A 281,010-nucleotide genomic window follows, 5' to 3' on the forward strand; every position below is an offset into this window, starting at 1 on the left:
AAATTCCCTTCCCTTTCTGATAACGAAAAGCATGCTAGAAAGTCTTGCATTTTTGTCCCATAAATGAAGACTTAGTAATTCCTTGGCTTAAAGCTCTATATTATCTACATTATTGGTGATAAGTACCAAGCTTGACATTTCATGGCTGTAATTTTTTTAAAAAATTGAAATTCTCAAAATTTAACAAAATCCCGTTTTATGGGAATGCTCCTTAGAAGTCATTTTGTTCAACCCCTTTGTTTTAAAGTTGAGGAATCTGAGGCCTGTATGAGAGTTAAGAGAACTTTCCCCATGTCTCATAGGTAGGTAGAGGTAGAGCTGGAGCTAGAAATCTGCTTTCCTGATTCTAGTTTGGTGTCTTTTCTGGTCACTTTGTAGAAAAAAATATTTGTATTAATTTGACATGACTGAAACAATGAACATAAAATGCTGTTTAATAAGTGTGTGTGAAATTTTCTATCATAAGCTTGTATTACAGGCTACTGTTGAATAGTCTCATGTATATGTTTGCTTTTAGTATTTAGGCTAGAAATCCCCACGCCCTCATTGGTAATAAACACTATGAAATACAGTGTATTTTTAGATAGGCATTCTACAAAATGCATTATGCAGTGGTTGGTTTTGAGATAGATTATAGTCTGGGTAGCATTTGCAAAAAGAAAAAGTGTAAGTGGGCTTCTTAATTGCTTTACAGATCAGGAGACTTAATTTCTGTTCCTTTTAATTGCTGTACGAAATGTGATCAGGTTATTTTACTACCACTGGTTACTTTAAGAGTCCAACTGTATTGACTGATAACAGATTAAATTGTCTGTCTTCATTCCTTACATGTTTAGAAATTGTTGTCTGCCTGCTTACTTGTATGTGTAAGCATGAGGGGAAAACATTGTTGCTAATACTGAAATCACAATCAAGAAACGAAGGCCTTAAGTTCATATGTGACGCTAAATGCACTTACCTTCATTCTTTCTATAACTAATTACCTTAACTTTTGCCCATTCTTGTATTTACAAGAAGCAAATTTAAGGGTTATATTCTAAGTGTGTAACCTTTAAAAAAGTGACACTTGGAAAAATGTATCAAATTCAGAAATTCTGGTCAAAGAAAAAATAATACTAATTTCTTCAAGTATCTTGCTCAGAACTTCTCCTAAAATTAATATTATCTACGCTGGGAATTACTTTTGGGTTGTAATCATTCAAAATACGCCACTTCAAAAAAAAGTTTTATCAGAAGGCAAAAAAGAAGAGTTCTTTCACAGTATAATCCCAAATTGTGATCTTTTGCCACTTTAAAAGCAATCAACTAACATCTTTCCTAGAGTTTGCACATTCCTATTGGTGTGTGGGTAGATTTTTAAAAATTGACCTTTATGAGAATTAGGGGAAAATGTTTACCATATGGAAAAACAACAAAATCAGAAGGTAAATGATCTTTATTTTCTAGCTTTCAAAGGAAATTAAACTGTTCTGTGAATAAATAAACTGATTAAAAATGTAGTGATGTGTCATTTTCCTTTAAAAAAAACACAACAAAAAAAGTAATGTTATTTCAAAAGATTGTGATGGTTTGTATGTTTATGTTATGTTAACTAATAATAGCCAGTTGTTGTTGACTGGGCATTGAGTTCTGATGACAGATAAGATTTGTGTCTAATCACCGAGAGGTTAATTGCTTGTTAGTGGGAAATTGGGATCAGCTGGTGGGTGCAGTGCCACATTCGCTGGCCCACACTGTTGGTGGGAGCTTTGCTTCTGTAGAGTGCTGTGCAGGAACAGTGGTGCCCAACCTGTTGGGGACTGGTGCAAAGAAGTTTGGACATTCATCCTTAAAGAAAAAGAACCTTTTATCTTCCTGTGTTTCTGATTGTAGAAATAATCATGTTTGCATTTCAGAGAATATGAAAACTACATTATAAAAAAATAAAAAATAATGCCAAATCCGACATCCAGCAGTATCAATTTTTATGAACATTTCCCTATAATCATAAATTATAACTCTGTATCCTATTTTTTTCATTTAATTCTCTAGTTTATTGAAAACCAAGTGTGACTGTAAAATACTTTGCTTTATTTTTATGATCACCTTAAGATCATGGATATTTTATTTGTAATGTAAAACTTGATTGGCCAGGTAATTCTTTTTCTAGTTAGGCATATCAATATTTCTTTTGTTTTAAAACTCAGTCCTGTTTTCCAGTTGTTTATGTATGTAATACCCATCTTGAAAGAAGGTGAAGTGAACTATTAAATAACTTTTATTTTTATTGGTATTCAACTATAGTACATTAACTCATGTGATGAATTTAAGTGATGCTTGAGCAGTACCTGTAGAAAAACGATTCATCTGGAGTGGATACCTGGCATGGTCATTTGTTTTTAAGCTCTACTCCTTTTAATCTGCAGCCAGACAATTGCTTTATATTATAGGCTTTTAAATGTCAAAGCTGGATACAAAATAGGTTTAAGCAAGGCTTTAGTCCTACAGCATAGGAAGCTGTGTTTTCAGAATTCTTTGTATATTAATCTTTAAAAATAAGTTGTAGGAGTCACTTTTAGTTATTGCTTAATGAAAGAGCTATCTTTGTAAAGTTAGAATACCAGTAACGTTTTAAACTTGTAAATAAGTGAGCTGTCTGTATGAAAATAAATGATTTAAGAAATATTATGGGCTCATTTTTAATTACCACTTAGTTTAACACCTAAAGTGATTATCTTTATCCACCTAGGAAATTAATTTTGCCCGTTATATATTTCTCAAAGTAATAGATGGTTTTCAAGATGCTTATTACCACCTGCTATGTATTTTATGTCAACTCATTTAGTCATCTAGATCCTATGAAGTAGGTACTGTTCTTACCTGTATTGTATAGGGTGCAGGGTGGCAGACTGCTTTAGAGAGGTTAAATATGCTCAGATTTACACAGCTTTACATAACAGGGCAGGAGTTATGTAAAGTTGGATCCTGATCGTCTGATCCATGCTGTTAACCATTGTAATCTGCCATGCAAAGGAAATGACTTGTACCCTGGTCCAAGTCAAGTACTGTCTTCACAAAAAATTGTTAGGTAATTTTATGTCGCTTTTTAGTTCACTTTAAAGGCAGTATTTAAAACTGATATTTCTTTGTGAAGACTTGGTCTTAAATTTTCAGGCTTTTTTTCCTCGCCATTATCTCTAAAACAAGTGAGATGAAATAAACTGCCCGTTAGCAATACAGCACTTGAACAAAGTCAACGTGAACATTAGTAAGCAAATGTATGAATGTATTATATCAAGGAGGCTATAGAACTTAGAGAAATGGTTTATGTAACTTCAAGGCTAGAGAATTTTGATCATTCATGTTCTAAATTCTTGATGATACTAATGATTCTACAAAGAACAGGATGTGAAATATACTTAAGAACCTTAAGGGAAAAAAAGATTTTTTATGTTATTGATACCTAAGTTCCAAAAAAAATGTTATGAAGAGTTGGAATTGCAAGTACTGTTGCACATTCCAGAATAATATAATTCCTCATTTTAGCACATTCTTTATTTCAAGAAGTAGAGGTTTGTTAGAAGTTATATAAAGAGTTTTAATGTAGTGTTACAGTAATATAAAAAGGGCAACTTGCTCTTTGTGTGTTATTTTAATCCAAATTGTATATCCTTAAATGTATAATATGTAGATAAGTATGTGAGGGTGTGTATCATACTACTTTGAAGTAAATTTAGGGAAATATTTCACTTAAAAATTCAACCTAAAGATAAACTTTTGAGAATGAAAAGTTGTGTTGCAAAGTATTCCTTGAGTGCTTTTGTGTACTTTGCCATCAAGTTCTATGAAATTATTGAAATAAAATTTAGATTTTCTTTGAAAAGTCTAGTGATCATGTTTAATTCATCACATAAGTGAACTCCTCTCCCCAAGGGAAAAATTCTTTCACTTTGAGTACTTCCCTCCCCCCAACCCCCCAATTGAATTTGTCAACTGGGGAATTTACTTACATATGTTTTAAGAAAACATGGTTATTACCAAGATTCCACAGTTTGCAACTAGGAAATACCTTGATAAGAGTCTTATAATTGAAAAAAAAAAGTCTTATAATTGGATAAAGTGGTTCCTTTGTAAAATAAGTGGTGGTGGAATGGAAATTTCAGGGAGATAAGTATATTGAATGTATACTGAAAGGTTTTCAGCATGAACTTCAAAGCGCTAAAAATGTGTGCTAAAAATTATTTGCATTGATTGCTAATGCCATATGAGGCCTACAGCTACCATTGTGGAGTATTTAACAAGTCTTGTAACATCTCTGTATTTGGTTGAGATGTTAAATGTTATAAGTGTTCCCAACAAATAGTGTTTAAACTACTTAAATATGTAAGCAAATTTTTTCCATCCAATGATTAGATTTTCTAACTCTTAAAAAACTGCATTGCAGATGTCGATAGAAAATGGAATTTTGCTTTTAAATAATGTTTCCCATCCCACAATTGGGTGGGTATAGGTGGACTGTAGTGCCTGCAGAATGGTGTTTTCTGCTACTTTGTTTTTATTTTCATTATCAAGTTTCTTCCAGTCTTCAGAGTTTTCTATGTTTGCTTTGGATATTTTCCTTTTAAAGAACAAGTCATCAAAGATAATGGTAACTGAAATCCCCTTAATCCTCTCCAGTCACATTTTCCTTTGTCAAACCACTGACCTGAAATTTATGCATATCATCCTTGTTCCTGCATCAATACTAGTATTTACACGTGTATGTAATTGTATATAGTGAATTTTGCATGTTTTAAAATGTCCTTTACACACAATTTTATTTCTATAGCTCTACCCTCACCTAAAAGTTCTTATTTGGAAGTCCCCATACTTCGAAGTATATCCCTGCGGGGAGGGGATCTTCATATGTGTTTCATGAACTAAATACCATTTTCTGCTCTACTAGCTTGGACCCTTGCATTGATGTTTTCTATTGATGCCAGTGCTAGAATTGAAATGACACCAGTACCTACAAGGGCCCTGCCACTGCTGCTGAAGCTGCATGTGGTGGTGGTTTGTTCTGGGACTGAGATAGGAAGGCTGGCCAGACAAATAGGAGCCTGTATGTGTGACTATATGTGTATTTATACATGTGCACATACTTTATGAAGAGATGAGGTGTGTGAGTACATGTGAGATCTTTATGTTCCTGTGTATCCTTGCTTTATGTGTTTATGCCTGTGCTACAGATTGTGTGTTGGTGTGACGGTAGTTTTTCTTGCATGTTTTGAAAATGGAGAAATGTCACATAAAAATATGGAATTCTTACTTTTGAAAAATCCCCCCAAGATTTGGAACACAGGACTTGCATTCCCATAGGCAACAAAAACCTCTGTTCAGTTTTATCTGCAATTCCCATCAATTCTTGTTATAACCTTAGTTACCTGCACAATCCCTGTATTCATCTGAGTTTGTGAACCTGGTTTAAATACTCATCACCTTACTAACATTGAGTACTTGTCCTGTACTGGACACTAGTGAGAGTGGAGGTGGGATAAGGTGATACCAGATTGGAAATTAGTTCTGGACAATGGGATCTAAGGGGTCCTATTATTGGGAGGTAAACACTTAGAGACACTTAGACCTAGTCAACAGATGATTAGGTCCAGAATGTCCAAAAATGGTCATTTGAAACCTAGGCATGAAGTTTGAGGAGCACTAAAGACTATAATAGAGTAGCTATTGTGTGCCAGGATACACACACACACACACACACACACCCCTCCCTTTTAGAACCTTTCCAATTTTTTAAAAGAGGAAACGAACTTGGAGAAATAAGTTTGCCCAGGCTTTCTGTGGTAGAACAAAGTCTTGGGTCCTTCACTGTGCCATGCTGCTTTTGAGGAAAGAAAGGCAATGATACAGTGAAATTGACTAAGGGTGTTCAATATCAATGAGACCTTACTTTGGACTCAGTCACTGGGTACTGGGAGTTTACAGTGTTTCTGCTTTTCAAAATGTTGGTGTCAAGAATAACATCTAAAGCTTATTACACACTGCACTAGTGGCTAGGAGTTGGGGTGTGGTTGCAATATGGTTCAAGAATACAAGGTATTTTGAAATTCAGGCTCTTTATGGGTGGCCTTTCAACAGGTTAACTTACTTAGATGGATGGCTATATAAATGGTATTTAACATAGTTTCAAGCACTAAGCATGAGTATGGGAAGGAAGCATATTAAAGTGGTTATGAGCGTGGGGTCTGGTGTGACACTAGGTTATGTAACTTCACTAGTTAGGACCTTGGGCATTTTATTTCACTGTGATCCAGCTTTCTCCTCTAAGACAGGATAATGCCTACTCTACTGGGTGTGAAGGGGATTGAAGGATACAGCACCTAGAGCAGAGCTCAGCACAAAGCAGATGCCCAGCAAATGTTAGCAATGACTTATGTACATATAAGGTGGACAGTTGGACAGTTGACTGGTTACTTGGGGTAAAAATTAACAGTATATTTAGACAGTTCTGCAGCTGTAGGCATCTGTATGCACCAAAAGAGCCTGTAGAGGCAGCAGGATGTATGCAGTGCCGGTTTTGGAGGATAGATGAACTTGTCAGATTCGGGTGGCAGCTCTGCCCTTGAACACAGGGTGGAACCTCTCCAAAGTGCAGCCTCCTCCTCAGTGTCGCTGCCTGGTTTTCCACATGTCTCTTTTGTAACTTTGTAGGGTTGTGATGAGGACTGTAAAACCTATTTTAAAGAACCTTGCATAGTTTATGGTACACAATAGACATTAAAATTGCATTTACTTTGTTCTTTAATCATGTCAAAAATATGGCAAGAATTTAAGTTTTAATAGCTGCTTAATGGAAATGGATGATTTTGAGTTAGAAAGTGAAAACATGTTAAGATTTAAAGAAGGAGACTATTTTTCAAGGTAGCAGCCTGTGTTGTGATATGTTTTAAAAAAATATTTTTATTGATTTCATAGGAGGGAAAGGAAATAAAAACATAAGAGAGAATCATTGATTGGCTGCCTTCTGCTGGGGATTGAACCCACAACCCCGGGTATATGCTCTGACCTGGAATCAAACCTCCATCTCCTGGTTCATGGGTTGATGCTCAATTACTGAGCCACACTGGCTGGGCAAATGTGATATACTTTAAAAATTTTGTTTTATTTTATGAAGGTAACATTGATTATAGAGGCTTGGAAATTATAGAAAAGGAAAAATCCAATATCTCACTCCCCAGAGATAACTTAATAGCTTTCTAAATGCCTAGGTGAGTGTCAAATATATATAATATTTAATGTAAATACATATTAATAGTATCAAAATCACTATGTATGTTTTGGTAACCAAATAAATTTTTTTTTTTAACCTGGAAACAATTTTGAAATTATAAGTACAAAAACACTCATACACTCTTTAGGTAGATTCATCAGTTATTAACATTCTGCCCCATTTACTTCATTATATTCTCTATGTAAAATATATTCAGTTTATATGCATGTAATATATATATATATACACACACACACACATACACACACACATACATATACACTAGAGGCCAAGTGCATGAATTCATGCACCTGTGGGGTCCCTCAGCCTGGCTTGCACCCTCTTGCAATCCAGGACCCCTCGGGGAATGTCGGAGAGCTGGTTTCACCCTGATCCCCGCAGGGTTCTGTGCACCAGGCTTCTAGTATGCATATAAGATCTTTGGTTAATCTCTTCCCACCCTCTCCTCTCCCCTCCCCTCTTCCCTCTGAGATTCATCAGTCTGTTCCATGTTTCCATGCCTGTGGTTTCCATTCCTGCATTGAGTGTCTGCCCCCTGGTGGTCAGTGCGCATCATAGCTACCAACCGGTTGCTTAGGCTTTTATATATATAGATGCTCCTACATGCATTCATAGTGTATATGCATTGCATATTGCATAAAGCATGCATATACAGGGGTGGGTAGAAATAGATTTATAGCTGTGAAACAGCACATGAAACAGTTTATTATTTATTTCTTTTTTAAAAAGTTAAATATTGAAAATATTACATATGTCCCTCTCATTCCTCCATTGACTCATTGGCTTTCCTCTTCATCTAGCTCAGTGGTTCTCAACCTTCTGGCCCTTTAAATACAGTTCCTCATGTTGTGACCCAACCATAAAATTATTTTCGTTGCTACTTCATAACTGTAATGTTGCTACTGTTATGAATTATAATGTAAATATCTGATATGCAGGATGGTCTTAGGCGACCTCTGTGAAAGGGTTGTTAGACCACCAAAGGGGTCATGACCCACAGGTTGAGAACCCCTGATCTAGCTGAAAGATCTAACCTCCTGCTCAGATATCTCTCCTGAATTGCAGACTTATATACCCAACCACCTCAGACACCCTTTCAACACCTCAAACTAGGTATGTCCTCACTCCCACACTTGCTTTGTCCAAGTCTCCCCATCGACATCCTTCTGGTTGACCAGGCCACAGACCTTGGAGTTCTTGATTCTTTCCTTCTTTCATGTGCCCATCTTATTAAACACTTCTGTTGGCTCTACTTTCAAAATACCCCCAGAATCCAGTTACTTTGCACCACCTGTATTGCTACCACCCTGATCCGAGACCCCTTCCTTTCCCTCCTGTTCTTCATAGTCTTTTAACAGATCTCCCTGATTCCACCCCTAGCCCTTTCATGTTAAGTCAGATCATCTCTTTCCTACGCTCAAGAGAGCGGTTCTCAACCTGTGGATCGACACCCCTTTGGGGGTAAAACGACCCTTTCACAGGGGTCGCCTAAGACCATCGGAAAACACATATATAATTATATATTGTTTTTGTGATTAATCACTACACTTTAATTATGTTCAATTTGTAACAATGAAATTGGGGGTCATCACAACATGAACTGTATTACAGGGTCGCGGCATTAGGAAGGTTGAGAACCACTGCTCTAAAGCCTTCTTGTTTCATTCTGAGCAAAAGTCAAGACCTTACAATGTCCAACAAGGCTCTGTAGGCTTCCCCACCCCCACTGTCCTCTAGCATCATTTCCTGCTCCTTCCTTGACTCCATTTTGCCTGTCTTTGGATATTTGTAGAATACTCCAGCATATCGTAGTCTCAGAGACCAGGTGTTACCTCTGTCCATATGCTCTTCCTTCTGTGTCCATGTGGCTCACCCCTCATCTCTCTCAGGCCTTCACTCTGGGAGGCCTTTCTGGGCCTCTCCAACTAAACCTGTACCACCCTATATGCTAGCTTCCTTCCACATCTGTTCTCCCTTTGTCTCTCACTTGCACTGAATATGCGATATACTCAATCTGTTTATTGTCTGCTCCACCAAATGAAAATTACACAAGAGCAGGATTTTATATGTATTGTTGTATCCCCACTCCCTAGAATCAACTGGCATATAGTAGGTGCTCAATAAGTCTTTGGCGAGAAAGTGAGAGCAAGCACAATCATACATACACACAGGTTAACAATATAAAATGTGTTCTTACTATGGGTTTTAATTAAAACTGCCTCTGACCTGCTTCAATTTGATCCTAGTCCTCACCCGTGTCCTAATCTCAGCACAGCGCTCTGGAATTCATAGTGTATGATCAATAAACTTCCTCTATCTTCACCTTCTAGGGATAGGCTTTGGCCAGCATGTTCTGACAGAAGTCTAATGTCAATGGAGAAGGAACTTAAGAACCAGGAGGAGGGGCTGGTTTCCTTCCTCATTTTCCTGCGGATTCTGAATTACTATTTCTTCTTCCTCTTGCAAAAATGACTTCTCATTTCCAACGCACTTCATCCATAGTTCACTTGCCTCCTTGTTGCACTGTTGTTCTCTAGTCATGATCTTGTTGCTTCCATTCCTGTAGCATGGCAGCTCCTGGCTCCCAGCCCTGCTCACCACCAGTCTGCACATCCCACTAGTTCAGAGAGAAAGGTGACCCAGTCAGGGCTGGAGAAACAAAATTTTACGCCTTAAAGGGATCTCAGTTTCTTCTGGGTTAGTCAGTCCATTTCAGATAAGTCTTTCTCATATTAACTCAAGGTTCAAGCCATTAACAACACTATACTCATCTCAAAGATTCGGATTTCACAGTGCTGCTGGTCCTCCAGTCTCAGCAACATGCTGCACAGTGTTCCTGCTCTGGTATCTCTTCACCTTCCACCTTTGTATCTGCTCACGGCAGGACCGCTGACTTAAATCAGGGCTACTTTGTGAGTCCCCAGCGGGAACTTGTAGATCCTTTCATGTAATAGATTGACTCCCCGTGACTTCAGTGGGCAGGTTTCTAGTTCTTTTTTTTTTTTTTTTTTTTTTCAATAATAATTTTTATTTCTTAAAGTATTACAAAGAGTATTACATATGTCTCCTTTTTCCCCCCCATGACATTCCCCCGGCCCCTACCCCCCCGCCCCCCCCCCCCCCGTGTCTTGTGTCCATTGGTTAATCTTATATGCATGCATATAAGTCCTTCAGTTGGTCTCTTAATCCCCCCCCAACCCTCCCCAGGCTCCCCATTGTAGTTTAACATTCTGTTCAATGTTGCTCGGCTTCTGTATCTACCCCTGTTCATCAGTCCATACTGGTCCCCTTTATTTGTCCCAACCTCACTGGAGTAGTCTCAACCTCACCAGGGCCGTCTGAGCCTCACCAGGGCCGTTTCAACCTCACCTGGGTCGTCCCTACCTCACAGGGGCCGTTTCAACCTCACCGGGGTCGTCCCTACCACACCAGGGCCGTTTCAACCTGACTGGGGTTGTCGCTACCACACCGGGGCTGTTTCAACCTGACCGGGGCTGTCCCTACCACACCGGGGCCGTTACGACCTGACCAAGGTTGTCCCTACCTCACGGGGGCCGTTTCAACCTCACCGGGGTTGTCCCTACCACACCGGGGCCGTTTCGACCTGACTGGGGTCGTCCCTACCTCACGGGGGCCGTTTCAACCTGACCGGGGTTGTCCCTACCACGCCGGGGCTGTTTCAACCTGACCGGGGTTGTCCCTACCACACCAGGGCCGTTTCGACCTGACTGGGGTCGTCCCTACCTCACGGGGGCCGTTTCAACCTCACCGGGGTTGTCCATACCACACCGGGGCTGTTTCAACCTGACCGGGGTTGTCCCTACCACACCGGGGCCGTTTCGACCTGACTGGGGTCGTCCCTACCTCACGGGGGCCGTTTCAACCTGACCGGGGTTGTCCCTACCACGCCGGGGCCGTTTCGACCTGACTGGGGTCGTCCCTACCTCACGGGGGCCGTTTCAACCTCACCGGGGTTGTCCCTACCTCACGGGGGCCGTTTCAACCTGACTGGGGTTGTCCCTACCACGCCGGGGCCGTTTCGACCTGACTGGGGTCGTCCCTACCTCACGGGGGCTGTTTCAACCTCACCGGGGTCGTCCCTACCACACCGGGGCCGTTTCGACCTGACTGGGGTCGTCCCTACCTCACGGGGGCCGTTTCAACCTCACCGGGGTTGTCTCTACCACACCGGGGCTGATTCAACCTGACCGGGGTTGTCCCTACCACACCGGGGCCGTTTCGACCTGACCGGGGTCGTCCCTACCACACCTGGACCGTTTCAACCTCACCGGGGTTGTCTCTACCACACCGGGGCTGATTCAACCTGACCGGGGTTGTCCCTACCACACCGGGGCCGTTTCGACCTGACCGGGGTCGTCCCTACCACACCTGGACCGTTTCAACCTCACCGGGGCCATCCCAGCCTTACCGGGGAAACAGGAAGTTTGGCCCTCTGTCCCCTGCCGGCGGCTCCCCACTAGACAAAATCTCCAGGCATTCCTGGTGGTTGCACATCCAGCGCTCCTGCCCTCCACCAAGTGCACAGACTGCCTGTCTGCTGTCCCCCAGCGCCCCACCAGAGACTGGGACCAGTGGGCATGTTTGTGCGCTTGCTGGTACAGCAGTTCCACAGTGCCGGCCGAGTCAGGCCCAGCCCTGGCCGGCCCCGGACCCGACTCTGCCCCCCGATTGCGTCCCTCCCAGATGCAAGGAGCTGAAATCTGCAGCCTGCTGGGATGGGCTCTGTACATGGTGCTTCAGCACATCCTACTCAGTCTCAATGCGCTTCTTTCTATGCGAGGAGTTGAAATCTGCAGTTTGTTGGGTTGGGCTCTGTACTTGGTGTCACATCCTACTCAGTCTCAATGTTCTTTCTCTCCTTCAAGTTGTAGAGCTTCCACTGGGCCAAGTTTCCCATGGTTCTGTATGATAGGTGTTTGTCTGATATTTGGTAGTTTCGATGTTGTTGTGCGAGGTAGCACGCACAGGTCTCTTCCTTATGCCGCCATCCTGGTTCTCCTGGGTCTGCTTCTTGAGTGTGTCTCTCATGGCTGCGAGCAGTTGAAGTCTGCAATTTGTTGGGATAGGCTGCAAAAGCGCAGGTGGGTCTTTTTGTGCACCTGGCACAGCTTGGATGGGGATGTAAATTGATTAAGGCTGAGACTCAGGGAGTCGCCATGGCGGAGCAAATAGCACTGGCTGAGTCTCCGCGGCCCCTTGACTCTCTGCCAGGGCTTTGTGTCCCCCAGTGCCGGCGAACAGCTGTGCAACAGAGTCTCCCTCGCTTTCTGATGGCTGCAAGGCCGTGCTGCCTCTCCCTGTAGGGTCTGGTGCTTCATGATCCCGCCTGAACCAGCTCAGTGGATTTGAAAGTTTGCAGAAGAAAAGGCGCTTCTACTTGTGGGTCTGGCACAGCCCAGATGGGAATGTAAATTGCTTAGGGCGGGATCACAGGGAGTCGCCGGGGCGGAGACTCAGCGGCCCCTTGCCTATCCAGGACACCAGGACTTTGCGTCCCCCAGTGCCGGCGAGCAGCCGAGCGCCAGAGCCTCCCTCGCTTCCTGACCGCTGGAAGGCCGTGCCGTCTCTCGCCTTGGGGCCTGGGGCCTCAGAGACCCGCCCGAACCAGCTCAGTGGATTTGAGAGTTTGTAAAAGCACAGTCATTCCCTCTTGTGCCTCTGGCACAGCCCTGAGGGTAGGGCGGGGTCACAGGGAGTCACCAGCGTGGAGGAAATAGCGATGGCGGCGTCTCCGCGCCCCTCGCCTCCCCGGGACACCAGGACTTCTTGTCCCTCGGTGCCGGCGAGCAGCCGCGTATCAGAGCTTCCCTCGCTCTCCGACCACTGCAAGGCCGTGGCCGCCTCTCCCTGTGGGATCTGGGGCCTCAGAGACCCGCCCCGAGCAAGCCCAGAGGATTCGAGGGTTCGTAAAAAACCGAGAATCCATTTGCAGCCCGCGTGGCGTGTGACTGCGTACCTCTGGTTTTGGTGCCTCCGTAGCTCCCACTCAGTCTCACTGCGCTTCTTTCTTTTCCTCCAGTTGTAGATCTCCCACTGGGCCAACTTCCCCATGGTTCTGAGTGGCGGTTGTTTACTTCATAGTTGATAGTTTCAATGATGCTGTGAGAGAGCAGCACACACAGGTCCCCTCCCTACGCCGCCATCTTGGTTCCAGGTTTCTAGTTCTTGACTGCCCTTCAGTGGCCTGTCCTCCTTGCCACCTCTGCCACTCACTGTCCCACTCTCTTTCTGAAGGTTGTCACCACCAGGACAGAAATACCTTGGGAATCTTGACTTCAGATTTACTGCTTTGTAATCATGGCTTTCTATCCTCTCATCTTAGTTGCAGAAATATTCCCAATTGCCATAATCTTTGACCCTAACTCTTCCATAAAGTTTACCATTTTCTCATCATTCAGATTTGGCTTCACTGTCCATGATTATAATCCATGCTTTGATAATACTTTTAACTCTACTGCTTCTACTTACTATCCCCATCTAGCAAACACCTTTCTGGGTTCACAGGGAATGTTTTAGCTCCAGGGAAGGTGCCAGAAAATGCAAAGGCCTTTAGGTGCAAGGGCATTCCCCTTTATTTCAGTTTTGCACTCAAGATGAGCATGCAGGTATAAGACCAAACACCCCTGACTTTAGGAAATGCTGGCTTCTTAGAGAATGTTGAGATTTTGGGGACTGGGGTTAAGATTTTTCTGGAAAGGTATTGGTGCTCCCAACATTAGTCATTCTGGGAAGTGGTTATTTGGAAATGAGGCAAAGATCCAAGAACAGAGAGGCAGGTGTAGCGTGGATGGATTTGCCTGTGCTTTTGTGGAACTTCCTACAAGGGGAGGTGGTGGTGGCAGACCCCTGCAGGGTCCTTCCAGCTAAGGGGATGTGTCTGTGTCCCAATCCCACCCCGCTCTCAAGCAGTGAGAGGAACATGAGGAGAGCTGGGCTCCTACCCTGACTGAGGGGTGTGTGGCTCAGGTGAGAACTTCTAAAATCAGCCACTGGAGTTCATGGGCAAGTCTTGGGGGAAAATGGGTTGCCAATGTGCAACTTTGAATAGATCATGAAGAGCTGGCAGTTTTCCTGAGGGAGCCCCTCAAACTTCTTTCTTTTTACTTTGAGGACTCTCTGGGAGTCTCAGGCCCCTGTTTGGAAAGGGCAGTGGAACAGAGTTGGGGTTTGGAGACTAGCAAGCAGGGATTGGCTTTTTAGGGAAGAGCTGGAGGGATTCTATGTGTGGACATTGCAACAGGTGAAGTCAAAGGGGCCCGGGCATTGGCCGGCCAGCGCATCGCTGTGGTCCTTTTGAGGAATCTGACAGGCGCCCTTGGGAAAGCCTCAGTGCTTGGTGTTTGATTCTGGAACCCGATTAAGAAGATATATGTGGCCGTATTTGGATAATTGGGTCAAATTTATACAACAACTATAGTTAGATATAAATTGTATAGGCTTAAAATAGGAATTATTTTTAAAAAATAATTTTAAAAAATATTTTTTATTGATTTCAGAGAGGGAGAGAGAAAGAGAAACATCCATGATGAGCGAGAATCATTGATTGGTTGCCTCCTGCACACCCCACACTGGGGATTGAGCCCGCAACCTGGGCATGTGCCCTGATTGGGAATTGAACTGTGACCTCCTGGTTCATAGTCCACACGCAGGAACTGAGCCACGCCTGCTGGGCCAAATTGGAATCATTTTGTTGAGTTTTTCAGGACCATAAAGCTTCCGTCCTCCTGAGGAATGGCCAAGTCATCCACTAACTCCTTATAATGCCCTTCAGGGTAGACCTCTCAAGAGACTTCAGGGGAGTGCACGTCTTTCCTGCCATCACACCGAAGGAGGAGCTCGGTGCTCTTCTCTCTCTGTCTGTAAAATGTTGGCTATTGTGCTAATTTGCTTTACTTTTGAAATCCTCCTTAATATTTCAACCCCAATAGTTTAACTATCATGATGTGCTTGAGAAAGCAACCACAGGCATTTATTGGGTTGATGTAGCACCTACTCTTGGAGCTCCTTTTATGCTCTAAAACTAGGTAAGTAACTGTGTTAGTCTCCACAGCCTCATTGGTTTTGTTTGGGCTGAATGGCACTGCTGCTCCGCATTAGCGGCACCTGAAGTGAGCTCACTTGGAGTTCCTGCTTGTCAGCGGGGAGGGCTTTGTTCCACGGAGGAACTGGGCTAATGGCTTTCCTAAAAAAGATTCAGAACTCAAAGGACGTTTTGTTTTAGTTCGACACCACCAACACCATCTGTTCCTCAAACCCTCTCATTTTTCTTGATCTTAAATGACAACCACCCCAAAAACATACTTTTCACTTTTTAAATAATAAAGGCTGGTCAGTTCTTAAAATGCATTACTGCAAAATTTGATTCTGCCACCAGGTGGCAATGTGGTCTTATGTCTTAAAGGCTTTCTGGACCAGGGAAAACCCAAGTTGGTTTATCCCATCTGCACTGACTGTAGGAATTCCTTTTGAAAATCCACATGTCAAACGAAATCAATTACAGTTTTTAACTCAAACTGCAATTGCCAACTGATGGGAGTGTGTGTCTTGATTCTAAGAATAGATGTCAAACTTTCCCCCCTCCCTTAGAAGGTATCAGATAGTTAATACAAAGTTTGTTTTTCCATCATAAAGTTGGGGGTAATTATAGCAATAATGTGGGTTAGTCCTTGTAGTATCTTTGATGAAAAGATACTGTAGAATGATACCTTTAATTTCATTACTTTCATCTGTGTGACTTCTTTTGTTGCAAGGATTAATTTTTTATAATGCCTTACATTTGCATAAAGTTATGTGCTCCTTCACTCAAATGTTGAATAACTTTTTGATTTAATGGTTTAAGTGGTTAAATTCTGGGTTCCATAGCCTCCCACCCCTTTAACATGTAAGTCGCCTGTCCTATCCATCAATTGTCAATACAACATCTGACCAGGGGGAGGAGAGCAAAGCTTGAACAGGATTTAAAAAATAACAGTAATTTATAAAGCAAAAACTCCTAAATTTTTTTGCCATTAAAAATATGAATACATAATTTTCTTTGAGTTTTCTGTTTTGAAACTCAAATGATAGTAATCTCATTAACTTTATTACTTTTGAAATTCAATTTATTTCTGGCTTTTCTCTGCTCTCAGGCAGGTATTGTATATGCCTCATGTTTTGTGCACACCAGTTTGGAATGAATCCCAATATGCACCATGTCTGTGCTTCAACATACTGTCCTAGCTAAGAGCCAAGGACCAAGAAGATGGCTAGCTTTGACGAGAATCCTGATTCTTGAGTGGCTGAATTATATTTGATTAAAAGGCCATCCAACCTGGGCCAGGTAATAGCCATGGAAGTAGAGCAGTGGTTCTCAACCTTGGCTGCACATGAGAATCACTTAGGAATCTTTTTAAAATCCTGATTTCTGGGCCTCATCCTCCGGAAATTCTGTTTCTTTGTTATAGGGTGAGGCCACAACATTAGTAACAAAGAAACAGAATTTCTAGAGGATGAGGCCCAGAAATCAGGATTTTAAAAAGATTCCCCAGGTGATTCTCATGTGCAGCCAAGGTTGAGAACCACTGGGGGAGAGGAAAGGGTGAGTGTGCAGGTGTGTGCACAGGTTAGCAATGATGGGGGTGGATCAAGGGTGGAACCACCCAGTACTGAGTGAATGTCTACCCTGTGACTGTCAGCTTACTTACATTAGCTCATGCAATCCTTCCAACAAGCCCACAGAGGAGAAAAACGTTTGTCAGTTGGGGTAGGCAGAATATCGGCCCTCACCGATGTCTACTTCCTCATCCCTGGAAACTGTGACTGTTGTGGTGCGCAGCAAGGGGAAGGTTAAGGTGGCAGGTGGAATTAAGGTTGCTAGCCGGCAGACTTCAAGATAGGGAGACTTTACCAGGTGGGCCCAAGGTCATCCCAAGGTCCTTACACCTGGAGGAGGGAGAACTGGCAGGAGAAGGCCTTAGCCCAAGGCTGCTGGCTGAGGGTGGAGGAATGTGGCCGCCTCTGGGATCTGGAAGAGGCGAGGAAGCCATCTCCTCCAGACCCTCCAGAAGGGATGCCGCCCTGGCACCTTGATTTTAATCCAGTGTGACCCATTTGGACTTCTGACCTCCAGACGTGTACGATACATGTGAGTTGTTTTAAGCTACTCAATTTGTGGTCGCTTGTTACAGCAGCCCCAGGAAACGAAAAGCCTGGTGTATGTAATGCAGGTTACAAACGCTATGTGGGGTCAGTCCAGCTGTATCATGGCCCAGATGCTGAGAAAGAGAGTTTCCTTGTTTTATGGACAAAGCGATGGCTCTCCCCAGCCTCCACCTGGTAAACAGGAGAAGAGGAGAAATTCGATTTTAGTTCTGTTCCATTTGAAATTTATCCTTTATCCAATCATTTAAAAACCATCCAGGTGATGCTGTTTTGTTTTTAATAATTGTTTAGTCTGTTATTTCTTTGGTCACCTGCTGTGTTCTAATGGAAGGAGAGCGTGTGTGTGTGTGTGTGTGTGTGTGAGGGCTCCGGCAGGGGCTCTGGTGTGGCACTGCCAGTCTTATCCCATCACCTGCCGTCGTGCCTGTCTGCGCCTACAGGGAGAACCTGCCCTCTTGGCCTCTCCTGAGCTCTGCAGATTCTTCCCCGAGGACCAGCCACCCTCTAGGTCAGTGATGGCGAACCTTTTGAGCTTGGCGTGTCAGCATTTTGAAAAACCCTAACTTAACTCTGGTGCCGTGTCACATATAGAAATTTTTTGATATTTGCAACCATAGTAAAACAAAAACTTATATTTTTGATATTTATTTTATATATTTAAATGCCATTTAACAAAAAAAATCAACCAAAAATGAGTTTGCCTGTCACCTCTGACACACGTGTCATAGGTTCGCCTAGAGTTTAGGTCCACAGCACCCACCAGGTCCACAGCACCCATGCCCCGGAAGGGCCCTGCCATCTGACTGCCCAGTTGTCCCAAGTTGGCCTGTGCCCCTCAGGCACAGCTTTCCTAGGGCCCCAGGGTCTTTCCTAGGCCTGTGTTCCCTCATTTCCCAGCCCCTCTCGCTGCTCCTGACTGTAGTCTGACCCTCCACCCCCAGCTCCTGGTCTAAGCATAATGAAGGGCAGGGAGTAGAAGTGATTTGAGTTCTCCAGCTTTGGTTCTTCGTAAACTGAAGAAAATTCTCATACACTTCCTAATAGCCAAGCCTGTCTTGTCCTACGAAAGGGCTGAGTACTTGCCTTCTCTGGCCCTGGGGCAACAAATCGGGAGACATCAGAGGGAGGGCTGTTCAAATGCATGGTCCAGGATTTGCTAGAAATGTCTGCAGCAGTGTTTTGTGTGGGTCTTGACCTATCCATAGTGATGCTGTCAGCTAGGGATGCCTGGGGACTATGGCACCACAGACATTTCCCCAACCGGAGCCAAAGTTGTGGCAAGATGCATCTCAGCAACAGCCTTCAGCGAACTTTGAAAAACAAGGTTTATGACTCACTGTTCAGAGGGTACCCAGCAGGCCTGGGGCCATACAACCAGGTCGAAGGTGAAGAAAGGAGGGTGTGTGGATCTAGGGTTCTGCTTTTATTGGGGTCAAGGGTGGGGTGCCTAGGGTTTCTCGGGTTCACTCTTTTCATTGATGAAATTAAAACACAAGAGGGAGAATTACAGCGTGGGAGAGGAAAAGCTGGGCTACTTACGTGGTCAGTTATGGAGGTCACCAGGGCTTTCTGAAAGGGAAGATCAATGGGTGGGGTGACCTGGCTCTTTATCTAGTTGTGTAGCTGGCGGTGTGTTTACTTGAGGTGATGGATGTCTTTGAAGTGGGTGTCTTGGTAATCAGAAGCTAATTGTCAGGGATTGGAGCTTGGTCTCTGTCCTCAAAGAACATGCTGTAATTCCCTATATCCCTGGGCAGGTGGACGGAGGCTGGAAAGTCTTTGGGTAAGGAAATCTGTTCCCATGGCCACCATCTGGAGGGGAAGGACAGTGTCTCCCTCCTGTAGTGAGAAGGGCATTTCCCCCTTTGCCTGGCATGGTTTGCCTGGAAGAAGGGAATTACCAGCATTCTCCAGAAGTGGCTCATTTTGCTGAAAGCTGTCTGCATTAGAAAGGAGAGCAAAGGTGGGGGTGCCACCGTGAATGTCTGCTTCTCATTAGGGTGAGAGGGAGAGAGGGTCTAGGTGGAGTTCATTAGCATCATTACATAGTTCATTCTAAGAATGAATAAATACATTTCCTCGACCTATCTCAGCTGAAAGGAATGAAGCCGAGGGACATTTTCAATTAAAAAAATCTGATGTTAACTTTTGGGGGAATAGTTTTATGTTTACTCCTTAACATACCATTTCTAATGATGTTCTCTGACTTCTAAGAGAACATTTTTTATTGACCATAAAAATAAAAACAATCTTGGTGGTGTCCAAACCACGTTCCACAAATTCAGCCTGGACGCATCTGCGAAAAGCAAACAAACAAACCAAAAAACACCACGTTTAGAGAATAAAGCATAACTTTTAAGAAACATTTACTGCTCCAAATAAAGGTATTTTGGAAATCCATGCGGCCACCACAGTGAATTTTACAAAGTTAGGATTATGGGTTTTGTGTGTCACCGGTGAGGCTGGAAGAGCAGCGTCTCCACTTGCCGACCCAGTATACATTTTCCCTTTCTTCTGCTTTTGTCTGGGGGGCATTATGCCTCACGAAAAAAATCACATTGCTTGGCTTCCTTTTTAGTTGGGTGGGGGGTCATGTGATAACTGTCCTGAACAATCGGAAGTAAATGGAACTGAGAATGGGAATGGTGATGTCAAGAGAACCAAAACAGAGCCAGGAGGCCTTAAAGAAGTTTGTCTGGCACATGTTCCACCCAACATATTTCTCCAGAAACTTTTGAGCTTCTCAGCCTTGCCTGGACCTTAATCCCTTCCTCATCAAGGCAACCAGATCATCTAAGTTCCTTACTTTGAAAGAGCCAATCCAATCCACTTTGCCAACCAGCATCCTTCATTTGCATACCCAAACTAACCAATCTCAATTAACCTATCAGAAGCTTTCATTTACCTGAGAGGACCAGATTGAGGACTAGCTGCCCATGTAAACTGGAGGCTTTATAAAGCCTGTCTTTTTTTTTTTTTTTTTTTTTGGAGTACACTTTAGGCTGCTACCTGAATCTGTGTCTCCCATTTTCCACCTCTGTATTCAAATAAATGCTTTTTATTTCTCTGTCAGCTTGGCCTATTTCTTGTTTACAGAACACTGCTGAAAATTTCTGGGATGTTTTACTTCCTTATTTTGATTTTTACTACTTTCCCCTTATGTTATTTTCCTTTTTCTCCATGTTGAAATGTGAATTTGGTTGGCTTTACCTTTACTGGACATCTTGAGACCATGAAGTAAAGACTAAAAGAGTCACAGAAGTCTCCGTCATGATATATTTGAGCTGCTGAACTAATGTCAGTTGGCCTACTGCTGGATTTCATGTGAAAAGGAAACCCCCCATCCCCTAATTTAAGTGAAATGTGGTTAAATTTTCTGCATTTCTAACTTATATATGACATTTCCCCAATATAAATGTAATTATGCTTATTTTATTTTCTTCTTATTAAAACACTTCAACTATCTTGTGCCCTTATTTGTAGGAAGTCTAGTCTCTTCCTCATCAGGTCCTCTCCTGTCACCCTTCCCACATTTTACGGTTTACCAAGGGTATCCATTCTGCTTCCAAAACAAGGCAGAGAGAGAAAGGAAAATCTGATTGCCCACTATCAGAGTCATTGTTTAACCACATGATATTGTTGAAAAGTGTTTCTAAGCAGTCTAATGCTTCATAACCTGCCTTTGCTACAGCCTCTTCTTCTAAAACATTTATCTGAGAATGGCATTATTTCACCTACATTCTTGAAGTATATTTTTGCTAGGTATACACTTCTAGGTTTGCAGTAATTTTTTCTAGTCCTTTAAAGATATCATTCCATTGTCACTTGGGTTCCACTTTTTTTGTAAGAAGTCAGCCATTAGTTTATATATTGCTCCTTTAAAGGGAATTGTCTTTTTTTTTTTTTTTATAATGAGGTGTGGGTTTGTCTACTCTTTCTGGGGCTTGAAAGATATCTTGAATTTGTGACTTTATATTTTTCATCAGTTTTGGAAAAATTTCCTTTTTATCTCTTCTAATATAGCTTCTATCCAAATTCTTTCTTTTTCCCTTATAAGTTTCCAATTATTTGTATGTTAAACTTCTTTTTGTATCCCCTATGTATCTCACCCTGTCTTTTGTGTTTTACTTCCTTTGTCTTTCTGTGCTTTATTTCTGGATATTTTTTTGCCTTCTACTTTATTGTTCCTCTCTTCAGTTATATCTAATCTGTGGTTATATGTTTATACTCAGTTCTTAATTTTGCTGCATTTTTCAGTTTTAGAGTTTCCTTTTAAAAATAGTTTCTAGTTCTCTGCAATAATTTAAAAAATATCTTTTAGCTCCTGGCACTTCTTAAGGATAGCTATTTTAAATTCCATGCCTTCTACCTCAATTATCTGAAATCCAAAGGTTAATTTTCCTTTTTGTTAGAATTCTTATTTTCTAATGTACTAGAAAGCCAGACATTGTATATGAGAAAATTTAAATACTGTGTACCCTAGAATACAAGAAGATACAAATAAACATCACCTGAGTACATTCTGCACAGTTAGAATCACCAGAGTTTTAAAAATCACTCTATTGAAATCCTTACTCAAAGATTATGATTCAGTTGGTCTGGAGTTGGTCCTGGACATCAGTATTTTGCAAGACCTCCTTGAGCAATTTTAACGAGTACCAGGATTGAGCCCGGCCCTTACATAAAATACTAGAGGCCCGGTGCATGAAAATTCATGCACTTTGGGGGGGATCCCTCAGCCTGGCGTGCGCCCTCTCACAGTCCGGGACCCCTCGGGGGATGTCCACCTGCCGGCTTAGGCCTGCTCCCCAGGGGATTGGGCCTAAGCTGGCAGTCAGACATCCCTCTGGCAGCCCGGGAGCCCTCAGGCCTAAGCTGTCAGTTGAACATTCTTAGCACTGCTGTGGTGGCAGGAGAGGCTCCCACCACTGCTGCTGTGCTCACAGCCTTCAGCCCGGCTTGTGAAGCTCCTTGTGGGAGTGCACTGATCACCAGGGTGCAGCTCCTGCATTGAATGTCTGGCCTCTGGTGGTCAGTGCGCATCATAGCAACCAGTCGTTCTGCCATTAGGGTCAATTTGTATATTACCCTTTTATTATATAGGATAATAAAGATAGTCCAAAAAGGGGAAAAAACTTAATTATTTAATCTCACTTATGAATATAGTTGCAAAATAATATATATAATTCAACTGTTATTAAAAAATAATTAGACTTTAACTAAATAGACTTTCTTGCAGTAACACTTGAATGATTCCCTCACAGAAAGTTCATGAGTATAATTTATTTTTCTATGGAGAAAATTCATAGGAACATACCATTAGATATTGAAAATTTAACAACAGAATAAAAATGTTTTAATAGGAATGGAAAGAAGTTACTAAAATGTAATAAAATCTGTTTAGTAGATATTAATAATGCTTACCAATATCTGGTTTCTGGCATATAGATGGTTATATTTCCCAGACCTTTCACAGCTAACTCGGTGGGGTCACTTGAGTAGTTTTGATTAATGGGCAGGGCTGCATCATGGAGAGTGCATTATGAGAACGTTGTGTGCTCTCTCCCCGCACCGTGGTGATCCAGAGGCTTTGTGTTGTGATGGTAGACACACAGGATGGAAACAGCCTACTTTGTGTCACTTCATGGAGAATAGCATGACTGGAAGTTGTCCAGGCCCACAGCTGGCTTTGTGGGAGTTAGGAACAAATGTGTTAAACCACTGAGATTTTGGAGTTGTTAGTTACCACAGCAAACCTCTCTTGACCAGAAGTTGTTGGAAAACTTTTCCTACAAAGGGCCAGATAGTAAATACTTTAGACAATCTGGGTCATATGGTCTCTGTCATAATTACTCCACACTTCAATTATAGCAAAAAGCAACCATAGAAAATACATAGATGAACAAGCAGGGCTGTGTTCCAATAAAACTTTATTTACAAAAAAAAATGGGTGGCAAATTTAGTCCACAGAGCATAGTTTGCTGACCTCTGATCTTGGCTAAAACTTTTGTCTACTCATATCTCATTACAAATATAATTCTAAGTAATAAAATCCTAAACTATTTCAATTACCAACAGAGCTGTCCCCACTATTATCACTTAATAACACTGTTTTAGAGGCTGTAGTTAATGCAACATGATATAAAGTTGAAATAATTGGTATAAATATTGGACAAAATATATATATATTTTGCTGACAAAATGATCATATACCCAGAAAATACAAGCAACACTAGTAAAAATAATTGGGATTTATAGGATAATTTGGTAAAATGACTGAATAAGATAGATATGCAAAAGTCCATTCATTATCAAATAGCAAAATCTTGCATGATAATGAAATAGGAAGTATTCATAATAGCAGTAAAAATTACACAATGAAATGATTATGAGTACATTTAATATGAAAGATATTAGTACTTATATGAAGAAATATATCTCATGATGGAAAGATTTAATATCATAAGAATGTCAGTTTTTCCAAAATTATATTTAGAAAACAAAATAAGAATAGCCAAAACTTTATGAAAAATAAAAATGGGCTATACGTAACTTGACAAACAAGACCTAGAGATATATTTTAAAAGGTTTCCTTCATATACCATTATGTATAACATGATTCAAGTAGGTAGCATTACGGGTGCATATATGTATGCATAAAGGTTTATATGAAAGAAGGATGGCCAAATTATCAATGGTGTTTATATTAGAATAGTGGACTTTCAATTAATTTTTTTGTCTTTCCTTGTATTTTTAGGGGTTATTAATGTATTGATGATGTGTGATTTAGTCAGAAAACATAGATTTTAAAATAACAAACATTGCCTTTTCATTTGATTGGTGGTTTCTTTAACTGTGCAGAAGGTTTTTAGTTTGATGTAGTCCCACTCGTTTATTTTTGCTTTTGTTGCTCTAGTATTTTACATGAGCATAAAGAAATCTTTTTAGTTAGTTAACAGAGAGAACAAAAAAATGGAGAGTTCAATTGCCCTCTGTGGAGCGGCTCGTAAGGCCATAACAGGTTGCATATATTTAGGAGCTTGAACTTTATGAGTGCTGGAAACACAGACAGAAATCAGGTTCCTCCAGCTTTGCTCTGACCACAGGAGTGCAGGGCAGTGAGACGGGGGAGGGGGGCAGTGTGCCTGCCGCCTGCCCTGGGGGTTCAGGTCACTGCTGTCACTGGCTAATAATGATGGTAAATGAACTCACCTCTTTGTAAGTCTGTGACTGCTTCCCTGATGATTTCATGAGAAAACTAATTAGGTTGTTCCATACAGAAGAAGCACATGCTAAAAGTTTAGGGAACTTCTGATAACAAATAACCAGCCTTCCTGGTGTCATTATCAAATGCCACCAGTTGTTTCTCATTTTTTCCTGGTGCTGTTACTGCTTAATTAAAACCTATCAATCAATTCAATCAATTTATCAGAATCTGTTCTGGTTTAACTGTGTGCTCCACACCAGGTTTAGCGCCTGAGACAACAGAAACAATGAATGACAGTCACTACTTTCAAGGAATTGAAAGTCTGTGTGGGAGCAATGGCATGGCTGTGGGAGAATCAAGCTGTGCTGGGCTGCACTGAGGACAGTCGGGCTTCTGACAAGGCAGAAATGTGCGGGCGGGAGTTTTCTCAGGCTTTATGGAGGGGTGAGATTGACCTGGTCTGAAAGAATAGTAGGAATTGGAGAGGTTGAAGGAAGGGAGGAGGGCATTCCAGGGGTGTGTGTGCATAGGGTGGAAAAGCGCCAGGAGGTGGGATTCAGGTTGGTGTAAATGGGACCATGCGGGTCCATCAGAGGGTGTGCTTTGGTGAGTGTGAAAGACCAATTCTCATCAGAGGGCAAGGACGAGGGAAGAGTGTCACAGGCCCTCTGGATGCAACAGAAGCCTGTGGTTTGCGGCAGAGGATCATTTCTCACTCACATTCAAACCTGCTGTTGGTGGGGGCAGCTCCTCAGCTGGGAAGAGCGAGAGCTGACACCAAAGCCTGCAGTTCTCATTGCCAGGGGGTCAGGCAAAGAGTCTGGATGATTTAGGGCAAGTTCCTGAAACTCCTGCCTCAGTTTCTTCATCTATATAATGGGGATAATGACAGGTTGTTAGGAGTATAAGCACTTAGCACATTGCCTAGCAAGTATTTGTGCAGTCTGAAAATACACACAAACACACACACACACACACACACACACTAGAGGCCCAGTGCACGAATTCATGCATGGGTGGAATCCCTTGGCCTGGCCAGCAATCGGGGCCAATTGGGGCCATCTTGCCCAGTCCCAATTGGGGCCGATGGGGGCCAGCTGGCCAGAGAAGGGACTGCGGGAGGTTGGCCAGGCATGGGAGGTTGGCTGTGGGAGTGCACTGACCACCAGGGGGCAGCTCCTGCATTGAGTGTCTGCCCCCTGGTGGTCAGTGTGCGCCATAGCTACCAGCCGGTCATCCGGTCATAACGGTCACTTAGGCTTTTATATATATAGAGATACACACACATATATATGTAATAATATATTAAATCTATAACATATCTACACTAATAAAAGAGAAACATGGTAATTGGTGTACGACCGCTACCCTTTTCATTGGCTAATCAGTGAGTATATGCAAATTAACTGTCAGCCAAGATGGCGGCCGGCAGCCAGGCAGCTGGAAGCAAACATGAGGCTCGCTTGCTTCAGTGACTGCGGACTCCAACGTTCCCCGCCTCACTTTCCGGCCTCTCAGTTGCAACTCTAAGCAACTATATACTATGTTGCAAATAAGAAGATAAACAAAAGCCCAGAAACCGGCTTTCAGTCAGCCGGGCTTTAGCAACATTGTATCGATGTTTTCAGCGCGAGGCCTCAGAGCTAAAGCTGGCCCAGAATAAAAAAAAAAAAAAAAGAAAACAAGGAGCGGTTGGAAGCTTCAGTCACTCGCTTCCGGAAAACAGCCCTCAGCCCCTCACCCAGACTGGCCAGGCACCCCAGTGGGGACCCTCACCCTGATCCAGGACACTCTTCAGGGCAAACCAGCCGGCCCCCACCCGTGCACCGGGATCAGCGGAGCAGCGAGGCTCCCAGCACCAGGATCAGCGTGACAGGGGGCAGCGCCCAAACCCCCTGATCACCCTGTGGCTCTGTGTGTGACAGGGGGCGGGGCCACAACCTCCCTATCCGCCCTGCTCTGTGCCTGATAGGGGGGAGCTCCCCAATCCCCTGATTGCCCTGCAGCTCTGTGTTTGACAGGGTGCAGCGCACCAACCCCCTGATCAGCCCTGCTCTGTGCTTGATAGGGGGGAGTTCCCCAATCCCCTGATCGGCCCTGCTCTGTGTGTGACAGGGTGCGGCACCTCAACCCTCCCCCCCAATGGGTCCTGCTCTGTGTGTGACAGGGTAGAGCCATAACCTCCCCATTGGCCCTGCCCTGAGTGTGACAGGGAGCAGCACCCCAACCCCCTGATGGGCCCTGCTCTGTGTGTGACAGGGTGCGGCACCCCAACCCTCCCCCCCAATGGGTCCTGCTCTGTGTGTGACAGGGTAGAGCCATAACCTCTCCATCAGCCCTGCCTTGAGTGTGACAGTGGCGGCGCCCCAACCCCCTGATCGGCCCTGCTCTGTGGGTGATAGAGGGTGGCGCCCCAACCCCCCTCCACGGGCCTTGCTCTGTGTGTGACAGGGTAGAGCCATAACCTCCCCATTGGCCCTGCCCTGAGTGTGACAGGGTGCAGCACCCCAACCCCCTGATCCACCCTGCTCTGTGTGTGAGAGGGGGCGGTGCCCCAACTCCCCTATCGGCCCTACTCTGTGAGTGACAGCGGGGAGCTCCTCAACCCCCTGATCAGCCCTGCTCTGTGCGTGACAGGGTACGGAGCCCCAACACCCCTGATGGGCCCTGCTCTGTGCGTGACAGGGAGCAGCACCCCAACCCCCTGATGGGTCCTGCTCTGTGAGTGACAGGGGGCAGCGCCCCAACCCCCTGATTGGCCCTGCTCTGTGCGTGACGGGGTGGCGCCGCAACCTCCCCATCGACCCTGCCTTGAGTGTGACAGGGGGCGGTGCCCCAACCCCCCAATCGGCCCTACCCTGAGCATGACTGAGGGTGGCATCACAACCTCCCAATCTGCCCTGCTCTGTGCATGATGGGGCGGCGCCACAACTCCCCAATCGGCCCTGCTCTGAGCCCGACCAGGGGCTGCACTTGGGAATTGGGCCTGCCCTCTGCCACCCAGGAGCAGGCCTAAGCCAGCAGGTCGTTATCTCCCGAGGGGTCCCAGACTTCGAGAGGGCACAGGCCGGGCTGGGGGACCCCCCCCTTCCCGAGTGCACAAATTTTTGTGCACCGGGCCTCTAGTTTAATATATAATTATATAATAGAATATAACTATATATTATATAAGATGTAAACATATTTACAAATATATAAAATATATTTATATATTACACAAATATATAATATATAAACTATATTTCTATATTATATATGTTTATAACTACACTAGGGGCCCAGTGCATGAATTTGTGCCCCTTGAAAGGAACTGTGGGTCATGAGTCTGCAGTGGGCACAGGTGTGGGTATTGGCCCATCCTCCACTCCCTTGCCTGGCCCCTCTTGCCATGGCCCCCAGTCCCCTGTCTTCTGGCAGCCCCACTTCCACCGCCACCACCACTCCTACCACCGCCACTCCCACGCACTGATGGCGCTGGCCCCTCTCGCACCTACTGATGGTTCAGAGTGATTTAGGCCGGTGCAAGCAGCAGGTGTGAGCGGTGGCTGCTGCCCCGATCACCCCTCAGGAGCAGGGGGTGGTGGGGAAGCACTCAGGGGCAATCTGGGCTGGCAGCTGCCGCTTGCACCTGCTGCTGGCACCAGCAGTGGGTATGAGCACTGGATGGGATTGCAGCGCACGGGAGCAAAGAATTTAATGTAACCACCAGAGGCTCACCCTGATGACAGTGACCGGTGCCCTGCCTTGGTCTGGTGCCCCCACTCACCATCCCGCTGAGGCTGATGCCCACCATATTCCACGCTCTGCTGCCGATGCCCACCATGTTCTGCGTGTTCCCCCTGGTGGTCAGCACATGTCATAGTGACCAATTGTTCGGTTGTTCCGCCGTTCAGTCTATTTGCATATTAGCCTTATATAGGATGTGTTATAAAATGTATAATTTGCAATGTAATTTATAAAATTATATTTATATATAATATTAAGTATATTTATTATTATTGATATAAATTATAAAGTGCATTTATAAGGACCCCAAAACTCATGGCTTGTCTCTAGTTCCTTTTTTTTATGCAACCTCTACTTAAGAACAATGGAGCCCTAGCTGGTTTGGCTCAGTGGATAGAGCATTGGCCTGAGGACCAAAGGTTCCTAGGTTCGATTCTGGTCAAGGGCAAGTACCTTGGTTGCAGGCTCCTCCCTAGCCTGGGCCCTGGTCGGAGCTTGTGCGGGAGGCAACCAATCATGTGTTTCTCTCACATGTTTTTCTCTGACTTTCCCTCTCTCTTCCACTCGCCCTAAAAATCAATGGAAAAATATCGTCAGGTGAGGATTAACAACAAAAAAATCAACAACAAGAAAGAAGAACAATGGATAGGGGTTTATTCTAGGTGGACAGGAAAAGGAAATCCTCCTTTGTACTGGGCTCCAGTTTTGGGGCTTTGCATTAGCTTCATTTCATCTCAGCTTGTGGCTCTATTTCAAGGGTGAGGAGGCGCAGGCCACAGGAGTGAAGCTGATTCCCTCCACCCTGCTTAGCAAAGCAGCAGAGGAGCCCATCCGGGTCTTCTCACCTCAAGTCCTGTGCCCCAACCAGGATACCAGGCTTCCTGGGGACCCAGCAGAATTAAATGGATCCTCTTCTTTATCACCGTTGGCCCTGAACTCTTGACCATTTTTCTTTAGCAAGATTCATCTCATGTGCTTATTCTTAGAGAATTCAGATCCCCACCCATGCTAGGCTGAGGCGGGCCAGGTATGACCTGTAAGCTCCGCTGAGACTGGCCTGCACAGCATCGCTGCCAGGCTGGATCCCAGGCCGAGGTGCCTGTAAAGAGCCGACTGAAGTGGGTTTGGGGACAACCCAGCACCCCTGACACGCTGTTCAGAACACAGAGCGGGTACCACCCGCCGCCTTTGCCATGTATATTTTGTATGAAAACAACTCCAAACATGGGAATGTTTCCTGTGTTCCTTGTAGACTTATCTAGACCACTGGCACCATTGTTTTGTTGACTTAGCTAATGCCGATTAAGCTTACTGTTATTAGAAGCATTATTTCTGCCACTCTTTACCTATCACACAGCTTATTAAACACGGGGAGGAAAAATAAACCCCGATTTCCTCTCCAATTTACCATCTTCACAAACAAGGTGCCCGCTGTTTGTCTCTGACAGCGGGGGTATTTGCAGCCATGAGAATGCAGACAAATTGTTAGGGTCCACTAGGACTTGTTCTCCGTGCAAACAAATCCTGGGGTGCAAACACAGGCCTTTCGATCTCATTGACACTGCTTCACTGGCCCTGAGAATGTGTGATGAATTGACACACTGACTCTGGGCACGAAGGGTCGTGGGCTCCTTCCCCTTCCCACCTTTGGTAGGTGTGACTTGGCCTCCTCTCAAGGCCAGTCTGCTTTCCACTCTGCACACTTGGCCTTGGCCACCAAGGGGCCTTAGGGCTCCCAGAGGCAACATCAGTGGGCTCCATTCCCTAGGGACAGTCACTTTGAGGTGTGTGGTCTTGAGCCCACTTGGGCAAGATAAGTGATAGCATTCCCCCAACACAGACACATAAATAGGATTTTTCTACATGCAAGTTATTGAGAATAGTTAAAGGCAGAAGCTTATTACAACTTTGAAGAAATTTCTTGTCATGAACTCTCTTGTCCTTTAAATTGCAGAAAGCAAAGCCATGCAAAGCACTTTTGAGATTGCAGGAGCAGTCAGAAGGCAACAAGAATATGAGCTGATCCTCAGCAAAGCCCAGCTTTCACTTCCTGCGGAAGTGCTTGGTCCTTCCGTCAACACTTTTCTCCATTCCTGCCTCCAATCCTGGCTGCTTACTTAGTCTGCGGACAGTCTTATTTGCCTGTTTTTACCCTAAACCAGAAATGAATAATAATCCGAAATGGATTCATTTGCAGGTCTCTTACCACTGCACTTAAACCCAATATTCAGGGTCTGATGTGCTGGAAACGCAGAACAGATTTCTAAACTGTGTGATGAGAGAATTTGGACACCACTGAGTGTTTCTTTCTCTTTTGAGGTTCAAAATATCGACCAAAATATTGTAGCCAGTCACCCCGGGTAGGTTAATTGGGGAACCCCGCACTCTCCCAAGGCACTTTGGGAAACAATCTGTCATCAGAGATTGAGGCATTGGGGGAGAAAGGGGAAGTTGTCTCTTGCAGTTGATCTGGAGCCTTCCCATGTCTGAGCACTTATGGGGTCTTCCTATATCTCTTAGATGTGACTTTTAAATGGGAATCTGTGATTTTGTTCCACACTGAATGACCTCACAGGCCTTTTGTCCTTGTGTCCCCACCGTCCAGCCAATCATAATGTCCTGTGAATTCTGTATCCCAAATGCTTCTCAAATCCGTGCATGTGTCCCTTTGCCCACTGGCTCCTGCATCGGGGTCCCATCAGCTCTTGCCCAAGTCACTGTGCCTGCCTCCCAAGTTGCTCTGTCTCAAATCTTCAAAAATCCATTTTCCAAACTGCAGCTAGAGTGATCTTTTTACAATGCATGTGTTGTCATCAAGTCACTCCTCTGATTAAAAATTACAGTGGATTCTGTGCTTTTAGGAAGAAGTTCAAACTTCTTAACTTATGTGGATTTTCATGTCTTGGCCCTTCCTTCTTCCACTCCCATCTCTTGCCTTTGCTTATCTGTGACATATTATTTTACTTTCTTCAAGAAATAAAATGTGGGGCAGTCTACATCTCCCTCTGTCCGTGGCGATTGGCCAACGGCACCTCATTCTGTAGTCCCGAGGGATTGGACAGTGGCAGGCGGGGAATGTCACCTCAACTCTGGGAAGCCTGTGGCAAGTTCTTGAGAGCCAGCAAGACCTCTGGAATCTTACCCTGAGGTTTACCAGTTTTCTCTTCATCTTCACTTCTTAACCAAGGAAGCAGGAGGGGAAGGGGATGGTGGATCCTCAATATTTAAAAACACCAAACCTAACAAAATTTATGTGGATATTGTAATTATTACGATGCTGAATTAATGAACTCTATCCTCTCCTTTTTGGCTGAAAGAACATAAAAATCCCAATGAAAGGAAACAGATGTCGTTGCTTTGAGCATTTCCAAAGGAAACGGCAGTAAAATATGAAACATCACCATATAAAAGCCTGCTGTGTAACGGAGATGTTCTGATATTGTTTTCATTTGCCAGCTGTGTGTAAGTGGAGTTGGTGCCTCTGGCCAACACAGACCCCACATCAGAGTAATAACAACAACAAAGTAATGGGAGTGTTCAGGGAAAAAGCCCTAACTGCACTTCTAACTGTGCTCGATTTTCCTTTTAACCAAAAGCCATGTCAAAGAAGTGAGTTCAAAGGACGGCTTGTGGGTTGGTTATTAAAAGTGATTTATGAACCAAGGAGGAGAAAAGAGGATCATCAGGAAGAACAATCTCTGGTGATCAATTAATTTATAAGCCCCAGTTAGCAGGCAAGAACTCTGGTTCACCCTGACCGTGAATGGGAACCAGGCTTGCTCCAGGAAGGGCGACAGCTCAGGGTCACATTAGTTGGAGTGTTCTCGGATAACCCGCCTATCTGCCTTTTTGTGTGCAGGGCATCTGACCCCTGACTGGTGGCCTGGGTGTCTGAGGGGCAGCCTCTTCCGCCAGTGCATGCTGGAAGGGGAGAGTTTATTCTCGCTCCCAAGCCGGGAGTCAGTGGACAAGTTTGCTTTCCTACAAACGTCAGAGCATGTGGAGTTTTGTCCATGTTTTAAAAGAGGTGCAAGACTTATATTTGTGACTAGCCTCCTCCTCTTCTTTTTCCTCCTCGTATCCCCCTTATTTCTTTTCCTCTCTTCCTATCATTGCAATTTAGAGACTGAAAATCAAGGGGAAAAGAGAAGGGAGTTTGCACATCTTGATACTTGAAGTGGGCAACCCAGTGATGGTGTTGATGAGTTCTGGTGGTGGGATTGGGTGGGGAGCCCACTCGTGGCATGGGAGCCTCAGGTAAGCTGGTCTGTGTGGGAGACCACCGATACGCTTGGCTCTCTGCCAGCCTCCCTGAGACCAGGAGGCCTGTGAGGGCAGGGTGTGTACCTGGCCCTTCCGCTCTCCGCGGCCCCGGTGGTTCTCCAGAGCGAGGCGAGAGGATGGCCCCATTGTCATGGTCTCCCGAGCAGTTGCTTTGATAGATGGCTTCATTTTTTTCAGGCTGCCTGGTTACCAAGGGGCTTGAATTAATAATTGACTAAAATTAATGGGGCAGTAATTGTCTAAATGAAATGTGGTTTGGGCTTCGTTTCAACTTGACAGTTCTTGTTCTCCTGTTGGGTTTTTCTGTGTGGTATGTACTGAAGCAACTTTAAAAAGCCATGCATGGGTGTGCCTTAAGTTTGATTTGTGGTTTAGCTCTTTACTCTTAAATTAAAATACCCAGCAAACAAAGGACTCAGCTCTTGAGTCCAGAAAACAAATAGCGGAAGTACAGGGTGGGGCAGTGGGATTTATCGGAAACAAGAGTAAAACAGGCTAAAGGTTGGTTGAGAATAAAGGTGATATTTAGTACTGGACTGTTGTGCTGCTGCCGTGTTAATGAAAGTGCAGCATTTAGAACAGTGGTTCTCAACCTTCCTAATGCCGTGACCCTTTAATACAGTTCCTCATGTTGTGGTGACCCCCAACCATAAAATTATTTTCGTTGCTACTTCATAACTGTAATCTTGCTACTGTTTTGAATCGTAATGTAAATATCTGATATGCAGGATGTATTTTTATTGTTACAAATTGAACATAATTAAAGCATAGTGATTAATCACAAAAACAATATGTAATTATATATGTGTTTTCCGATGGTCTTAGGCGACCCCTATGAAAGGGTCGTTCGACCCCCAAAGGGGTCTCGACCCACAGGTTGAGAACTGCTGATTTAGAAGGAGAGGAGCGATCATCTTGTCCTGGCCTAGTGGGACCACTTGTGGAGTGTGGGGGGTTCTGTGAGGACACCGCTCTTTGAAGGAGGCATAAGTGAATGAAAACACTCTGAAAGGAGGTCAGGACCTCATGGGCACTCCAAACCGTGCTGCATGCAAAATGCGTGAGAGATGTGGGTGCACATATCTCTGTAAAGGGGATTGAAGGGCTACCAGATGTGAGCAGGACCACTGCACTGTGTGGATATGGTTCTCATGTGGCTGGGCCGGGACACTGAGGGTGCTGCCTCGGAGTGGGGGAGCCTCCCACAGGTCTTCAAGGGGGACTGAGTTTTGGGTGGCAGTGAGGAGCCCATTCTGAGAATTCTGCATAACCACCCTACTTATCAACATCAGAAAGCTGAAATCCTTAGCTTTAAAGTCTTGTCCAGCCATGAGACTTTATGATTTTGAAATGGGGCAATCTATATTTTTAATAGGTTAAGTGAAGTTTGATAAGCAGGTCAGGAGCAAGCATGCTCCGGGGTAATTTCGAAAGAGCTACTTGGACCAACCCTCAGTGGGATCTCAGTTCTCCCTACTCCTCAGAGACGACTCCCCAATTTGGTGCTTGATTCGCCCAGGGGACCTTTTGATGAGCACGAGGCCTGCTCACTAGGCAGCCTCCATCCACTAGTGCCCCCTCGACATGTCCAGTTTGTTCTCAAGGAGGCCTTTACTTGCTGGCAGCAGATGATTAATTATTCACACCATTTGTTGGACATCGAACAATTAGTAGGGAACATGTCACCAGAATTCAATACATTTCTCTCCCTTTTCCAGTTAAAGCCGGAGAGGGGGGCTGACGATGATTTGGAGAACAGCGGGCCAGCACTTCCTTCCTGGCTGGCACCCGGGAGAGAAATCCCAGCAGTCTTCCCGGAATCTGACAAACAGGATAGAACTGAAAACCCAGTCACTCCACCGTTCTGATCTGGGGCCAGGAAGCAGGATGTTTCAACTCTGTAGGTGACACTCCTGCTTCTTGCAGAGAGATTGAGAGTCAGAGCTGGTTGTCCCGGGATCTCCGAAGGCTGTATAAATGCTTCTGTAGGCTACAAGGAAAAGAAGGGACAGCAGGCAAATGACCTTGGGGATAACTATTTACCTCTTCCCCTGTTTAAAATAGGTAGGCAGCATTGTATATTGGAGAGAAATGTCAGACCAAATCAGATAACCCGTCCTCACACTGAGCCATCGCTATCCTCCTGTTAAAGGCACAGACACCCCTTCTAGCATGGACTTCACTGGGTACAGTGCTGTGGCTCCTGGCAGCCTATGGGATACCTGGTCCTGCTTCTGCCATGAGAAAGGAACACACAGTGCTCGCTTATTAGCTGCCTTTTCAAATTATTTACAATACCACGTGGAGAGTCAGGGACTTCCAGAAAGGCTCTGCTGACTTCAGTTGGCTTGGCCAATGCCTGGACAATATTCATTTGAAGACTCTCGCTGTGGAGTCCCCTCGAGGCTGACATTTAAGCCAGGCTTTCCAGCTGGGTCACAGGCCCTGCATTTGGCTCGCCAGTGAGTGGGACCATTGAAGTAGAAATGCCAGCCCCAGGGCCGGCGGGGGGGGGGGGGGGGGGGCACACGGGGGCGGGGGGGAGGAGACCCACCACAGCCCTGTGACATGAGAATGAATCCGAGGGGCTGTGGGCCTTGTGTGTGTGCATGTGTAAGCGTGTGTGTTGGGTGGATTGGACAAGAAAGGGAGAGGGAATAAGAGAGATAAATGATGAAGAAGAACTTGGAGAAACATGGAATCAGATTTATTCTGACAGTGTGCGGGCCCACAGCTGTAACGTTATAAATCACTTTCTTAGAGAGGAATTTACTTCCTAAGCTTTGCACAACTTCATAAGCCTGGCATGTGTATGAGAACAGAACCTAGAAACCCGAGAAGGGAAAATGATGGTTTGTACAAATGTGGTTTGAAACCACAACTGGTGATTTTGTCTGCTCAAGGGGCTCCACTGCAGGGAGCATAAACTGCTCAGGCACTCACTCCAGTGCTTTCAAATGGAATTTTAAAGAGCAAAGTTTAAAAAAAAATGTATGGCCTAAAGAGGAAATTAAAGGGAATTTTGGGTCTGGGGGTGAGTGCAGGATTGGAGCATCAACAGAAAGTCTTTGTTCAGGTGATCCTCTTCCAGGAATGGCGAGTCCACATGACCAATGCAGACCCAGCTTCTTTCTCTCTGATCCCATCTGCAAGAATATCCGCTGCTCTAACACACTGGTGGGCGCACACCATGTGCTGGGAAATCGTGGCTGATTTAATGAATGAAAAATCAAATCCTGGTAGAACTGGGCTTGCCCTGGTCTTCCGGGTCAACATGAAATGGCTCTTCTTGCGTGAAGTCTTTCCCAGTTTTGTTTGGTATTTTTCTTATGACACTTACTTGGCAGCACAGCTATTTTGCACTATACGTAGCTTTCCCTGAGCCATGGCAATAGTGACCTTTCAGCCTGTGGAGCAGGTAGCCCAGTGCCTCTTCTGCATTAGGCCCAGGTGGATGTTAAGTGTCCTTGAGTTTATACGTAAGTGACCATTCGTTACGGAGTACTGTTTCTTTATCCAGACAAATGAAGGAAGAGGCTCTGAAACTCTTGCCTATGTGATGTTCTAAGATCCATAGTTGCAGCTGACTAATTAACTGCAAGCTGTAATGCTGGGGAGATTAAAACGAGGTTTAGTTACATAATGAGAATGGCCCACTAACCCCAGTGAAGATGGCAGGCCTGTGAGTCACAGGGGGCCACGCTGTGCCACTCTTCAGCTTATTCAGGCAGCATCTCCCTGCCACCTGGATACCACTGCTCGGGTGGCCAGGTGCATCATGGGGATTCTCACCTTCCACACATCATCAGAATGGCAGACGCAGAGGAGACTTGGTTAGTTCCTCCATCTGGGTCCTGGGCAAATGCCGACTGTCCTTCAGGGGATGGACAAAACCTTGCTGCCCTAGGATGCCCTGTGTGCAATGCCCTTTCCCCCAAGTGTACATGGGCAGGAGGCTATACCAGGGCCCAGAGAACAGTGGGTCTAATTTGTGACATTCTCAAGGGCAAGGCTGCATCCTAACAGCTTCCACTTGTTGAGAAATAAGTAGTTTATGTTCACCATCTCATTTTTTTAAACCAGGGGTCCTCAAACTACGGCCCGCGGACCACATGCAAATACAAATATTGTATTTGTTCCCGTTTTGTTTTTTTACTTCAAAATAAGATATGTGCAGTATGCATAGGAATTTGTTCATAGTTTTTTTTAAAACTATAGTCCGGCCCTCCAATGATCTGAGGAACAGTGAACTGGCCCCCTGTTTAAAAAATTTGAGGACCCCTGTTTTAAACTATTCAAGGTAAGTACTGACTTCCATATCACTTTTGTATACCCAATATGTGTGAATATTGGGCACAACATATGTCCTATTATGGGGGATCATTCATTGTGCATTGATTTTAATTCAATTTTTTTTCTTTATGTTCTTAAATCTTTCAGCTCATTATTTTCATGGGCATAAGGAAACACACTCTATTATCTTGTGGGGCAAAGATAAATCTAACGCTGATAATAATATTTCAAATCATAATTACTTACAAGAATGTGGATGGTAACGCATTTCCTTTGTATTATTTGCTCATAACACAAAGGAAAAAGCAAATACTGGAGAGGGTGAAGCCTCCAGATGTCATATTTTGAACCCTCCATTTTTGCACATGGAACCTTTTGCTGCTCCATTTCCTCACTGTCTCCTAAAATGTTCCAAGAGAGAGTTGGTTTCATATGTGGCTGGTCATGGACTCCGTCTATCAGAGGCCACAGAGTGCCCTAGAGCCCCCTCCACTTCCTCAGCACAGTCTTTGTGCTGCACCTCCAGACCCTTATGTTGAGAAGCTTCGAGGGGGAGTGAATCTACCAATATTGTATTTTGATCTACGGTGGACTTTGTCTTCCACCTCCTTAGCTAAAGGTCAGGAGTTATGCCCGAGACTGCTGTCCCAGGGCTTGCTTTGCACGTGGCAAGTGTGTATGAAACATACTAATTAATGTGCAGTAACTTATGGCGGGGTAGAGAGAAGGGAGAAGGGCCTAATGAGAGGGCTTTGAGATGCTCACAGTTCCTTTGTCCTGGAGTAAAAAGTATATTTTAATCTTTCTTCAGCCACATCCTGCCATCTGGCCTTGTAGCAAAATCAAAAGAGAATTGTGCCTGAAGACTGCAGGCGGAGGACATGACTTGCATGTTAGACTCAATGGATAACTTCCCCCCAAGTCCTCATTCGTTAAGAGACACTATTGTGTTGCCACGGGCAGCAGCACTTGATAAACAGCACTCTTGCATTTTCTTCCCATCTGTGGCCTCAAAAGAATTCATAAATTAGAATTTCATGCACATTCTTATTTGTTTATTGCCAAATGCACTGTCTATTTTGAAATCCCCAAGGCCAACAGACTATAAATATTCAATAAATCATCTCTCTTCTTTAGCACCAGTTTTCTCATTTCTATAATGACAGCTTTGGGTTAGGTTATCTTCAAGGTCCCTTCTGGACAAAATCTGGGCTATTTTAGGGAATCCTGAGAGCCAATGAGCACCTTCCAAAGCTGAAGGTGTCCACATTGAGGTAGACGGCACACAGTCTCCCATCTTCTGCCCAGATAGGCAAGCGGCACCACGAACACACTGAAAGGAAGTGGGGTTTGTATCTGAAATTTCCAATTTATAAATTTCCATGAGGCTGCACACGTCTCCCAGAGCTGGGATGCCCTAGTGTTCTCCAAAGGTCTTTGCTTGCTGCTTCCTGCCAGGTGGGGCCTCAGCAGGCATGGGCCAGAGTCTAACGGTCAGGGGCCAGGAGAAGGCCTGCTCTTCGTGGCTTTATCAGGCGGCAACACATGAAATAACTTAGTTGGACGCCTTGTGTCTCGGTTTCATCTGGAAATGGTGCTGCTGAAGGTCCAGCCTGTGCACAGAGAGGACAGGCACAGGCGGGGGCAGCCTTCCCTGAACACACTGTAGATGCCTGCCCTGCTTCCCCGGCTAGAATCTAGGGCTCAGATGTCAGAGGCCATCGCTGAGGCACCTCAGTCCTTTGTAGGCTTGGCAATGCTGCATACACATGTGAGGTTCTAAAGCATGAAGTGCCCGTTGAGTTCTCTCTGGTTTATGGAAGTGCTACAGAGATCCGGGCTTAAAACTTGGCTATTATTACTTCTTAACAGTGGCATTGCCCAAGTTACCCCACTTAAACTCTAGATTCATATTTTTAGCTGCCACACCCTTATACACAACTTTCCTCTCAGTTGAAATTCCTCCCCACCCTCCACCATCTCAGCACACCCTACCATCCCTTCGCGCTCTGCTCACAGAGGCAACGCCCCTATAAATCCTCTCAGCATTCTCTGTGAAACGTCCAGGAAAATTTGTCTTGGCTTCTCTGGTGGCACTTTTCACTTTTCTCCCTTTGATTAGTAAAACTGTTTCTGCACAGGGCCCATCTCTCCCTCCAGCCGATATTCTGCTGGCCCGCAGGAACTGTGACAGGCATTTTGCATCAGGCACAGTACCTTGCACATACTAGACAGTAAATCGAGAAGTGCAGTGCCTCTTCTGCCAATCTCTCCTACGCAAGTGTTGGCAGAGGCGAGAACAGCACCAGGTTTTAGACCAGTGGGGTCAGCAAACTTGTTACTAAGAATTTAGAGCCATGACTCAATCTATAGGATAAAGTTTATTTAGAAAATCACAGAGGTAGAAGTTAGTGGTAGAAGAAATGGGCTCAGGAAACAAGTTCCAGAGGCAAAGGAAAGGTCCTTGGAGTTAGGAGAGAGAAGGGTAAAGGTAACATGCCTGGGAGGGAAGCGGGGGAGTTGGAGGGGAAAAGCTCCCAGTGCTCCCAGGAGGGAGAGCACACTAGGTCCTCCTGGGTCCTCAGGCCTAAGGACTTTTAAGGGTGGGTATTTTAGGGGCGATCCCAGGAGAGGGTCTTACTAGAATATTTTAACATCTTTTCAGCTGTGTCCTTTCAGGGTCGTGGTCTCCATTTATTGGTTGACGCCAGGGCAGGGGTCATTAGTCAATGCATCTGGGCTTGAGGTCAGCCGTGGTGATGCTTGTCTGGTTTTGCTGCTTTTCTGGGCCTGGAGCTGAAACACAACTGAGGCCTAGATGTACTTGATGCGGGTCAGAACCCGATTGTCCTGGGGGCTTAATGCTTAAGGACTGTTTTCTGGCCCTCTTGGTTGTCCCCCCTCTAAGGGATTTGAACCAGCACGTCTAGCAACATGCCAGGGGAGGGAAGGTCAGGGGATATAAACCGTATGACCAGTAATATCCTGGGTGAGGTCTTGTTTTCCCAGTTTTGTCCCTTGTGACCCGAGTTTTCCCAGTTTTGTCACCTGAGACTTTTGCCCTGGTGACCTTCTGTGCCTGGCCCATCGTCCTTGCTCTGCACATGTCTATCTAACTGCCTACCACACAAGAACACCTTAAAGAGGTAGGGGTGGCTCATGTATATAATCATTTCTGTCCACTCAAAGTAGCCCTTCACTCAAGACTTTAAATTCCTCTTGATGCTGCACAACAGAAACCACTGGGACCAGCACGGATCTCTTGAAATGATATTCTGAAGCCCTTCAGCTGGTTAAGCAGACTTTAAGCCCACCCCGAACTCTCACCGCAGGCTCTTTCTTTTAAAAGAACAAACCTAGCATTCTGGGCACATATATCATGACTGGAAAGAGCCACAAAGGAAAACCAAGAAGGCAGTAAGCTCAATTATCAGCATCAAAACTGCTGAGCATTTTAAAAAGCATCGCAATGAGGGTAATTATAGCTCTAGCATCATACTGCCCATGTCTGGTCCCTTAGGCTGTAAAGCTCAGGCTGACATTATGTTCTCCCCTTGTTTATATAGTTGGTCTCTGAGGGCTAGGGGAGTTTATCCCGACTAATCCGTGTGCTATAAATCCAGCTCCTGATGCCCGCAGTCCTGCTTGCTGGGAGTGGGCACCCACCAAACCTGCCTGGCCAGCTGCACACTGTTCTCCTGAGGGGAGATTCCTTGGCACAATGTATCCCAAATTCCACTGTACCAACAGGATGGAAACTCCAGAGTATCCAGGACTTGTGTCGCCCAGTGTGCACACACCGAGAGTTTGACTCTACATAGTACACATGCCAAAACCTATGCAGAACTCTGTGGTTAGTAAAATGCTTTCACACCCACAGTCTATTTGATTCTCAGAACAATCCATGGAGTTGCCAGGGCAATTATCAAATGCAATATAATTAGAATTCTTTGGTGGCAAGCAGGAGGAACCAATTTTGGCTCATTGGAGCAAAACATAAATTTATGGGGAGGATAAAGAAGGCTCAGATGATTGAAGGAACAGCTAAAGAACCAGGCTGAGATGAATTGGTGCATAAGTGTCCATCCTGGGGACCCCTACGGTTAGGAGTTGAGGGTCTGGGAGAGGGTCTAACAGGCCCATCCTGGGTCAGCACCCCACCCTGCCTTTGCTGACAGAGTTGTGCCAGTATGATCACTGGAGGGCTCAGTGGGGCCAGAGTGGAGGAAGGCTATTCCCCAAGATGGATTTGAGATGCTCTTACTAGAGAAGAGTTATGGAGGTTGGTGGGTCAGATACCATAGTGTATACCACCGTCCCTATTCTGCAGGAGAGGAAAGTTCTCAGTGCTTTATCCAGAAAACCACAGAAGTGGAGCCAGGGTTGTAATTCAAGCTTTCCTACTGAAGTGCAATGAGCACCTCCCACCCCCATTTCTGATTTTATTGTGGAAACGATATGAGAATAGCAAAGGCCACTTTAAGAATAATCACCTCTCATTCCATCAGGGTACCAGTTGCCTATTTCCTCTTAGATTTGTCACACGGCTTCAATCTCATGTCCCTGTACCCTTCCCACTGGCTCGTCTGTGAGGCTCCTTGGGCTGGTGAATTCTGCTGACTTTGGTTTTTATGGTGCAAAAAGCAAACCACTGACAGGATATAACAGTTTCGTTTGGGGTCAGTGGGTCCCTTGTAAGTTACATTGGAGATTCACAAGGACAAAAACAGTCTTTCGCTCAAGATCTGAAATTCCTTTGATGCTGCACAACAGAAACCATCGGGATAAGCACTTCTGAAATGATGATTTGAAGTCAATGCCAGGTTTTGCCGAGGTGAATGGATGGGTTACTGTGCAGTGGAAGCATTGGGTACACTCTCTGTTAACAGGTTCTTCTTCGATGGAGTTGCAGGTGTGAAAACAACACAGCTCAATATTGAACGCCTTTCAGGCCTCCCTTTAATTTTAAGGTTCTGGAGTAGGAGGAGCAGATGGGTATGGTGAGATACAGGCCTGAAGTCATGTGATAAAGCAGGCAAGAGCTCAGAGAACCAAGTCCACTTTTTCCTGATTCCAAAGGTGCTCGATTAGTCAGAACCTTTTTATTCCAGGCGCTGTGTTCCCGATGAGTTCACGGTCAGTGTGGGCCCCTCCGTGTGCACACCCCTGTCCTGGATGGTGACCAAGGGAGCAGCAGTGACCCACACCCGGCAGATGGAGCTCTGAGGGCTGCAGCGTGTGGGGCTAAGATCACAAAATCCCCTCCGAGACCAAGGCTCATAGGTTTGGTGCCCATGTCTACTTGCATGTATTTTATTGGGAAACACTTTCTTAATATAGCAGGAAACAGTTACTGTTATTGAAGTGTGAAGAGGCGTGTGCTCAGCTAGGGAAGCAAAGCACCACTGTGACTTCTCACTTCGGTGGGTCAGGAGAAAGAACCAAAGAACCCCTACAGAACGAACAGTAATAAAAGGCAAAACATGGTACTTTTTTGGTTTCCAATCTCAGGGAAGCGCTATATAAAGCTGATGCTGTGCTCCCAAACTGAGCAGTCAAAATCATTTGCCTGAACTATGATAAAGAGTTTGCCTGCAGCTGATCTAATGCTCAGCTGTCTGCACCTCTGAAACATTCCAGAAGCTATTGTTTTCAGGGAGATTACTCAAAGCAAGATATCCTTAAGCCTGGAAGCACTAGGCTCAATCAAGTTAAGCATCAATAGATAAGTATGTCGAAAAAAAACCACACTAAGAACTTTCCATGAATGATTAAATATTTATGTTTCTTTGAAGCTTGCCCTATATTATGCAAATGCATACAGTTAAATGTTTGCTACACTAACTTGGAGAAAGGATGTGGTCAATGGTAAAACAATCCCTGAAATTAAAAAAAAAAAAACCCTTAAAAGACTGATTCATTTTAAAAATATTAAAGATGAATATTTAAGATGTCAAATATTCATGATGCATTTTGGACTTTTTGATGGGCAAAGATCCAAAGATGACCAATAAGACTTTTTCAGTGTGGAATGTCATATAGATCAATGGAACAGACTAGAGAACCTGGAAATACACCCATGCCTTTATAGTCAGTTGATATTTGACATAGGAGGCAAAAACATACAATGGGGTAAGGATAGTCTATTCAATAAATGGTGTTGGGAATGTTGGACAGATATGTGCAAAACAATGAAACTAGACAACCTACTTATACCATACACAGAGTAAACCAAAAAATTGATTAAAAACTTAAATCTAAAACTTGAAACCATAAAAATTCTAGAAGAAAACATAGGCAGTAAAATCTCGGACACTTCTCAGCAATATTTTTTTTTCTGATATAGCTCCTTGGGCAAGAAAAATAAATAATCAACATAAATAAGTGGGACTATATCAAACTAAAAAAATTTTGCACAGCAAAGGAAACCATCAACAAAATGAAAGACAACCCTCTGAATGGGAGAACATATTCACTGATACATCTGATAAAAGGTTACTATCCAAAATTTATAAAGAACTTTTAAAAATCAACACCAAAAACACACACAATCAAATTTAAAAAAATGGGCACAGGACATGAACAGACATTTCTTCAAAGAGGACATACATATGGTCAATAGACATATGAAAAGATTCCAATGTCACTAATCATCAGAGAAATGCAAATTAAAAACATTTGTATGTCTTTTTAGGAGTAGTGTTTGAGGTCCTCTGCCCATTTTAAAAATTGGATTGTGTTTTTTGTTGTTGTGGAGTTGTATGAGTTCTTTATATATTTTGGATATTAACCCCTTTATCAGGGATGTTGTTTGCAAATATATTCTCCCATTAGTTTGATTGTCTTTTTGTTTTGCTGATAGTTTCTTTTGCTGTGCGGAGCTTTTCAGTTTGATGTAGTCCCAGTCATTTATTTTTCCTTTTACTTCCTTTGCCTTTGAGGTCAAATTCATAAAATTCTCTCTAAGAACAAAGTCTATAAGTCTATGTTTTATTTTATGTAATTTATTGTTTTAGGTCTTATATTTAGGTCTTTGATCCATTTGAGTTAATTTTTGTGTATGGTGACAAATAGCAGTCTAGTTTCATTCTTTTGCATGTGGCTTTTCAACTTTCCCAGCACCATTTATTGATGAGTTTCTAAAAGTCGATTATATGCTTTTGGCTCCTTTGTTGAAAATTATTTACCCATATACATGTGGATTTATTTTTGGGTTCTCTGTTCTGCTTCATCAGTCTTTGTGCCTGTTTTTCTGCCAGTACCATGCTGTTTTGATTATTGTTGCTTTGTAGTATAATTTGAAGTGAGGGAGTGTGATACTACCAGCTTTGTTCTTTTTTTCTCAGGATTGCTTCAGCAATTCAGGGTCTTTTGTGGTTCCACACAAATCTGATGTTTTTTTCTGGTTCTGTTTCTTTAAAAATGCCATTGGGATTTTGATGGGGATTGCATTAAGTCTATATATTGCTTTGGGTTAATATGACCATTTTAACTATATTGATTCTTCCAGTCCATGAATACAGAATATCTTCCCCTTCCTTTGTGTCTTCTTCAATTTCTTTTAATAATGTCTTACAGTTTTCAGTGTATAGGTCCGCTAAGTTGACTTCCAGGTATTTTATTCTTTTTGTTGCAATTGCAAAAGGAATTGTGTGTTTTTTTCCCATTTCTTTTTCTGAAAATTCATTGTTACTATATAGAAATGTAATGGATTTTTGTACGTTGATTTTTATATCCTGCAACTTTACTGTGTTTATGTATTGTTTTTAATAGTCTTTTGGGTGGAATCTTCAGGATTTCCTATATAAAGAATAATTTTCTATAAAAATTATTTTCTGCAAGAAGTGACAATTTTACTTCTTCATTCTAAATTTTGATGCCTTTTATCTCTTTCTCCTTCTGGCTCAGACTTCTGTGACTAAGTTGAATAACAGTGGTGAAAGGGCCCATCCTTGTATTGTTCCTGATTTTAGAGGAAAAGCTTTCAGATTTCACCACTGAGAGATATTAGCTGAAGGGTTGTCAATATAGGGCCTTTGTTATGTTGAGGTACTTTCCTTCTATACCCATTTTATTGAGTGTTTTAATCATAAATGAATATTGTAACCTGTCAAATGCTTTTACTGAATCTACTAATATTTCTTTAACCCTTAATTTTGTTAATGTAAAATCATACTGATGATTTGTGTATGTTGAACCTTCATTGTGTCCCTGGAATGACGCCTACGTGATTGTGATGTACTATCTTTTAAAATGTATTTTCTAATATTTTGTTTAGGATTTTTGCATCTGTATTCATTAGAGATATTGGTCTACAGCTTTCTTTTCTGTGTTATCCTTGCCAGGTTTTGGTATCCAGGTAATTTGGACTCATAAAATGTGTTAGGAAATATTGCCTCTTCATTTTTCGGAAGAATTTGAGGATAGATAGTAAATCTTCTTTAAATATTTGGTAGAATTCACTCGTGAAGCCATCTGTCCTGGACTTTTACTTTTTGAGAGGTTTTCGGTGATTGTTTCAATTTCCTCACTGTTGATCGGTCTATTTGGATTTTCCAGTTCTTTGTGATTCAGTCTAGGAAGGTTATATATTTCTAAGAACTTGTCCATTTCTTCTAGGTTATTGAATTTTGTGGCATATAGTCTTTCATAGTGTTTTTGTCTGATCTTTTGTATTTCTGTGGTATCCATTATAACTTCTCCTCTTTCATTTCTGATTTTGTTTGAGTCTTTTCTCTTTTTTCTTTAGTGAGTCTAGCCAGAGGTTTGAAAATTTTATTAATCTTTTCAAAGAACCAGCTCTTTGTTGCATTACTTTTTTTGTACTCTTCTTATTCTCTGTTTCATTTAATTCTGCTCTAATTTGTATTATTTCTTTCCTTCTGCTGACTTTGTGCTGCATTTGTTCTTCTTTTCCTAATTTCTCTAAGATGTAATGTTAGGTTGTTTACTTAAGGTAGGCCTGTAATGATATAAACTTCCCTCTTGTTACTACTTTTGCTGCATCACAAATTGTCATTCTCATTAGTCTCTAGGTCAGGGGTGGGCAACCTCTGGCACGCGTGCCAAACATGGCACACCAGTAACATTTGCTGGCATGCGAAACCCTCTCTTATAATCTTCCATTTACAATTTCTTTCTTAATATCGACTTTTTAATTTTTCAGATAAATTCAGTGTAGGTGCATCTTAGATAAATAAATAATTTTACATAACAAGTTATCTTAAAGACCATAGACATGGATTGACGAGAGAGGGGAAGAGCAATTTCTATGCCTCTGCCTTAACTCTCCCTGCCTTCCTAGATCCGACCAGTGTTTTGGTTTCATCCACATACGCTTGTGAATCTTTGTTCTCAGTGATGAATTTTTTTAAGTCTCGTAATAGGAGTAGCCTGACAGATGAAAGTAGTAGCTTGTGCATATCTCTGTAGGTCACGAAATATAAACCTGATGTAAAATCTCTGTCATCAGTGATGCAGCAGCAAAAGTCCCACTGATAATATCAAACGGAGTCATAAAGTTTTCTGTCGGACTATCAGTGTACATGTATACATTAAAAAATAAATGTATTTTTCATCATCATATACTTTGTTTTTGTTGCTCGAATGAATTTTATTATTTCTTCAAGATTCTTCACATACGTACGTACACCGTAAGAGATATCAAGTAGGCGTAACATGTTCTCAAAAAATTAGGGTTGGCACGCAGAAGAATTTTGAGTTAGAGATTTTGCTGGTTTTGGCACGCACTCACAAAAAGGTTGCTCACCCCTGCTCTAGGTATATTTGATCTCTTTTTATTTCTTCTTTGACTCAGTTGTTCTTTAGTAGCACGTTGTTTAATCTGCACATATTTGTGGTGTTCCCCAAATTCTTTTTGTAGTTGATTTCCAATTTCAAAGCATTGTGGTTGGAGAATATGCTTAGTATGATTTCAATCTTCTTAAGTTTGTTGAGGGTAGTTTTGTTTCCCAACATATGGTTTATCATTCATGTTCCATGTGCACTGGAGAAGAATGTATAATGTGGTGTTCTGGATGAAAAATCTCTGTATATATTGATTATGTCCATTTGGTCTAATGTCATTTAAGCCCGATATTTCTTCATTAATTATCTGTTTGAATAATCTATTCATAACTGTCAATGGTGTATTTAGATTCCCTATATATATAATTATTTTTATTGTCAGTTTCTCCCTTTAGTTCTGTTAGTAGTTGTTGTATGTATTTTGGTGCTCTCTGATTGGGTGCATCTATGTAAACAAGTGTTGTGTGTTTTTGGTATAGTGTTCCCTTTATCATTAAAAATGTCCCTCTTTGTTTCTTTTTTTTTTTTTTAAATATATATTTTATTGATTTTTTTACAGAGAGGAAGGGAGAGAGATAGAGAGTTAGAAACATCGATGAGAGAGAAACATCGATCAGCTGCCTCCTGCACATCTCCCACTGGGGATGTGCCCGCAACCCAGGCACATGCCCCCGACCGGAATCGAACCTGGGACCCCTCAGTCCGCAGGCTGACGCTCTATCCACTGAGCCAAACCGGCCTCGGCCCCTCTTTGTTTCTTGTTACTTTTTTATCTTAAAATCTATTTTGTCAGACATAAGTACAGCGACACCTGCTTTTCTTTGGATGCCATGTGTTTGGATAATAATTTTCCACCCTTTCAACTTGAGTCTATATTTGTCTTGTAGCTGAAAATGTGTCTCCTGAAGGCAGCATAATGTTGGGTTTTGTTTTTTGATCTAATATACTACTCTGTGCCTTTTCATTGGTGAATTCAGTCCCTTCACATTGAAGGTGATAATTGATGCATGAGGATTTCCCTGCAGTCATTTCATCTTTTGTTTTCTCGTATGTAGTTCTGGGTCTCTATTGTTTCCTTTCTTTGGTGTTTCTGTCTTTTGTTTTAGTTTGATGGTATGCTATGATTTCTCCCCTCTGTTTCCCTTATTTTTTTTTTTAATGTTATGTGTCTCAGTTCTGGATTTTTTGTGTATGTGTGCGTAGTTGCCATTAGGTCATCAGATCTAAAGAAAAAGGGGCATTTCTTTGTAAGAACAAGAAAGTCTTTTCTAGATTTCTCCCCAGCTCACTTCATCTCATATCTCCTTGGCCAGAATTTCAGCACATTGTCATGCCTAAACTAATCCTGGAAAGAGGGATGGAATTACCATGACAGGTTTAAGCTAGTCAGAATTTACTCCTGTTGCATCCTTCTCTTTCGATGGATACATGAACAAAGTGAGCAAGGAACTGGGGTGGCGGAATGAATGTTGAGTAGGTGGTCACTATCCCTCTGAAAAATCTTTCACCTATCCTCCAAATCAGAATGGGTCTCTCCAGTCAGCAACTCCATTCGTTCCTCTATCATAGCACACACAGCATAGAGTGTGACAATGTGTTTGCTGAAGGGCTGGATTTCCTCTTAAGAATCTTCTGTTAAATTGTGAGTTCACTGTGTGGGAAGGCCATGCTTTATTCATCTTTGAAAGCTTGACACAAGCACACTTTCTTGCATAGATAGAGCTCAGTAACATTTGTTGGACTGACTATACATTTATTCAACCACAAGTCAATTTGTATTTTCTTTCCTCATTTATTCTTTCAGAGACCACACCTGTTGGTCTGGATTGCAGCTGGAATTGAAAAGCAAATTTATTTCCACTAAATGAAGAAGTGTCAGAGTGAGCAGGCAGGTGGCAGCTGAAGCATGGAAATCAGCTCAAGAGAATAATGTCAAATAGACAATAACTGTTAGATACGTTGGCAGATAAACCAATGAAACAAAGGCATAGAAGTTAAATGTGCTTTAATGTAGAAAATCCCAAATGCATGCAAGAATCAAAGCCTTTAAGAAGCTGATGTAATTGGTACTTGGAAAATGTCTATATTGTTTTGCATGGACTATAAAACCATAATCTTATCTAGAATCTTCAATTTGTGATGGAAAATAACAGCCTTTGTTATTTTCTCCATTTATTTTCAGATTTTCTTTTCTGCCTTATTTCCTAACTCCTGGGTATCTGACTCTAGGACATCTGCAGTTTTTCAGCTGGGATGTTTATGGGGTGTCAGATACCTACACAGTGAGAGCTCTTCCTGTCTCTGTGAATTAGATGTTAAAAGACAGAAAGCAGGGCACAAGACCACGTACACCTTGGCTCTGAGTTAGGTCATCCGAAAGCTATGTACCTGGACCTCATTATCTTAGCTCCCTACAGGAAAGCATCCAACAAATCAAGATTTAATGTCATGTCTTCAGCTTTTATAGAGGGCAGCTGACACACAAATGTTCTTTTGAAGAACAAATCTGGGTATTTTACCGAAGTACAGTGGAGGACTTTTTCTATCATGTTACCCAAAGTCCTTTTCATAAGAACCTGTGGGGCAGGAAAAGGTTTGTTTCTCCAAATGAACATTAGGTTGACCTAAAGTGACAAGTATATCCCACACTGTCACAGAGGACTCAGGACTCAGTGTTGCCCCTAATGGCAGCAGCTATCACATCTTGGTGACTGGTGGCATCCATTTTTTTCTCTTTTCAACTGAGTTTCATTCTGATTTTATTCTTTGTTTTTTCATTTGTATATTGTGGTTGATTATCTAAGTTGCCTCAGATGATTATGGATATATGTGCATGTGTTTTTTTCCTACTTACCTGCCCCCCTTCCTACCTAGCTATGTATATGGGGCAGGTCCCCACCAGACTGGACTTTTTAAAAGAGTAACTGAGTTGTTTTTCTCTTCCTTTTTTGACCAGATTTTCCAGTAATTTCCTACAAAAATATGGAGGATTCAGAGACCGTTGTGTAATAGAACTTGACAATGAGGTGGAAGTCATAGGTTTGATTCCAGCTTTGATTCCTGTTAAATGTCTAATCTTGGGCAAGTAATTGAGCCCCTAGGTGTTTCACTTTTGCCATTTTAAAAAAATGGGAATAATTATATGCACTTCACCTACCTCATAGAGTCAGAGTGAGGACATATAAGTTTTGGTGTGGTGGCATACATAAGGCTGTAGGTAAAGTGTTTATTAGGGTAAAGTCTTTGGCAGTAGCCTGGGCAGAACAATTAGCCTCAGTGTATAATTAGGAGGACTTGAATGTCTTCTCATAAGCATTTTCTTCCAATAATCCTAACATTTCCACCTGTAGGTCCTTTTTTTTTTCAGGATCCTGTAGGAAACTTGTGTATTTCATGGGTTCCTGACATAATGAAGTCAGATTTCTATTTCAATGTACACCTTTCACAGTTTTGAAGAAAATAAATTACTTTTTATTAAGTTTAGAGTGCAACTAGTTGAGATTGAGTTTGTATGTTAGAATGCCTTTTGAATGTCATGGGTAGAAGTTTTTCAGATGAGTCTGTCTTCTGAGGTTGTATCCTGTCGGCTACAGCTCACCCATACACATCAGCACAGGTTCAGTCTCCTTTTGATACTTCAGGATGTGTGGTCATGCAGGAGAGAACTAAGATCTGAGGTGAGAAGGTGTAGGATAAATAAGTTGTGGTGGAGAGTGGGGTAGGAAGACAGGGTGGGGGAGGGGTGTTTTTACAGCACTTTGAATTCAGTATCAGGCCCCACGTGAGCTTTTCCATAGAGAATAATGGGAGCTGGTGAGAACTTGGCCTTCCAGCGCAAGCACAGGCTGACCTGAACTTATGGAACTTGGGCCTCAAAATTATTTGCAAAATGTTGCTCTTTTTACATGGTGTGGAGGCAACTGAGGAGCGACTTATGAATTCCATGTATCCCTGATGTTTGCCAGTGGAAATTCCCAAGCAGAAAGATAGTAATTGGTTTCCTCAAAATTCTACTGACCTCCCATGTCCAGCATCATGATCTTGTCCATAAGATATTCAAGTTACTTTTCACCTTGCTGACCACTTCCTTGCAAGAATCCTAAAGAAATCTTAGACAGAAAAAGAGTGATTTAACCATTAGTGAGTGTTCCAGGCTCTTTAAGCTGGGCAACCTTCCTCACACATCTGGTGCACAGTAAATGCGGCCAACTCTGGCTAAGACGTATCAACCATGAAAGAAATCTGAAACGATAGCAGGTGTTTCTCAAAATAACTTTCCTTTTATTGATTAAAGTAGATAGGCCTCTGACATAAAACTTTTAATTGCTCATCAAATATTTGATTAAAATTGAGTAGTTTTCTTTCAGAGGGAGTTAAAATTCTTAAATCACTAGCAAATGAGAGGTTTGTATAAAATTTGCCAAAGCACTCTCTGTGTATATATATAGTGGTTAATACTCAATAAATAGGTAATTTTCTTTATTGCCCAGAGATTCTGTTTAATGTTTTAAATTTAAAAAAACCATACAATTTAAATGAGGTATCTAATGTAGTCAAATTCATAGAAATAGAAAGTAGAGTGCTGGATGCCAAGGGGTGGGGGCGTGTGGAATGGGGAGTTGATAGGTACAATTTCCATTTTGCAAGATGAAAAAGTTCTGAAGTTCTGCTGCACAACAACGTGGATATACGTAAAACGACTTTATGTTATGTATTTTTCCATAATTAAAAAAATTGCAGGGGACATCCATGTAGGTGGTGAACATAGTATTGATTTTATAGTTTTAACTTCCTGGGTTGCTTTAAATGAAAATGCTCATATTGTGGGAAGAGTCAAAGGTTAGAAAGTAAAAGACTTCTTTTTCACTGTAATTTATGCGGCTCTTCAGACTATTGATAAGTAGTAGTTAATTGAACACCTATTCAATCTATAGAGGCATATGTATATAAGATATGAATATGTGGAATTTGAATACATTTCACATTTCACTAAAAGTCAATGTTTGTCATTAAATTTTTAGCCATTATAAACGATCACTAATTAAGAAAGACTCTCTGGGTATATATCTAAAAGAGCTGAAAGCAGAATCAGAGAGAGATATTTGCACACCTATGTTTATAGCAGCTTTATTCATAAAAGCCAAAAGGTGGAAGCAATCAAGTGTCTATCAGTGGATGAATGGATAAACAAATGTGATGTACATGTATAGTGGAATACTAGTCAGCCTGCAATGGAAAGAAAATTCTAATGTATGGTAAAACATGAATAAGCCTTGAAGACATTATGCTGAGTGAAATAAACCAGTCACAAAAAGACAAGTACTGTATGATTCCACTTATATGGGATACTTAGAGTTACCAAATTCATAGAGACAGAAAGTAGAATGGCAGTTGCCGAGGACTAGCAGAAATAGATGGGTTGGGGGTGGGGTGGGGAGTTAGTGTTTAATGGGTACAGAGTTTCAGTTTTGCAATATGAGAAGAGCTGTGGAGCTAGGTGGTGGTGACGATGCACAAAAATGTTAATGTGACAATTGCACAAAAATGTTAATGTACTTAATTCCACTGAGCCGCACACTTAAAAATGGTTAAGATGGTAAATTTTTACCACAGTTTAAAAAAATGCTGTAAAATATCACGAGTCAAGGAAGAAACCCGTCAACTCACCTGGGTCGTTCATTTTAGGCATCCACTCGCCCAAGCTCACAGGATACTCTTCCTAACATTCCACCTCCCAACCAACAAGGTTGATTGAATATATGATTGAAATCTGTAAGTTTTATCTCATTCTTGCCTCTTCTTTTTGACAACAAGGTCCTCTTGTGTGAAAAGCAACAGGACCTATCTCCGTCCCACTTGGTATTCTTTTCATGTTCTGAAGCATTTGCAGTTTTCTACTGTGTATGTGTGTGAGGAAGATTTTTCTAACATCAAAAACATTTTTGTTTTTTATTATTGAAGAAAGCCGTTATTCATCCATAATCATCTGAGTGATGTAATTTCTCCAAATGCTTCATTTGCAAAAATTGATGATTCTTAAACGAGATCATTGCCAGATTGGTCCAAGATGTTTGTTCAGTACAGCCCTCTGAGCCTCACCAGGGGAACACAAAAATCGGACGTTGCCTGCTCCCGCCAAGTAAACATCATCTACACGACCAGCCCATGCTGACAGATGAGTGTGTGATGGGACGTTTCTGAGGGTTAGTGGCACTCTTTGTCTCTGCATTGGGTTCTTTTGATTTCTATCGGTTTTGACTTTTATTCTGAGTTATTCCATTGTCTCTTGGCTGTTTGAAAGGACCACATGACTTGGGGTCTGACTTCCTCTTGCTGAAAGAACATATCAGCATGATCCACAGAGGAAGGTTATAGAATGATCATCATCCCCATGTTACAGATAAGGAAGTAGAAACTTAAAGAATTTGCTCAGAGTCACATGCTGAAGAGAAGGTAGATCTGGAATTGACTCCGGGGAGAGGAAGTCAGCAGCCTGGCCTTTCCTGTTGTCTGTGGAGTTGCCCTATGTCCCAGGGAGTTGGCTCCCTCTTCCTCCAGCCTCACTCAACAATAGCCTTGCACAGCCGAGTCCCACGATAGGTAGGTCTAGAGCTCCCATACTACACCCAGAGACTCACGGACTCAGTGAGTGGTGTCACCTGCTCTCTCCATGAAGGGAGTGCAGAGAGCATCGGGCTCAGAGAGGCGATCTGGCTATACAGTAGGACAAGGGCCTGGTGGTGTTTTCTAGTCTGTTCTACCTGGGGCACTGACAGACTTCCTGCTGGCAACACCCCTCTTGTTGACATCCACAGTCTCTCCCTAGGATGCAAGCTGGTTCTGGGACGTCGAGTCGGGTAATCTCGGGTGTCTACCACTCTTAGGATCTTATATCCCGACACCCCATCTTTCCTTGTGTGTTTGAAAAGTTTTCTCTTTTGACTCCTAAACATGGTAAGAGAGAACTGCCTGCTCACATCAGAACAAGGGAAGCAAACTTACTGTTGTCAGGGATTCCTGAACCCTCCCAGAAGGCACCTCCTTTACCAGAGCAGAACATCGCTTGTCACCCCATTCAGCACTTAGCAGGCACCCCTACCCTGAAGCCTGGATGCAGCTTGAATACTTGATCAAAGCAAATCCTTGCTAAAATGTTTCTGTTTCATTCTAGACCTCCAAAATGACTTCCTTAAACTTTTCTTTTCTCATTGTCTTCTACTCTATGCTCACTAACCACATATTCCTTGGAGTCCCTTTTTTCTGACCCTTTTCAGAGGGCATTGTTTGCAGTGATGTTTATTTTTTTCAGATCTGTTTTTTTTAAAATACACACTCTAGGTTATGTTATCTATTCCACGCTTTTCTCTGAGATATATAATTATTATTTAAAAATTGTTAAGCAACAATCTACATAGGGCATTGTGTGATGTGCTGCAATATTCCTTAGTTATTGTCTCAGGTTTTGAGTAGATGGCATCCAGTATTATTTTCTCCCTTCTGTTTCTTGTTCCCTGGGAGTTTTTAACAATCCACTGTCCTCTGGATACTGAAATCTGAACAGATGCATTTCCTCCACAAACGGCCCATTTGTTCCCAATTTGATCATCATCAACCTTGCATTTGACTCAGATCTTACCTTTGTCCCTAGAGAGTCTTGGACTTATCTCGACTCAATAGGGGTCCTTGAAGTCAGCATGGAGTCACCAGGAGACCTTGGAAAACACTGATGTCAGGGTTCCCAACCCCAGAGATGCTGATGTTATTGGTCTGGCGTATGGTGTGGGCTAGGTTGTGGTCTCCTGCCCTGCACCACACTGTCTCCCAATGTATAAAGGTGAAATGAGGCAGTGGGTGTCAAACAGCTTTGGAAGCAAATATAGGTGTTATCTTGCCCATCTAGAGAAGAATACCAACTTCAGAACGCCATTGGCTCAGAACTCAAATCAGATAGTCAAATGCGTGCCTGAACCCTTATATGAGATTAAGACAAAATCAAGACCAAAGAAAATGAATAACAGATGTCTGGGAGATGTTGAGGCCTTAAAAGTATTTTTAATCTCTGACTTTGAGAAAAAAAATATCAGCTGGGATCAGATAAGAGACAACTCCCGAGGCCAGCTGGTGACCTTATCCTAAGGTGCCTGGCATAAGCAGAAGAAGGGGGGGTACTCACAGAAGGGGGGGGCTGCTGGCAGAAGGAGGGGGGCTCGCAGACCTCCCTGTGCAGGGCCCTCCAGCGGGAAGTCCTGGGGCCACTTCCATTCCTTCCAACTAGACCTGCTAGCCCTGTATCAACCATGTGAGAGTGCTGCTGGGAGGCAGACTGTGGAGAAGGTGTTTAACAAGTTCTACTCCTGCGAAAGTAGGGATGCCTGACATTTGGGATAAGGTTGACAGATTTAGGGGGGAAAAACCCTGGAAAACAAAACAAACAAACAAATCAAACCTTGCAAAACCAAACACCCAGTTATGCTTGAATTTGAGATAAATGATGAAAACATTTGTGCTATAAATATGTCCCATGAAACGTTTGCGATGTACTTATACTAAACATTTATTTGTTGTTTATCCAAATTCCAATTTAAGTGGGCATCTTGCATTTTATTTGGTAATCCTATTTGGGGAGAGCACATTTCTCTCCTCCCTCCTCTGAATAGGTAGGAAAGGTGTTACTATTTCTGTTCTTCTCACGGAAAAAACACTGGGGGGCTAACTTACTTGGCTTGAGCTGTTAGGAAGACAGGAGTGGCCAGGATGACAACTGGGTTCTCTTGCTTTGCAGTTTTGTGTTTTCCTCTCTTCATCATGTGGAGCCTCATGAGGAAAACCTCCCAGGAGCTGAGCCCCTGGCGGCATGCATGCAGGAGTGTGGCTGAGCCAATGTCCAGGGAATTATGGACCTCCTAAAGGGAGAGTAAATAGTTGGAATCAGATTTCCATGCTGCTGAAGGGACACGTTGGGGGGAAAGCAGGACAACACCTGCACTTGGAAGCCCTCTACCCCATAGCCACTGGGTCTCTCTTGTTGGCCACTAGGGGGCAGTAGAAGGTAGCAGATGTCCACTGGGGTCTCAGGGCAAAGGAAAGGAAGGCCTGCAGGAGGGCCTGGCCTGAGTATGGCGTGGCTTGGCTTCGTCTGGTTCAGTGAGTCACTGTTGTGACCCATGAATTTAGGGAAGATAGGCAGGACTCTCAACTAATGAGATGGGAGAGGGCCTCTGCTCTGGCTAGACACCCCTCAGAGCAAAGGACCATGGGCAATGCCCTCCTGCTGGGCCAGGAGCACTGAGTGTTGAGTTAATGTGCAGGGGAGAGGTGGAGCAGCCTGGTGAGCTATCTGGGGAAACCTGAATGGCCCTGGGCCCTGGTGGGAAAGGTGTGGGTGTGGGTGGTGGGTGGAGGCACTGTTTGTGAGGTAAGGAGAGGCTCTGGGCTTTCATGCTTGGTCCGTGTTAGGAAGGTAAAGAGTCATTTTAAAAACCCAACAAATGAGAAATGCACTTACTTTCTCCCCTTTTTTATTGGGCTCCAATTCTACACTTGACCAGCCTTTTATGCACAGGGTCGCCAACAGATACTGAGGCTGTGCTTTGTTCCGAGGGCCTGAGACCAAATATTAGTTTAGTGAGGGTGAGAGAAGTGCTCTTTGCAGTATTCATTCCCCATTCCCACTGCGATAAATCGAGTAGTGGGACACCAGACTCCCGGAGCTGGGAGCTGGCTGCCTAGATGACCTTTAGTATTTGGGCTGTTTACCCGCCTGCTGGTACATTTAATGCTGGAAAGCCCAGGGAGCCTCATGACTGACAATGAAATAGCCTTACCAACCAGTTGTTGAAGAGGAAAATAGTGTGGGCGTCCTGGTGTGTGTGTGTGTGTGTGTGTGTGTGTGTGTGTGTGTGTGTCTAAATGGCAAGAAATCCCAGTAGAATTTTGACTGTCATCCTATCCAAGAAATATTTTCTTTTTCATCCCATCCATTGCAATGATGACTTCAATGGGTCAGACACTGAAGACCCTCATCTAATTATTAACTTCCTTTGCTCTTAATCTTTCCTGGGTTTCTCCTTTCTGTGTCCTTCTGCTATTAGATGGGTTCTCCGGCCCCTCAGACTCTTCCATGGCCTAACCATCTTCATTGAGACCATGGAGAAGAGGCATCTACTCAGATCTAAAACTTACGCCCACCTCAACAGAAAAGGTTCGTGGTAGATAGAGGGTTAGGCTGGGATGAGGCAGGTGTGAGAGTCATTCCCGGATACACACAGCTGATGACAGAACCAAGAACCATTTTTGTATGGTGAGGTTTGATGGACAGTTTCCCTTCGTTACCTCATTTGATCCCAGAACCAGAGCCACAAAGGTGTGTGATCCTAACACATCCCTCCAAGAAGAGCGTGATAGGAAGTGACTGAGGTAGACAGTAGGAACAATTTTGGCCACCTCATTTTCACAATTGAGTTGAGATTTCTCTCCTGCTGGCTGCTGGTGCCAAGAGGTGGGTGACTCAGCAGGTCTAATTAGCAGGTGTAAAAAGTGTGTTGTGTTATTGGCTCTTTTAAAAAAAATGCATAAAAAGTAATTAAAACGTATCCCTTTGTCTATGGCCATGTTCTAATGTTCTAGCCACACACATGGGCAGTTTCTTTAAAAGGTCAGTTTTCTTTTCCTTACTCTGCATCAGTCAGTCAAATCCTAAACTTTTATAACTTAAGGAAATAATGCACTTTGTGGACAAATTAGAAAGTATATACAAGCAGAGAAAGACCAAGGCACCACGTACAGTCCCATTGCTCTGCCATGACCACTGCTGCCGGTTTGGCAGAACCTCCTTTCAGATGTTCTTTTGTGCAGACACAGCCATGCTCAACTCGGTTTACTGTATTTAATTTTTAGAAAACCAAAATCATTCTGCACATTTCGTCTTTGTCTTCCATTTTTTCCTTTAGTGATATACGACGAGCATTTTTGTCCATCATGGAATAGTCTTCTAAACGTAATTTTTAATGGTTGGATGCTATTCCGCTGTCACTTTGCAGATTTACCCAATACCCGTACGGTCAGACATTTCATATCTTAAATATCTAGAACAGAAAATAATCAGCTCGGTACAGGAAGGTGCCTGATCTTTTATTCTGAGGAGGTGATGGACCCAGAGTTCCACGGGAGGACATCTGGGCACGCTCACCCTGATGGAATCTGTGGAGAAAGAGACTGGATGCTGAGAGGATTCTGCAATCAAACCTGCTCCCTTGGGAGCCCCGGGTGTCAGCTTTCTCTCAGTGTCCATGGCGTTGAGCTCAGTGGAGCATGTTTGCTGGAGTGTGACCTACAAGCTTAAGGTATTAATTCATGTTTCCCACCCTCCCCCAACTCAGATGAATATCTGCTGTGAAATTTTTAGGGGAAAAAAAGATGTGCTACTAACCACCCGACCCAGCCCTGCACAGACTGGCCAAGGGAGGATGTTGAAGACAGAGGAAGAGATCAAGTTACACCCCCCAGGCATTAGCCGCTTGGTGTTGGAGCACATGCCTTTGATAATCAGCATCAGTATCTCTTTCATGTCACTGAACACAGAATGAAGCTACATCAAAGAGACTATTTCAGAAAGAAATTGTTGAACAGGCTTGACTGGGTTGAGCGATGCTGGAAGGGGCAGGGTTGGAAGGGTGGGTCAGCACTCTGGGGCCGAGTGGGGCCTCCTGCTGCCTCTGCAGCCTCGGTGGCCCTCCTGCTGCTGGTGCGCACGTGTCTCCCCTTCTGCTCCGTGACCGTTAACGGTGTGAAGGGGAGCAGGAATTGCTTGGTGGCCAGGAGTTTGTTAGCCTGAGCTTTTGATCGACTGCAGAACTACAGTTACACAGCCTCTCTTATTTTTTTCCTCTTCCTAACCCTGACTTTTTCTTCATGTTAATCTACTAGTAGATACTCGTCCTTTTTCAAAGGCACTTGGGTGTCCAACAAAAATATGAGACAGAACAACTCTTTGTTCGCTTGCCTTCGGGAGTCTGGCTCAGTGAGCGTCCCAGAAACTGAAGGCCTCTACAAAGACACACAGTTGTCCTGGCTAGAGGGTCCGTTAGTGCATGTGCGACATGATTTTACCCTTAGATTATACAGGCTGACCTCCAGTCTCACCTCATCCCCTTCTCCTCCTGACCTCTCGGCATTGCTACCATCATTTGTTCTTCAATGAACTTTCCTTTTTCTTTTAATGTTTAAATTTTGACATGATATAAAGTGAAGACAATTCTACTATGAATTCCAGTATGAGAATGAACACACGTGATGTGTATTAAACACTTGAGACTCAGGAAGAAGAAACCAGGTAGTACTTGGAAACCAGGTAGATAGATGGTCCTAGTTTAAAACTCCTGGCCATGGCTTAGAAATGAGAAAAATGTGGCATGAAACATCTGAGTTGCTCAAGGAATCGTTCAAAGCCCTTTGGTAAAGTTTTATGAAGGCTCCTTGTTCTATCTTCTCTCCCTCAAATGCTTTCGGTTGTTCTGGTTCTCTTCTCTTGGATCTCATTGATCTCATTCATTCTTTCCCCTTTAATTGAACTACAGCACCTACGCAGAAAACTGTCATAGAAAGGACCAAAGATGCATTTCAAATGTGGGATGTGAGTAGCCTGTGGAGGCGGAATGGCATGCTGTGAGCCCTTAGGACATGAACTGGCCTTAACAAACTATGTTGCCCGCCAAGGTCTGGGGTAGTGAGACAAATTACCCATGTGAGTAACCTGTGGTGTTGGAGAGAAATAGAGGGACAATGTGGGAAGCATGTTTGGGGGATCCTGAGAATTCTGTCAGTTTTGATCTATAACTTAGAGTCATGGTTACAAATTGGACCAGTGTTGAACACAATGTGAGCTTCAGCTATTGTAGGGTAAACCATGTTACTGAGTAACTTAGTAAAAATCTTTATAAGCAATCTCCAGGTAAGCTAGCATAAGCCACTGAATATTGGGCTCATTTTGCTATCCTCTGCAAAACATCGCCCTTGGTTAGTCCAAAAGCAGAGATGGACCTGGACAGCCAGCTGCTTCCCATCTGGACTGTTGCTCTTTCTCACAATGACTGTTGGGCTCCTTGTGGGCACTGGCTCTTGGCATCTTGACCCTGCTTCATCTCCCTGTGTTCTTGAACCTAGCACAAGGATCGTGGGATAAATAAATCAAGCCAGTCCCCAGCAGGCTGTTCACAGTGGGCATTCTCCTCTTCCTCCCGTCTCTCCTACTCCTCCTCAGATTCTTCTTCCTCCTCCCACCCTTTGCACACAGGTCTTTCTCAAGGACCTGTTCTTGCCCTTATTATTTTTAAAACATATTTTTCTATGTCAACCTCATGATTTTAATAATTTCTTTTATGCAAGCTTGTCCTGTCAGCACCTTGGGGAAGAACCCTGTTTTATTTCACCTTAGTACCCATATGACTTTTAGCAAGTTACTTAGTTGATGCTCAATAAGCACTTGTTAAATATATAAATAAATGATGGGTGAGGATGACATAAAAAGGAAATTTGCCAATAACGTGAGCTTTATCTTGGCTGGTGATTTTGTCTAAAAGTGCTGTGAGCAGGTAAAGATATGCCAATTAGAGAATGGGGACACGCCTGGCCTTACCCCAGGCAGACGGCTGCTCCCTGGGTTGCCACACTCACATCTGAGTAAGTACACAGTACAGGTAGCCCCATGAATTCACACACTTCATTATGATCAAACCTCTTTCCTTGGGAGAAGAACATAAAATAGGGGCATCCCATGCATTCTCTTGACATTTGAGGCCCTGCCCTGTGGCTTCTCCTTACTGGTGACATCAGAAAGTGCTAGTTAATTCTGAGTGTAGATGTATTAATCAGCACATGTCCATCAAACACCCATGGCCTGCACCCTGGATGGTGCAAGGCAGTGGCATTTTCAGTGGTCAAAGGAAGAAGAAAGTCTTGAAAAAACCAAAACCATGTGAATAGAAACCCCATGCTTAAGTCAAGGATAAAGATTTGTTTTCAACCTGTTTGGTTGTTAGAGTTTCTGAAAAACCACATTCTCTGTCCAGGGCATAGCCATTCTTGGTTTAGTTCAACAAATGTTTATCGAGTATAGGATGTTTGTATGTAGGTAGAATCTAAATACAGGTCATTGAACTCAGGGTGTGCATAAGGTTCTTGCTAGGAGCTGGTGCTTGAGCGGAAAGGTAACTAAGACAAATCCTCTGCCCCCAAGTTCACAGTCTAGTTGGGGAGGCAAATATGACAACATGCAATTTACAACATAGAGAGCTATGAGACAAGACTCACAGAGGAGGGACCTCGAGCTCTGCCTTGGTGATCAGGAAAGGCTCCCTGGGGAAGAAGGTACCCTAAGGTGTTCCTAGGATGCTGTTTCTCTGTGTCAGCATACCGTCCCTTATTTCCTTTACGTTGAGCCTCTTAAAAGATGACAAAAAGAGAGCTTTGGTGGTCTTGGGCCAGAGCTGATCTGGCAGGTAGAAACTTGGGATAGTAAAGCCAACATTTTTCTGGATTGTCTAACGGAGTGAATACCTTGGGACAAGCTTTCTACCTCCCATTCATCCTGCTTCAATTTGTCTTCCTGAAACAAGCGCTACTTGGTGTGGTTTGTCACCAGCCAGCGTCTGGGGCGTCTGGGAGCCCCTTGGCAGCCTGAGCTGGATTTATGCAAAGATCTCCATGTCACCATTCCCACCAGTGGTCAGGGGCTGCCCTCTGTGTGTTAACACTCGAGGTGTTCCATCCTGGGGCCAATGTGATGTGATGTGGTGGGCAGGGAATTGCGGTTTTTCTCAGGGGCTAGGAATGAAGTGAGCTGCGAACTGATAAGGGAGTGAGCCACGCTAATTTACTGAACACTTAGCTGAAATCAAATATTTATTGTTTACTCAACCATGAATGCAACCGATGTTATTAAAAAAAAAAAAAAATCCAACCAAATAGGAAAACAAAATCTCTAATCCTAAGCCCGAGTGTATCAGTTTGAAACCGAACCTGTATGTTTTTGATTTATTAAACTAGAAAAAATAATGGCATCAAAATATTTTAAATTCAGCTGCTCTCCATTCTGTTTGGCTTCCTGGCCTGCCTGGGGATAAGTATTAAGAGGGCGAGAGGTAAAATAGAAGGACATTCCTACAAATGCTAGTGAAGAGACCAAGCTCGACTTTTCCCATCCAGTCTGCTAGAGATCACGTGCTGTCTGCCCCTGGGTTTCAGACTGAACCTGTAGTTGAGAGCACTCGTGCTCTGTTAGCAGCTGTGCCCCTTCCTCCCCAGGGCAGCTGGGGGCTATCCCCATCTCCTCTTTTCTCACATGTGGCTCTCAATTCATCTCCCTCATCTATAAAATGGAAATAATAATACATAGTCTGCATACTTCATAGAGCTCTGTGGTAGTCAATTGGGATCACTCTGCCAGTAGTTATTCATTCACTTTCCCTTTTATTTTTTTCCCAGAAGCACAGAGACAAACATCCCAGTAAGAGTAAAAATGATATCTGGTTTCTTGAAAAGTTTAACATGACAAGCGCTTGTAAGTTTTAGGTCAAGAACACTCAGTTGAACTGAATACAGAGCTATTTAATGTGCACCCGTGCTGTGCTAGGACTTGTGTGCAAGGTGCTGGGGGTAGAACTGTGAACGAAGGCAGACACAGTTTTGTCCCCAGAATCTATCAGGACAAATGAGCAAATGATTGCCCGATGATGTGAAGATGTAAAAGGAGAGCGCCTGGTGCCATGTGAGTGTGTAAGCGATAAGCCATGACAGGTCTGAGAAGTCTTCTTAGAGGAAGTGAGGCTTATGCTGGGATCTGAAGGAGGTATTTGAGTTACAGAGGAAGGAAGAGCGAGAGGACAGCATTGGGAATCTCAGTAAAAACATCTTCAGGTTTTGTCAACTCAACACCAAACATTTAAGATGGTGGGTGACTTTGAGTTTTGGTCTGATTTCTTTTTCTTAGTGCTGACACTTAGGATCTGTACACACACCCAGGATGCTGCCCCAGTGATGAACATCTAGGCATCCAAGTGCGAGGCAGATTTGAGCTGGTCAGATCACCCCCTAAGTGGTCATACATCCAGAATGAAGAGTATGTCTAGCCACACCTGGGGTGGGAGCCTGAGTCGGGCATGTGCTGTTTTCTTGTAGAGAAATGAAAAAACCCTCCTTTTCAGGGGCTCTTCATGGACATTGTCCTGGTTCTTGGAATAAAACCAGACCCTGAAGCTCTTGTTCCCAGACCTATCTGATGAAGGGGTGTCTTTTTCTTGACAAAAGAGGATTTTTCCTCAGCAGAAAAGGAAGTCAAAATGTGCAATATGCCACTGACAGCCTAGTGGAGACTGGTGCTCCTTTACCCCCAGCTGACTTCAGGGTGCTGTCTGCTCTTTCCTCATCCCCTACAAATGGGGTGAACAACCGTCATGTTTTTGGGGCTAGGACAGCGGTTCTCAACCTGTGGGTCGCCATCCTATAGGTCGCGACCCCTTTGGGGGTTGAACGACCCTTTCACAGGGGTCGCCTAAGACCATTGGAAAACATATAATTACATATTGTTTTTGTGATTAATCACTATGCTTTAATTATGTTCAATTTGTAACAATGAAAATACATCCTGCATATCAGATATTTACATTATGATTCATAACAGTAGCAAAATTACAGTTATGAAGTAGCAACGAAAATAATTTTATGGTTGGGTCACAACATGAGGAACTGTATTAAAGGGTCACGGCATTAGGAAGGTTGAGAACCACTGGGCTAGGAGGTTTCCTGGGATGTGGGACTCTCAGTGCCCAAACTGGGAAAGTCCCATCAAGCCTACCCACAGAGTTACTTGGGGCAGGAGAATCCCTCTTTCCAGTCTAGGAAAACACAGGATGTATGAGAACCCTGCTGTTCCTGGATTCTGTCCAAGTTTCCATTAAAGGTCAGTGCATTTAGAGACACATTTGCTGCTTTCTGGACCACCAGCTCCCTGCCCCTAAGGTGTAATCTTAGAGGGAAAAATGGAAATACGCCCCAAATAAGCAAAGTGACTTTAAAATGAACCTGAATGAAACACCTCCGGAGAAGCACAAGTATCGCAGAATATGGCCTATCTCTTTTATAAGTTAGGATGGGTCTAGGCATGCCTTGGGTGTCAGCCCCACCCTGTACACACTGTTGTGTGGCCTTGGGCTAGCTGCCTCACCCCTTCAAGTTTCCTCATCTGCAAAATGGGGAGAATGGCCTTGGATCCCTTGGGAAGAGCAAAGGATAAAACTTGCAAAACACAGGGCAAGTAGTTCCTCAGTAACTGCAGTTATTATTATCATTGTATTTATGCTACATTTAGCTCAGAAAGCTAAAAGTTGGCTAAATATCTAAATATGTAAAATGATCCAGCCTCTATTAAAAAATAATCTCTATAAATCAATGGGCATCTATGCTATTTAGAACATAGGAGCCCTCTTCTACCTCCCCCCCACCCCACCCCAGCTCCCTTTTCCTCTGGTAATCACCTTATTGCCTTTGTCTATGAGGTCCCCCCCGCCTTAATCCCTTCACCTTTTTCACTCAGCCCCACAAACTCTCTTCCATCTAACAGCTGCCAGTCTGTTTTCTGTATCTATGAGTCTGTTTCTATTTTGGAAATTTCTTAATCTCTATTGAATTCTCTTCCTTCGTCTATGAAATGGGAGGGGATTGTCATACTTCATGTGGGCGTGTGGGCAAATGCCTTGCACATCTTAGGTGCTTAATAATCCTTAGTCTCCCTCCATCTTCAAAGTAGCAAAGTTGCATGTCGAATTCTCCTCCTTCCAATCTCTCTACCTTCTTCTTCTGCCATCAGCCAGAGAAAGTGCTATACTTTTAAGGACCACTGGATACTCTCCCTAAAGGTCACTATGCCATATGACCTTTATCTATGCCATGATAACCTAATCGTGGGAGTGGTAGCTCATCATACTCACGGGTTCTGGGGATTAGGCACAGAATCCTGAGATGGAGGCACATTTTTTAGAATTCTGGCTACCACAGCAGTGGTATTTTTCTTTTTCCCTTTTTTCAAATATATGTGTTAGGTGGAGTTCTGCTAAATAGAACAAGTCAAGGTTGAGCTGCTGTGGGTGGCGAGGGGGAGGGAAGGTTGGTGCTCTACCACCAGGGCCTCTGCTTAAGGCATGCCCCCAAACCTGGGGTCATCATTTTGAAAGGTACTGGTTTAAGGCATTAAGGCTACTTCTAGAACACATATGCTTTCCTGGAAAGGGTGAAACATCAATCCATTAGTACTTTCTGTAAATAATTTATCAAGACGGCTTTTACTGAAATAAGGTGTTGAGCAAATGAGCCACAGGACTAATATGTTTTGATGAAATAGGAGGAAAAGAAGCAGATCCAGAGTAGCTGAGTGGTTAGCTGACCCGCATAAGATCATGCCAAGCCAGGATTCCAATCCAGATCTACTTGACTCCAAAACCTGAAGGCTTTTCTGAATAGCATTCTAAGGCCACCCATCAAGCCAGACCACGAGAGAAATCACCGTGGCAGAGCCTAGCTCTCCTGCTTTGCTTTTCCACGCATTAAGCAGGGGTAACTTTGACATTGGGAACTCAAATTGCAGTGGTTTCCCAGACTCACACTGCAGTGACGAGCGCAGCCATTTGAATGCATAAACTCTTATATCTGTACCCACAGACCTGAGAGCATCCTCGTAGATTTTATAGCAGAGTTGTACCTTTCCTTTCCAAGTACCAGGCTCTAGATGCCAAAGAGCTTTTTGGTGCATGACTTTTGTAAAAAGGAGTACTTCCCACTGTCCAGATTGCACCAAAAAGTTGCTGGTTCGATTCCCAGTCAGGCTACATACCTGGGTTGTGGGCTCAATCCCCAGTCAGAAGGCAGCCAATTGATCTCTCTCTCTCTCTCTCTCCCTCTCTCTCTCAGCATGTTCTCAGATGAGGATTAAAATAAATAAATAATAAATAAATAGGCGTACTTCCCAAGTTTCAATCGAATAAATGTTTTGATAAAAGAAAAAAAAATTCAGACATTCTTTAGGGTTCTTCTGGGGGCCACTTTGGGACAATCTCATCTACTTTGTTTTTGGACCCTTTGTATTTAGTAACACGCGCGCACACACACACACACACACACACACACAGTGGCAAACTGATTGCAAAAGTAATGCTGAATGTTGCCTTTCTGTTGGGTGGTGTAAGTACATATAACAGAGTTTATGCAGTAGTTGGTAATTGCTTATTGGAACAAGTGCCAGAGACAGTCTCAAACAAAAGCCTTCCCCCCACTGGATCCCTACTCACTCTCCTGGGAAAGAACCTAAGGTGGCCTCCTCTTCAGGCTGAGATGAAGCCTTATGTTCAATTCCTCACCAAGTCACCCAGTCCTGTCCCTGTCCACTCAGCACATGAGGACAAGAGAATTTGAACACCTAAACTAGATTCAGGTAGTCAAATGAAAAGCCCTAAGGTTACAGAATTAAGCTTTATCTAGGTTCACATAAATAACTTGTGTTTTTCTAACTTTAGGGTGTGTGAAATCATCCCAGAGGCATTCTGCCTCAGTTGGCCTGAGCTCAAAAGCTTTAATTTCCAATAAGTAGCTCAGGTCCAAACAAGAATTCTTCCTGTCTGGCTAACTCAGCTTGTCAGCAGAGACACAGCCAGGGACACACAGGGGAAGGACTTCCTGAACCAGGTCCATTATAACTCTATTTTAAGGGAAAAATGGGACAATAACTTGAAAGCCCCAAGTGGAGAAATCGATTGGTAAATTAATTGTGCATGAGCATCATGGAACATTAGGTGGCCAATAAAAATGGCACAACTACACATGTAATGTAAACACAAGAAAAATGTGGATCCAAGATGATCACAATGATGTGGGCAAATAATGGGAAGGTAATAGCAGAAATAGACAGGATTGTTTTGAATATTGTTTAATGTCATCTATTCAGTTATTTTGTAAAAGTGTTCACCTCAAGCTCAGTATTAAAATTTTCAAAAAAAATCTTCATATATTTTGCATTTTATATTGGTACTGGGCTCTGTAACAAATACACAGAAGATATAATTCTTATTTATAACAAGCTGTTGGCCAAGGGATGAGAGAAATGCCAAGGGAGATCTAGAAAAAAAAAATTGCAGGATTTTGGCCAGAAGATTTGTTTGTGTTCCAATCTTAGCACCAAAGCCAGGAGCATTGGCAAATATCTTAATGTCTGTTAGCACCATTTTTCACATCTTAAAAATGAGAATAATAACAGCAATAATTACAACTTCTACCTCAAGAGTTGTGTTGATGGTTATATGAGGCTAATGAAAATGAAAGTACTTTATAGACTATAAAATGCTATGCAAATAGAAACTATTTTCTTAAGCTGTTATGCAAAGTGAAATATTAAAATGTCAACACTGAGAAACCTTCCCCTGGGAGGTTTTAAAAATCACCTATGAGTTTGGAAATTCCTCTCGGGTCTATTTAATAGTGAATTCTTGTAATCAAGCAACTCTGAGACATTTCATAACAGAACGAAAAGAATGGCCTCAGGATGGTCAAGCACAACGTGTACCTCCATCCTGGCACACACTGTCAACCAAAGCTGTGTCCATAAGTCTTGACCTTCAATAAGCCCCTCCCATCTTTGTCTGTAGAGGATGATGTAAAAGGCCCACGGTTATGGGATGGTCATATCACATGGAGTGTCCATTCACTTTCCATTGGGTCCAGCTCTGGTTGCAGATCTAAGGAGTCTGTAGCCTACAATAGATAGCAGGAGGCCATTCCTTCGTGCAGTGGTCAGCATCGTCGGGACTGATGGAAGGCTCGGCTAGGCCACTATCTTGACAGGTGTGTGGCCTGTTTTGCTGGGAAGACTGTGACAACGCTGGAGAAGGGGTCAGTCTCTCTCACTCCCATGGGAGGCAGTCAGCTAGTGTCCTCCTGGAAAAGGGGTGGGAGAATTTCCGGATTCTTCCAGTAAGGCCGATAAAATCCTCGTTAACTTCACGGTCATTTCCACACTGTTTATCAAAGATTTTCTGCTTCAATGTAAAGCTTCCAAATATGGTATTTCACGAGCCTGGCTGGGATGTGGCCGAGTGCCTGAGGCATATAAATATTCACTAAATAAGCAAATGCACTTGGACATGTGTTTCTGCCTCAGCATCAGTGCAGTGGCCATTGGCATTAATTCTCAGAGTGAGGCCATTTTATGAGTTAGTCCCAACAGAGACTAAGGAAACACATCCTTGTCCAGGTCTTTTAAGGTCCATGAAGGCCATGGGGACAGTCTACATTTTCTGTGAAAGGTGACATTTTATGTATAGAGAGGCAGTGGTGACCCTATCCTGTGCTGATAATTCTTGCAAAGCCTCGTGGGGTAGAGAAGGTTTCAGAGGCCTTAGCCTCAGTCAGACTCGGGTTCGAGTATCAGCTTTGGCACACTGTAACTTCCTGTAAATAACTCATCCTCTCCGAACTCCCGTTGCCTTATGTGTAAACAAGGGATAGCAGTCCTCATTCCATGAGGTTTTGTGAGGAGTAGGGGAGATGATGTATACGAAGCATCTGGCCAATACCACATACTCATTAAATACTAGTTTTCCTTTATTTTGAGTTATTGTAATTTTTTTAAACTTAAGGATTTCCCCAATCTCACATTCCTTACCCAGGATGTTCTTCTGAAGTCCTAGTGTATATATGGAATAGAATTGTACCCACATGTTCTTCATTTGTGTATGCTAAAAACATCACAGTGTTATTAGGAAGATTTGTTTGATGTCCAGAAATTCTAAACTGGGAGCACTGGGAGAGTGTCTGGCATGCTCCTAAGATGTGCCATTCAGTCAGATTTCAAAGCGGCATTAGTAATTGCTTTTTATGTCCTGTCCACTTAGGCCAGTCTTGAAAATAACCACTGGCCTATATAACAGCAAAGACTGAATTGGGATTGCCTTTTTTCTTGCTATAAAATATGATCTCAAATATTTTCTCATTTAATCATCAAAACAATACTGTGTGACTATGTGATTATCACATCATTATCCAGCTTTACAATGAGTAAACTGAGTCTCAGAGGGATCAAGCAACTCATCCAAAGGCAAAAAACTGGTAATTGGCAAAAGCGAGTTTCAGATCACATTTTTTTTGTCTCCAAATCTAGAGCATGCCACAGTCACACAGGGGCCCAGAAATTAGAGGTTGTTAAATGTGATCCCTCTCTCCTTTGGGTTAGTTTTGCTTGGTTTTCTCTGGGAATTCCTATAGAGGTCTAAGCATTTAGGCAGAACTTGTGGACTCATTGTGCAGTGAACAAAATTGCTGGGGGTAGGGCTCAGTGCAAATTTTGCAGGCTGTGATTTGAAAAATCTGGCAAGAATCACAGAATTGAGAGCCAAAGGGGCCCTTTAGAGGTTGTTTCATTCCTGCAGGCATTCATTATTTCATTCAGCAATTTTTATGGAGGTTCTGCCGTGGCCAAGGTACCGTGCAAGGTGCTGGCGATCCAATGTCAACCCTAATGGATGTAGTCCTTGCCTTCAGGGATGTAGGGTCTGCCTTTCATCTAATCCTCTAAATTCACAGGTGAAGAAACAGGCTTAGAGAAGGGAAATTACTTTGCTTCAGGCCAGTTACTGGCAGGTTCCCAGTCTTCCAACCCCCAACTTCACCTCATTCTCATCATGGCCAACGACTTAGAAGAGAGAAGTCATCCAACACAACTCTTTATGTAGGAGTGGAAGAACAAACACCCTTTTCCTGGCTAGTGGTTCCAAAGTTCTGGATTTTTCTTTCTTTTCCTGTGATGTAGTTGATGGTGTCCACTTGATGAATCCTTGTGGGAGGAAAACTAGAACACTTTCCATGGAGGGGACCGGCAGAGAGCTAGTTCTGGATGGCACGTGCTGGGTAGGGCAAAGAATGGGGGCTAGAAAGCATCTCAGGGAGCATTCTTCCAGCCTCTTCTCTGTGCTTGGGAAGACCCAGCCCCCTGGTACTGTCTCCGAGTGAGGCCACTACTTCCCAGTGGAGGAAGGCCAGCCCCAGAAGAGTTCAGATTCTTTTAAGTGGTGCCTCACAAACCTAGGAACTAGGAGGAAAAAACCCTCCAAGACCCAGTGATGGGGGTTCAGTCCTACAGCATCAGGTCCTGTTCTGCCTAAATCAAGACATCGTTCACTTTGTTTCAGCAGGACAAAGAGCCTTTTCTTCCAAAGCCAGGATTTTGTGTCTTTAATCTTTTCCAGAAGAAAAGAGTTCTCATTATGTCTGCATCTTATCACATAACTGTATATCATAAAGATGCTGTTATTGCCTCTTCCTTCTGATTAACTGGCCCTGAGTGATTCTAGCCGATGTTATGAGCTGTGCTCTAAAAACAATGACACTAGTATCACTCAGCCATCAACAAGAGGCCAGAGTCGCAGGCACTGTGGAGGAATCTGCATGAATCTTTACAGGCTCTTCATAATAAACAATGACGAGAACAGTTCTTTGTTCAAACCTCGGGGTAGAGAGCCTTTCGGTGCAGATATGCTTTGGTACCTGCAACCGGAGCCCAAGAGCCTCCTGCAAACTCCATTCCAATATGTGGCCTCATTCGTTGGCTTTGTTTCTTGAGTCAAACAACTGAATGGAGATGCAGCACCTGGTGTGTTAGGTGGCCACAGAGCTCACAGGGGTTATCCCTTCACGTGTCAAGTGCTTTTGGGAGGTGGCCTGATGATGAAGATGGGCATTGGTTTCAAATTTACAAAAAATCAAGAGGGAAGTATGCATATTAGAATAGCATGTCACCGATTATTGGGCTAGGAAAGATGAAAATGTGATGATAATGCTAAGCGCTCTCATTTTAGGACAAGTGCTATGATAGCGACAAGCGCTTGTCTATGACTTGGGGGCATAGAAGAGGCCAATAGCAACCAAACCTGGCTTTCTGGTAGACTCTCCTGGCCCAGGTGCACCGCCGCCCCCCCCTCCCCCCCCCCCCCTCCCCACCGGCGGCCGGAAGGTGGATTTAATTGTTCTAGGGGAGGGCCAGCCTGAGCATTGGTACAGTTTCTGTTTAAACTCACTAGGTGATTTTCATGTGCAGCCAGAGTTAGGAACCTCTCCCCTCAGTGAAAATCACTCACTCTGCTAGGATCAGGATGGAATCTGCAAGTCAGTGACTTTTAAGTGACTTAAGAGTGAGCAAGGTGAAAGGAGCAGAAGAGGGTCTAGGCAGAGGAACAGCACAGCAGAGTGGGGCCGAGAGGCAGGTGCAGATGCCTTTCTGGAGGAGCAGGATGACTATGAGTTTGGCAGGAGTGTTGTGTGCAAGTCTGGGAAGAGTGAGACCTGAGGCTAAGGGGCAGGAAGAGACGGGCGGTGAAGGGGTAGGTAAGCAATGCTGAGGAAGTATGCACCTCAGTGCAAGTGTGATGGGGGGCCACTTTGGAGGCTTTGAGCAGGGTACATGACATCAAATATATATATATATATATATATATATATATATATATATATATATATATATACCTCAAAACTAATCAAAGGGATTTTTGGAGGATAGATTGGAGAGCAAGAGTGGAGAGCTGGGGACAGGGAGAAGCTCTAACTTGAATGAGGGTGGTGGGGCCCTAAGTAGAGGGAATGGCCATAGAGGTGGTAGATTCAGATTTATCAGAAGGTGGAGTTGCTATGGTTTGGCAATTGATTAGATGTTGAAGTTAAGACAAGGATACAGAGATTCCCAGGAAAACTTCCCTGCTCCTTTCCAGCTCCTGGACTTCCTTCCAAGTTCATCAGCTTGACTTGTCCTTTCCCAGGCTAGGGCTCCCTCTCTCCCCACACACACCAGTCCCCTGCTATTCTGTGCCCACCAATCCCAGAAGCAGCAGGCTCTTTCCTGAGCCATGATCACTCTAAGCCATTATGGCTGAACGTATCTGTGCAGTTCTCTTCCAGAAATATCTTCCTTCCTTCCTTCCTTCCTTCCTTCCTTCCTTCCTTCCTTCCTTCCTTCCTTCCTTCCTTCCTTCCTTCCTTCCTTTTTTGTTTTTGCCTGGGAGAGCACGACATCACAGCATCATGACTTTACAACATTGGGCAGTAGGAGGACTAAGTGCATTTTAGTCAGAGAGCTCCACTCTCCCATTACACCAATGGGTGGGACTGGACCGCTTCCCAGGCTTAGAAATGCCCTCCCCCATCCACTAGCCCAACCGTCCTTGCCTTCCATTCCTCCAGATGCAGCCACATGAGAATTCTGGCCGAAGTCATGCCTATAAAAGCTCACTTGCAAAGAAAGGGCCCAGAATTCACAGGGCATACCAAAGCCTGGCTAAACTCGATTGCTAATGACACTGTCACTGGGGTGACAACACTTCTTGGCCTGAGGTCCATTCATCTTTGTGGAAGGCAATTTTGTACGCATCTGCTTGCTGGGCAATTTCAGGTCACTGACTTCCCTCGTTGGGATTAACATCACTTAGAGTTTATACCCTGTTCTTGCAAAAATCCCTTTGGTGTAGGAGAGACTAAGGAGGTTCTGTCTCAGTGGAAGTTTGTTAAAGTGCTGAATTATCTGTGTCAAAATGTAAGTCACGCCACGGAGAGGTATTGAGGGGTGAATGGCAAGTGATACTAAGGAGGAAGTAGGCTCCAGAAATTAGGCAGGTGATCACACAAAACCGCCTGACATTTCTGACTGTTTATTTAATGTGCTCAGAGAAGTTTTGCAGGCACAAGTCTCAATTCTCCAAGTCAAAGCGGATGCTGGCAGCTTGGCTGTTGGTGGCGGAGATGGCTAGCTGACTATGCTGCCCAGTCTGTGTCCCGTGGGGCTGCCCATGTGTGTCTGCTCTGCAGAGACTGGCTAACAGAACCAAGACCAAACCAAACCTTCTTCACTTCCCTTTGGCCTGTGGACATGGCAGAGACTAGAAATACTGGTTTGGCACTGCCAAATTTGTTAATGTGACTTTACTGTCTTTTCTGTCTTGTTTGAATGCATGTGTTACCTTTAAAATCAGATGAAAAACAAAGCTACATTTTGAAAAGACATTTGGAAGGTATCATCCAAAGTGATGTGTGCGCGATTTTGGTCATAGCGAAAGCACACCTAGAAGACAGAACTTAAAAGATGCATGGAAACACCGATGCTGAGCCTGGGGAAGCCTGGTGAGGGGAGCAGCCAAGTGTGCAGACAGCCTGGAGAGCTCAGCCTGCATTGGCTGGGAGTGAAAATAAAATTTAAAATAGAAAAAACACACCTCTTGAGGAACTGGTCCAAAGGTCTGGGAAAGGGCTGGTTGGAGTGAATGGAGAGAAAGCTCAAACGAGAGGCCTGCGTGAGGCTGTGGGGCCAAACCCCTGGACCCGTGCCTGTGAGATTCACAGCACTCCAGTGTCCAGCGGCCTTGCCTCAGTGGAACCTGGTGAAGACAACGTAACGTTCTGCAAGGTATTTGGGCAACTCACGTAGCTGGCACAACCCCTTTGCCCCAGAGTTTTTGCATGAATTCGGAACCTCTTCAGTTGTATTCTGAAGTGCTTCCTGGGCAGGCGGTAACGTCTGGGACATGCCATCTTTGTCTGACAGTGCCTGATGGGAAGAGCCATGGATGTGCTGCTGTCTCTTCATGGCTAATCAGTGGTTATCAGCAAACCATCAATGTTCAGACCCCTCAGGGCTGCTCCTGCTATCACCACAGCCAATCCCACCGGACCCATTGCTTCCAGTGTTTGTGGCCCATGGACATCTTAGAACAGTTCTTCAGTTGTTGGTTCCCCTTACCCCGCAGGGCCTCCCCCAGGTGTGTGTCAGCAGGGTCTTAGCGGAGAACAGTGTGTGGGGCAGGCGCCTGACCATGTCTGTATGACCGTTCCTTGTTACATAGATGTTTACCGCAGCTCGCTCATCTCTTAGGGTGAGTTTTCCCTTGGTTCCCCCAGGTCCAGATGGGTCTCCACCATCAGCCTGTCTCACTATGGGATTAATATACCCAGATCTCAGGAATAACACAATCCAGGCATCTAGGCATCCAGGTGGGATGTCTGAGATCATATGAAAAACTGGAGGATCTATATCATAGAAGTGCTGTGAAGATGAAAATGAGCTAATATTAAGAGCCTAACCCAATACAATGTCTGGCAATTACTTAACACCCAGCAGGTGTATGCCCACACCACACTCATTTTGGAATACGGCATTGGTGGGGAGCTTGGCTGGAGGCTCCTGTTCTGAGTGGCATCCGAGCACTGTCCCTTCTGCTCCCTCGCAGGCTCATTCCCGTGAGACTGTGACTCGATGAAGAGAATGTAGAACTCACGGATCACAAGGCAGTAAGGCGGTGTTGCTTTGACCTGGCCAGTAAGAGGTATGGACGGAAGCTACACTGCACACAAATACAACATTTGAAAAAGTCACCTCCTGAGACTGTGTGAGAAAGCAAACTTTAAATTGAGAATTGTTGTCCATTTAATCATCACATTTGCTGTGAGAAACAGTGTGGAACCACTTTACAGAGAAATGTGTGTGTGTTTTTACAACAAATATCCAAAGACAGAAAAATGTGACAATTCAAAGTGATAACTTTCAGCTGTTGCTTGGCCATCAGCCAATATTGCCTTTTATTTCCTCTTTTTATTGGTGACTGCTACTCCCCCTGTAGTAGAACGTAGCAGCCCAGAGCTGAATGGGAAAGAACATCTGTAGCTGGTGCTGTGGGACCTGAGCCCGGCCTGAGAGGCACCCTGCGGGGGACAGCTCACAGCTCGAGGCTCCAGGACCGCCGCAGACGGTGGAGTCTGACTCGGCCTTGGGAAGGGAAAGTGGGTGACTGGGACCGTTTTTCCCTGAGTGCCTTCTGCCTGCTCTACTCTGCCACCGATGCTCAGTTTGGTGGTAAACTAAGTTAACTGGTCATTAAGATCAAAGTGGGAGGAGGAAGTTTGGAGCAGGTTTACCCTCCTTCCTGGAAAATAGCCTTGAGTGTGGTTTGAAATAAGAGATGCTCTTTAAGGATTAGTTGTGTTTTTAAAACCACATCAAACAGAAAACCCAGAACCACAGAAACTCTGGGCTTGGCCTTGAGTTAGGAGATGTTGCAACGATGTGAACCAGCAGTGACCTAACAGGAGGTGCCCAGAAGGGGTCTGGTCTCACCTGAGCTTTTAGCACAGAGAGTGGACGCCCTGATAGCAAAGGGCAACCTGGCTCCTGGGTCCACACATGCCCCTAACTTAGAAGGTTCTCATATGTGCCTCCTGGGAAAGAAGAACAGTACAAAAACATGGGGCTGAAAACTTACAAACTGGTGTGAGTCTAGCACCGAAGGGCAACTTAGAAGCCTTCACAGGCACTCATGGGATTCTAAGACACAGCTTTCTGTAATGTGATTTGTTTCAGTTTATCAGAAGGATATATGGTTCTGGAAGGTCAGGCCATTTGTATAGTCTGATGGTAAAATCCAACATGCCAAGAGCTTGTGTCACCACAAGAGGGTTTTGGGAAGAAAGTGGGCTCTCTGGGGTCAAAGGTCAAATCGAGGGACCCGGAGACAGGCGCTCAGTAACAGAGCCCTGTGGGGTGCCTTTAAAGGTTCACTATGTCTTAATATAAATGAAGTGACCCTGGGGGCTGTTCCTTGGCCAATCTAGGGGAGGATGAGCAGTAAACTTGCTCGTAGTGCAGACTGTGTGGTCTCTGAAACATGTTGCTTGCAGTCTCCCAAAATCTGATCACCTTGAGGAAAATGAAACAACACAACCAATAGGGTTTTCCACGGGGGAAGATGGCGGAGTATTTACAGCCCGTTGATCTCTGTGTGGGAAGGAAGAAGTCTGTCTTTGCTGGCTCGGCTCTGCCTTGCTGGGCTGAGGGAAATTGAAGTGACCCAGACTGGCTTGGCTCTGCCTCTGGTAGAGGGGGCGGGTGTGTGTAAGATTCAGATCAGCTGGAGGAGGAGGAGGGAGGCCCGCCAGAGCAGGCTGGCGGGAGAGCGTTTTCTTTGGCATCTGAAGGGAGGGAATGGTTGAGGTCACCTGCCACCGTGTGTGTGTGTGTGTGTGTGTGTGTGTGCAGGAAAGACACTGAGAAAGTGATAGACCAGAGTACCATAAAAAGTTCTGCTGTGAGTCATGGATGAGGCCTCCCTTTGCCATTTTCTCAGATTGCCATCAATATTTAAATTGCTATTCAAATGTCTTTGGTTGTCAACCTTGTGTTTCCTCTGAATAAGATAGTGAGCTGTGCCCGGCTGCAGGAGAGAGCCGCTGGGCACAGTTTACCTCTGGGTATTGGCCTGTGCCGGGTGCAGTGTTTCCATCAGGAGTTGCCCCGATCGCTGCATTCTGCCAGGGGCTGCTCACCTGTTGTGCTCACTGTAGACACTTGAGCATTAAGGAACAGGGTTGTCATTTGAGGCCACTGGAGCCATATAAGATGTGAAACAACATGTTAATAAAGACTACTTAACCCAGATCTGCTTCTTTTCCACCCCTCCCGTTAATTGTGACAAAATACACAGGACATAAAATTTACCTTCGTAACCATTTTAAAGTGTTCAATTCAGTGGTATTAATTACACGCTCATTATTGTGCAGTAATCGCTACCAACCATCTCCAGAGCTCTTTTCATCTTGCACAACTGAAACTCTGTACGCATTAAATACTAAATCACCATTTTTCTTCCTGTCTCCATAAAGTTGGCCACTCTAGGTGTCTCATATAAGTGGAATCACCCAATATTTGTCCTTCCATGAATGGCTTATTTCACTCCGCATAAGGTCCTAAAGGTTCATCCATGTTGTGGCGTGTGTCACAATTTCATTCCTGTGTAAGGCTGAATAATCCATTGTGTGTGTATACCACACTTAGTTTATCCATGCACCTGTCAATGGACACTTGGGTTGTTTTTACCTTTGGCTAATTATGACCAATGCTGCTATGAATATGGGTGTACAAATATCTCTTCCAGTCCTTGTTTTCAACTCTTTTGGGTATATACCCAGAAGTGAAATTGCTGAATCACATAGTAATTTAATTTTTAATTTTTTTGTGGGATTCCCATGCTGTTTTCCATAGTGGCTGCACCATCTTACATTCCTACCAACAGTGCTCAAGGGTCCCGGTTTCTTCACATCCTTGCCAACACTTATTTTTCTTGTTTTTTTTTTATTTTTATTTTTATTTTTTAGTAGCCATCCTAATGGGTGCGAGATGGTACTGCATTATGCCCCACTCTCTTTTATCAGAAAGAAAGTCAGATCATGCTACTTCTCTGTTGAAAACACTCTAAACCAGTGGTTCTCAACCTTGGCTGCACATTAGAATCACCAGGGAATCTTTTTAAAATCCTGATTTCTGGGCCTCATCCTCCGGAAATTCTGTTTCTTTGTTATGGGGTGGGGCCACAACATTAGTAACAAAGAAACAGAATTTCCGGAGGATGAGGTCCAGAAATCAGGATTTTAAAAAGATTCCCTGGTGATTCTAATGTGCAGCCAAGGTTGAGAACCACTACCTCTAAACAGTAGAAGCCACAGTTCTCCTCATGGCCCCTTGGGCCCTGCAGGATTCCTCCCAAGTGACCTCTGGCCTCATCTGCTGTTGACATATTTCTTACCCCTATACTGTTCCTCAAACCCATGGAGGGGCCCCTGATGTCCTCTCTGTGGGACACTCTCCAGGATCTCATTGGAATTCCTTCTTCTAGGACTTCACCCAAGGTCAGCTCTTCAAAAAGGACTTCTCGGTTTTTCCTTAAAAAATAGCAGCCCTTTTCCCTGTTCTTGGTCCCTCACTTGGCCTTATTTTTCACCACAGACATCTCACCATGTGGGCATTACATATCTATTGATTCCTTTGTTTTCCATCCTTCCCCCCAAGAAAGTGAGCTGCATGAGAGAGGAGGGACTCTGCTCTGTCTTCTGCTGAGTCTTGAGCACCTAGACCCCCACCAGCACACAGTAGGTACTCAGCTGTTGCCAAACAAATGAAAGAAAAGTGCTTACGCTGAACCATAAACCAAGAATAAAGGGCAGTGCTTGTAACGTCTCTTGGGCATCTAATGGTTATTATTAGGTTTTCTCTTGCACTCCTTGGTGTAGCAAATTACATTAATGGGTTTCTTAAAATTGGTTCATTTTCCTATCTCTACAGTTGAATCCTGCCCCTCTCCCCCACCCCAGGGCCACAGAAGGGATGCTGGTGGCAGGCCCCAGCCAGACGTGCCTGGGAACCAGGCCACCGCAGCCATGGCAGGCTTCCCGGGGAGCGCTCAGGATGGCTTATTGTTTCTGAATTAAACAAATGAAGAATGTGACTCAATTAGAGGCAGAATAATATAAACTAAGATGGATTTATATTTAGCCAGGCAGAGGCATGTGGGAAAGAATGGAACTTCCTTCATCGCAGGCTTGGAAAGCTGGCTTTGAAGTGACGGAGCCCCGCCCTTCCACGCTGTCTTCACCTCCCCCAGCCTTGCCCCCAGACGTTTCCCTCTAGTTCAACTTCTTGGGAAAGCATCAGGGCTCAGTGGAAAGAGACGCTCCAAAATCTTCAGCGAGGAGCCTCACTGTCTCTGTGCTAATGCCGCCTGCCAGGGCAGAAGCCACGTCATCCCAGTCTCCCCGTTTACAAGTGGGTTGAAGTCACTCAATGTGATTTTTAAGAATAGATTAAAATGTGTCAAAGAGTTTTCAGTCCTTGATTGGTATAAGTTTCCTCCTCAGCTGGACCTCAGTTGGTAATTCAGGGTACATGTTCCCCACTTCAGTTTTATTTCCAGCCTGGCCCTGGGAGGTGCAAGAAAGGCCTGCCCATTCCCTTCTAGGAATATATCCTAAGAAACCCGAAACACCAATCACAAAGAATATATGCAACCCTATGTTCACAGTAGCACAATTTACAATAGCTAAGATCTGAAACAGCCTAAGTGCCCAGATGAGTGGATTAAAAAACCGTGGTATATTTACACAGTAGAATACTATGCGGCTGTAAAAAAGAAGAATCTCTTACCCTTCGAGACGACGTGGAGGGACCTGGAGAGTATTATGCTAAGCAAAATAACCCAGTCAGAGAAAGATAAGTATCACATGATCTCACTCCTATGTGTAATCTAAGGAACAAAATAAACTAAACAAAATAGATTCAGAGACGTAGAAGTGCGGGACAGACTGCCAAATCTCAGAGGGAAGGCAGGGATGGGTGGGTGGATGGGGAGAGATTAATCTGGGAATTTATAATGCAGATATGCATAGCCCACAGGCATAAACAATAGTGTGGTGAAGGCCTTACGTGGGGGGGGGGGGGGTTGGGGAGGGATTGGAGAGAGGGGTCATTGGGAAAAAAAGGGGACATCTGTAACACTTTCAACATAAAGATAAATAAAAAAAAACGTGGGAAAGATATTAATACATTGAATTTGTATCTCCAAACCAAATCCTGGAAAGCTAGACAGAGAAAAAAGATCCTCTTTGTTTTAATTCTGATTGGGTTCCCTTCTGGCAGGAAAATGAGAACTTCATGAAATTTTTTTAGTTGAGAATTTTGAATAAATGTGGAACCACAATTGTGATTGTAAGACCCACCATCTCTAAGCTTTGTTTTCCTTATTCTAACCCCTGCATCAGCTCTGCCCAAGGGGTGGTGTTGTCATTGTGTTTGAGGTTGCATTGCTACTATGCTCACAGCTGGGGTGGCTCTGAGTCCAGATCTCTGCTCTGAATGCAGGAGATGGAGACAGGCAGACTTGATTCTTTCTTTCTCTTCCACATCTATTTCTTTGGGGTTGTACATAATCTCCCTGTTTGCTGACAGATACGCAGTGTAAAAACTTGATAAATGATATGGATTTCATTGCACATAGTGGGAAAAGAATGGGCTAATCAATAAAAGTGGCTGGGATGAATGGTTATCCATTTGAAAACAAACAGACAAAAGTACATTATGGGCTACCTCATACCATAATAAAAACTAATATCAATTGTATTAAAAACTTAAATATGAAATTTACTAATGTTAAAACACTAGAAAATTTTATAACAACATATCATTATGTCCTTTTGGGGGAGAATTTCTTTTTTTTAAAAAATCATCAAGACAAGGAATAAATGAAAAATAATGATACATCTGACTCCTATTAAAATTAGAAATTTGGTTCATCAAAAACCACTAAAAACAGTGAACTGGAAGAAAATGATTATAATATAGTTAAGTCACAAATGATTGCTATCCAGAATATGTCAAAACAAATGGGTCTGACCTTTTTAAGATCAGATTTCTGGTGGGAGCTGTTCTAAGGAAAATAAGTTGGAGGATTATGGACACAGATCGTTGGGGTGACTTTATTTCGTAAGAGGCACTTCGGAGTTTACAGTAGTAAGAAAGCAAATGAAAGTTCAGGGCCTTGGTCACTTGGGTAAAGAAAAATGAAGGCTTTCAGACTAATGGGAAATACTGTCTCCTTTGCACAGCAGCGAGGAGCGGCCTGGGGGGAGACAGGCCCAGGAAGATGTCCCTAAACAGCCCATATGGAGCCGGCCTTTCGGGTAAAAAGAGTTTTGGATGAACAGAAACAGTAAGTCTTCCTGGAAAATAATTTGGACTTTGATCCCTTTTCCTACAAGAGTATTATGTTGCTCTGAAAAGAAAGAAGAAACGTGTTAAAATATGTGCTGTCCCCCCCTCCCTATTTATTATGCTTTTCTAAAAACTAAAGCATCCCTGCTTTGCTTGTATCTCCCTTGGCCCTCCCCCTCCCTTTCTCTCCCCCTCTTCCAGACCTCCCTCCCCGCCCTCCAGACAGGTCACAGAGGGTGGGGCTCAGGTGGGGCGACCTTCTGCAGTCACCTTGTTTTCTGAAGATTAGCAAAATGAACACCTTCCTTTTAAAAAAGTTTCTAAGGATTCTTTGCTTCTCCAGACCTCTGGGAAAAAAATCAGTGGTGCTGCAAGAAGGAAAAAAAGAGTTAATAAAATTCTCCTAGCTTGTCCTTATTTTTATATTCAGGAGTGAGTGGAAAAATGAGACCTTTTCAAGATCACCACCCTGTGGCAGTTTGGGCGTGCTCTTGTCTGTGTATAGAAAGCATGTCAAGACTGATTAAATTATCTAATTAAGATAATAACCACAAAGAGCCTGTTTATTTTGGCCTGAGAAGGTCAGCTCAGCCGGCCCCTTTTCTATTCTGTTATAGGTCCCTTTCCTGCTTATAGGCTCACTCACCAGTGGGACTGAAGAACTTTTTTTTAGGGCACTTTAGATACTTCTCCTGTCAGTATCTATTTACTACAGAAATTTCAAACGTGAAAAATTCAGGAAATTATTATTTTTGAAATATGTTTTTATTGATTTCAGAGAGAGGAAGGGAGAGGGGAGAGAGAGAGAGAAACATCAATGATGAGAGAGAATCATTGATCAGCTGCCTCCTACATGCCCCCTACTGAGGATCAAGCCCGAAACCTGGGCATGTGCCATGATCAGGAATCAAACTGGGGGCCTCTGGTTCATGGGTCTATGCTCAGCCACTGAGCCACACTGGCTGGGGAAGGAAATTATTATTTTTAGTGGACACAATTGACTAGTGTTTGATTGCCTAAGCTGACTGTTGTCTTGACTGGGCACTCTTTGCAGTGCAAAAGAAAATACCTAAGATCCACAGAACCTGTGCACTAGTAACAAGTAAAAAACATGCCAGAGGAATTTGTTGTTTGGACACTCCTCGATAACTGGTGGACTAATTTGTCATGAAATTGCTTGGCTGTCTGGATGCTGGGTGGCACAGCCCAAGAGAGGCACGACTTGGAAGGCTGTGGTTACCCTGGCTACACTGAGGACACGGCATTAATGATGGCTCATTATATTCAAGCCAGATCAGGTTTCTTTGGCCTCAAGTACAATTTGGGGCATAGCAAACGAATATACCAGGCATGATTTAATTTAAATGCGGCCATCAGGAAATGCACTGAGCCCGCTCTCCGTTGGAAGCCTAGCACAGGGCGTCTAGCCGTTTCTGTGGGTGTTAGAAGCATTCTGTTGGTTTTGCACTTATTCATTCAAGGGCTTCCTTTGGGGTTATTGGTTCAATATCCTATGAGTCCTTAGAAAGTAGGCCACAGCCTTAAAAGCTAGAGCGTGAAGGCTCATGTGTATTTTATCCCCTGTACCCAGTGAGGGTCTGGTGAATGAGCAATCTTCAGAACGGAGGCCAGGCTTTCTGCTGAGTCTTCAAGGACATGGTAGTTCTTGCAAGTGAAGGGGAAATGTTCTGGCAACAGCTCACCTGACAAGTGAATATTGGCTCTAATAATATGTTGTTGTCCCTCTCTACCTACCTCCCAGAATATTTAATAAGTATCTTTAATGAGCTATCAGTGATGGCTCACTAAACAGTTTTTTTGATATTCAATAATATTAATTGATTATTACTTTCCATAAAATTTCTTAAGTCCTGTGTGCAACCATCTTACTTTGGGTTATGAGAAGAGAAAAGGAGAGCAAACATCCGCTGCTGCTGGGAAATAGTTTACAAATGTGACCCTGATTCCCTTTCAGTTTGGGTGCTCTGCATATGCCTCTGTGTAGATCTACATTTCCACCTGGTGTCACTCTTCTTCTGCCTGAAGGATTTCCTTGAGGTGCAGAACTACTGGGGATGAGTCTATCCAGCTTTTATATGCCCCCAAAGGTCTATTTTTGTCTTCATTTTTGGAAATTTTTTTTCCCTTCTGGATATAGAATTCTAGATTGGCAGTTTTTCCCCCAGTACTTTAAAAATGTTGAACCATCTCATTCTGACTTGCCTTGTTTCTGAAAACTCCTGTCCTTTTCATCTTCTTTCCTTTGTATGTAATGTGTCAATGTTCTCTGGCTGCTTTTAAGATTTTTCTCTTGGCAGCTCTCTCTGTGGAGCATGCTCATGCCTTTCCCCACCCCCTTCTTTCCCTAGGACGTGCTCTCTCTCTCTTCCCGGAGCACATCCTCGCCTCTCCTCCCCTTTAGTCCTTCAAGGGGTGTATCTCTCTCCCTCTTTCTCCTAAGCTCCGAGAGCTCTTCTACTACCTCTGTACCTTCTAGATAAACTTTCCCCTATTAAAAATAATATATTTTTCTTTACCACTGGCTTTAAGCAATTTGATTATGATGTGTCTACGTGTGGTTTCCTTCATATTTTTTTGTGTTTGGAGTTTGTTGAATTTCTTGAATATGTGGATTTAGAGTTTTCATCAAACTTGGAGAAAATGTTGCCATTATTTCTTCAATATTTTTTCTGCCCCCTGCCATTGGAGGTTTCAGTTACCTATATATTAAGACTCCAAGTTTCACAACTCAGTGAAATTTTCTAGTGTGTTTCTCATTCAATGTTCCATATTAGATTATATTACTAGGGTTCAATTTTTCTGCAGTTCTGCTGTTAATTTCACCCAATGTATTTTTATTTCAGATATCATATTTTGCATCTCCAGGAGTTTGATTTGAGTCTTTATTATAGCTTCCATGTCTCTGCTTAACACATTTATGCCTTTCTCTACCTTCTTGAATGTATGAAATATAGTTACAAAAATTGTAATGTTCTTGTCTATAAATCTCTCCTTTGGGTCATTACTAAGTCTGTGTACAGTATATTGATTGATGTTTCTTTTCATCATGGGTTATATTTTCCTGTTTATTTGCATGGCTCATAATTTTTGATTAGACATTTCATCTCTACATTTTCCTTTGTAGAGCACTGAGTTTGTGGTATTCATTTAAGTCATTTTGGGCTTTGTTCTGGACTGCAGTTGAGTTACTTGGACACTATTTGATCCTTACGACTATCGCTTTTTTTTTTTTTTTAAATCTTTATTGTTCAGATTATTACATTTGTTCCTCTTTTTTCCCCCCATAACTCCCCTCCTTCCAGCTCCCACCCCACCCTCCACCCTCACTCCCCACCCGCTGAGTTCATCCATAGGTGCATGATTTTTGTCCAGTCACTTCCCGCATCTCCCACACCCCTTTTCCCCTAAGAATAGTCAGTCCATTCCCTTTCTATGTCCCTGATTCATTATAATCACCAGTTCATTCTGTACATCAGGTTATTTATTCACTTGATTCTTAGATTCATTTGTTGATAGATGCATATTTGTTGTTCATAATTTGTATCTTTACCTTTTTCTTCTTCTTCCTCTTCTTAAAGGATACCTTTCAGCATTTCATATAATACTGGTTTGGCGGTGATGAACTCCTTTAGTTTTTCCTTATCTGTGAAGCTCTTTATCTGACCTTCAATTCTGAATGATAGCTTTGCTGGATAAAGTAATCTTGGTTGTAGGTTCTTGGTATTCAGCACTTTGAAAATTTCTTGCCATTCCCTTCTGGCCTGCAAAGTTTCTGTTGAGAAATCAGCTGACAGTCGTATGGGTATTCCCTTGTAGGTAATTGAGCCTCTTTCTCTTGCTGCTTTTAAGATTTTCTCTTTGTCTTTTGCTCTTGGCATTTTAATGATGATGTGTCTTGGTGTGGTCCTCTTTGGATTCCTTTTGTTTGGGGTTCTCTGTGCTTCTTGGACCTGTAAGTCCATTTCTTTCTCCAGGTGGGGGAAGTTTTCTGCCATTATTTCTTGAAATAGGTTTTCAATATCTTGCTGTCTCTCATCTTCTGGCACTCCAATAATTCTGATATTAGACCGCTTAAAGCTGTCCCAGAGGCTCCTTACACTATCTTCACACTTTCGGATTCTTTTTTCATTTTGCTTTTCCAATTGGGTGTTTTTTGTCGAATCTTTGGTTTGATTCTTGTGCTCCTCTGGTCTGCTATTGGGTATAATATTCTTTATTTCAGTCCGTGTATGCTTACTTTCTAATTTCTTTATCGTAGCATGGAGGGTATCATTAGTTTTCGTGAGGCTCTGCACAAATTTATGGCAAGCCCTCAAAATTGCGATTCTTAGCTCCATATCTTCCATTTCTGTCATGTTTTTTTGTCTCCGCATCTTATATGCTTTCTTGGTGCCCCCCCTTGTGGTCTCTGTGCGCAGTCTTGTTCTAGCCAAGCCTTAATTGTTGTAGTTAACACTAGAGGGATTTGACCACCAAGCCGACTGGCTGTAGGAATCAGCTGTGGAAAACGTCTGTCTTCTGGGGAGGTGTTATTCCAGCCTTTGCCTGAGGCGGTCGGCAAATGGTTGTGCGCAGGGCCTGGGCGGGGCGGGCTCAACAGGGCCGGGGGGAGGGAGCAGCTATGGCCGCTCTCAGTCCGTCCCCAGGGGCTCTGCCTCTCTGTCCCAACAACCGCTGCAAACCTCGGAGGGGCCGTAGCCAGACAGTCCCGCTTCTCCCGTTTGAGTCTGGGTCCCTAGAGACTCGCCCGGATCTGTAGCCCAGAGTCTGAGACTCGCTCCTGATTGAAAACGACAATCGCGCCCTCAGCCGCCAGCCCGCTTTGCGCGCGCACCCTCACCACCGCACCGCCGTACCTTTAAATTTTCCACACTGCGCCTCCGCTGAGCGTCGGAATGCTGTTGTTTTTGCTTCTAGTTGAAGAGTCTCTCCTCAGCCAGCCTTCCCGTGGTTCTGGTTGATGTCCACTCCGACTTTTAGTTGTATTTTTGAAGTGGTTGTCCACGGCGGCAGTCTCCGGTGTTTACCTATGCCGCCATCTTCCCGGTCTCGACTATCGCTTTTAAACGTTGTTAGGTGGGGCCAGAGTAGCCCCCCTGGCCTAGGAGTTATTTTCCTGAGATACTTTGTCTGATGGCCTGTCGATTGGGATGTTGTCCACTTGGGTTGTGGATATGTGACATAGTCCTGAGCTCCTCTCTGCTCCTGTGCCCTGTGGACTCCAGCCACCTTGGCTTCCCTGACTTCCCAACTTTCTCCTCAACATAGTGAGACACAGAAGTCAATGTGGGTTCCCCTCCTGCCGGACAGCCTGGAAATTGTCCAGGTGGTAATCTGGGACAAGTGTAGGCCCATTTCCTCCTCTCAGGGATTGTTCTCTTGCATTCTCTGTTGTCTAGTATCTAGAAACCATTGTTTTCTATATGTTGTCCAGTATTTTTTTTTTTTTTAACTTTTTATTGATTAAGCCGCAGTGGTTCTCAACCTTCTGGCCCTTTAAATACAGTTCCTCATGCTGTGACCCAACCATAAAATTATTTTTGTTGCTACTTCATAACTGTAATGTTGCTACTGTTATGAATCATAATGTAAATATCTGATATGCAGGATGGTCTTAGGCGACCCCTGTGAAAGGGTCGTTCGACTGCCAAAGGTGTCGCGACCCACAGGTTGAGAACCGCCGGATTAAGGTATTACAAATGTGTCTTTATCCCCCCATTGTCCCCTCATCCCCCCAGCCTTGCCCTCACCCTCACCCCCTGTTGTCTGTGTCCATAGCTTATGCTTATATGCATGCATACAAGTCCTTTGGTTGATCTCTCCCCCTTACTCCCACCCTCCCCTACCTTCCCTCTGAGGTTTGAGCATCTGATCAATGCTTCTCTGTCTCTAAATCTGTTTTTGTTCATCAGTTTATGTTGTTCATTATAGTCCACAAATGAGTGAGATCATGTGATACTTATCTTTCTCTGACTGACTTATTTCACTTAGCATAATGCTCTCCAGCTCCATCCATGCTGTTGCAAATGGTAGGAGTTCCTTCCTTTTTACTGCAGCATAGCATTCCATTGCATAGATGTGCCAAAGTTTTTTAATCCACCCATCTGCTGATGGGCACTTAGGCTGATTCCAAATCTTAGCTATTGTAAATTGTGCTGCTATGAACATAGGGGTGCATATATCCTTTCTGATTGGTGTTTCTGGTTTATTGGGATATATTCCTAGAAGTGGGATCACTGGGTCAAATGGGAATTCTATTTTAGTTTTTTGAGGAAACTCCATACTGTTCTCTGTTGTCCAGCATTTTAATTTTTTAAGATGAGAGGGTCAGTCTGGTTCTTGTTACTCCATTGTGACAGGATAAGTTTTCTTTTAGGCACCGGAATACAGGAATCACTAAGCTGCATTAGCCTCTGCTCATGTGGAGCTCATAGTATAGAGCAGTGATGGCGAACCTATGACACGCGTGTCAGAGGTGACACGCGAACTCATTTTTTCGGTTGATTTTTCTTTGTTAAAGGGCATTTAAATGTATAAAATAAATATCAAAAATATAAGTCTTTGTTTTACTATGGTTGCAAATATCAAAAAAATTTCTATATGTGACACAGCACCAGGGTTAAGTTAGGGTTTTTCAAAATGCTGACACGCCGAGCTCAAAAGGTTCACCATCACTGGTCTAGAGGTACAAAGGAATTTCATATAGGTATTCATTCAACAAACTTGTTTGTTTTCCTACTATGTGTGGCAGTGCCCACAGGTATAGAAATATAGCCCCTGCCCTCAATGTCCTTGACCTCTAGCTGGTGTGTCATGTTCTATCCACAAACAGCTGAGCAGGAGAAGATTTGGTTAGAGGGCAGGGGGAAATGTTTTGCTCTTTGTTCTGAAACCAGTCAACCACTGGACTTCTCTCTGGCATACAGGTTGAAAGTCTGAAGTATCAGATATTCCTTTGGACAGAACAGACACACTTTTTCCATTTGCGCTGTTGATTTTGTCCTCCCTTTGGTGTGCGAAAGGATATGCTATCATTTCAAAGCCTGCCAATGCTGGGCAGGAAGGGTTTTCCTTGAAGAGTTTTATCTGCTCCTATAGTTGGCCTCACTGTCTCCACCCCATCCCCTTTGCTTAGTAGTAGGCACCAGAGCTTAACTAAGACGAGACTTCCTTCAGAACTGGTAGCACCTTAACGTTAGGACTTTAATAATCACCCCATGCTTCTGAAAACAGCCACAGAATGTGAGAAAACTAGAACTGACGAGTGAAAGCTTGGGATCCGGCTCTGCTGAAGCCTATACAGCTTTGCAGCAGAGGTAGGTGCTTGCCTTGCCTGGTGGCCTTGTACTCTGAGGTCGGGGACCTGAGCCACAGCTGCTGCAAGAACTGTCTTCCATGTTCCTCACTCATGCACTCAGTTAGTTAACACAAAACATACTGCAGATATTCCCATAGAGCAGACAGTGAGCGAGGGGGTGGGTGAGGAAGGCAGGGGAAGCTGGAGAAATACTAAATGTTCTGGAAGAGGGGGAAAAATGCACGCAGGTCTGTTCCCACAAAACACTGATGAAGTGCTTTAGGAATTATACCATATAAAGACATACCAACAAGAATATCGCTGCAGCCAATTTAACCTCTATGCCTCACCATTCCATTTAGGAAAGGAGGAAAGATGGCCCCTCCGCATGCAGAGCATCTATCTTTTGGTTTATCTGCAGATGCTACAGAGCACTGTTTATTAGATGTTCAGTTGCTAAGAGAGAGGCCCAGTTGTCAGGCTGTTGGGATTAGTGATTGGGGTGAAAAGATAGAAGAGAGAGGCTGACCATGCCACAGAGATTTCAGTACATCGGTGTAGCTTGGGCTGCATTCCATAGCTAATCTCTCCCTTGGCATGGGACCTGTTGGTTTGGATAGTCTAGGTCTCTGCTTTCAGCTAGTCCTGCGGCTAAAGGAGATCTAACTCAATTTACCCCGAGGTTCTTGTCATGGACAGGGTGCGGGATGGAGGTTGACCAGTTATTGGATGGCAAGTCAAATTCTTTTTGTTGGACTCAGTGTTCTCTAAACGTATTTGTCCATAGTACTCCCCTTCTCACCTCCCCCACTTCTTTTTATATAAGATGTATTAACAGCCCTAGCTGGTTTGGCTTAACGGATAGAGTGTCGGCCTGCGGACTGAGGGGTCCCAGGTTCGATTCCAGCCAAGGGCACATGCCTGGGTTGCGGGCTGGATCCCCAGTGGGGGGCGTGCAGGAGGCAGCCGATCAATGATTCTCTCTCATCATTGATGTTTCTCTCTCCCCCTCTCCTTTCCTCTCTAAAATCAATAAAATATATTTTTTAAAAAATAAAATGTATTAACAGTCTATGGAACCCTGTCTCCAGAGCTGGCTGCTAAGAAAGATTTCTTTAGCCCCAAAGGGTACAGGAAGCATTTTGCAGATGAAAGCACCACTGGGAGGCCTTTGGGAAACCCCAGCTTACACAGGGAAGAGTTCACTCCGTATGGGAGTAGTTCATTCTTCATTTCCATGCCTCTGAGTAGTGTGTATACAATAAATAAAGTTATGATCACAGATTTCAATCAAGTAGTCTCAAAGGTGAGTTTATGTATTTAGATAGGAAAATACATATTATGTTACAATGTTTGATATTAACTCATTGCTACTGATACAAAAATTCTATCACTGATAGTGACTCTAAAAATTAGATTGAAAGTTAATGTCATTTTGAAATTATCTGAGGCGATTTTATATAACATTTCTTGAAAAGTTAGAAGCAGAGCAGATTAAAGAAAACAATAACTGGAAATACTTGACTCCCTCCTTCCCTCACGCAGGTGGGTCTAAATGGACTTGCAGATGATCTAAAAGCCCGGCCAGCATCTGTCCATTTAGTCTAAAATCACAGACATTCACGTTGTCTGAGGATCAAGCAATACAAATCCTTACACTCTACGCATTCCTCAGAGGTTAAACCTCGCCTCATAAATAGATGTAGGCTTTTAAAACTGACAATCGGACATTCCAGCTGCATGCGGATAAAACTGTCATTCCTCCCTATTTTTCTTAGAATCTGGGTATTTTTTTTTTTTTTTAAGTCCTGTTTTCTTGAGCAACCGAATCAGAAAACCAGGGTGAGGTGACCAGCGCTCTGGCAGCCGCCTGTAAATCTTCCTGCTGTGCCGCTGCTGAAGGTCCCACTGACCCAAACCCCTGCTGGAGTGCAGGGGAGGGCCGAGGGACCCCGCAGCACAGGCACCGCCTTCCTAGCAGGGACACAGACATTTCTGGCCTGGGGAGGTTGCCACCTGGGGAGAGATTTTTGTGGAGACCGAGGAGAGCTTAAACTGTCCCTAATTTATCATTCACGTGTCCTTCGCTATGAAGTCAACCAGACCCAGAAGTGTCACAACTCTTCTTTTCCTTTAAAGCAGCGGTTCTCAACCTGTGGGTCGCGACCCCTTTGGCGGTCGAACGACCCTTTCACAGGGGCCGCCTAAGACCATCCTTCATATCAGATATTTACATTACGATTCATAACAGTAGCAACATTACAGTTATGAAGTAGCAACGAAAATAATTTTATGGTTGGGTCACAACATGAGGAACTGTATTTAAAGGGCCAGAAGGTTGAGAACCACTGCTTTAAAGCTTTCTATATGCCTCCTCTGTGTGCTCCAGGCTGGAACTTGACTCTGCTCCCCTTTCCTCCTGCACCCCTCCTCCTCCAGCATCCCTCTTCCTCCTGCACCCCTCCTCCTCCAGCATCCCTCTTCCTCCTACACCCCTCCTCCTCCAGCATCCCTCTTCCTCCTGCACCCCTCCTCCTCCAGCACCCCTCTTCCTCCTGCACCCCTCCTCCTGCACTTCTCCTGCTGCCCATCCTCTTCCTGCAGCCCATCCTTCTGTACTCCCTCTTCATGCACTTCCTCTTTATACACCCCTTCTCCTGTGCCCCTACACCTCCTCCTTTTGTATTCCCACCTCCTGCAGCCCTCTTCCTGCACCTCTTCTCTTGCCCCAGCACATGCCCCTCCCTCATGCAAGCCTTTCAAGTGAGGTGGAACTTCTGCTCGGGGTACACAGTGGCCAGGCAGCCTAGTGATGGAGCAGACATTTCTAGGTTATGTGCCCGAGGGAGAGAGGATGGAGCGGGGAGAGAGAGAGGGAGCTGGGGAACATGGCAAGGAAAGGCTCAGTATATGGAGGGAACCTACAAGGGCTGCAGCTAGACTGGGCAAAGCCTGTGCCTGCCCTGGGCTTTCCTGTTGATGGTTGCAGATGCCAGGTGCCCCTGTGGACCAGGAGTCCCAAAGACCTGAGCCCTAGCCTCCGCTCCGTCACCAAGCCCCAGGGGGGTCTCGGGCTCATCACTCTCCTCCTTGAGGCTTCAGGTCCCTTCTCTGTGAAATGAGGGGACAGGTTTCTGCTGGTTCTGCGATTCTGTGCATCCCCTTCTTACCCAGGCCCACAGGAGGCCTCCTTCCTCGGTTTCCTCAAAGTGTGATCTGCAAGGGCAGGCCCGGACTCCTGCTTCTGGCTGCACAGCTGTAACCCGGCAGGGAATCCTGGATTCTGCACTCAGTGAAGATGTGACAAAGGTGCAAGGAGGCCACGCACCTAGCGCCCCACACGGGGGTTATTTCCTGGTGGGCACAGGAGTGCGCTTGGCGATGGCTCCGTTTCCCACTCCCTGCTAATCTGTAAAACCCAGCTCCTCTGGGCTGAGTACGTTTGTTCTTTTGACGGGGAATTTCCATTCATTGAATTTGCTTAAATCTTCCTTTCAGGGGTTGCCATTCTAAATATTTTGGTTCTTAACTTTTGAGAGTTTTTTTTTGCTTTTAATAAGGTGGTTTCCTTCTTATTTGCTTAATGCTTTTGCTGGGAAAGATCAGAGAAAGCACCTGTGCTGGTGGGATTTCAAGCCCACCCCTGGAAATAAAAGCCACAATAGTAGCCGGGGGGAAATCGCCAGGAAAAGTCCCATCTGCCCCTCCTCTCTGCCCCGTTTTTATAAGTAGAGGGTATGTGTTCACGTGGAAACCAGAGTACTGCCCCGAGTCATACAAACTTCTTTCTGTCATTGAACAGCATTTATTACCGTCTTGGGTTTCAACGTGCCTATGTTTATGCCGAACAAATGGAAGGACTGTGAGCGAGATGACAGGGAAGGCTGCAGAGTCTTTACCACCCCCTCCCGTCCCTGACCCCTGTGCACCTCGGCCCGCACACTGAGGCCAGCGAGGGCTTGGCTACGGTCCTCGGTCCTCCGTTGGTTTTGAGTAACTCGGATGTGCTTTCTCAGCAGATTGTCAGCGTCTGTGCCTTTCTGGCCTCTCGCATTCTGCACGGGGTATAAACGGTGGCCCCAGGTGCCTTCCTATGCCCCTCCTGTTGTGGCCTCTGATGTTGGCGGGGGGCCTCTGTGCCAGGAGGCTGCCCTCTGACATGCACATGGACATCCCCCCAAGAGGCTGGGGTGATGAGCAGACTGCCAGGTCACTTTGCAGGGCCTCTGTTTCTCACGCATCAATGGGAAGAACATCTACCCATCTCCTGGGGTTAAAGTGAAGGTCAAGTGGAGAGGCTCTGGGAGTTTCTCTGTCCGTGTGGGTGGGGTCTGCTGAAAGCCGAGCTGGGTTCGCTGGGCTCAGGGTGACCCTCTGCTTTCTGGCCTCACACCTCAGAGCTCAGGCCAAGTGAAAAACAACAGCCCAGACACAGCTGCCGCCTGGGCACCCTAGACTGGGATGGGCGGGCACCGCACAGTGTGCCCACAGCTGGTTCTGGTGACTTGGGAGGCCTCGCAGGTCCGTCTACAGCAGCCAGAGGAATGTGATAGGAATGTGGTCCCTGGGACGTGGGCTCTGGGGTGGGTGGGCCCTCGCTTCCTCCAACACTTTGTTTGAGCCACCAACTTCCTTTGTTCCCCCTCAGGGCCCCCCCACGGCTCACACGGTCCCCAGTGGACTGACCTCCCCTTCGGCTGCCTTCCTTGCGCAGAACAAATGAAGTCAGCAGTTTTCAGCCCAAGCCCTGCCTTCCGCGCCTCTGTTTTGCATGTGACATTAGCTAATCCCACCGGGCGTTTGCATTTAGCCATGGATGCTGGCGATGGGAAAGGCTTTACACTTGACTCGGTTTTGCATCCGAGGGAAATGGATCAGAGAGGGTGGCCAGCTGGCCGGTGGTCACACAGGTGGTTACCTGTAGATCTGGGACAGGAAACCAGCGCTCCTGCCGTCAGCCGGCACCTGCCACTTCTTCTGCGTGAAGTGAGGGGCAGGTGTGATACACCGTGGCGATAACATGCATATAATATATGCGTGCGCACCATTTATGAACTATAAACATCAATCCATCAGCATTGCTGCCGAGGCAGACTGTGTGATGGGGAGAGGGCCCACGCCCACAGGCTGAGTTCGAGTCCTGCCTGTACCAACTAGCGGTGCTCCTGGGCAAGTCACTCTGCCTCTCTGGGCCCAGGTTTCTTGTTTTAAAATAAAAAGTTTAGATTTCAAGGCCACTTCCAGCTTTACAAATCCGAATCTGTTACTAAATTGTACCGCATTTAAGGAAAGATGTTTCATGATGAATGCTGGATCTCTCTGAAAAATGAATGGTTACTCCCTAAATTCTTGTTTTGATAATTTCAGATTTTCATATGTCAGTCCTGAGGGTGCACAGCTTTGAACTACAGAAGCAAAGGGCTCTGGTAGAATGTGAACGGTGGTCCCCTACAACTGCCTCTAAACAGGACATCCTCACTGGCCTCACCGAAGAGCCCTGTACTTGTCCTGCAGGACAGCTGTCCCCTGCTCGCCCCTCCACGCTGGGTACCCGGCAGAAAGACTTGCTGCCGGGGCTAGAACAACAGTGACAGCCATCACAGGTCCTCACCCCACTTGTAGAGGCCACTCATCTTCAGCCCAACCTCCACCCACCTGTGGAGGAAGTCTGGTCGCTTTGCCACCAAACCCAGTTCCCTTGGCACCTTTCCGTGTACATAGGCTGCGGGAATGCTGACCCATGGAAAGGCCCCAATGTGGTCAATTCAGTTATTCATATTAATCAAGGGAGCTGCCTTATAAATAACTCAAAGCTGTTACAAATCCACAAAGCTTTGTCCAATTGCCTGCTTACAGTACACTCTCCATAAATGTTTACTGCATAATTGAATACGTTAGCATACAAATGAATATTTTGCGGCAGGTTTTGGTACTTATAGTTGCACATCTGTCTGTCAAATGTTCTGAGGATTTGCAGCAGCCCTCCCCAAAGGATGAAGGCACGCTAAGACCAGGCCCCGGAGAGCAAGAACACAGCGCGCCATGGTTCTCCCCTCTCCACCGGAGGCAGGGGATGGGGTGTCACCTCGGCTGACGCGAGCCCCCAGTCCGAGGCCACTGCAGCATAGAGCCTTGCGGCTCCTGACACACCGTGCTTGGTTTGGGGAGCTGAGCATTCATTCTGACTTCTAACTTCCTCCTCTGGCTTTGGTCAGAGGTGGGCGACATAGCCCCCCAAGTTGTTCACACCTTAATTCCAAACGTGTGACCAGTAACCTGCAGATATAACTAAGATTCCGGATTTTACAATGGGAAGATTTTCCTGAATTGCCTGGGTTGGCCCAATCAAATCCCACGAGGCCTCCAAAACAGACACCTTTCTCCAGCTGAAGTCAGAGAGGCAGGGCGGAAGGAACAGTGAAGAGAGTCAAACGGAGAGAAGGGACCTCAGCCCTGCGAGCCCAGGGACTGGATCCTGCCAACAGACTCGGGGAGCGTGGAGTGGAGTCTTCCCAGGGCCTCGGGAAGGGGCCGCAGCCTCTTGGACACCTTCATTTTGGCCTGGGGCACCCTAATTAGAGAACCAGCTGAGCCACACCTTGCCCGGACTTCTGCCCCAGAGAAACAGCAAGAAATGGGTGTCAATTTAGGGCACCAGGTGGTGGTAGTTTGTTAGAGCAGCACGTGAATACAGAAGCAAACCAGTGTCCGTGACTTTGGTCACTGCTTTCTGCTCTTGGGACCCGCTCCCTCCACTGCGGGTGGAAGGGTTGGGTCTGATCGTCTCTGACGCCTCTCCCAGCTCTCAAGCTCTAGGAGTCACTAGTGAAGATGGAGTGGATACAAGTACCCGTATTGTTTGAAATAAAGCTTTGGACTCAGCTAGACTGGGTTTAGAAAGCCGCTTTACAGCTTGATGCCGTGCCATCTTTCTGTGTTTTGTTCCTTTTCTGTAAACAGGGAAAACAACCCTGGCCTTACAAGGCTTTTAGGGTTAAATGGGATACCGTGGGCGAAACCTAGCTTCCACTGTGTGCCTGACAAACACCCCTTCCCTTTCCAGTGTCGTTTAATGGTCCTGCCGTTAAGCTGTGTTGCCCAAAAATATGCAGGGAGGTATCTCAGCCACTTTCAAGGTTTCTGGGTTGTTGTTTTTCTGTGGCTGAGACTTGAGCCCGAACTCCAGGGACAAGAAAATGACCATTACTTGCTATGGTTACGAGGAACCTGACCAGCCCACTGAGCTGCCAGAAGTTTGTTTTTTCCTTTTCGGTCCAGCAGCTGGCCAGGAGCCCCTGCCAGCACGCCCCGCAGTGAGGGAGCCCACAGTGCAGGATCCTGCCCTCCAGGTGTGGCCAGGGCCCCTCTCATTCCTCGGGCGACTAGGAGTTGAGTTGGTTTAGCTCCATGGCCATGGTTGACTTCAACTGGGAGGTCAGGGCCACTTTTGACACTTCTTGACCTTTTCTGGCTCTTTGGTGGGAGAGTTTCCTGGGATTTGCCATCTCAGATTCAGAAAACAGACAGCTCCAGGGAGAGACCTTTTTCAGGGGGCTCTTTGATTTTTCCGAAGCTGGCGTTCAGCTTCTTTTCTCTGTCTTGGTGACACCCCCTCTCCACCCTGGGAACTGCCACTGAGGCCAGCCATTTCTCCAAGGGTGAAGGGGCTGAGCAGAGGCCCCCTGTTCCCACCACTCCTGGTCCTCTGCGCTGGGCTCACTCACACTGGGATGTCCTCGACAGGTGCCTGGTTCCCTGGCTCTTTCTGGAAGCAGCCAGGACCTTCCCCAAGAGCCTCACATTATTTCGTCATTCTCTGGGGCAGATGTGACTAATGGCCAGTAAGCACCACCAACCGTCCATCTGAGTAGGCCCATCTTTGGAAATGGTAGCAAGAAGCACTATATTTAAATGCGAGTTTGGGAAAATATCTAGCTCCAACTCAGTGAAGTCTTGATCCTTAAAATGACATCTTTGTATCTATTAAGACAATGAGGTTGAAATTTTAGCTGGGAGAACCTAAGGGACTTCTTAATTGTGGTAGTCGGCCTCACTGGGCCACTGGGATGTAAATGCAAGAACAGTGGGATGGAAGTGAAGCACTTAGGGTTAGCAGGCATTTGCAGTCTTGGAGCTAAGCAGCACGGGTGAAAACTCTGGCTCTGTACCCGGCCAGCTGTGTGATTAGTGTGAGGTGTCTTTCGGTGCCTCAGTTTCCTCCTCTGTAAGGCTTGTTATGAAGATGAAAGGAGTTTAACTATGTAAATATTCAAAGGATTCAGAAAGTGCTTGGTACAAGGCAAGTGTATTGCTAGTGTTAGCTGTGATTGCAGATTCTAATAGGGTCTTCATACTGACTAGACGCTGCTGATCCCCTGAGCCAATCCTCTCCGTCGGAACAAACCAGCAAGACCATGATCGGGTAGACTCTGGAATTAACCTTCTCACCTGAGGTCCTCCCTCTGGTACCTGACCCCTGGCCAGACATTCTGCAGTCAGTCTCTCTCTCTCTCTCTCTCTCTCTCTCTCTCTCTCTCTCTCTCTCTCCTTTTGGAACTGGCTAGTAAATTCTCTATAGGTAAGGTTACTGCTTTCTCATGCAGCAGGATTGCTATTCCAGATGGATAAACCCTTTTTTATATAGATGTTTTTTAATGCTCAGTTTTAAAAAATTATGTAAATAGCTTTATGGCTCATGATCAGCAAAAGAAAAAAGCTCTGCCTTTCAACAAAGCAATCAAAAATGCTGAGCGTGTCTTCCCCTCTGAGGACTTATTTATGACTTTCTTTTTGGAATTCTTTCCTTCGGTGGTTAAGGCATGCACAATGTCTTTGAAGTGGGCTAGACATGTTTTATGCATGTGTGAGCAGCTGTTTGCCTCTGCAGTGCCGCTTCAGATAAATCACTTATCCTTATGATTTCCAGTATTTGACGGAGGGTCTTCCCCAGGACTTTGCACATACTCTGGTCCTGGTGGACAGATAGGGGGTTTTGGAGGTGTATCCACAGCCCCCTGAGAACAGCAGTCTCCTCATGCTGCTGGCAGGCAGCGTTTTGCTAAGCCTCTATAGCCCCGGGGGTGCAGTTGCACGGCGACAGCAGGCTCAGGATCGGCGCTCTTGTTCCCACATTGCTTCTGTGTCAGAAGCTACTTTGTACCAGTCACATATACGAGGAAGTCAAGCCCAAACTGCAAAAGATCATGCAGACATAACTGTGAAGCCTCTCCTGTCAAGTTTAAATTCTAGCATATTCCTCTGTGATTATGTTCTCATTGTGATTAGGAGTGAGCTCTATTGCAATAATGGAAGGAAGGGAGGGAGAGGAAGAGAGAGACAGAAACATCAATGATGAAAGAGAATCATTGATCAGCTGCCTCCTGCATGTCCCCCACTAGAGATTAAGCCTGCAACCCGGGCATGTGCCCTGACCGGGAATTAAACCATGACTTCCTGGTTCATAGGTCAATGCTCAACCACTGAACAACACCAGCCAGGCTCCATTGCAATTCTTTTTTCTGACCGTGGGCCAGTTTATTAATCTCAGTTTTGTAATGTATACACACTCATATAGCCGAGCCCAGTGCCAGGTTCCCAGCAGAGAAGGTGCTAGCGCTCGCTAGCTAGCTCAGTGGCTGCAGAAATCAGACATCAGAGATTCTTCAGAAGCCAGCCTTGAAGTCCCTCACTGTGACTTGAGATCACTATTATCCATTTGGATTTCAAAAAGGAGGGCCCAGGAAGAGCCTAGAAGACTCTCAGGTTTCAGTAATGTCAACTGGATAATAATTAAGAGACACAAAGTCATTGCCCCTCACAGTGGGCACCAAAAAGAAACAGGCAGCTCTTCTTTGTCCCAAGCAAAAGTTCTGGCATCAGCTTTCTCTTTCGTGGGCTCCATCTGCCTGTCTGGGCTTGTAACCCCCTGAACCAAAAGAGGAGGAACCGCCTTCACTGGGACTGGAATTGGGGCAACTCTTCGCTGCGCTTGCACCTGGGCGGGGGCAGGATCCTGGGCCTCTCGGGGGCGCAGTCCCCCCCGCCCCTCCCACGCTGTTGGTGAAGGGCTGCCCCTGGCCCTGGATGCTAGGGCTGCCCGTGTGGAAGGGCTTGCGGAGGCGGTTATGTCCAAGCCCGACTGGTTCGCTGGCTTCTTCACCCGTGTGGTTGGTGATCTCCTCACCGGCTTACGGCTGAGGCTCTCCGCACGCACAGCCCAGTTAAGGTATTCGGCCACGACTCTGGGCACAAAACACGGCCGCAGGTTCACATATGGTATTTACGACTCCCGGGTTCTGTCAGGCGAAGTCGGCCACCTCCTGTTCCATGAACTCCCTGGCTCCATGGACTAGGCTGAAGCTCAGATGCTGCAGGTAGCGGCCCAGACCGGTGTGGATGGAACACGCTGGTCAGGGAGTGACTGGGAGTCCCGCACCCTCATGGCTGCAGCGCCCAGGCCGCAGAGCCCCCTTCTCCTCCATTTAACAATGATCACTCCAGTCTCTGGTTTTCTTCTCAGAGCGAATTCTAGGATTCCGTAACAACATACTTTCTGAAAAAGAAAGACATTCATTCCATTTACAATGGTATCAAAAACAGTGAAGTACTTAGGAATAAATTTAAGAAAAAAATCTCTGAAAGCTGGAAGACGTTGATGAAAGAAATTAAATAAGACACAAATAAATGGAAAGGTATCCTATGTTCAAGGATTGGAAGAATTAATATCTTAAAAATGTTAATACTATGGAAAGCCATCTATAGATTCAATGCAATCCTTATCAAGATGGCAGTGGCATTTTTTTCATAGAAGCAGGAAAGAAACCCTCCTGAAATTTATGTGAAACCACAAATGACCCCAAATAGCCAAAGAAATCCCAAGAAAGAAGAACAATCCCAAGAAAGCAGGATGCATCACACTTCCTGATTTCAAGCAATAATATAAAACTATCGATATCAAAACAGTATGGTACAGGGAATAAAAACAGACAAGTAGACCAACAGAACAGATTTGAGAGAACTGAAATAAACCCAAGCAAATATGATCAACTAATATTTGACAAGAGAGCCAAGACTACTCAGTGGAGAAAAGACAGTCTCTTCAATAAATGGTGCTGTGATCATTGGATATTCACATGTACAAGAATGAAACCGGACTTCTATCTTACACCACTCTCAAAGTTTAACTCAAGATGGATTAAAGACTTAAATACAAGACCTGAAACATGAAACTCCTAGAAGGAAACATAGAAACAGAGCTCCTTGACATGGGTCTTATAATGGTTTTTTTTTTTTATATGACACCAAAAGCACAAGCAAAAAAATAAAAAATAAAAGCAGGACTACATCAAACTGAAAAGCTTTTGTACAGCAAGAGAAATCATAAACAAAGTAAAAAAACACACCTACAGATGGAAAAACAATATTTGCAAACCATATATCTGATAAGAGATGAATATTTAAAACATATAAAGAACTCATACAACTTAATAGCAACCTCCTCCCCCCAAATTGGCAAAGAACCTGAATAGACAGTTCTCCAAAGAAAACATATGAATGGCTAGTAGGTACATGAGAAGATGCTCAACGTCACTAGTCGTTAGGGAAATGAAAATTAAAACCATACAGATATCACCTCACTCCTGTGAGAATGGCCATCGTCAGAAAGAGAAGAGATAACACATGCTGGTGTGGATGTGAAGGAATAGGGGACCCTGTGCACTGTTGGTGGGGAATGTAAATTGGTGGGAATGTAAAAAATTAAAAATAGAACTATTTTCTTATGATCCAGCAATTTCACTTCTGGGACTACATCCCTTAAAGGTAACACAAATATTAACACAAAGAGATATCTGCACCCCCATGTTCATAGCAGCATTGTTTACAATAGCCAAGACCTGGAAAATATGTAAATGTCCTTGATGGATGAATGGATAAAGAAATTGAAAAAAATGGAATGTTATTCAGCTGTAAAAAATGAGGAAATCCTACCATTTGAGACAACATGGTTGGATCTTGAAGGCATTATGCTAAGTGAAATAAGTCAGAGAAAGATAGTATTATATGATTTCATTTATATGTGAAATCTAGAAAACACTAAACAACAACAACAACAACAACAACAAAACCTCCCCCTAACCAGTGGTTGGCAAACTGTGGCTTGGCAAACTGTGGCTCGAGAGCCACATGAGGCTCTTTGGCCCCTTGAGTGTGGCTCTTCCACAAAATACCGTACCCCTTAGCCAAGCTCCCTACACCCTCTCCCAAATACAGAATGGATGGAGTTGCTGCAGCTGATTCCTATGTTGTTGGCTTTTGGATAATAAAGCAACATGATTTTTGTTTAAGAGTAAAGCAGAAAATGGACCAATATATTTTACTGAAATTTTCAATGATGGCAGTAAAATTGTTTTGGTGAATACTAGACTTAAAAGGAAGCCCAGTTAACCAGACATGGAATTTTGCAAGGGTGTCCTGGGGTAACATGACATATTCCTCCGCTCTCACAATGAAGCTTCAGCTTCGTGTATCGCGACTGCTCGGACACTTCCATCGACTAATGGAAATAATGACCACCACACTCTCAGGCGATCTATTGATTTCTGGGTTTCTTTGTTATTCCCAGCAGAGATCAGACAGTTTTCACCCATCTGGACAGATTTTGTTCATCAGTGTATGTGTGTGTCACACTCATGCACAGAAGACTTGCCAGCTTCAGTCAACCAGTCTGTAAGGAGTGAGATAGTTTGTTTTCTTTTTAGGAGAAGCCCTGGTGTGCGTTGCCTTTGATCTGGGCACGAGACAGCCCTGCGTTGTTAGTGCGGAGCGGGATGAACTCACTGACACTGTGGAGGGGGTAGGTGGATACTTTGTCTTAACACTATACAGCCATACTTTAGAATAGTAAAAGGCTATTTGCTGTGAAAGCCTGCCAACAGTTTGCTACATCAGTGACAAGATGTGAATCTCAGTTTATCAATATTGTAAGTGTGCTTTGGGGCAAGATTTTCTGACTGAGCAAGAAACAAGGATATTTTGTTCATGTTTATATCTCTAAAAAGTTGCATAAAAGTTGGTATAAAATAGGACATGGTAGAATATGTTAAAGAAGTCTTTTCAAAACAGGCTTTGGCATGCAGATTTGGACCTTAAGCTAAGTCTGGTGACAGTCCTACAGCAATCAGCTTTACCTTTGGGCTCTATCTGTGATGTGAACGCGGAGATCCTAGCAATAGATCAATGTCAAGTCAAATCACTTAGAGGGGTAGATGGGGTGAATATATATATAATTAGTTCACCAATGAATAAATTTGTGGGGGCCTTGGAAGGACAGGTTGGAGTAGGGCAGGCCTGTTGCAGATTAAGCCCAAAGTCCCTGACCTGCCTGCTGACCTTGTTGGCTGGGGCGGCAGTCAGAGCTGCAGCAGCCCGGCGCCCCAGGAATCTCCTCCTTGGTCTTCATTTTAGCCTCTGGTCACCCACATCATCACAGCTGGAGGAGGCAGTGAGAGACGGTTGCAATTCTTATCTGTCACTAGTCTCCCTCATCTCCCACTCTTCACACCCTCCTCCCCATCCTGCAGGCTGGCCCTACTTGACTTCCAGCCAAGCACCAGGCCCAGAGGTAGTTGACTCACACAGAGGCACCATCTAGCTCCCACAATGGTCGCCATTCCTATAATAAATTCACATTCCACATCACTCAACATAGTCTGCAGCTCCGGTCCACCCTGACTGAAACATATATTAGTTAGCTGTTTCTGAGAACGGAAGGACCGGGAGGAAGAAGGAAGCCACGTTTCTCTGTCCCAAAGATGACTGAACAGAAGGCAAGCGTGTAGCTCTGGGATGGAGGTGAAGTAAGAAACAGCTGGGATGGGCATTAGACCTCCAACTTCTGGAATTGGAAGACTTTGGGGGGGGGGTGCTCTGGAGATTTTGGAAATAGACAGGCTCTCCTTTTTCTGCAAGTGTGGCGTGGCTGTAAGGCAGGAGAATAGAACAACATCTCCCCAGTTCCTGGGGGGAGATGGCTGTGGTCATAGAATAGTGATGAATGGGACAGGAGAGCTCAGTTTAAGCCCCTGCCCCACTACCTTTTCAGTTTGAACTTGACAACTTGCTTAGTGTCTCTACCTGCCATGAGGGATTAAAATATTGAGAGAATAGCGATTCCTATGTTGTTGGCTTTTGGATAATAAAGCAACATGATTTTTGTTTAAATGCCATCCAATCCACAAAGTGTCATGAGAATGTTATTTTTATGGGTGTGTTCATTAAAGTAGTAAAACATTGGACTTGCACTTTTCAATCTCTAACCAATGCTTTAAAAGGAAATAGATTAATGACTTGAAAGTCAAACCATTCTCAAAACATTTCATGAAAGCAATGACTTTGTAACCTGGTGACAGCCCAGGGCAGTGTGACAGGTATGGTAGGCATGCCTCTGTCCCCTTCCTAGCCAGGCCCGGCCCTGGTATCTACTAGATTGTATCCACTAGACTGTCCAACAGGAAGCTGCAGACATCAGAAGGCAGGGATGAACATAAATAGATCTCCATGTAGGCAGGAATGCTCTTCTCTACCTCAAAGTCAGAGGAACGGTTTTCTCGCAGCCTGTCCCCACTCCCATGGCAGAAAGAATGGGACTTATTATTTTCACATCTCTTAAAAGATTTAAAAATCAAACTCAACTGGGATCCTGCATGGAAATTTCTACAGGATATATTTCTCAAAGACTCATTCTCAATGCATTACCATTTCAAAATAGCTGAATTCATAAACATCCACTGTGCAATATTGAACTCGTCTCATTTTAGAGGTGTTCTGGGAAAAGTTTGACATTTTGCAGGGAGAGCTGTGAGTTGACGTCTTCAGGTCAGCACCCTGCAGCGTGGAGTTTTCTGTGACTGTATTTGCAGACAAGGTCAGTAAAAATCACTCCTATTCCTAAAGGCCCATCTGCCTCAGTGGGAACAATTTTTGCTTGTTAGGGTAGGCACAATGATGTCCCAGCTGGTGCGTCAATCACAGGATGAACTGGTTTGCAAAATGCGGAGAGAGGGGAAAGGGATAGATGGAGAGAGGTCACAGGGTGAGGGCAATGGCCCCAAAGGCTCTGGAAGAGAGGGCAAGGGACCAGGGCCCTGGTGGGGTGCTCCCTGGAAGGAGCCTGCTGGCTCAGACCTATCCCACCCCCTCAGAACCAGAGTCTGTGGGCCCACACTGGAGCTTTGGCTGCTCCTCCCATGGAGGGGAGTGTTAAAGAGAGGGGGCAAATGTGGGTGAATGTGGCAGAGGCTGCAGAGAGTATTGCTGAGAGTTTTCATCTCTGAAAACAAAAATTAGCCCACCATGAGATTTTTCTTTTTCTTCAAGAATGATCAAGCAGGCAATAGCATGACACCCCTTAGACAAGCTCCCTACACGCTCTCCCAAATACAGAATGGATGGAGTTGCTGCAGCTGGGGAGGCAGGACCTGCGGGCTGGGGAGTCTTTTGGCTCCTTTTCGGGACAATTAAGGCCCCCCCAGAACCCACAGGCAGTGGGCAAGGGGAGGAAAGTTGTGATCCAACCTCTTCACACCAGAGTTGGACGTTCTGCCAAGAACAGTGCAGACTGGTGCAGCCACTATGGAAAACAGTGTGGAGTTTCCTCAAAAAATTAAAAATGGAACTGTCATTTGACCCAGTGATTCCACTTCTAGGAACATAGTCTAAGAAGCCTGAAATACCAATCAGAAAGACTATATGCACCCCTATGTTCATATCAGTGTTATTTACAATAGCTAAGACCTGGAAACAGCCCAAGTGCCCATCAGTAGATACATAGATGAAGAAGCTGTGGTACATTTACACAGTGGCATACTATGTAGCAGTGAAAAAGAAGGATCTCTTACCCTGTGAGACAGCATGGAGGGACCTGGAGATTATTATGCTAAACAAAATAAGCCAGTCAGAGAAAGACAAGTATCACGTGATCTCACTCATATGTGGAATCTAATGAACAAAATAAACTGAAGAAAAAATAGATCCAGAGATGTTGAAGCATGCAATAGACTGACATATTTCGGAGAGAAGGGAAGTGGGGCAGGAAGAGATTAACCAAAGAACTTATATGTGTATATGTATAACCCGTGGACACAAACAATGGTGTGTTGAAGGCCTGGGGAGGAGGCGGGAGCAGGGTGGAGAGGATCAATGGGGGAAATAGGGGACATCTGTAATAAAGATAAATTTAAAAAAAGAATAAGCTGCTACCTTCTTATTGATGTGTCCATTAAAATAGTAAAACATTACTTTTTAAAAAGAGAATTGAGTCCTGGGACTAGTGGCTACTAGGGACCGGTAACCAGACCATAGCCTGGCTCCTGAGGAACAGCGAGAGCAGATATGGATTACCTCAGTCATTGGGCTCACCACGTCCCTGGTGGGGCTGCGAGTGCTTCTCATATTCTATGTCATTGGATTCTCACTATAACCCCACAGTACAGGGAGCTATTGTTCCCCTTTCGCTGGCCTTGCCTGCTGCTGCAGGTTGAGTCCAAACAGAGCTCAGCCTGGCATTTGCCTGATTTGGACCCTCTTGGTTGCTGAATGGACACTGTAACTATGTGGAGCTGGATTGGAAGGCAGGGCTTTACAGCAGCCCGAAGCATGTAGCACTTGACATAGACAAGGTGAAGGTGAACAACAAGACAGTGTGTTACAAGCCTGAAGGGCCACACGCACCCTCAACTGTATGTGTGGGGGAAGCCCTGAGCAAAATCTCACCAAGGTCCTAAGGCAGCCCATGATGGAGGACAGTTGCAGAGTTGATGGCTCACTTTGGATTGGGTTTCCATCAGGTTCCTGAGAGGGGAAAGCTCATCAGAAGCTGAATCAGCATGTCTGACCTGCTCTAGCCCAAGCAGAATCTCCAGCTCTTTAACCTCCTTATTTTTTCCTTTCTGGCTGGTGCAGAAGGGGGTTGCTTTCTTTAGTCCCCGGTGTGATGTGATCACTGTGACCGCCAGTGGTATCCACCATAGAAGGAACAACTGGGAATGGTCGCGTGGTGTTTTCTTGACGGTATGACACAGGCCAGAAGTCTGTGTCCATTCACCTTCCACTGTGCCAGCTATGGAGGCTACAGAAGCCTCTGACAAAGTCAAGATTTGCCTCCTGACGCTGATTTGGTGCAGGGAACCGAAGGCTTTACCACCTTACAAAGTCAGTGTCTGTCCCTCTGGGTGATGAGAAACCAACAAGACCATTTTAGTAGGAGTGGCCCAGGTCACCAGCATTGCTTCCCCCTCTACCTGAACCACGGGCCTTTATCACTTGGGACCACAGCTGGACTTCCATGTGCCCAGCTCAAGGACATGACCTCTTGTCCCTGGGGGAGGGGGAAGAGGAGGAGGCATCTAGAACATAGGGGGGCAATGAGAAAAGAGAGAGCACTGTGTTTTCTGCCAGGATCTTACTGAGCAGCTGCTGGAGAGGGGCTTTGGGGTAAGGAGATGGGGGGAAGGCAAGAAGCAAGTGCACCTCTGAGGAGCCAGTCTCACCTTTGGCCCCTCTCCTCCCTGCCTTTCCCTCTTCCTTCCCTGCTCGGTTGTGTCTCTTTTCCTCCTTGTTCCCAATTTTTCGCTTTCTCCTGGCTCAGTGTGATAGGCTCCCACCCTCAAGGGGCCACTAGACCAGCCTCGCTGCCAAATGCTCTCCTCTAGTCAGTGAGCAGGTCATTCATGAGCCAAGAGGTCCATCCAAGGACCCGCTGCTTCTCTGTAGCTCATGACGAAACAGGTTCCCTGAGGTTTAGGGAGGCACCAGCTTTTATGCAATCACAGTTAATCCCTTGTTTTCATAACAAGGTTGGGAGAATCTGTTTCTTGTTCCTCCAGGTTGTTTGTTGATTCTAAAGAGCTGCAGTGCCCATGGCAGTGCAGGTTAAGCTCCATCCATGACTCATTGGGACCCCTGTGTCTGTCTTGCAGGTGTCGCTGCTGCCTGCAGAGCTGGCCCCCCTCTGACACTCAGCTGTTTCAGTCCTGGCTGCACCTGGGAATCGCCAGGAGCTTAAAGAATTACTCATGGCTGGTCCTACCCTAGGTTCTGATTTAAATGGGTTGGGTGGTGGCCTGGTCATGGAAATTTTAAAAATCTCTCCTGTGCTTTTCATATGCAGCCACGAAGAAAACCACTGCTCTTATGTGAAATTAGGAGAGGCTGAGGCCAGGGCAGGGCCAGCGCCTGACGCAGGAGTGGGCAATCAGACCTGTGATCTCCCGTGTTCCCAGCCCTGTTTCACATTAGATGGAAGTCTTGCTCCTTCACTCGTTTATTCATTCCGCAAACAGAGTTGAGAGCATTATAGTGTCGGGCATTAGGGGATCCATGAAGAAGCCACAAAACTACATTGGATGCAAAATCATAAGCAGAAGTGTTTTGGGTGAGCCGCGAATAACAAGGGGAACTAGGTGAACTGGTAATAACCTTATCAGTTTCTGCCTCATGGAAGACTTTGCCAGTGAGAGCCAGAGAGAGTCCCGGGGCTAGGGCCTCTTCTCCAGGATGACTTGGCGGGGCAGGGGCTGCCTTAGTTTTGGGAACATTCTCTGTGCTTTGATGACTGGCCTGTTGAAACATCAGGACAGGGTAGGCTCTGCTGTGCTAACAAACCCCAACATCTCAGTGGCTTAGCACCAACACATTTATTCTTGCTCATGGCACAGTCCAAGGGGACCAGGGGTCTCTCTTAGTGGCCCTTCTCCAAGAGGGACTCAGAGACCCACAATGATTTCAAGGTCAACTCTGCCACCTGCAACTTCTCTACCTCAGCTGCGCCGATGGCAGCAGCCTGGAGAACACTCCTGCTCCTGCCTTGGTCCTGGCCCAGCGTTCCTTCTGCTCACACCCTCAGGCACGTGGGTCAAACCCAACTTTCTCCTCCTGCGTTCCTGGAACACAGGACGTCACTTCTGTTACTCCCGTGTGTAAGGCGACATGTTTCTGCAGTGGGCCCATTGAATGTTTATGTCACAGTTTAGCTTGTAGAGGGCAACCGTATTTCTAACAAGGTGTGTAGTAACCAGGAACAGACTCCAGAGATAAATAAAAACTGAGACCAGTGAAGGAGGAAGGAGTGCAATGGGAGGCCCTAGCCAGGAGGAACCCCGCAGGCGGCACCGAGCGGAACATTTGTGGATAGGCACAAACTCCCCATCTGTGTAAATCTTTTGGGTTTGTATGAAAATCATGGATTCTGTTTTTTCTAAATAGATGTCAACAATTTGGTGACGGAGGCCAGAACGGAGGCCCTGTGTTGCTAATCTTTGTCATCAGTCTGCATTGCCCCAGCCTTTCACATCATTAGATCTTGAATGGTACTGGGAGATTCCTAAAGCTAACTCCTTTCCTGTTAAATATGGGGCAACTGGGGCCCAGGGGAGGGAACCGCATTCTCAACATGCAGCTGGCCAGCAGGGTGACGGGGTTACCTGACTCCGCCTGCCCTCTCCAGACTCCTCCTGGTCCTTCAGTTCTCCTGGTGCAAGGGGTGGGGGTGGGGGTGGGGGGTGTCCTGCCAGTGACTGACTTCTCAGGGCAGCAGGGAGCTGGGAGTTCCTGCTTGCTTCTGCTTTATAGCCATCACCTGAAAGGAAACCTGAGAGAGAGAGAGAGATGCTTGCATGCTCTTTCTCCATGAGAGGAAGAACTAGCCTCTCACCCTGCCAGCCCCCCTTCCGTGTGCACGGGGCCGGGGGGTGGGGGGGGGGCGTGGCGGGAAGCAGCAGGAAAGCTCTCAGTAGCCTTGGGGGAAATGCTCGGGAAAGTTTCCCTGTGTTTTTTTTTTTTCGGGTATTTGATTAGCTTCCTTTGCTTTACATAGAGTTTAGAGGAATAGGCAGATGTTCTCACCACAAAAATATTAATACCCCAAGCAGAGCACTTGAAGGAAAACAACCATCATCAAGTGTAGAGGGCACAGGTTGGGGAGAGAGAATTTCGCTGCCACGAAGGAAAGTACAAACAGAGCGCAGCCAGGGCCACTGGCTGTGCAAGCCAAGTGATCTGTCTTGTAAGTGTAGTGTGCTCACGGGCATTTTCTATGGCCCACCAGGTGGTAGAAAACATTATTATATTACATACTAATCTAGTCAATTATATTAATAATTATGTCAATATATAACAATAACTATATAATTATATGATATATAATTATTGTGTTGCATTACATATAATATATAGCTATTATATTATATATACTATATCATATCATAATTACCTGACATTCAACATTTCAGAATTAGCTGATAATTCTAGGAGGAGGTTGGAAATACTTAACACTTGGGACTTTGTATACTATTGTGGGGAGAGACTTAGTTCCATCATGTTAGGTGAAAAAATAGTGTTTCTAATGTCTTATCTGGGAATTTAAAATGGTTTAAAAAGGTATCTATGATGTCTGCTTGAAAAGGGGTGGACTCTGGTGGTTGCATACTGTGTCAACTTGGCTAAGTTGGAACTCCCCTTTCCCAGAATCCTTCTGTGGGAATCAGCAATCTTAGACTCATACAAGGAGGAAGTCGTGTGATGTTTGAAAGGTGGAAAGGAAGCAGCAGCCATTACCTCCTGAAGATGGTTGTGGTTAGATGTGGTGAGAGCAGAGTTACGGGTGGTTTTCAGGCTATTCTCTCTGTTCCTCAATGAGGGCTGGTCAGAGAGTCGCTGGTGGGGTCCACCTTGCCTTTGATCTGCCCACTCCACACCAAGCTTATCTTCCTGACTGGCCAGTGGCGACCTAGGCCTGCCTTCCAGAGACTTCTGCACTGGCTATTCCCTGCTGTTCCGCCTGGGCAGATGGGCACACTACCTGGTTTCCCAGCAATTCTGGCCAATGCTGACTCACCCACCAGTGCAGCGCCTTCGGAGGCCTATGAGTGATGTCCTCTTTTAGATCCTTATTCTCTAGCTGTTCCCACTGTTGCGTGAAGTTTTATTTCTACAGTAAATAAGAATCCTTGATACCCTGAGCTCAGGAGTGATGGATAACATCATCAAATCCTTGAAGAAAGGACAGCAAATCTGGCCATTTTAATGGAGCTCAGCAGGAGCGAGGGGACTGATGTGTGTACGCCTTTTCCACTTGTGCTCCCTGAGGGCAGACACTGGCACGTATCTCAGTGGAAATCTTAACTGTAATGTTTGTATCTCAGTGACTCAAACCTTCAATATGCAATTTTAGGCCGAGAGGCAATTGTGAATCCAAATAGATTCATGGCTACAGTTCATCAAACAGTAGGAGCCCCATGCACTGGTCTTTGTTACTTAAGTTTGAGGAAAGTTATTTAATAATGTCAACAATAAAATGTTGTGTGTGGGATGGAGAGATGAAGCTTCCAGGGTATGATAGTGGGCGGATTGTTGAGGTCTACGTCTCAAGCAGCCCGTGTTAACTGCAAATTTAGCAATAAGCAACGTGTGAGTTGGGAGCCCCAGGGAAAACTGTTGAAATGTGTCTGGTGTCTCCAAATGCCACAGATAACCATTTTTTCCTCCCACTTTTTACCCCCTAAATATACATTCATAGAGCTGGAATAGTAAAAGCAGACTTGTAAGATGAATTTGGAAATATTTCTTATCTGGACCCCAACCAACCAACCAACCAACCAAACAAGCAAACAAACTCAGGATCCTGTAAAGATGCATTATGGGATTCTAGAAGACCAGAAATCTGTAAGCCTTAATCCTTAAGTTCCAGAGATCCCTCAAGCTTTAGAACTTTTAGAAAATTAATTGAGCACCATTAACTTTGGCTCTCTTTACAGAGCGAGGGGATTTTTAATGTTTAAATCACGGAGAGAGCTTAGTTACTAAAGGGCGTGATGCTTTTTTAAGAGCTCTGATAAAAATCAGAAAATCTAAGTTCTTATCTGGGCGTTTCCAGGAGTCACTTATTCTCTGGGTTAAAGTTTCTTCATCCGTAAAACAAATATGTTGGATTAGATCAGAGGCTAGATTAATCTCCTGATTTAGCTCTCATCAACTGGAGAGTTTTAGGGCTGGGGGAAGGGTGCTGGAAATGACATTGGCTAGGCCTTGCAAGAGCTTGTAACTGATTGAGAACAAACTCTTTAGACCAGCAGCTTTACCACTTATCAGCTCTGCGATTGAACTTCAATTTCTGCAATTCTAAAATGGAAATACTGTAGTACCTACATGATATGGTGCCTGTAAAGGCTAAATCAGATGTCTGCCAGATTCTTAGACTAGTGCCTGGCAGTTCAATTTAAGTTAACCAGTAGTAAGGATTAGTATTAGTACTAGTATTAATAGTATATGTTCCCTGCTTCCTGGTTCCCAAATGCTACTTGGTGCTCTGATGGCAGAACCAGCTGGGTGCATTTTAGAAATTCTGATTCCTGGATTCTGAAAGTAGAGATTTTGGTTCAATAGATACATATTTCTAAAACATTTTTCAGGTAATGATGACTGGTAACCTTTTTTTTGAAATCCCTGCTCTAGCCAACACACACATACTCATAGACTAAGGTAAACACATACACCTACGTAATGGTCTTGTTAAAAATAGAACTATAATTTGGAAAAGAAAGGATGCCTTAGTCTCACAATAAAATGAGTTTGTTTATTTACTTATATTCCCACCTCTTCTAAGGAATTTGAAGTGGCAGAAAGTGCTCTCTACCACACCGGGTAAACCTCAATTGGCAGCTCTTCATCTGACTTTCAAAGCCTGCGGGAGAGCCTCGCGGGGAGGAATGCAGGAGACGTCCGGCATCTGGACATTCCTTCCGTGTGATGGCACACATCTGGCTCTTTGGGACGAGCAGAACATTTCCCTTCCAGTTTCCCTCCAGATGTTTGAGGATGTGAAAGACACAGCCCAAGGGCCAAGTAATTTATCAAGCTGCGCTGATTAATTAAAAGCCAGCGTCGGCAAAACCCTTGCCGGACTCATTGTGTCCATCACGTGCAAATGCCCAGGCTGTTCCTCCCCGCAGACACACCCCGCACCACAGGCCTTCCGTGGAACAGGGGGTGGACGTTTTTGTCCCCTTCGAGGCCCAGAACTAAGTGAGGAATTGGTGTGCACATGCAGCTCGACACCCTGGAGCAGACAGACGGGTGGACGGCTCTCTGGCTTCTACAGAATCCAAATGAAGCTAATACCATTCAGATTCCTGCCCTGCTATGTGTGCCTTCTCAAGGTTGCTGAAATTGAATTCAAAAGCTGAAAAACATATGCTGGCCGTGCTCAGAGAGCCACTGCCGATTGCAAACACATGGCTGAGAAATGCCAGAAGAGGCTCTGGGGTTACATTTGGGGTTGTTGATTAAGTGGAGTAATCACAAGAGACACCATTCAAATCCTTTCTCCTTGCACACAAGCGCAAGTTTAGAGGACTTTTATTGTTTTAAAAGCACAAAGTAAAATAAAAAAAACTCTGATGAAAATGCTTAATGGTCCCAAAAATGGATACTAAACTTTGGATTTGAGTTTTACAGATGTCAGTGGAAAAGGCTACATAAAGCAATATACAGTGTAGTTAGGATTTCTTGCAGCCTTGGGTGCAATTTCTGGAAGAAGGGAGATTAAGATCCATGGCCATAAAGAGTTCAGCGCAGGGTATCTTTAGGTCCCAAGGCAGAAAAATAAAATCATGTAGGAGACATGTCTGTGCCATTAAGGATGCCGGAGGGCACCAGGCGAGGGCCCACCAAAGGCTTGCACACAGAAATCAGCCCCCCAGCTTAGCTCGGGAAGGGAGGAGTGGGCAGAGCCTGTGCGCCTCCTCCGCCAGAATTCCAGGTTGGAAACACTTTGTTACTGGCCAGTGTCCAAGTTCCTTAGCTTTGCCAAGTGACGCTTTGAAGGCAGGACTGGTTTTAGCAGCATGGATTAGGGTTCTGTGGGTGAAATTTGAACAAAGAAGGTGGTCCTGCCTCGTGGAGGAAATGAAATGTGCTGCGCAGAAATCCTTAAAAAGGCTACCGGCGGTCAGGCAGTTTCGTTGCTCTGGAGTATTTTCTTTTAGTGTCTACTATGAAAATAACTTCTGGCGATACGATGGCAGAGAATGCCCTGGCTCAGCTCTCGGGGTTGTGTTCTTGGCCTTGTTGCAAATCTCCTGTGTGATCTTTGTGACTTAGTCCACCTCCTCTGGTCTTCATTCTGCCTCATCTCCCTCCGCAGATTCCCTTTGTAGGAGGCAATCCTAGCAGAGCTCTGCTTCTCTCCCCTCTTCCTTCTTGTCTGTAGCCACTGTTCCTGCTAAAGAAACAATATGCATTAATACTTTCCCAAATCCCTTCACAATGTAATAATAGCAGGCAGGGTGCCTTTTCTTTATTTTATTATTTTAAAATTTTTTTATTGTTGAAAGTATTACATATGTCTCCTTTTCCCTCCATTGACCTCTCCCCGCCCACTCCTGCCCCCCAGCACAGGCCCTCACCCCCCTACTGTCTGTGTCCATTGGTTATGCTTATATGCATGCATACAAGTCCTTTGGTTGATCTCTTACCCTGCCCCCTCCACCCTCCCTTACCCTCCCTCTGAGGTTTGACAGTCTGTTCCATGCTTCTATGTCTCTGGATCTATTTTTGCTCATCAGTTTATGTTGTTCATTATATTCCACAAGTGAGTGAGATCACGTGATACTTATCTTTCTTGGACTGGCTTATTTCACTTCGCATATGTTCTCCAGGTCCATCCATGCTGTTGCAAAGGCAGGGTGCCTTTAAAAGAATTTTTATTTTAAAATATTTTTATTCATCTTTAGAGAGAGAGGAAGGGAGAGGGAGAGAGAAAGACAAACATCGATGTGAGGGTAGAGCATCAATCAGCTGCCTCCTGACTCCTATCAGGGATAGAGCCCATAACCTGGAATCGAACCAGCAACCTTTTGGTGCAGGGGACAACACTCAACCAACCAAGCCACACTGGCCAGGGCAAGGATGTGTTTTGAGGAGTGGGTGGATGGGTAATGCTGATGTCTATGTAGATTGGGACAGGGACAAAAATGCATAGGTCTCTCCCCCTCCCCCCCCCCCCCCTTTCTATTTCTAACTTCTACTGTGTAGCTTTTTTTGAGGTTCAGCCTGGCTGAAGCAGAAGTGAGGACCAGAACATTCTGATTTCAGAAAGAAAGTAAATGCAATCAACAAGGATTTCTCAGTCCTCCCTGCCCCGCCATGTCCTGAGTCCTGGGCTGGCCCTGTTGCCAGGTGACTGTTGTCTGAAGCAGCATTTCCCAAAGTCTGTCATCCCAGAAGATGCTCCACAACAACGAGCTCTGGACTGCACCTGGGGTCACTTCTCAGAGTCACTGTGCCCACTGGTGGGCGAGAGACTGGGGAGTCTGCAGCAAAGAGAGCAGAATATAGGGAATCTTGAATGTTAGCCCAAGAAGTTTGCATTTTTTTTAGTAAAAAGAAGAGATCAACCAAAGAACTCATATACATATATGCATAACCAATGGACACAGACAATGTTGTGGTGAGGACCTGGGGTGGGGAGGGGCTGAGAGGAGGGGGAATCTGTAATACTGTCAACAATAAAATAAAATAGAGCCCTTGAAAACTACTGAGCTGTAGAGTAACACGATGAAAATGGTATTTTAGGGAGAATAAACTGACAGAATTGTGGAAACAAGACACAGACTGGAGAGAGAAGGGCCAGCTTGGAGGGTCTATTTCCTAGTCTCCTCTTTTGAAATGTCAGAAATGTGGAATGCTGGTTCTGTCTGCTTTAACTCCCAGGTCATCAATAAGAGCCACTGTTTAAACCAAAGTAGGATAGAAGGATAAGAGAATTTGTATCTTGTTTTATAGGAGATTTCATTTTGTGTCATTTCTCTACCTCAAGTGAGCAGGGCTCAGTTCATCACAATCCTTGGGGCAACTGAGAGGGTTGAAGGAGGGTTCTGAGTTTAAAGTTCTACACTACAGCAGGCATGTCAAACTCGTGGCCCACGGGCCGCACGCCTCATTTATTTGGCCTGTGTTAGCCTTTGAGCTTGTTCTACAGTAAACCAGCCCATAATTCAGATGGTTATCCTAGTTCGTCTCTTTATTGTTGTCTTTTCTGTTTATTATTATCCATATTTTTAAACATTTAAGACAGGGGTCCTCAAACTACAGCCCTCGGGCCACATGCAAATACAAATATTGTATTTGTTCCCGTTTTTGTTTTTTTTTTTTTACTTCAAAATAAGATATGTGCAGTGTGCATAGGAATTTGTTCATAGTTTTTTTTAAACTATAGTCCGGCCCTCCAACGGTCTGAGGGACAGTGAACTGGCCCCCTGTTTAAAAAGTTTGAGGACCCCTGATTTAAGACGTCCAAAAGTATTTAGAGCAGTGGTTCTCAACCTGTGGGTCACGACCCCTTTGGGGGTCGAACGACCCTTTCACAGGGGTTGCCTAAAACCATCGGAAAACACATATATAATTACATATTGTTTTTGTGATTAATCACTATGCTTTAATTATGTTCGATTTGTAACAATGAAATGGGGGGTCACCACAACATGAGGAACTGTATTAAAGGGTCGCGGCATTAGGAAGGTTGAGAACCACTGATTTAGACTATTGGCTCTGCCTTTAGCTGGGTGAGAAAAATAAACCTCTGCCTAAGTTAGAATGAGTTCTAATTTTCTAGATCATCAAACTTTCAAAGCCAGAGTATTTAATGATCCTATTTATTGTATTCATTGCAAACCTGGGCAACTATACAGTTATATCATTAAATCCTGTTCATCTAATTTAAAACAACTCAAGGCTTTTCTGTAACACATCAGCAATTTTAAATATGTCCATCTCCCAACCTTAATAAAAATCATCATATATTCAGCAGTGATAGACAGTTCTAACTGCTTCTCTCCAGGTCTATTTCTACATACACTTGTGCAATAAGCATTTGAGTGTCTACCACGTATTGAGACTTACCAAATGTGGCAGTCATTCCTCATTCACGTCATTACTTCCTGTCAGTGTTCAGAGAAGGATATCTGATTGCTGCTCCCGGAGACTGCTTCAAGACCTCTTGGTCCAACCAGTCGTCAGACCCAATGGGATTCTTAGCTTGCACCATGACCTTGGTGTTGGGTAATGTTGATCACCCTCTCCTTGAACTGTTTCTCTTGACGACGATGAAATTTTGATGTTATTCCAACTCTCTGATGACTTGTCTCTTAAGTGTTAGAATGCTCAGACTTCTGGTCTTGGTCCTCTTTTCTTCTGAAGCTCCAGCCCGAGCTGAACGATCTCATCCATGTGAGATGACTCCCACATCTTTCTCTCAAGACTGACCTTTTCCTGGAGAACTGACATCTGACTCCACCCTACCCCCGTGGGTTGCCTCTCAGTCACTATCTGAAAATGAAGGCATCATCTCCCCAGATTCCCTCTCTTCCCATATTTTCTGTCCTGGCTAATGGTGTTTGTCAGCTGATCCATCATGGCATTCACCCTTGAAACAGATGCTGCACAAAACTTTCCACCTCCAGTAACTTGTGTCACTGTTGATTGGGAGATGGGTAACAGGTGTTCAAAATAAAACATTAGGGTCACTTTTCCTGAAAAATATAATTCTCCTTAGCTTGAGATATTTATGGAGTGGCAGGTCATGCGACATCTTGCTTTTTTGAGTGACCTCTGTCCTGGGTGGCAAGGAAGAGGAAAGTTTGGGAACCAGTCACATTTTGACCTATTCCTGGGCGTTTGTCAGGCTCTGATTAAGTGCATTCAGATGGTGGAACTGGTGGGGGTTTCAGGAAAGTTCCTGCTCCTGAGGCTTCATCTCTGGGTCCCCCAGTGCAGCCATTCCAAGCAGCTTCCTGTAGCACAGACTTAAACAGGCTGCCCTATTTGCCTTTGCACAAAATTTGTATCTCTGCTGGAAACTCTCATTCATTCATTCATCCATCAAATATAAATGAAGGTGTGACAGAAATCCCAGGCGTAGGTAGAGACCTGAAAGAATCAAAAACAGTGACTTGAACAGATACTTATACACCCATGCTCACAGCAGCATCATTCACAACCGCCAAAAGATGGAAGCCACCCAAGTTCCCCTTGATAGATGGAAGAGCGAATAAACAAAATGTGGGCTATACATGTAATGGAATATAATTCAACCTTAAAAATAAAGGAAAATACGATACATGTACCACAGCGATAAACCTTGAAAACATTATGCTGAGTGAAATAAGCCAGGCACAAAGGACAAATATTGTTTGACTCCACTTATCTAAAATATCTAGAAGAGGCAAATTCACAGAGACAGAAAGTAGATTAGAGGTTAGAGGGGCTGGGGAAAGGGGAGCGTGAAGAGTTATTGCTTAATGGGTACAGAGTTTCTGTGTGGGATGATGAAAGGTTTTGGAAACACATAGTAGTGATGGTTACACAACATCTTGAATGTAGTTAATGCCATTGAAGAGTACACTGAAAAATGGTTAAAATGGGAAGTTTTGTGTTATATGTATTTCTCTATATCTATCTATCTATCTATCTATCATCTATCTATCACCTATTTAGGGATGACCTATGTGAGTGAAGTTTCTAGCTCAGGAGTCATGCCTGATTTAACTGTACTCGAAGCCCAGCACATAAGGAGGAAGGACACCTCGGAGGGCTTGGAGCTAGGTCTTGAAAAGCTGAGAGATGAGCGTCAGTGGCATCTTATTACATAAGAGATATTTTTATATTATTATTCTGGAACTCAGATACAGAATTGGTCAGTTTGGTTTTTGCTCTAAAAATGTGGGGTTTTATCACCCGCTATGGAGGGGTAGAGAGAAAGTCTAGCCATGGGCTTGGTAAAGTGATTCCTGGAGACAGGCTTGGACAAGCCTGGGTGCGGGGCATGGTTTGTTGAGGGCACATGTAGGAGCTGGGTTTAGAAAAGCAAGTGAAGGTGCGTTGGGGAGGCCTTGATTCTCGGCTCAGAGAATGTGCCCTGAGCAGGGCAGTGCCGTAGGAGACGGTGCCCTTCCTGTGCAGGCTGGACTCTTCCGGACAGTTTCCAGGAGGAATACACAGACTCATGGCTTCAGGGCATGGCCAGGCGCTGCCCATCCACCCAGGTTGTAATTATGTTGACCAGAACTGGCTTTTCCCTGAGGGAAGGATGGCTCTTCTTTTTCTTCTTTATTTTTTTCCTAAAAGAAATTAAAAATACAAAAACAAAAAAGTTCTCCTCCTCCTTTCCTTCAAAGAACTGTGGCATCTTCAGATCTGGGTACTTGAAAGCTAAAGCCGATCATAATTTCCGACGGACACAATGTGCATTTGAAATTCTTTTCCACATCAAATTAAATCTGTCTTGGACTGATTTCCTGGAAGTGTTTTTCATTAGAAATAATAGTCCTCAGCTGAGAGATCACAGAATTCGATACCACAGAAGGGGAAACAGGAACAGAAATAAGGCCTCCCCAAGCGCATCCTCCAGGGAGCTACCCACTGATTGCTTTGGGGGACTTTGCTGGGGGGAAACCATCCTCTCTCTAGGCGTATCCCCAGGGAAATGGCGCTGGGCCTGGTGGGCCACCATTTATTTCAGTAATAAAATCTTTGTTTCTTTGCTGAAAGTATAAAGATGAAAGCAATTGAGTTCAACTAACCAACCAACCAGCCAACCAACCAATCAAGTTCATTGTGCACCAACTGGCTGCCCATCCTTCTGTAGTGCCTGGAGTGTAATGGTTACTGAGACAAAGTCCTTGAAAGAGAGTAAAACTCATAGGAGGAGACTCCAGGGACCAAGACAAAGCTCCAGCAATGTTTGATGGTTTTCTTCCTGGCCTTAAACGTGTCCTTCTGTATAATGCACGTATGCATACTTTGTCTCACCTACACAGAGTTCCGGAATGATGGAGGAAATCCGTCTGAAATTCTTTTCTCCTCCTCCCCTCTGAATCATGACTTGTTTACTTCAGGCTGTTAACAGCCTTGAGAGTGTCTTTAATCCTTAGCCAGGGTCTTTAAATATAATACATCAATAACAGGTAATTATTCACTTTGAACTCTTTGCTCCTCCCCCCATACCCTGCAGGGTGAGGCTTGGAACTTTTAAGCACTGTAACAGATTCTTCCTATCAAAGTGTCAAAACTCATACGGCATATGTCAAAGAATTCGTTTGCTTACTTTAATCTGTCTCCCCTCCTCCTTCCTTTTACTTCTAACTCTAGCCACAAGCTTTGGGGATTATTGTGTTGAGGGCTAGTTTTCATCCTTGTTGGCTTTTTTTTTTTTAAGGCAGCACTACCTTGGAATTAGCCTCCATGCATTCAACCTTGTTGCCCTTAAGAGTTGCAAGCAGTTGAGTTTATGCTCCTGGCCTGTCACATTATTCCTGTTTTGAATGTATCCAGGGAAATCCTGTCAAATTCAAAACTTCCTTTTGCCCAAACCAATCTTTGATCTGAGTGGCCTAGACACAACTGGCTCTGAGCAGCTCCTGGTGTGCGCGTTGGCGCCCTGGGGCTCCTTTCACAAGTATCTCAAGGCAACACAGTTTATTCCGTCAGCAGGGCTGGAGTGGGATGGCCTGCTCTTTGGCTGCTGTGAGCCCCTGGACTAGTCCTGTTCTGAAGACAGCTTTGTCCCAGGGAGCTCTCCCCACATTCTGGAGCGCTGTGTGTAGGCCAAGGATTTATCTCCGCCATGGAGGTCACATGCACAGCCTCCCCATATTTTCCTTTCTAACAGTAAGAATAGCCAAACGATTGCTCTAATCCTATTGCCAAATCATTGCATTAAGTGGTGCAAGTTTGGTTCTCTGTTCAAATGAAATCCTCAGTGTCTACCCAAGGCTCCCTTGTGTGTATGAAGGGATTTCCCGCAACATCAGCTAAAGCGGCACAATAATTAGTACAAATGCGGTGTACTCAGAAATGGAAGGCAGAACAGATGGTCTAGGAGTTCTGTCAATATTTCCTACCTCAGGATCTCCTAAGGGGATGGAATCAGTAGTAAACTAGGAGCTTATTTTAGCTTTAAGGAGTTGGCCAGATTTAACTAAAGGGAAACATTGAAGGTGTTACTTGACATTGAAAAAGTTACCCACATTTCTATATCCAAACAAATTAGATACTTGGAGTTCTGTGATGTTACTATTCAGATGATTTCCCTGCTTTCTAATAATAAAAATTCACTTTGAATGTAGACATAACAAGATCTAACAGGATGTGCTAGAGTCTCACAGGGGAATAATGACTAATGAAGTGGAAACTTTCACTCTTAAATCTGATTTCATCCTTGACCTTGCTAGTGACCTTTGGCCTATTGCCTACTCTTGCGATATCTGTTTCTCCATGATTATGATGGTTATACAATAGCAAAGGGGCCTTTACATGTCATGAAGAACTTATATGATAAGCAATATGTTTATAACGAAGAACATTGAAAAATTCAGACTCTGTCTATACAGAGTCAAAATATCCTTTATTTTAATCAATGTGGTTTTTAAAAAAATCAGTGTTTAGATATCATAAAGATCAATGAACTAGTGGGCTGACTGTACTTTTCCTTTACCCAACAGCTATCTTGGCAACATAGGCTAGAGCTGGAGTGCTGCATGTGCATAATTAACAACAGTATGAAAAGCAAGAATAACATTGTGCTGGTAACCTTCAGGGAGGGTCTGTCTGTCTGCCCACGAATGAGCTCAGCAGGGAGGGTGCGCTGAGCTCTGTAGGGAAAGAAGTCAGATTTAAAGCTCTGTGTTTTTTGAAACCCCAGTGAGCAGAGGGACATCTGGTAGAGAAGATATCCACAGTTTCCTGTTCTCTGCTTTGTTATTCTTTCCCCCATTCTGATTACAGGGTAGGTTTCCAGGGCTGCCCTGGCCAGCCAGGGGCTGGAAGATGGAGAATTATAGGAGGGGGTAGTTGATCACTTTAATTACAGGCCCGGGGGTCTTTGGGGTATTTCTTTCCTTGGGATAATCTTCTGCAGCACGGTTTGCGTCTTAGGGAATCGTGGATTCTTGTCATCACCATGTTGGGTTCCCACAACTCGCTTGCTTTCTTGCTGAAGAACTGTCAGGAATATGGGATCCATCAGCATGAATTTCTCAGCAAGTATGAAGAGTGAAAGGAATTCTTTACCACATGCTTGAACAATCTGACTACAGACTATTAAATCAAATAGATGGTTTAAGAGATTTTTAATTATTAGAATTAATTTAAGATAAAATATATTAACATAAACAGAAGACCACAGGATTTTTTCAATTAAAAAATGGAGTGAAAAGAATTATTGATTGCTTTATAAATAAAGATTTTAATGACTCTAACTAGAAACATGTAAGTATACATCATAGTAAGTATATATCAAAGGCAAAAAGAACTGGCACCAGTGTCATTTATATAAAGAACCTCTAGCAAATCACAGGTCCTCCCCCCCCCCGCCCCCCCCCCCCCCCCCCCCCCCCACACACACACACCTTATAACCATGGGACTTACTAACATTCTGCACTCTCTGGGGCTCAGATCCCAGGAGCAATGTTCCGGTGGGTCAGGATATTGTTTCCTGTTCTAGGTGCCACGTTTCTAGAGGGACATTATGAACTCAAGAGCAATAGGACAGGGCAAGACGGTGATGGTGGGTTGTCCCGGGAACCATCTTTGATAAGGATAAGTAATGTATCTCATGATGGAGAAGACTGAGGGTATGTGACGTATTTGCCTTTTGTAGACGTTTTCATGGGAGAATGTTTAATATTTTAAAGAGGTGAAATTCCCTTCAATATAAGAAATATCTGCCTAAGAATATGGCTTTCCAACCCTGGAGTGGACTGCCTCCTAAGTGGCGAGTTCCTTGCACTGGATACTTAAGTATGTACGAATGTTGGAGAAGAATTACTTACATGTTCGGAGGGAGTGGGGCTACAATGATAGTGAAGCCCCTTTCTTTGAATCTATGTGTGGGTATGTTGTTCACGGTCTTCCCTTCTCCATTTGCTAGAAGGCCCCATCTAACCTATTCGAATTATTCACAGTATTATTATGAAGGCCAAATGAGTGTTAAAGACTAATTTTAAAAGAAAATGAGCCGAAACCGGTTTGGCTCAGTGGATAGAGCGTCGGCCTGCGGACTGAAAGGTCCCAGGTTCTATTCCGGTCAAGGGCATGTACCTGGGTTGCGGGCACATCCCCGGTGGGGGATGTGCAGGAGGCGGCTGATTGATGTTTCTCTCTCATCGATGTTTCTGACTCTCTATCTCTCTCCCTTCCTCTCTGTAAAAAAAAAAAAAAAAAAAAAAGAAAACTAAATCACGACTCATACAATTTCAAAATGAACATGTGTCATTAATTAAGGAAGGACTCGCTAGTTGGCACAGCTGGTCAAAGAAACACATATCTAGAGTCAGGTAAGGAATGATAAAATGAATTTACAAATGGCTATAAAGCTGGCAAAACTGTCCAATATCCACAGAATGATAAACAATTGCATACCACTGGATACAATCTGTATTACTCTCAGTTTTCTACACGCTAACCTTTATCCCTACAGAGTTGTACAGCAGTCTGGCCCAGCAATTTTCAACACATCGTCATGGCACACTGGTGTGCCACAAGAATTTTTAAAACCGAAAATACCTGATTATTTAGTTCGGGGCACTGATCTCTTTTCCCTGGGATTGTCAAGTAAGAAAATAACAACAGCTAACACGACAGTAGCTGTCTGGTGTGAATGAAACAAAATTATACCTATTTTTTTGGTCAGATTGGCAAAAAAAAATATATTTTTTGGTGTGCTGTGGAATTTCAGTAATTAGTTTATGTGTGCCATGAAATGAAAAAGGTTGAAAATAGCTGGTCTAGTCAAAGAGAAATATCCCAGGAGGAGTGTCCATTGAAAAGGTGTCCAGTAATTTCTTCTGACCATCTAACACCTTCCACAATTTCTTCCTACGTGAGTTAGCATAGAACAAGTTCTCCCCAGAGTTCTGGGTAAATGATAAGGACTCAATAAACATTACTTATTAGCATTGCTGTTATTTTTGCCCGAGTCCTGGGCAGATGAACCACCTCATGGTTGACATGAGAAACTTTTTGACCAAGGTCTTGACCACTGTTTCCCCCATTCCCTTTGGAAATATACACACATCAGACTACTGTCTTTAGCCTATCACAGATCAATGCTTTTAAATATTTGGAAATCTATTTTCTAATGTGCATACAAAAATCCCCCTTTTCCTTGATTTCTTCCAATTCTTTCTCAGATGCCAATTGTAGGAAATTTTCTCTCTGACTCAAATGTCTAGTTAAGCATCTAAGGAAAATTTTAATAATGTTCTTCTGTTAAGGAAAGACTAAGTTTTAACTAAAGTTACAAATGATAAAGTTTAGACTTAGTCATCTCAGAAAGCAGTTGTTTTGAGTTGCTGAATACTAAAACATTGGCACAGAAATTATGAGTTAGAAATTTTACATATACTAGTATTATATAGGTATATATATATATATATATATGTATATATATATATATATCTTACCTTTATGCATCTATATATATATATATCAAACTCTAATATGCAAATAGACCAAATGGCGAAACAACTGAACAACCAGTCGCTATGTCATGCGCTGATCACCCGGGGGCATGCACAGAACATGGCAAACGTCAGCAGAGGGCGGCAGAATGCGGAACATGGCGGGCATCAGCCAAGGCAGGATGGTGGAGCAGGTGAGCGGGACTGCCAGACCAAGGCAGAGCACGGGTCGCTGTCACTGGGGCAAGCCTCTGGTGGCTACTGAAAATTCTTTGCTCCCACGCGCCGTGGTCCTGCCTGGCACTTGCACCCACTGCTGGTGCCTGGCACTGGTCCCGATTGCTTGGCACCATCAGCAGGTGTGAGTGGTGGTTGCCAGCCCTGATCGCCCCTGAGGATTTCTCCACTTCCCCCAGCTCCTGAGGGGCAATCGGGGCAACAACTGCTGCTTGTACCGCTGCTGGCACTGGCCCCAATTGCTCAGCGGGTGGGAGTGGGGCTGGCGCCATCAGCACATGGGAGTGGGGTGGGGTAGGGAGTGGGGCTGCTGGCAGACAGAGGACAGGGGGCTGCGGTGGGAGGGGCCGGGCTGGGGCGTGGAGGCTGGGCTGAGACCCACCTCTGTGCCCACTGCAGCCTCTCGGCCCACAGTTCCTTTCAAGGTGCATGAATTCATGCACTGGGCCCCTAGTCGTATATAAAGGCAAGTTAAATGCTCACATGGCTATGACTTGCCACCCCACCAGAGTCCTGTCATCCATGGTTCTGAACCAGTGTTGTATTTTGAAGCACTATGGTTTCTTGTCACCATGGTTCACAGGTAACTTGTGTCCAGCTTTTCTCAGAAATTCGAAGCAGGTCAGGGGAGGCAGGAGCAGAAAGGAAAGAGGGAGCTGTTGCTGAAGAAGAGCGAGAGCATGGCAAAGCCATGGGTGCTGGGCAGAGACAATTACTATGGAAAGATTGCTACCAAGAAATTTGAACGATGTTGCCCATGATACGAACTTATCTAGAAAGAAACTACTGTTGACCACGATGGAAATATGTCACCACTAAAAGAAGTAAATGCTTGTCTACGGAGTGGAACAAAACCCTGCGAGCATTGACGAGAGTGTGTGTGTGTGTGTGTGTGTGTGTGTGTGTGTGTGTATGGTGGGCCGGCCCAGCGAGGTGTCCAGAGGCAGCACTGACAATTGTCTTCCTGTTTGCCAAGCTGATGAAAGTATCAGCTTTTCATTGTTGCAGAGCAAAGGAACTGAGACTTTCATGTTAGGATTTCTCTACCTTCCTTTGTTAGCTCTATCCCATTCCTGACACTGGGCCTGCTTTTCCCCTGAGGCTTGGAGGAGATCACAGTTCTCCTCCCTGCAGGCCTCCACTGTCCCGAAGTTTATGGCCCATCTCATTGTTTATGTTGTTTGTGGAGGCAGAGGCAGAATCCCTTCCCTGGTGACCTTGGGAGGACATGGGGAAGGTCCTAGGAATAATATATAACTATATCTTTTAATGTTTAAATGCAAGGTAATTAAACTCTCAACCTAATAGCCAACTTTTGGTGTAGGACTTAGGTATAACTTGAGAATATTTTAATAATGCTTTTGTTTTCACAAAACATTTTTTTTTAACCAGAAACTTGCCCATGACATTTCCTGGGTCCCTGACTAAACATAAACCCTATTGCAGCATATGTGTCAAGTAAAGATCTGTCTACGGAGGGGTCTATGTTAGTATACTTTCGGTAAATATGTATGTGTTTGGCTGGCGGTTTACTTTATTTCACCCCCTCACTCCACTCTATTGCATATGAAAAATCACAGGATTAATTTCTGGGTGTGGATGAGGGCCAACTCGAAGGCCACTCCACCTATAAATCAGAGCATGGGAGGGCTTTATTAGATTTACCCCAACCTCTCCCCGAGGGATGATGTGTTCACGCAGATGGAGCAGACACCGAATGCCAAAAATACTTCCAGAAGGGCTTTGGGATGTTGCCATCTCCTGAAGAATTCTAGACAGATAGGTTTTCTTTAGTGAACCGTGTTTATTTATTGTTCCCTGGCAGTGAAATCTCTCTTTCAATACCTTTAATGGCCTCGGCTCCCTCTGTCCCTTGAGCTTTTCGTGTCATCCCGGCTTCGGTCTGCAAAGCTGAGACCACAGTATCTGGGTCACACAACTGTTTCTGGTGCCAACACACGTTTTCCTTCACATGGCTGTTAACTCTGCAGTAACGGAGGGGGATTGGCCCGTGAACGTGTCCTGGGTCTTCAAGTTTTACTCAGGTTTCACAGTGCCTGTCATCTGAGCCCCTTAAAATGGGTGTTTCAACAGTTATGGTCAGATGACTGCGTTATCCTGTCAGCTGGACAACCACGTGTGTGTGTGTGTGTGTGTGTGTGTGTGTGTGTTTACATAGCGCTACCATTGATACAGGATAGCTCAGCAAAGTCCTGGAGGAGGCCTCTACATGCATATGTAATGCAGCCAGAACCTCTCCTGCCGCACTTGGTGGCCTGGTCACCCCGGGGACCCCCCAGCCGGAGACCTAAGGTTCAATTTACCTGATGGGGAAACTGACAGCTGTGCTGATGTGAGCCGCTGCCTCTGTCTTGTCTGAAACAGCCACAGCTGTGGTAGGGACGTTGGAAGAAGGGTGTCCCTGATACTTAGGTGAGTTAGGGACCTCTCCTAGCAAGGCCTGGTGGTTCTGGAAGAGGCTGAGTTGTTTTGCAGTTTATGGTGGGAGCTATCTTTTACCCGCAGACCTGGGCCGGGGAGGCATCAGAGTGGTACTTGCAAGACCCCGCATTCCTCTTATTTAAGTCATGTGTGTGTGCACGCTTTGGGAGTAGCTATTTATAAACACGCTATGTGTCAGTCACGGTGCTTATTAAAGACAAATATCTTACCTCTTAGCAAAGATGAAAATAGTTTTCACAGATTTCTTGGCAGGCAACTACCCCTTTCATCTGCAGATTTCAGTGCAATAAAGTATTGATCTAGGGAACAGGACTTGTTTCATGTCACATTCCCGAAAAGCATAAAACCAGGTTGACCAGGGTGAAGGGCTGTTTTTCTCCACCTCAGGATATTTTGAATGTTACTGATGCTTTGTCGAGTGAAGGTGAAATAGAAGCGGGGGTAGAATAAAAGAGAGGGAACTCTCCGGGGAGCGAGGAAGGCTTAGTGAAGGGGAAAACACCTTTCCTTTGGGTTATCTGATGAGTCTTACTCAGGTATTGCACTGCATGATAAGACTCTTCTTCCCACTTCAAGGCCCTGGACTGAGTTTAGTCCCATTCCAAAACCTCGTAGTTAAAACTCCCCTGGTGTTGTGGAGGCCTTAGACCAGGGGTCCTCAAACTATGGCCCGCGGGCCACATGCAAATACAAATATTGTATTTGTTCCCGTTTTGTTTTTTACTTCAAAATAAGATATGTGCAGTGTGCATAGGAATTTGTTCATAGTTTTTTTTTAAACTATAGTCCGGCCCTCCAACGGTCTGAGGGACAGTGAACTGGCCCCCTGTTTAAAAGTTTGAGGACCCCTGCCTTAGACCGAGGGTGGAAGTTTGGCTTGATCTAAAGGCAGCATGCAGCCATGAAGGCCAGGCTCTCCTGGGGGAGCAAGGACAGGACAGGGGTCAGAGAGGGAATCCCCGCGGATGCATGAAGACAGTTCCTCGGCTGGGCTTAACAAAAAGGGAAAAACAAAAGGAGGCGATTTGAAGGAGTACGATCATAACCACTCCCCTTTCTTTTTTTTTTTTTTTTTTTTTTTTTAATATTTTTCTTTTTTTTTTTTTATATTTTATTGATTTTTTACAGAGAGGAAGGGAGAGCGATAGAGAGCCAGAAACATCGATGAGAGAGAAACATCGATCAGCTGCCTCCTGCACACCCCCCACTGGGGATGTGCCCGCAACCAAGGTACATGCCCTTGACCGGAATCGAACCCGGGACCCTTAAGTCCGCAGGCCGACGCTCTATCCATTGAGCCAAACCGGTTCTGGCGCACTCCCCTTTCTTGACCAAGCATCAGCCACTGTACTGGCACGTTTTCTGTTTTCTCACCAAATCCTCGCCAGGACGCGTGCAGTAGCCACCTCTTTCCTCCTCTATGAATATGGGCCAGCAGGCTTAGAGCCTGAGTGACTGGCTCCCAGTGCGGGCATCCCAGCCCCCCCTACCACCCCTTCCACCCGCTCCTGTGCCCCTGTTCTACTCAAAATGGGAAAGTCCTTGTCAGATAGATGTATGAAAAATAGCTTCTCCCACTCTATGGCTGGACTCCCTCCTTGTTCAAACATTGGCAAATTATTGTTTATTGTTAGGCAATCGTTGTGAAATTCTTCTTTATCTCTAAGAATGCTTCTTGCCTAAAAGTGTGTAATATTAAGACAACTATACCAGCTTTGCTTTGTTGGAATATTGTTATCTCTTTCCCCCATGACCCCCTTCCTTCCACCCTCCTACCCCTGGTTCTTTCTTTACTCTTATATTTAAGTGGTGCTCTTTTTTTGAATATAATTTTATTTTATTAAAAAAATCTTTATTACTGAAAGTATTACATATGTCCCCTTTCTTCCCCATTGACCTCTTCTAGCCTGTCCCTGCCCCCTGCCCTAGGTCTTCACCACCCTATTGTCTGTGTCCATGGGTTATGCATATATACATACAAGTTCATTGGTTGTTCTCTTCCAACCCACCCACCCTAACCTGCTAATTAGGCTAGTTATTCTCCCCATTCCAGTCAGGTAATCTTTGTCTTTTAATTGAAATGTGCATTTACTAATATATTTGGGTTAAAGCCTACCCTTTTGTTATTAGTTTTCTAATTGTCCCAGTCTGTGTTCCTTTTTCTTTCTTTTATTGCCCTTTTTAGGTTAATCTTTTTTTTTTTTTTTCCTACATTTTTTTTTTATCTTTATTGATCAGATTATTACATTTGTTCCTCTTTTTTCCCCCCATAACTCCCCTCCTTCCAGCTCCCACCCCACCCTCCACCCTCACTCCCCACCCACTGAGTTCATCCATAGGTGCATGATTTTTGTCCAGTCACTTCCCGCATCTCCCACACCCCTTTTCCCCCAAGAATAGTCCGTCCATTCCCTTTCTATGTCCCTGATTCATTATAGTCACCAGTTCATTCTGTACATCAGGTTATTTATTCACTTGATTCTTAGATTCATTTGTTGATAGATGCATATTTGTTGTTCATAATTTGTATCTTTACCTTTTTCTTCTTCTTCCTCTTCTTAAAGGATACCTTTCAGCATTTCATATAATACTGGTTTGGCGGTGATGAACTCCTTTAGCTTTTCCTTATCTGTGAAGCTCTTTATCTGACCTTCAGTTCTGAATGATAGCTTTGCTGGATAAAGTAATCTTGGTTGTAGGTTCTTGGTATTCATCACTTTGAATATTTCTTGCCATTCCCTTCTGGCCTGCAAAGTTTCTGTTGAGAAATCAGCTGACAGTCGTATGGGTATTCCCTTGTAGGTAATTGAGCCTCTTTCTCTTGCTGCTTTTAAGATTTTCTCTTTGTCTTTTGCTCTTGGCATTTTAATGATGATGTGTCTTGGTGTGGTCCTCTTTGGATTCCTTTTGTTTGGGGTTCTCTGTGCTTCTTGGACCTGTAAGTCCATTTCTTTCTCCAGGTGGGGGAAGTTTTCTGCCATTATTTCTTGAAATAGGTTTTCAATATCTTGCTGTCTCTCATCTTCTGGCACTCCAATGACTCTGATATTAGTCCGCTTAAAGCTGTCCCAGAGGCTCCTTACACTATCTTCACACTTTCGGATTCTTTTTTCATTTTGCTTTTCCAATTGGGTGTTTTTTGTCGAATCTTTGGTTTGATTCTTGTGCTCCTCTGGTCTGCTATTGGGTATAATATTCTTTATTTCAGTCCGTGTATGCTTACTTTCTAATTTCTTTATCGTAGCATCGAGGGTCTCATTAGTTTTCGTGAGGCTCTGCACAAATTTATGGCAAGCCCTCAAAATTGCGATTCTTAGCTCCATATCCTCCATTTCTGTCATGTTTTTTTGTCTCCGCATCTTTTATGCTTTCTTGGTGCACCCCCTTGTGGTCTCTGTGCGCAGTCTTGTTCTAGCCAAGCCTTAATTGTTGTAGTTAACACTAGAGGGATTTGACCACCAGGCCGACTGGCGGTGGAAATCAGCTGTGGGAAAACTTCAGTCCTCAGGGGAGGCGCTAGTCCAGCCCTTGCCTGAGGCGATCGGCAAATGGCTGTGCGCAGGGTTTGGGCGGGGCGGGCTCAACAGGGCCGGGGGGAGGGAGCAGCTATGGCCGCTCTCAGTCCGTCCCCAGGGGCTCTGCCTCTCTGTCCCAGCAATCTCTGCAAACCTCGGATGGGCCGTAGCCAGACAGTCCCGCTTCTCCCGTTTGAGTCTGGGTCCCTAGAGACTCGCCCGGATCTGTAGCCCAGAGTCTGAGACTCGCTCCTGATTGAAAACGACAATCTCGCCCTCAGCCGCCAGCCCGCTTTGCGCGCGCACCCTCACCACCGCACCGCCGTACCTTTGTATTTCCCACACTGCGCCTCCGCTGAGCGTCGGAATGCTGTTGTTTTTGCTTCTAGTTGAAGAGACTCTCCTCAGCCAGCCTTCCCGTGGTTCTGGTTGATGTCCGCTCCGACTTTTAGTTGTATTTTTGAAGTGGTTGTCCACGGTGGCAGTCTCCGGTGTTTACCTATGCCGCCATCTTCGATCTCTTCATGTTAATCTTTTTTTAATTCATCCTTCACTCTTATTAGTTTGTTAGTTACATATTGTTTTACTATTCTTTTAGCAGTTATCATAGAAATGATAACAACCTCTCTTGACTCACTGAAGTCTAATATTAATTCATTTTTTGATCACTTCCTGGATGAGGGGACCTTAGAACACGTTAACTCCATTGTTGTGTGGGTCTTAGCTTATTGCAGTGATGCCGTCAGCTGGGAATACCTGGGGGCTCACCTGGGCTGTCCTACTTGTGGTGGCCCTGCAGACATTTCCCCAACCAGGTCCAGTTGTGGCTGGACCAGCGCTTATGGTTATAAGATGGACTCAGCAGTAACCATCAGGGAACTGAAAAAACAATGTTGATTGCTCAATAATTGGAGGACACATGGCAGTATGGGGCCCAACAGGTCTCAGAATAGACACACACACACACACACACACACACACACACACCTACCTGAGTTCTGCCTTCATTAGGGTCCAGCTGAGGTGGGGTGCTTAGAGTTTCTTGGGGTTCACTCTCTTTACTGGGAAATTTAAAATGTAAGAGTAAGAATTAGGTAGTGGGAAGGGACAATTGGGGTCACTCAAGTGGTCAGTTATCTAAGTTACTCATGGCTTTCAGAACAGAGAATGCATGGGTAGAGTGGCCTGGTTCTTCTCTAGCTGGTTTGCTGGTAGCTGTTTCTTATAGTTGGTAATATGTTTATTTGAGATGGATGTCTGATGTCTTTGAAATGGACACCTAGACAATCAAAAGTTCAGCGTCAGGCACTTACACTGCAATCAAAAGCTCAATGTCCAGCACTTATACCAACTGCATCGTTCCCCTCCCCCTCCTCCTTTTGTGCTATTGTTATGCATGTTTAAAGTTATGCATATGTAAACCCTTTGGGGCAGGATTATTGTATTATGTGATTAGTATTCACTTGTTAGCCACATATTCCTGGCTCTTTGTGTCTTCCTGCATCTCTGGGTTTCCACCTGGGACTATTTCTGCCTGAAGAATGTACCTTTGCTTCTGAGAGGTTGCTGAGCATCTTGATCCATCTGGGCACTGAGATGATTCAGGGGCAAACTGGGCTTCAGTCCTTGTGAGGGCTGTTTCCCTCTTGTTCCTTGTGTGTAGCCTTAGGATTTGAATGGAGAACCTGGGTTGCTTCCCAGGCAATTCTTTTCACTAAAGATGAGCTTTATGTTTCACCCCCCAGCACCATGAATTTGCAAAAAGCTCTGCTCAGCTTCCCAGCCACTGTCTTTGCTTTTGGAGTTGGCATCTGCCCAAGAGGAAAAATGTCCCCCAAATTCAAAGCTCCCCTCTTCTGGATATGTGAGGGCTCACTGTTCTGGGAGCTCTCTGTGTTCTTCACGTGGGTTTTATGTTTACACGATTTGCTCAAGATCACGGAGCTGGTTGGGGTTGAGCCTCAGCTCTAATTCTGGGACCTCTGATTCTCAGTCCCAAGTTCTTCCCTGAGGCCATGATTTTTGCATCATTTCCAAGGCTGTCCTTGTGGGGTTGGGGGAGGAAGAAACTGGACAATGGAGGCATCAGAGAATAAACTGGAGGAGAGGAAGCCTCTTGGTAGCTCTGTGCTGTGTGAGCTGATCTCTCCTGGGATGAGAAATGCTGCTCTGTGGAGGGGCTGCCTGGCCAGCAGTTACCAGAGGCCTCTGCAGTTGGCTCAGGCTTTCAGTGTTGGTCAAACTAAAAGCCAGTCTTAGAGTCATGTGACATTCTCACATCGGCTTTCTATTAATGAGTGTATTGAACCATGGGGATGTCTACAGAATAGGCCCTTTAACTATAAATATACCTCCCAGAGGGGAAATAACATGTAACAAACGTCAAGCCAGTATTTTTACTCGGAATCCCAAAATTCCCAGGCCAGCTGGATCTCATTTTGTGGGTGCTCATTTTTCTCAGGCTGAGGGTCTGGGCCTCCTTGGGGGGCAAACACTCAGGCTCCTGTTGTGTGCATCACCTGCTGTCAACCCCAGGCCACACACACGTACCCTGAGCCATGTCCTTGGACTTGGATTATTTGCCAGATGGACTTCTCTTGGAGGTGAAAAGTGAAATGAAGATTCTTCACCTCTGAGTGATACCATCTTTCATCTCACTTTCTCTCCAACCTATGGGTTTGCTTTCATTTTCAGAGTCACTTCTGATCTCCAATGCAAGCTCCTTTGCTTGCACAATGCATCTTCCAAGAATCTCCTTTTGGAATAATTTTGAATCCTTACCCATGTCTTTCATTCATTCTGCTTTGAGAGAGGTAGGGTGGCCAAGTGCTGACTTGCATCATGTTTTGGCATCAGAGAGGCTTTGTTCTACTCCAGTTCTGCCATTTAATGGCTGGGTGAACATGAGCAACTTACCTACCTCCATAGACCTCAGTTACTTCATCTGTTAAATGGGGATATGATAGGAATTTAGGATTATTGGAAGATCTAAGGAGACAATTGCTACAATGTCTGGCACAGAGTAAATCGTTAGTAAATGGTAGCTGCTGTGGTTGGTGTGGTGTTAGTTTTATCATGAGCTTGTTACTGTAGATTTAAACTCAGATACTACTGTAGCTATGGAAATGAATCCTTCCTCCTTAAGTCTTGCAAGAATATGTAAAGGTGTTTTTTGAGATTGGCTTTTATCACCTTCTAACCTACTCATAACTTATGAAAACATTAACCTGGGTTGTTTTCATCACCAAAGAGCCAGTTCAAGCTCTCTCTTCTTGGAAACTTGGTACATCCAGCAGACAGGAGCACACCACCCTTGAATGATATAGCACTTACTTTCCATCCCATCATAGGGAGATGACAGTTTCTGTCTATAGCTTACTGCACAAATATATCATAAATTCATAGCAGGCAGATGGAGACCACAGATATATGGTTTTATATTCCCCACCAGGGAATATGAGATTTCTCTGTAGTATGGGACTGGTTCAGAACAGGGGTCATATATTGTTAATTATTGTCTTTTAGGAAAGTGGGGATAATTGTTCCTACTTCTCAGGGAAGCTGTGAGGATTAAACAATAGCTTACAGTGCTGGGCACATAGTAAGTGCCTAATAAAGAGTAACTATAATTAGTAGGTAGTGATTGCTTAATCAATTTAATTAAAAAATTAATAGGGAGACCTGAGAGTTTGGACATGTCCCTTCAGAGTTGTAGCTGAAATGCCAGCTTCCCCGTTAGCAGGTCACATTCATCAAATGCCTAAGTGAGCATGAGCTGAGCTGAGTGCTGATCAAGGACTCCAAAGCCTTGGCCTTGCTCCGCAGCCCCCAGTCATTAAGCAGGTACAATGAATTAGCGAGGCACACTTATGAAAAACAGGCCAGCAAGAGGGGCCTCTCGTCTTTAATACATTGCAGACCCTGTGAACTGTAAAACTAAATTAAGGCCCACAATGCTATTGTGTGTTGAAGGCCTTAAAAACTCCTTTCTCCTTTAATCCTAGGACAAAGAAATATGTTTGAGAACTATGCGATGCTTTAAACATGATGACATCGTCTTATAGTTTTTCTGATGACTCGCACCCATCTTGAGAACATCACAGGCATCTTCTTTTGTTTTGCCGACATAATGGCCACCTAAAAGAGAAATCATGAGAGTAATAAATAGCTTTGTCAAATGCATCTCGGATCATATTTATGCTCAGAAATGGAACATTTGAGTGGTTGGCATGGAAACCTCCTGAGAGGATGGGTGGTGGACTAGAGGCTGGAGTTGCAGTCCAGAGTCAGGAGGGGATTTCTTTGGTCAACTGCTTCTAACCTAGAAGCTCCTCTGGCAGCCTTGTGCACAGGAGTCTCAAGGCAGTCAGTCCGGCACTTCCCTGCAAGGGACAAGCTGCCCACAATGGCTTGGCAATTCCGGAACCTTCCCAGACTTGGAACACGAAGGTGGGAGAGGGGTCTGCCTCCATGCAATAAGAAAGGCGGCTATGCCATGCTGCTTCTGAATTGGCCATGTTAACGTTGACTAATCTTACTCCTTCCTCCACTGCCTGCCTATGTTTCTCCTCACCTCCATCCAAATGTATCAGTGCCACAAAACTGACCAGACCAATCCGAGTTTTAGCCTCTTTCAGACATGGTAACCTGTGAGAAACACTTGCTATCAAATCAATACATAAAATGGCTCTGTCCCACACTCAGGTTTCAGGGGCCTCCTGTCTCCCACTTCCGGCTTCCTCACCAGGTTCACTCTTCTCCAAATTACAGAGCCAAGGAGAGCAACACACAGCTGATGGACTAGAGGAGAATAGTTAGACCCTCCAGGTTACGCTCATTACCTGGACACAAAGTTCTAAATTTCCTCTGGTCAGCAGGGGCCTTTGAAGTCCCTGCTTCTCTGTTGCATTCCTCATTCAAACCCACTTCATATCCTATGTGTGCAATCTTGAGTGAACTCTACTTCTCCTCCATCCCACCCAGTCCAACCCCATCTAGTCCAATCAAACCAAAGCCTCATGTTGACTAGCACCTGAGCCAGCCACTGAGGCCACTTGGTTTCTGCCTTCAATAGCTCAATTAACTGCTGTAGCAATTTGTTATTATAAATTTAACACATGCCAATCAAAAAGCACCCTAAAGCTAGAGCTAAGTACACACTATAGAAATAAAAAAATACCTTCAGTCACACTCAGCTATTATAACTTGATAATTTTACTATATAAACATATATTATGTAGAGAGTACATATACCCACAAATTTGGATTCTGATGTTTTAAGTACATGTTAATTTCTTGTTGTCATGCATCATTTCCTCTTGCATTATTCATGAGCGTTCTGTCTGGAGTAGGAGGCAGAACCCATTCTTTATCTTTGGGACTCTCGGCTCCCCCATCTGCAGCTGTGGTGGGTGGCAGCTTCGGCTATTTCCCTTATGAATTTGTTGAAAGGCTGATCCAAAAGTAAATTGTTACCTGTCAGAAATTAACATGACTTTATCTCTACTTGTGTCCTGAGACCGAGTCCTCAATAAACTGTCAATAAGAAGTTCTGGGTTGATTATGCTATCAAACATATGTGTTGCCTGTCCACATAGTCCCACATGAGAGACCTAGCATCTCTTACAGCCTGGCTTGTTGGGAAAATCATCCCGGGGTCTGAAGACAAAGGGTTAACCAGAGCAAAGTGTCGAAGGGCTTTGAAAAATATAGCCCGTTTGCAGAGGGGCCCAAAGCCTCTTCCTGAACCAGCAGGCCGTTAATAGGAGCCTTATCTATGGGAGCAATCATCAGGAAAAGTTGTAGGTTTTCTGCAGCACAAAGGCGCTGCTTTCTTCTCTTGGGCTCTGACTGGAGCTCTTGAGATAGAAGAAAACTGTTGGCCACAGTTCTGAAAATTACAGATAAAGGCTTTGATTTGTTAATTAAATTTTTACTATCTGCATTTGATATCTCAGCCAAATTGTATCCGCTGCAGGAACAACAAGAAAGTCCCTCACTTCAAAGGGGCGCCCACTCCGTGACCTGTAATTATGGAATTTACTGCAGGGGGAAGCGCTGTCTGGGGTGCACCTGCCGCCCCAGCGCCTCCCACACTGCCCCCTAGCGAGAGCCGCTGGTCCAGGCCACCTCCAAACCGGCCTGGCTCCGCGCAAGCGCACAGGGGCGAGCCCCCCACACCTGCCAGCTGGGCGGTGCCCGGCCACTGGCATTGCCCTCAGTGTGAGCGCCTGCCCCGCCCATGCACACACTGGCCCCGCCCATGCGGGGGAAGCCGGCCTCCTGGATGTCTTCTTGAAAAATGGCTCCTTTAATGAAAAAGTTGAAAGGCCAGGGCCATGCTGGGCGAGGTCACCTGCTGGCTGCTGGCTCCAGGCAGGGTTTCACCCTTTTCCTGTGAGCTTGACCAGACGCTCCCGCTGCTAGGCAGGGGCCACGCCACCCTCTGGCCCTTTTGTTCCCTCTGGGGTGCAGACACTATTAAAGGATATTTAGATGTTCCTGTGTGGGCTGCTTCCTGAGAGGAAGGCATTCCCAGGTCAACGCTGGCCGCTTTTTACACGAATATAATTGAAATCTGCAAACTGACCGACCGTCTATGGTTCTGTCTTTACGACATAAGCTTCTCCTTAGCTATATCAGAGCCGAGTTTTGATATACCTAAGCAATTCTGCAAGACACTCTGGTGGACTAATTCCTTGATCTTTATTTTTAAAAGTAAATGTTGGTACTATTGTTTTAAGTACAAAAAAGTCCCCACCTCTGCAGTCCCATCTCATACCACGCTTTGTCTGTCCTCTCCACTCCAGCTGTGTTGACCTTTCCCCCCAGCTTCTCAAATGCATGCTCCTTCCCATCAGAGAGGTTTTATAAGTTGTGTTTTCTCTTCCTGGGAAGCGTCCCCTACCACCTCATCACTTTCTTGGGGAAGACTTCCAACCCTATTTCTCCCCCTTATTACACATCCTCATCCCATATCATATTTTCTCTCACAGTGCCAATCGCTGCTTGTAATTAGGTATTGATTGGCGTGGTTATGTGTGCTGTGCTGGCTTCCCCACTAATCTAGTTTCATGAGGGCAGAGCACATGTGTGCTGTACATTCATTCACAGGACCTGGCACTGGGTACATGCTCAATAAGTACTTTCTGAATGAATGTTTCATAGTATATTAAGGAGTTTGGGTGTTGTCTTGAGGACAATGCAGAACCACCAATGTCGTAAAAGAGGGCAGCACGTCATGAGTTTTTGCTTTAGAAACCTCACTTTTGACTACAGTATGGACATGGGATTAGACGGGCCAAGACTGGAAGTAGAGAAATGTGTTAGGGGACTGTTTTACTAATGCAATTAGGAGATGATGCTGGCCTCAGTGAAGACAGTAGCAGTGGGGGTGGAGAAAAAGTGTGAGAAGTATTTGGGAGCTTAACTTGGCGAGATTTGGTGACTGATATAGGAGGTAGCAGGAGGATTGCCAGATCTTTGGCTTGAATTATAGGGCCAATGGCAGTTCCACTTATGAAATAGGGAGCAAAGGGAAGGAGCAAGGAAGTTACTAGAAAAGAATGACAATCATTGGAAAGGAAGATAATTGATTTGGGTTTGTGTTTGTTGGCGTGTAGGTGCCCAGGACGCAGTTGATCTTAGTTTCAGGTGAAAAATAAGCCCTGGATATGTAGTTTGGATTTGTTATAAAAATCCATCATAAAATGCTTCATTTACAGTATGGCTTAGCTCCAAATAACCGAGTAACTCCAAGGACTTACACAAGTGTCACTTTATAAATCCTGACACAATCTACAAACATTTCTTTTTTTCCATTTTTTATAGGGAAATAACAGCAAAGATAGGTCAGATGCAAAGCGTAACCTAGAAATTGAAATGACTGGAGTCTGGGAGATTATTTGCCTTTGATTCTGTCAGTTTGAATATAGAATTTTCACCACAGCTGGAGAAGGGCTGGTAGCAAAAATCAGAGAAATGTGGATGGGCCACAATGGCAAACACCATGCCCGCTCGATGGAGCCCTCATCACCTGCCAAAGAGATGTGCACTTAGGCCCCTTCATTTTGTAAATAGTTTCTGTGTAGTTTTCAGCTCTCAAGAAGAAAGCATGTAAAAAGATCAGTCCTTGGGCAGAGTCAGCAGGATAAACATTAACCAGATATTGACCTGGACTCCTTTCACATCTGATGAGTAATTTATGGAAAGCTCAGGCTGTGTCATCTCTAGCCTGGAAAGTTTACCTTGACTTTGGACGATTATAAAAGAGAAATGGAGGTTTCCTAAATGGAAACTGTTTTCACACGTGTGGATGGGTTGATTATTGAGTCCCATAGACTGAAGTCGAATGGCCAAATAGCAGAACACATTACGAGGCTCACCCTGGTCTGTTTCCATCAAGCAAATCTAAGGGTGCAGAGAAGTTTGTTTTTGAAAGGCCCAAACTCTCTCCCGGACTCGATTAATGATTAATCTGGCTGGTGCCGCTACTCACATTCAGAGAGTCACTCTGTGGGAGAACTCAGGGTGTTTGGCTGATGCGAGTGTCACTGGGGAGACCTCAAATCTTGTAGGGCAACCAAAGCCCTTATCACAGAAGAAATTCTTACTGGGGGACACGGCATTACTCCAGCTACTGTTAGCATGGTTGCCAGCCATACTCCCGGGAAACCAAACATCACTTTGATTTCACAACAGTTGGGTTCATCAGAGAAAGTCAAGTGGGGGAATTTCTCTGCATATTCCAGGAGTCTCCTTGGGGTTTTGTTCTATTCAGTCCCGGGAGAGACCACTAATGTTTACTCTGACTCTCCACCAATGCCTTGGCAAGAGATATCAAATGTTAAGTCTATCTATTGAACATGTAAGAAATTCCACTTTTTGCTCATGAACTGTCTAAGTCACAAACTAATTTTATGACAGCATTGTTTCTCTTCTTTGTTGTTTGCTTTTTTTAGTTTCTGATTCTTCACTTTTATCACTATGGCCTGATAAATAACTTCAACCTAAGAGCAGCCATCATATTTAGAGAGGCCAGGGAATTCTCACTTTCAACTGTTCACAAGCATTGCCTACTTGTGGTGAAATAAAACCATTGGAGCCCAATGTGACTTACAGGCTGATATTTTTCAGATCATGGGATGGATGCAAATAATCAAGTCTTCCCATGCCTTTGAGCCTCTCCCTGACAGGTAATGAAGTCATGCAGACCATTATGATGTCATGCCCAATGTTGGAATCCTGTGTTCAAATTCAAACTCACTTTACTCTAGGTTGAAGTATTGAGAAATCCAAAAATAAAGTGTGACAGAATTTTTTGCTGTCATTTATATTTTTATTTGTTTATTTTTGAAAGAGCTTTGGGTCATTAGATTTAGATGGAAACAACTGAATTTGAGTCCTAACTTTTCCTTGTGACAGGGGACTGGTCATTCAACCACTTGACTTCAGTTTCTCTAAAATACAAAGTGAAAATTGAGCTATGTGATTTTTAAAGTGCTTTCCAGCTCTCTTTCCCCCCAGTTCTGTCATTCTCAACCGTCCCTGACTCATAGCACTTGATCCCCATTCCCTGGCCCTAACTCTCCTGTTGGCCCGGCCCTCAAGGTTGTGCTTTGCTTGGCTGGCCCTCCTTGGTCTCTGCCCAGGCACGCAGTTTGGCGCCCGGTTCTCTTTACAACACTGGTGCCCTCTCCTGAGTCCAAGTTCCTGCTGAGCCCAGTCATCCTGCAATATGTTCTCATTGCCCCTCCTTCTGCAACCTGCTGCCTCTGCTTCCCCATCCTGCCAGCACAAGAAAACCCACTTAGATTAAGCCAAGTTTGTCTTCATAGCCCTCCATCTCCTCTAATACGCCCCTGTCCCATTTCCTGCCACCCAGCCTCTCTTCCAAGCTCTGAGCCATTCATTCTGCACAGACCCCCTTATGAAAGAAGAAAGTCACTAAGTGAGGAAATTTACGTTGAAATACTTCCTTTGTGAGAGGCTCTCCTATCTATTGTGTATTTAGTGTGTGCTAGGCTCACATTTATTCCTCTTCCAACAGTGTGACCAGGTCAGTATTACTCTCCTCCCCATCTGTAGCTGGCACGATGGAAGCTCTGAGCAGCTCCCACATGGCTGCTGTGGGAATGAATTAGTGAGTGATTGACAGTGCTTCTAGATAAACTACAGACAAATGTTTACAGGAGCTGAGGACTGGAGCCAGCGGTCCTTTGGCCCTCTGAGCTGTGGGGTCTTGATTTATCACAATGGAAAGGTGGTCTCCTTGGTCCTCTTTCAGTCTATACTGTTTAGCTAAACCCTGAGAGGCAAGATTCTCTCATTGTTTTGGGGACTGGCTGGCCAACAGCTTCTTCCACATACCCTGGACCAGCCTCCGTAGCCCAGGCCCTGCTCCTCAGTCAGTCATTTGCTCTTGCATATCTCCATGGCGAGGCCCTCACATTATTTTTAGTGGGGGCAGGAGGGGAGTTCCACTAGCTCTGCTAAGATTCATTATGTTCATATCATAATTTGCCCTAGAAAACAAAGAGGAAAACCATTTAGATGCCAAACATTTATTGGCTTCCAAGAATGAGACCTAAAAATTCATTGCAGATTCTAAAAATGTACAAAATGGCAAGCGGCCAAACCGAGCGCATTTGCTGGACTGTTGAGTCAAGAGTGGATTCTGAGGCTTCCGTTTCAAGCTGCCTCTCTCTTGTTCTCTAGATCTGAGCACAGAGGCTGGCCTGAGCTTCCCTTCTTAAGGAAAGCACGGTGCCCTTAACTCAGGAGGGGTTGTTGTTCTGCAGACAGACATCCTTGTGAGGGCCAGAGAGATTTCTGTCATGACTATCCTTTGCCAGATGGGCTGTTTCTGTCTGGTTTCAGATGGAGAGGACAAAGAAGTTGTGTCTGTTCATTTGAAAACTCATCCTGCAAGAAAAATAATTATTTATTCATTTCGTGCCAATTTTTTAATGATGAGCTGGTGTTTGGATTAAAAGCTCAGGCTTGAGCAATGAGTAATTTGGTGAATGTTGGAAACTTCCATTAGTAACTTTCTTTTTTTTTTTTTTTTTTTTTAGTTTTTTTAAATTTTTATTTATTAAGGTATTACAAATGTGTCTTTATTCCCCCATTGTCCCCCTCATTCCCCCAGTCTTGCCCTTACCCTCACCCCCTGTTGTCTGTGTCCATCGCTTATGCTTATATGCATGCATACAGGTCCTTTGGTTGATCTCTCCCCCTTACCCCCACCCTCCCCTACCTTCCCTCTGAGGTTTTTTTTTTTTTTATTCTCCTACTGTCTCATTTATCATTTTTGATAAACTATGAAGTAGGCAAGACATGTATTGAACACTCCCTCCACCAGGTAAAGTAAGAGTTGTTGTCTAAGGACATTCAAATATTTAGTATTATTAAGATCAAGTACTAGAATCTTCAACTCTTTCTCCTAACAACACTATATCTTCAAAGTAGTTTGAAGCTATGGGAAAATCATGGCTTTAGAGTTAGACAGAATTTAGATTAAAATCCCAATCTGAATTCAAAGCCAAAGTTGTGAGACCTTGGGCGAATTACTTCTCTGAGCCTTAGATTCCACATCTATTGTTGGGGTCCAGCCCCAACAGGTCCAGGGGTCCCCAAAGGTGTGGATGGAGTCGGTGAAGAAGGAATGACATGGAGGCAGCATTCAGTTGATCAGCAGCCTAGCCAGGAACTCTAGCCAGGATCTCCAGCCAAGCTCTGTCCAGGATCTCCAGCTAAGTTCTATTGCCAGGTTCTCTCGCTAGGTTCTCCAGCCAGGTTCTATCCAGGTTCTCCTGCCATGTTCTGTCTAGGTTCTCCAGCCAGGTTCTATAGCCAGGTTCTGTCCAGGATCTTTTGCCATGTTCTCTCCCTAGGTTCTCTCTCTAGGTTCTGTCTCTAGGTTCTGTTTTCTTTTCTTTTCTTTTTTTTTTTTGAATTTCCTGATTAGTTTATTTCTCCCATCCATTTTCTTCAGAACTGCTTTTAAGCCAGAGCCCACGGTGGGAGGGGTAGGGCATTCAGCAGGAAAGCTCAGAAGGGTGCTACCCAACTTCAAAAATATGTTTGCTTAAAAACACTATTATCCAGTGATTAGCAATTAAGAAGTGAAAAATTAACTACTTAGTAGTTAAACTCTATGAATTATCAAAAGTTATGGCCTGGGATCAGCAGCGTTACAAAGGGAAATCATACTGCATTTCTTAAAGCTTTTTCTGAATGCTTAGCAGGTCTCTTTTAGTGTTAATTGCACTTAAAACATTTGTTTTTTCATTTAATCTCTGAAAGCTGGTCATTGTTTTCTTCACTCATAAAGAGGAAAGGGTCCATTTATCATGTGCTCCAAAGCTCTCTGCATTGGATCAAGATTCTGTGCAGGTCTGTGTGGTGGGTGCAGGGGTGTGGAGGACTGAGGTCGTGACCTTCAGAGCTTGGACTGCAGTGGCTTCAGGTGCTTGTAGAAAGATTCATGGACCTCGTCTTTGTTGAGCGGGGAGGTCTTGGCCCACTCGAACAGGTTCTCATACACGTTGCCATCATAGCAGCCCAGCACGGAGCCCAGCAACACATCCTGGAAATCAAATGCATCGACCAGCGTAACAGCGTCTGGGCGGATCACGGTCAGTAGCTCCTTGATGCGCTGGTGCACCTGGGTGATCTGAGAGTCTGTCAGGATGTTCTCCTGAAGAAAATCCCCCGCCTTCTGACTGATCCCGTACAGAGAATACAAGAGGCACAAATTCCTCAAGATGGCCTGGATGGACTTATCTTAAATTTTGAGGAGCTGCTCTGAAAAGAGCTTAACTGTCACATAGTGGCAGTGCGCCTCACTAGCTCGCACGAGGTCCACGGAAGTCAGGTTCCACACGACCTCCTTGCTTTTTCTGTGACTCACTTCAGTCTGAAGGTTTTTGGCAGCGATTTCTACTAATCTGGCCGCCAGGAGCCGATAGGCTTCGGTGAGGCTGTGGGGGCTGTTGATGTCCACCACGATGGGCCACACGGCCACCTGCTGCGGCTGGATGCGCTGACTGGGCAGGTCATTCAAGTAGGACACCATGCCACACACCAGCTTTCCCGAGTGCACCTGGTCATAACTTTTCATCAGAAACCGGGCGGTCTGCAGCATCATGACGGTGTTTTCTCCCTCGAAGGTGCAGGTCGGGGTGAAGGTGACGTAGATGTTTGGGAGGCCGCTGCAGTGAGAGTAGCCGTGCCCGCCACAGGCCATCCGACAGGCTTCGATGGCGGTGTTAGTTGTCCAGGAGGTGAAAGCCTTCAGCCCGGCGGTGAGGGCATGAAGCTCGGGCAGCTCACTCAGGTCCCCTTGGCCAATGTCTTCATTAATGCGATGATAGGTCTCCTTCATGTAGGCGCCTACAAAATGGAAGGCATAGGCAGTGGCCAGCAGTGGGAAGAGTTTATATTGCTGGGTTTGAAAATCCAAAATCTGTGGTTCTGGTTCACCCGGCTTGATTTCCAACTGGTGCCTCACGGCGCTGTATCGGATGGCAATGGTGCAGGCCTTGGCCAGGCTCCGAGCAGCTTCTCCCACAAGGAAGGACCTGATGAACACCATGGTCCCGTAGGTCAGCTTGTTACTCACGGGCTTCATGTAGGTGCCATCAGGCTTCACCTGGGCGTACTTCATCAGCATGTTTTCCCTGGGGATACGATAATGGTCCATCTTCAGGTAGCCATTATCCATCTCGTCGTAGCCGAATTTGGGGCCAATGTCGCCAACGGTGATCCCTGGCAAAGGCTTGTGGGTTCCAATTTCCCGAATAGGCACAATGAAGGCATGTAATCCATAGCATTTCCCCTGGGTGTAGAGCTGGGCTAGTACTATCGCATGATTTGAAGTCTTTCCAAGTCCACCTGGCCACCACTTGATGGAGGTCACAGTTGGACTATTGAGAACAAACTCCTGGGTTTCAGGGTCATATGTGGCTGTGGTTTCCAAGCCTCGCAGATGAGTACCATGGCCCATCTCTGTCTGGGCATAAGTGCCAATGACCTCCAGGTTCCAGGCGGGCATGAAGAAGCGCTCCTGCTGCTCCGCAGTCGCCTGGTGAAGCAAGGTGGGCAGGAACATGCCCAAGTGGAGATCCAGAGGCGAAGGCCCTCGGTGCACAAAGTTTTTAAACCACATGATTTCATCAGGGTCTAAGATGCCAAACTCCCTGATCTTCTTCACCAGGGTGGCACTCTTCCTGACCGTCACCTCGTAGCGCTGGCTGCGAGTGAGGAAATTCAAGTCCTCATGCTTGAAGTCTGGGTCGTTCAGAATCAGGTTCTCGATCTCTCGGCATCACCGGGTGTTCTCCGGGCTGCCGTCCAGGATGTGCGTGAGCAGCTCAGGGTTGAAGGTGGCGGAGGCCTGCTCCCGGCGCAGGTCCTCATTCATGGTGACAGCCATCGGGAGCAGCGGAGGGCGAGGAGGCGTCGACGAAGGTTGTCAGAATCTCCAGCCGGTTCTGTTTTTCCCATTAGTAACTTTCATGTTACAGAATCACCTGCTTTAACTAGTGAGACAGAGATAGTCTCTCCCTGAATCCCACTTTTTGAAATAAAAGATGAGATTATATATGTCTGCTCAAGGCATTTTGAAATGAAGTTTTATCAGTATAAGGGAGGTGAAGAGGATGGCAAGGGAGAGAGACAAAATGTTTGATTTTCTGTATCTCAGTATGAATTGAGATGTATTCAAATCAGTTGGGTCATGATGTTAGATACCTCCATGCTTCTTAACATCATGAGGAACCACTGCCATGCATGACACCAACCACACACAAGTAAGTGTGATCAGCACACCTAGGCCACGGATGGTCCTAGAAGCTTCTGACCCATCCTGCTAGTTCACCTCTTGGGAATCAATTTGAAAGTTGCATTGGATTAAGAAAAAACATTTCTCTGGTACTTAGGTGGGTATTTGAAGTTCGTTTAGTTCACTTACATTTTCATGATTAACTTCTGATACTCAGTGGGCCACCTTGTCCCAGGCATGTCCCATCTATGCTCAGATGTATTAAGCACCTATTTGTAAGGCACTGCTTAGAAACCAAGCAAGGGGCAGAGATGAAGTAGCAGGAGGTCAGTGTTCCCAGGGGGTGTAAGTCCTGACCTGTGGGGATGCTCAAAGGCATGGTTCTGGGCACCGAGGACATGTGCTGATGCTGAATAGGGTATAAACATCTGTCAGCCTTGAACAGGAGGGGGAGTGCCCCAGGTGTGCACAACCAATGGTCATGAAGAAATACATCCTGAGCCGGCCTGTAATGGCCACTGCTGCAGCTATTGGTGGGTCATCTGCTCAGACACAGGCCTGGCATCACAAGGGCAGGAATGGACAGAAAATACTTCAGCAGGGAGGCTCTCAAGTCCAAGTGAGACTCTTCCATTTGGAGTCTGGTACCGAGGCTCTCCCCAGCACTGGGGCCTGAGCTCCAGGGACACACCGCCAACACATGCTAACACTTGAAAGCAACAGGCAGCTTGAATTAATTAAACATGAATGAAATCACAGCAGGTCTCACAGTTGATACCTGAGCTCTCCATTGGCAACTGAAGTCATAAAAAGTACATTGAAGAGGAGCCAAGAGAAAGTGTTAAAAAATCTTAAAGGAATAAGAAAATGTTTTGAAGAAGAGGAATGTTTTAAAAGGTTCCTTAACAAGAATTGCTGGGTAATGGATAATCCAGTTGGCTCTATGTATCGCTCAAATGCAGGTTGCAAGCAAATCTGCTTATAGTTACTACTATTCCTGGGGAGAGTAAATTGGGGGTGACTGTGATAGGCTAGTGATTTCCTAACTTTTTGACTATGACTTACCTTAAGAAATACCTTTACATTCTATCCTAATCTGATCTCTCTGTTTTATACAACCTCAAAAGAATATCATGAAAAAACTTGTCCTTTCTACACATTATACACTGATCTATTCTATTCTATTCTGTTCTATTCTATCCTACTATTCTTATCCATTTTTATTAATTCATGAAACTACTGCTATTTAGTATTTTATCAAATTAATTTCAAATATATTTCCTTGTTCGTTAATGTTTTGAAGCCATCATGTGAAAATGACAGGCCTCGAGTAGTGGATGTGTGTACTGGGTTGCAAAGTGAAATGTATTCCTTACTGTGGGTTTCGGTCAAAAAGAGTTAAAAATGACTTCTGCCTCCATCCTCTAGGGGTAGGAGCCCTGATCCTCTTCCAGAGGGTGGTGTTACCTGGAGGAGGCCCAAGGCAGAGGGGGAGGAAGGACTCACACCAGCAAGCATTTAGAAATAGGACAGCTCATACTCATGCAGTGGGTCTACAACTTCTCCATCCAAATGATCATTGAAAGAGATGAAGGGGTTGGCACTATGGTTTGCGGGTGAAATCTGGCCTGCTGCCTATTTTGGTGTATAGAGCTTATTGGAACCCAGCCAAGTCATGGTTTTACCTATTGTCTGTGGCTTTTTTTATGCTACCACTGCAGAATTTAATAGTTGCAACCAAGTCCATGCAAAGCTAAAAATACTTACCACCCGGCCCTTTACAGAAAATATTCGCTGACCTCATTAATGCCTCAGTATGCCTGACTAGAAATCATTCCACTTAACCCTCCACAACATCTCCCAGGTAGCAGGGTGCCCTTTCGTGGCCCATCTCCAATTCAGTCTTTGAGGATCAGTTACCCTTGAATAACAAGTTTAGGGTCCATGGTGGGGGCATTGCAGACAGAATTCCTTTCTTCACTTTCCATACTCCTGGTAGGTGGATATTGGGGGACAACTTGCCACACAAAATCCAGTGGCTTGTGCTGCAGCTGGGTAATCTGGAAGCAGATCCTGGGATGGAGTTTGGGATGCAAGAGTGCTCCTGTGGGAAGAGCAGAAGAAAGAGTGGAGGCCTGACGGGGCCTCAGCCAACCTGGCAAGGAACACTGGAGCCAGAGTCACTATAGGGGGCTCAATTCCTCTCTTGCCTCATCAGTCCAAATGTGCGCTGCCCTAGACAGTGAGGCTGCTCTTTGTGGCTCAGGCTGACCTGCCAGGTGTCTGCTGATTATGTTCCTGGCGAATGGGCAGCAAATCCTTCCCAAAAGGTGACCTCGGCTGCGCGTCTATTGTCCCCTCTGTCTATTTCTGTGCCACTGGATGGACTCCCCATACTCTTGGGGCATTCTGGTGTGCCTCTCTTTCTAGGGGAAACCTATAGCAGGGAGGCTCATGGGACACATTACAGTACCCACTGCTGTGGCAGGTCTCAGGGTTTACTTCTTCTACTTTCAGTCTGGGGTCCTCTCTCCCTCAGCCACCACCTCTGCAGTCTTGATATCTCACTTGGTGTGTCGCTTGGTGGCATGACTCAGACCCTCATTGCTGAGGGGTCCATGCTCTTGGTTACCTTGCTCCTCCCAAGCCGGGTTTGCAGTACCTGTCCATGGATAGTCACAGTTAGGCAAGAGCACACAAACAGGGCCCAGCTTGGGTCACCTGGAGTCCACATGTACTCCTCTCTGTCACCAGTGTGGAGCAGCAGCTCCTCTGCCTGAGGATCAGGCCAGGTGGTGGCTCCTCTCCTGACTTCCTAGGTGGCTGCCTAACTTATAATACAATGAGATTCTTGCAATGGTCTCCTAGAGAAAGTGTGTCCCTTTGGCGATCAAAACTTGTTGCCTTGCAGAGCCCAGTAGATAATTGGGGGTGATGGCAAGTAGAGCCATGGGGCCACTCTTGCTTCTACTCCTTGATTCTTGGAACCATATATTCTTCCTTTTGGGGTGGAGTGCATATAAAGATCTCTGATTTGATGTGTATCCTGTATCCCTGGAGCATGGTACCCTATCCTTGTAGAGTATTGTGTCTCAGCTGGCCCCCCAGCTGTGCCATGGGTAGGCCCTTCCATGCTCCATTAGCCTGACTTCTGGGAGGTCAATGTGCGATGGGGACAGTAGATCTTGTGGTCAGGGCTCAGACCCACACTTTGTTGGCTGGAAGCTATACCATATAGGATTCCATGCTGGGTCAAATACCACATAAGCCCTGGCATAGTGGAGCTCCCTAAGGCTCTGCAGGCAGGAAAGGCAAAGCTAAACCCAGAAGGCAGGTCTATTCCTGTGGGAACCAACCACTGGCACTTCGAGCATGAAGGATGACCAATGTAGTCAACTTGACACTAAGAAAAAGATGCAAGCAATGGTGTCACACTGGGGGCTCAGCTCCCATCTTTCTTGCTGGCAGACTCAACAGCAGCAACAGTCAGATGCGTCTTTATGAGTGGGGCGTCTTTGCTGTTAGGCCATGAGTGGCCTCCATTGTGCCAGCACCAGATAGCTAATGACAGAGTCATTTTGTCTACTTTTTGTTCAGTGTCTCTTCCGTGGTACGCACTCTTGGAGGTCATGTGACACATGTAATACAAAGATCTTCCCATTTCGCTTTACTTTGTTCTGGAAGCCACCAGCCAGCAGTTGCTTTGGCTTCCCTGAATAGCTCTTCATCACAGACACACATGCCGCAGGAGCCTGCATGGATGGCATTGCACCCTGCCTCTTGTTGTCCTCTACTTGTTGTCCTTTATCGCATCTTCCTTGAGCCTGCTCCAAAGACTGTTGCCCCATGTTTTTCCAATGCCATCTCCACCCTGTCCGGTCCAGTCCTGGTACATGCAGATCCTTTGGGAGAGGCCCGCGTGTACCCGGGAGCCACTGTGCCCACAGAGCCCTCCTGCTCCCTGTTTTTTAATTGTTTCCTCTTGTGGGGCCTCTTTCCACTCCAGGGCCTCAGCTCTTGTGTTCTCTGGTCGTATTTGCTCCCAGGAGCTGATGGTTGGACTTGCCTCCTGCTACGTGTTCATTTAACCCAGGGGTCCTCAAACTTTTTAAACAGGGGGCCAGTTCACTGTCCCTCAGACCGTTGGAGGGCTGGACTATAGTTTAAAAAAAACTATGAACAAATTCCTATGCACACTGCACATATCTTATTTTGAAGTAAAAAAACAAAACGGGAACAAATACAATATTTGTATTTGCATGTGGCCCGAGGGCTGTAGTTTGAGGACCCCTGATTTAACCCCACCTCCTTTGCTCTGATGCTTTGGCCATGTCATCAGGTCTGGCCAATGTGGGCAAAAGTGAGATGTGGCTCTTCCTAGCTCTAAAAGACTTCCCACATGTGGTCTTCTACGCTCTCCCCTCCCCTCTGTTGCTGACCAGATCCTAAGAATCCAGGGAAAGACTCTGAAAGTTGAAGTTGGGGAAGAAAGATGGAAGGCTGAGCTTCCTCAGGCATCACCCGGGGAAATGATTTCATGAAACTATGCTTTCTCAATAAGCTCCCGGCCTGTGCCTTCTAATCTTCCTAGGGATGAAAACCTGCTCACCTGCCTTTGATCTGGCCACCTGTTCTCCAGCACACTCAGCTCTGCTTAGATCTGCATGACTGCTGCCTTTACTGTCCATGCCTGTTCAGATCCACATGTGGACGTCTGTTGCCCAGGCAAAACACAGCGGTGGCTGCGGTGCGAGGTGAAGGATTGGACTTGCACACAGGAAAATATAGAAATTATGCCAATTGTAACCATAATAGTAATTAATAGTCAGGATAATAATCATTTAATTGTAGTGGCAATGCACTTGAAAGACTATTCTTTGGGTGTATTTTTTTTATTTTATTTAATATCCTAGATGGGACGGGAAGACTGGGCTTTTGAAGATATAAAAGAAACCTGAAAAGGACCAGTCTGTGATCAATGTCAATTTCACTCATGCTAATGACTACCTGGTTTTGAAACTTGGCACCATGGGACTTTCTGGACATTTTTTTTCTAAAGTGGTTGAAAAGAAAAGTGTAAATGTGGATAATGGAATGATAAGTACAAACTGTGGTTCCCTGCTTTACTGGGGACCCTTCCATCTCCTCCTCTGAAGATGTGGACATACGGCCTCTGCTGACTCCGCCCTTCCTGGTTTTTAAGGACCCACTCAGGCCTTGTGAAGAGACTAAGAAATGCTGGCCGTGAACTTTAGATATGTGCACATCTGCCTGCAAGCTTGTGCTCTGCTCCTCATAACCCAGGGGTCTCCCTTGCTGCTAAAACCAGCTTCCACTTTTCAGCAGGACCGAATCAAATGGGTTTCCATTTCCCCCTCTCTATTCCAATCGAGTTTGATTTTCCCGGGTCCTGCTTTTGACTAGAGCCTTCCTAAGCTAATTTGAGCTAAAGTGCTTTTGTTAGTTAGCTTCTACTAGGCAAGCTGTGCTAACAAATAACCCCCAAATCTCAATGGCCTCTAATAACAAAAGTTCATTTTCACTTATTTTAGCTTTCATGGGATAACAGATTTAGTTTTTTCACTAAAGACCAGAGAATGAGAGAAAGAACAATGCTTATCTTTTCCTCAAGGTAATGATCTTACCTGATTTGTGTCACAGGACTGGGCATGAAAATGATGGATTATTCAGACAGATGGGGCCATCGGCACTTTGTGCTCTTTGTAAAGTGGTCTCTTCTTTCCTTCTTCCTCATCCCTCCACACTTATGTGCCTCACCTCAGGGGTCCAGCAGCCCTGCCATGTTCTAGACCCACTTTGGAATCCTACCCCAGGAAAGGATACTGATAAGATTGAGTTCAACTTGTGTCAATGGAATAATATGAGCTAACCAGGAACCCATTTATAATGTTTATTATTATTTTTTCATTTCTCCACTATTTATTACATAACTAGTGACCCAGTGCACGGATTCGTGCACATTGAAAGGAAATTAATTAGAAGGTGGCCAGCAGGGCGGGACTGGGTGAGATGGGCCGGACATGCCCTGGAGCCATCCTCCCGCGGGCCCTCCCCAGTATCTGCGGAGTGAGCAGGGTCCCTCCGGCAGGTGGGTTTCTTTGGCCTGGCCTGCTGGGATCGGGCTGAAACCAGCTCTCCAATATCCTCCAAGGGGTCCCAGAGTGCAAGAGGGCACTCTGCAAAGTTGCTGTACAGAGTGTGGAATGCAAAGACAAGTGTGCAGTAAACCAGATTCAGGGCCGACAGTGCCCCAACAACAATATAACCTATGGCCGAAGGTAGAATCATGTGGCCCCACAAGGAATTGGGCTCCCTCCTCTCTGGTTTCGGGGTGCATTACCTAAGAACTGCCGCTGCCAAGTCACTGCAGCTTGGCAGCTCCTGCATTGAGCATCTGCCCCCTGATGGTCACTGCACATCATAGCGACCGGTCGGACGGTAGGAGGGACACTTAGCATATTAGCCTTTTTTTTATATATATATATATATATATATATATATATATATATATATATACTTATATATATACTAGGGGCCCAGTGCATGAAATTCGTGCACTTGAGGGGGGTCTCTCAGCTCAGCCTGTGCCCTCTCACAGTCTGGGAGCCCTCAGGGGGATGTCTGACTGACAGCTTAGGCCCACTCCCACGTGAGGAGTGGTCCTAAGCCGTCAGTTGGACATCCTTAGCACTGCCTCGGAGGCGGGAGGGGCTCCTGCCACTGCCGCTGCACTCGCCAGCCATGGGCCTGGCTTCTGGCTGAGTGGCACTCCCCCTGGGGGAGTGCACTGACCACCAGGGGGCATCTGCCCCCGGTGGTCAGTGTGCGTCATAGCAACCGGTCGTTCTGCCATTTGGTTGATTTGCATATTAGCCTTTTATTATATAGGATAGTGGAGGGATATGATAATGGGAAAATTTTATCAAGTGTTGGATAAATGTGGACCAGTAACTATTTTCATAGTTTAAATATTTCAGCAACATAAAAGTATTAAAAACATTGTAAAAAATTTGAGGGATTACTTTAAAGACAACCAACAATTGCTGTGTAGATTTCTTGTCTATCTGTCTCCCTTCCTTCATTTGTTTTATGAATTTTAGGTGGAAAAAAAAAGAGAACAACAACACAGGCACCTTTTCTCCTTTGCTGCCCCTGGCCTCCTGGAAAAGCCTTCCAGTGATTTCCTGGGACAGAAGCATCATCTCTGAGTATAGGTGCTGTGGGCAAGAGAAGGCCCTGGTTGCTGGGCCTGAATGTTGTGACTGTGAGCTGGGGAGGCTGGGGGCCCTAAAAGAGGATGAGGTGCCCGGGGGCAATGAGCAGAAGCTCCCTCCCAAGGTCTAGATCAGCTGGCACACTAACAGAGGCAGAACGCAGCCGTGATGGAGATGCTGTTTGCTCCAACTCACAGGCTTTTCCCCGGCAAAGACTGAGCCTTTTCACCCCTTTCCTCTAATTTATAGGTCAGACATTTGTAAGGCATTTTGCACCCTGTGAATCATTTAGTGACTGAAGCAACAGCAGCCATAAACCATGCGCTTCAAAAAAGTTAGGTATTTTGATTACAAGATTTATGTATATTTTAAGATATTCTAATTAATTAGAGCATGTTCAACATAAATTTCTTTCATATCTGAAAAAAGGGAATAAAAAGAACCTGGATCCCCCAATGCTCTTGCTTGCCAACGATAGGTAGGTTACAAATTTTACTCTCTTTCAAGACGGATTTCAAGTCATCCTTGCTTTCCTGCATCAAGTGCAATATTTTCAAATATATTTTTAAATTGATTGTAGAGAGGAAGGGAGAGAGAGAGAGAGAGAGAGAGAGAGATACATCTATGTGAGAGAGAAACATTGATTGGTTGCTCCCCACACCTGCCCCAACCAGGGATAGAACCTGCAACCTGGGTATATGCCCTGACTAGGAATCGAGCTGGTGACTTTTTGGTGCATGGGATGACACTCCAACCAACTGAGCCACATGGGCTAGGGCTCAAGTGCAATATTTTTTATGATTTATTTTGTTCTTTTTTGGTACTGTGAACTTAATTTGCAAAGGTTTTGAGACCTTTGCATATTTTCATAAATATGCCTGTTCAGCCACTGGGGTCTTGTGTCCTTTGGGTGTGAGACTTTTGATTTTTACGTCAGTTTCTGTAATGGTTATGTTTTAAGCTACATTTTCTATTTTTTCTTGAATAAAATTTGCATTCATATTTAAATTTAAATGTATGTGTAATTTTATATATTTTTAGAAAATTGTTCATTTCTTTCATGTTTTCAAATTTGTTGGCAGAAAATTTTTCATAATATCTTACTGTGATTTAAAAAAATCTTTATTAGTTACTGTGTAGTTTTGTTCTCTTTGTTTAGCTGAGTCTGGCTATATGTTTCTCCTACTTAGATGTTTCAAAGGATTGGCTTTTGTTTTTATTGGTCTTATTATTTACATTCTAGACCTTGTTTGGGTTTATATTATTGTTTTTTTTCCAAGCTTTTAAATTGAGCCATTAGTCCACTGACATGGGTTTATTCCTTTTGCTTTTTAATACATACTTGAAGGCAGTAAATTTTCCTTTAGATCCACTTTTAATAAGTATCAAAGTACTTTCACTTCCATTCTAAATATTTTGTAATTTTTATTATAGGTTTCAGTTACCCTGGAATTATACAGGAGAGCAATTTTAGTGTTTTCACATATATTTTCTTAAACAACCTTTATATGTGAATTTCTAATATAACTGTAAGTTTGTCAGAGAAAATTCTCTGATATTTATTAACACTTCTTTTGTACTTAATGTGTGGTCATTTTTTTTCTCCCAAATCTTTGATGTGTACTTGAAAGAATGTATTTTTCTTCCTTGGGTAAGTGATATTTATATTTATTTATAATATTAAATCACACTCTTAAGTTTCATTGCTTAAAACATTTATAGCTTACTTAACTTTTGTTGATTTATCTATTAATTTTTCAGAGAGGCATGCCTCCTACTATGATTACAGATTTGTCATATTCTCTTCATAATTCTGAACACTTTAGCTTTGAGGGAGGGAAACTGTATAGATTCATGATGCTTATGTCTTTTTGATCGATCATACTTTATGCTTTAAGTTATGGTGTCCTTGTCACAAATGAGTTATTGTTCAAATATTACATTTTAATTTCAGTGGCACTTCAGTGCCTGAAGGAGTCAACCCCATTTATATACAGTACTCAGCAGACATATGATGGCAAATGGGGGGTGAGGAGGGGCGTTTGCTGCAGTCCAGGCCTGGTGCAATAAATAGATGCGTACAATAGTTTTCTGATACATGTCAAACCTTGAGCTGCCAGCAACCCCAAGCCTTTCCAGGATCAGAGCAACCACATTGTGCATGGCATGCGGGCTCTCTGCTAGCCCAGGGCTCCCTGCTGCTGTGATGGAGCCGGAAATCACCAGGGTTGGTTTTCCTTGCTAACCCTTCCAGCCAGCGTCACTATTTGGGTGCTTCGCTTGTGAAGCATGGATCAGCTTCCTAAGAGCTGATGAAATTCATTTTGTAAGCCCGCCCCCTTCAGTAGCCAGACATACCTCGATATGAGGTTGAGGGGATGAGAAGAGATAAACCAAAGACCTAATATACTTATAGGCATAGCCCATGGACAGGGCAATAGGGTAGTGAAGACATGGAGGGGTGGGTAGGAGCTGAGAGGAGGGAGGTTAAGGGGGGCAAAGGGGAGATATCTGTAATACTATCAATAATACAAAGTATATTAAAAAAAAAAGAAAAGAAAAGCAAGGCCACTGGGGAGTGGCCACTGTTTGCTAGAGCAGGGGCTGTGTAAGGAGGTCCCTCGGGAGCTCCGGGATGGAGCTCCACCAGCCCCGTGGGGATTGGTTCAGGATCCATTACTTCCATTACGTACACCTGGAACTCTGTCCACTCCCACCTCTACTCAGCAAGCATCTTGGAGAACTGGTTCTGGTGGAAACAAGGGCTCGACCAACCATATTGCAGGTGGAGCATTCTCAAAGAAAATACTGATTTCACTTTTCTTAAAAATATAGTATTAACTTTATTTTGTATGAGGAATAGTGACCTCAGGCAGGAAAAAAAAAAGGTTAAGGCAGGTACTTCATGAGAGTCCTCGATTTTGGTATCAGGCTATTTTGTTTGGGTTCTCTTAAGAGCAGACTCTGAGAGGAGGATTCAAGCCCAGGTACCTGGGCTGGGTAGAGAATGCCAGAAGGGAGTGGAGACTGATATCAAGGAAGGGAGGCAGCCAACGGAGGTGCACTGCTGAGCCAGGGGAGTCCCAGCAAAACATCCGGGGAACTGGTCTGAAATCAGCCTCCTGCTCACCTGCAAGGGAGGCTCTGGACGAAGAGTGGCTTGTGGAGGGAGGCTCTCAGGGATATTACTTGTCTGCACCTGGGCCCTGACACATACCAGTGCGTGCTCTCCCGTCCAGAACAAAGTGCTTGGGCACAGAGAAGCAGGTCCATGTCCTTGGAAGTCAGCTGAGCTCATTGAAAGAGCCTGGAGGGCTCTGCACAGGTGGTGATGAAGGCCCGGGCCCAGGAGACCTGCAGGAACAGCCTGTGATGGTCGCAGTGTGCACCTGGAGATGGTTTCCACCTGGAGCGACCTGGTGTGCCCTCGGTGGTACAGGCCACATGAACATAAGCACACATTCCTTGGGCCTGCTCGCACCAGCTCTGTGTTTCCTACGCAAGGCCCGCAGGTGACGGTGCGCAGACTGTGGCCAGAGGATGGTGTTCTCTGAGGGTAGGGGGCAGAGGCAGCTTCAGAGGCAGAGACTTTCCGCTGAGGATGTGCAGCACTGACCGTGCACGGGCACAGGTGGGAGGACCACTGCGCTGAGTGGGGAAGCTGGGGCATTAAAGACAGGCGTTCCAGTTGCAGGAATGATGTGGTCAAAGGCGCTGAGGCAGGACCATGCAGAGCCTGTGGCCTGGAGCTCACAGAAGGGCATCAGGTGTGGTATGGAGCTGGGTGGAGCTGTGTTCAGGAACCTGGCCAGACCTCGAGGACCACAGGAATGCTAAGGGGTCATGGTCAGATTTATATATAAGAAGGGCCATTTAGGGCTGCCACCTGCAGATAGAGTTAGAAGGGCCACAGACTGATACAGTCAGAGTCACCATGTCTGATGCTTGGGTGTTGGCCACGCCAATCTCTCCAGCCTTGGCTGAAGTTTAGACTTTGCAAAATATTCTCCCATTTTGCCAACAAATGAAATAAAAACTGGTGTTTCAATGCTTTGTGAATTTCAGACTACTGGCAGGAGCACCATGGGTGTGTCCTGTTATTATCCCTGTGGCCTGGGATGGCTGGGGTAGGGTTGCCTCAGGGAAGTTGAAGGGACATCCTGGGGCTTGAAGGATGGCAGGCACTCGATAATGAGGGTGATAATGAGGGCGAGGTTGGAAAACGGTCTGGGCAGGGGGCCTGGCGGAGCGAGGGCAGAGGCAGGGCAGCTGCTCACTGGCCAAGGCCCGTATGCCGGGACCAGGGAGGCGTACCAGAAGGCACATTGTCTTGGGTAACCAGGGTTACTCCGGGGAGTATAAACATTGGGCACAGCCAGACCCTGCTGGGGATGCTTGCTGTGTCAGAGACAGGCTGCTCCCGAGAGCCGGCATCTCAGAGCGTCACTTGGCCTTTCGAAGTTTGACTCACTTCACCTTTCGCAGAGTGGTTGGAATCTTCCCGTTTACAATAGAAGAACTTTGGGAAGAGGGTGAAGTCACTCACCGGCAAGGCAAGAGGAGGACAGAAATGGTGCTGCCAGGGACAACCCTGGGAACGCCTCGCCCTGCCAGTGCCCGGCCCCACCTCCCTGGGAGCCTGATGCCATCTGGGTCTGCTGAGTTTAACGAATGCCCAGAACCGGCTTTTCTTCAATCACAAGGCCCACACTCTGAGTATTAGTTCCTGGAGGATATAGCATATTGAAATGTGAAAATGTGCATTAAAATCAGTCTTTTTATGTGGACTCAAGTTATACCTCAGTCCCATCTTTGCATATACTTTCATAGCCATTCTTACAGAAAGTTCTACAGGGCAGCTTACCCTCCCCCTCCTTCTCAAAGAGAGGAAAGAAGCCCTTTGTCTTCACACAAGTCTGCCCAAGCCACTGGGGCTCCCTGGCAGGGTCAGGGGAAGGGGGGCGGGGCGTGGGAGAGACCCAGAGCCTCTGCTGTGGCTGTCTGGGCGCACACACCTGGGAGGTGTGCGAGGGGGGGGCGGGGCGTGGAGGGAGGGGGCTTCTAGTCACATCTGATAGATGGGGCAATTTGGTCTCCAGCCGCAATTTGGTCTCCAGCCCTTTCACCTTCTTTGGTTACTTAGTTGGCATTTCAAAAAAAAATACATCTGCTGCTTCTAATTAGCAACAGAACTAGTCATGGAAATACATGGGTTGCTTATAAAAGCCATTAGCATTCATGCCTCTCATGCTAACAACAACCACAGTACACAAGCGCACTTAACTCTCGCCAGCAAGTACAGCAAACTTGCAGGATCACCGCAAGAGAGGTCAGGCAGCCAGAGTGCATCCACCTGCAGATACCATGTCCTAAAGGGTGCAGTGTCCTGGCCCATCAGGGACTTCCTGGAAGCGGGGTGGGGGCAGAGTTCTGACCTGGGGGCATTGGCTACATATTGGAATCATCTGGGAGGGAAACAACAGCAGCAACAACAAAACATCAAACAGAACGCTGATGACTGGGTGTCGCCCTCCGGAGATTGTCATTTAATAATTAATAATAACTAAATGTGAATTAATAATTATATTGTGATTTAATAAGCAATTGGTTTGGGGTGGGTTACCCCAAGTGGAAAAACATAAATACTTTCCAGGTAGTTCTAATAGCCACTAAGGCAGAAACCCATTCTTAATTCTCCTATTTCCTTGTTCCACAAAGTGAAGTACAGGCTTGATGTGTTAATCACTTTGGGGCCAATGAGGGATCAAACTTAAGGTCTGATTTGCCATCACTGTTGTAGGGTCCCCAACCAGCCCCGTGTCTGGGACTGAGGAGCTCTCCAAGATGCGAGACCTTCAGTTTTGAAAGCAGAGGCCTTACCTGGCCTTGAACAATAATAAGAAACTTGCGTTCAGCCAGGCGGTGCTGGGCTGCTAAGAGCAACTTCTTTATGTGCGCGGCATCTCGCAGTTCATGATGTGCTTTAGTCTACATGAACTTACGGATCCGTGTTATCACCGGCCAGATACTCAGTGCAGTTAACCCTGCCCTCATTTTACAGATGGGGACGCTGCCATTACGTGACTCTCCCAAGGTGGGTAGATGACAAATACTCAAAGCCAAGTCTCTTGATTTATACCCCATTTTTTTTTCTATCGAACCACAACCCCATGGGCTCTGAGACTACACCACTAGCAGTCTGGTCTTTAAGTCATTAAAGCATTAAATGTCAAATGCATGCCATCCTAAAAATTAAAAAAGCCCATGAGCTTTCTTTTTACTTATAACAATTACCCCATAGGACACTAATAAAAACTATTGCATTTGTAGATGAGAAAGCATGTGGGAATGTGGAGGTCTTTGTAGGGAGAAGCAATCTATAGGGCTGTGTGATGGATTCTTATTACATGTTTGGCTCAGTTGGATCAGACTGTCCTATCCTGGCTCAGCCTCTCCTATGTCAGTGCTCCATGCAGGCGAGCACTGTCGGTGTGGACGTCCTGAGGGTCTAATTGTACTATGCGTATGCAAGAGAATGTTCCTAAGTTCAGAAAATACCTTCTCAAACATTCAGGGGTAAAGAGACATTATGTGTGGAACCCATCCTCAAACAGTTTAGGAAAATAATAATAGACAGAAGTGGGGAGAGAAAGATAAAGCAAGTGTGGTCAAATGTTAACATGTGGCATTTGGAAATCTGGGCAAAGGGTGTAAGGAATTCTTTTGAACTATTTTTGCAACTTTTGTGTAAGACTGAATGCTTTCAAAATAAAATGTTAAAACTTAAATACATGGATGCTGCCCATAGAAAAGCCTACTATGAAAAATTATTTTTTAAATAAAGGAATATATACAGGGTGGGCTAAAAGTAGGTTTACAGTTGTATGTATGAAAAATAATACATCTGTAAACCTACTTTTGCCTCACCCAGTATGCTGGCCTATAGATAATTTCTTTTCTAGCAGGCAGCATGAGAAAGTGTTAGCAATGGCTATCCTGGGGAAGAGGGATTTTACTTTATATTAATGTCTTTCTCTGCTGCTTGACTTTTCTTATGTGCATATATTGCTTTTATATTAAAAATATATATTAACAGAGGTCATCTAGGTAGAGAAAATATGGCTCATTAAAATTTTTTTTCTCTTCATATTCCTCATGGTTTTAAAAAAAAATCCCAAACAAATGAAGAGGGTCTGGACTGAGCCCAATGTAACTGAGGGAAGAAGGAAGGTATAGGGGTGAGAGGATATGAAGAAGTAGGGGTGAAATGGGAGGTCCAGGCTGTGGGGGGAGCATTCTTTGGGTGCTGAGCACCAGAGACTGAGCAGCTAGCCCGGGACAAAGGTGAATGGACAGTGGGCTTCAGAACCTGAGCCCCTCATGGGATTCCCATTTGAACAAGGTGGGAGATGTGGGCAGAACAACTCCTCGACTCAGTGCCTCTTCCTTCCACACTCACACTCCTTGGAGGCAAAATCTCAAAGGGCCGGTCTGCTAGGTTCCTAGCTCATTGGTTAGGGGACTTAAAAATTGCTGTTTGCTCTGCCATTGACTGGGCTTCAATGTGTAGGCCTGGCCGCTGCTCCAAGCCCTGTGGTGTCTGCAAGAGCCAATTGCAGAGGAGACAGAAAGCTCCAGAGAGGTGTGTGCCCAGCAGAAGGGAGGGAGCTAGTATTGGTGCCCTACTCTGGTGCCTGGGCCTGAAACCCAAAACAAGTTTGGACATTGAGCCTAGCTGAGGTGATCAGGACGCTTCAGACAAAAGTGGCCCGGCTGCAGCATTCTTTAGAGAACAGTTGTGAATATTTGTGCCATTAGAGGGAAGGAAGGGGAGAACCAGGAGGAGGAGGAGGCAGAGGTTGAGGGGGAGAGGAGAAGGTGGGGGAGGAGAAGTAAAAGAAAGGGGAGCCAGTGGTGTGAGCTCCTGAGTCCATATGTCCGTGTTAGCCCCAGGAACATGACCTCTTGGTTCTGTGGTTCATAGTCCATGCAGAAAGCCCCTCATTATAACAAGTAGGCAATTCTTGTACATAGATGTCATGATCCACAATTTAAATAATCAGCTTGGTGGGACTGGGGAGCTAAAGAAAGACTGTATTTCTGAAATAATGGAATTTTGGCTTCTAATGCTCTCACTGTACACATCAGGTTTAGTCCATCATGTCACATAGATACCTTCAAAATTGGCATAGAGCATTTACCCTCACTTTGCTACATACCAGTAAGGGTATTTCTATGAAATTGTTTTTACATGTTCTGTAATTTTTTTAAAAATTACTTCTTACTGTATTGCCAGAAAAGAAAGATTTTAGGGTAATTCAGTATAACAATTATTTGAATATTCTAGGGTGGCATAATTTCTAGTTTTATATTTTCTAGAAATTTCAAAGAGAGAAAAGGGTAATAAAATAATTGTGGAGTTCTGTGTGGAAAAATAAAAAGATTCTTTACAATGGGAGATGAAAAGAGCAACTAGGTCATTTTGACCAATGTAAGAGGGATCGCTCCTGGGGATTCGTGGACTTTTTGTCTGGCTTTATGCTCAATGACTCAGCTAACGAGCTTTCCATAACCTGCCTTTGGAAAAGTGTCTACAAACCTGCAGGGTTTCCTGATTAGGAACAACTTTTCCTATTCCAATGAATTTTCTTGTTGTTTTGTGTCATTAGCTGACAATCCCTTTTCATTCTGCCATGCTGGTTAGATCCTCCCAATATGACATTCTACACCATTTTAATTTGTGTCTCTCTGATGTTGCCCTAGCATAACTTTTTATTTGTTTTCATGTATTCCTCAACATCCTTTTATTTATTGACTAGAGGCCCGGTGCACAAAATTTGTGCACTCAGGGAGGAGGGGTCCCTCAGCCCGGCCTGCACCCTCTCGCAGTCTGGGAGCCCTCGGGGAATGTCCCACTGCCGTGGAGGCAGGAGAGGCTCCTGCCATAGCCACTGCACTCGCCAGCCATGAGCCTGAATGGCGCTCCCCCTGTGGGAGCGCATTGACCACCAGGGGGCAGCTCCTCCATTCACAATCTGCCCCTTGGTGGTCAGTGCATGTCATAGCGACTGGTCAGTGCATGTCATAGCCACTGGTCAACTGATCGACTGTCTGCCCCCTTGTGGTAAGTGCATGTCATAGGGAGCGGTTGAGCAGCCATAGCATATCATTAGCATATTACCCTTTGATTGGTTGAACAGCCAATCGGTCGACTGGACACTTAGCATATTAGGCTTTTATTATATAGGATTGCTTCTCCACTTCCAGAGGTTTAGAGCTAGATTCAGAATTTTAGATAATCTGAGCTGAAGTTCACGGCCCGGTGCTATGCCCAAATCAGAATAAGAATTATATAACTATTGGTATATTCTAGTGATAAAGGATCTAGTCACTGAAGGTCCTTTAGTCTGTCTCTCACCAGCTGCATGACCTTGAGCAAGATACATAACCTTTCCAAGCTTTGCTTTTTTTCTTCTGTAAAATAGGGATAATCATAAAATAGGGATGAGTCACCCATAAGCTATTACCAGCATAGCTATATAAAGGGTTAGTTCTTGGTCTGGCTATAGTAAACGTGTACTAAATTTAGCTACTACCTTTGCTGAAAATATAATTCAAGATTTTTAGAAGTCATTCGATATTGAAAGTAGATTGTTCAGAGTTCAGAGCACTGGCCATCTCGCTTGCCTTCCTCCCCTTCCAGTTCTTCCCTTCTCCTGTGCAGAGCGGCTGGCTTCTTCTGAAGTGGTCACTACTCTAGGTTGGCTCAGAGCATTTCAGTTAAGACTGGCGACTCCTTACACCAGAATCTATTACCAGCTGTGCAGCAAATGCAACTTTCTCCATCTCATCTGATCGGCTCCTCTCCTCAGTGGCTTCCCAACCACTCATGTGCCTAGGGTCACAGTGAGGCTGCCTCCTGGGGGTGGTTCTGCACAATCAGCTCGAGACAGCCCCAGTTGTCTCCGAGGACTGGAACCTGCCTCTCAATCTCTGCAGGTTTTGGTTCCATTATGGTCTTTTGGTTTTCTAATGCATTTACTAATATGCATTCTTGCAAAAGCAATCATGGTAGCATCTTAGTCATCTAACCTGAACAGTTTCCTATTCCTCATGGAAATATATGAGGCCCATCCTTGTGTATTGAAAAAGCAAACTAATGTCAGTTTTCTTATATTCATCTCTAAAGTGACAGATACTTATCTCTGGAGGAACAAAGTGGGCTCTAAAGCATAACGGGTTTCTAAGGTGTTTCTACCTTAGAGGCTCCTTTGTCTATCTGTCACATAGAGGGTGGTTCTCTTGCTATGAACACACGAATGTGACAAATGTGACAGATGAGAGCAGGTTACCCCTTGAATGGTAAAAGCATCAGAGCTAGTGAACTCAGAAGTAAATCTTTTTCTGAACATACAGACCTGTAGGAGGTACTTAAATGGTCTTGAGGTGAAAATGGGGGACAAGGTATGTGTGTGTGTGTGTGTGTGTGTGTGTGTAGTTTAAAGAAGGTTTGAAGAACACATTCAATTCTGTGAAATAGCCAGAGCTCCGTAAAGTCCAAAATGACCCAGGCATGTTTCCCATGTGTGAGCAGTGGGTGCCAGGGGATGAATCCTTGCATACACTTCCTTTATTTGGAGACTTAACAAATGGTATTTCTCATACTGTATTGCAAATGTGTATTGATACTGTCATAATTCATTGATACAAATCCACTTAAAATTACTGGCTCATGACAGCTTTTTGTCAGATTATCATCGTGTATTTTCCCAATCAGTGTATCTGAGAGATACAACTACCACCAAGTAAATTCCACAAACATACTTGTTTTTCAAGTGGGACCTTCAAGTTTGGAAAGATTGGGAACTCCTGCCTTATCTTCTTTTACTCTTACACCATTCAAGTAATGGTGCGTGTAACTGTCCCACTGAGCAGTCCTTTGTCCAGTCATTTTGTTGCCTTATGTTGTGGGACAAATTAGCGGTTGCCATTTCACTGGTTGCCCTTGCATGGGAAGGGCCTCTCCTGCAAGTCTCTAAATTTGGTGACTGTATTTGGTGAGCAAACATTCCCTGGATCCTGTCCCTGATCTCTTGACCAAGCTTCCCTTACATCTGATGGAAGCCCTTGAGAAGGAATCCAAAATAAGACAGCCATGGGCCCTCTTCCCCTCCCCATCCGAGTGGCCATCCTGGGCTTCTGGGAGAAGTGGAAGGGTGTTTCCAGGGGCCGCACCCTAGTGCAGAATTAGATCCATTTCCTTCCCCTCCCTGATCTTGGAGTCAGCTGGAATGTGGGTGGGAGGTGTGGACAGAGTTAATACATACTCCACCAATGCTACCTCGTGGATTCCAGAACCTCACGCAAACAGGCAGTTGGCTAATTTCAGATGTGAACCCATTTGTTTGGGCGGCTCTTGAACATTCTTATAGAGATAAAATGGATCCTTAAACATGAGCTTCACAGTATCCCACATTCAGTCTGCGGCCAATTTTCACTATAAGTTTACTTTTGTTTCTACAATACGATAAAGGGAACTTATTAAACATAGTTTTCTAACTTTTATTGGATATCTCATGGACAATATTTCTTGCTGGGTGCTTGATAAGGCATGGACTTCTCTGTTGAGTATCCAATTCTGTCCAGCAATCTATTGGTAAGAAGATATTTGACTTCAGCAAATCAGTGGAAATGCTATCTTCCCCCAGAATTACTTCAGGGTCAACCATTTTCTCTTTTTCCATAAAGTAGATCATGAAGTAGTAAACTCCAACCATAATTCCAGACACATTTTTACTTCTAATAATTTCTAATGCAACTACCAACAGCTATAAGCCCTGATTCATATCATATTCTCTGGCACAATTTTCTATTTTGGTTTTTGAAAAGCAAAAATGCTCTATGTACATTCCAACACATTCTGGTTTAACACATAGCATGTGTACATGACGTCTAAATATCTCCAGAAATACATTTTATCTGTTAATAAATATTAGTAGCATTAAAAATGATTTGGAGCTTATTAGGCAGTTTGTTCTAGAAAGTGATGGAACTGAGGCCCAGAACAAAGAATGTGGGTGATCATGCTCATAAACATTTAGAGTCTTTATGAAGCTTCATAGAAAATTACTTGGGATCACAGAAAATGGAGGAAGGTGGTATCAGCTGCACACAGCCAGAGGCATCAGATGGTCACTCCTCTGAACGCTGGAAGAGCCGCAGCATAGAACCAACCTCCCTGCTTACTGGTGAAGGTATCTGGGATGGACACGGTGTTTTAGTCAGTTGTATTTAGTAATTGGGAAATGCTTATTTTCTTTATTACAGTATTTCATTTATGCAGAGAACTTGAGATGTGCATGGAAAAACATTGTTCCTAGAGAACGCCAGTGAGAATTGTATCCATGGCTTGGTAAAGAAGTTCAAGTGAAGATGGCTTATACAAATTCGATTATATTTTCTTGGACTATGAGCAGGGCAAGTAAGCTAAAGCTTACAGGTATTGAGAATTTGCTGTTCACTTGAAAAATCAACCAGGTCCTTGTGTTTCAAATAAACTGTGGGAACCAGCAATACTATCTGGAGGGGCCACTGGTGATGGAGACTACTTTCTTAGATCTCCTTTAAGGTAAAAAAAAAAAAAAAAAAGCAGCAAATGAATAAACAATTTTAACTTAGCTCAGTCAGCAACACAAACAAGAAACTATTTTTCTTTATTCAAGCAAGGTGCATCAACCAAAGACCTGCTCCAGCTTCAGGCATCCTGGGCATTCTTGCTAGCATAGACACTGAGCAGGGGAGCTTGTTGCAAGGGGAGGCAGGGCCACATCCTCACACTTCTGGGGAAACTCCCCTCATTGTAAGAGGTTAGACTTGTGACCTTTCTTGACCCTTAGCACTGGGTCCCAGTGAGTTAAAGAAATACGATCCAGAGGGTCTTGGGGTGCATGGTGTCCTTGGATGATCATTCCTGGGGGAACAGAGTTGGGAGGTTGGTTGCATCTGTGGTTGTCACATTCAGTCTGCACCTCTGTGCTGTTCTCCCACCACTTTGGGAGTTGATATTATCATCTCTTCTCTAGTCTTCTTACAAAATGATTCTTAAAAGAGCCCATAGCTATAATTTACACCTTGATGCGGATATAAATTAGTGGGCTCCCAGCACCAGGCATGTAGGTCTTTGGGGACATGGGGATGAGGTTTGTGTAGGGGTTGGTTGTGGAGAGGGACAGTGTTTCAGAGCCTTAAAAGTTTCAGAAAGCAAGGAGAGACGGACTTGCCTGGGCAGGATTTGGGATGAACGCATACTTTTCTGGGGAGCCTGGGTCCATTTCCACCAGTCCTTGCCTGACTAAGGCCCTCACACTTCCACTGAATGAGGTGCAGCCTTGACTCAGGCTGGCGGTGGACCCCTAAACCAATCCTGGTGGGTTCATGTCTTCAAGGCAACTTGGGTCAGTGGGAAAATGGACAGGTCTTGCCAGCTGAGATCAGCAAGGCATAAGCCCACCTGAAGAGGGTGTCAGACCCCATGGCAGTTAAAGCAGAGAGATCCTGGGGGTGGATGTAGGGGTGTGGGGTGAGTAGGAATGATTTGCCTTCTCTAGTTTTTTCTTCCACATTCTAATACCCTCAGCTCAGTGGGCCCTTTCCAGGGAAGCAGAAGAATAAATGGAGCGGCTACCTACTCACTTCAAAAGGAAAAGTCTCTTTTATCTTCAGTGGTAAGATTAGGAGGCCAGGCACATTTACTTGTGTCTGAATACTTTAAACACACTCTTGGGAAAACATAAACAGGATTTATATGAAATGCTTTAATCCCCCCCAAAGAGCAATGAACTCTTATGAAAGGGCACCAGCCATTCTAAAGTTGGGTGAGGTAATATTTGCTTATGTCTGATTCTCACCTGTGACTTGGTAGTGGCCTAAATGCAATCACAAACATCTCCTGCATACCTCCTGGGTCCAGGTGCTGCACTGGAAAAATCAAGAGAAGCAAGACATGCTCTGGGACTGAGAGCTCAGGATTCTCATATTTATAAAAAGTCCTCGATGTTTAATTTTTAATTGATCTGACTTGCTTCTGGTGAGTCTAAAGGATTCTTAGTAAGTTCCCCATTGGATTACTGCAACCCACATGCTCCTAAAAATATCAGTGTGAATGGCGTTTTGGCAGGTCGAGTCATTGATCAGTATGAGTGTTGAAATGTGGACCCTCCCTCTGGAAATGGGCGTGGCTGAAGGTCTTCCCGCATAAAGTGCTCTGGCTGCAAGTCTTTCACGTATCTGTTTGGTGAATAGGGACTTTTCCAGCCCTCACAGAATTTAATAGGAGAGTGGATTTCAAGATGGTCTCCTCTAATAGGCTTGTTTGATGGATGACAGACTGGCGCCAGATAGGTTAAAGGCTCCTCATAGTATCTGTAGTCACATCCAGGCTGTGCTTAAAGCAGAATGTTCGCATGTAGACCCAACATCGTACAATGCGATTACACATTGAACTTTCTGCATTGTTTCAGGGGCCAAAAGTAAGTTTAGCAGTTTATAAACTTCATGGTGGGAGAAAAGATACACGTATGTGTGCCTGTGCTCACACACACACTGGCATTTGCACATGCGTGTTTATTTTTACAAAGGAAAGGGAAATTGGGAAAAGAACTGTTGACTCCAACTTTCACATCCTACGTTGGCCTAAAGTATCTGAAATATTATTATTATTTTTTAAATTGCTCAAGTTCTTAAAATAAAGTGGAAATCAATTTAAAAGTCAGGTGGGACAGAAGAGGAAATGACTTAAATATCTATTTCTCCTCCCTATGAGTTAATGTCTCTGTTGTTCATGTTCTATTATGTCTTTGGAAATAATAACCTCGAAGGTTTATTTTCATTTTATTTATTTATCAGTTTATTTTTTGGCAGCTCTGTCTGGCCGCCTGCTGCCTGTTCATGGGACCGGGATTGGGTCTGTCCGGAAGGGTGCTGGGAGAGTGTTGTTTATGTTCTGCATCTGAATGAACATCTGCCAGAAACTCCTAGCCCAGCAGAGCAGAGTCATCTATTTGTTTTTAGAGTGTGGTCATTATTTTTCTGACAATGCGACACCCCCACCCGCTTCAGCCTGAGAGACCTTTGTTCCCCCACCTCAGTGAAAACATCCCGAGCGGCCCCCAAGAGCACTTAGCATTTTCTTTGGTTGCTCATGCGGCCTCTGAGCTGTTTCTGATAGAACGATGGTGTTTAACAGTCATTTATTTAGTGCCACCCTGGTTCCCAGTGATGAAAAAAAGACCTTACATCACAGAGACTCAGTTCTGGGCTGTGTCCCCAGGGTCAACAAAGAAATCAAATTGTGACAAATAACATGACAGATACTGCAACCAGACAAGCCTTGGAAAGGGTGACTGGGGTGCTAGTGAGCTGAGCCCCTCCAAGTGGGAAGGGCTTATCTGCCTTAGTCCTGGCCTCTGTGTCACTTCAAATGGGCTTTAAAAGCAACGCTCTAAGTGGATTAGGCCGAGAGATTAACTTGAGTATCCTGTGTTGAAAGGCCTGGATTTCACTCTCTCCTGAGACCCTGAGGATTTGCAAAGGACCCATTTTCCGAATACTTTCCCAGCAGCCAGGAGATGGAGAGAGGGGAGGAAGACACCATCCCTTCCACGCACTCTGTGCACTCACTCTGCTCCTTCCAGACCCGGCCCATCCTCATGCCTCAGGTGGTCACCTGCTGCTGATCACTCCACCTTGATAAACAGGATAAAGAGGAGGGGAAGGCCGTAACTAGGGTGCTCTGAGGGTCTCTTTCCTGGAAAAATCCAGAGGAGGAAGGAAGGGGACTCTTTTCTGCTCAGGGGTTGAGCATGCTATTGCTCTCAGATGCCCAGGGGACAGATGTTATCATCAAGATGGAAGCTGCTTGCTGGACACCCTGTTGTAGAAGATGCCTCTATTAATTGTCCATTGGAATGGAAGGCTGCTAACCTGCAGCAGGTGCCTACTGTGATTTATGTCTTGTAGGGATTTTCCTCGTAGCTCAGTCATATGTCCTCACAGCAACACTCGAGGTAGAGAAAGTTGACTGCATTGTGCACATCCCAGTTGAGGGAACTCAGCAAACTTGCTTAGGATCACTGCTAACAGATGACAGACCAAGGATTCAAACACAGAGCTTTCAGAGTTCACCCAGGACTGGCTGACTGCTGTGATGCCCACACTGTACACTATAAGACTGAGGATGTGGATTTTCCACTTCAGTTGTGGAATCCACATTTGGCTCAGGGAGGACCAGCTCCCTCCCCCATGCTCGCCTTTGCACATGGCGGCCAGCTGTGGCTCCCGCCCGGGGTGGAGGTGGAACAGAGCCAAGACCGCACATCAAAGACTAGCAGGGAAGTGTGCACTGCTTCTTCCTGGCTCTGGTCTCAATTGCATGCTTTTGGGGCTGTATGAAATTAACCATGGCAAAAGGATTGGGGGATCCTATTGTGGAGGACAAAAACTGTTTTCCCAGCTTTGTCCAATCCAATTACAACTGGTGATAGGTAGGCAGGTAGTGGATGGTGCAAAAAGCTTTAGAGGTTCTTTTTACTAAATTCTTACGACTTTCACTGGTAAGTAAAAAATCCTGTCCAAAAAGTTAAAACTGCTTTAAAAAATAACAACAGATCAAAGTAGTGTAAATTCTTTTTTTTAAAAAAAAAAAAATATTTTATTGATTTTTTACAGAGAGGAAGGGAGAGAGATAGAGAGTTAGAAACATCGATGAGAGAGAAACATCGATCAGCTGCCTCCTGCACATCTCCCACTGGGGATGTGCCTGCAACCCAGGTACATGCCCTTGACCAGAATCGAACCTGGGACCTTTCAGTCCGCAGGCTGACGCTCTATCCACTGAGCCAAACCGGTTTCAGCAGTAGTGTAAGTTCTTAGGCATTTAACAGGACCTTGGAATGAGATAATCTGACCAATTTTTCAAAAAATAGTATACTAGTATATAAAATATAATTAACAAAATTCATGGAATGTAATAATTCAAAATAAAAAATATACTGAACACCTCTATTGTACGTTGCATAAAAGTTACACAAGACCCAAGAGAGCTTCTATTCCAGTGGGAGACAGACATTGAACAATAGCAGCCGCAAACAATTAGAACTACAGTTGAAGTGGTCACACAATCCTATAGAAGCAGTGGGATGGATGACTCTGTTTGGTGGAGGGGAGAAAAATCTCAAAGCCTTCCCTAAGATTACAATATTTTAGCTGAATACTGAAGGATGAGTGGCAGAGCGGTAGAGAGAAGGGCATTTTGGGCTGAGAGAGGAACATATGCAAAAAATTGTGAAGCCAAGAAGAGGCCTGATGTGTTTGGGGACTGACTGGCTTCCAGACCATCATTCTGAACATAAATGATCATTGCTCCTTCCTGCAAATGTAGAGTGTATAGAATTGTAATTTATTAGAAGATAAAACAGAGTTTACTATGTGATATCAAGATACACAGGCTCTGGATTTTAAAAGACTGGGTTAGAATCTGGGCTCTGCCATGTCACTCAGTCATCCATCCATCCAACTATATTGTCAGGCAATAAGCATGGTTCTCGACATACAAAAATGAGTGAAGACATGCTGGTTGCTCTTAAAGATGGGACAAGTGTAAAAGTGGAACCATATGCAAAAGGGTACAGAGCAGGGCAGACGGTGTAGTCAATGATAAGGGAAGTCTTCTTAGAGGAGATGACCCCAATCTGAAATTTAAACCCGAATGAAACCTGGAAGGTCAGAAGAGGGGGGACAAAAGGGGAGAAGAGAATGAGCCAGGCAAAGGAGAAAGGAAGGGAGATAAGGACCAGCCCACGTATGGGAAGAACTAGGAGCAAGTGCTCCTGGAGCAAGCAGGGAAGAGCACCAAGGGCAAGGCGATTGAGGGGCTGCATGGCATGAATCTGCCTTCCACTCTGGCTACATATTAGAATCATCCAGGGGATCTTTAAGGTGTTCATATTCAGGCCACACTAAAAAGGTCCTGACTATGTGGTTTGTTTTTTAAGTTGGGGGCTGATGTGCACTCAGGGTTGAGCATTGCTGCTGTCGGGGTCAGGGAGCCACTGAAGAGTGTACGATAAAGGCATGGCCTAGTCAGCTTTATAACAGGGAAAACACTTTGGAAATGATTTTCCACTAGAAAAGTTGAGGGCCTGAATTGGAGCAGTAGTTATAGAATTGAAGACAGACAGGAGGAGGTGTTTTTGAGAGTATTCAGGAGGTAACATCAGACGGAGTTGATTGATGATGTAGCAATGGGATAAGGGGAAATTCAAAGACAATTCCCACACTTACTGGTGGGCTGTGTGGTGGGATTTCCAGATCAAATAGAAGACACCCACTTAAGTTTGTTTTTCAGATAAACAAGGATTTTTTTTAATAGTATAACTCATGCAATATTTGAAACAAATTTATTTTAAAAATCATTATTTTTTCTAAATCTGACCATCATTTTCTCTTGCTTAAAGTGGAGACATCAACTAATCAGAGAATAGAGGAGCAGGGAAAACTTTGATGTTGTGCTGATGATAAATTCAGATCTGGACTTGTGATCTTTGCACTAGGTAGAGATATCCAGCTGGCCCTTGCTTACCCAAGTCTGAAGTTTGCGGAGAGATCTTGGTTAAAATCATCAGTATATTTTTGTAGTTGAGACCATGGAATGTGGATGAATTTTATCAGACACATTAGATAAAGTGAGACAAGTGATATGCCAGGATGGAACCCAGCTTTCTAAGTGACTTAGAGGAAGTCATTTGACTTCTCTGAGCTTTAGTCTCCCATTGGTAAAATGGAGAATAATAAAACCTGTGTCAAATACTTAAGTATAATGTAAAAGGCCCTTGCTACCTTGCCTGGATCTTACTATCACCATCCTGGCTCTTACTATCACCATAAACATTATCAATGTTATCATCAGTATCATTGAATCAGATCATGCAAACCAGTATCTATAAGGACAAATGTAAAAATATGACCAAAATAGTATTCTTTTAAAAAATATATATATTTTATTGATTTTTTACAGAGAGGAAGGGAGAGGGATAAAGAGTTAGAAACATCGATGAGAGAGAAACATCGATCAGCTGCCTCCTGCACACTCCCTACTGGGGATGTGCCCACAACCAAGGTACATGCCCTTGACCGGAATCGAACCTGGGACCCTTGAGTCCGCAGGCTGACGCTCTATCCACTGAGCCAAACCGGCCAGGGCAAAATAATATTCTTATTAAGAAATAAAAAATGCAATGAAAATAACCACAAAGCCTTAAACTTTGAATTATTTTATGTAGTTCAAATATTAGGAGAAATCATAAGGAGAAATCCTCTGTTACAATAATCTCAATTTTTATCAATTATAGTCTCCAAAAGGATGAAATGAACAAAGGTAATTTGCATACTCCAGTACCAACCCATCAATACTGTCTTTATAAAATCACTTATTCTCTCTTTCTTTCCTTTTTAAAAAAAATGAATTTGTTGGGGTGACATTGGCTAATAAAATTATACAGTTTTCAGGTATACAATTCTACATCATCTGCATATTGTATTGTGCATTTACCATCCCAATATTTATTTTTCTTTAGGCTTTCTGGGAAGCAAATGTTTGAAGACATAAGTGATACTCTTTTTTTATAGCAGGAGAAAGAATAATTATCTGAATTGGCCCACAAGTATATATGGATTATGTGCACATGCACACACACACACACACACATTTGATCTCTCTTCATATTTTGTCTGGACATGTTAGCTGCACAATGAGTCACTGTTTGTTCTGTACATACAGAGAGAAGCAGGACCACCAGGGCTTTTTAATCTTTTACCAAAGGTGGGAACCGAAAGCCCTGATGAAAAGAAAAGGGACATAAAAATATTGGGAAAAAACTCAAAAAACTAATTCCTCAAAGGATTCCATTTAGTTCATCTTGCATAGCATTAACAGGTTAGAGAAATCTATATTCATATACCTCAAACACTTATTTCAAGCTTCTATTTGATATTCATTTTCTATTCGTATTCCAATGGGTAACAGAGTGGCATTTTACCCATTCCATCTGTCAATCAAATTGCCAAAATGTATTAAATAACCTCATAGTGCCTTGCTTTATTGCAATAAATTACTATTAGCAATTAAAGAAGAAGCACAAGACTCAGACCTCATATCTGAGCTTCAAGACTGGGAGTGAGGATGGGGCCAGAGGAAAGAAACTTGCTTGAATATATGAAAACAGTGTCAAGGTCCCTCTGTACTAATGGATGGAAAGAAACGTAGAGGAAATAGGTAGCAGTGGCATCATTCCTTTGCTCATTCATTTCACACCAATAGATATTAAACACCACCCAGGAGTTTGGTCTTGTGATGTGGGGATTGGGGTAGAAAGGCAGATAACCAGTTTCCTATTATACAATGTGATGGGCTCTACTTAATGAAAAGAACAAAGTGCTGAGAGAAGACCCTCGGATTAATTCTGCCTGGGTGGGTACCAGAAGGCTTATCCCGAGTTTTCCAGTTGGTTGCTCATACAGTCTTGAATTTAGAGGATTAAAAAAAAACAGTCGCCTTATTTGTTATGGTTCAATACTCTCCTGGCAGAGTTAGCCTCTGCCTCCCTTAGGCAACCCCCACAATTACTTCCCACCTCCATGATGGCTTGATTCCTTTGTGTTGGAATCAAGGATTAGGAGATCCTGTGTCTTAGTTGTCCTTCAGGTGTGTGCTTCATTCATCACCTCCCAGCACCTCCGGATAAGGCACACAGTAGGTGTTTCTTACACATTTGTTGTTTGTATGAATGAATGAATGCCAGTGTGGAGCCACTGTAGACAAGAGTCTCCTGGTGTGGGAATGCTTTCTGTCACCTTCTGCCCCAGCAATATTTTCTTTTTGCTTATTGAGGGCAATACAGGCACCTAGTAGTCTCAGGGGTAAGAATATTTGATGCTGTTTGTTGTCAGTTTTGTGCCTTTACTGTGGAAATGTGGCCGGGGTAGGGGAGGGAGGGGGGAGTGATATGATGGATTCCAACAGTGGCAAATGAAACAGAAGGGACTAATAGACTCAACCAGTGAATTAGAATTGCAAGGGGGCTTTCTATTATTCCAAACAGTCACAAACTGTTGATAGACTATTAAGAAAATTTCGACCCAAGTGACCAATTCTCAGTCCATGAGCATGCTTCATTAAGATGTAATCACCATGTTGCATTGTGTTAAGTGAAATAATCCAGACAGAGAAAGACAGATACCGTATGACTTCACTCATATGTGGAATCTAAAAATAAAATAAAACAAATGAACAAATAAGAGGGAAACAGACTCTTAGATACAGAGAACAAAATGATGGTTACCAGAGGGAAAAGGAATAGATGAAAAAGGTGAAGGGAGAAGGTGACAGGGGAATAAGAAGTACAAATTTCCAGTTATAAAAAATAAATACGTCACTGGGATGTAATGCACAGCACAGGGAATATGGTTAATAATATTGTAATAATTTTGTATGGTGATGGAAGGTTAATAGACTTGTCATGATCACATCACAGGGTGTAGAAATGTTGAATCACTATGTTGTACACCTGAAACTAATATAATATCATATGTCAACTATACTTTAATTAAAAAAAAAAAGAAATAATCACCATGTTGTGAGCCCAAGAGGCATACTGTTGTTTTTCTGCAGTTATTCTTTTGTTTCTTCCTACCCAGGGCTCTAAGCATTCTTTGGAAACAAACAAACAAACAAACAAACAAACAAAATAACTATAATAAAATGAGCAGTATTCAGTAAGGGCACATAAAAATTTAAAAATAAGCAAACAAACCAGATTTTCCTTCATACATATTGGTTTAGAAAGGCCCAATCTGAGAAAGCCTTTGGGGACTATAATCATGTCAGCAATCATTTTACTTGGTTCGGCAGAGAAGCAAAACACCTAGTCTTTTAGTTTGATCAATTAAGCCACATGGAAGAAGATACTGCCGAGGGAGCAAGGTGAGGCAGGGACTCAGCGCACATAGCACTGCAGCTCTCTCTGCACACTATGTGTCGTCTCCAATTATCCATCGGATACAACCATAACAAACCTGGGTATGGAAGCAATAAAAAGCTTTCAAATATTTTCAGACTGGAGTTTATTCTGAAGTCCAGATACCATCAGAGTGTATGCTCTGTACTTCTTTCTTAACAGAGTTAACCTGGAGTCACCCTTTCCAGACTTCTAGGCACAATTAGAAAATGGATGTGAAGAGAGGAAGGAGTTAGAATTCCCCCAGGTTCACAGATGAAGATACAGTTTTAATCTTGGGCCAGGTCCTGAATTGCAACCTCTTTTTCCCATCCCACCATGAGAGAGAGGAGAGAGAGGGGAGAGGGGGGGAGAGAGAGAGAGAGAGAGAGAGAGAGAGAGAGAGAGAGAGAGAATACAAACCAGAAAACCTACAATACTGATGTCAACTTTACAGCTGGGGAAAAGGCAGCATGAAGGCAGCATGTTTGTATTTACTGTCCTTCTGCCTGTGACATGGTCCCTGTTTCCAGTCCGACCCTCCCTCCCGCCGGCTCCAGGAATTGCTGGTAGCACGGGGACACGTGCTTTCAGTCGTGATTGCACAGCCTCCTTCCTCGTAGAGCTTGCTCCAACAACGGCTCCCTACCCTGGACACGCCAAAACTTACCCAAGGGTCATTCTCTCATATCGGATCCCTTTGCACATCCTTCCTCCTGTCTTGTGGTAATTTTTTCTAGACCCTGTTTTAGGGTTCCCCCAAATCTGTCCTTTTGCCTCCGCTCTTAACATGCAGCAGCTCAGAGCCCAAAACAACTGTCTTCAGGGAAGCAGTGAGGATGTGCCGGCTCAGAATCCCAGGCTCTGTTCTCAAGGTCTTCTTTATCCGGGCATCTATGTCAAAACCATCTTGATGGACTTTGCTAAACTCAGACTTAATTAAGAAACCCCAGACACTAGTTATTCGTGAATAGATGAAATTAATTAATTAATTATTCAGAAGAGTGAGCCCATACAATCCTATCAGCCAGTAGGATTGAGGTGACCCTGCAGGAAGACAGACAAGTGCTTGTATAATGCTGGAGAGGTTCATATCTGTCAGGATGAAGACCTTGGCTTTGGAATAGCCTAGCCCTAGCCCCTTCACCTACAGGGATGAGACTGAGAGGAGTTCTGTGGTTTCTGTATGACAATGGCCTGGTCTATAACACGGTGTGATGATTAAATAGCACATCTCAGGAAAAACCTGTATCAGAGGTTGACACATAGTTAGCAACCAAGGCATGGACTAAGAACAGTTTCCGAGTTCAAATGAGCCTCTTGGCTTTGCCATGCAGATAATTACTCTGACCCGGGCCACCTGGCTTCGGGTCTCCTGTCAATACATCTCTGATTCCTGGATGTGGCACGGGCTTCACCCTCTGTGTTAAGATGGCCATGCTGGTCACTACTTGATGTTATAGATTCAGAAAATGGGTACAATGATATTGACTTGGGTTTGGAAGTTTCCAGACAGGAAGAGATGTTATGGTGTTTGTGTGTGAGGGAGCTTAGTGAGGCGTATGTGGAGAGTGACTCCATGCAGCGAGACTGGGGTGGTGGGGCCTGTGAGGAGCCTGAGGCAGAGCCTGGAGAAGAAGGGTAGAAGGGTCTCCTGCAGGGACAGCGGCAGACTGCCATATACCGGGCTGCTTATGACCAACAGAAATTTATTTCCCATAGCTCCGAGGGTGGAAGTTTCAGGATGCCAGCACGGTCAGTTTCTAGTGAGGGCCCTTTTCCAGGTTGTAGATGCCAACTTCTTGTTTTTCCCTCACATGATCTTGTTTTGTCCTCACAACTCTCTTATGACTCTTATAAAAACACTGGTCACATCAAGAGAGCTCTAGCCTAATGACCTGATCTAATCCTACCCCCCCCCCCCCCCCCCCCCCCCCGCAGAGGTCCCACCACCTAATACATCACATTAGGGGGTAGATTTTAGCATATGCATTTTGGGGACACACATTTAGTCCATGAGAGGAATGATGGCCCTAAAGTTGCCATTTCAAGATGGAACTTCACCTCAGGCAGCCATTGGGCTTCTCACCTCTGATTTTTAAAAAAATATATATTTTTTTATTGATTTCAGAGAGGAAGGGAGTGGGAGAGAGAGATAGAAATGTCAATGATGACTGAGAATTATTGATCAGCTGCCTCCTGCATGGCCCTAACTGGGGATTGAACCCACAACCTGGGCATATGCCCTTGACCGGAATCAAACCTGGGACCCTTCAGTTCGCAGGCCCATGCTCTATCCACTGAGCCAAATTGGCTAGGGCTTCCCTCTGTTTTTCACTGTAGTCATAGACTTCTCCATAAAACTTTCAGATTGGTCTTTCCACGGTGACTAATTTCAATTTTAATTATCCATTTGTATCCCTCAGGATACAAATCCCTTTCTGGTTGTATTCTAGTTTACTGAAGTGGGTTACAGGCAATATATATGTTAACAGCCTGCTAGAAGCAAGGTGACACTAACCTTTTACTCTTGAACTTGCTTATACAACAGATGGAAATGGCTTTGAGCTGTAGTCCCTGGGGGCTTGGACTGCTCATTCCTGTTGGAAACTATCAAAGTTAGGATTATACTCTTTTGGGTTGTTGGGAAGAAACAAAAGATTAAAGTCCTAAAATATTTGTCACACATGTCCCTCTTTTTCAGAACATAGAGTGGCCTGTTGTGAGCTATTATTATATTTAAAGACATGCTGATGACCCCACCCTTTTGTTGAGACAGCTGCCTGAGAAGAGGGCCCAGGGATCACCCAGCAAGGGGTTTACCTTGAGTGTATTAGCCTAGACTCACAGTCCATCTCGGCCCTGGGTGGATGCCAGCAAACTGTTTTCACTGTTATTTTGAAACATCAGTTGGCACTTGAGCCACTCACATGCCATTTTCTCTTTGTCACAGAAAAACATTTTCCTTTAGGGACTTGTCACATGTCAGGACCCCTGCCCCAGCTTATCTGGCTGAAACTTGGGAAATAGGAAATGAGAGAAGGCAGAAGGGAGAGACAGGAGTGGATCCAGAGTTCTGCCTACAAATACCTCCCTTTATTTCTGTTTACTTATTTCTTTAATAAAGCCAGGATACTCCCTGTGATCCTAGGTAAAAGAGTAGGTATCATCGGAGCAACCATATCCTGTCCCTGACTCAAAAGGAACCCTGTGTTGATTCTGTGGCCCCATCTGGTCACAGGGTGGTTTGTAGTGAAGGCTGCCATGGCCTCTTGCAGTGGGGCATTTTGTGGGTCATGTGTGGGCATTCTTGCCCCACTCTGGGCTCTCATCTAATGAGTTTGCGTCCCTCTGGCACTGTGCCTGGCACCCTTCCCCAGGAATGCCCTGGCTGATCTTCCTTTGTTAAAATATGAACACCTTTACTATGGATTTCCCCCCTCAAGTCATAAGAATTCATCTCTTCCTCTTCTGTGTTTCGAGGGCATTTCCTGTATCCCACTTCTTATCACAAGGAATTACATGTGAACTTGTTTGTTCTCATGTCATAAGCCCCTTTGGGGTGGAGACCATAGCATATCTTCATTCTAGTCTTTAGCACCAAGCACCCTGCCTGGGAATATGGTGTGAGCAGGAGGAGTTGTCATTAAAGTTTAGTCATTTCTCCTTATTCCAGAATGGTCTATTTTCTTGATTAGTTAATTGAGAGCAGTATTAATTTTGCACACTGCATGTTGATACAAACAACAAAGGACTTATCATTTCTCCTTTAATATATTAGTTGAATCTGACATTTTTCTCACTTGCTTTCCACCTCTCCTAGGCTAAGAATTTCAGGGAAGGCCATGGGGCTGGACAAACTATGCAAGGTTATTCTGGGTAAGCTGTCCCCCATGCCCTACAGCAAGAGTCTCGGTCTTTGCGGGCCATGGTGGGGCAGGGGTTATTGTTTCACTGTGCAAAATGCCCACCCCTTCCTATTCACTGATTACAACTAAAAAATTGGGGCGTTATACAAAAACACCTATTGAGGACTCTGAAAGAGAAACAAAAGCAGGTGGGTTGTGGAGAGGTGTTAGACGTGGAGAAATGACCCCATACAACTGTAATAGCAACCCCATCTTTTTGCCACAGGATGTAGGAGCAGGGCCCTGGCAGATGAAAAAGGGCACAGATAATCCCAGAAAGGACAACTAAGACACAGGATCTCCTAATCCTTTATGTCAATCTACAGAAGTTTCAACCTAACCCCTGAAACATATGCAAAGGATGGACCCAAACCACCATTAACAGATGTGTTATTTTCCTGCGATTGCTGTAAAACTCGCCACAAACTTGGTGGCTTAACCCAACAGAAAAGTGTTCTTTCTCAGTTCTGGAGGCCAGAAGCCTGAGGTCAGTTTTACTTTTTATTAATTGGGACTTCATCAAAATTAATTTTTTTTTTGCTTCTGAAGATAACATTAAGAATATGAAAAAGGCAAGCCTCAGACTGGGAGAAAATATAAGACAAAGGATTTGTATAGAGAATATATTCAGAACTCTTACCAATCAATTACACACAACTCAATGAAAAAATGGGCAAAAGATTTGGACACTTACAAAAGAAGATACACAAATGGTTCTCAAGCACATGAAGTGATGCTCAACATAACTTGTCTGAGGTAAAAACAAATGAAATGTACAAGGAAATACCACTGCATAAACTCATTAGGTTGGTTGCAATTTATAAAAACTGAGCATGACAAGTGTTGGCAAGGATGGGAAGCAACTGAAACTCTCATTCATTGCTTGTGGGAATGTAAAATGGTATATCCTTTTGAAAAACATTTTGACAGTTTCTTACATCTCTTTATGACCCAGCCCACCCTTTCCACTCCTAAGTCTTTACTCAAAAGAAACAAAAACATATGTCCAATATGTGAATGCTCACAGGAGCTTTGTGTGCAAGAGCCAACAATAAGAAACAACCAAATGTTCATTGTAAGGGTAAATGAAAATTGCTTCAACCATTTATGAAGGGCAAAGAGACCATTTCCCTTTTCTCTTCATCTTAGAGTGTTTTCTTGGAGACACAGTTGTCGACCAAAGTTAACTTTAGACTGTAATAAAAAAAAATCAAAAGCATTCATTTGAGCAGAAAGAGTTGAAACTCAGGAGACACAGATTCAGATAGCAACTTAAAGAGCTTCAAGGAAAACAAAGCTGGAGCTTATAAAGGCAAACTTCAGAACTGGAACAAAGGAAAGGTTTCCTGTTGGGTATTTAACACAGCATGATACCTAATTTAAGAAAGTTGGTCAAGTCCCGGTGATACAAGTCTGAGGTGAGTGTAGGCAGGGAAACAAGTCGGGGTGCAAAGTCTAGAATGTACTAGTACTTCTAGGGCAAGGATAAGTCTACCTCTCCTAACAACCTCCTGACTTCATTTTAGGGCCTCCTGATATTAGTGACTCGATTTGAAATTATTTTTATCATAGTGAATCTGAACTCCCGCTCCGTTTGGCTTAGCGGTACATCTCTCTAGGAAGTGAGCTGGTTTCCAATGTTACAATGTAAAGGTATTTCTCCAGGCCGGCCAAATAGACCCCCGGAATTAGCTCCAGGCTTTCTCACGGGAAATGTGGCAAGGAGAGCTTATTTCGTCTCTGGAAGATAAGAGAAATTATTGTTTTTTCTTCTTTTCTGCATAAAGTGCCATGTTTTTCCTGAACTTTGTAGTCATTTTTGGGTTGCCTTACGTGCATGTACTGCTTACTCAATAATCAAGTGTGCTCTCTATTCTTCTATTGTTATAGAGTGGTCTTTTTCTTGGCCTGCTTTCTGTATTTCCCCAACACCACCCACAGGTGAATGAATAAGCAATAGAATACCACTCAGCAATAGAAAAGAATAAATTTTTGATTCATGCAACAGCATGAATGGATTTAAAAATAATTACACTGCAGCCCCAAAACGAGCCAGGCCTCTCTGTCCCCATCCTCTGGGCTCTCATTTCAGTTTTGGTTGGCTTGGTATTTTCCAGGGCAGAGCTTTTGGACCAGAAGCAGTCATACTCCATTTCCCCCAGTTCTTTATCTTAAGACTATTTTCACAGCCAAAGGGGAATTTGTTTTTGTGGAGGGGAGAGGAACAAACCTCAATCTCGTTTTGAAACACCTATAAAAACATACAGGGCTCTGAGGCAACCCAATGCCAGAGAGCAGATCTGAATCTGAAAACAGAGTTGGCTGCTGAAATGCCTTATTAGCTGGGGACTTTCTTAAAAATAGCTTCCTGGTTGCCTCTGGGAAATGTGATTTAGCCTATCTGAGGTCATGCTGGGAATCTACATTTTTATGAATGGTCTCAGGTTATTCTAACATTCAGCGAGATGTGGGCACCATGACTGTGAGGGTAACTTCATTAACTGAAAAAACCCATCTTTTTCTGCTCCCCTCCCTTTTGTCTTAATCAGCTGGCTGATGCCTGAAAGCCCCTCAGAGGATCAGCCTTAAGCACAAGTGTCAAAGACCACCAATAAGCTATGCCCGTAATCCTTGCACTTGTTTTTTATTTCTTTTAACAAAGTCTTTGAAGTCTATCAAAATGCAAAATCACTTAGGCAGATGCAGTGAATTAGAGATGGCCATACATTCTTTCCCATTCCTCCCACTGAGAAGTGAGGTCTATGCTTCAAATTCTGGTTGATTAGAATTTGGCAGAAGTGATGTAGGGCCAGTATCTAGGGCCAGGTCTTAAGAAATTGGGAACTCCCACATCCTTCTTTCAGAACACTTGCTTTTGGAACTCAGCTGCCATGTTGTGAGGAAGCCCAAGAAGGTCTGTGGAGAGGCCCACACAGAGGTTAGCCTACTAGCAGATAGCAAGCATGGGAGCCAGCCATGTTACAAGTGGCTCGTCCATCCCAGCTGATGCTTTGTAGATCAAAGAAAGCTGTCCCTCTTCATGGTGTAACCGTGGGCAAGTGGCTGCTCTTTACAAACCTCAAATTTCTGCATTGTAAATTTAGGGAAAATGAGACTAAATATAATAAAGATGATTAAGATTTGATGATTTTGTGAAACCTTGACTTATTGAATGGAAGGCTGGTGAGTAGGTATGTATAGGAGGTAGAGAGTGGGACAAAACTTCATTTTTTGAGGAAATTTTTCCTGACACCCCACCCCACTGCCTTTGGAACAGGTGTGGATCCTGATTCTTACCTAGCACACACCTTCACCATAGAATTGGCTACAGTCTATTTACATAGTCTCTGTATCCTCTAGAGCAGTGGTTCTCAACCTTGGCTGCACAGTAGAATCACCTGGGAATCTTTTTAAAGTCCTGGTTTCTGGGCCTCATCCTCCGGAAATTCTGTTTCTTTGTTATGGGGTGGGGCCACAACATTAGTAACAAAGAAACAGAATTTCCGGAGGATGAGGCCCAGAAATCAGGATTTTAAAAAGATTCCCAGGTGATTCTAATGTGCAGCCAAGGTTGAGAACCACTGTTCTAGAGCAAAGGTCATGATTTATTCTACTTTATCTCTCTAATACCTTACACCTAGCTTAGCAGGCAACAGGTATTTGATAAATAATTGCTGAAGAATAGATGGCTATAGTATAGAAGGACAGTTGTTGAAAACAGATGATGTGAAAACCACTAAAAATGAAAAGGGTTAGAAATCCCAGAACAGTGGTTCTCAAGGAAGTGTAGTATATAGTGTTCAACATCTCAAATGGGTTTTTAGTCACAGAGTTTGTTTTGGTATTTAATAACCCTGAAAGTGTATAAGATATCGAGTCATTTATAGGAAGCATGTGTTAAAAAGAAGTTGGGGCAGGTGTTCTAGCCACTTCCATTCTGCCTGTGGCTGACCCCATAATTGCTACTCCCTGGTTGTCAGTCAGAGGCCACAGTGTTACCCCAGATAAGCATTTCAGAATGTCTGGGAGGAAACCTGGGGCAGTCCATCTCCTTTACCAAACTGCCTTAAAGCCTTCCAGGCACACGCTGTGGGACTTGGCCTGGAACAGGGTTAATTCTTTTATTCAGTGCCGCTGAGGGTGTTGGAGGCGGTATCTAACCACAGGGAACCGTAGAATAAGGCTTTTTGGTTCAGGTGCTACTGTTGCCCCAGAAATGAAGTTGTCCCCGACTGTCCTGGAAGGGGCAGCCAGAAAGGCTCTCATTCGTTCTGTCAAGGTCGAATGCAGTTAATAGTCAGGGGATTTCCTGTCTGAAGAGTAAAAAGGTGTAGCCATGCCAAGTACAATTAAACACTTACCCTCAGATGCTTTTCAGAATTTATCCACAATACCAACATGTGGTTCGTATCCTGCTGGGAATTTAAGGTTATTGCACTGAGAGGAAGGAGTGCTTCCCCCCCACCCCCAGCCCCCTGAAATTTCTCACTTGCCTCTGAACTGTATAGTTTTCATCAGGAAAAACTGACTTTCAAAGTAACTTCTGAGATGCTACTCTGCTCTGCTCCTGTTTCTTTGCTTATGCATTGAGGGAGTCAATATTTCAAGGTTACAGGGAATTTGGTAGTTTCTTTCCAGTTTGTCCAAGAAGTCTGTTCATTCTTCTCTTCCATGGAGTTATATTTTAGACTTATTAAAGTTTGGAAACACCACTTCCTTCTTTATTCCTGAGATGAACAATACTACATATTCTTTCTCTTTCTTTTATTCTAGAGTTAAAGTATTTAAGACAATTGGGCTTAAATTATTTCTCTTATACCTGTGTTGAATAGTCCCTTGAAATTATGCTTTCTCATCTTGGCTGAAAATAAAAACCCATTATTTTTATTAGATATAAATTCAAATTCATGTCTATGCTAAAGGGGGAAAAAAAGAAACCCAGGTAGAGGGGCAGAGGAAGAAAAGGATAATAAATGGAGATGTATGAGTAAAAAAAAATGAAACCAGGGTTGAGATGCAAAAACTTAGGAATGAATAAGACAAGAGGAGGAATATGTCTTCATCAGGATGGGCTACATTATAATATGATAAAAAACAGCCCATTGCTTTTAAGGCCTTCAAACCCTAAAGGTTTATTTTTCATGAAAATTCCCCCGTGGTCTGGGCTATGTTCTAGAGCAGTCATCCCTGTGCCACATTTCGTCAGACAATGCAAGACCAAGGCCTGATTTTGAGTATGTGGGGATGAGCAGTCTTCCCGTGTGCTGGGAGCGGAGGGGGACTTGGTATCAGGGAACACAAGTAATGGCAGCCACAGCAAAGAGGAAGGGAGCTTGTGAAGTGAAGATGGTAGCAAACTGGGGTGGAGACCCATTCAGCACTTTGGGGTATGAGGACTCTGGGTGCCTTTGAATGAGTCTAATGAATGTCACCTCTGTTCTCACCCAGTTTCTGTTCCATTTGAGAAGTGAGACATGAAAGCTGGTCGATGGAGAGCTAAAAGATCCCATTCATTTCTGCCAAAGAGGATTCTAAGGGCTGATTAGCTTGCCCTTGTACTGAGCCCTGGAAGGAGGTAGAAGCACCCACCTGACTCGGGCAGCGCTGCATGGAGAAGTACCAGAGCACACCTCTGGGGGGCGGGGGGGGGGGGGGGGGCGGGGAGATGGGCTGCTCCACACGTTCACCCCTGTTAGGCTAGTCTTTTCCCATTGAGAGGAGCAAGTGTGTTATACTAATGCAGATTTCTCCAAACGAAGAAAAAGCATCAGGAGGAAACAAGAAGCATCCCTCCTCCTCAAGTGAAACTCAGAGAAGGAGCAGCCAGCTCCTATCAAGGCGGTTTTGTTTAAATGTAGGGGTGGGTGGGCTTGTTTTCTCAAGGATGGGGCAGGTGAGAGAGAGAAAGTGAGAGAGATGGACCCAGACAGAGGCAGAGATAAGACTTAGGGAGAACAGAGATAGAGGAAGAAATACCCAGGAAAAGAAAAAGAGCCAGAGGGACTATTGAGACAGAAAGAGGGAGAGAAGAAGGGACTCACTCAATGAGAAGAGGAAGAGGAAGAGGAAGAGGAAGAGGAAGGAGAAGGAGAAGGAGAAGGAGGAGGAGGAGAAGGAGGAGGAGGAGGAGGAGGAGGAGAAGAAGAAGAAGAAGGAGAAGAAGAAGAAGAAGAAGAAGAAGAAGAAGAAGAAGAAGAAGCAAGACAATAATTACAAATAACCCTGTCCTGGCTGGGTTAGGAGGACTTGGGGTAGCTGAAGGAAAACTGAATGTGCATGTATTCATCTGCATACCTTTTTTCTTTCTTCTCTAGAATCCCTCTACCAAGGGATTGTAGTGCTCTCTCTACCAAGCTCTAAATATGATGTTGTAGATAATTAATTGTTCAGAAGATAATGACGGGCCTGCCCCAAGACAGGCCTTGTAGGTTAAGAGTAAGCCTTTCCTTGCTTCTTCGACTCCCAGTCTGGAGGTAGTGAGTGGCCTGGGGAGGGAGGAGCAGGGGCCTCCTGGGGCTTTGGCAGCACTTAATCACCAGGCAACCTAGCTGTGAGGAGCCCTCTTTGAGGTTCTCCTTCATCCATTTTAACAACAACCTTTAGAAAGATTGTAAAATTTGGCCTGGTTAAAACAAAATCCATTTACAGCTACATAATTTTACGCATTTTTGTTTGCTTGTAATTTGCCAGGCAAAATCACATAGCAAAGCGTTTGCACTGATACTTCCATTTGATATTTTTCAACTCAGAATGTTAAATAAAGTGGGGGCGGGGGGGAGGTGTTTGTAGTGGAAATGGATTTCTCACAAAAGACACCGAGTTATATTCTAGTTTCCCTGTTCGATAATCATCAGCATCTTGTCTGTGTATATTCTTTTTGGCTTTTTGCAAAATTCACTTTCCTGACCTTAGATAATGCAAGGAGGTACATCATTTTGGTGAGGTTCCAAAGCTGATGTTTACAGGATCACATACACACCCCCGTAGAGCGCTTGCCTCGAAATACTTGCTCACTTGGCATGCAGAGAATATCTGAAGTAGTTTACATCCTTTTGGGCCTTGGCAAAACCCATAACGCAGTTTCCCAAGCACTTTGCCCCTTCATTTTTAAAGTGATCTATTTTCTCAAGGAAATGCAATCCGTATGTTTCTGACTCATTTACACTTAACTCACCAGACTGTTGTTTGGTAATGGTTCTGGTGTTCAAGGCGCCCAAGGAAGCTGTCACAGAGTCTTTCCAGAGTATGAGACACACAGTGGCCATCTGATCCTAAGGCAAACCCAGACACCTCCCCTCGGTATTTAAACTCAGAACCTGATTGTCTTGGAGCAAACTAAATGCATCCCTGCTTTACTAAAATTCGTGACTGATACCCTCTAAATCCTCATAAGGACTTAATAAGAAAAACATGGGCTGATTTCCCACCTCCCACCTCCCACCTCCCACCTCTCTATTTCCCCTTCCCTGAGGAAGTGCTCAGTATTACAAATAAATTTGGAGAGACAGATGACTTTAAGGAGTTCTGACTTCAGTCTAATTACAAAGGCCCGGCCTGGTCTTGGGTTCAGCTGAAATTGGGCTTTTGCCATTGAAGCGACTTTCCCTTTACTTGGGGAAGACGAATGTGCATCTTAAACGAAGAATAAACAAAACTTGAATTAACTAGAAGCCAACCTTCCACTTGGAACACAGCCAACCCCTACACATAGCTCCCAATCTGCTTTGATAAGTAAAAGGCAAACCCTAGTAAAGTGCTCGCTATCAGAGATTTATTTAAAACAAACAGCCGACTCACTTGTAGGGGTAATGCCCATCCTTGGGTGCATGACTTCCACATCTGCATCTAAGTGCTGAACAGTGAGGAGGCTTTGCTCTCAGAATGATTGCCCAGGGCACTGTAATGCCCTTAATCATCACAGAAAAATTCAATTGTGTTCAGTTCTGTGGCAGGAAGTTAAGTGCATGCATACATTTTGGAAACATCTTCCACATGAAAGATGGAAACAACTAGAATTTTCTGGTTAAAACAAAATTAACTCCCCAACTTCAAGTAAACTATAACAAATCATGCCTTCAATATATAAAAAAAGATGATAAAAGTCACCATTCATTGGTTGTTTACCATGAGCCAGGAATTCTACCAACTTTAAGGATAACTCCTTAAGCCTCACAATTCAATCACCTCCATTGTATGGATGAGAGAACTGAAGCTCAGATGGCACTGTTAGCAAGTGGTGAGCCAGGGCTCAAGCTCTTTCTTCCACACCATGCTGCTTCTTCTGAGACAATTTTATAGAGGTCTAAGTTTATTCATTCAAATTCTGCTTCTGTTGGAAAAGGGATTTTAAGTTTTCTTTCAGGGTGCCATGCTTTAGCCTTCCTCCCCAGGTGGGCCTAGGATGAAATCAGGCATCACCTGAGGCATCAAGGCTGAACTCTTTCTTTGGTGGATATAAGAAGAAATCACGGAGAGATAGTCACCACAATTGGAGAGGTTTGGGATTTCCCTGAAAAATGATTTTGAAAGGTGAGAGGTGGGTCAGAAGGCAGGGCCCCCTAATCATGGGGGCTGGGTGTGTGAAGGATGACATGAATACCTAACTGCTAGAGGAGGTGACTGATTTTAGGGTCAGCCTCAGCCTAATGTTCTTTCATTGACCTATGGCTGGGAAATAACCATACCCATTTCCCTGAGCTGCTTTGGGAATAATGAGATAGAATGGGAACTGGCTCCTTGTAGTGTCTGCTCATGGTCACGGGCCCTATATTGTCTGAATCTGAATCTGTAAACAGTTTAATGTTGACTAAGAAAATGCTTTTCTCATCATGGAATAGCCATTCTGGTTTTTCAGTATGGGAATCAAGGCTCTAATCAAGGGCGGCCTGTGGACGGCTTCTGAATAGACCACTTCCACCTCTCTCTTTTCCTTTGTTTCCTGGGCTTGATTGACATCAGTGATGGGATTACGTTGGATTTAAACGCATCCTACTGCACACGGTCTGAAACGGATCTGCAGATCGAGCTTTAACACACATCTTGAGAATGGTGCTCAGCCTTCCTGCTGCTGGCCCGTCCAGAAGCCCTGGAGAGGAGCCCTGTTCACCCTGCGTCTAGGCTGTTGGAGAAACAGATGTTCAGATGCATGCTCTCTAAAATGCAGACCAAAAGAAAACCCTTTTGAACATTTTAAATTCCCTTAAAGTGTGTGTGTATTTTGAAAAAAGCTAAAGAGCTGTTTTTAATCTCAGCTAACCTAAGGGAAATGGTCATAGTTACTTATTAGCCCAATTATTTCTCAGTAATAAAACAGCTGGAAGGACAATCCATGGCCAATGTAAGATGCCTGGAGATTGCTAGGGAAACGCAGACATTGTATTCACATTTTGAAGCCTCTCTTCCCCAGTACAGCTCTGCACAGTCTATTTGCCCTGTATGAGTAGCAGATTCGCTGGCTGCTTGCAGTGGAGGAAGTCAATAAGGAGGGAAAGATGAAACATCAGTTGGGTTTTTAACGTTCTATTTTAACTGGGAGAGGCTGAGCCAACTGTAGTGTGTGTGTGTGTGTGTGTGTGTGTGTGTGAGAGAGAGAGAGAGAGAGAGAGATGGAATCTGTCATCCCCAAAGATCCTTCCACATATGTGCTCAAGCACATGTGACTATCTCAGAGCCAAGTGGTGGCTTCCATTGCCCGACAGTCTTTCAGATGAGGCCCAGATGACAAAAGCAAGCATGGTTTGAACCCTCATGGACAGCAATGTGACCGACTCACTAGAACGAAGAAATGAAATGGAAATGAAAATCCCCAGAACCGGTAACCCTGCTTGATCAGCGGGCAAGTCCCAATCCAGCCCTGACTTTCAAATATAAATTTGCCAGTGCTCATTTAACAGAGTTCTGTGCCGTGCTTTGATCTCCTTGCAGATGAAGAGTAACTTTAAATTATAAAAGATTACTTCTGATGACAGGAATAAAATTGATATGCTTGCACTGTGCTGGGCTTTGCATCCTCCCGCTCACATTCCTGAGCACTGAGCTTCTTAACTGGGTATTCTAGAGCTGGCATTGGGAGGGGGGCAGGGGGCGGGGGCAAGGCCTGGGCAACAGGAAGCCAACAGCAGGTCCTCTGAGTTATTTTCATTTTAATTCTGAGCACGGGTAAGGGAAATGCTTGGTCTTGTGCTTTCCAGCCATGTGTACTGATGTAGAGCACACACAATAAAGTGCCACCACGTGTTTGGGTGAGAGACTTTGCTCCTGAGATGAAGAAAAGTATGAAGGGAGGTGGGAGAGTGGGGAGGAGGGGAGATTAAAACACAACTTCTAAGGCTCCTTTAAATTGTACCATCTTGAGCAAAGAAAAGCCTGAATTATGTAAAAGCTGGCCGGGCGCCCACATCTGGCAATGGTCAGATTGTTTTGTAAGCAGGCAGTTTGCACACAGCACGCAGAGCCGGGGCTGCTCTGGAAAGAATGATGAGTCTGTGAAGAAGTTCATGGGACCTGGCCGCCAGACGGACACCCAAGGCGAGGGAGCACTTCCGGTCATTCGATCTCCCAGTGCAGCCAGGTGAGATGAGTTATGTCCTCACTGCTAGGACTTCATCAGGCCTGGTCAACCCCATGCTCATTCCTGCATGAATGGGAAACCGTGCCTCTGCGCTGGTGTCAGGCTTTGAAATCAAGTTTTCTCCAGATCTTCCCAAGGTTCTCAGAGGAAATAAGACCCTTTCCTGTGTCTGCAACTTTAGTGTTTCTGAGGAGACCCCTTCCATGCATTCCCTTCGCTCCCCTTCCCCCAGACTGTCCCGGTCATTTCTGAAAGCCACAGCACTGCCCTGGCCCATGCATGGCTAACTGTCTTCTGTTTGCTGCTCTTAGGCCAGACCCTGCCAGGCTCACGGAGGCTCTGAACCAGGGATCTGAGAGTGCAGCCAAGCTGCACCCACGTAGGCTTTGTATGTTGGGGAGCCCATCTTACAAACAAGTACTCACCTGGCCCAGTTGCTGCAGTTTGGACCCACCCAGCCTACTGAGGTAAATGCAGACGTTAAGATGTACTTTCTTCTCCTAGACTCAGAGAAACAAAAGCAGAAAATGTTTCAGGCGAGCACTCAAGGAACCATTGAATGCCAGCCTCTAGCCTAGTCTGGGCTCTCTGAAGAGACCAAGGCAGCCACGGACAAGAATGCGCTCACTGTAGGCCGGGCTTGAGCACGTAGAAGCATGCAGCTCTGTGAGAGAAAGGTCGTGGGGCCTCTTTTCAAAACCAGCCCTGAAGTATCTGGTATGATTTAGATTTGCTCATAAAAACAACTCAGTTGGTTCCTGTTAAGTCAATATAGTACTTGAATTGCTTCTCAGATATTTTAGCTCTTGCAGGATCCTTTATGACATCGCTGTGTGCATGCTGCATTTCACAAAAATCTGGCCAGCTCTGCTATTTTGTTCTTTTCACAGAGGGGAGGAAAGACAGAGAAAAGATAGAAAGAAGGGAGGTAAGAGTATACCTACTGAACTCTGATATTTACTGCTAATCTCATACTTCCCTGCTGAATGACTTAACTACTACTTTAAAGGATGTCTTATGTGTCCTGGACAGTGTCGCTCAGTGGTTAGAGTGCCAGCCCTCACACTGAAGGGCTGTGGGTTTGATTTCCAGTCAAAGGCACGTACCTGGGTTTCGGTTTGATCCTCAGCCCTGGGGGCAGGGAACCAATCGATGTGTGTGTCTCTCTCTCCCTCCTCCCCTCCCTTCAACTCTTTCTGAAAAATCAAAGGAAAAGCTATCCTCAGGTGAGGATTACCAACAACAACAACAACACCAAAAGACATCTTCAGTATTTTATCTTCCTATAGTTTTTATTTTCTATAAAAATCATTTTGGAATTTGACTTCAGTTTTTTTTATGTTAAAGAAACTTTATTAATTGGTCTTTGCTATAACAGTTTTATTTTATAAAATGCTAACAAAGAAATAACATTTAAAAGATGAGATACAGTACAATATTAATAATTTTCCCCACATCTTAGTGTGATTTTTTTCTTCATTGATTAAGGCATTACATATGTGTCCTTATCCCCCCATCACCCTCCCACCCCCCTGCTCATGTTCTCACCCCCTGGTGTCTGTGTCCATCGGTTATGCTTATAAGCATCCATACAGGTTCTTTGGTTGATCTCTCCCCCTTACCCCTATCCTTTGGTTTCAGTTTTAACTCAATAGGCTTGTCCCCTCAAAGGGATCATTTTCAATGGCCCAGATAAAGCCCTCAAGGGCAACCACATCAAAACCAAGTAGTCCAGAATGCATGGAGCTGTTTGCCACACACAGTGACCCAGCACGCATCTATGCCTGAACGACATGTGGGAAGGGGTAAAGGGAGATGGGTAATTTCCCCAAGAGCTTCACAACTTTGCCCTGGGAGCTTCATCAGTCCAGGTAAATGTCATTCCTCTCCTGGAGGAATTGAAAATGAGAGTTTGAAAACTCCGCCACCAGCTACAATGTAAAAATCATTAAGTATAGTATGGATTAGGATTCTGGTGACAAAGGCTAGTGAGCAGCATTATCTCAGCTCTCAGAGGCAGGTCAATTGACTGGAAAACCGAATTAGGCCACTGCTAGATTCTCATGAATCCACAATAGAGCTTTATTCTTTGGCTCTGGAGCCACAGAGATCTGTTTCAATAATTAGTAAGATTAAAGAATACTTGAGAAATACTAGCAGCACCTATTTTCCAAACAAAGAGAGCAAATTGCCTTAATTCCATGCAAGAAGTTCATCTAATTTGAGCTTGTCATCAATTGTACTTTTGTGACGTGAGAGAGTACGGCCCGTTGGCCCCTGTGTTCATTCTCCTCTTTGTTTTCTCAGTAACAGAACTTTGGGAGTTTTGTCCTGGGCCTGCGGCTGCCCAGATAGAGACTATATTTTCTGGCATCTCATGGAGCTGGGTGTGGCCATGTTTCTAGGTTCTGTCTACTTGGATGGGAATGGAAGTGATATGTACACCATGGGGTCACCCTATAAAAAGAGCCTATTGGTCCTGGCTTCCTTTGCTCCCTTCTGGAGTCCTGGGGCATAGATGGTGGTGGTCAGCTGACCTTGTCTGTGCAGACAGGGATGACATGCATGTCAGGGGCTTCTAACTTGGGTCCACATCCCTTTTGGGAATGCATGTCCTTGGGTGGCAGAAATATATCTTATATCTTGATTTTCACTAATCCCTAACTGAAATTGAGCACCTCCTTCCTCCTTGGATATAGGCAACAGAACCTGTGATTTTGACCATCAATAGAATTAAGATAATTTCATATTGCAATTCAGTCTTTGCAAATATCCTGAAATGTTTATACTATCATACCTTCAAAATGGCAATTGTTATGAGGCTTGCTGTGAGACCTTGTTATTTAATGTGCCAGTAAAGAAGCACATAAAATTAAACACATACGATTACATATTAATAACTAAGGTACAGTTATTAATATAATTGTTTGCCTTTGTGATTTTATGAGTTTAGTTTGATGCTTTTAAAAACATTATTCTGAAATGGGATCCATAGCCTTTATCAGGCTGCTGAAGGGACCTAAGGCACGTGCTCATTGGTGCACGTGCCCGCACACACACACACACACACACACACACACACCCCTTGCCTAGTGCACAGTGGATAAAGAGAAAAGAGGAATCTGGGCCTGGGGGGACTTCATGATCTACTTACTCTGAAGAATAATAAAAGAAAAAGTAAAAATACTATTTGTGGGAGTTTCTTAGCCTGTGCTCTGATAATTAGAAATTAATCTTAGCTTCAGGAAGTCTGGGAAATGTATTTTTTAGCTTTCAAACTACTCCAACCAGAACAAAGATTGTATGACTATTGAGAAGTGGAAGAGTGGACACTGGGGAGTGGCTTGCTCCCCACCATCTCTCTTCCTTGTAGCTGGAGGGTCACAAACCACTTTCCCACTACGTGTCACGGCTGAGGTGTTGGATGTGAGTTGCACGCTACCAAATCCTTGTGGCGGGAGATGTGGAGGGCAGAAGTGAGGCAGAGCCATTTTCTGTCCCAATTTGGATGTGTACTAGCAAGCAATGTGTTGAGATTAGATTTTGTTTATTCGGTCGTTGAGTAGCACCTGCTGTGTTTCCATTCTCGTGCCTGGGTGTCCAGAGCCCATGAGGGGTGGGGGTGGGGGGAAGCAGGAGAGCTCCAGTGAGAACCTCAGAGGTAGAAGCTCATCTCCTGTGTCAATTTGGCAGTTTTCTGAAGTCCTTCCTGGATGCCCAGCCAAGAACACAGCCCTTCCAACAGTTTTGTAAGCACCCAAGTCCCTATGTTAAGTCCTGTTACTAAAACACCTGGAGTGGCTTCTGTGTGTCAGGGGAGGAAGAGGTGTGTGTGTGTGTGTGTGTGTGTGTGTGTGTGTGTGTGTGCATGTCTCACTGAGCCTGCCCCGTAAAGAGAGTTCGGTATTTTTTCATGTAAGAAGAGCATTAGTTTCATTATTATTTTTTTAAGTCAGGGGCCCAGATAGGTATAACCTCATTGCCTGGCATTTTGAAATGGTAGTTTTGAAACGGTTACCTGTCATGTGCCATCTCCTTCAATCTTCACAGTAGCCTTGTGAGGGGCAGGACATATTTTATTGCACAGGTGAGAAAGCATGGCTCCCACATGTGAGTCACCCCCAATTGACAGAGCGGTGGAAGACTTTTGACCAGACCTGGGTTTTTGACTTCCTAAAATGAGCCTTCTCTAGCCAGTTCTGATAATAGTCCGACTGGCAGCTTTCCGTTCAGAAACAACCTCCAGCTGGGACAGGACTCTGCTCTGTCACTGCAGTCTTTTTTTTTTTTAAACATTTTAGAGAAAGAGGAAGGGAGAGGGAGAGAGAGAGAAACACTGATATGAGAGTGGAACATCTATTGGCTGCCTCCTGCACACCCCCTGCTGGGGGCTGAGCCTGCAATCCAGGCATGTGCCCTGAGTGGGATGGAGTCAGCAACCTTTCTGTGCACTGAACGATGTCCATCCAACTGAGCCCTACCGGCGAGGGGTGGAGCTTTTTTATATTGCCCAGTTCCTTGTGAACAGTTAGCATGCAGCTAGGTGCTTTAAAAGGTGACTTTAAAGGTGCACTTCATGGAAACTGTCTTCTAAGACCCTTTTCTGTGGTCATTCTGTGGCCATCCCCCCTCCGGGCGCGTGCTCCCTGAAGACTGGGCAGAAGAGAATGTCCTCAGGAGGAAACGCCGAGCACCTCCGGCTCACCGGCTCACCGGTGAGTGCCCTGCACTCCCCTGTTTAATTCCTGTTGGCCCTATTACCATTCAAGGCGCTTGCCAAATGCTCTTTTCCTTAAAATATTTTTTCCATGAACTATGCTGACACCCTCTCCAATCAATGATGTTGAGTCTGTGTCGTGTGTCCAAATTCCAGAAACTCTCATTTGGCTTGAGGAAGTGCTGTGCAAAGATGGTCTAAAGCCTGGGGCTTGCAAGGCTGGCGCCCTCGAGCTTCGGCTCCCCCCTCGTGGGCTCGCTCTCCTGGCTCCTTCCATAGAACATCTGGGGAGCATCGAGGGACACTTTGAAGGGTTTGGAGAGAAGGTTATCCAAGTGGGCAGGTCTGGCCTGGTGGGGAGAGAGGCTGAGCGTTCTATTTGTTGTAACACCTGTCAGTCAAGACACACTTATTAAGCACATGCTGCGTGCAGAGGACGTGGGTGACCTCATAGTTTGCCGGGAGAGACCCCCAGGCACCGTTATGATGCTATTAACATTATAGACAAAATATAAAGCAACATAGCCAACAACCATTGCAATGAGAGACGTGGCCCAGGGGGAGGGAAGCCTGGGAGAGTCAGGGTGCCAGGGCCGCTTGTCCCTGAGAGTCAGACTGTTCTCCTTGTCTCAAAGACCGAAAGGCTGGCCTGTGTGAGTTCCAAGGTCCCTTGTCGCTCTAATGGTCTATACTTGTAACATTCCCTTAGTAAAGGCAGTGGTAAGATGAGACTCTCAGGCCCAGGCACCAAAGTTAAAAGTTAACTTTCCACCCACTCCCCACCCAAAAATACTGTACAAGTTATTCTAAATTCAGGGGTAGCTTGGACAGGGAATGGAGAACACGATAGAAAGCAGGTTCCTCAGCGAAAAGCCCCCTCAGGCTGATAACATACTCACGGAGAAGGGCTTTGCAGAGGACATCCCAGGGCTCCCTGAATACAGCCTGGTGGCAGATGTCCCACCACTGGGCTCCTCCCCCTCCTGGACCAAATCCAGCTCTGGCTCCAAGCTTTCTGGGATGAGTTGTAGCCTCACCCGTGAGGCCACCACTCATCTACAGATTGGTGAAGGAGTTCATCCTACGGGCCATGTTGTGAGGGGCTTTGGGGTGTGAGAAAGCCCTGGTGAGGATAACGCTGGGAGTGGCCCCAGGGGACCGAGGTGGTCAGTGGGGATCTTCCCAGAGATGCCTGCTTGGAGGCTTCCTGAACTTCAAGGTGCACGGAGAACAGGCCCAGGACTCTGTTCACCCAGACACATATGGTTCCGTTTACATCTCTTGTGGATAATGATGCAGTTTTCTTTTGTTGTTTGGTTTGTTTGTTTGCTTTTTAAGGACTCACATTTCCTGTGCCCACGGTTTTCCAAACACCCCCATGCACTGCCCTTTCCAGATGGAAAGTCCTTTGAAGGAGTCCCACTGCCCCTCGCCTGCCCCCACTTCCCCATCTCCCACCCCAAGCCGATGCTCTCGGCAGCCTAACAATGGGTCTTATTTTAGAATATTTTCTGTTTTTCAGAGCCGAGGGCACTTGAGAATACTTCTCTTGGTGGGAGTGCAGTCACTTGAAGGATCTTTTGTTTTGAAAGGGGAAAAAAATTAACTGAGGGAAAAAGAGCAAGTTCTTTAGAGTGAAATGTGGGGGCTCAAAACTGCTAACGGAGGAATCAGCACACTGTGTAAAGGGTGATGTGGAGAACCCTAGGTTCTGGCTTGATGAGATGATATCTGGGGAGTATTGCCTGCAGCAGAGCATGTTTTCAGCCCCCAACATAGATGGGAGAAGAACTCCATGAAATGTTATCTACACCCACCCTTACTAGTTAGATTATTAGCTGCTGCATAAGAAGTCCAAGTATAGGAGGCAAGGCTAGCCGAGTGAAGCATTAGCTTACACTTTCTGCGCATTTTATTCCGACCTTTCTCAGCGTCCTCCACTCCTGGCAGTTTCCGAGGGAAAGCCCTGGGTGTGCGGTGGGCTCTGCACCTCTCACCCTGGGCACTTCTCCTGGTCCTCCGCCCTCAAGGCTCAGCTCAGAGCGAGCTTCACACAAGCACTTCCCAGAATCCAGCCCTGCTCGTTTCTAAACTGTAGATTCTGCGGCCCCCACTTTCCCTCTTACCACTGCCTGTTCTGCCAGGAGGAGCTTAGATGTCAGCCCAGGAGCTGGGACAGAAATGTGGAGAGACCGGGAGGAACCTAAAACAGGTGGAAAGGGCAGGGAGGAAGGAAGCCCTACAAATACCACGTGACAGTTCTGCTGTCCTTTCAAACACCATTCCCAATGGTTCTCATATCTATTTGGAGGGAGCTAATGGCTCTCTTTGCTAAGAGGGTCATTGTGGAGTTACCCTCTGCCAAAGAGGAGAGCAATAATCAATAAACACATTGCCACTGGCAAAAGGAGTCCCCTTCTCCTTCTCCCTGTTCCTGCTCACCCATAAAGGGAGACTTCTTTGCTTTCAGTGGTCGCCCCATGCATAGTCTAACTCTCTATCTCTGTCTCTCTCTCACCTTGAACCTACCTTCTGGCTGTAAGCCTTCCCCTATTACCTCTGCTTCCAGGTGGTGAACAAACTTGGGGGGACCTGGGTTACCCTCTTTCTCAGGCTCCTGGGTCCTCTGTTATCCACTGGTGCATGGCAAGTCGCAGTTGTCCATGTGGCTGACGGGCAGTGAGCACTCTGTAGCCCTAACTGTCCGCTTGAGTATATTTCAAAGTCACAGCTGAAGAAAAGGGAGTTGGCACTTAGCTTCAATCTCTGACCCATCTTTACTTATAATCATCTGATGATTGGATCTCTGATTCCTATGCCTACTTCTCATTTGGTTCACAATCCGCAAAGACAAAGATTAATAAAGGCTAAGATTTATTGAGCATTTACTATGAACCAGGAAAGCAAAGGTTTAAAGAATTTAGGTAAAATGCCCCAGTTACTGGCTGGTCAGTGGTGGAGCCCTCATGACCCCCAAGCTTGTGCTTTGAAGTACTCCATGGAGCAGAGAATGACTTGATGGCCTCTCGGACAGGCAGAGTCCTTACAGTTTACTTGTAAGCAAAACCCTGTGATGTCGCCTATCTCTCATCACTCGACGGCTCTCCAAAGGCTCCTTAGCTTTCTTTACAGCCTTGCCTACCAGATCACTTTTCTTCTAGTTGTCCTCACATCATTACAACCGATTCTAAAGTCCAGGCAGAATGGGAAATAAGGAGGGGGCTCAGAAGATATAGAATTTCTGCTTCTTCCCATCCATTCTTCTATAATCTATTGCTACTGGCATCAACTACCACCAAGCAGCAACTTCTGAAGATTTCCCCGCCCTCACATCCAGGAGGGCAGAATCCCAGGTTAAGAAATCTCGATGAGTTAGTGGTATCCCACCTGGTCTGTGAAATAAAGTAAGTAGGCTACACATGAAATGTTTACCCACAGAAAAGCTTTATGACAGTCTCTTTAGAAACATTCTTGGAGGATGATGTCATTTACTAGGAAGCCCATTCTGGATATTGCCATAAAAAGGCTTACCTTAGCTCAGATGCCAAATCCTTAATCAAGTAACAATGTATAGCTGGGGCCTGCCAAGACTCACTGGATAAAAGCCACCATGACTTCTCCCTATAGAGCTATAAGCAGGTGGAATCTGATGTATTGCACACAGTATGAATGAATTAGGGAGAGAAGAAAGTTCCGCAGTGCATCTGCTACAAAGACCTTAGATGATAAAAAATACTGTTTCTTCATATTAATATTTTATTGTAAAAGGTCATTGCCAATTGGCTGGGCTTGTTGCTTGAATGAACAAATGTCATTCTGACCTCAAATGGTGCTGCTTTTAAGAAAGCCCAATCACATATTCTCTAAACCAATCACAGACCAGTCATAAATGTGTTAGGCAGGCAATGTTTATAGGCTGGAAAAAAACCCTGAAACAAAATGGGTAAAGTGTCCATGATTATGCCAGAAAGAAGAAAAATAATGAAGAAAAATGACAGTTTCCACGACATCTCAAACTCAAGATATTGATAAAACCTAACTAAAATTTCAAGTTAGATTTTTCAGATTTTCTAATTGGAAATAACACAGGCCACCTGAGGTCTTATGTTAATTTTTCCAATAGTCCCATATCTATGAGAAAGTAGTCTGTAAGATTTAGCTTTTTCCTGGGCAATATAAATTTCTCAATATGGTTCCTTGGAATGTTGGTCAGAGAACACAGTTGATCATTTGGAGGATCACCAGTCTAAATTCTTAACTCCTATAGCAGTTTCCAGAGGCACACAAAGATTCTGAGGTTTCTAGAGTTCTGATGAATAGGTGTAGAGGCTTCTGAAGACCAGCCTGTATTCACCCATCTTAATATCCAATTATTCATCAAGAGAGGGTTTTGAGGGAGGTCTTTGAATTGGTCTTAGAAAAATGTGTTCCACAGGAAGTTAGAAGTGACTCTTTTACTTACAGGAAATAGAGCATGACACATTAATGAAAGAGATGGACTTCAAGGGATTAGGACAAAGATTCCCATACCAACATGACTCTCAGCATATGATTCACATGTTGAACATTAAGTCGGAAGCTGACTTGAAGCTGAAAAAGGCTCATGATGTATAAGTTGCTTGCGCTCCCAGAAGAGCATCAAAGGGAGTGACTAACCATGGGTTTCCCATGGGACTGCCGTGTGATCCTAAAGAAGGCATGTGGCAAGGGAATCAAAAGGAAGTTATTCTCTCATCTTCAGCTGATGCTTGAGAAGTAGTGGACGCTTAAAACAATCAGGAATTTGGTGGCCAGTGAAAGGGGAGTTTTCAGCTTCATATACCAACTTCTTTGTCAATGCTGATGTACACTGTTTCATGTTAATTAAATACTGTCTTGTGCCAAAAGACTATATGAGAAATAATCCACAGGGTATGAACTATCTAATTCAATTTAATGTTTAATACAAGTTAAATATGTAGCAAACAGGGTAGATTATTCATAAAATAATGAATCATGGCCTTTCATAGCTAAAAGAGTTGGCATGAAGGTCTTGCATTCATTCAGCAAATATTTACTTACAGCAGAGGAATTTTTTCTGAGCTGCATGGGGTACCTCATGCTACTTCACCAAGGCTGATGTCATGTGGAAAATGGCCAGTAGTTTCAGTGTCCACTCTAGACCATGGAAAGAAATATCAATTCATGCCAGACCACAGAAGCCACCCCCAAATTCAGCCACTCAAATAAAGCATGTTCTTCGACACAAGCACCAGTGATCATCTGCTCATTTGACTATGCCTTCTGAAGGGTATGTGGGCCAAGTAAACCAGGAAGTGTGACATTTATCAAGTGAAATTGGGGAGAGTAAATGAAAAGTCTATTTGCAAATAACTGATCATTTTCTATTCTTTTTCTGATATATTAATGACAACAAAGTTTTGTTTCTGACTACTTCCATGACTTAGAAAGGTGGCCTTAAGAGCTTAGCAATGAACAAAACTCTCTTTTATAGACTTCAAAAATCACAGACTTCACTCCTGAGAGAACAGTGACAACGTCTTCCTCATGAAGAGAATGGCTCCCTCTCCTCTCGCTGTCACCCAGAAGGAACTGTCCTCACTTTCATGGGTGGCACTAAGGCGAGGCAAGTAAATGTGTCGGGAGACTTAGAAAGCCCCGGGCACAGGGGTGTTTGCTGCACTGGAATTGTCAGGAGCAGCTCTGGAGGCCTTGGGAGCCGCTTCCCCGAAGCGGAGCCCTGACCCAGCCGTCCTCAGCAGGGCTAGTGTCCTTCTGACCAAAAACGCCCACGAGTGAAGACCACAAAGTTCAGTGGGCTGTACTGTGATTCAGACGTTTCTTTCAGAATTGGAAATGTGTGATGTTGTATCTAGAAGTCATACCCAAGAAAGAGGAATGTTTGAAATCACCATTTTTAAAGCATTGGGGCACGATTTACTTTCCACCATGAAAAAAGATGTCGTCAAAGAAATCTTCATGGCGTAGAGATAGACTTTCATTTATTGTGAGGTTTCTGGGGAACAAAACACCAGACAAGTTAGTTGTTCAGCATCATGAATTCAGAATAGTTTTATTTGCTGAATTTAAAATGTTTGGGCACCCACAAGGCCCAGACCAAACACTAGTCTGGTTTTCTTTTGGTGGCATCTAGAAAAATTGAGGTTTTTCTCTGAATGCCCTCTTTTTGACCTCTCTTTTGCCCAGTGCTACTTATCCAAAGGCAAACTTTTCATTCTGAGTAATTATGTCGTAGTACCAGACACCACTCTTTCCCACAGTGTCTCCCCTTCTCTGTGATTATGAGACAAAAAGGAGAGTGGCATTTCTCAGAAAAGAGCTGGAAAATTAGAATCCAAAGAAGTGCGCTGCACAGTGACCCAAAGGCCTCAGGAGGTGCCGGATCCAGTACTTGCCCCCTGCGTTTGCCTTGTCCAATCCCCAGAGAGAAATCCCGCCAATGGGAGCTCCTGCATCTCATTCCAAACTCGTGAAGGTTTTCATTATATTTTCAACATAAAACCTCAGCATTCAAAGCTAATCATTTCAGAATGAAAATGAAAAGATCTGAAAGCCTCAGTCAGCTGGAATAATTAGAGGACAGAGTCCCAGACTGCACCGTCCCTGTCCCTTCCCGTGGCCTGGACCCACGAGGCCGCTTCATACTCAGAACCTTCCCCTGGCTCTCCAGGAGCCGCAGTCAAAACCACCTTCTGTGCCACCCCGAGAGCCCCCTCTTTTCTCAGCTGTCTTGATGCTCTGCAGGAAGCTGGCTAGTGCCTTTGCTTTTCAAGTTCACCTCATCTTGGGTTTTCTGCAGGGAGAGATAACAGGGAGCATTGCATTTGAACACGGCTTGACGGCTCAGCTGCGTTATGCTCAAGGGCTCAAGTACTTCTGGTTGGCAAAGAAGTTTGACCAGCTTTAAATTAAGTGGAATTTCACAGATCCAGCTCACCACTAGGTTTGTAGATGAAATGTCTTTCTAGAGAGAGTGGAGCATTCCTGTGGGGAGATGAGCCCTGAGCTTTCCCAGGGAGGAGCTGGCCCTGCACCCAGCCCAGCAGAACCTAGCCTCACCTTGTGCAAATGTTAAGGCCAGCTTTCGGCACAGCAGGGTGAGTGTGAGAATTAACAGTGGCCAAACAGGTGTTATTTGGTCCAGAGTGATCATGATCCTTGTTATTTGCATCGGAAATGTGTACCTTATCTCATTTAGTTTTCGTCATTAGAAACCTCCTTCCCGGGGGACCCATTAGTAGGAAAGAGAGACTAAGTTCAGATGTGGGAACTGCAGGAGGTAACTGATCACCTGTCTACCTGGCCACGGTGTAGGCCCCCAGGGAAGCCTAAGTCTGCACAGGAAGGGCGGGCTCCATGACCCCAAGAAAAGCATGGCAGAGACAACTCAGTGAGGCCAGCACCACGTGAGGACATCAGATTGTAATCAACAGAGAGTGAGAATGATGACATTTTGGTTGGGGATCAAAGTTTGGATTTATTTTACATCACCACTGTGAAAGGAGCAGAAGTTTTAATTTATGGAGTATAATTCATCAACACACATAGAGTAAAAAATAAAAATAGCAAAGCCTGAATAGACTATTCTTGGAGAGGTCATGTGATATAGTTATATTCCTTTTTTGGAACGTGGGCTTTGAGCCCAGGAATCACTGTGTTTTATTTCCAACCTTGCCACTTACTGATGGTGAGAACTGAAGCTCATCTTTAAGGTGGGAAAATTATACACTTACTGGTTTCTCAATAAATGCCTGTTCCCTTATTCTTCTTCTTTCAAGGAATGGACCACTTTTAAATCTCGTTTTCTGCTTAATTAGGTCAAATCTCCTTTGGTTCAGTCCTTGCTAAAATATCTTTCTGAAAAGTACTAGTTCATTAATTCTGGCTTTCACTAATTCACTCAAGAATTCAGTGTCTTTCATTTCTCTATTATAAATAGTCATTCTTTTTTGTTTGTTTGTTAATACTCACCCGAGGATATTTTTCCATTTATTTTTAGAGAGAGTGGACAGGGAGGGGAAAAGACAAAGGGAAACATCAATGTGAGAGAGACATATCGATTGGTTGCCTCCCGTACGTGCCCTGACCAGGGTCTGGGATGGTGCTTGCAACACAGGTATGTGCCCTTGACTAGAATTGAACCTGAGACCCTTCAGTCCACTGGCTGATGCTCTATCCATTGAGCCAAACCTGCTAGGGCTACATAGTCATTCTTATTGTACTGTACTATGAGTATAGGTGATACTGAAAATTGGGGTGGAACTATAGATGTTTTAAAATTCTATTGCTTGTTTTTGTTCTTATTTATTTACTTTTCTAAAAAACGAGCCATCTAAAATAAAAACATTATTTAAGGGTGTTTTTATTTGAGTTTGAGTTAATTGAAGTTTTGTCAGAGATAATCATCTTTTGTCTGCCTAATATTTATATGCATTTATCATGCATCTAAATCTATCAACTGGTATGAGACTATGCTTGGGGTACAATTTGTTTATGTCCACGTGTCGGTAAATTATTTTATGGCATTTGCAAACTTGATTTGCACATCATGTACAGAATTGAAAGATTTAAAATCTGTAGAAAAACAAAGAGTGAATGTTTTCTCATTCTCTGCATCAGCATCTGCTGAGTCATGCTGAGCTCTCTGCTCCTCACCTCAGATCTGGAGAAAAACCTACCAGCCACTTTTCAGGACTTTCTTGCCTTCTGGTTCTCTCTCCCCTGCTCCCACTCCACCTTTGGACTGTGCAAGAAACTGAAGAGGACTCACTCTCTGGCCCCTGCTCTGCTGTGAGCCGCGGCCCCAGCTTGTTGATCCATGTGGGCGTGGGTGTTCTTGGGTCTCTCCTAGCCGCCAGGCTGGGAAATACCCTGTGGGGAAGACTAGAGACTCATCAATCTCTCTTTCTCCTCCAGGCACACCTACATGTACATCCCAGCATGCACAGCAGTGAGGTTGGGATTAAGGGACTGGTTCCACCAATGGGATGTGGCGAACATTGCCCCAGATCTGTCCAACTGAACTTTCTTCCTCGATGGAGACATTTCATGCCTGCAACTTCCACTATGAGCCTTTCAGGATCAAGGACCTGAATTTTAAATTTAATTTAGGTTTAATTAATTTAAACATAAATAGCCACATGTGGCTACTGGCCACCATACCGGGCAGTACAGATCTGCAGTCCCCCTTGGAAGCCATGTGTTCTAGAAGGCACAGCTACAGGATAGATGCACCCTTGGGTTGCTGCATGGAGGCTAACTGCCCACGAAAGCTGCTAACTTATAGCAGCCCGACTCACTTTGTGCTGTGTGACTCCGAGGAGTTTCAGGATGTGTTTGTTGACTCAGCAAAACCTAGCCTTTCCTGAACACAGCAGCTCCCTCCTGTCACAGGCCCCCACAATCCATCTCACCCAAGTCAGCTCCAGCCGGATATCTAGCAACGATGACCCCTGCCTTCAGGAGCCCACGTCTGTACCACTGCACAGTTCTGTCCTCCTCCTGCATTAGTCAGTCCTTCCTCTCTTCAGCCTGTGAACTGCTCAGCCTTCATCCACACCTACTCTGGGACACCCTGTGCCAATTATTCTCAGTGAGTCTAGACCTTGGGGGATAAAAAAGCCTATTTTTGTATTTTCTTCCTAGGCTCAGCCTAGCAACCTCTCTCTTTCTCTCTCTCTCTCCTCTATTCTTCCCTAATGAGACTGCCACAGTGTAAAACAAAGCACAAAGTTTCTCAATAAGTACTATGCTGCAGTAAATTATTAATACATCATCTAGCTTTAACTACAATCGCAGAGCTCTGGGAGTGGAGATAAGAGAAGAAAGTATTTTTCCTCTATTCATGCCAAGTTGGCACTTCTGTCAAAGGCCTGAGATCCTGGCAGGGGAAGTTCCACAGAAACAATTTATTTAAAAGTAGAAGCCAGCTGGGGCAGGCCGCAGAGAACTCGGCTCTCACCCCACAGCCACCTGAGTCTAAAACAAGCATCCCACAAAATGAGTCCCATCCCCACAGTGCCTTAGGAAGAAATGCATATTCCACTGAAATCTTTAAAGTTTCCTGGAGAGACGAAGAAGAAAAATCATAGCTCATGCCTCACAGTAAATACAACTGCCCGTCTAACATGTCTTTCCTTCTTCCACCTTGTTTCTTATCTTTGTCGGCTGTTTCTTCTCTGACTCATCTCTCACCCCAGCCACTAAAAACCCCTCCTAATATTCTGAACAACTTCGCTTTCTCCCTTGATGTGTGTCCCTCACTCAGTGACAAAAATCTCCCCGATTTAGTCAAACAGTGAGGAAGTTTCCTCACAAGGTCTCTGATAAGGGGCCTTACCCACCATCCACCCAAAGCGGTTTAACCAGAACAAATAATATGATCACCCTGCTCTTAGGGATGCAACTGTTTCAAGCCGCAGCCTACTCATCTGCCTTTTCTTCCTTTCAGATGGTCTTGTGTTGTCATCCACATGAGGGAACTCCTTTTCCTGTGAGCAGATGCAGCTGAAGTCATCTAAGCCCCAAGATCTTGTCCTTTGACTTCCTTGACCCCACTGTTTGTCCTTCTGCAGCCATAACACAACGCCTGCCAGTGCCCTGGGCCCGGTGAACTCTTCGCTGTGACTGCCCCTGGGTGGAAGGAAGCTTGCTCTCCCAATGTCACTGTTTCCGCTCCAATGCTCATTGTCTAGAGTTAGTTACCACATTAGGGGTTCAAAGCAATAATCTCCTTTTGCTCTCATGTTGGAGTCCCGTGTCTTTTCCTCATCCGCCTCTATTATCCCAAGTGCCTTATTTTTCCTCTTGATCCAAACCAAACACTGTTATCAGCCCTCGGAAGGGCTTTGCCGGGTCCTGCCCGCAGTGCAGTGACACACAGAGCTTCCTGTGCAGGCACGGCCCAGTCCAACACAGTGGAACAGGCTTCAGGGCGGGTCAGAGTCATAAACTGGAGTCATCTGTGCCAGGGTCATGGAGACACATCTGTCCTTTCTCTGCTTGTGTCACTGATGGCCAGAGAGGGCCTCAGATATCAAGTTCAAAGCCTGGGATGACGGGCCTTTCTCAGAAGGGACCCAGTGTGCTTTGAGGGCGGCTCAAGAAAAAACAAGAAGAGTGATAGTGAGGAGCAGTGCAAGTCTTTGTAACATTTGTACTCATAAAGCTGCTCTGAGCGTGATTAAACATGCGGGGGTGTCCCGTTCTTAGGATTCAGTGGAACCTAAGGGCTTGGTGTGCTTTATCTCCAGAACTGCCCTTTGAGGGGAGAGTTGTCAATGGACTTCTACCTGATCGACAAGAAGGGAGGAGACCTCCTTCCCACCCCACGACCCCCATTTATCAGGCATGTGACCTGGTCAACTTCCCTCACCTGTCAGGGTCCCAGTTTCCCTATATGTAAATTAAGGAAGCTGGACTCAAGGTCTACCACTCTGTGAACTACCCCTCTTATGGACATTCTGTAGAGCACTTACTAGAAGGTGACAATGAATATTTGGAAGGCTAGGCTCACAGATCAAGTGGCGGCCATTTATTGAGTCACTCCCATGCTGCAGGGACGGTGTCCAGCACTGGAAATATAGGACAGCTGAGGTAGCCTTTGCCCTTGAGAGGTTCACAGTCTAGTAAAAAAGACACACTAGTAAACAAATAGCTATGATCCCATGTGTAAGTGGCATACTATATGGAACAAGTGCTGTAGAAGAGGAAAGGGGGTACTCCCACTGTCTGGGAGAAGCTGGGTGGCTTCCTAGAAAAATTATATCTCCCTCATGAAGAAGAACACGTTGCCAGGCAGAGATGAAGCTGAGGGAGGCATTGGAAAATGTGTTCTAAGAAGAGCAAACCACCTGAACATGACCATTCTCTCCCCACTTGCCTACAGTTTCCACGCCTCCCATCTACCCCATGGCAGCCCAGCCTTGGTCATGGATGAGTGGATCAGGGGCAGGTATCTGATTTCAAAGCAGAGGTTTATAGCTCATTCAGGGCGCCATGACTTGTGGCTTAATTGAGAAGACCTACCAATGTCAGTCATTACTCAGGGTTTTAAATTTGGGAAACAGAGACTGCTGTGGTTATCTGGGGGTACTGAAGGCGAGCTTGCATCAATGGGGGTGCTGTGGCAGTGTTGGGGTTGACTCTGTGTATGCAAAGTCATGAAGATGAATGAACCATGAGAGTGTGGAAGGAGAGAGAGAGAGACAGATGAGGAAGGAGAGGCCAGGCAGAGATCCTGTGTATTTTCTTCTTACCCCTCACCCCATGGGACCCCAAGAGAGAACCTGCCTCCAGTCCCAAAACCTTTCTCATTTCTGTTCTCAGAAGGCCTTGTCATTTCATGGGAATCTTTTTTTTTGGGGGGGGGGGGAGGGGTAATCTTATAAAGTTAAAAAATCATAATTACATAGATAAAATTTTAACAACTATCCATATAGCTATCACCCAGAATTAGCAAATGTTAGGAATTTGTCCTGTTTGCTCTAGATATATACATTATAAAAGATACAGAAATTACAACTAAAATTTAAAGTTGAATATTCCCCTTTTCCTTCCCTGGCCCTCATTCTTTTCACAGGAGCAACCAATTAGAAATTTGGTCCAGGTCCATGAACATCAGATGAAGGGTCAATGCCTTATCAGGAAAGAAAAATAATTTCCAGAATCCTAGCTCCCATATATACCTTAAGTGAGAATGTTGTCATGTGGCCACTCCAAGATCTGAGGGAAGCTGAAAGGTAGAAGAATGCTTTTGTTGCTGTTGTTATTTGTTTGTTTAATCTGACATTGTGCTTGGAACAAAAAAGTGATATTGTTAAGATGGGAAGAGAGAGTGGCCACCAGCTGGTTCTGCCAGTGAGATTTTTAAAATCAATTTGTAGTTGTGGCTCTGGTACATTATATGATTTTCTCTTTGTATTTAGGGCTCTACAGTCTCATGCCCACGAGCCTGGGGGTGTGTTTATTTGTATGGATTCCTCTAAGGGTCCAGAATTTCCTTCACTTTTGAGAATATCTGTTGCCAATTTTGGAAAACCCACTGCCTTCTCATTACCACCATATGCTTATTCTGAAACATCTGATTCTAGCCTCCAAGCCTCTTTAATTTCTCTTTTATGTTTTCCAGCTTTTGTCCCTTGTCCTACATTCTGAGTGATTTCTTCGGAGGTAGTGTCTAGTTTAATTATCTATTGAGTTGTGTGTAATTTTCTGTTCAACTATCTATCAAGTTGGGGCTTAAAATTTTAAAATAATTATTGTTTTATATTTCTCTACTTTCACTTTGATTTCTCTTTTTTCATGAGGTCCCATTCTTGCCTTATGGCACCTGTTTCTTCCTTTATCTCTTGGAACACAAAACACTTTTATTTTAGGAATTAAGATTGACTATGAATTTATAGTTGTTGAAACTGGGGTATGAGTACATAGAGCTTTCTTGTTTTCTCCAATGCACATGGTTATGAGCAAATAAGAACATTATTTTTCAGTTTATTAACAATGCCATTTCCTGGTATGGGGCTGTTTTCTGGTGTATAAAAAGCAGCTTTATAGACGACCCCTTTTATCCCCGAAGCAAATGCATACCACCTGCTGCAAGATAGCAGTGACCTACCCTTGGAGCCCTTGCGTTCTAGTGGGGCGACACAGATCATAAACAAAACGAGAAATTTGAGGTGGTCAATATAGTTACATATACATTGAAAGGAAGTTTTAATGGCAATACATTTATTTTGGATTCTTCAGTGTCCCCCCTAGTTTTAGAGATGTCATACAGATGTCTCATGTGTCACCTGAGACTCATTCCCCTTCATCATTGTTATTGTTCCCTGAGAATGCTGTCCTGGCAGGTGCTGCTTTTTGTGGGACACACCGATGATTGGGCTTCAGAAGCAGCCACACAGGAATTCTCTGCCTTTGCTTCCGCCTGGCCTGGGACAGCGGCGGGGGGGGGGGGGGGGGGGGGGGCGCGGAGGGGGGGCTTCTACTCTTTAGCTTCTCCTCCTGGGCTTCCTGCATCATGTGGGACATCGTGAGTATATGCATGACATATTCCTGGGCTCTGACTTCTACCAGGTAATCCCTTTTCCAACCACAATGTTGGTGTAAACTTCTCTGGTGCTCAGAATTTTGGCCATTGTTTTCTCAGCCCTTTATGACTTTAAGCAGGGAGCTTCAGGCAGGTAGAGAGGGTCTAGCGGCCCTGGTGCTGGCCTGCTCTTCTGGATCCCATACCCATCGTGCAAGCAGCAGAACCATGGAAACCTAGCTGGTCTAAACTTCTCCTGTGTTTCATCTCCTACTAACTGCTCTGAATCTGAGTTCCTTATTTCAGGTCCCTCACAATTTTGTTCTTAGTTTTTAATATGTATAGAGACCCCCCTCCAATAATGTTATTTTATTACATTTTACTACATTCCATATTTTGGGGCCAGAAGGAGATTGAGTAGGCTTGGAAGTCTGCTAAGGTCTGGACTTGGTCCAGTGTCATTGGCTTTCCAAGAGCTCTTGGCATCCTTGCACTAAACTTCCCCTTTTCTTAAGCTAGTTTCACTGAGTATGTGTACCTTACAATCAAAAGAGCTCTAACTAGGATAGGCATGATGTGGTCAGGGAAGGATGAGATGATAGAAGACAGATGATAAGCAGTTTTATCTCTGGGAGTCTAGCTATAGTTTTAAGTAGGGGAGCAATGTGGCTGATTTGTGTGTGAGAAAGGTGCAGCATACAGCACTTTGGAAAAAAAAAAACCTGCATGGGGTTGGGGGTATGAAAGAGAAGAGAGGCAGAAAGACTCTTTATATGGCTTTTGCAATAATCCAGGTGAGAGGTGATGAAGTCCTGAACTAAGGCAGTGAGAATGTGGGTTTTAGAAAAAAAAGATTAGAATTTGTGAATATTGGTCTGCCTACACTAAACATTTTTCATGCATTTTTCATTTACTGTTTGTGACACTCCTGAGAGTTCCATGTTTAATTATTATCCCTATTTTACAGATAAGAAATTAGAAGCTCAGAGAGATTAAGTAATTTAAACCAAGTCATTTAACTAATAAGTGGTTGAGTAAAAATTTGAATTTAGTTCCCTGACCCAAAGCTCATATATGTTCTTTTCTCCACATAAAGGACCTTTTAATAGGAGTTGATGATAACTTGTGTGTGGAAGATGAAGAAAAGGGAAGAGTAGAGAGCGACTCTCAAGGTTACTAGTTTGGGTAGCTATCTATTCTGTATGCTAGTAATTGAGAGAAGGGCTACAGGAGGTAGAACATACTTGGGGAGGAAGGAAATTGACCCATTTTGTACAGTGACTAACAGTCATCTAGGTAGAGATTTCTAATGGATAATTGAAAATAATGGTCTGGGACTCAGGTGAGAGTTCAGTTGAAGGTACCACCTTTAAAGTCATTGGCTTATTACTGGTTATGAAAACCAAGGGAGAGAATGAGGGTCTTCAATGAGTTGGTGAAGCGAGAAGAGAGCCAAGGGTGTAAACTGGAGACATTAATATAGAAAATATAGAAGGAGAAGGCATAGAAGGAACCAGGTAAAGAGTTGAGAAGAATAGGGGGAAAAGTAGGCAGATAATCCACAGGGAGTAAAATCTCAAAACCAAGAATTTTTTGTTCTTAATAAAGAGGAAATTTTTAATACTAAAAAATGTCAAATAGAACATAGACTGAAAAGAAGACATTGGATCTGCCAATTTGGAAGTCATCGATGACCTTTGCAAGGACAGAGAAATGGAGTGATTAATTCTGCCTGGGGCCGACTAGAGAAAGACTTCAAAGAAGAGTTGACATTTAAGTTGGACCATGAAACATGGTGGGACAGTGCCAGGCACACAAGAGGGTAAAAGTCATTTTGGGCAAAGGAAACAACATGAGGGGAAAACAGAAATCCAAACTAAGAGACCATTTGGAATTTAGTTAGAGCTCTTTGGATTTTCAAAGGCAACATCGAGTTGGCAGCATAAGTGTGTTAGGCCATGCTTTGTTTTCTACATTCTGGAGAATCTTATGGCTTTTCTTTCTACTGTAGATATAATAATTGAGATTGGGAAATACGATTGGTGTCTTCCAAAGGGACACAGAGTGCAATCTTTTATGCAAGTTATAATCAAAGTAAGTGGGAAGACTCTATAGATATATCTCATAGCACATACTATGACTTAGAGCAGCGGTTCTCAACCTGTGGGTCGCGACCCCTTCGGCGGTCGAGCGACCCTTTCACAGGAGTTGCCTAAGACCATCCTGCATATCAGATATTTACATTACGATTCATAACAGTAGCAACATTACAGTTATGAAGTAGCAACGAAAATAATTTTATGGTTGGGTCACAACATGAGGAACTGTATTTAAAGGGCCAGAAGGTTGAGAACCACTGACTTAGAGGGTAATAAATGATAGCTGTTGTAACAAAGCTCTCGGTGGTTTAACAAAATTGAAGTTTAGTTCTCACTCAGAGTCTGATCGGGTCCAGCAGTGGTTGTGGGCAGCTCTCCCTCACACAGGGACTCACAGATCTGTGTTCCTTCCATATGTGGTCTGCAGTCTCATACCCCTTCACTCCCACCATGTAGAAGAGGAAAGAATCCACAGACAAATCATACCTAGACACTTAATCACCTCAGGCCAGAAGTGACACCACATGCTGTTTACATTTTAGAAACCATATTTAGTCAAATAAATGGCCAACCTTACTGCCAAGGAGACTGGAAAATGTATATAAGCACATTGGTGTTGATGAGCACTAAATGTATACTTCATTGATTATTTGAGATTACAATATTAATTATTAAAATATTCTTTGGTTCCCTTGGAAAATATAAATGGCTGTAGGCATTTTCCATTTTCTACATTTTGAGGTAAGCTTGGTCCTCGGATTCAGGGCCTACCATCTCAGTCTGTTTTTTTCTTTTTAATATTTTTATTTTTATTGATTTCAGAGAGGAAGGGAAACATCAATAATGAGAGAGGATCATTGATCGGCTGCCTCCTGCATGCCCCCTACTGGGGATCGAGCTCACAACCCAGGCCTGTGCCCTAGACCGGAATCGAACCTGGGACCTTTCAGTCCACAGACCGATGCTCTATCCACTGAGCCAAACCAGCCAGGGCTCAGTCTGTTATTAAAAACAAAACTTCATGTTTTCATGGGAACATAAATTGGTGCAGTCACTGTGGAAAAGAGTATGGAGGTTTATAACATATTTTAAAATAGAATTATCATATGTTCTAGTAATTCCGTATCTGGATATTTATCCAAAGGAAACAAAATAACTATCTTGAAAAGATATGCACCCATGTTCACTGCACCATTATTTATGGTAGCCAACACATGGGAACAACCTAAGTGTCCATTGATGAATAAATCTATAAAAAAGATGTGAGATCCATATGTGTATATTAATATATATGAATATTATTAAACCGCAAGTGGAAGAAAACCCTGCCATTTGTGGCAGTACTATTGGAACATTATACTAAGTAAAATAAGTCAGACAGAGAAAGACAAATGCTGCATGATCTCACTTATATGTGGAATCTAAAAAACAAAATCTAAACTCAAAGAACAGATTGGTCATTGCTAGAGGTTGGGGGGGGTGGTGGGTGAATGGGTGAAAGTAGTCAAAAGGTACAAACTTCCATTTATAAGATGAATAAGTCCTAGGGACATAATGTACAACAGTGACAATAGTTGCTAAGGAGGTAAATCTTAAATGTTCTCATCACAGAGAAAATGTCACAGAATTCCTAAGAACCAAGTCCCTCTCTGCATTTACTTGTCTATGACTCCAACAACCAGAGTAACCAATCCAAAAATGCCTTTAAATGCTGAGACTATGCAGGTGTGACATAGTCTAACTCCATTAAGCCTCTGTATTATCAAAATAACCAGATTAGACTTATAGATTTACTAGAGGCCTGGTGCACAAAATTTGTGCACAGGGGGCTGTCCCCTCAGCCCAGCCTGCACCCTCTCCAATCCAGGACCCCTTGGTGGACATCCCTCTCACAATCCAGGACCCTTGGCTCCTAATGCTCACTTGCCTGCCTGCCTAATTGCCCCTAACTGGCACCCCTGCCAGCCTGATCATCCCTAACTGCCTCTGCCTGCTGACTTGATCACCCCTTTCTACCCCCCCTGCCAGCCTGGTCACCCCTCACTACCCCCCTCCCCCCCCCTGCTGGCCTGATCACCCCACACAGCCTGCGTTTCAGTTGTTTGGTCATCCCTCACTAACCTCCCTACTGACCTTGTAGCCCCACTCAGCCTGTTCGGTCGTCCATTTGGTTGTTTTGGATGTGACGGCCCCTGCCTCTTTATATATATAGATAGACTCTGAGTACTAAGTACAATTGCTGCAATATTTGGAATGACCAGAAACTTATTACTTAAAATAAGAAGTAAAGCTGCCTTCCCTGGGCAGAGTTTTAGCTGCCAAGGAAAAGAAAGAATGTGTGAAGAAGGGAAGAAAGAAGCAAATGTGCCTGTGGCACCTTGCACAGACCAGTTGTGATAAAGTGCTAAGAACTGGAGGAGTGTGTTGAACGTCATCTCTGTACCTGGGGCCCACAACAAGGGATGAAGCAAAACAAAACCTGGAGGCCAAGGCCACCGCTTTGCTTTTTCTCCATTTACAAACATGTTACTCACATGCGGTGTGCCAGGAGGATGAGGCTATAAAGACATGGCTGAGGCCCTTGAGAAGGCTTTCTGCTTCCCTGGATTTCTCCACACGCGTGTTTCATGAAGGTCTGGTGATGTGGTGGCCTGGCTTCCAGCTCGCAGGAGCTGACAGGAAGAGATTTAATGCCACTTTATTGAAACACCTGAGGATCTGGTTTCTCTAAGGCAGCGAGTTCACCCGAGGGGTGCGGAAGGGTGGTTGGTGTGTGGAGGCCGTGCAGTGCAGAGGAAGGCTTGGACGGTTCCCCTTCCCCACAAGGCCTGGCCCTGACTTGCCCTCTGACCACGGGAAAGCCTCTTCGCTCCACTGGGGCCTCAGCTACCTCCTCTGGACAGTGTCGAGGTTGGACTATGTCAGCGGGTTCTCAACCACCTCAGATAAACCTGGGGCTTGGATAAAGGTTCAAGGTTTTCCAAACACTGAGGTTTTAAACTGCCCGAAGAAAGCTTTCCTTCTCTATTGATCTTTGTATAATTTCATTTAAAAATTTGTTTTTAACAACAACAACAACAACAAGTGATAAACTGCTGCATTGGAACATCTCTGGTGATGCAGCATTTTTGGATGTTAGAAATACTTCCAGCCACATGAGGCTCCAGCCCCAAGGCATTTACAGAACCCAGAAGGTTAGTCCTCCTTCCTCCCTTTCCTCTGGTCTCTGTCATATTTCTTCTCAATTTGAGCTAAACCTACGTTGAGTCTGCACATCACAGCTGGAAGGACCAGTTGTGAGCAAAGGCACAGACCTATGAAATCTCAGGGTCTCCCCCTGGAAGATAGAAGTCACGTTTGAACCCTTTAAGTCAGCCCATGACAGCGAGTTATGCTCTTAACAAGAGGGTCTAAATTATGGGAAGAGTGCAGTGTAATGTTCACACTTCCAGACAACTCTGCCTCATTAACAGTGGGCTTCCATGGGAGTCCCTGTTGGCTCATACACCCTGCTTGGTCACAGGCCTAAGTTTTAAGTTTCAGGACAATTGGGTAGTTCTGACACCAATGCACACTGAGGGAACTTGTGAAGACATTTAGAACACTTACCAAAAGAAAACCCCCAAAAAACCAAAAGGATTTTTCCCAACATTTTGTGTTGGATCTTGAGTTCATCTAAGTCCATTGTTCCAAATACTGTGAGAGAAAGAATGCTCAGAAACTGTAGCATCTCAATTTATAAAATTCTCTTTTCCTAGAAAAAAATGTGTGCTGAGGTTATTATAGAATCTCAGGCTGTGGGACCTGCTGTGGCCCGATCACCTCCCAGGCCAAGAGGGGACTGGCTCACCTGCTGTAGGGAGAGCTGACAGTGCTCCATGTGCTCGCTCCTCCGATTTCCCACGTCTTTCCGGGCAGGCTGATTTGACTGACGTGCTGTTTTTCAGTAGGGATTTTAGAATCCTCAAGAAGCTAGTGATAATGAAACTTGAATTATTTTTCCCTTCTCCCACACAATGCTTAGGTAAAAATTCTGAAGCTGATCTGTTCCCAGCCAGATGAAAATAATCTGGGGCCGCTGGATGCCTGGGGGATTTTGAAGAGCCAACATCTTAAGGGGAGGTGTCCAGAGCACTCACTCAGGGTCCTTGAGCCCTGCCCATCAAAATGAACAGGTCTGCCTGTCTGCCATCAGGAAACAGATAGTAAACCATTTGATTTTAATACATGATTCTGCCATTTCACAGGCTATTGACATGTGATCAATGTTTCTCTAGTGGAGAGTTTGTGCTGATTAGCAGTTGGCACTTTGGAGTACCCTTGATGTTTGAAAGATCAAATCTTACACCATGTTTAAGATCAAACCTTAAACATATGGGAATCTGTTTGTATTCCCTGGCTCTTGCCATCAAAACACCACTATCTAGTCAAGTATTATTTGAAGCACAGAAAGGTTGAAATAAATAGTTTGACCGCTTTTTGAAGCTAACATATGAACTTAGTCAAATGTAAATCTTGTTGATGTGGCCATCGAACATTTCCACATTTCTTTTCTTCCTTCCTCTTGAAATGGATTGCTTACCCCACAGAGAAATTTCTAGAAAGTGATTTTTTTGTCAAGAGAGTCCTCTTTGTTTTCTTATAGGGTTTCCTCTGTTGCTGAAGTCTTGGCAGCGTGGTACCTATTTTCTTTCACTCATGGATTTATTTTAGGTTATCAGCATTTTAACTAGAATCACTACAATTCTGTGCTTTTGGAAGTCTCTTTGGGGTGGTGGGTGATATAGGGTTCTAACTTCACATGAGCCGCCAGCACCCTGAGAGGGATAAAAGTCCTGCTTCCCAATACTCCTTCTGATGCTTAGAATCAGCCTGAAAACTCCAGAAATGTTCCCGAAACACAGCTGAACTTGCACTGACGGTCCTGCACCAGCGGCTGCCCAGCTGTGTGCCTGGCGGGGAGGGCTGTGTGTCCTCGCCAGCCTCGCCTGGGATGTGATTTTAGGTTCCAAAAATGTGTTTGCTGCCTAGGGTGTGATTTTAGGCTCCAAAAAATGTGTTGGCTAATATAATATTAGCCAATTGGTTTCTGTACTTGCAGTGAACAAGTCTGACTAGATATTGTGTAATTTAATTAATGTATTTGATTATACAGCTTTTCCCTTGTTATCTGCACACTTTCTGTGTAGTTCATGAATTGAAGGTGCTGCTGTTTGCAAAGAAGGGAGCCAACATTTTCTTTTCCTTCTTTGTTTATATTAATCTTCTTTTTGTTCATGTTTTGAGATAAGCTACTATGGCCCACAGGACTCGACTGTGTGCCCTGGCGGACGTGGGAGCCACTCACCGCCCCCCCCCTCCCCCCCCGGCCCCCGTCATGTTCTCCTTTGTGTAGCTAAGGTCTGCTCCGCTGAAATGGGAGCATCACTCAGATGTGGCCGGAGCAGACTTTCACCTCATCTGTGTTTTGAAAAGCCATTAGGCTGTGCGAACAGACAGGTGATCCCTTTGCCAATTCTTGTGATGTGTCATCAGGCAACCACTTATTATGGATTCGAAATTGGCCACTAATATTTTCATTTCCTTGAGTCAACGAAGGCGCTGGGTTGAAAATTTTAAAGTAATTCAAAACAGATTAGAAATTCTTCTGTGTAGTTTTAGTGATTTTACTGTTTGTCAGGAAGACAGAGAAATGTAAAAAACAAACAAACATGGCGCTCCTCTATCTAATGAAAGTGAAATAACTTTCTCAGTCTCCAGGGTTTGACTCTAGCCTCTAATCTGTCACAAATCGGGCTGGTTCTCCTTTATTTCAGTGAATTTACCTCCTGGAGCCAGGACAGACACTTGAACCTGGTCACAATCCTCTCAGGGTGAACCAGGCTCTACGGACAGACCTAGCAGTGCAGCTTGAACAATTCGCCTGCACCCAGGAGAAGAACGTGGGCCCCTGGAAGAGGAGCCTCCAGGAGACTTGAAAGCCAAGCTGGGTGTTCACAATGCCTTTGTGTTTTATGAGTGCTAGGAAAATGTGGGCTGTTTACTAATTATCAAAGCTGTTTTTATGACTTCCCCAAAGGAAAACAAGAAAGGAAAGGATCCCAGCGCATATTCCTTCAGGCCTGGGATGAAAGCTTGACCTTCAGTGCTCCTGGGGAACTGCCTGGTTCGGAGTGCTGGCAAATAAAACTCGGAATGCGTGTTCAGGAAAGCAAGCAGCTTTGAGGTTGAACGCCAAACTGGAACAGCTGTGGTGATTGGTGCAGTGCACAGTGGCCTGATGTGACAGACCTGTCCACTCACTGTCCCCGTGGCAGAGTGGAGGCCCTTTCCTTTCCATGGGGGCTTCTGCTGGGGTCCCATGGACACTCAACTTTGATTAAGCGAGGACACGATCAAGAAGGCCAAAGACCCAGGGCATCTTAGTGTCTGCCCAGAGGAAACATCATGGCCATGTTCTCCACACAACAGGTCTTGCATGGAAGCCTCAGCCACAAAGAAAATAGAAGAGGACATGCCGTTACCGCTGAACATTTAATTATGATGATTTAAGACTATCAATCACGTTTTACTGGAACAAAAACACTTCTGCCTCTTTAAGCCTCGGAGGCCTTGGAACTGGCACCAAGCAGAAAAGTATTTTCTTCATGGAAATTTCAATTTTCTCATTGTGTTCTACTATTAGGTTAAATGCCATCAATCACTGTGCAAAAATTAGCATAAAATATTGTTTTCCCCAGAGAGGATGTGGAAAATCTCTGAACTTGTCAGTTACCATAACCACTGGGCTCCAGTATTTATTTGCATTCTTACTTTGGTCTCTTTTCAATGGACAGGCCCTTTACGGCTTCCTTCCTGTTCCTATCAGCGGAAATTGAACAGTAAAATGCTAAATAACTTAGTTCCATCAGTTCCCAAGATATAAATTCTTTCTTTTATATTCTCTTAAAAATTCTGCTATGTCACTTTCTAAAAATGAAATTGAGGGTTGCATTTATTGTTCTCTTAGCTTTGTGTTAACCTGTTTGAAGAATTTATGACCATGTGCCACTTCCATTGCCTATCTCCGGGTCCACATTCCCAAATGCTTGTGAAGTTGGGTTTCCAGCATAGATCCATTCTGATTTGGAACTTACAGTTCACTATACATGCTCTCCAAGTGTAAACTCATTAATGACATTCCCCCAAATGCAGATTTGGCATTGGGATTATTTCCACACAGGTGCCATGTTTCTCTTCACCACTTCAGTGGGGTATTGGCTGCTGCAGTTGTTACCCAGGAGGTAGAAAGAGGGAGATGGCACCAGGAATTGGAAATTAAAAACATGGAAGCCATTGTCATATGACTCACCAACAACCAAGACCACAAAAACAAACATTGCAACAATTAAGCCAGATTAGCAGGAGGCTCCATGGCTTGAGTTATGAGAATAAGAGTTGTCTGGTTCAACTCAGACTGTGAGGAGACAGCTGGAATAAACAGTCTCTCCATTTAAGGGGCTCAGTTGTTGGTGCTCTGAGGCCGTGTGATGACTTTACCAGGCAAATGAAGAGCCCACGCCACGGACTGGCCAATACCTGTCCTGAGGGCCAAGAGGAAAACTCCCTTAAAAAGTGAATCAACATCTGTGCACCCTTTGCATTTTATGAAGTGCTTTTACCTGCATTATCTCACTGACTCCTTACACAAGTCGGAAGGGGCAGGGAGTATTGGCAGTGCTTCATAAAGGAGGAAGGAGACCGAGAGCACTGACGCGGTTTTGCAAAGGCCCACTGGCCAGGGCCACTGCTACCTTTTGTTTTTCACTAAACAAATGCCTTGCAAAGGGGGGTGGTGCTGGTGATCTGTCTGGTGCTGCTCAAACTTTCATGAACAGAGCATGTAGATGTTGTAAATGCAGATTCTAACTCGTGGGTGGGGGTTGAGATTTCACAGTGCTCAGAAGCTCCTGCGGACAAAGAGATCATTTGGCATCTATTCTCAGCTTTATTGCTGTGGCTTTCCCTGAATTGACAGAGAAAGGCTTTATTTTTCCCTGCAGCAAACCATGTACCTCCACTGACACTCTACTTGACACTCTTATGCAAAAGTGACTACCAACAATTTTTTTTTGTTTTTCTAAATCTTTACTATGGGCCCCAATCTCAAATTCCAGAACCTAGTGTCCCTGGATCCCTCCAGCCAGTAAGTACCCATGTGATCTTGTTATTCCCACTGACACCCACTCTTACTCACACTGGACTCTACTTGCTCTTAAGAAATTCCCATTCTGTAAAATTCTTTCTTTTCCAAATATTTTAGGGGCCACAGCAGAGATGGAAACCACATGTTCATGGAGAAGCCCTGTTGTCACTCACCATCACAATGATGGAGTTACTAGCAGATGCAAAGACCCCACTTGCAGGTGAGGCTGTCCCTCTCTTGACAGGAGCCACCACTATAGCCACCGCCACTCCAGAGAACACCTAGGTGGTTCTCCCTAGCCAACAGGCCCCTGAGATGTAAGAATGTGTCTTTTCTCCACATCACATCAAACTGGGGTGAGGTTTGATGGAATATTAGTTTAAGGTAGAGGCTATCCCCAAATTGTTTAATGGGGGAGCTTAGGGTATGCAAAGAATACATGAGATTTGGAGTCTGAGATGTAAAAAAAAGTCCAATGACAGATGGCACATGTGCTAGGCCCGCTGGTGTAACTGATCATGAGGAGAGCCCAGGTGTGCATGCAGAGGTCCAGGGGCGAGAGGTCAGGCCCTTGGGCTCCAGGGATTTTACGCTCATGATTAGGGTGGCACCCGTTCCTCCTCTGGAAAGGGCAGGGGCTGGGGCCATGTCTGGATTGGTAGTAGTAGGATGTGGCAAGTTTGCAGCAAAGATCGCCCCGTTAGCGCTCTCTGTTGGAAATCATGGTGGTGTGTGTTCTCAGATTTGTGCATGCACAGAGGTGCGTGTGCGTGTGTGTGTGTGTGTGCGTGTGTGTGTGTATCTGGGGGCCAGGATCCAAGTTTTGGAGCTGACCAGGATTGGTGCCCTAGTCATTTGGCTGTTTGCTTACAGGAGGTCACCTGTATTTTGGGAGGCACAGAACTTTAGTGGTGAGGTTGGAGGCACCTTATTGGAGCAGGAGGACCTGTAGGGCCCGGGAATGGCTGTCCCAGAGTCTCTCATGTGACGGCTGGTGTATTTATCCACAGACCTGCTTCAGCAGGGAGGAGCCACAGAAACACCTCCCTTGGGCCGGCTCTAGGAGACACCCTAATGTGAGTGAAAGGCTATGTGACCTCTCTGGTCAGTGTTGACAAACTCCGGAACCTCTGCTAGAAGCTGTTTTGCAGCAATATATTCCCATCAAGCCTTATCTCTTCCAACTGCACCATACAATTTTCATTTTTCAAGAAATAATCAAAGGTTTGCATATACAAACTGGAATTTAGTGATAAAACAGCAGTTCCTCGCTCCACCCCTCCCCACTCCTGACTCCTGCTCTCCTGTGGCAAGTTCTGTCAGTTGCATCACCCGTTTCTTTGGCCATTTAACTCTACATATCCACTGTCTACAGGCCTCTGTGGCTACATCTTGGTTTTCCATTTCAGATGGAATCATTTACTTTCTTACAACTTTCCACACCCTCTTCTTCCTCGCCTGTATGCTTCCCCTCCTCCCGTTCTCTCAACATTATGCCACCATTTTTGGTTAAGTCAGTATTTCTTGTTTATGTTATTTGGACTGCTGCATTACTTTTATGCATAGTTGAGTCATATAATATAGTATGACTTCTTTTCCTTTTGTATAAATTTTCCCTCTTTGAATGAGTAATTATTTCATTTTCTTTTTGTTTGCTTAGTTTTCTAAGTACCAAGCATGCATTCATTTCAAAATTCTCCCACAGAAATTAAAATTTCCTTTGAATACTTCCAATCCTGTTGTGTGTTTTATCAGTTTTATACAATGCATTGTTAGTATTATTGTCATTACTGCTAGTATGGTGGTATCTCTGCTAGAGCCTTCCCTGTCCTGCTTCAAGGTGGCCGGGCTATTTTCGAGGCCCACTGCTCAGCCCTCATCCCAGGCTTCCCTCCAATACCATCCTGTGTGCTCCCTTCATTTTCCTCCCGTCCCGAAGCTGTGCTCTGCAATCTTATGTCTTCTCCCTCCTGGCTCATGACTGCATTGGACCAAGGAAAAGAAGTCATACTATATTATATGACTCAACTACGTATAGGAGTAGTACAGTCCAAATAACATAAAAGCTTCCCTAGGAAGAATGGCTGGAAAGAGCATTTTCTGAGACCTCTACTGCCTGAAGACACGCGTACTCTGCTGTCACACTTCATTGAGAAGCTAGTTAGGCAGAGAATTCCAGGGCGGAAGTCATTTTGCCTCATTTTGGAAGGTATTGCTTCATGGGGCAGCAATTGAGAAGCTGGGTGACATTCTGTTCTCCAAGCTTTCATATGAGGGATGTTTTGTTTTTCTCTCTGGGAAGTTTCAAGATGTTTTTTGAAATTTTATATGGATATGCCAGTTGCCACATTAGGATAATGTTGTGATTAGTGGAAAGATGCCAACAGCTTCAGTTAAAAAAATGCAAATGGACACAGCCTTAGACTTCTTGGAAATTCCCATGGCCCAGTGTGGGATGGGAAACGCCCAGTGACACTGAGTGTCCAAGAGAGGCAGAGAGGAATGAAGCAGACCAACATGGAAGAGACCTGTGAGGGACTAGGAATGACTCACCTAGGCCAATGCTAAAGACCAAGCAGGGCGATGGTTGTCTCAGATGTCCATGAAGACAGATGGGGCACGAATGGCTCCATGTCCAATTTCTTGGCACTGTGCATAGTCCCAGCCCTCATCCCCAGCCCCAGGAATAAAAGGAGGAACAACAAATTTACTGGTATTAATTTTCCACCCCTCTGTAAACATAAGGACTTAAAATGCAAATCAAATGGAGTTAGAGAAAAAAAGTAAGAATTAATGTTACTAGCACATTTGAAAATGTAAACAGATCTTTTTTACTTATGATGAAATTAAATGCACTTATGTCTATTTCCTCTATAAACTCATTGAGGGCAAGAAATCTCTCTTATTTATTTTGAGTCAGAGCCTAGTTCAGAGCCTGACTCATTGTCGGAGCCAAGTCAACATTTATTGAATTGAACTATCAAAGGAGGAGACATACATACTCCTTCTAAAGAGGGCACAAAGCCTTCTGGCTCCTGGAATCACATTTACTTGGTACATTTGCTTTAAGAATTCATAGGGCTCATCTTTTTGCCTGCCCTATCCTTCCTCGCTGGATGGGCTGGGCATCTAGAGGAGTCTGGGGACCAGTCACTCTGTTCCCAGGAAGCTCTCTCTTGGGGCAGGACCGCACACCACTAGCCTGGTTTGGGGGTGTCGGGGACCATTGACACCAGAACGCAGAGGTCAGGGATGGCAATGCTCCACTCACCAGCCATGTCTCTCACACGACCCAGGGGTGTTTCAGAACATCCTTTCCCTGTCGTCTTCATTGGGGTGTCCCTAACTGGGAGGCAGAGTGCTTAGCAGCCCCCAAACTTGACATGGTGCCCTGCTCAGGAAACTCATTCATAAATATTTGTTGAAATAATCATTTAATTAAGCAAGAGAATACAAATGGTTCTTCCCCAGGACATTGATACTGGCCAGTTTGTCTGAGCTCCCTAACATTTCCAGGATGCATATCTGCTAAGAATGAGCGCACAAACATGAGAAGACAAAGGAAGGAGGGGAGGCTAGTAGATGGAGAGGAGCCGCATCTCTTTCAAACAGAGAGTCCCTTCTCGCTCCACTCTCTACCCAGCAGGTTCAGTGTATGCACCAGCCTTCCTCTGACATCCACAGGCAGCACCACATCCTCGTCCTGCATGCTGGAATGGAGCAGCCCAGGCCAGGATGGCTCTGGAGCAGGACTTCCTGGGGACAGCTCTGGGCCAGGCACGTCCCTTAGCCACAGGACTAAGTTGGTGGGTGTGATGCAAGGAGTTAATCTGGCTATTTCTCACACACTAACTTTACCAACCAGTGACCACACTTCCAAGAACACGTCATTGACCTCCTCCATAACAGAATTTAAAGGGATTAATTGGTCATTCCTGAAACAAAGTGCTAAGTGACATTGTGTCATCCCGTGTGGCTCCCAGAGCTGTGGACAGGGACAGCTCCAGCATGCTGAAGAGAAGCTGACCAGACTCTTTCCCAGCTTTGAGTGTAGCCGGGCTTTCCTGTGGAAGCTGTGAGCCTCGGGGAGCAGGCAGGAGTTGACTGACATGCTGCGCTCTAACCAGACTCCTCTGGGCAGAACAGCACCCCCAAACTGAGGCAGCAAGGCACACACTCCACTCCAGTGAGAGGCTGGAGAACAGGGGCCTGAATAATCCCCCCAATCTTCATGTCAGTCTGAATATTTCCTGGGAAAGCACGACTGGTGTGGCAAGAGCCCATTTGAAGGAGGGACTTTCATATTCTGGGGTCCAGTCATCTTGCAAATACCGCACGCAGTCCCAGAGATGCTGGAAAAGATTTGTTTCTTTCATCAATTTCTGGTTTCCTGTGCAATCTCAGGATTTTAAGACTTTTGTCTGCTCTGGAGAAATTGGGATGATGCCATCAGTAATGCCACAGTGGATCCTCCATCTCATGGTGGCATTGGGCCCAGCTCTCCTGCCCCCTGACGTGCTACAGAGCAGATCTTAATGGAACCAGACGAGGCTCAAGTGAGGACCCACCCTTGGGCCGCATTCTGCTAGGTGGCAGCTGGCCTTGGATTCTGCCTGCTGTGAGAAAAGGGCTGCTTCCAAGCTCATGGGAGACGTCCAGCTTTTAAAGATACAGAGCGGCTTTCACTGGCTCTGCAGAACAGGGCCCTGCTGACCTCATGCACAGGTGAATCAGCATAGACCCAGCTGAACACTTCCTGGAAATGAAATGTGTGTTGACTTGTTCAACTAAGGAGAGGCTGGCTATGGTGTATCGTGCTCTCCAGTGCTCAAAGAATGACACTTGGGGGAACTGTTTTAGATTGTTCTGTTTTAGAACAATCCCTGCCAAGGAGACAGACAAGCTGGCACAGCCCGGACATAGGTCATCTGTCATTAGGGTGGCACAGCTTGCTTCATTTAGGGGTTGCCTGTGCAGGACCCCAAGCCAGGTTCTTCTCTTGTGTGATTGTTATGGGAATTCTCTTGTGGAGGAACAGACTGAGTACAAATCTGCCGCATAACCTCCAAACTGTTGATTTGATTGTTTCCCACTGTGGCCAGGTGTGGGCCCTCTAGGAGCTTCTCTAAAGCTCTTTTCACCTCTGCTTCACACTCTCCCCACCTCCTGACTAAGAGGAGAGGCGAGGAATCAGATATGCTCTTCTCAGAGATTGCCTCGATGGCAGCATGCAGAGGGATCAAGAGAGGATGGGAAGATGTTGGAGTCAGGGAGATCAGGTGAGCGGTGATGAGGCTTAATTTTAGGCACTGATAGCAGGCATAGAAAGGAAGAAATAGATATGGGGGAAAGCAGGAAGGAAGGATTGTTGGGATCTATACTTACATATATGTCAGAAGTGGGGAAGAGGTTTGGGCTGAATCCAAGTTGCTACCAAGATGGCCCTTGAATGGTTGTTGCTCCTGAAAATGATGAGGATCCTAGAAGAAGAACATGATTAGGGGTGGGAAGAGAGGGATACAAGCTTTACTTGGAATACATTATTTATTTGTGGAGCACAGGGAAGCAGTCCTGGCTGGGGGTTATTTATTGATAGTAAAAGCATGAGTGGCTAGATTTTACAGGGAAGTCATGTAAAGTGAGAAAAGTTGCCAAGCACAACCAACAGAAATGAAAGTCTCAGGAGGAGGGTGAGAACATCTAGGGGCACACAAGACAGACTGAGGAGGAACTGGCAAAGGGCTAGGAGAGAGCCAGGAGAGAGGGTGCCATATAGGCCAAGGGATGAAAGAGTTTATGAAATCAAGAGGTCATTCCAAGAGCCAGCCACAGCATGCCAAGGAAGGAAGTGATGGAAGAAAGTGGGATGAGGAAGAGAGAGGTTACATGAGTTAGTGGTGATAACATGATGAGTAAGCAGAGAGAGCCTTTCAAGGAACTTGACTATGAAGAGTAGGGAGAGGAGAGGTAGAGCATTGGGGAGAGGATGAGGGTGTCAAGATGGCTTGTAAACTGAGGGATTGTGTTTGTAAATGGTGGGAAAGGAACCTACTTGAATGAAAGGATTGAAACTTCCCCAAAATAAAAAATGCAGGGGGAGATGTGTCGACAGATAGAGCAATTTCTGAGGAAGCTTGAAGGGAAAGTTATCAAGGACATAGGAGGAGGGATTACTTAACCTGGGGGAAGGAGAGGACTTCCTTGGGGACTTTGGGATAGACAGTGGTGGTGATCCCCAAGGGAGAAACTCTAGTATTCTGTTTCCCACTCTATCCTCAGTGCCTAGAAAAGCTCTTAACATAAGTAAGCCTGTGAATGAACACTCGCTGAATGGTGACCAGAGCTGGCCTATGACTTGAGTTAGAAAGTATGAGAAGATGGGAGGGAATGACTATGAGCTATGAGAAGAGGTAGGGTTTCATTGTTTGTCTACATGCAGTTTTGCTCTTCACTCAGAGTTTCTCCAAGCCAGTCTGGATGAGTCCATCTCCACTTTCTTTAAAGGCAGTGCCCTACACAGCAGAGCAGACGTGTCCTGAAGAACCTGTAGCGACAAAATCAGGTGCCAGTGAGCTCAACTTCACGAAGACTTGTTCTGAGGATAATTGTGGGGCCCTGGGTGACACATTCCCCTTGATAATTGGAAAAGAAAGATCTATTATTGATTTAGAGTAGTTATAGGGAAAAATACCCTATCTGGGCTCTCAGGTCTACCCTATGTGATCCTTTCTCCCATATTCTTTTATAAATCAAGGGCAAGATATGATTTAGATCATTTATTTACACAGAAGCAACGTTACTCAAGTTCTAGAACATGCCCCTTTCTGACAACATGGACCACTCTCATGGTCTCACCAACATGATTGTAGTTCCCTGTATTGTCAATGTGTGACTGCTTTTTCTCGGGGTCTCTGTGCTGTGATGGCACACTATGTAAACATGCCAGATTCATTACCCACCGTGCAAACACAATTTACCCCCCTGTGTAATTTATCCACCTCACCCTCAGGAGTGCAGGGCAATTTGAGGGCAGTGGGATGTTGGAAGAAGGGCAGAAGGACATGGTCAGCCCGGTTCCCTCTCCAAGATTGGCTGTGACAGCCCCATTCCTGGTTGACTAATCTTCTAACCTAGATATCCACTTGTCTTTTTCATTTTTGAGTCTGTATTTTGTTTGTTTAGTCACTTGTTCATGAAATGTAACAACTTGGTATGATCCCATTAAAGCCTTAGTGGTGAGCCCCAAGTGCTAGAGCCAGGCTGGGAAGGAAATGGGGGGCTGCCACTTAGCGTAGGGGCGGCAGCTGCAGCAGGAAGCGACAAATGGTCTGACCGGTGTGCACCATTGTTAGGCTGGATGAGAATGTTACGTCTTCCTGTTCAAAGTGGAGAATCACAGAAGGTTTCAAAGCAGCGTAGGGACATGAGTCAATCTGCTTTAAGGAGATTCTGGTGGAGATAAGAAGCTCAAAGCCAGTGCAGGATGCTGGTGTTTGTGGAAAGAATGAACTTCTCTTGAAAGAAGCTGTGTGGGAGCAGGCTGCTGATTTTCCCGTAACTGCTCTTCACTTCTTCCAGGTCTCTAGACTTTTCAGCCAGGGCCAGGCGTTCTCAAAATAACAACTGCCTTTTGCAGTCTCCCTTGAAGGGAGGTGAAGCCATCAGACTAAGTTCTAGCCAACAGAATTGAAGCAGAAGAGTTATGGGTGTTTTCTTAAGAGACAGCTGGTACATGCCCTCTTTCCATGCCCTTGTCGGGGAGGAGAAATAATTTTCTTTCTATCCTTCTAAGTTCTTTTGGCTGGGCTCATAAATTGATATGACACAGATTAACAGGAAAAAACACCCATTTATTATGTCTGCATATACAGGGATACCATAAGACTACGGGACCTGAGGACACATCGAGCAGTTAAGGCTTATATGACATTCTAGACTGAGCAGAGGAGGCAAGGGTCTGGGACTTCAAAGGGAGAGTAGGCAATTCGCAGGGAGTTGAGAAAGAGCAAACATGTAGTAAACAGTGCTGGGCCACTCCAAACAATGGGACACAGAGAGTTCAGCACACAGACTCTGCAGGTTCCTCCCTGGATGGCATTCTTATGATGGCACGTTATGATGCTCAGGCCATACCTCCCACTTTTAAGCAGTTTTTTCTATCTTAATTTAGGTAAGGGGAAGGGCCAAAGGTTCTTTCTGAGTCTTTTGTTTCTAAAAAGATAACCATCTTAAAATAATCAATATCCTCAAAAAACATATTTTGGGGGTGGGGGGCAAACTCTGCTCTCCCTCACCCTCCTTATTTTTGCCACTTACGCCCAGGAAGCCACAATCTTGACATGTGAGGATTTCCAAAGACACACAGAGCTCTGGCACGCCCGCCTCTGAACTGGAGGGAGACATTCGCCTCCCTCTCTTTTGTCACTGATACTTGGGAGTTTTCTATTATTTGCTCCAGACATAATTCTAACGAATAAAAAGACCATTTGGGCCAAAGTGGGCCCACCTTCTCTTCTGGAGCAGTTTGGGGAGTTCCCATAACCACGGCTGAAGGGAATAAAAATGTTCCGGCGCTTCCACCCCCTCACGGCACCAGCCAGCAGCTGGCAGCCTCCATCGCTTCCACCTCCGGCCCCAATCTGGAGCCATCTCAAAGCTGCACACACATCCTTTCAACCATGGATGTCTTTTATCATCCATCTGAGTGGCATAGGAAGACATTCTTCCTAATGAGAATAAAGATTCCTTCCGTGTCATGCCATAAAGCTGGCTTTGTGCGTGGTCCTTTGTCACAGCTCCTGAGTCACCTCCATCCCCGGAGGTGATCTGTGCGGTCACAGTGGTGGCATGGCCATCAGAGCACACACCTGTGATCAAAGGAAGGCGGCTTTGGAGAGCCACGTCCACAGTGTGTGTGGGCGTCAGTTGCCCAACTCAGCCCAGGGCTTCAGGGACCTGGGGTCATTGGAACCACTGGGCAGCTCCTTCTAGAACAAAGAGGTTACTGAGACCAGCTGGCCAGCGCCTGGCGCCTCGCCACCCACACCTCCACTTCCAATGTCTTTTTTCTTTTTTAATTTAAATGGCTTCGGGCAGTCATTCCACGTTTGTTGGCTTAAGGATGGAAAATGAAAAACCTCTTTCAAGAGGCGAGGAGTGTAAGGAAGGCGACATGCCTGACTGCAGTGCTCATCCCTCCTGCCTCCTTGTCCCCCTTCAGAGGCTGATCCAGGAGGCCCTTGGCTCTCTGGTCCCAGTGAATCACCTGGGCAGTGGCTAAGCTCCCTAGAGGGGAAAGCAGCCCCTTCTGCTTCTTAGTTAACTTTCCACCATCATTTCCAATAAATGCGTCTTTACAGCAATGCACTTGTCAGAGAACGAGGCCCTCCAGGTAGCCCTGTGTTCTGGGGCCAGTTCCTTGGAGACAGCTGAGGGCACTGAGCTCTGCTCTTGCACAAGAAAGATGCTGGGCCTTCCTCCGCCTGCCTCACCGCACTGCCTGCTTCTGCACAACCCTTCTCTTGAGCTCCGGATAGTCACTGTGAAGAAATGCCCTGAGTTACAAAGAATGCAAAATGTAGTTGTAAAACAGACTTTTCAAACAAATGGGCATCGAACCAGTGAGAGGATATCTACAGCAGTGACGAAGATGACCTATTCACCGGCACCACTCGTGGTTCACTTTGACACGAGACAAAGACAACAGCGGTATTTGTGTGCCCGGCGCCCCGCATGCTTGCTCGGTGTTCACTCACTCACCAAGAGTAGGATAAAAAGACAGAACATGTGCCACTAGCATGAGCAGGGCTTTAGTGACAATGGGCAGTGTGGGCCTTGGAGGTAGCTGCTGGCATTTGATACTGTACCCCACCTTTTAGAGCTATTCCAAGTTATTCCACCTCTCTGTACCCCCTCTCATCACCCGCAGAATGGGGACGATGATCACATCTGCCTTCTGGGTTCTTGTACTGAAGATAACATGCGTTATCTCTGTGCCCGCGCAGCTGGTGAAGCCCCAGGTACAGGCATATCTGCTCTACACAGCCAGGTGAGGTTCTCTCACTGTGACTTTGGAGGCTGCAGGTTGGGCCCTGTGTCTCCAACGCTGGGGGTAAATCGTGTACACTTCGCTATGCAGTGAACTGAATAGGGCTCCTGCTGGCTTGCTTCTCAATTAGTTTCTGATCTTCTGCTTATGGGCACATTAACCAAAGCCCCAGCTCTGATTTTGATCCTGGCATCTGTTCTAGAAGATTAGTTCACATACAAAGTCTCCCCCTGGACCCTGCAGGCCCCTGGTCCTGTCTTTGTGCCTTGGTTCTCTTATTTCCTTGGCTCAGAACACCTTTGTCTGTTCTTGCCAATCCACCCACGCCCCTGTGCATGCATCGATGTCTGTCAGGGCCATGTTGTTCTTTCTGTTCCAGCCAGTGATGGCCTCAGAATATCTACAGTAATCAGAACAGATGGTACACACATACACACACTCACATGTATTGACACACACCACATGTAATGTATATACATGAAAGACTTTCAGAAACATACATCTTTATATCATACCTCTCCAATAAACCTGGAAGCAACTTGAGATCAAGGCCATTTCTCAGACATTAGTCAACATTCATGACATGGCTCAACATACTTCTTATGAATATTTCCTCCTATTTCAAGGAGAAGACCTTTACCTCCTGTAGAAGACAAAATATATCAGATAAAGGTGAAGCAAAAACAGAACTTTTGAAATCTCCTATTTAAAAATAGTTAAATGTTTTCAGCAACACACACTAGCTTATAAAACCTTGTTTTTGAATGAGGTGATTTTCCAAATATTCTACCCAATGGTAATCTGGAATTTGAACTTCAGTATTGAATCCACTGGAGCTGAGCTTTCAGGAAGAAGGAATTTGACTCCTTTGGGTGTGAGGGCGGAGAATGCTGTTGAAAGTGAATACTACTTGAATTTTTAAGAGAGGACACCACACCTGCTGGAATGGCCTGAAATATGCAAGAGATGGAGTAGGGAGGGGGTTCCTGTGATGTTTGTTTGCTAGGCAATGGCTGTGAGCGCCAAAGAAATGGAAGCTGAACAGGCTGGAGAGCCTGTCCCTGCACTGTCAGAGCTCAGCCACATGTCGCCATGGGAGCTCTGCAGCACCGCCTCCCCCTTTCTGGAATCGCTCCTTTGTCCTAGGTTCGAACTGTGGTTTATAAACCACATAGCTCTTTCTTTTTATACTTGCAAGATAGAGTTTGGAGTTTGGAGTTGTTTTCTCTCATTTGTTCGAAAACACTCCAGTGTCTGTTTTACTAACAACAAAGTAGTGGACAATGCACTGAAACAAGAGTGCTAGAAACAACTTCTGCTGCTGTGTGACTCTGGGCAGATGGGTCAACTTCTCTGGGCCTCAGTTTTTCTTTCTGTAAAATGAGAAGATTAAATTTTAATAGTAGTTTTTAAAAACCTTTCTTCCCCTAATCAATGGAATTCTTCTTAAAGTAGAAACAGTAATGTAAAGCCTTTATGTATATAGCAAACCTAGACAAGGCTGCTGGAATTGTGGGCTGTCCTCAGGGTTCAACTGGTTTGGCTCCCTTTACCTCTGAGATGGCCCATGAGGTACCCAAAGGTTCATGGAGTTTGAGAATCTGTGAACTAGCTCATAATTACATTTGTATAGTGCTCAGGTTTGTGTCATATCATCTCGTGTTCATGGTAACCCGAGTGGTTGGTAGCCAGCCCACTTTTTTGGCACCCTTGTCAAAAACCAATTGATTTGCTTATTCTAGACATTTCATATGAATAGAATCATACAACATTGACTTTTTGTATCTGGCTTCTTTCATTTAGCATATAATGTTTTCAAGGTTTATCCAAGTTGCGGCATTTATCAGTATTTTATTCCTTTTTATGGCTGGATAATATTTCATTGTATGGATATACCATATTTTGTTTCTCAAGTCATCAATTGATGGACTTAAGGGTTGTTTCCACATTTTGAATATTAGGAATAATGCTGCTATAAATTCTTATGTACAAGTTTTTGTGTGGACAATGTTTTCAATTCTCTTGATTCCAGACTGTGAGTGTAAGTGTGGAATCAATGGATCATATCATAATGTTATGGTTAACATTTTGAAAAACTTTCAAACAGTTTCAAAAGTGGCTGCATTATTTTACAATCCAATCAGCAGTGTATAATGGTTTTAATTTTTCCAAATCTTCACTATGTTTATTATTTTTCTTTTTAATTTTAGCTGTCATAATGGGCGTGAAGTGGTATCTCATTGTGGTTTTCACTTGCATTTTCTTAAGGATTCATGATTCTAAACCTTTTTTTATGTGGTTATTGGCCACTTATACATCTTTTAGATGATGTGTAGAGAAATGTCTGTTCAGGTTGTTTTTGAACCCATTTTTAATGGATTATTTGTCTTTTTGCATTGTAAGAGTTATTTATGTATTTTTGAATAATAGACCCTTAGGATATATATGATTTGCAAATATTTTCTTCCATTCTTTAGATTGGCTTTTTGCTTTCTTTATTGGGTCTTTTGAAGCACAAATGTTTTTAAGTTTGATAAAATTTAATTTAATTCCTCTTTTATTGAGCTTTTGGTGTCCTGGTTGAGAAACCATTGTGTAATTGAAAGACAATAAAATTTACTTCTGTTTTCTTCTAAGAGTTTTATAGCTTACCTTTAAAGTTTAAGTCTACCATCCAGGTTGAATTAATTTTGGTCATGGTATAAGGTAGGGGTCTAACTTTATTCTTTTGCATGTGCCTATCCAGTTGTCCCCACACCAAGTGTTGTAAAGTTGATTTCATCCCCATTGAATTGTCTTGACACCCTTGTCAAAAACCAATTGACTGTAAATGTAAAGATATATTTCTAAACAGTCAAATCTATTACATTGATGCATGTGTCTGTCCTTAAACCAATATCACAAGTCTTGACTACTGTCATTTTGAAATAAGTTTTGAAATCAGGAAGAATGAGTCCTTCAAACACCCCCACCCCCCAAGGTTATCTTGGCCTTTCCAGGTGCTCTGTATTTTCATATAAATTTTAGGATTAGTTTGTCAAATTCTCAAAAAAAAAAAAAAAAAAAAAAAAAGACAACTGGTATTTTGATAAAGGTTGTGTTGAATCTGTAGTTCACTTCGATGAGTTCTGCCATATTAACAGTATTAATAGTTCCAATTCATAAACATGGAATGTCATTCTACTTATTTAAATCTTTAATTTCTTTCAGTATTGTTTTGTGCTTTTAGGTGTACAAATATTATACTTATTTTATTATACTTATTTTTAACTGTTTTAGCCTGCCTTCGTAAATAGCTTCCCTGGTTCTCAGGCGTTCCTTCAGTGTCTAGTGCTAGATGTCACACCCAGGCACTGTAGTACGTCTTTATTTAAGTAACTTTGTGGCTTCTAAACTTTAATACCTTCTTTTATATTTAAGCAGGACTTTTTCAAAGTCCATGATTCTCCTTGTCCTATAGTCAATGTAAGTGAAAGAGTAACTGCCTCTGTGACATGTATTGAAATGCCAAAAGTAGACTTATTATAGTTCAACCTGTCATTGCACAAGGCCGGCAACTTCCCTTAGAGGACATGATGGCCAGCTGGAAGCATGGTTATAAAGTTCAGACCTTACTTGACTGCAGCCTTGTTGGTTGACATATTTCTTTATATGATAATCCATTTACCAAAACTGTATTTCTGAGAAATAAAAGTAAGACCTAACTGCACCAAAATTTAACAGAAACACAATAAAATGTTAGAGAATTGCATTAATATATAGTACCTGCAATTTCTTCTTATGGCATTTAAAAATTATCCTAGCTGTGGGAATAGATGCACCCTCCTTATTAATTTATGTGCCACTTACTCATTGAATGCATTCTTAATTTAGCGCCTTCTATTTACTAGTCTTCTGTACCAGGTACTGAGAGGCATGCAAAGGTGACTGAGTATTTTTTCTCAAGGGATATAATTTCCAATAAAAGAAAAAGACATGTATGCAAAACTGTAATATGAAATAAAATAATAGCTACAATACAACTTGAGGGCAAAAGTGTGAGAGGCATTTAAACTGCATCTTGAAAAATGAATTGAATTTAAACAAACAGAGCTGAGGTTAGGAGTGGAGAAGTACACCTTCAACAGAAGTAAAGAAAGAGGAGTGAGATGGCAATGGGCACTGAGAAAATATCCGAGTAGCCCAGGATGAGGCAGATGAGACAGAAAACATGCTCAGAGTAAGTTCACTCAGATACACACTGACCCCAGGATCTCTATATCATCTTGGTCAATATCATCTCTTCCAAAGCGACCTATAGTTGAAGTGTTGAATCTAAGTAATCAAAGACATCTCCCAGAAATCCTACCATATAATCTTACTAGTAGATGGATTATTTTTCTGCCCAAGGTATTAAATTGCATTGTTCCCTATTAAAGGTATGCATTTCCCAGCCTCCTTCAGAGCTAGCTGTAACTATATGACTAAGATTTGGACAATGTTCTATAGGAGAAGGTATTATGTAGGACTTCCAGAAGTCTTTTTTAAAAGGAGGTATTAGGTTTTTTGTTTGTTTGTTTTTGCTGTTTCCTCCATTGTATTGCCTAGAATATAAGTATTGTAGTTCGAGCTCCAGCAGCCATCATATGCCTTTAGGATGAAGGTCATGCCGTACAGTGGGTGATATGGAGATTGGCAAGGACCTGAGCTGCAAATGGCTTGTGGAGCTCTGGGCTACCTTCCTTTTCTGTATATGCATAACATTTTTGTATTTTAATCCATTTTTAAATAATTCTTTGGGCACATAAAAATTGCCTCCTTTAAATTTGGGTTGAAATATGGTGCTATTAAAATTATAGTCAATCATAATCTTTTGAGGAAGCAATTGTATATATGTATGAGGGGTATGTATGGGTATGTTTGGCCGAATATCTCTTATAAAAATGGGATAAGAGGCAAGATAATATTTTCATGCAAAAGCATTTAAAAATATTCTCCATGCAGTTAAATTCTAACTGCTGAACCCAGCAGACTCATAATAAACTTTATATGAACAGACACTATATTTTCTGTCTATAAAAATCAAACATAAGGCACAAATCACACTAACGTCAAAAGTATTGTTGAGTTCAGATCGTTTTCTGAGGATAATTGACCTGGAGGAGTTCAGACATAGTGAGATAACCAGGTTGCCACCTTGAAATCAATGCATGTTATGCTGTGCTCAGTGCCATTGGTATCAGGTTCTGTGGTTGATTTGCTGGGTGACTTAGATGATTTAATGACAACAATGACATAGCTCCACGAACATACTCCTCTCCACTTTTTTCCTCGTCAATGCTTTTTTTCTTCTTTACATTCTAAAAGCAGTGAACCTACAGCCAAGGATAAAACCTTAGCCCTACATCAAAATGTTGGCAATGCATGCACAATCATGTGTTTTAAGTTAAACAAATATTTGAGTTAAACAAATATATGTATCATTTTTTATGATTTCTCCCTTCTAACTGACTTTTGATTAACAAAATATCAGTTGCAATTAGATAGATGGGTGGGTTTTTATAAGACTCCACCTCTCATGCATACTTAAACCTGTGGGTGGATCTGTTTGGGCCCTGATGGTCACACCCCTCATTGCCCCCTCCACCTACCCCTGCGTCTCTGGACCTGCTTCCATAAGCAGATAGGATTGGTTCTCTTAAGGAGCAGGGTGGGGTGTATGTGCTCCTGCTAACACAAGAGAGCAGTGGGAGAGGGGCGCTGGAAACACAAACTAACAGCAGTTATTGCTACTGTGCCAGCAGCTCAACCAGGACTGGAGAAAGACTTTTTAGAGATCCTAGCTAGTGGCGAGAACAGGCAGAGCTGCAGGCATTGCTGATGGATCAGATGTGGAGTGTGGAAATGAACAGCAAAGCTAAGAGTTTGGCCTCAATAATCATTTATTGAGCAACTACCTACAATCATCACATCCACATATCAGTATAGAAGCACCATTAAAAATGTACATGGAGCCAGCTGTGGTGGCTCAGTGGTTGAGTGTCGACCTATGAACCGGAGATCATGTTTTGATTCTGGTCAGGGACCATGTCCAGGTTGTGGGGTCAATCCCCATTGTGGGGTGTGCAGGAGGCAGCCAATCAATGATTCTCTCTCATCATTGATGTTTCTATCTCTTTCTCCCTCTCCCTTCCTCTCTGAAATCAATGAAAATATATTTTAAAAAATATACATGGAGAAATGCAAACCCAGAGACATGGAATAATATATCAAAAATGTATCCAAGATTACAAATATGGCTGGTTCAGGATTAGACACCCCCCATCCGATCCCAGAATGCACGCTCCCATTCATTCCTTGTGGAGAGCATTAGGAAAAGAATGAAAAGCAAGACATTTAGATAGAACGCAGTGACCCCCCAAAAAATTCCTGCCAGATGGCTCTTCATTCTCTTTCAAAGCGCACATGCCACCTGAGTGGCTTCTGAATTATAGAGGACCTAAGGAGTGTTTCCTTTGTCACTTGCAATAGAAGAAGAGTCACTTTCAAACTTTGTCTTTGCCCATCCTCTTACTATCGACCACTGCATCACGTTTTAATGAGGCACACAATATTGGAGGCCCTTTTGGGAGCAGCTACTGGAGAAGAATATATCATTGTATATCCATGGACATTGGTTACCCTAAAGAGTTCTTGATAAATGTCAGTGTGTTTTCTGACACCCTGAAAGAAAATGGCAACAGCATTTACCTTTTTTTCAGCCATGAGGTATTAACCCATTCATGCATATTCACACGTATGGCTATAAGGGGCTTTGGGAAAGTCAGTATAAAAAGAGAACCATTTTGCTCCTGTATCATGTTTCCTTAAAATGTCTACCCAATCCTACCTTACATCCCTTTATGATGTTTTCTTGGGACTTAGAAAGGCAATTTTCTTTCACGTAGGAGAGAAGAACTTTTCAAAGGTTGAGCTCAGTAGCATGAGTGAATGGAGTTCCTGAACTCCACCCCAATTACACTAAATTAAAATATTTGGGGTGAGGTCTGAAACGTCAGCATTTTTACTAAGTTCTCCAGGTTATTATTATTTTTGTCTCTAACATAATTTTATAGAGGTTTCATTTTTGAAACCATGCTCAGCTCTTCTCTAAAGAACCGGGAACAAACGGGGAGAAAACTTGGCACTTTAGACCGTTGTTTCTTCCTTTTTTATGCTCTTTCTTAAAAGACGTTGATGTTTGTCCATGACCCTTTTGTGTATCCATTTAACACCATCTTATAAGCACTGTGTTAGGTACTGAATAAATCTTTTTTTAAAAAAATATATTTTATTGATTTTTCACAGAGAGGAAGGAAGAGAGATAGAGAGTTAGAAACATCGATGAGAGAGAAACATCGATCAGCTGCCTCCTGCATATCTCTTACTGGGGATGTGTCCGCAAGCCAGGTACATGCCCTTGACCAGGTACATGCCCTTGACCGGAATCGAACCTGGGACTCTTCAGTCCACAGGCCGACGCTCTATCCACTGAGCCAAACCGGTTTCGGCCTGAATAAATCTTTTTAATAATTAATCAATTTATCTTCTTAGTTTTTTTTTTAAGGTGTGAGGAACATGATTTTAACTAGATTTCTGCAATGAAATTGAGTGAAATGACTTGATGGTCACGCCTGTCTCACTATTGCCCAGGTTATAATCTTCCTTGACTTCACATTATATTTAATCTGAATAAATGCTATACTTAGAAGTTTTTTTAAAATTAAATTTGTTGGCATGCAGTTTGTTAATAACCAGATTATTTCGATGTATACTAAATCTGAGATACCAGTAAGGCTGGATTAAGAACTAAAAAACCGAAGTTGTGTTCTTAAGGGAGTCTTGTGATTCACTATGGGACTTGGGCACATCATTTTTGCCTCCTTGAGTCTGTTTCCTTGGCTCTAAAGTAAGGAAAACAGACAAAGTATTCACATGGTCTCCTTCTAGCTTTAATATTTTATGAACAGTCACATGCTGCCTGGCATGGGGATTGGCTATTTTGCCTTTACATCTTATTCCTTTGCAGGAAAGATCCAGCCACTTCATCAACCTGCCACCATTTCTAAGCCAGCAGACTCTCCAGGAGTCAACGCACTCCCAAGTTCTCTGCTGCCAGTCCCCGCCCTGCGGGCAAAGGTGTCAGCTGTGGGGGCCAGGGTGCCCCACAGCCCTCTGATAAATGCTCTGTCACAGCCTGGCTGCAAGAGACCAGGCTCAGAAGTCAGCCTGGGCTTCCCCAGCCTGAGTAGAAAGCAGAGATGGATGGCCCCAGGGGACAGGCCGTAATTCTTAGTCCTAACTCAGCCCCTCTTCCTGTGCTGACTGAGGCCTCTGTACAGGCTGCAGTGAGCCCACCGCAGAGGCTGGTGGGCAGACCAGCTGACGAAGAAGAACTTGGCTTCCAGCAAATACAAGGCCCTCTCCTGATGGAGGTTTAGGGCTTGGAGCTGACCTTTGCAGAGTGCCCGCATCTTCCCTTAGCCAAAACTAATTTTCATCCATTTCCACCCAGTTTAGGGCCTCAACCCTCTCCTGACCACAGGGGCTCATATTATTCTCCCTGTTCTGAAGTTCATTGCACTCATAGTCGCCATAGGCCCATCTTATTCTGACTTGTCTTTTTCAGTGCTGATTTACATGTGTGGATGTGGTGTTGTGTGGGTCGTGTAGGCTTGGAGCTAGCAGATTGGGGTGTGAATTGGGGCTTAATAGTAGAGTGTCTAATCTCAGCATCTCATGATCTCATCTGTCCCACGACGTGAGACCCCACAGAATAAAGCAAGGATGCAAAAAAGTAACAGATGGAAACTCCCAGCACAGGATGAGAATCATCTCTGTCCCTTGAAACTTTGTGAGTTCAAGCTCTACTAGATAACACCTGTCTTTTCTATTTCTAGGTTTGACAGTAGCGGGCATTTCCGGAGTCCATACTTGCTACCTGCCAGGCGCTATGCTAAGTTATTTCATGCCTTAATTCATTCTGTCATCACAGCCACCCTTTCAGGAGCTGCAACTGGGGAAGGTCCTATTATTCTCCCCATTACAGATAAGGGAATGAGGATTGGAGAGGTTAAGCATCTGCCCGAGGTCCTAGAGCTGCACGTGTCAGGGTCATGGACCAAACCCGGGTCTGTATGGTTCCAGAGCCCACGGGCCAATAGTCTCTGATGGTGATGAATCAGTTGATATGGACTGGCTGGGCCTACATTTCTGGATGGTTTTATGGCACTGGATACTGTGACAAATCAACCAAGTTCTTAACCTTTTATGATTCCTGGTTTCTTCATCCTACAACTACTCTATACATTTCCACTATTCACCTCCATACCCAAAGTATTTTCCTTCTGAAACTAGTATAATAATAATACAGTAATGATAACAGTAAATAATTTTAATATAGTTTTTCTTTAGTTTCATGAGAGCAAAGAAATGTAAGAGTGAAGAAGAGTTGGTCAAAAAGCTTGGAGAGCTGACAACTGCTACCCACAGTTTGTGTGTGGCATCTGCCATCTGTCAGAGACGTCCATCCCGCCATTGCAGAAAGAACTGTGGTTCTGGGAAGCTGAGGTATCATATCTGCCTCTCAATATGCCAGTGAGAATAAGGTTCCGATCATGGGAACCAAGCTGCCATCTCAAGATTCTTGTTATTGGCATTGTGGCTGCAAACGTTAGTAAGTACTTCTTCCTTCCCACAGGTGCCAATGCTACCTGCCTCGTGGGGCTCTTGAAGAATAACATGAACTGGTGCCTGAGAATGAGCTTTGCAAACTCTAACTTGCTTATAAACAGTCAGTGTTATTGAACAGTTCTGAATTTAGAAAGTGTTTTGTAAGTATTTACTTTTTTGTTTTAATTTGAAATAAATATTTTAATCCTATATTATTGAACTTCACACATCTTCAGAAGGCAAAATTTTAATTTACCACATTCACTACCGGTAACATCACATACTCATTTGGATCCAATAATAAAGGATGGCCAGCAAAGAGACGTCATGGCCATTGCAGAAACACAAATGCCAGCTCCGTCACACTCCTCTTGTTGTCAAAGTCCATAATATTTTCCAACAACCAATTTATAAGATGCTCATATTTAGTAGCCATGGCATTCTGTGTGAGGACATGAAGGAAAACCAATCCACTTCATATAAGCTTGAAGAGTATTTGTCCAAAAAAATTAATAGGAGAGTGTTAATATCTTTAGCTGCTGTGTTCCAGAGCCCCACCCTTTCTACCTCAGGGTCTGTGTAGCATCATTTTGCTGTTCATTCTGTCTAATCACTTTCCTTGAAAGGATAAGTGTGATAATATAATTGCCAACTCTTTTTACAAGTAATTGTTAAGATAGGAGGAAGAGTTGTTCTACCAGTAGTAAATTTATACGAGAAAAGCATGCAGAATTAATTTGAACAATAGCCAAAGTATGTCTTTTAAAATATGACTTTTAACTTTTGGTAATTATGTTAAGGTTTTTCTATTATCAGGATCTGAAAATTAATTTCTTTTATGGTATAAAAATTGCTTTGCAATGTTCATGTTGTACTAAACAGAGTTTCCCAACTGTTTAGTTTCATCGTGTTTTAGCTTAAACTCACACACAAAATTTACATGTAATTGTATTTGACCTTTAGGCCTCTTATAAAATGTTGGTGGTGAAAAATCCTTTCCTATTTAGTCTGATGTATATCAGCACAAATTCAGTTACAAACAAGTGAAATATCTAAATTCTCTACTATAGACAGTTACATATTTTATTGTTGTAATAAACTTCAAGGAGAAGAAAATAAATATTTTTATATATTAAGGTATACATATAAACCAACATTTTCAAAAGTAGAAGAAAATTATAGCATGTAACAAAATTGAATACAAGTTACAGTGTGTTTGAAGACTCAGTTCATTTATAAGTAAATGATCTAGTTACATCAGCTTTGCAATGAATTCTTTTAAGAATATTTAGCCAAAATTTTATTTTTAACAGTTCTCAATTTAAGGCTATAATTTAATGATTTTTTTTGAAATTCTTACTTCCAAGTAAACCAACTTTAATAGATATTAAGTAATAAATGCATTCTCATTCTCTTTTTCTTGAAAGAGAAGTATTACACTGGGATGTCATGCATTGCCCTTAGTAAAATATACAGTTTGCACAAATTACAGAAGAATTTCATTTAAGCATGAAGGTACTTGTGGGGAATGGGGAGGAGGGATGCTAAAAAATGTTGGTAATTACAAAATAAATATGAGCATATCAGTACGCCCTTGTCAATTTCTTTAATTTTAATTCTTACACCAGATGATCTGCCAACCATATTTACTAGCTCATCCTGAAATATTCCAATGTGTTTTCTGACCCAGGCATTTTTACAAGAAATATATGCAACTATAATTAAAATTTTAAAATTAAAAGCTTCACATTAATTCTACTTTGATATTATAATTATAATACACTATAATTTAAAGACTATGCTTAAAATATTAGTTGGCTTATCATTTAAAAGACAAATCTTTTATATATTAGTACTTTTAAGTTACTATAGAATAGTGGTGAATAGTGGTGAAAGACCTTGGTTTTGAATTCTGATAAGTAAATTTCTGTTTCTTAATATGTAAAGTGAAGTAATAATGGCACTTGACTCATAAAGATGTTGAAAGGATTAAATGAAATGATATGTATAAAGTGCTTATTATAGTTAGTATATAATAAACAGTAGTCATTTTTAGTTTATGTTTGTATAAGTTTCCTAGGGCTGTCATAACAAAGTTCTACAGGCTGGGTGGCTTAAAGAACAGAAGTTTATTTTCTTACAGTTTTGCAGTTTTGGAAACTGGAAGTTCAAGATCAAGGTGTCAACAGGGTTGGGGTTTTTTCGTTTTGTTTTGTTTTTTTGAGCCTCTCTCCTTGGCTTGTAGATGGTCATCTTCTCATTGTGTCTTTACATGGTGTTTCCTCTGAGCCTTTTTGTGTGTCCTAATTTCTTCTTTTTATTAGGACACCACTCATATAGGATCAGGGCCCACCCATTTGACTTCATTTTACTTTAATTACCTTAAAAACCCTATTTCTAAATACAGTTACCTTCTGAGATCCTGGGGGTTAGGGTTTCAACATAGGATCTTGGGGGTGGGAGGACACAGTTCAGCTGGTAACAATGGTCAACAGTAAAGTTTTGTAACTGGTGTGATGTGGCCACAGAAAACTACTGATCCAATTCAGAACCCCATTTTACAGATGATCAAGCTGAGAACTGAGAGGTAAAGTGTTCAGCCCAACTACACATTAATTTGTGTCTGAACTAAGAATTTAGGCCTTAAAAATCTGATCTTATAGGTTGCTGAAGGCCTGGGGTGGGGGGCGGGGCGGGTGAGGGAGGGGGCTGGAGGGGGTCAATAAGGGGAAAAGGGGGACATATGTAATACTTTCAACAATAAAGAATTAATTTAAAAAAGAAAAAAAATCTGGTCTCCTTTGAGAAACATTTAAGGCATCAAATAATATTTACTTTAGTCAACTTTTTAAATTGTTTTTCTTAAAATCTATTGAAAACATTTATTGCTTCTCAACTTTAAAAGTACTTTAATTTTTCTGTTAAAAGCTAATTTGATGAAAATTTGTTCTTATCTAATTTTCCCCAATTTTTATGTCCTCATGATCTATTAACTTGTGGATCATCTAGGCCTGATGGTTTTTAAAAACTTAGAAAAGGTAATCATTCAGTACAGTTAAAATAATATTGGCCAAACAAAACTTGTTGGCCCTGTTGCAAATGAGCTATGTGGTTTTGGCAAGTCTCTTCCACTTTGTGGGCCTCAGTCTATTTATCTGTAAAATGGGAGATTAAAGTTCGATGATGTTGTGAAAAGCTATTAAGTTTAAGTGTTCATCAGAATCAACTTGTGTTTTGCCATAAGGCCCACAGCACTACCCAGTTTCAACATGCATTTGTCACCAGTACTTCGTATACAGTGGACCAGATCTGGAAGGGTTGTTTTCATTACCCTTGTATGGAAAGCCAGGCCAGGCTCAGGCTGTAAAAATACTTTCTCCATGACCACATACAATGCTGGAATTCATATTTTCTGGCTTTAATAAGTATTGGCTTTATTCATTTTGGTTGAAATTATCCTCAATTTTTCCAAGAATGTTTAGTGTGCATTAGCAGTAGAAAATACTTATTATGTTCACCTTAAAAATCCCAGTCTTTTAGCTGGAAGCAAGATTTTGTCAGCCACATTAAAAATCTTCTTAAAGATAAACTCTAATGGAAAGCATATAATCTTAAGGAGACAATTGACTGTCAAAAATATTTCAACAGTTAGTGGAGAAAATTGGCCAATTAAGCAACAATGTACCAATGGTATTACAGGGAAACCAGCTGCTGTACCTGGGTGTCAGGAATAAAGAAAATACTAAGAAATTAAAAGCCCATACCACTTCTAAAGTGTGTGTCTTTCATAGCAGAATATTCACTTAGAATATTTCAGAGTCTATTCATCTGCCTTGGCGGTTCCTTTGATCACTTCATGTTTACATTTAAGATGGTCATGCCACTCACCTCATTTACTTTCCCAACTTCCTATCAAATTACTTATATCATTACACAAAGAAAAGCAAAATCTCAATAGCGCTAGAAAGTGGGGCTATTTGCCAACATTAGAGGATTTCACCTATCACATCTGTTGAATGTCTGGATAGATATTTGTCCTCAATCAAGATGGGGAAAAATAAGATCAATGAAATACTTATAACTACACAGGAAGAGCTCATTATATTTAAAAGGCAGGGTAAAGGCATATCAGGATAATCATTTTACTGAGAAATACTAGGAAGTTTTAGAAAACATCTGGTCATGTTCTCAATAAATCTCAACAAAACATGAACTTTATGGAGAAAGAGATAAAGGCCAGCATGCAAGCTGAGACGAAAAGCACGCTAGCAGTGGTAACTAAATAGGGGGTGGCAAAACTTTAAAAAGAAACTCAAAAGGCTCGAGTTCAAGGTGAAGCCCTTCCTTTCAGCCCAAATTCTATGTCAATAGTGAGATTTGATAAGAACAGAATAAATCCATAGTAGGGTTGCAAAACAAATACAGTGCCACTTGCAGAATTTTTTTGAGGATGTTTTGGGGACAAAGAGGTTGGATTGATGGAGAAACCAAACTCTGCCTCAACCTCAGCCTTTTACCTCAGGAGAGAGAAGGACCATGAAGACACCAGTGAAGTTGCAGGCTGAGAGAAAGTTGTTGTCAGTGGGAGAACTGCAGCTCGGAGAACGACTCTGATTAATAAGAACTTCAGCCTGGCTGGCATGGCTCAGTGGTCAGGATTGGGGGTCAGGGCTCCAACAAGCATTGACCCATGAACCAGTCAGGGCTTGATTCCCGGTCAAGGCACTTGCTCGATGCCTAGTGTGGGGTGTGCAGGAGGCAGCCAATCAATGATTCTCTCTCATCATTGATATTTCTATCTCTCTCTCCCACTCTGATCTCTGGAACCTACTTCTTTTACAGCTTCTATCATGTTTAATAGGATGACTTAAGTGTCTATTTCCTCTCTTAAACTGTGAGTTCCTCCAGGGCCATGGCCATGTATTTATCATCTATTCCTAGCATAAGTAGCACCAGATACTCAGCAGGTGCTCAGTACAGGTCTGATGCATACCAAATGACTAGCTGTGGCAACATATATCCGTGATAGTTTTGAAAGGTTTCTAGTGTCGGTTTCTAGTGTCAGTTTCTGTCATCTCCCGCAAAGAGAGGACAGCTTTGATGAGGCAGCTTTACGGGATAGTCTTATCAAGTACAGTGATCCAGGGATTAGAAGACACCTGATTAGGGAGAGAAACCTCACTGGCGATTCCAGGCACCGCCTGAGGAGTGGTGTGGAAGGAGGCTCCTCCCTTCCGTGTCCCAGCGAAGGAACCAGGAAACAAATCATAGGAATTATCCAGGATGGTAACAAGTCAACCAGGAAAAGGGACTATTTAAAGGGCATCATGCTAGCTGTTTTCAGATGTTTGAATGGCAACCATGTAAGTGAGAGGGGAGGTTTGTCCTGGGTTGCTCCATCTTGCAGAACAAGGACCAATGGTGAGGAAGATGTGGGTGTAATGCCAGGAATAACTATTGGAAAACTGTTTTACAGGGAGGAGCATGCCTCTCACGCACACCGTACTATCCATGACCAGGAGGGGCCTTGCCTGAGTCAGATGCCTATCTTTCAGGACACTGCAGAGCTCACCCCACTTACAGAGCCGGGTGGACCAGACATGCTTTTTCCCCTTCTAGCTTTGGGATTTGGGTTCGACAATTTGGGAGAAGAGAAACGCTGAGCAAAGAGAACCAATGTAAGAGAAGTTTCTTTGGGAATTTTGCTATCCACAAATGACATTAAATCCCTGCCCCCTAATCTTAAACTTGCTTTGTGGCTCAAGATAGAAACAATCTGTGAAGAAGACTTTTCACAAAATGAGCTTTCCATTTCTTAAGCTTGTTGGAGCCCTGACCCCCAACCCATGAGATGGCTCATCATTGTGACGCTTCTTATTACTTTGGTGGAGGGTCAGAATTAGTAATAGGAGAGTAGCCCTTTTTGGCCCATTTTCAATTATCAGAAGATTTAACAGGCTTTGGGGGAAGGGAGGCTGCTCGTCTTTGCTGCCCTGCGACCCCTGAGTTAGTCTCTTTTATCTCTTTCTGGATGCCCCGCATCCCAGCATGCCACACTGCACTGGCTAAACAAACCCGTAAATCTAGCTTTTGTGTCCTGCTAATCCTTTTATTTCCTAAATCTGATTTAATCCCAAAGGCTTTCTTTCATCTCTTTAACTGTCCACAGGGTCACCCTCGCATCCTATCCGCAGTCCTTGCGAACCCTGGATAGAGTTGAAAAGCTTCCCAGTGTCTCCCTGATTCTCATTAGATCCCAGGGAACCCAGCGGCACCTGCTAAGTGGCACGTTGGAGAAAAGCCCTGCCCTATGGCGCCTTCACAATCAGTGAAAGTTCTGAGCATCGCCCAGCCTGCCAATGAGACAGCCGCTGTCCTCTGAGGCAGTCCGGGGTTACGGAAGGAGAAGGAAGGACTGCATCTCTGACCTCAGAAACCTGGGACCACAGGCCAATGACAAAATTAAACCGGGCTCAAAGGAACACAAAATGGCCAACTCATGTGAAATGAATGTTATTTTTATCTATAGATGAGCTTTGGGTTTGAGGAAAAAGCATAGCAATTAATGCCACTGGGTAAAGGGAGCCGACAGGCACATACATATATGTAACCATAGATCTGTATAAAATGAGCATTTCCAGCTCAGCTCCTTCTAGATGCTCATCTGTAAAAGGGATGTGATAGAATAATCAAAACGGTGGTCATCACACTTACACTTTTTAGTCTCAAAGTGCTTTTGCTGACTCAGTTTTCCAGTTTCACTCCCTTGCGGATGGCCCCAGCCTTCCCAGGAGTGATCTCCTGTGCTTCTTCCTGTTAGAGCAGCACTCGGCACGCACCGGACAGTTCATGTGTTGTCTGATCCATTCATTCTGCTTCCATGAGAGCAGCTGAACATCTGTGAACTCGACGTTGGGAGTGTTGGGAGCCTCACCTCACTTTAACTTAGGTTTGTGCCACCTGACTAAGCTGTGGCAGCTCCCAGCGCTGCAAACATGTGTGTAAATATAACTCCTGGGCAGAAGTGGACACACAAGTGTTAAGGATTTTTTTTAAGGGACTAGGACAATTGCAAATTTTCCCCAAATCCCAACACACATTAATTTGAGCAAATCAACCCTTCTAGTCTGACTAAAAGAAAAGCTGGCTGGGGTGTGGGAACCAATTAGAGAGAGGACTCTCTGTCCTTGGGTATCCTCTCTTGTAACTGAACTCTAGTCCCCGTACCCTGTGTGCTGGCTCTGCGCCCAAAGGACCCACCCAGTGCTCTCTTTCTGGGCACACACCACACCAGGGTGCAATCACGTGCTCAGAGACGAAGACTCAGCAAGGCTCCCCAGCCCATTATGTAAGTGTCTTCAAGACACCAAAAACAGGCCGGAGACTGTAAGGGCAAAGCATTTCCATTACCAGTGCTCTCCAGCCTTGTGAACTAGCCCCACATCTAAATGTGAATGACCCCCTTTGAAGAGAAAACCATTGCTTTGCAGCTCTACAGTTAACTCAAACCTACTTTGTTACTTACACAGTGTTACTTAAATATATACAAAGACCAAATTATGTACCGAGGTGGTAAGATTAAGGTTTCTAGTACCAGGCAGAATCGGGGCCCAAAATAAAAGTATGGTTGTAGGGCCATAAGGTTGCATTTTTTTGTACTCGAGTTTATATGATTCTGGAAAGTGAACCTGTACAATACCGTCAATATATACATAAACTTTAAAATTCTAAACCATTTCAGGTACAACCCTAGTGGTATGAGTGTCATTTGCTAGGAAATGATTTGATGAAAATGAAAGCATTTTTGTCCATAGAAAAGAAAAACACCCCTGGTGGAAAAAAATACATTTACCTGAATTCTTTGGGTTTCTCAAGCTATGACACTATTCTCAGGCACCATATTTCACGTCTGTGAGAAGTTTTTAGAAGTCTATTTTCATCTCAGGGTCAATCTAGAGAAATCCCTTGTATTAGAGTGAGTTTTTGTTTTGCTTTGTTTTAATCCTAAGTCTCCACGTGACTCGAAAGGGACAAAGCCTTCCAGGAGGAGGGGATGGGGAAGTTCTGACCCACCTCAGTCAACCTTGAAGAGTCCTGAGAGGGGCCCCCAGGACTGAGTGCGCTGCCCTCTGCTGCGTCCGCTGGCCCCAGTGAGAGGATGTCCCTGTCACATGCTCTGTCGTCCCAACAAGAGTCTGAGGGGCCATGTCTTCTCCTGCTTTTCCTTGGTTGCTTCGCCCTCACATCTAAGAAGTAACCCAGGCCCCTGGGCTTCTCTCCCTGGGCCTCTTGTATGGAGCTGGTCCCCTCTCCGTTCCTGCTCCCGCCTTTCCTGCCTGAACTCTGCCAGGCATGCTTGAGGGCACCCGTGCCACTGCCTCTGCCAAAAAGCCCCCCTCCCCCCTTCTGAGCACAGGGTCCTTCCCCTTCATCTTCACGTCCTTGCAGAAGGCTGACTCACATCTCCAAACCCCACGCCAGTGCCGCTTCTGGACAGGCCCCTGGACACCTTGGGCCCTGGAGATCTGCCTGCACCGCTGTCTCCCAGGAAACCGGCATCTGCTCCAGAGCCGGTCACACCCTGCTGACCCCACTGAGCTGACGTGTCTCGGGTGCTCCCTGCACGTTTGTGGAGGGAAGAGCAGATGATGGGGAAAGGGTGTCTTTTGATGGAATAGGCACAGGATATGAAAGTAAACATTAGAGCTAACACTTCAAAGGAATTTCTATAACTAGGAGTTGTATCATTTCTTATTCATCCGGGAACATGGCGAGCACATAGCTCCGGCCAGATGCTCTTGCAGGCACTGCTGGCCCAGTGATGAACAACCCAGAAACAACTCCTGGCCCATGTGGGCCTGAGACTTTAGTGATGAATAATTAAGTTAAACGATGTCAGACGATGACCAGCCCAGAAGGGGGCTATGCAGTGGGGAGTGGGAGCTGGAGGTGTAGGGAAGGGCGGCTGGGAAGGGGGTTCCCAAGTCATGTCTGGGGTAGGCAGGACCGCAGGCCGCTCTCCCGGGGTGCTGATGTCCAGGGAAGCAGCACGTGTGAGATCTCGAGGTGCCGTGAAGCTATGGAGTTCCTGGAGCAGAAAGTTGCAGAAAAAAGGGCCACTTGTCACTGAAGTGAGGGGGGAAATGCGTGCAAAAATGAACCTATTCAACCTGCTTCTCGGAAGAAGAAAATGTTTGGAAGGGGGCGGGACGGTGAGAGAAAGACAAGGGAGACACTAACTCTGGGGGTGACCACTGGGGAGCTGCAATTCCCCTTCCTCTTACCCTCATTACTGGGCAGCTGGCATCCCCGGGCTCAGGTGACCACATCACTAGGGATTTCGCTGGGGCCTGGCCTCCTCTTCCTTCGGGGCTGCCCGGTGGGGCCCATCGGCCAGGGCAGCTGCTCAATCGCTGTCTGTGTGCATCCGCGGGGGCCTGGACAAGGGGCCTCAGAGAAGGAGTTGGCCACTAGCCCCGCTGTGGCAGAAAGAATTCCAAGTTGGGGGGGTAGGAGGAGGGCTGCTTATTTCCAGTAAGAGAAGAAAGTGGCTGAAAGAGTGAGTGCACAGAGGGAGCCTGCCCTCCTGGAAGGGTCTGAGTGGGTGAGCGTGTGCAGGGCCTAGGCCTCACCTCCTGCCCTCTGGAAGCACCGCGTGCAGCCGGCCTCCGTGGGGAGAACACTGAGAGTTGCTTGTCCCAGGGCCTGGGCTCGGGGAGCCTGCGTGGCCATGGCCAGATCTCGGGTTGACTCTGCATGCCTGGCGGGCCCGTGATGCACAGGCTGGGGAACAGACTGGGCCAGTGGGCAGAGAGGACAGGGACCCAGCCATGCCTGGCGCCTCAGATGACCACTCCTCACCCCTGCCCCATTCCTCTGATTGCCCCTGCTCACTCTCTGCTCCTGATGCCCATCCACGGCTCTTTTAAGATGCTAACAAATGACAAACATTCAGGATGAAACTCCCCAAGCCCATCTGTGGCCCACAATTTAGTGTAAATGCATTTAATCAGACTCTTTCCTCAGGGCTCCCCTGCACGGAGGCAGTGGGGGTTTTATAGCATTGGGGAGAAAGAAGGCAAGGGAAACCTCCAAGCTAGGGAGGCCAGGGGGCCTAAGTTAAATGCCGGGAAGGGCTGTGTGTTTCCCAGGAGTGCTCGAGGCCAGGCTGAGGCCCCAGGCCTACAAGTCAGCATCCATGACTTCCCCAGACGCAGGTAGCAGTGTAGGCTGGCTGGGGGAGAGGGCAGGGTTGGGGGGTCACTGCGGCTCTGAGCCTCACGCCATCCCATGAGGAATGAGGGAGCTCCTGCTGCCTCCACTTTCTGATCGGTAAATGGAAGTGCCAGGAGTGCATTTCTCAAAGGGCTACCTTGAGATTCAAAGAAATGATCCCTGCAACATGCTGAGGCAGGGCACCGGGGCAGCCCTGAGAGGGCTGGGCAGCACACCGAGAGGAGAGGGCCTGCCTCGACCGCCTGCCTTCGGTCAGGTGACCCAGCCCCGGGGGTGGACCCCAGGCTGCAGGTGGGACCTCTGCCCTCGGGGACCTGAGAATACGCACAGTGGGTGAGGCTGCTGGTGAAGCCCATCAGCGGGGCTTTCTCACGCTGCCCCCTCAGCTGCCTGCCCAACCTTGGCCTTGGTCATGCGTCCTTCTGACCAGGAGCAGCGACGTCTCACTTCCAAAAGAGCAAGGTCCCCTTTTTTAAAACACACCCCTGCCATTCTGAAATATTACGCTTTACAGAGATTAATGTGGAGTTATCAACGCTACGATGCTCTCATCTCTCATGGGTTTGAAAGACCTACCAATACACTGTGTTTTGAAAAGAATGAAAACATGCTGCTAATTAAGTTGTAACATGCCCTTGATAGGTAGTTGCACCCTAAATTCAAGAATGTCAAAATATGGGGGAGGGAGTGTACTCAAGAGTTTAAGAAATATGCTGTATCATGTTGGCTAAGTTGGACACCATTTTATGTTACCAGTAATAGTACTGACAGTCATAAAAGTTTTGAAAATGTATCAATCACTTATATTAAAAACATTTTCTCCAATAAATTCTTCTGGGAGTGTGAGAACTCCTCCCTCTATTAAGTTTTATCAGCAGCGGTGGGAGTTGCACAATTGCCTGGGAACCGGCAGAATTTCTCCCAGGCGTGAACTGAACGGTCTGGGTGGCGGGGCGGGGGTGGGGGTGGGGGTGGGGGTGGGACTGTGCTATTCAGTCTCAGGCTGGAGGCTTTGGGACTGGAAGTGACAGTGAAGTCAAGACCATCAAAGGTGAGTCCAGGCGTGGGGCCCCAGAGGGCTCTGCCAGTCTGGTGGCCTGTCAGCTCCAGCTGCAGTAGGCTGGGCAGGGGGACCCTATTTGCAGTCACTGGGCAGGTGGCTGAACCCAGCCCATTTCGTACAACCCCCTTAGCTGCCAGCACCAAACATCAGCGTAGGAAGATGAGAGACTGATTAAACTCGGGCACGATTCCAGTCAGTGACCGGAAGTGGAAGACCCCAGCATCCTGCATGTTTCACAGACTTCATGAATTTTAGGGTATTCACAGAACATGCATATACCACACAAACTCACACACTCATATCTGCACAAATATTTACACACTCTCACACGTGTACTTAACACACATCGCACACAAACACACACACATGCAAATCAGACACAGAAACTCACACTCACGCTCAAGTGCCTGCCTTTACAACCATGACGTCTGAGGATGGGAGACTGTCAGCAAAGGAAGGAGTCATTCTGAAGCCTCTTTGTTCTCCAGAATCAAAGAGAATAAATTATATCTGCTTTGCAGGGAACTTATTTTCTATTGAAAAAGAAGGAAAACCCTGTTGATAGTCTCAGTTGTTGATGGGATGGGTTGTGGAAACTATGAGAACTGGAAAGAATCTTTGGAACTGTACCTCCCTCCCTCCCCCTCCACCCCTCCCCCACCCCGGCCCTGTCCCCTGCACACACACACCTCTCACTCACAAATTCGCAATCTGAGACTGCCTTTAGATTTCTTGCTCTTGATAAAGAAGCTACTGTCTTTTTCTGGATGCACAAACCTAAAAGCAGGATAGAAGTTACCAAATTATCGATTCCAGTTCAAGTTATTTTTTCCATTAACCATAATATTACAAGGAACTTACACTGAACTACAACCCATATTTTAAGGAATGTCCCTGTCCCCATTTTTCCCTTGAGCAGGCAACTAATGTTTACCTGTTTTCTGCATTTGCACCTGCGAATAAAATGTTTCTCTCCAAGACCAAACCTGAGAGAAGGTAAGTCCTTGAAGCTGTGTTCCTGGTGACACCTCATCGGTGTGCAGAAAGGCCCCAGAGTGACCCAGGCTGGAGCCGGGCTGGTACACAGGGAGGCCGTCCTGGAAAAGTAAACCTGGAGTGAAAAGCGAATCTGGCCTCAGCACAGCCACGTGTCGGAAAAGCAGGATAAAGTAGGTCTGCGGTCTCATGGTGAGGCCACTAGGTTTTTACACATGTTTATGTTTATCCACGTTGATAAAATCTCAGTCCCTGGGGCCCCCCAAATCTTTGGGGTCTGAGCTTGTGGTGGGGAGAGGAGGGAAGGCAGGATTGTAGGGCGGGGTCCTGGCTGAGGGACAGGCAGCTTTTTCTGACAGCGGTCTAGGAACTCCAGATTGCCCAGTTGCAGCTGCTTGGTCCACCTGTGCCTTCTCCAGAGAAGGAGGGTCCTGTGGGGCAGGTGGGCTGTGGCTATGTGCCTCTCCGTCTCAGTGCCCGTGTCTCTCACCTCTGCTTTCATCCTGCATTTCTGAACTTCTGTGTACACGAGACGCACCTGGAGGAGCCGTTCAAGATAAACTCCCAGATGCTGCCTCCTGAGCCTGTGACTCAATACACCTCACATCTTGAATAAACACCATGCATAGTGCTGATATCGTTTGTCTAGTTCAGTGATGGTGAACCTTTTGAGCTCGGCGTGTCAGCATTTTGAAAAACCCTAACTTAACTCTGGTGCCGTGTCACATATAGTTTTGATATTTGCAACCATAGTAAAACAAAGACTTATATTTTTGATACTTATTTTATATATTTAAATGCCATTTAACAAAGAAAAATCAACCAAAAAATATGAGTTCGCGTGTCACCTCTGACACGTGTGTCATAGGTTCGCCATCACTGGTCTAGCTCCTCAGTTTGAAATATTTCTTACCCTGTAAGGGACTCCTCGAGGGAACAAGAGAAGAAAGTAGAGAAACCAAAAGAGTCAACGTTTCTCCTTGTTAGCAAATCTGAACCGGCAAACTGATATATGTAACCACAGGTCTTTGTTCCTAATGATTTTCCCCTCTATCCACCTCTAGCTAACGCATTTGTCTTACAGTCATCAACCTTTTATATTATTTATCTATGTGTTTAAAGTGGGCTTCATTCAAGAAAGGATTTTAAAGTTTCTTACAAACTGTATCATATATAAGCTGGAAAAGATGTATAATAAAGGATTAAAAAACCGTGGATGGCAAAGGCAAAGCCATTAAACTTGAAAAAAAAATGTTATTTATTAAGTAGAAATTTTCAACCTAACTCTAATACTTCATCTCTTCAAAAAGGGAGATCATATGTACCCTTTATAATCACTTCATAGCATCATCAACATGATCTAAATGTTCTATAAACTAAAAACAAAATCACGTTTTGATAACTAACTCATTATCAGTGCAGAAAATAGGAAAATAATGATAAGTTTGAATGATTGAAGACAATCAACTTTAGTATTTAGGTGTGCTTCCTTCAATTTGGAGAGATATATGTGAACATGCATATGCATATTCATAGGATACATTGAATATGTCATAGTTGGGGTTATGCTACAATAACTTTTTTCTACTTTATATAAAACTAGAGGCCCAGTGCACAAAGTTCTTGCACGGATAGGATCCCTAGCTACTGCTGGCCGGAGCCTCCCTTCCCGCAGTTGACTGGCTGGTCCCGCCCCCTGGTCGAACTCCCTATGGAGGGGACAATTTGCATATTAGGCTTTTATTATATAGGATGTCCAGAATAGGCACATTTATAGAGAAAGAAAGTAGATTAGTGGTTGCCTAGAACTGGAGAATGGGCAGACGAGGTGAGAGTGGCTGAGAAGTGACCGTTAATGGATAAAAAGTCTCTTGTTAGGGTGATAAAAATGTTCTAAAATTATTGTGATGATTGAGCAACTCTGTAAATGCATTAAAAAGCATTGAGTTGTGCACTTTAATTGGGTGAACTTTATGGTGTGTGAATTATATATCAATAAAGCTGTTAAAAATATTTCAGTTAGCTACATACCAAGATTTCACAAAATAAATTCCATATTTTCTTTGCAATTTTCTTCCATCACCTTATATTAAAATGAATATCAGTTTATGTTAGTTTGTATATTAATTGTGAGCTTACACGAGGGATCCCTTTGTTCTACTTTGAAAATCTTACAAAGTATTTAAATAAAATCATATTTATGCTCTTCCAAGAGAGGGGGCAGCCATATTCTAAATTAACATACATGGTACAGCAAATATGGACTCAATCATTCATCCAATAACCACTGAGGGCATGCCACTCGCCATCCCCTGTCTGGCCACTGAGCATCCAGCCTTGAGCAGGAGAGACGAAGGCCCTGCTTCTACCAGCTCACGCTCTCAGGGGCCATAGCACACGGAGTGCACATGGCTGTCCCTCTAGCTTCTCTTCTACCAACCACGAAAGTAATTTGTTAGATACAATATGAAAGGCACCTTAAAAAATAAATGTGAGGGGCAGGTAGAGATTGGTAGAATTTTAAAACTTTAGAGGTTCATAGTAATTTTTATAATTTGATCCTTTTATGGACATGGGAACGGACCCACAGGAGTTCAGTGATTTGATGGAGGAAGTGAGCATGTAGCAAAATGAAAAGTTCTAAAACCACAAACTCATGTATACAATACAGCAAAGAAATCATTTTTCTCTCTTGAGGCATATTTATACGTCAGATTTTCTGGGAAAGTCCCAATTATAGGTGCTTTTATACTTTTCCAAAGACCATTTTGAATGGATAAGTATATAGATTTATTTTTATTCCTTTGTTAAGGCTTATAAAAAATAAATTCCTAAGTCAAAAGTGGTGTTTCTTTTAAAGCATGTTTTTGATTCCTTTGTCAGGCCATATTTTGGGTTTATAAAATACAGTCACCATAGCCACATTCTTCTCAAAAAGAGTAGGTAGTTGTGGCTCTGGAGTTCCCTGTCCTTTGCACTTGCCAATATCATTAACTTGCTAAACCTGAACTTCTGCTTTACTCAGAATCTTTAATTACTCCCTGCTTCTCTCAACCCCTTCATTATTACAAGCAATTAAATTGCAGAAGTAACGTCATCTTCTTGACATCTGGAAGATATTACCACTCGTCTCCTTTCTCTCCAACCAAACTCCAGTCTGAGGCTGTGGGACCTCCAGCACTAATGTCTGTGAGGGGCATGTCCAGGCAGGGCCAGCACCAGGAGCTGGCAAGCCAGAGTTGCCAGGCCACTCCGTGACTCAAGACGGTCACTTAACCTTGGGGCCTTGGTCTCTCATCTGTAAAATTAGTTGAGCCCAGCTGGTGTCGCTCAATGGTTGAGTGTTGGTCCATGAACCAGGAGGTCACAGTTTGATTCCTGGTCAGGGCACATGCCTGGGTTGCAGGCTCGATCTCCAGTACAGGGATCAATGTTTCTCTCTGATCAATGTTTCTATCTCTATCCCCCTCCCTTCCACTCTCTAAAATCAATAAAAATATGTTTAAAGGAAGGAAAGAAAGAAAAAAAAGAGCGATTCTGCTATGCTTCTATTTCTCAGCCCCAGATACTCAAACTTAGGGACATGTGAAGATTCAAAGAGCTATGTCTTTTTATTTCCCTGAAAAGTCATTATTTAACAGAAACTGAGACTTTTATTTCATTAAAGCAATTAGATTTATAAAAAAAAAAAGAATGTCAAATTTACAACTTATTAAAGCTAAGATAAAAGCCTTCTTTTTTTTTTTTTAAGTATTACATTCAACAAAACTTCTGGTTAAACACAGAGCCGCCTGGGGTCCTAGGTGCTTGGGTGGGGCACTGTGAGAACACAGTGAGGCTAGCGTTCTTTTAAGCTCTAAAGCCTAAGATTTTACAAAAAAAAAAAAAAAAGGATAAACCTTGTGCAGAGGCCTTAAAGAAGGCCTTCATTGCATAAAAGAACAAGTGCCCAGAGAGCCTAGGCCCTAGAGGCATTGGTGCCCTTTTATTAAACTGAGAGCTGGGTTTCCTTCCAAGGAAGAAGCCCCTCCCAGCTGAGGGGGAGCCGCTCCTCCCTGCTCCAGGCTCACTCCCTCCAATCCTGGTTCCCGACACCAAGGGTTCTCCGCCTCCAGCTGCTCTCCTCACAGCCTGGGGCAGGCGGCTTTGCCATCTGCACTTGGGAGTCCTCCTAGCTGGGCAGTAGCCCTCGCCGTCCTGCGGCCCGTGACCTCTCAGGTCACGCTGCACAATATGGGCTGGAAAGATGAGGGAGGACCCAGAGGAGGCAGGGGATTAAGGAAAGGTGAAGCTAGCAGTCCACCCCCCCCCCCCCCCCCCCCCCCCCCCAACCAGGACAGACTCCACAGGGAAGAGGATGAAAGGGACCCCAAGGCAGTCCCCAAGAGGAGGTGTCAAGCCAGCTCTGCTCTGGACAGCCTCCTGGTGCTTTAACTCCTGGAGTGACTTGAAGGTCACACACCAACCTCTTCCTCCTTCATCTCCCCATGTGGTTTTTTTTCTTTTCTTTTGCACTTCAGTCTATGCATGGTTTGTTTGCTTCTAAACTGTGCTGTGATGATAGGACATATTATTGTTCCCCTATTTTTCATAAGGCTTTTCTTGTATTGATGGCAAATGTTTGTGAATATTATTTTTAGTCACTGTGTCATATTCCATCATATGCTGTGCTATTTTTTTTTTGTCAAAGATGTTCACACTAATTTCTCCCATTCTCCTCTGCAATGAGCTTTATCCCTTCTCTCTTTAAGAAGAGATATTTCTTTTCCCACTTCCCTCACATTTGGGCTGCCTGGTCATTGGTCCTGCTCAACAGAATGTGGCAGAAGTGATGCTATGAGGCTCGCAGGACTGGGCATCCAGAAGCCCTGCACGTCCATCTTCCCTCTTGGCATGCCCTGGGAGGGTCATGTGCGGAAGCCTGAGAGCCCCCTGAGGATGACAGCTAAGGCACCTCAGCCTACAGGCAGCACTGCCTGCCAGGCACGTGAGCGAGGTCACCTTGAACCTCCCAGCTCATCTAACCCTCCAGCTGAACAGAGACACGTGAATGAATCCAGGTGACACAGCTGAGAAGCCACTCAGTCAACCCACAGAATTGTGAGAAATAGTGAATAGCTGTTGTTTTAAACCACCTCATTTTGGGGTGCTTTGTAGTATAGTAAAGGCGAACTGAAACTAATGGGAAAATTGTGACTTGGACAAATTTACAACCCCACCCTAGGAATGCACCGCGGGAAGATTTTGCCACTAGTGGTCAACTGAGCACAGGGTTTTATCTGATAGTGGCAAGTGTTGGGTAAAGAGACTTCATAGGACCAGAAGGTTATGAGACACAAGCTCTCATGGTAGACAGTTACTTACAAAGTGATTACCTCATTGCAAAATGAGAAAACCAAAGCTGGCAGATGTTAAACAATACAGGTAGTGTTCAAGGTGTTGTCACTAGATAGACGTGAATTTGACTCCTGTCTCTGGGACAGTTAGTGATGTGATCTCTTAATCTCTCAATTTGCTTATCTATAACATAAAGACAATAATATCCAGCTATACTGTTGTGAGGGTTAAATGAGAGAGTGTATATAAAATATCTAGCTTAGTTCTTGGAAAGGGCATGCATTCTATTAATGATAGCTAAGTGAAGAATTGGCATTGTCCCTTTCCCTGTTTGACTCCAAAGTTTATACTCCTTCTACTACTATATTTCACCTTTTATCTAAATGCTCAGCCTAGAAAACAGTAAAGAACAGATTTTATTTCCCGTGTCGCTCATGCTCATTTATTCAATAAATTTTAGTGGAGAATCTACTAAGAATCAGGAGTCAAATTGTACTCCAGGATAATGTGACGAGACAACAGGATATGCAGGTTTGTCGGAGGAGACATGTTAATAGCACAGATGACTCTAATTGGAAACCATAATCAGGGGTGGAAAGAATAGGACCATGTCCCACGAAGGTGAGGAGTAAGACAAGGCACAGAATTGATTTAGAGAAGGTTCCTGAGGAAGTGACATCTGAGCTGATATTTCAAGAATAAATAGGAGTTAACTAGGTAAAGAAGGTGTGTTGGAACAATCAGGGGCTATTCTAGTCATAGGGACATCAAGTTCAAAGCCAAAGGAATATGGAACTTTAGGAGAGCTGGGAGAAAAATAATGTAGCCAGGGTGTAGAGAGCAAAGATGAGGTTGGTCTAAGGGGAGACTGGAGAGGAAGCAGGGTCAGATGCCATAAGGTTTGGGGAGCCATTTTGAAGACTTTGACCCTCATCTTACAAAGAGAGAAGCCACTGAAGAATTTTAAGTAGGAGAGTGATATAAACAAATTGATGGGATGATCTTGGTTCTTCAAGAAACAGCAGAATGATCTATTAGTGTTGTTAGCCATGATCTTGGGAGATGGGGAATACCAGCAACTCACACCAAGCCTAGGTCATTCTGCTCTAATACATAATCGGCACATGATAAGACGTTGCTGAACAAAAGAATGAATAAATAAATGATTCTTCAGTGGGAAACTTTCAAGCACCTTAATGGGCTAGCCAGGAAGGGATTTGGAGGGTATGGGAGCTCTGAGCATGACTCCGCAAATTATATCAATAAGGGCAATTTATGCAGCCTATGGTTAGAAAAGAACCTGGCATGAGAGAGGCAGTAAGAGAAATTGGGGTATCGTGTGGCCAGTGTCCCCAAACACTCTACGAAAGCGCTATGTGAGCTTTTCTTTGTTTAAATTTCTGCTTTCTTCAGGTCTCTTTATTTTTTTAAATATATTTTATTGATTTTTTTATAGAGAAGAAGGGAGAGGGATAGAAAGTTAGAAACATCCATGAGAGAAAAACATTGATCAGCTGCCTCCTGCACACCCTCTACTGGGAATGTGCCCACAACCAAGGTACATGCCCTTGGCCGGAATCAAACCTGGGACCCTTCAGTCCGCAGGCCGACGCTCTATCCACTGAGCCAAACCGGTTAGGGCAGGTCTCTTTATTTTGTAAATTGTCAGTGATATCTTCTTTGAACATGTCTATAAAGTGCTTATGGGTTCTGAGATGAAAATCGTCATAAAGACACAGAGTGGTTGCTTCTCCACCTCTTGCTTGAGGTGCTCCTTTGATTCTTTCTCCAACCAATCTTCTTTCAGAGGGAACTATCCTGTTTTGGTGCCAATTCTCCTAAACACAGGTCACTGCCGGGAAATAAACATAGCTCGTCCTACTGTATATTTTTAAAGCTTCAGCTGTGTAATTCAAGATCAGTCATTTAGAAGCAGCCCCACTCGATGCCACACAGCTTTAAACCCAGCCAGTGTGAAATGAGTCACCCTCTAAGAGCAGGTTGGACTGAAGGCTGTGTCAGAAGACACTTGCATTCCTCTCAGAAATCTATTTTTTCGATAATGAAAGGGATATAGAGTGGAAAGTCACCAGTTATGATGTTCCAAAATGTTTTCTTGAAATAGAAAAGACCCCTGGGAAAATGCACCCAGGGGTTCAAAGACGTAAGTGTGGGGCCAAGAGGACTATACAATTGCCTCTGGTGGGATAATAAGCAGCCAACGTGCATTCTCTTTTACTTGGTAACTTAACCTAAAAGAAAAAGAAAAAGGGGGCGGGAGCTTTATTTCAGCATCAGGCATATGGTTGGCATTCACCAAGTGTTTATTAATAATAATGACTTATGTATGCCAAACCCCCTTTAGAGCAAATTGTCCCAGATCCAAATTTCACAATGAGCCAAAGATTTCAATGCCCGGGCAGGAAGCTCGAAGGATTGGAACAATTCACACATAGTGCAACTCCTGCTCGTCCCACAATGCACTTTCTTCCACCCACTCAGCCTCACCTCTGCCCATCCCCATATCTAGTGGGGTGGCCCAGTGGAGCCCTCCACCACATCTCTTCAGCTATTAAGGGGTGTTGCTTTTATCACCTATACCAGGCTTTCCCCACTTCCTTCACAAGATAAACTAGGTTCTGAGTTCTTCCTCCGAAGAGCATGAACAAAGACAGCCTTCATGAAAGGGAAAAAACACAGCAGCTGCACCAGCAACAACATGGTGGTGGGAAGGCTGGGTGAGTTCTCCCTGTCTGTTCTCCTCTGCCCAGGGCCTTTGGACCATCCTCTGATTATCTTGGCAAGTGTCCAGCACTTGAGATAATATACACCCAACACAGTGATTCAAGTTTGCAGATGAGCAAACCTAGGCCACAGGTTTCTCCACCTTTATGTCTTTCAAAGATAAATACAAGATGATGAGCGTGGTGAAGATGGCCATATTCACCATAGATAAAACTTTGGACTCAGTTTACAGAACTTGTGCTCAAACTCTGGCCTTGAACAGTATGATTCACCTTCTCATCCAAGAGGAGCAGAATGAGATCCTTATTGTCACTTGGCTTGCCAGACAATATGGATTTTGCCAAGTTTAGTGCATTTCTTCCCCAAACACATTTGCCTTCAGAAACACCACAGCTTTTCACACCATCCTTACAATGAGCTATTTTAATTGCTCTCATTTGCAAGATTTCGAGGGGCCAGGGCAGCTTTGTTTGCAGGTATAATAGAAAAAGAGTTTGTTTTGTTTTTGTAATTATTTAAATTTACTTTTAATAACAGTAATTTTAGTGAGCTCTGTTGTGCATGGGAGAAATGCTGTATTAGTAACAGCCAAGGAAAAGGAATTTCATTTTTTACAGATGTGGTTCAATTTATTGCCAGTAAGAGCACGGCTCCTTCTCCTCAATATCAGTCAACACACTTCAACAAATTAGTCCCCTCGTGCGTCTCAGACACTCTGAAGACACAGGAGTGAACAATAGAGATGAAGTCATGGAACTTACCGTCAGTTTCATAGCAGATACAGCCAAATAAAATAAAAATACAATGTAATTTCAGTGTTTGGTTTCTTGATCTGGTGTTGGCTACACAGGTGTGTCCAATCAGTAAACATTCAATGAATTGTGGACTTCTATCTCTGTATTTGTGTGTGCATACACACACATGTCTATACACACACACCTATATCTTTATCTAAAAGCTAAAAACACTTTTCAAATCTAATGACTAAATGTAACATATTATTGTGTACCAGGGAAAGAGAAACTTTTCTAGGTTCTGAAGAGAATTTCCTTAAAACAACCTGCCACAGGCAGAGTATGCTGAACAAACACAGAAAGAGAAAATGTACAAGATGAAGAGCTTCATATGCAGCTAAAATTACCATCTATTATATTGGTGAATGTAAAACCCTATATAATAAAAGCCTAATATGCTAAGTGTCTAGTCATCCGGTCGGCCATTCAATCAATCAAATCATAATATGCTAATGAAATGCTAAGGCCACTCAACCGCTTGCTATGACATGCACTGACCACCAGAGGGCAGACAGTTGACTGGTCGACCAGTCGCTATGATGTGCACTGACCACCAGGGGGCAGATGCTCTGACCAGTAGGTCAGCTTGCTGCTGGGGTCTGGCTGATCAGGTCTGAGCAAGATGGGCCGGACACGCCCTGGAGCCCTCCCGTGGTCCCTCTCTGGATGGCCAACCTCCTGCATCCCTCCCCGGCCCCAATCATGCACCGGTGGGGTCCCTCGGCCTGGCCTGCGCCCTCTCGCAATTCGGGACCCCTCGGGGGGTGTCGGAGAGCCAATTTTGGCCCTATCCCGCAGTACAGGCTGAGGGACCTCACTGGTGCACGAATTTGTGCACCGGGCCTCTAATAAATAAACAAAAAGGCAAGGATTCTCCAAGTAATGTTTTGGAGTGTTTCAGAGATTCTAGTCAATTAAGTGGTTTTAAAGGGAGTGTGTCTGAAAGCAAGGCCTTCTGGACTGTCTGAAATATAGACGATGGCAGGGATATACGAGGATATACGACAAAGGGTTGGGGGTGCTGACCTTTAACAAAAAGACAGCCAGATATTTCTCCAGGAAGACTGGGTTGTTTTGGATATGCAGTCTAAAGGTAAACCACATGCGATCCCCAGAAACAAAGGAGAGGCAGCTCTTTTCATAGCAAAGAGGAAGTCAGAGAGCTATTACAGAGTTCTTTCTGTTGGGCCCCACAAATGACATAGGGGGTGAAAGTTCCCCTTCCTGGCCTCCTGACTTCATTTTAATTGAGGTTTCTGTTTGTTAAACTTTTTAAATATACGTTTTTATTTATTTAGAGAGAGAGGAAGGGAGAAGGAGAGAAAGAGATAGAAACATCGGTGGGAGAGAAACATCATTGATCAGTCTGTTTGTTAAATTTTACCATGAGCATCTTTGGCACAGAATCTGGCCTAGACAGAAGACCAGGTGAGTCCAAGCAAAGCTTTGGGGACCCTGCTGTGGTCCCAGGAAAAAGCAGAGGCCAGGATTCAGCAAAGCCAGAGCAGAGCGGTGAGAAGCACGAGGGGTGGCTGGTTAAACGGGTGCTGCCTCCTGTTTGCAGGAGCTCTTTTCTGTTTATTTCAGGATCCAAGCAGAGATTTCAGGGTCAGGAGGAGTGTCCAGCTGCCAAGCATCAGTGACAAAGAAGAGCAAAGGGGAATATCAAGGTCAAAGTCTAGGGGCTGAGGAAATGGGAGAAGATGGAGGCAAAGCAAGCAGGCAGATTATAGGGTGATGGCTAACCCCAAACTCACTCTGGGAGGTTGAGACTTCTGCAGTCAGCCAAGAGAGAGTAGCAGGGCTGGAGTTTACATTCCCACCAAAACAAACAAAACCAAAACCTAACACACTGAGCAAAACATTTGAAATGACAGTTTTCAGACCTTCCCCAAGAGGCAGCACTGGGAGTGAGAGATTGAATACACCTGGTCAAACTACACATAAACATCAAACTCTGACCCACAACCTGCAGCCACCAGCACAGGAGGCCAACCTACCATCTGCAGTAACCAGTCCCTAGGAAGTGAGACCTCCATCTCTAGCAACCTGTCCAGGAAGCCAAACAATAACCCCTGTAATAATCAGCCCCAAATAGCCAAGACTTGGGTAATAAATGACAGCTTCTCTGATTTTTGTCCCCATCTCCAACTCAAAACCAACCAGAGAAAGCCAAATGGTGTACTCTTAACCAACCAGACAAGATGCCCAAATTCTAGTTAGCCTTCCTACAGCTTCTCCGCACCTACAGCCTCCAGGCAGAAGATTTGCTTGTTCCATTTGTGAGGTCTTTATTGATAATTTTCACACAGGTGGGTGATGTGCTGCGTCCCATGACCACCCCAGCTCACTGCCAATGGAGAGATTTCTGGCCACAGCACAGGAGGGCAGTGGAGTGGAACAGAAAGAGCGAGAGTCTGGGGAGGACAGGCTGGCTGGTGATGAAGCAAAATCTTGCAGAGGAGAGAACTACACAGAGAGATCATCCATTTAGCACATGGACAACTGGAGCTAAGTGCCCTGGGGACATTTGAAGGCTGTATAGAGCACCTCAGTTACCCCGGCCAGAGGATGAGGAATCTGGAGTATTTATCCTCCCATTCCTCCTCCACCAGGGGCTGAAGGCTAGGTCTTAAACATCAACTCCCCAGTATTTGTGACCTGCTCTCCCCCCAGTGTAGAAAAAAGCCTGGAGAGAGTCACAGCTGGAATATGGATAAGGCACTGATAGTGACTGAATTACCTTTTCATTTCTAATTTGCTAAGAGTTAACTTTTATCATGAATTGGCAATGAACTCTATTAAATGTCTTTTACACATCCCCCGCGGGCCTAAGCTGGTAGTCAGACATCCCTCTGACAGCCCAGGAGCCCTTGGGGGATGTCCGACTGATGGCTTAGGCTCACTCCTCGCAGGGAGTGGGCCTGAGCCACAGTTGGACATCCTTAGCGCTGCCAAGGAGGCAGGAGAGGCTCCCTCCACCTTCACTGCGCTCATAGCCATCAGCCTGGCTTGTGGCTGAGCAGAGCTCCCCTGTGGGAGTGCACTGACCATCAGGGGGCAGCTCCTGTGTTGAGCATCTGCCCCCTGGTGGTCAGTGTGCATCATAGCGACTGGTTGTTCTGGTGGTTCTGCCGTTAGGGTCAATTTGTATTATTACCCTTTTATTATATAGGATTGACATGATCATGTTTTCTTTTCACTTTTATTCTATTAATGTAGTGATTCATTTCAAAGGTTAAACCAACCCTGCTTCCTAGAATAAATCCAACTTGTTTCTGATAGATTGTCATTTTTATATATTGCTGATACTCACTATGTACTTCAAAATATACTATACATCATAAAGTATATATGATTTAAAGTATTTGATAACATTTTATTTAGGGCTTTTTGCATCTTTACTTATGAGGGTAATTGACCTGAACTTGTCTTTCATTCTAGTGTTTTTGTCAGGTTTTGTCATTTAGTGATTCTGGACTTATAAAATGAGCTAGGAAGTCGGCCAGCATTTTCTGTATTTTTTGGAAAATTTTATATAAAAATGGTAAGAAGAATCTGCCAGTAAATCCTTCTGGTTCTGGAGATTTGGGGAGTGTGTTTAATTACAAATTTGAGTTTTTTCCCTAAAAATAGTACTATTTTGGTTTTCTACTTCTTCTAAATCTGCTTTTGGCAACTTGTGTTTATCTAAATTGAAAATAAGTGTACAGTGATGGTTGGCAAAATATCAAAGATAACTAAATTTAATTATTATTGCATATATCTGAGTGATATGTTGATGGGCCAGTAGTTTTGGGAAGAGTAAAATAATAACAACCATGTAATTAATAAACTATTATATATTTATTTCATGAAATTTATTTTCTTGGCTTTCTTTTAATGGAGTCACTAGTTATGTTTCCATAATTAAAAGTTTTACATAATTTGTGTTCTGTTGCCACTAATGCCAAATGAAGCAGACTTTCTTTAATCATTGTAGTTATTGCATTGACTTTAATTAATTCCAACTTGGAGAAACTATTCTACCAAGAGAATAACAACTGGAATGTCAATAAGAATATTAAAGAAATTTTTATATTCAGTAATGAACCATAAAATTGACATATCATGATGCATACATCATAATGTGTTGGTATGAATTGTCTTTATCCAGAAAATTTTATGAAATATTTTGTATTATTATATAAATTACTATAATTTATGTTACGATTTTCACCATGTACATCTACACAGTATTTTAGTTTTTCTTCTTCCAAATTTAAAAAATTTGGTATTATTATGAAGAAAGTTGAAAATAGCAGGCATATTTCTCAATTTACTTAAATCTCTTTAATTAAGATTATACTGTAGCTTCATGTTTAATGGCCAGAATACAGTCTCTATAGAAATTGGGTTGGGGATTCTTTGTATCTGAATCTTTTCCTTTATAGTTATGTGAACATTTTTATTTTAAAAAATTCTCTTATGAGGTGATGGTGTACTGCATGTTATTTTTGGAACCAGTGGGTGGCTGTGGAGCTCCGTGGTTTCCGTGTGCGGTGGGCAGGCACCACGTCTGTGGGGGTGGCCTGGTGAGGCAGCTCTCCCTGAGCAAGGCATTAGTCACCTTGTATCCTGGCGTGAGTTCTTCTCATTTAATATCAACAGCATCTATAATAATAAAAGTGTAATATGCTAATTAGACCAGATGTCCTTCCAGGCGACCTTCTCGACAAAGCTGGGGCTGTGAGGAAAGCCCAGGTCCCGGGTCCCAGGTGCCAGAGGGAAGCCGGTGCCAGCAGCTGGGAGAAGGAAGGCCTACTCTTGCACGAATTTTGTGCACCAGGCCTCTAGTTTTATATAAAATAGCATGACATATGTCCATCTGAAACCTTTACTCGAGTGCAGAAATATGGACTCACCTTGCTTGTAACTACTGATCTTGAGCTCATGAAATACCTAAACAATGTAGAGATTGGTTATACAGTGGAGCCTTGACTTATGAATGTTCTGACTAATGAGTTTTTCAAGATACTAGCCGTCTCTCGGCCGATTTTTTGCTTTGAGTTGCGAGCTAAAATTCGGGTTACGAGTCAGCTTCAGATACCCCACTGCTAGTTGGTGCAGTGAACGTCACAGTGAACGCCACAACATCAGCCCAGCATCACATGTCTCACTCATTCACTTTTTGATTTGACATACGAGTAATTTGAGTTACAAGCTCCGTCATGGAACGAATTAAACTCGTAAGTCAAGGCCCCACTGTACAAGTGTTCAGTGCAGAAAAAGGCGGGGGGTCATCTCGAATACTGGAAGTGGTGAGGTCCTTGAAAGATGGCAGTTGATATGGAGTGTTGCAAGACTGCCAAAGATGACAGAACACCCAGAGGAAAGTTTCAGAAAACGACCCCAGGTAAAATAGATTCAGTGATCAGCCAGATCGCAGTTCCAGTGACATTTCTGCTGCTGTTGGATGATTCTTGTTCATTTGATCTACTGACTTATACCAACAAAGATTTGGTTGTACCTGAAAAGTGGAAAGAAGAGTCGGGATCACAGTTCATTACCAATTCTGAGCAAGTCCGTCTGCATTCCTTCTCCACTACAATCCACAAAGTAAACCGCATGGTGACCGACAAAATCCCTGTCTATGACTGAGGATGAGAAAAGAACAATAATGGAATTCTCAATTGTGTTTCCTGAAACCAAGTCAACTATAGTTCATGTTTTATTTCATTGATTAATTTTTAGATGGGGAAAAGATAACATTATACTTTACTGAACCGTGCATACTTGTTCTATTTTTTGGTACTTGTTTGACTTTCTATAGGGTTGACATAATTTATTGCACACTGTTCAAAGGGAACCAGCAGATTACATCAGCACTGTAATGTCAATTCTCTGAAGGTGGTGACTGTAGATGGAAAAACTTTTGCTCTAAAGCTAACTGCCTTTCTCAGTCAGACCTTTTTGGTCAAGTAGCTTGACTCAGAATATAGGTAAATAGAAAACACCCCTCGGAAAGGAACAGACAATCTGGGAGAACTTGACCCAAGCCCTAATTCTGCCTTAAGGCTGACCCTGGAAATTTCATTTTTCTCCAAGAGAATAAACAGTCAACTTTGGTGAGAGTTGCATTCTGCTCACCTAAGACTTCCCTCCTTACTAGTTTTCTCCTACTTCCCATAAGCCCTCCCTCGAGAGTCATTTTAGCAGGGACACAAATCAGAGTGTTCTGTGAAGGGGCAGTGGCTAGTTTAGTGAAGCACTTTGGACATTTGGTTTCCAGACAACTTTTTAGGAATAAACAAGTCTAACGTAACTTTGACTTGTGATATTCTATTGTTTTGTAGGAGAAGAGTCATAGACTGCCAATGTTTCATCTGACTAAAAGAACGAGTGAGATCGGTCCACATAAACCGGCCCTCGGGTTTCATAGGCACACATGTGCGCCCTGTCGGGGGCCACTGCAGAGGATGTGCCCCAGGAGGAGAAGGTCCATCCTCACTGCAGAGAATGCGGAGCAGGCGGAAGACTCCCTCAGACTGGCCCGTGTTTGGCCTCATGTTATTATTTGCGTGCAGCAATAACCCTCTCCGGCATCTGCTAGGAAGCGTCTCCCCCACTCTCTTCCCATCGTGCATAACATAATGAGTTTTCAAAGGGAGAATGACTTCTCTTTTGGCATGTGGAGCATTTGTTTATAGCTGGGCTTGCAAAAAAGAATCTGGGATTATTTATTCATAATATCCACGTTGCTAAATAACAGATGGTCTGCAAAATAATATCTTTTGCAACGAAAAAAAAAAATGGTTGAGTTTTAAGTGCCTAATGTGGAAGGAGTCTCATGTTTTAGAAAAAAGTCCTTCAAGGGACACCAGACTGCCAAGACCAGGCAAATACCTCCAAGATCACAAAGATCTATGTAAAAACCAGGAGGTCCTCTCTCTTGACGTGGTGGTTCCACCCCTGTGATTGCTGTTTTTGTGACACAGAAGAACAGTGACGTGCTGGCGAGGTCCTAGGGCTGGAGCTCATCACTGCGTTTCCCCAAAACAACCGAGTAATCGCAATAATAGCAGTTTCATATTAATTCTGAAGACATGGGCACCTCATGTCCTCACAGAGAAAAGAGAAGAGAGTAGAGAGGAGGGGACGGCTGGGAGAGGAGAGGGAGGGAAGGAAAGGGAAGAAAAGGGAGAGAAGAAAACAGGACAGGCTGCCCTGGATTGTTTGCCTGGAACAGCTGCCTCACCTCTCTTGGTGGGGGTGCTACTTCCAACAACAACTTTTCTGTCTGGATGTTGTTTGATGTGCTGTCTGTCTGCTCTCAGTGCCAGCAGTGCTCTCTCAGGAAGCCCTGAGCTGTGTGTCTCCTGGGGACATTTGCCTGCTCTCTTACGAAGGAGCGGACAGCAGCGTAAGGGGGCTCTGAGATAGGACTAACACAATAGGAGTACTTGTGAGACACAGGAGATGTGGCCTAAGAGGAGAGAAGCCCCTTTCTTGCTTCAAAGATGAGCTAGTTCTCTGCCTCAGCAGCTAGAGGGGTAGGGCTAAGGGGGAGGGGAGCGAGGAGGAGAGGGAAGCAGGAGAGAATCCTCTGGAAGGTTGAGGAGGGGCCAGCCCATTTTCTGTCCCCAGAGTGAGGAAAACAGACTAGGATGAGTTGACTTTTGGGACAAGGGACTCTTTAAGGGCTTAGCAATTAACTGGTAGGCTGGGTTTTTCTCTTTTCAGAAGGATAGGGGCAATACTGACTTATGACCCTGAGATTATTGACAGCTGGCATCTTGCGCACTGGGGCTCTTATTATGCTAAAGCATCTCAGTTACCAAAAGGAAAAGCACATGAGGTTGTTATCAATGTCCTTCCAGGACTGCTCAGGATTTCCACTTTCTAGAAGAAATTTGAATGGGAGTCAGTCCTGTTGAAACTACTTGGAATTTGAGGCTCATTTTGACCTTTGTACCTCCTGTGCCCCCAGAAGTTTCCAGTATTTTAATAATAACTTATGAACTTATATTCTTAGTGTCTGAAAGACTTTCCTGCCCACTGTTTCATTGTGTTGATATCATGTTATCTTTAAAATTTTCCTTTTGCAGAACAGTTATAAAATTATTACCATATGGAAAGGAGTTGAAAAGCATCAGAATATCAGTAGGGGAATGCTGGGAGATACTCCCAAACAGAATGAAAGAAAAAGAAAAGGAAAAATATGTATAGAAAGGAAGAAAGAAAAGAAAGGAGGAAGGAAGGAGGGGAGATAGGAAGGAAGAAAGGAAGAGAAAAAGTCCCTAAAATGTATTCTCAGCTCATTAAATAGAAAGGACATGTTCTAGCCTACGTCAGCCCTGTGAGCTGAAGTGAGATGGGCTACTTTAATGCCCATTTTACAGATGATGCAAAGGCTCCTAGAGCAGAAAACTGACCTACCTGAGGTTAGTTCCTTGGGGACACAGCCGGGCCCAGGCCCCGCCATGCAGCCCTGCAGCCCTGAGCTGCTTCCATTCTCCTGGGGGTGTCCCCAGACAAAACGACCTGAGGAGGTAAGAAAAGGCGGTGAAGTCGTCTCACCACGGAGCTCACTGAGGAAAGGGCACCTTGACGCTCCCAGTCTGGAACCGGAAAGAAAGCCATTTGCCTCTGTGCATGGGTGTTGGGGCTGTGGCCTCAGACTTGCTGAAACTGCAGCGATGCACCAAAGGCAACTTTTAGGGCAGGGTTGGTTTCGTCATGCCCAATCCTGTGCTTTTAATCACGTGGGTGTCTAAGTAGAAAGAGCAAGAGGGAGATTCCTGCCGCAATCCTAGGTAGCCCCCCAGTCACGCACTTTCTCAGCGTGTTTCCTTGCCTCTTCGCCTCTCACTCGGGCCATGTTAAGTGACTCCTGACTGGGACTCATGGCCAGGTCCCCTCTCAGACTCATTCTTGGCTGTTACCACCTGAGCATCCCTGCACACTGCCCCTCACTGCTCTGCTGGGTACCCTCCACCCCACCCCCAACACTGTGGCTCCTCCTCCACAGCATCTGCTGGTGTGGCCAGTGCCCTGCTCCCTGGGAGCCGGTCCTCCAAAGTGGGGCTCATGCAGATCTGTTCCAATTAAACGTTCCAGCCATTTCCCTTTCTCCATCTGCAGGCACAGGAAGGAGATTAAAAGAGGATTGGTTCATTTTGTGGGCCCTCATTGTCAACTCTGGTAAACAAACAAACAAAATAGGCTTGACTTGGCATAGAAGGAATTTAAACTATTAGCTCAAATGGAGGTTTGGGGATTATCTATGGATTTCCTGTATTTGTTCTCTTTCCTCCTTTGCCGTGGCCAATCCAAATTTGATGGGAAGCAAAGCATAAGCTATTCCAGAAACTTCACAGACTTTGTGATGTGGAATCCCAGCCTGCTCATGGGTTTATTTTTTGTCACTTTTTGCCTTCATGTTCCAAGTCTGTGCCCCTCCAGCTCTGTGCATTGTGATGTCATGTTTCCTGCGGCCAAATCCAAGAGGCTTCTGACTCAACAAGGTTCTTTCAGGCCTGCAGCTCGGTTAGCTCCTTCCATGCCTCCCAGAGTAAGATGTAAGCTCAACCCTGATTCCAAGTGTGGGGCATGTTCCTGCCTCAAACCTCTGCTCCCCAACACCCCACCTATGGGTTAGCACCTATGGCTTGCAAGGCCCCTGAAGAAGAAGCAGTGATCCTAATAGTCACATCCTCTTGGGATTTGGGAGGCTGAGGCTGGAGCCTGTCATGTGGGAAGGGATGAGTTACTCCTCCAGCAGTCCCTCCTCCTCTACCCTCCCCAGCACATCATTAAGAGATGCTCCATGTCCTGCCCAGGATGCCCTCAAGGTCTCTACAACTCCAGTTTAAAAACACAACTCTTCAGAAAAGTGTTTGCCTGGAGGCAAAAGGGAAAACCCACTTTCATATTTTTCTTAAACTTTTAATTTATTTTTTCTTTTAGAAATGTATTTTTAACTTCATTTTTTTTCTGTATTTATTTATTTATTTTTGTTTATTTTTTTAGTTGATTTCTTTTTTTTAATTAAATCTTTATTGTTCAGATTATTACATTGGTTCCTCTTTTTTCCCCCCATAACACCCCTCCACCCAGTTCCCACCCCACCCTCCACCCTCACTCCCCACCCACTGTCCTAATCCATAGGTGCACGATTACTGTCCAATCTCTTCCCTCACCCCCCACACCTCTCCCCCCCCGCCCCCAAGAATAGTCAGTCCATTCCCTTTCTATGTCCCTGATTCTATTACAATCACCAGTTCATACTGTTCATCAGATTATTTATTCACTTGATTTTTAGATTCACTTGTTGATAGATGTGTATTTGTTGTTCATAGTTTGTATCTTTACCTTTTTCTTCTTCTTCCTCTTCTTAAAGGATACCTTTCAGCATTTCATATAATACTGGTTTGGTGGTGATGAACTCCTTTAGCTTTTTCTTATCTGTGAAGCTCTTTATCTGGCCTTCACTTCTGAATGATAGCTTTGCTGGATAAAGTAATCTTGGTTGTAGGTTCTTGGTATTCATCACTTTGAATATTTCTTGCCACTGCCTTCTGGCCTGCAAAGTTTCTGTTGAGAAATCAGCTGACATTCGTATGGGTACTCCCTTGTAGGTAACTGATTTTCTTTCTCTTGCTGCTTTTATGATTCTCTCTTTGTCTTTTGCTCTTGGCATTTTAATTATGATGTGTCTTGGTGTGGTCCTCTTTGGATTCTTTTTGTTTGGGGTTCTCTGCGCTTCCTGGACTTGGAAGTTTATTTCTTTCACCAGGTAGGGGAAGTTTTCTGTCATTATTTCTTCAAATAGGTTTTCAATATCTTGCTCTCTCTCTTCTTCTGGCAGCCCTATAATTCGAATGTTGGTTCGCTTGAAGCTGTCCCAGAGGCTCCTTACACTATCTTCGTATTTTTAGATTCTTTTTTCATTGTGCTTTCCTGGTTGGGTGTTTTTTGCTTCTTCGTATTTCAAATCTTTGACTTGATTCTTGCGATCCTCTGGTCTGCTGTTGGGAGTCTGTATAATATTCTTTATTTCAGTCAGTGTATGCTTAATTTCTAGTTGGTTCTTTATCACAACATCGAGGGTTTCACTAGATTTCTTGAAGATCTCACTACATTTATCGGCGGTCTCACCAGTCTTCTTGAAGATCTCACTACATTTATCGGCAGTCTCACCAGTCTTTTCGAGGGCCTTACTAAATTTATCGTCGGCTTCTAGACAGTTCTTTAAAGACCTTAAAAGTGTGGTTTTGAATTCTATATCCAGCAGTTTGCTTTCCTCCATTTCTGTCGTTTGTGTCCTGTTTCTTTGTCTCGGCATTTTTTATGCTTCGCTGTGTCAATAGAGTGCCTTTCTGTGCTAAGTGTCCCAATTACCTGAGGTAGACACTCTTGGTGCACCCCCTTGTGGGCTTTGTGCACAGTCTTGCTGTAATTAAGCCTTGATTGTTGTAGTTATCACTGGGAGGAATTGACCTCCAGGCCAATTGGCTGTGAGAATCAGCTGTGTCTGCAGTGGGAGAACTTCTGTGCTGGAGACACCCCTCTGGGGCTAGACTTGCTTCAATGGGGCTTTGGTGCTCACTGAGTCTGCCCCCTGAGTGTGTCTTTTATGCTTCCATGGAGCTGAAAACTGGATGGTCCCACTCTGACCTCTGGGCTTCCTGGCTCCTGGATCTCTAGGGAGGTGCTAATTTAGCCTTTGCCTGCGGCTATCCAGCAAAAGTCTCCCTGCAGGGCTTGGGCGCGGCGGGTCCCACAGGATCAACAAGGCTGGCCTAGCAGTTATGGCTGCTCTCAGTCTTGCCCTCAGAGGCTCTGCTTCTCAGTGTCCTGGTAATCGCTGCAAGCCCCTCGGAGAGAAAGCTGCCCTCGGGTTCACCCTCGGGTTCTGACCGATGCCAGACAGTCCCGCTTCTCCCGTATGAGTCTGGGTCCCTAGAGACTCGCCCAGAACTGGAACTCAGAGCCTGAGACTCCCTCCCGATTGAAAATGACAACAGCGCCCTCAGCCGCCAGCCCGCTCTGCATGCATTCCGCACCTTTGTATTTCACTTCCGCACTGCGCCTCCTCTGAGTCTCGGTATGCTTTTCTCTTTCCTTCTAGTTGTAGAATTTCCACTCAGCCAGCCTTTCTGTGGTTCTGGATGATGTCCGTTCCGTCTTTTAGTTGTATTTTTGAAGTGGTTGTTCGAGGCAGCAATCTCCGGTGTTTACCTATGCCGCCATCTTGGTTTCTCTTCATAGGGTTATCTTATTTTTCTTAAACTTTTTAAATCCCGAAGGTGCCATGACTTCTCTGAGCATGATTCTGACCAGGCTTTGCTTAGTACCTATGTGGAATCATTTGCAACAAAGGTTGTCTTTTTAATAGGTCTTATAGTCTTGCAAGTTCAGTGTGAGTTACTATTATTCCTATATGACTTTTTCTTTTAAATTATCAGGAAGATAAAGGCAAGCTTTAATAAATAAGAAACATTTTATTTGAAATCAGAAAGTTAGATCTATGTCATTCAAGAATAAAACTCTGCCTGTACTACTCCTATGGAGTATTTGAGAGCTTATATAATTTAACTAGTGAAGAAAGACAGAGATAAAATGGACTTATTTTTCTCCTAACAAATGAAAATTGACTGTGGATAAAATAAACCAGATGATCAGTTAAACTTTAGAGTCTGCTGGCTCAGACTTGTGGAGAGGGAAGTCAGCTGAGTGTGGGTGTGCTCTGGGAACTAACTTTTTTTTTTTTTTTTTTTAATTTGGGGCTTTCAAATTTTAAGGAGAAAAGTTAAGTTATACAACTAATTTTTGAAGGCAACTTTTCCAGAGCCTTTAAAAAAGAGTTTTAAGGAAAGTCACAAGATTTGTAATTCTAGCTACAAGTTTGTCCTCTAACATTTATGACTTAAAATCCCTTAAGGTGCCATTCATGGATTTACAATAATTGCAGACTGTGAGGGTGTCTGTGAGTGTGTGAGATAAAAAAATGCAGGCACGTCTCCTCAGTTCATGTCAGAAATAAATAAATGCACTTACCACAGTTTTTGAGTAGATAATTTTTGTGTGTAACAATATAAAATGAAGTTACTTGAGAAAAACTTAGGCAGCAGGAAAGATCCTAGTGGCCAGTGTAGAATCTACAATGGAAATATCACCATTACACATTAGTTATTCTAGTTCATGAAGCTCCAGGCTCCACAGTGCTTGAAATGTTCATTAATGGACGTTCATCTGCTGGCTGTGCATGTGTAGTTCAATACGTTAGTTAATTCCGCTCATTCTTTAGAGGCCCGTTTGGGCTATGCTTTAAAGAAGGAACATTACAGACTTTAATTTTGGCCTCTTAAAACTCCTTGGCACCCCATGTAAACATTTCAGGGCCTCTGTTCATCTCACACATTACGCTGATCCATTGCATGGGAGCTGTTTCACCTGCCACAGCTGGGTCCCAACCTCTTGACACAAGACCCCCAGGAAGGGGCCAGTACATTTTCTGTAACTTGTAGAAAAAAATGAAATCACTGAATAGTTTTGCCTCCCATCACCAAATAGCAGGCCATGGGGACATTTAGTCCAGCAGTGGGAAACTGTTGCATGGCTTGAGGGGACAGGCACTGAACCGCACAGTTGAAGAGGAAATTAAGTTCACTGCTATTGCTCTGAGTGGAAAATCAGAACTGACATCAAAATGTTAACGAACATTAGCAGGCAGTTAGAGCTGAGTCTAGTTTCTAGACCCAATGGATTCTAGTTTTCAGGTGCGCCACACCTATTTTAGCCGCCCTCCAATCTGGCAGAAGGTAAAAAATGAGTAAACTCTTGATGATATTAAACTGGAATATAACTTGACTGGAAAAGGTAGATGATTATTAGAAATTTTAAATATAAATACATATTTATACATAACAGAAATATGTAGAACTCAATCTTGAACTTCTTCCATAGACTCATAGGATCTTAGAATGAACAAGAACTTAGAGGTAATTTATTCTCAATTGAAACTACTGTCACTACTTTTGCCACCTTCTGGATGGCAAATTACAACAGACAGTTTTTGGTCCTGACTTTTGATCAACTTCTACAATATTTGACACGCCTGGACATCTCTTAGCTAACATTCTGGCATCTCTTGACTCCTGTGGAACTGCTTTTGCCTGGAGTCCTGTTCCTTCCTTGCTCACAGCTCCTCAGCCCACATCAAGGTCTTCTTTTCCTATGTCCTTATCACAGATGTTAGAATTTGTTATGGCTTTATCTGTAAACTTATTTTCCCACACCATCCAGTTTTCCTGGGTGATTTCATGGCCATTGAAACTCCACGGTTTCTGCTACCACCTGAAAGTTGGTTCCTTTCTTCTGGCTTTGATATGTGTTATCCAATGCTTGCTGGATATCTCTTTTTGGATTATCCAAAAGACAGCAAACCAAACATGTCAAAACTTAACACATCTTCTTCCTCCATAATCTAGCTCCCTATTTATTCCCTTACAGATAACAGCACTATGTTCTCCCCTTCCCCAGTCCAAAAAACTGGGAGTCTTCTTTCTTCTTTGCTCTCTTCATCTAACTCAGTGGTTCTCAACCTTCTGGCCCTTTAAATACAGTTCCTCATGTTGTGATACCAACCATAAAATTATTTTCGTTGCTACTTCATAACTGTAATTTTGCTACTGTTATGAATCATAATGTAAATATCTGCTATGCAGGATGGTCTTAGGTGACCCCTGTGAAAGGGTCGTTCGACCACCAAAGGGGTCGCGACCCACAGGTTGAGAACCGCTGATTTAACTGATCTGCAGGTCCCATAACTGTTTTTCCCTATGTAGCCATCAAATTTACTTCCCCTTCTCTGGCCCCACTTTATTGATTTAAACAGTCATCTGTCCTCTGCTGGATTATTTAAGTAGCTTTCTAAATGATCTTCCTGACTTTATCATTCCCCTCAAACCATTATCTAGACCACTGCCTGAGTAATCTTTGTAAGATGCAAACAAGTCCACATTAAGCCGTTTTATTGCCCTCCACAATTTGTAAGGTAATTCCCGAGGATTAGATCTTTCATTATCTAGTCCCATCCTACCTGTCCAAAATTGACACCTTGACCAGCATGTTGAGAATATCCCATCAGGCCCACTCAGTAGACCAAAGCTGTTTCATGGAACCTGTACAGCTAGCACTGCATTACGTACAGTGTGTAGCATAAGCAAACAGCATAGGTAAACAGTGTGGCTGCCAGAACCTGAAGAAAAAGAAGACCCAAAAGAAAAGTAAATGTACATTCCATGATTACTTCATTTGTTGAGATAAAACCATATCTGCTTTATGACTAATCAAACATTCTTGAATGACAAAGAGCAAGAATGCATGACCTCTTAAATCTCATACGTTGACTGTATATTATACTTTATAACTCCTTCCGCTTTTTGTTTCTAATGCTTAGGCAGAATCAGTAATGCTGCCAAATCGGCTTGTAAAAAGGTGGTGGTTGTCGTTTTGGAAAAAAAAAATGCATGCATCAGCATTGAAAGCATTTTGAGAAGGGAAGCAATGGAAGCAGCAGGGCACCTGCAGCAGGGGCCACAGCGGGGGTGCTGACAGGCTGGTGCATGGCCACACCCTGGATCCGAGGGCCTGCCCAGTGGGTTTCATGAGTTCACTCCAATCACAGTCAGTGTGGTGATAGCCTCCTGACTGCTGAGTGCTGTCACAATCTGAGCTGTGGAGCCTTTGTGGATTTGATAGCATTTTCGCTTACATACACATGGGCTTTTAGAGTTTTTTAAATACTTTTACAAATATAATTTCAGCCACTACAAGGAAGGAAACCAAGTCTCAGAAATTGAAAAATCTTGTCCATATTCACAAGGCTAACAAATGGATGCTCAAAGAAATAGAAACTAGAGTTTCTGTATCCTATTTTATAACTCATGCCAGATTTGATTTAACTGTGTCACACGTGGAAGAGAAGGACCTAGACTATGAACAATTTGATGTGTTTCATGCTTTATTAATGGGAAGTAAAGGGCCAAGTGGAGGATCATCATACCCATGCCTGCTGGTTCTGGCCCTGGTAGCACAGGAATGGCCAGGGTGGCAATGACCTGGAAGAGACGTGTACTTTTAGCAGGTGGGGAACCCTTTGGACAAACCAGATAGGAGAAGCCAGTGCTTTTGTTCTGAGAAGACTGTGGACATTTCATTCACGGTCAGAAAGGGTACCTGGCTAGTCTCGTGGGTGAAACTCTGCTATGGGGCATGCAGCACGTGACACAATGGCACTGGACCAGCTTCTCTTACGGGAATCAAATATTCATGGGATGGCATTTGACCCCACCAAGCACCAGAACTTCATAAACACAGCACAAAGGCCCGGGGGGAGAACTGCCTTCCAATAGTTTGCTTTTCACTCATGATTTTAAACAGTCCATGCTGGCCCCTTTTATCTTGTCTTGACTATTTATTTTTCTGTTTTGTTCTGGTGGCAGAGTGTGATTCAGAGGGAGCTGGTGTCAGGCAAGGGCTTCTCGGAACAGCCAAGGCCAAAGGGGACTGCCTTTTCCCAGGAGAGTGAAGAGCACAGTGGATCGTTAGAATGCTGTTTCTGGAGCCAGACAAAGCAGCCTTTGAGTGGTGGCTCCCCTTACAGAGTAAACTTTTACAAGTTGCTTATCCTCTCTAAGTCCCAGTTTCCTTAGCTGCAACAAAGAGGTGATAATAGTACCTAGTGTTACCTACCTCATATTTATATTGTCTTCCCATGATGTACCATTACTCCATTGACGTCTATCTTCAACACATATTCACACACACACACGTGCACACATAAATGCACACACAAATGCACACATCAACACACACTCACAATGAATACATGCACACACATGCATGCACACTCTCAGTCAATCTAATTGATTCCAAGAGAATTGTGAGTAAAGTGTCAGTAGTTTCTCAAGAGTGAGTTGGACATTTTCTTGATGTTTATCTCTTTTTATATAAGACAGTATTAAGTGGCAGCAATGAAGGTTACGGGACCAAAGAAACAATCAGATTCTAGATTTTTTTTCTTTTTGCCTCACAGTTAGTTGCAAATTTTTATGGGTTTGAATCAGGCCCTGCCATTGACAGCAGGGGTTGGCAAGTTCTGGCCTGCTGCCTAGTTTTGTACAGGCTATGAGCTAAGAGTGGCTTTTACCTTTTTAAATGGTTGGGAAAAAATCAAAAGAATGTTATTTAGTGAAGTAAAAATTATATAAAATTCAATTTCATGCCCATAAATACATGTTTATTGGTGCACAATCATTCATTTGGGTGTTATCTATAGCTACTTTCACATCACCACAGCAGAGGTGAGTAGTGGTGACAGAGACATCCACAAGCCTGCAAAGCCTAATATATTTACAACCTGCTGCTTAGGAGAAAAGGCTTGCCAGTCCCTGATGTACACGGTTAAGCCACTTAATCTTTTTAGGTCTTAATTTTCTCTTCTGTAGAATGGAAAAAATGATTCCCAACTCACAGGAACATATTGAGGATTGCATGAGGTCTATGTAACCCATAATACAGTCAATGGTGCATAATGGCCATGGAATGAATCTTGGTCCTTCCCTCTTTGCTCTGACCCACCCATCCAACCAAGACACAGATGCCACATATTCATATTTTTGGAAGGATACACCAGTGTGCCCTGACTGTGGAAGGAGGCTGATTGTGGCATTACTATCATCTTATATAATAAAAGGCTAATAAGCAAATTGACCAAATAGCGGAATGACCGGTCGCTATGATGCACACTGACCATGAGGGGGCAGATGCTCAATGCAGGAGCTGCCCCCTGGTGGTCAGTGCACTCCCACAGGGGAAGTGCTGCTCAGCCAGCAGCTGGGCTTATGGCTGGTGAGCACAGCGGCAGTGGCGGGAGCCTCTCCTACCTCTGTGGCAGTCGGACATCCTCTGAGGGCTGCTGGACTGCGAGAGGGCACAGGCCAGGCTGAGGACCGCCCTCCCCCAGTGCACAAATTTCGTGCACCAGGCCTCTAGTGTTTATATATTCTGCTATTTTCTGGGAGCCCAAATATGGAGGCAAGCTCATCTCTATCGTGGGCCCTTTTTTTCTCCAGAGTATCAGCTATTTATTCCCGCAATAGCACCACACAACAAGCAATTCCAAAGCATCAGTGATTCATGCAATATACATTTACATAGCTCCTGAGTCTGAGCCATTCCATGGTTCTGAGTGGTCCCCTCGCATTTCTGGGGCTTGGCTAGCTTTTGGATGCCCTAGGGTGGCCTCAGCTGGACTAGCTGGTGCCACACGGCTTTGATCCATGCGTCTTTCCACTTTGTCAGGCTCGTGCCAGCATGTTCTCATAACAATTGCAAAGGAGCAAGAGACATCAAGCCCAATCCCAATCGCACAAGTGCCTTTCCAGCATGTCATCTGTTCCACTGGTCAAGAGAAGTCACATGGCCAACCTCAGAATCCAAGGGCTGGTAAATAGTCTCCACCTCTTGGTGGAAGAAGCTGCAAAGCCACATGGGAAAGGATGTGAATAGATTGAACACTAATACAATGGACCCACCACTCATGGGGGCTCCTGGACCAGAGCTTTCCTGCTCTCTTCTCCTCCCCCCAATCAATACTTATTTTCAAAACAGATTTTGCAACCTATTAATAAATGAAAATAGGTTTTGAAAAGAGTAACACAATTTAAGCTTCTATACTTACTGCTAGTATTTACATTTTAACTGGGAATAAATTTTAAGTTGAAGGCACTGCACTCTCATGGTGGAGTTTCAGGCAGACAGTGAGAGGCAGAATTGTGGGAGACGGGAACCTGCCTCCCCATTTCCTTTGGGGGTATACAACTTAGGTGGTCCCCTACTTGGCCAGCTGGCAGCAAGAGTGGAAATGGAAGCTATTTACTCAGGGAACTCTGACCGCATGACTATTAAAATCTCTTGGAAACCCTGACAGCGCTCTACTCGATACCATTAAAAAGGCTGGAGCTCCTTTGCCAGCTGGTGGGCCCGGGAGTGACCCTCTCCCCCCACCTATTCCCACTTTAGAATTCTGCCAAAAAAAACATTTGTCCTCCAATTGTCATAGAATTCATAGAAAACGCTCCAGACATTCAATTCACTGATTGTTTTAAAAACTATCTTTTCATGTGGCTGTAATTCTGATTTGGGAAACATTGTTCAAGCTGATTCATTTGTTTATCTGTAACGTTTCATTTTCTATTAATGTCCCGCATTTATTTGGGTAATAGTGCCAGTCTCTGCATATTCGTGTCCAATAGTGGAAACAGAAACAATTGGTTCTAGGAATTCTGTGCCTGTGACTGGGAAATCATGTGCACATTCTTAAATAACTTTTTCACTCGTGTGGCTGTGAGGTCCCCGGGAACTATCCTTGTGTGTTTTCCATTGGACCCTGAGTTAGTCTCTTACTTTTTTGTTCATTGAGATTCAGTGCACTTTCATTGGGCAACTGGCATGGTTGGCATGTTCTGCACTATTGATCCACAAATTAACAAGGTGTGGATTTGTTCTCTCGAAACATAGTCCACCGAGCACTGCCAACAAAAGAGACATTTTTAGACAGTTCTTTCCTCTGTGGCCAAGAGTTCTTCACTCTCTGGTATTCAGAGACGTTTATCCAACTGAAACCCTAGCCTTGCCCCCATCAGGTCTAGAAGGAACCTGAAAGAGCAATCTGTTCCTTCTCCTTGCTTCCTGGGGAAGATGGAGATTTTGATCTTCATAGGCTGCACTGTAAAACTCTCTCTCTCTCTCTCTCTCTCTCTCTCTCTCTCTCTCCTTACCCATCTAGTTCCCTTCACTGCTTCTTCAGAGAGGATGAAAATGTCCAAATCAGCCAGAGCTTCCAGCCTCAGCCCAGCAAGTGAACACTCACTGAGCGAGGTGCTGGTTCCAGATGCATGTCACATGCTCTTGTCTCAAAGGTCAGAGTCAGTGGGGAGACCCAGTGTCCCTACATAAGTGGCAGTGCTGTGCATATACCTAAAATCCTATAGGGACATAGAGGAGGGAGGAACTGATGCTGACAGAGAATGTAGGACTTAGCGAAATTCCACAAAGCCTTTAGAAGCAGCTTTGATTATTTCCTTTCGTTAGAGTCACTCAAACATGCAAGCATTTATATAAACATCAGTACTTCTCTCAGTGATTCTGTGGGAATTCTAAAATGTGCATATATTTAGTCTAAGATGAAATACTGGTTATAGGATCAAAAAAAAAAAAATTAAACATGCATTCCTCAGCACTCGGATCTCAACCGCAAACTGAACTAACAAAAAGAGTCATTAAATTACTGTGTCCTTAAAATAACAACTTTGAAAGAAAAATGTTCTAAGACATTAAACTTCAAAATAATCTCTGATTGTAATCCCCTCTGTTCTTGTTGTCATTGGGCCTCCCTAAAACATCCAGGACGAGATCAGCAGGGGGTCCTGGGAGGAAACACACAGGCCATACATAGGCTCCGGTGCTTGGGGTCCCCATAGGATGCAACATTCTTAACATCTAGTTTGTGTGTGGACATCAGAGTCCAGAATCAGCTTCAAGCCCACAGAAAACTTTTCTTCCTGAAGATCCTGAGAAGGTGGAGCTGCAGATATCACTGGGTGCACTTGGGCTGGTGAGCAAGAATTCTCTGTGGAACCTGGGGGACAAATCAGGTGTCTTTTTTCAAAGAGCAGGACAGTCCTGGGGGCAGGGTTGCTCAGTCCTGAAAAGGGACATATAAGTATCAGAGTCACAGGCAACCTTTCGTGAACTTCACTGCTCGGCCTGCTCCCTCCCCTCACTAAGAGCCTCCGTCCAAGGCATGGCCAGCTGGGGCCTCCACATTATCTGTGCAGGAGGAGAAGCAATAGCGACTACATATTATAAAATTTCAAAATACACGTCTCTACCCCAACTACTGATTGGTCATAACCAGAAAATTAGATACATATTCATAATCCGTATTAATAAAAGCATAATATGCTAATTAGACCAGACGTCCTTCCAGATGAAACTAGGGCTGCGAGGGAAGCTTGGGTCCCAGGTGCCAGAGGGAAGCCAGTGCCGGCAGCTGGGGGAAAGAAAGGCCTACTCTTGCACGAATTTCGTGCATCGGGCCTCTAGTATAATAATAATACTATGTTCAAAAACAATTACTTTCTGACTTTAAATGGTGGCTGGGGGCGCCGAGACCGGTTTGGCTCAGTGGATGGAGCGTCGGCCTTAGGACTGAAAGGTCCCAGGTTCGATTCCGGTCAAGGGCATGTACCTGGGTTGCGGGCACATCCCCAGTGGGAGATGTGCAGGAGGCAGCTGATCGATGTTTCTCTCTCATCGATGTTTCTAGCTCTCTATCTCTCTCCCTTCCTCTCTGTAAAAAATCAATAAAATATATTTAAAAATAAATAAATAAATAAATAAATAAATGGTGGCTGGGCACTTAAAATCTATCAGAAGAAATCCAAAACAGTGGGAGGATGAAGGAGATTGCAAGGGGGGGCAGGTGTTCTTGGCTCTGGACCAGCCTAAACCCAAGGGCAGGGTGGGCACCTGGGATGGTGAAAAAAGTTGAAACTAGGTCTTAAGAGGAAGGCTTAAAGCTCTAGATATTTACTGCCAGCAAAACAGCAAAGGGTAGATGACAGCGTTTCCTTCAAATGTTTGAAGCACTATTGTTTGGAGGAGGAAAAAGCTTTGTTTTGTTTGGCTCGAGAAGACAGAATAAGAGCAGATAGGAAGAGGTTACAAGGACCCAGGCTTTGTATCAGTATAAAAAGAACATTCTAACAGAGTTGTTTAGAAAAGCAATGACCATTCCCTAAGGAGGAAGAGATCATGTCTTTGAAGTTGTTCAGGAAGAGCTGGAGAAGCACCTGTCGGGGATGCTGGAGGAGATACTCCACTCCAATTTGGGATGGAGAGGGGAACCAGAGGCCGCCAGGGTTCCTCCACAGAGGCGAGCTCATGGTTTAGAAGTCAGCCATGAACAGCCAAGGCTGTGTTCCCTGCTGATCCCCGGGGACAGAGGAGGGGAGGTGATTCATCTGTTTGTCTGCAGGGTGAGTCCTTTCTGAGTTGGCAAACAGGGATGCTGTAAACATTTTCCTATTCTGTCCCATATTTGTACAAACAAATGTGTTTTTACTGAAACTAATGTAAATATGTGCTTGCTAATGAATGCAATCGCCCCAAGCACTGACTAACCAAACAGACTCTTTTTTTTTCAACCCAAATATCTTAGCCCAGTTGTTTTAAACATTAACCAATTTTTAAAAAAGGAATCCACATTTGTCCTCATTCTTAACTACAGAAATTACTGATAACAAATCTGAAGCTACAGCACCTTCCAGGTAAGCAGGAAGGTGAATGTAGTCAGAAGCCTAGCAGTCTCATGAGCACACAATATACTAGTAGATGGAGCCCAGCACTGAATGTAGAACTCCCATGGCACAGTCCCATAGCATAAGCATGGAGGGTTCACTCGCTGCTCATCCCTTTAAGAAGCACAAGAATGCTCAGAGGGCATTGTTAATCCAACAGGCACACCAGTCTAACTGCACAGGAATCTGAGGGTAGTTATGAGGGTGATTTTTAACCAAATGATACCTGTTTCCAAAAGAAAATAGAGTGAAAGACCATTTACCCAATAGGTGGAACACATCCATACTGGGATCATTCTACAGGGATTTAAAAATGAGCAATCATTTTAAAATTTTCACCACCATAATAATAATAGAAGAACAATGTGCCATGATTCATGGCTCATGGTGATGGCATACTATGCAGGTTGCAAACGACGAGTCCATATGCCCTGGTATCTCCGTCTAAGTACAGCAATAGAGACCTGGTGAGCTGCATCCTAACCGACCAGAAGTGACTCCATCAGACTGTTTCATGTGGTGAGAATCTTATGCATTTCATCCCAACCGACCTCTTTCTTCAATCCAAATAACTACTGAGCTGGTAAGCTCCAGATTCACACAGAAACACAGAAATTTGAAATGGGAAGTTGTAGCAAGAGCAAACGGATGATGTTCGCAGATATGTTCTAACAAGAAGTTCAATCATATTCCACAATCATTTTACAACAGATCCTGATGATAGTGACCTTGCCATATTCCTCCCTGTTCATCCCAAAGACTTCCCAGGAAATAATATTCCCATACATCTTCTGTTTGTGTGTTTCTCTTTCTTTCAAGCCCCAGATATTCAAGAGGTAGTATTCTATCAAATAACTCTGTTCAATAATTTTTTTGTTTGAATTTAGGATGTTTTTCCTTTAGGGGTTATCATAACTGACAAGCAATAGGTTGGTTTTAGCAGAATGTTCTGGATCATAAGCAAACAAAGGTGTAAAGATTCTTCTACTTGTTGATTTGTTTAGACAATTAATGAGTTATCAGCTCAGAGTGTCATATCCACTGCTAAACCGTGCCAGTGCTAGAATGTAAAAGTGATTGATGGAGGAAGAACTCATCCCAGTAACAGGATGCATATGAATTGAAAGTGAGACATCTGTATCATAATGTCTCTATCCTCTATCTGAGGGGTTAGTTTCAAGGGTATTTGCAATCTCATAGGCCAGAGATTCTCGGTGTGATTGTATATTTGCTTTTCTTTCCACCTAAACTTAGCAGGAAGGAACGAGAAGTCTCGTTTGAGATGGTGGTCACAGCACATTATTCGTCCAGCTGCAAGGGAACTCTCTGACTTTTGGATCTATTTTGCAATTGGTTCAGACCTGGAGTTTATCAAGAGCCTATTGGTTTTCAGGAATGCTGTCTAAAATATAATAGTCTCTCAATAAATGGCAGCTGTTATTATTGCTATGGTTAATATTGTTATTAAAGATGACCAACATGTGAAAAAAACTCGTGGCCATGTAACTAGACCACCTAAACGGGAAAAATGAGATAGGGTGGAAGAAACTTGCTTAGAATAACACATGAGTTAGGGTGTCAGGGTTGCTCCAAGAATGAAATCAAATATGGAAAGTGATGCACTTTTAATGAACTTACAGCTTTAAATTAATGTAATGAATAAAAGTTAGAACAGGTCTTAAAAAGCACAGTAAATGGAAAACATA

General features: G+C 44.2%; 1 long non-coding RNA gene and 2 pseudogenes across 2 annotated transcripts; 2 read left to right on the forward strand and 1 right to left on the reverse strand.

Moving 5' to 3' along the window:
• Window positions 1-80,252: 80,252 nt before the first annotated feature.
• LOC139014619 (uncharacterized) lies at window positions 80,253-202,378 on the forward strand. 2 transcript variants are annotated; one of them, XR_011472250.1, is made up of 3 exons: window positions 80,253-80,341; window positions 187,244-187,399; window positions 202,121-202,378. It is a non-coding gene; the product is annotated as an uncharacterized lncRNA (long non-coding RNA). The 2 variants fall into 2 exon arrangements; XR_011472249.1 differs by lacking the exon at window positions 80,253-80,341 and adding an exon at window positions 186,878-186,932.
• On the reverse strand, window positions 140,345-142,822 carry LOC139014618 (peroxisomal acyl-coenzyme A oxidase 1 pseudogene; annotated as a pseudogene).
• Window positions 202,379-261,112: 58,734 nt separating the features above from the next.
• LOC139013500 (mitotic spindle assembly checkpoint protein MAD2A-like) lies at window positions 261,113-262,532 on the forward strand (annotated as a pseudogene).
• Window positions 262,533-281,010: the final 18,478 nt, after the last annotated feature.

Source organism: Myotis yumanensis, unplaced genomic scaffold (genome assembly GCF_028538775.1).
Source record: "Myotis yumanensis isolate MYYU_CA2020_CCGP unplaced genomic scaffold, mMyoYum1.0.hap1 SCAF_7, whole genome shotgun sequence".
In the NCBI taxonomy this organism is placed as follows: domain Eukaryota; kingdom Metazoa; phylum Chordata; class Mammalia; order Chiroptera; family Vespertilionidae; genus Myotis; species Myotis yumanensis.